Source organism: Pan paniscus, chromosome 20 (assembly GCF_029289425.2).
Source record: "Pan paniscus chromosome 20, NHGRI_mPanPan1-v2.0_pri, whole genome shotgun sequence".
Lineage (NCBI taxonomy): Eukaryota > Metazoa > Chordata > Mammalia > Primates > Hominidae > Pan > Pan paniscus.
The window spans coordinates 61033685-61254813 of record NC_073269.2 but is presented as its reverse complement, the minus strand read 5'-3'; the positions used below and the strand labels follow the sequence as shown (position 1 = coordinate 61254813).

At 51.4% G+C, this 221129-nt stretch overlaps 7 protein-coding genes across 25 annotated transcripts; 4 read left to right on the top strand and 3 right to left on the bottom strand.

Annotated features, from left to right (window-relative positions):
- The first annotated feature begins 1609 nt into the window (after positions 1-1609).
- Positions 1610-31258, top strand: PPP1R12C (protein phosphatase 1 regulatory subunit 12C). Of its 2 annotated transcripts, none has more exons than XM_034944331.3 (22): positions 1610-1990; positions 6460-6590; positions 6670-6788; positions 16126-16285; positions 20553-20697; positions 20790-20864; positions 26379-26452; positions 26536-26663; positions 26774-26847; positions 27111-27269; positions 27356-27423; positions 27916-28053; positions 28279-28369; positions 28939-29019; positions 29096-29156; positions 29307-29389; positions 29510-29550; positions 29628-29730; positions 29846-29950; positions 30263-30313; positions 30472-30522; positions 30614-31258. In XM_034944331.3, exons 1-22 carry the CDS (start codon positions 1670-1672, stop codon positions 30698-30700), a joined length of 2346 nt encoding a protein of 781 aa, XP_034800222.1. In that variant the 5' UTR covers positions 1610-1669; the 3' UTR covers positions 30701-31258. The 2 variants fall into 2 exon arrangements, with proteins under 2 accessions (XP_034800222.1, XP_034800221.1); XM_034944330.3 differs by having other exon boundaries at positions 29304-29389.
- Positions 31259-34313: 3055 nt separating this feature from the next.
- EPS8L1 (EPS8 signaling adaptor L1) lies at positions 34314-46275 on the bottom strand. Of its 6 annotated transcripts, XM_034946655.2 has the most exons (20): positions 46134-46275; positions 45152-45205; positions 43506-43546; positions 43169-43227; positions 42375-42536; positions 41948-42097; positions 41372-41454; positions 40734-40995; positions 40323-40449; positions 40042-40130; positions 39873-39947; positions 39620-39768; positions 38710-38851; positions 38585-38613; positions 36264-36396; positions 36043-36174; positions 35716-35842; positions 35346-35520; positions 34800-34932; positions 34314-34707 (listed from the first exon to the last, which is right to left on the bottom strand). In XM_034946655.2, the coding sequence occupies exons 2-20, from the start codon at positions 45166-45168 to the stop codon at positions 34621-34623; spliced, it is 2172 nt and encodes a 723-aa protein (XP_034802546.2). In that variant the 5' UTR covers positions 45169-45205; positions 46134-46275; the 3' UTR covers positions 34314-34620. The 6 variants fall into 6 exon arrangements, with proteins under 6 accessions (XP_034802546.2, XP_034802545.2, XP_003809945.3 ...); XM_034946654.2 differs by having other exon boundaries at positions 38585-38851; XM_003809897.5 differs by lacking the exons at positions 41948-42097; positions 42375-42536; positions 43169-43227; ... (1 more) ...; positions 45152-45205; positions 46134-46275 and adding an exon at positions 41685-41858.
- A 6222-nt stretch (positions 46276-52497) lies between these two features.
- Positions 52498-90626, top strand: RDH13 (retinol dehydrogenase 13). Of its 4 annotated transcripts, XR_008622204.2 has the most exons (9): positions 59411-59783; positions 63476-63594; positions 65967-66122; positions 74165-74269; positions 74387-74599; positions 75543-75644; positions 77739-78143; positions 90395-90427; positions 90537-90626. XR_008622204.2 is itself a non-coding variant. In XM_008962250.5 (8 exons), exons 4-8 carry the CDS (start codon positions 65996-65998, stop codon positions 77972-77974), a joined length of 783 nt encoding a protein of 260 aa, XP_008960498.1. In that variant the 5' UTR covers positions 52498-52785; positions 58418-58534; positions 63476-63594; positions 65967-65995; the 3' UTR covers positions 77975-78835. The 4 variants fall into 4 exon arrangements, 2 of the variants coding, with proteins under 2 accessions (XP_008960498.1, XP_008960497.3); XM_008962250.5 differs by lacking the exons at positions 59411-59783; positions 90395-90427; positions 90537-90626 and adding exons at positions 52498-52785; positions 58418-58534 and having other exon boundaries at positions 77739-78835; XR_008622203.2 differs by lacking the exons at positions 90395-90427; positions 90537-90626 and adding an exon at positions 81004-90386.
- On the top strand, positions 90515-108638 carry GP6 (glycoprotein VI platelet). Its single transcript, XM_063599685.1, has 6 exons — positions 90515-90794; positions 95013-95297; positions 97354-97455; positions 104060-104119; positions 107036-107086; positions 107604-108638. The coding sequence occupies exons 1-6, from the start codon at positions 90701-90703 to the stop codon at positions 107846-107848; spliced, it is 837 nt and encodes a 278-aa protein (XP_063455755.1). The 5' UTR covers positions 90515-90700; the 3' UTR covers positions 107849-108638.
- A 10053-nt stretch (positions 108639-118691) lies between these two features.
- NLRP2 (NLR family pyrin domain containing 2) lies at positions 118692-156663 on the bottom strand. 3 transcript variants are annotated; one of them, XM_055102904.2, is made up of 13 exons: positions 155470-156663; positions 151052-151348; positions 147734-147778; positions 144411-144482; positions 140583-140648; positions 138537-140103; positions 137055-137225; positions 135961-136125; positions 132094-132264; positions 131614-131784; positions 127815-127985; positions 124780-124950; positions 118692-122083 (listed from the first exon to the last, which is right to left on the bottom strand). In XM_055102904.2, the coding sequence occupies exons 1-13, from the start codon at positions 155735-155737 to the stop codon at positions 121945-121947; spliced, it is 3474 nt and encodes a 1157-aa protein (XP_054958879.1). In that variant the 5' UTR covers positions 155738-156663; the 3' UTR covers positions 118692-121944. The 3 variants fall into 3 exon arrangements, with proteins under 3 accessions (XP_054958879.1, XP_034800897.1, XP_054958880.1); XM_034945006.3 differs by lacking the exon at positions 155470-156663 and having other exon boundaries at positions 151052-155151; XM_055102905.2 differs by lacking the exons at positions 140583-140648; positions 155470-156663 and having other exon boundaries at positions 118693-122083; positions 151052-155151.
- On the top strand, positions 155153-197011 carry NLRP7 (NLR family pyrin domain containing 7). 8 transcript variants are annotated; one of them, XM_055102907.2, is made up of 13 exons: positions 155153-155649; positions 171293-171408; positions 171546-171582; positions 177369-177684; positions 178108-178182; positions 178648-180226; positions 180874-181071; positions 182689-182859; positions 184461-184631; positions 185404-185574; positions 188496-188663; positions 191386-191556; positions 193958-197011. In XM_055102907.2, the coding sequence occupies exons 2-13, from the start codon at positions 171401-171403 to the stop codon at positions 194088-194090; spliced, it is 3198 nt and encodes a 1065-aa protein (XP_054958882.2). In that variant the 5' UTR covers positions 155153-155649; positions 171293-171400; the 3' UTR covers positions 194091-197011. The 8 variants fall into 8 exon arrangements, with proteins under 8 accessions (XP_054958882.2, XP_054958881.2, XP_054958885.2 ...); XM_055102906.2 differs by having other exon boundaries at positions 171202-171408; XM_055102910.2 differs by lacking the exon at positions 191386-191556.
- A 1094-nt stretch (positions 197012-198105) lies between these two features.
- NCR1 (natural cytotoxicity triggering receptor 1) lies at positions 198106-210324 on the bottom strand. Its single transcript, XM_055102873.2, has 5 exons — positions 210229-210324; positions 209643-210096; positions 208086-208364; positions 207545-207592; positions 198106-204930 (listed from the first exon to the last, which is right to left on the bottom strand). Exons 1-5 carry the CDS (start codon positions 210322-210324, stop codon positions 204749-204751), a joined length of 1059 nt encoding a protein of 352 aa, XP_054958848.1. The 3' UTR covers positions 198106-204748.
- Between the last annotated feature and the right edge of the window lie 10805 nt (positions 210325-221129).

Here is a 221129-nt window from a genome sequence, read left to right as displayed (position 1 = left end):
AGAGGGAAAGAAACAGGCCTCGTGGGATGCGCAGTTTACGTCTCCGCGCAAACCCAAGGACTTCAGAGTGGGTGGGAAACTCCCACAGCGCTTGGGACACAGTCTGTAGTCTCTGTCCCGATTTTGGCCCTTTTCTGTATGATTTTTATGGGACTCTTCCTGTCTCAAAGTGCCAGCCACCTTCCCAATCTGGAGTTGGGCGCGGGATCCGTAAGGTGAAGATCAAGGTGTGCTCGTCGCTTGGGCCCGCTGAAAGGTGATTCGCCCCCCACCTGCTGGAACTCCTTGCCCGGGACCACCAATCCCAGCATGCCTTGAGAGCGCGCGAGGGCCTGGGCGGTTCCCAGGAGGTCCGGGTGGGCGCAGGAGAAGCGCGGGCCAGTGAAAGCTCTGAGAGCCCTGTCCCTGTGGACACTGTGTCTTGGGTTCCTTTACTCGGTGTGGCTCAGGGATTACCATTAGGGAGTGGAGTGTGGATTTCTCTTGCCCCGAGCCCTAAATGCCTTGGGGCCCTGCCTTGCACCCCACTGTGCTTTTAGGGGTGTGGCCCTGTGGGCTACATTTCCCAGCGTGCCCTAGGATCGTGGTCCTGACCTTTTCACCGCAAATTTCATTTCCCAGCATGCCCTGCGAGGTCACCCAGGGAAGCTTGGAAGTGGACTGTCTTTCATGGCTTCTAGGTTGCGGACTCAGTTTCCCATGGTGCCCTGGTGAACCCATTCATTCATTCATTCCAAAAATATTTGCGATCACGTTCTCTCAGGTTCTGTTCTAAGAACCGAGGACAAGTAGTGCACAGAAGACAAAAGATCCCGCTCTCGTGGAGCTTATTTCTAGTTAAGGGGTCAGGAAAAAACCCAAAATAAATAAAACCCAGCTGGGCATGGTGGCTCACGCTCGTCATCCCAGCAGGATTACAGGCCGAGGCGGGCGGATCATGAGGTCAAGAGATCAAGACCATCCTGGCCAACATGGTGAAATCCCGTCTCTACTAAAAATATAAAAATTAGCAGGGCGGGGTGGCGCGCGCCTGTTATCCCAGCTACTCTGGGGACTGAGGCAGAATTGCTTGAACCTGGGAAGCGGAGGTTGCAGAGAGCCGATATCGCGCCACTGAACTCCAACGTGGCGACAGAGCGAGACTCCGTCTCAAAACAAAGAAAACAAAATAAAACAACAATAACAAAACAACTCTGCCTCTCCCCGCACTCCCTCCCACGCGGCTGTCCAGTCGAATTCCTACCTGCCCCGGGGCAGCCTGCTATTCATCCCCTTTACCCGGTGCTATATACTTCCTAGTATGCCGTGGGGCACCCCTCCTGCCTGTAGACTCCATTTCCCAGCATTCCCCGGAGGAGGCCCTCATCTGGCGATTTCCACTGGGCGCCTCGGAGCTGCGGACTTCCCAGTGTGCATCGGGGCACAGCGACTCCTGGAAGTGGCCAAGGGCAACTTCCGCTAATGGACTCCATTTCCCAGCGCTCCCCGCGACCTGCCCAGCACACCCTGGGGCAGCGCCGTGACGTCAGCACGCCGGGCGGGGACCGGGAGATCCCTGGGGCGGTGGGGGGCCAGCGGCAGTTCCCGGCGGCCCCCGGGGTGGGCGGGCGGGTGGTGGCGGCGGTTGGGGCTCGGCGCTCGCTCGCTCGCTGGGCGGGCGGGCGGTGCGATGTCCGGAGAGGATGGCCCGGCGGCTGGCCCGGGGGCGGCGGCGGCGGCTGCCCGGGAGCGGCGACGGGAGCAGCTGCGGCAGTGGGGGGCGCGGGCGGGCGCCGAGTCTGGCCCCGGAGAGCGCCGCGCCCGCACCGTCCGCTTCGAGCGCGCCGCCGAGTTCCTGGCGGCCTGTGCGGGCGGCGACCTGGACGAGGCGCGTCTGATGCTGCGCGCCGCCGACCCTGGCCCCGGCGCCGAGCTCGACCCCGCCGCGCCGCCGCCCGCCCGCGCCGTGCTGGACTCCACCAACGCCGACGGCATCAGCGCCCTGCACCAGGTCAGCGCCCCCCGCCCGGCGTCTCCCGGGGCCAGGTCCACCCTCTGCTGCGCCACCTGGGGCATCCTCCTTCCCCGTTGCCAGTCTCGATCCGCCCCGTCGTTCCTGGCCCTGGGCTTTGCCACCCTATGCTGACACCCCGTCCCAGTCCCCCTTACCATTCCCCTTCGACCACCCCACTTCCGAATTGGAGCCGCTTCAACTGGCCCTGGGCTTAGCCACTCTGTGCTGACCACTCTGCCCCAGGCCTCCTTACCATTCCCCTTCGACCTACTCTTTTCCGCATTGGAGTCGCTTTAACTGGCCCTGGCTTTGGCAGCCTGTGCTGACCCCTGCAGTCCCCCTTACCATCCCTCCCTCGACTTCCCCTCTTCCGATGTTGAGCCTCTCCAGCCGGTCCTGGACTTTGTCTCCTTCCCTGCCCTGCCCTCTCCTGAACCTGAGCCAGCTCCCATAGCTCAGTCTGGTCTATCTGCCTGGCCCTGGCCATTGTCACTTTGCGCTGCCCTCCTCTCGCCCCCGAGTGCCCTTGCTGTGTCGCCTGAACTCTGCCCTCTAACGCTGCCGTCTCTCTCCTGAGTCCTGACCACTTTGAGCTCTACTGGCTTCTGCGCCGCCTCTGGCCCACTGTTTCCCCTTCCCAGGCAGGTCCTGCTTTCTCTGACCTGCATTCTCTCCCCTGGGCCTGTGCCGCTTTCTGTCTGCAGCTTGTGGCCTGGGTCACCTCTACGGCTGGCCCAGATCCTTCCCTGCCGCCTCCTTCAGGTTCCATCTTCCTCCACTCCCTCTTCCCCTTGCTCTCTGCTGTGTTGCTGCCCAAGGATGCTCTTTCCGGAGCACTTCCTTCTCGGCGCTGCACCACGTGATGTCCTCTGAGCGGATCCTCCCCGTGTCTGGGTCCTCTCCGGGCATCTCTCCTCCCTAACCCAACCCCATGCCGTCTTCACTCGCTGGGTTCCCTTTTCCTTCTCCTTCTGGGGCCTGTGCCATCTCTCGTTTCTTAGGATGGCCTTTTCAGACGGATGTCTCCCTTGCGTCCCGCCTCCCCTTCTTGTAGGCCTGCATCATCACCGTTTTTCTGGACAACCCCAAAGTACCCCGTCTCCCTGGCTTTAGCCACCTCTCCATCCTCTTGCTTTCTTTGCCTGGACACCCCGTTCTCCTGTGGATTTGGGTCACCTCTCACTCCTTTTATTTGGGCAGCTCCCCTACCCCCCTTACCTCTCTAGTCTGTGCTAGCTCTTCCAGCCCCCTGTCATGGCATCTTCCAGGGGTCCGAGAGCTCAGCTAGTCTTCTTCCTCCAACCCGGGCCCCTATGTCCACTTCAGGACAGCATGTTTGCTGCCTCCAGGGATCCTGTGTCCCCGAGCTAGGACCACCTTATATTCCCAGGGCCGGTTAATGTGGCTCTGGTTCTGGGTACTTTTATCTGTCCCCTCCACCCCACAGTGGGGCCACTAGGGACAGGATTGGTGACAGAAAAGCCCCATCCTTAGGCCTCCTCCTTCCTAGTCTCCTGATATTGGGTCTAACCCCCACCTCCTGTTGAGCAGATTCCTTATCTGGTGACACACCCCCATTTCCTGGAGCCATCTCTCTCCTTGCCAGAACCTCTAAGGTTTGCTTACGATGGAGCCAGAGAGGATCCTGGGAGGGAGAGCTTGGCAGGGGGTGGGAGGGAAGCGGGGGGATGCGTGACCTGCCCGGTTCTCAGTGGCCACCCTGCGCTACCCTCTCCCAGAACCTGGGCTGCTCTGACGCGGCCATCTGGTGCGTTTCACTGATCCTGGTGCTGCAGCTTCCTTACACTTCCCAAGAGGAGAAGCAGTTTGGAAAAACAAAATCAGAATAAGTTGGTCCTGAGTTCTAACTTTGGCTCTTCACCTTTCTAGTCCCCAATTTATATTGTTCCTCCGTGCGTCAGTTTTACCTGTGAGATAAGGCCAGTAGCCAGCCCCGTCCTGGCAGGGCTGTGGTGAGGAGGGGTGTGTCCGTGTGGAAAACTCCCTTTGTGAGAATGGTGCGTCCTAGGTGTTCACCAGGTCGTGGCCGCCTCTACCCCCTTTCTCTTTCTCCATCCTTCTTTCCTTAAAGAGTCCCCAGTGCTATCTGGGACATATTCCTCCACCCAGAGCAGGGTCCCGCTTCCCTAAGGCCCTGCTCTGGGCTTCTGGGTTTGAGTCCTTGGCAAGCCCAGGAGAGGCGCTCAGGCTTCCCTGTCCCCCTTCCTCGTCCACCATCTCATGCCCCTGGCTCTCCTGCCCCTTCCCTACAGGGGTTCCTGGCTCTGCTCTTCAGACTGAGCCCCGTTCCCCTGCATCCCCCAGAGGCCCCAGGCCACCTACTTGGCCTGGACCCCACGAGCGGCCACCCCAGCCCTGTCTACCAGGCTGCCTTTTGGGCGGGTTCTCCTCCCACTGTGGGGTGACTGCTTGGCAAACTCACTCTTCGGGGTATCCCAGGAGGCCTGGAGCATTGGGGTGGGCTGGGGTTCAGAGAGGAGGGATTCCCTTCTCAGGTTACGTGGCCAACAAGCAGGGGAGCGGGGTTTGGGTCAGGTCTGGGTGTGGGGTGACCAGCTTATGCTGTTTGCCCAGGACAGCCTAGTTTTAGCGCTGAAACCCTCAGTCCTAGGAAAACAGGGACGGTTGGTCACTGTCTCTGGGTGACTCTTGATTCCCGGCCAGTTTCTCCACCTGGGGCTGTGTTTCTCATCCTGCATCCTTCTCCAGGCAGGTCCCCAAGCATCGCCCCCCTGCTGTGGCTGTTCCCAAGTTCTTAGGGTACCCCACGTGGGTTTATCAACCACTTGGTGAGGCTGGTATCCTGCCCCCATTCCTGCCCCCCAATTGCCTTAGTGGCTAGGGGGTTGGGGGCTAGAGTAGGAGGGGCTGGAGCCAGGATTCTTAGGGCTGAACAGAGAAGAGCTGGGGGCCTGGGCTCCTGGGTTTGAGGGAGGAGGGGCTGAGGGCCTGGGCTCCTGGGTCTGAGGGAGGAGGGGCTGGGGCCTGGGCTCCTGGGTCTGAGGGAGGAGGGGCTGAGGGCCTGGACTCCTGGGTCCGAGGGAGGAGGGGCTGGGGCCTGGACTCCTGGGTCTGAGGGTGGAGGGACTGGGGGCCTGGACTCCTGGGTCCGAGGGAGGAGGGGCTGGGGCCTGGACTCGTGGGTCTGAGGGAGGAGGGGCTGGGGGCCTGGACTTCTGGGTCTTAGGGAGGAGGGGCTGGGCCTGGACCCCTGGGTCTGAATGGGGAGAGGCTGGGGGCCTGGACTCCTTCATCTGAGGGCGGAAGGGCTGGGGCCTGGCCTCCTGGGTTGAATGGGGAGGGGTTGGGCCTGGACTCTGGAGTCCCTGGTGCCCAGGCTTCAGGCATCTTTCACAGGGATGTCTGTACTGGGCAGGTCCTTGAAAGGGAAAGGCCCATTGCTCTCCTTGCCCCCCTCCCCTATCGCCATGACAACTGGGTGGAAATAAACGAGCCGAGTTCATCCCATTCCCAGGGCACGTGCGGCCCCTTCACAGCCCGAGTTTCCATGACCTCATGCTCTTGGCCCTCGTAGCTCCCTCCCGCCTCCTCCAGATGGGCAGCTTTGGAGAGGTGAGGGACTTGGGGGGTAATTTATCCTGTGGATCTAGGAGTTTAGCTTCACTCCTCCCTCAGCTCCAGTTCAGGTCCCGGAGCCCACCCAGTGTCCACAAGGCCTGGGGCAAGTCCCTCCTCCGACCCCCTGGACTTTGGCTTTTGTCCCCCCAAGTTTTGGACCCCTAAGGGAAGAATGAGAAACAGTGGCCCGTGTCAGCCCCTGGCTGCAGGGCCCCGTGCAGAGGGGGCCTCAGTGAACTGGAGTGTGACAGCCTGGGGCCCAGGCACACAGGTGTGCAGCTGTCTCACCCCTCTGGGAGTCCCGCCCAGGCCCCTGAGTCTGTCCCAGCACAGGGTGGCCTTCCTCCACCCTGCATAGCCCTGGGCCCACGGCTTCGTTCCTGCAGAGTATCTGCTGGGGTGTTTCCGGGCTTGACCCTTGGAAGGACCTGGCTGGGTTTAAGGCAGGAGGGGCTGGGGGCCAGGACTCCTGGCTCTGAAGGAGGAGGGGCTGGAACCTCTTCCCTAGTCTGAGCACTGGAAGCGCCACCTGTGGGTGGTGACGGGAGTTTTGCTGTGTCTAACAAGTACCATGTGGGGTTCCCGCACCCAGATGAGAAGCCCCATCCCTTCCCTGTTCACTTCCTGTTTGCAGGTAGCCAGAAGTCCTTTTGTGGTTTCCACTGAGCACTGAAGGCCTGGCCGACCTGACCATTGGGCAACCAGGCGTATCTTAAACAGCCAGTGGCCAGAGGCTGTTGGATCATTTTCCCCACTGTCCTAGCACCGTGTCCCTGGATCTGTTTTCGTGGCTCCCTCTGGAGTCCCGACTTGCTGGGACACCGTGGCTGGGGTAGGTGCGGCTGACGGCTGTTTCCCACCCCCAGGCCTGCATTGATGAGAACCTGGAGGTGGTGCGCTTCTTGGTGGAGCAGGGCGCCACTGTCAACCAGGCAGACAACGAGGGCTGGACGCCACTGCACGTGGCCGCCTCCTGTGGCTACCTAGATATCGCCAGGTGAGGCAAGGGAGGGCCGGGCAGGACCTGGTCGGGGTGGGGGCCTGGACCCTCAGCCCTGACCAGCCCCCACCCCCAGGTACCTCCTGAGCCACGGGGCCAACATCGCCGCTGTCAACAGTGACGGGGACCTGCCCCTGGACCTGGCCGAGTCGGACGCCATGGAGGGGCTGCTGAAGGCGGAGATCGCCCGCCGAGGTGGGCTCTGGTGTGCTGTGTGTGGGGTGGGGGACACCTCCTCACCCGTGGTCTCCAGGCTGGGAGCTTTAGAGGCGGCCTGGGCACCGAGGCTGACCCTGCTTCCTAGGATTGTCTTTCTTTGTGCCTCAGTTTCCTCACCTGTGAAATGGGGGTGTAGGGGCCTGCCTCCAGGATTGCTTGGAGCCCAGCACACGCACAGGATGAGAACTCAAACCCCTACCAACTGGGATTGTCAATCCCCCTGAGTAACTGAGGGGATTGGAATGCCGGGGCGGGGTGGGTGGGTGGAGGGACTCACCCAGGAGTGCGTTAGGTAGGATTGCTGGAACCCTGCCGCAGGTCTTTCTGGGAGGGGATGCGTTTACTTGGGGGGGAGTAGGGGCATGCAGGGGTTGCCAGGGACTGGTCTCCCTGTTCTCTGAGACTCATGGTACCCCAGGAGCCTTCATATGGGGTCCAGGAGCCCCTGAAACTGTGTCTGGCCAGGTTCATTTTTCTAGGGAAGGGGTGTTGCTTCTAGCAGGTGTGTGATGGCCACACAGGATCCCTGGGTCCCCAGCATGTCTTCTAAAGTCCTGGGCTTGCCTCCCAGCTCTGCCTGTGACTGGTGACTCCAGGCACGTCCCTGAAGCTCGCTTCCCTGATTTCCTAAAACAGGACCACCGGTGCCGCTTCATGGGGTGGTTGTCAGGGTCTGGCTGGGTTGGAGTGGAAGGGTGTGAGCATGGTTCCCGGCAGACTCCAGGGGACCGTGTGGAAGGAAAGGGAGACTGACGAGGAAATGAGATACCGGCAGCCTCCGAGACTTCTGACGCGGCTGTCCTGACGGGGCCGCTGGCCAGGCTGAAAAAGGATAGGATTCCGCGTGGGTTCAGGGGGCCACGAGAGCCATGCGGGAGGACTAGCTAGCGGGACACGTGGCGGCGGAGATCTGAGGTTCGGGAGCCCGTCTTTGGTTGAAATGGGGAGTGGGTCAAATCAGCCCTGGACCTGGATTCTGTCTCCTTCCTCCTCCAACTTTTTATTTTGGGAAAGCTTCAGATTTACAGAAAAGTTGAAGCAATAGCATGTGACTACCCATATGACTTTCACTAAGATTCGCCAGTGCTTTTTCTTTTTTGTTTTTGTTTTTTAGACAGCTTTTTGAGATGTAATTCACCTACCCTACAATTCACCCAAAGTGCACACTTCAGTGCTTTTTAGTATATTCACGGGGTCGGGCATTCATGACCACATTGATTGTAGAACATTTTCATCATCCCCCAACGAAACCCTGCAACCGCTTAGCCATCACCCCCAACCATGCACCCCCGCCCCCCCACGAAGCCCTCTCTGCCTTCTGTCTCTGTGGATTTGCTGTTTTGTACACTTCACATTAAGGGAATCATACAGTATAGAATCATCAGCTTTTAACTTTTTGATAGATTTGTGTTCCTTCTCTCTGTCCCTCCCTTGCGATCTCTTCCCAGGTATAGACATAAACACATTTTTTCCTATCCTTTCTCCTCCTGTTTTTTCCCTCCATCTCTCCCTTCCTTTCTTACCACCCCACCCCTGCCTTTCCATTCCTGAGCCTTTTTTTTTTTTGAAACAGAGTTTCACTTTTTGCCCAGGCTGGAGCGCAATGGCATGATTTCGGCTCACTGCAACCTCCACCTCCTGGGTTCAAGCGATTCTCCTGCCTCAGCTTCTGGGTAGCTGAGATTACAGGCGTGCGCCAGCATGCCCAGCTAATTTTGCATTTTTAATAGAGATGGGGTTTCACCATGTTGACCAGGCTGGTCTCCAACTCCTGACCTCAGGCGATCTGCTGGCCTCGGCCTCGCAAAGTGCTGGGATTACAGGCGTGAGCCCGGCCATTTTGAGACTGTGTTGCAGGCATTGTACATCTTCGCCTGATGCACAGCAGGTATCTCCTGCCACAAGGAAAACCTCCTGCAGAACCACAGTAGGGATGCAACACACTACCCCCTGTGTTGACCTTGATGCTACACTCTGACCCACCGCACCAACCTCGATGCTACATTCTTACCCACTGCACCAACCTTGATGCTACATTATCACCCACCGCACTCACCTCGATGCTACACTCTCACCCACCGCACGAACCTCGACGCTACACTCTCACCCACCGCACCAACCTCGATGCTACACTATCACCCACCGCACTTACCTCGACGCTACACTCTCACCCACCGCACCAACCTCGACGCTACACTCTCACCCACCGCACCAACCTCGACGCTACACTCTCACCCACCGCACCAACCTCGACGCTACACTCTCACCCACCGCACCCACCTCGACGCTACACTCTCACCCACCGCACCCACCTCGACGCTACACTCTCACCCACCGCACCCACCTCGACGCTACACTCTCACCCACCGCACCCACCTCGACGCTACACTCTCACCCACCGCACCCACCTCGACGCTACACTCTCACCCACCGCACCCACCTCGACGCTACACTCTCACCCACCGCACCCACCTCGACGCTACACTCTCACCCACCGCACCCACCTCGACGCTACACTCTCACCCACCGCACCCACCTCGACGCTACACTCTCACCCACCGCACCCACCTCGACGCTACACTCTCACCCACCGCACCCACCTCGACGCTACACTCTCACCCACCGCACCCACCTCGACGCTACACTGTCACCCACCGCACCCACCTCGACGCTACACTCTCACCCACCGCACCAACCTCGACGCTACACTCTCACCCACCGCACCAACCTCGACGCTACACTCTCACCCACCGCACCAACCTCGACGCTACACTCTCACCCACCGCACCAACCTCGACGCTACACTCTCACCCACCGCACCAACCTCGACGCTACACTCTCACCCACCGCACCAACCTCGACGCTACACTCTCACCCACCGCACCAACCTCGACGCTACACTCTCACCCACCGCACCAACCTCGACGCTACACTCTCACCCACCGCACCAACCTCGACGCTACACTCTCACCCACCGCACCAACCTCGATGCTACACTATCACCCTCTGCACCAACCTTGATGCTACACTGTTGCCTGCGTTTCTCCTTGACATTCTTTGTAGCCTCTCCCGCTCTGGTTCAGGGCCCAGCTAGGGATCCAGATCTGGTTGATTTAGGCTCCCTCTGTCTGGATCAGTCCTCCTTTTCCCTTGGACCCCAGGGAGGCCGGGAATGGCCTCCAGGGGGTCTGTGAACTTTCTGACATTGTATTTTCCTGCAGAAATTGCTCATAACTTGCATCAGCTTCTCAGAGGGGGCCATGCTTCTTCCCTCCCGTGGGGTGAGGAGAAGGCTGGGAGGGATACATTGGTGGGGGATATTGGCTTGTAGGATCAGCCAGGAACGAAGACCACTGGGGCCACTGGAAAGACCCTCAGCCGCGCTGCTCGGGGTGGGACTCTGCGGCCCGAAATCAGAAGGCGTCTGCCTGTGACACCCCGTGACACCCGGCTCCACACAGGAGCCTCAGAGGGGCTGCAGTGCGCAGGACCTGGGTCACAGGCTGCACCCCAGCTCTAAGGAGGGCGGGGGCTTTTGCGCCCCCTGCAGGACACGCCCACATAATGCAGAATTCCCCGAGGTGCTGGCATCCAGACTGGCTCTGGCCATAGTGTGGCCCTGGCAGCCACTCACAGGCAGGGCTGGGAGAGAAGACAGACCGGCCTCAGGCACGACCATCCCCTTCGCTTTCCCTGGCTTACTTGCTGTTTTCCTCTCTCTGGGTCTGGGGTTCAGTGAGAGCACGTGATCTGCTCAGCCAGTCACCTCGTGGCCTGGAGCCACCGCTCCCTCCAACACCGCGAAGTCCTCTGGCCCAGTCGACTCGGGCTGAATCGGGCATGACTCTTTGCAAGAACCAAAACCCGTTCCTCCTGGCTCAGGCCGGAAAAGGCCATTTGAGGCCTGGCACAGTGGCTCAGACCTGTAAGCCCAGCACTTTGGGAGGCCAAGATGGGAGGATCTCTTGAGCCCAGGAGTTTGAGACCAGCCTGGGAAACCTAGTGAGAACCCATCTCTATAAAACAAAACACATTAGCCAGGCGTGGGAATGCACGTGCGCTCCCAGCTACTCAGTAGGCTGAGGTGAGAAGATTGCTTGAGCCTGGGAGGTGGAAGATGCAGTGAACCACGGTCACTCCAGCCTGGGGGACAGGCAAGACCCTGTCTCAACCAAATAAACCAAAACAAAAAAGGCAATTTATATACCCATGTTCATAGCATTGTTCACAATAACCCAGAGGTAGGAGCAACCTAGTGCCCGTCATCGAATGAATGGAAAATCAACATGTGGCCCATCCATGCAGTGGAACATGATTCAGTCTTCATCCCAGCACTTAGGGAGGCCGAGGCGGGCGGATCACCTGAGGTCGGGAGTTTGAGGCCAGCCTGACCAACATGGAGAAACCCTGTCTCTACTAAAAATACAAAATTAGCCGGGGGTGGTGGCACATCCCTGTAACCTCAGCTGCTCAGGAGGCTGAGGCGGGAGAATCGCTTGAACCTGGGAGGTGGAGGTTGTGGTGAGCCAAGATCGTGCCACTGCACTCTAGCCTGAGCAACAAGAGGAAACTGTGTCTCAAAACAAAAAACAAAACAAGACAAAACAAAAAACACACAATGTAGATGTATCTTGAGGACATTATGCTAAGTGAAAAGTGAAAATAAGCCAGTCACAGAAGGACAATTACTGTCTGATTCCATGTCTGTGAGGTACCCAGAATAGTCAAAATAATGGAGACAGACAGTAGAATGGCTGTAGTCAGGGACTGGGAGGAGTGGGGAGAATAGGAAGTAGTTTAGTGGGTACACATTTTTTTAAATGATTTTTATATTTTTTGTGGAGACGGGGTTTCACCACGTTGCCCAGGCTAGTCTGGAACTCTTGAGCTCAAGTGATCCACCCACCTTGGCCTCCCAAAGTGCTGGGATTGCAGGTGTGAGCCATTGTCCCTGACCTAGGGTACATGATTTTAATTTTGCAAGATGAAAAAATTCTGGAGATTGGTTGCACAACAACCAATTGTGACTACTTAATGCCACTGAATTGGGGTTAAAATGGTAAATTTTAGGCTGGGCGCGGTGGCTCAGGCCTGTAATCCAGCACTTTGGGAGGCCGAGGTGGGCAGATCACCTGAGGTCAGGAGTTTGAGACCAGCCTGCCAACATGGTGAAACCCCGTCTCTGCTGAAAATATAAAAGTTAGCCAGGCGTAGCGATGTACACCTATAGTCCCAGCTACTCGGGAGGCTGAGGCAGGAGAACTGCTTGAACCCAGGAGATGGAGGTTGCAGTGAGCTGAGATCTCACCACTGCACTCCAGCCTGGGCAACAGAGCAAGACTCAGCATCTCAAAAAAAAAAAAAAAAGATGGTAAATTTTATACTGTGTGTATTTTACCACATTTTTTTCACTCTGAGATGGAGTTTCTTTTTTTTATTTTTATTTTTTATTTTTTAAATTTATACTTTAAGTTCTATGGTACATGTGTACAATGTGCAGGTTTGTTACATATGTATACATGTGCCATGTTGGTGTGCTGCACCCATTAACTCGTCATTTACATTAGGTATATCTCCTAATGCTGTCCCTCCCCCCACCCCACGACAGGCCCCAGTGTGTGATGTTCCCCTTCCTGTGTCCAAGTGTTCTCATTGTTCAGTTCCCACCTATGAGTGAAAACATGCAGTGTTTGGTTTTCTGTCCTTGCGATAGTTTGCTGAGTGATGGTTTCCAGCTTCATCCATGTCCCTACAAAGGACATGAACTCATCCTTTTTTATGGCTGCATAGTATTCCATGGTGTATATGTGCCACATTTTCTTAATCCAGTCTATCATTGATGGACATTTGGGTTGGTTCCAAGTCTTTGCTATTGTGAAAAACGGCAGCAATGGAGTTTCACTCTTGTTGCCCAGGCTGGAGTGCAGTGGCATGGTCTTGACTCACTGCAACCTCTGCCTCCCGGGTTCAAGCGAGTCTCCTGCCTCAGCCTTCCAAGTAAGTGGGATTACAAGCACCCGCCACCATGCCCAGGTAATTTTTGTATTTTTAGTAGAGATGGGGTTTCACCATGTTGGCCAGGTTGGTTTTGAACTCCTGACCTCAGCTGATCCACCCGTCTCGGCCCCCCAAAGTGCTGGGATTACAGGCGTGAGTCACCATGCCTGGTCACATTTTTTTTTTTTAAAGGCAGTCTATGGCCTTATGTAGCTGAAGTCCATATGGGCTCTAGGCATAGCTTGATCCAGGGGCACAAGTGAAGTCCAGAGCATCTCTCTATCACTCTGCTGAACTCTGTTGGCTTCACTCTTAGGCAGGTTCTCTCTGTGAGGCACTCAGCATGGGTCCTACTGCAGGCCCATATCACAGCCAAAACGCAGCACCTCTTGCCCTGTGCGTGATGCTCACTGGGCCACCTTGGTCAGATGGCAGCTCCTGAGCCCATCACTGTTGCAAAGGTGACAGGAAGGCCTGGTGATGTGCGCACCCTGGAGCCAGGCTATGGGCCCGGTCACATTGAAACCATATGGGGCAAAGTGTGGGTGAGGAAAGTCAAGATGAGGTCACAGGGGAAGGGAGAATGGATTTTCGTAGGCCCAAGCAGCTGTGCTGCAGGGACACACAGCAGCACCATGTCCTACGCAGAAGGGACCCTCCCTGGCCACTTTGCACAGGGGCATGGAACTGGCAGGAAGAAGACATGATGTGTTTTTGAAACATTTGAAGCCAGCTCGCTTGGAATTCCAGCATCCAAGTCAGCTGGAAGAGGGGGAGTTACCCTTGGAGGCAGGCGGAATCGAGTGTTGGACAGCTCCAAGTGCTGACAAGGGCGGACACGGGAGCTGATTTCTGCCTGGTGGGAAAGGTGATGATTCCAGCTACTTTGGGAAGTGGTTGGTCGGCATGGATTATAGCCGAAGGCCCCAGCTTTGCCTTGTTCTAGCAGTTCCACTCCTGGGCAGCCCGAGAGAGGCCTTCCCAACCATGGGCAGACGTTCATCATAGTATTGTTTGCAGTAGTAAGAGGTCGGAGCCCACACCAAAGAGGATGGATCAATCACTAAACTCTAAATGAGTGATCTAAGCAGGGGTCAGCAAACTTTCTCTGTAAAGGGCTAGACAACGAATGTTTCAGGTGTTGCGGGACACACCGTGCCTGGCACCACTATTCCGCCAGTGCTGTGGAGCGGGAGACTGCCAGGGATGGTGTGTGAATGAATGGGAATGACTGTGTTCCATCCCACGTTTATTGACAAAAATCGCCTTTGAGAATAGGCAAATCCGCAGGGACAGAAAGATTGCTGGGTGCAAGGGGCTGGCGGGGAGGGAGGTCTGAGAAGTGACTTTTTTTTTTTTTTTAAGACAGGATCTCACTCTGCCTCCCAGGCTGGAGTGCGGTGGAGTGATAATGGCTCACTGCAGCCTTGACCTCCTGGGCCCAAGTGATCCTCCCATCTCAGCCTCCCAAGTAGCTGAGACCATAGGTGTGCACCACCATGCCCAGCTAATTTTATTTTTCTAGAGACAGGGTCTCCCTGTGTTGCTCAGGCTGTTCTCAAACTAGTGGGCTCAAGTGATCTCCCATCTTGGCCTCCCAAAGTACTGGGATTACAGGCATGAGCCATGGTGCCTGGCTGGGAGTGACTTCTTCTTGGATACAGTATCCATTTGGGATCATGAAGAAGCTCAGGAAGTAGATAGTGGTGATGGTTGCATAATATTGGAGGTATCCTAAATGCCACTGAATTGTGCACTTTAAAACAGGGACGTTGGTAAATTTTATGTTGTTTATTTTACCACCACCACCACCACAACGAAAGATAAAGAAAACACAACAGGTGGTCAACACCCACAAGCTATAGCTTTCTGATCCCTGGGCAAGGGCTCTGTCTACAGATACAGACAGATCTCAGCAACATGTTGAACACAAGAAGCAAATTGCAGAAGGATGTGCAGCAGACATGCAGAGGGCGCTGACTGTGGTTGAATAAAAAGCCAGTCACCCTCCCTTCCCCTCCCTGAATTGAGACCCATTCGGCTATAATAGGATTGAACAGTTGGTGACTCCTTTAAAGAAATGACACAGCCACGTGTGGTGGCTCATGCCGGTAATCCCAGCGCTTTGGGAGGCCAAGGCAGGAGGATCCCTTGAGCCTGGGAATTTGAGGCTTCAGTGAGCCATAATTGCACCACTGTACTCCAGCCTGGGTGACAGTGTGAGGTCCTGTCTCAAAAAAAAAAAAGGGTCAGATGCGGTGGCTCCTGCCTGTAATTCCAGCACTTTGGGAGGCTGCGGCGGGTGGATCATGAGGTCAGGAGTTCAAGACCAGCCTGACCAACATGATGAAACCCCATCTCTATTAAAAATACAAAAGTTAGCTGGGTGTGGTGGCGTGTGCCTGTAATCCCAGCTACTCAAGAAGCTGATGCAGGAGAACCGCTTGAACCTGGGAGGCAGAAGTTGCAGTGAGCCAAGATCGTGCCACTGCACTCCAGCCTGGGTGTCTGTCTATATATGTTACCACTTCTGTCTATATATGTTACATATATAGGAGATATATATATATAGGTTTTATATATACAGGAGATGTGTATATATAGGTGTTATATATATAGGAGATGCATATATATAGGTTTTATATATAATATATAAATATTTTTTATATTTATATTTTTGTGTGTGTATATATATATATATATATATTTTTTTTTTTTTTTTTTTGACAGAGTCTCACTGTGTTGCCCAGGCTGGAGTGCAGTGGTGTGATCTCAGCTCACTGCAACCTCCAACTCCCGGGTTCGAGCGATTCTCCTGCCTCAGCCTCCCAAGTAGCTGGGACTACAGCCACCTGCCACCACACCTGGCTAAATTTTTTTTTTTTTTTTGTAATTTTAGTAGAGATGGGGTTTCACGGTGTTGGCTAGGCTGGTCTTGAAGTCCTGAGCTCGTGATCCACCTGCCTTGGCCTCTCAAAGTTGCTGGGATTACAGGCATGAGCCACTGCACCCGGCCATGGTTTTATATTAAAAATAATAAAAATACGGTGAATTTCTGGTTGAAATGGGGAAAGGCCTGTGATCTCCATTTTCCCAGTGCTTAGCGCTGACTCAGAGACCCTGAGTGGGACACACGACTGCATGGAGTACAGTTGGGAAACAACTGGGCTAGTCTGGGCCTCCTGAGTCTCAGAGGGGAGCAGGGGGAAGAGCTCTGGGCAAGTCACTGGGCTGAACCCTGGCCAGCCCAGTGTATGACCCTGGGTACTCCAGGTCACGGGGTGTGAGTCCTACTTCGTGCCTCTTATCCTCCTAGGTGTGGACGTGGAGGCAGCCAAGCGGGCAGAAGAGGAATTGCTCCTTCATGACACGAGGTGCTGGCTGAATGGGGGCGCCATGCCAGAGGCCCGGCACCCCCGCACAGGCGCCTCTGCCCTGCATGTGGCTGCTGCCAAGGGCTACATTGAGGTGATGAGGTGAGTTGGGCCAGTCTGTTCCATCTTGCTGTCTTATACCTTCCTGTGGATCTTGTCCTTTCCCTTTCTTTTTAAATGTATGTACCGAAGGCTATGTATTTCCCTCTAAATACAGCCTTAGCTGTACCCACAAGTTTTAATGTGCAGTCTTTTTTTATTGTCATTCAGTGTAAAATATTTCCCAATTTGTAATCTTTTATTATTTATTTATTTTAGACAGGGTCTTGCTATATCACCCAGGCTGGAGTGCAGTGGCACAGTCGTGGCTCACTGCAGCCTCAAACTCCCCAGGCTCAGGTGATCCTCCTACCTCAGCCTCCTGAATAGTGGGGACTACAGACGCACACCACCATGCCCCGCTAATTTTTGTAGAGTTGGGGTTTCACCATGTGGCCCAGGCTTGTCTCGAACTCCTGGGCTCAAGTGATCCGCCTACCTCAGCCTACCAAAGTGCTGGGATTACAGGTGTAAGCCACTGTGCTTGGCCTAATTTCAAAATATATAGGACTTCTAGTCATCATTTTGTTACTATTTTCCTGGCTTAATTGCATTGTGGTCAGAGAATGGGTTCCATATGATTCTAGCTTTTGAAATGTATCGTTTTACCTTATATACCCCAGTACATGTAAGTCGGAAAAGAATGGTGTCATCAGGTACAGTGTTCTCTGTAGGTTATTAGGTCAACCTTGTAATCATGCTGTTTTATTTGTAGTGCTTTATCTTTAGTGATATTTCACCCACTGCTTATTCTGTCAGTTACTATGAGAGGTGCATTTAAATTCTTGCTGTGATTATGGACTTTGTTTCTTCTTATAGTTCTGTCAGTTACAATTTGTATATATTTTAAGACTAGTTTATTTGGTGCATATATAGTTTATTTTTGTTTGTTTTTGAGACGGAGTCTCGCTCTATCACCTAGGCTGGAGTGCAGTGGTGTGATCATAGCTCACTGCAACCTCCACCTCCTAGGTTCAAGGAATTCTCCTGCCTCGGCCTCCCCAGTAGCTGTGACTATGAGAGTGCGCCACCACACTTGGCTAACTCGTATTTTTAGCAGAGATGGGGTTTCTCCATGTTGGCCAGGTTGCTCTTGAACTCCTGACCTCAGGTAATCTGCCTGCCTCAGTCTTCCAAAATGCTGGGGTTACAGGTGTGAGCCACTGCACCCAACCAAGGTGCATATATAGTTTAAATTGTTATAGTACACATTCCCTTTCTGTCATCCTCACCTCAGTCTTAGGTCTTATTTTGTTCCTATTTGGCCGCCTTTCCCCTTTCTATTAAAGTTGTTGGTTCCAGTTCTCATCCTCAGGCTCCTCATTCTTTTTTCAGTTCCCTCTTCTCTCTTTTGTGATCATATACTTTATTATTTAGTATAAAAATGAAGTTAACATGAATTCCTCCCTGTCTCTGCTCATCTCTATGTTGACAGTTTTTAGTCAGGTTTTCTCGGTGAGGTACATAAGATGCCTCTAACCGCTCCAGGCCGCTGTTCCTTTGGCTTAGCACCTGTAACAGCTCCAGGCCGCTGTCCCTTCGGCTTAGCACCTGCTGAAGCAGAGCCCCTGGACCTCAGTGTCTGGCCAAGTCCCAGCTCTGTTGCTGACTGGGCCCATCCCTGAGCTGATCCTTACGACAAGGGCGACTGGAAACTCTAAATGGTTGGGCCTAGTGATGTGCCCAGGCCTGGAGGCCGTGTCCTTTTCCTCCCACGGCTTCCACCCCTGAGTCCTGGGGGCGGCTTCATCTCCTGCCACTGCACCTGCATCCCAGCCAGCAGGAAGAGAGAGGGGGCAAAGGAGCAAACATCCATTCCTTTCACGAGAGCAGTCCGCAAGCGGCACCACTTAACGCCAGCATCCCATTTGCCAGACACTAGTCACATGACCGCTCCTCGCTGCCAGGAACAGTTGGAGATTTGTCTTCAGCTGGGTGGCCTGTGTCCGGCCGGGGGGCCTGTGTGGGTACTGTTAGTAAAGGGAGAAATGGAATCCATATTCGTGGAAGTGAAGCACTTTGGACTTAGAAATATTCATGACTATAGTGTTATTGCTGCTCCTTTGTAAGGGGACATGTTTACACTCAGACCTACTGACTGCATTTTTTGTTTTATTTTTACTTTTGAGATGGAGTCTCGCTCTGTTGCCAGGCTGGAGTGCAGTGGCGCGGTCTCAGCTCACTGCAACCTCTGTCCCCTGGGTTCAAGCAATTCTCCTGCCTCAACCTCCTGAGTAGCTGTGATTACAGGTGTGCTCCACCATGCCCGGCTAATTTTTGTGTTTGTAGTAGAGACAGGTTTTGCCACGTTGGCCAGGCTGGTCTCGAACTCTTGACCTCAAGTGATCTGCCCGCCTCAGCCTCCCAGAGTGCTGGATTATAGGCATGAGCCACTGTGCCTAGCCTGACTGCATTTTTAAAATAATGTAACCAGCATTCTCCTCATCAAAGATCTGTTGCAGGCTGGGCGTGGTGGATCAAGCCTGTAATCCCAGCACTTTGGGAGGTCGAGGCAGGCGGATCATGAGGTCAGGAGTTCAAGACCAGCCTGGCTAACACAGTGAAACCCCGTCGCTATTAAAAATACAAAAAATTAGCTGGGCATGGTGGCAGGCACCTGTAATCCCAGCTACCTGGAAGGCTGAGGCAGGAGAATTGCTTGAACCCAGGAGGCAGAGGTTGCAGTCAGTGGAGATCGTGCCACTGCACTCCAGCCTGGGTGACTGTGAGACTCCATCTCAAAACCAAACCAAACCAAAACAAAAAAACACTTGTTGCAGAGTAGAGGTATACGTTTATTTGATGTTACTCATTCGATGCTTATTTTTGAGCCCTGCTGTGTGCCAGGCAGTCTGTTAGGTGCCAGGGAAATGGGTAAACAAGACAGATCTGGGCCTGTGTGCGGCTCATAGCCTCGTGGGGAGACAGACATTTTGGGCGGATCGCTCTTGCTGCGGGGCTGTCCCGTGCATCACAGGATGTGGGGCAGCCTCCCTGGCCTCCACCTATGGGATGTTGGGAGCATCCCTGGTTGTGAGAACCAAAAATGTCTCTGGACGTGGCCAAATGTCCCCTGGGGGGGCAGCATTGCCCCAGTTGAGAACTGCTGGCTTAAGATATAAATAGGGTTATGGGAGAAGACAAGTGTGATGAGGAGGGGCTTTGGGGTCAGGAGACAGGGGGGTGAGGGGGTGGTGACTGCCAAAAAGGGGCTCAGCGTGAGATGCTGCAGGGCACAGAACACTGACCGGCTGAGAGCAGCAAGTGCAGAGGCCAGCGGCGAGCGGACGCTTGGGGAAATAGCGAGGGCCCAGCACAGCTGGGGCAGGGTGAGCTCCGGGCAAAGCGTGGGAAAGGTGAAGGGCAAGGTGGGCGGGACCAGAGAGAGGGACTTGTGCTTATAAGGCCTCTTTGTAGAATATCCCAGGCTGTCCATCTGTTCCCACTTTGTGAAGCTCTTTCTCGTTGACACAGAAACTCATTCCAGTTCTCCAAAAATAGACACGTCCTACCGTTAAGCTGAGCTTGGAGAGTGGCCTTGGACTTGTAACCCTGCCTTTGCCCTCAGATTGAATGGTTTAAGGTGGTTATTGTTTTCTCGCAGAACACTGTCTCGGGTGAGGGTTTCTCAGCCTGGGCGCTGGCAGCATGTTGGGTCAGGTCCCTCTCCTTGTGGGGCTGCTGCTGAGCGCTCTGAGCGCTGCCGGGTATGGAGCAGCCTCCCTGGCCTCCACCCAGCCGATGCCACTAACCCTTGCCCTAAGTTATGACAACAAAGATGTCTGCAGACCTGCCGGGTCTCCCCTGGGGGACAGCATTGCCCTGGTTGGGAGTCACTGCTTTAAGCCAGCCTGGGTCCTAGAACACTACTGCCCTGAGACAGCCCTTTGGGGGTCCCATCCTTCTGACAGGCATGGGGGCTGGCAAGGGTCCTGCACTTGCGTCCTCCGGGGCTGCCTCCTTACACCCCACTGCTGCCACCTTGGAATCCCACAGCCAGGGTGACCCCCTGCCAGCACCAGGAGCAGGTTCCAGAGGCCACCTGCAGGGTCAGGGTTTAACATGTAACTGCTGGTCCAGGGGGAGGGACAAGGCCTGGTGCAGAGGGGCCTCTTGTGGCAGCTGATGCTGGGCAGTGGCTCTTTACCAGCCTGTCCAGGGACGTTTCAGTCTCGTGGCCTGGGACCTCGTTACCAAACCGCTGGCCGAAATCAGCCCTTGGCCAAGGGCCCCGCCTTGGCCTCTGACCTTGAGCCTCCCTGGCCCCCAGGTTGCTCCTTCAGGCTGGCTACGACCCGGAGCTCCGGGACGGGGACGGCTGGACTCCCCTGCACGCGGCGGCACACTGGGGCGTGGAGGATGCCTGCCGCCTGCTGGCCGAGCATGGCGGGGGCATGGACTCACTGACCCACGCGGTGAGGGCCAGTGCCCAGGCTGGTGAGGGGCAGGGCGTGGGGAGGGCCCCCCACCTCCTTCATTGTCTGATCCTGCTCCTCCCCTGACCCAGGGGCAGCGTCCCTGTGACCTGGCCGATGAGGAAGTACTGAGCCTGTTGGAGGAACTGGCCCGGAAACAGGAGGACGTGAGTGTCAGGGCTGAGGGGCTTACCCCAGACTCCCCATGTCCCCTCAGCTCCTCAGAGGAGGGTGCAGAGGGGGAACCCCCCCGACTTCTGACACCCACCACCCCAGCGACCTGCTATTTCCCTCTTGGTGACCCAGCCCCAGCCCCAGCCTCAGGAGAGAACCCCAGCTGGGGCAGGACAGAGATGGGGCTGCAGAGCTTCCTGCCTGCCTGGTGGTGGGGGCGGCAGAAGGATTTGGACAGGGTTGTCTGACACCCTGATGAGGTTGCTTAGCACACCTCATCACCTCAGGGTGGCCCTTGGCAGCAGCCATGTGCAGGATTGTCCTAGACTCAGGCTGGGCTGGTCACCCACAAGGTGTCCCCCAGCCATCCCCGGGGCAGCCTTGCTGGGAAAACTTAGAGTGAAGGAGTGAAGGGCGTGAGCCTTGGCCAGACTGCCTGGGTTGGAATCCCGGCTCTGCCATGGATCTGCCGTGAGTCTCAGCCAGCCACTTTCCTTTCCGGGCCTCAGTTTCCTTATCTGTCAAATGGGAATGGTATGGTGCGCACCTGTATGAGGGGTCATGCGTGACACGTGGATTGTGCTGTCAGGAGCTTGGGGGAGTACGTGCCCCTGGAAAGCACTAGAGCCATGCCAGCGTTCAGTGAGCTCTGTGAGGTGACAGGAAGCTCCCGAGGCCAGGCCTAGGGCTTCTGGTGCGTGGGCAGGGGAGCGGAGACAGCTTCCTCTTTTGAAAGGTTGGCAGGAGCGAAGTGGAGGCTGACGGATGTAGGAGAAGATCTCATACAGGCTGGGGGGCAAGTGTGGGTGCCCTGAGGTGCCCAGGGAGGGAAGCGTAAGGCAGGGCAGACCCGGGAGGGCCACGAGTGCCAGGCAAGGAGCATGGTGGCTTCCGGCCTGAGGGTGATACGGCCATGAGGGGTTTAATGGGTGGGGCAGGGTCAGCTCAGGGGGCCCAGATATGGGGGGAGCCCAGCCTGGGAGCATCTGGGGACACTTTCTGGAAGACGTGAGTACTACAGCACTAAGAGTTTGCTAGAAGGGCAGGAATGAAGGGCCCTCCCAGTACAAAGGTGTGAAGACGGTGGTGAACTGTGCAGGGAAGGTGTGAAGACGGTGGTGAACTGTGCGGGGAAGGTGTGAAGACGGTGAACTGTGTGGGGAAGGTGTGAAGACGGTGAACTGTGTGGGGAAGGTGTGAAGACGGTGGTGAACTGTGTGGGGAAGGTGTGAAGACGGTGGTGAACTGCGCGGGGAAGGGGTGAAGACGGTGGTGAACTGCGCGGGGAAGGTGTGAAGACGGTGAGCTGTGTGGGGAAGGTGTGAAGACGGTGGTGAGCTGTGGGGAAGGTGTGAAGACGGTGAGCTGTGGGGAAGGTGTGAAGATGGTGAACTGTGTGGGGAAGGTGTGAAGACAGTGGTGAACTGTGTGGGGAAGGGGTGAAGACGGTGGTGAACTGCAGGGAAGGGGTGAAGACGGTGGTGAACTGTGTGGGGAAGGGGTGAAGACGGTGGTGAACTGCATGGGGAAGGGGTGAAGATGGTGGTGAACTGCAGGGAAGGGGTGAAGACGGTGGTGAACTGCGGGGAAGGGGTGAAGACGGTGGTGAACTGCGGGGAAGGGGTGAAGACGGTGGTGAACTGCGGGGAAGGGGTGAAGACGGTGGTGAACTGCGCGGGGAAGGGGTGAAGACGGTGGTGAACTGCGCGGGGAAGGGGTGAAGACGGTGGTGAACTGTGCGGGGAAGGGGTGAAGACGGTGGTGAACTGCGTGAGGAAGGTGTGAAGACGGTGGTGAACTGCGTGGGGAAGGTGTGAAGACGGTGGTGAACTGTGTGGGGAAGGGGTGAAGACGGTGGTGAACTGCGGGGAAGGGGTGAAGACGGTGGTGAACTGCGCGGGGAAGGGGTGAAGACGGTGGTGAACTGCGCGGGGAAGGGGTGAAGACGGTGGTGAACTGCGCGGGGAAGGGGTGAAGACGGTGGTGAACTGCGCGGGGAAGGGGTGAAGACGGTGAACTGCGCGGGGAAGGTGTGAAGACGGTGGTGAACTGCACGAGGAAGGGGTGAAGACGGTGGTGAACTGCGCGGGGAAGGGGTGAAGACGGTGGTGAACTGCGCGGGGAAGGTGTGAAGACGGTGAGCTGTGTGGGGAAGGTGTGAAGACGGTGGTGAGCTGTGGGGAAGGTGTGAAGACGGTGAGCTGTGGGGAAGGTGTGAAGATGGTGAACTGTGTGGGGAAGGTGTGAAGACAGTGGTGAACTGTGTGGGGAAGGGGTGAAGACGGTGGTGAACTGCAGGGAAGGGGTGAAGACGGTGGTGAACTGTGTGGGGAAGGGGTGAAGACGGTGGTGAACTGCGTGGGGAAGGGGTGAAGACGGTGGTGAACTGCAGGGAAGGGGTGAAGACGGTGGTGAACTGCGGGGAAGGGGTGAAGACGGTGGTGAACTGCGGGGAAGGGGTGAAGACGGTGGTGAACTGCGGGGAAGGGGTGAAGACGGTGGTGAACTGCGCGGGGAAGGGGTGAAGACGGTGGTGAACTGCATGGGGAAGGGGTGAAGACGGTGGTGAACTGCGCGGGGAAGGGGTGAAGACGGTGGTGAACTGCGTGAGGAAGGTGTGAAGACGGTGGTGAACTGCGTGGGGAAGGTGTGAAGACGGTGGTGAACTGTGTGGGGAAGGGGTGAAGACGGTGGTGAACTGCGGGGAAGGGGTGAAGACGGTGGTGAACTGCGCGGGGAAGGGGTGAAGACGGTGGTGAACTGCGCGGGGAAGGGGTGAAGACGGTGGTGAACTGCGCGGGGAAGGGGTGAAGACGGTGGTGAACTGCGCGGGGAAGGGGTGAAGACGGTGAACTGCGCGGGGAAGGTGTGAAGACGGTGGTGAACTGCGCGAGGAAGGTGTGAAGACGGTGGTGAACTGCGCGGGGAAGGTGTGAAGACGGTGGTGAGCTGCGCGGGGAAGGTGTGAAGACGGTGGTGAACTGCGCGGGGAAGGTGTGAAGACGGTGGTGAACTGCGCGGGGAAGGTGTGAAGACGGTGGTGAACTGCGCGGGGAAGGTGTGAAGACGGTGGTGAACTGTGTGGGGAAGGTGTGAAGACGGTGGTGAGCTGTGTGGGGAAGGGGTGAAGACGGTGGTGAACTGCGGGGAAGGGGTGAAGACGGTGGTGAACTGCGTGGGGAAGGTGTGAAGACGGTGGTGAACTGCGTGGGGAAGGTGTGAAGACGGTGGTGAACTGCGTGGGGAAGGTGTGAAGACGGTGGTGAGCTGTGTGGGGAAGGTGTGAAGACGGTGGTGAGCTGCGTGGGGAAGGTGTGAAGACGGTGGTGAGCTGCGTGGGGAAGGTGTGAAGACGGTGGTGAACTGCGTGGGGAAGGGGTGAAGACGGTGAACTGCGTGGGGAACGGGTGAAGACGGTGGTGAACTGCGTGGGGAAGGTGTGAAGACGGTGGTGAACTGCGTGGGGAAGGTGTGAAGACGGTGGTGAACTGCGTGGGGAAGGGGTGAAGACGGTGGTGAACTGCGTGGGGAAGGGGTGAAGACGGTGGTGAACTGCGTGGGGAAGGGGTGAAGACGGTGGTGAACTGCGTGGGGAAGGGGTGAAGACGGTGGTGAACTGTGCGGGGAAGGTGTGAAGACGGTGGTGAACTGTGCGGGGAAGGGGTGAAGACGGTGAGCTGTGTGGGGAAGGTGTGAAGACAGTGGTGAACTGTGCGGGGAAGGTGTGAAGATGGTGAACTGTGCAGGGAAGGGGTGAAGACGGTGGTGAACTGTGCGGGGAAGGTGTGAAGACGGTGGTGAGCTGTGTGGGGAAGGTGTGAAGACGGTGGTGAACTGCATGAGGAAGGTGTGAAGACGGTGAACTGCGTGGGGAAGGTGTGAAGACAGTGGTGAACTGCGTGGGGAAGGTGTGAAGACGGTGAACTGTGCGGGGAAGGTGTGAAGACGGTGGTGAACTGTGTGGGGAAGGTGTGAAGACGGTGGTGAACTGTGCGGGGAAGGTGTGAAGACGGTGGTGAGCTGTGTGGGGAAGGTGTGAAGACGGTGGTGAACTGCGGGGAAGGGGTGAAGACGGTGGTGAACTGCGGGGAAGGGATGAAGACGGTGGTGAACTGCGCGGGGAAGGGGTGAAGACGGTGGTGAACTGCAGGGAAGGGGTGAAGACGGTGGTGAACTGCGCGGGGAAGGGGTGAAGACGGTGGTGAACTGCGTGGGGAAGGTGTGAAGACGGTGAACTGTGTGGGGAAGGTGTGAAGACGGTGGTGAGCTGTGTGGGGAAGGTGTGAAGACGGTGGTGAACTGCGTGAGGAAGGTGTGAAGACGGTGAACTGTGCGGGGAAGGTGTGAAGACGGTGGTGAGCTGTGTGGGGAAGGTGTGAAGATGGTGGTGAACTGTGGGGAATGTGTGAAGACGGTGGTGAACTGCGTGGGGAAGGTGTGAAGACGGTGGTGAACTGCGTGGGGAAGGTGTGAAGACGGTGGTGAGCTGTGTGGGGAAGGTGTGAAGATGGTGAACTGCGTGGGGAAGGTGTGAAGACGGTGGTGAGCTGTGCGGGGAAGGGGTGAAGACGGTGGTGAACTGTGTGGGGAAGGGGTGAAGACGGTGGTGAACTGTGTGGGGAAGGTGTGAAGACGGTGGTGAGCTGTGTGGGGAAGGTGTGAAGATGGTGGTGAACTGCGTGGGGAAGGTGTGAAGACGGTGGTGAGCTGTGTGGGGAAGGTGTGAAGACGGTGGTGAGCTGTGTGGGGAAGGTGTGAAGACGGTGGTGAGCTGTGCGGGGAAGGGGTGAAGACGGTGGTGAGCTGTGTGGGGAAGGTGTGAAGACGGTGGTGAGCTGTGTGGGGAAGGTGTGAAGATGGTGGTGAACTGTGGGGAAGGTGTGAAGACGGTGGTGAGCTGTGTGGGGAAGGTGTGAAGATGGTGGTGAACTGTGTGGGGAAGGGGCGAAGACGGTGGTGAACTGTGGGGAAGGTGTGAAGACTGGTGAACTGTGTGGGGAAGGTGTGAAGATGGTGAACTGTGCGGGGAAGGTGTGAAGACAGTGGTGAGCTGTGTGGGGAAGGTGTGAAGACGGTGGTGAACTGTGTGGGGAAGGTGTGAAGACGGTGGTGAACTGTGTGGGAAGGAGGAGGAGAGTGCTGGCTGCAGGAGCCGGGGCAGCTGAGGGCCCACCAGTGCCCTGGGTATGCTGAGGGGTCGGGGTGAGGTCTAAGCAGGTCTCCCCTGGGAGCTAGAAGGACCCCTCTGGGGATGAGACTGGAGGCTTCTCATGGGTGGGGGCCGTGAGGACAAGACGGCAGTGCCTGCACGTGGTAGCTGCGGGCGCCTGCTGGACGCAGGGCACCTCCTGTCCCTGAGGTGTGTGGCCATCTGTAGGAAAACCAGTAAGCCCACGAGCCCTCGGTGCCCGCCTGGGCAGTGAGCTCCTGCACAGCTGTTTGTGGTGGTGTCGCTGTGGGGCACGTGTGCTCCACCCCTCCCCTGCAGCCCCCTTCCCTCCTTGCAGCTTCGGAACCAAAAAGAAGCTTCCCAGAGCCGGGGCCAGGAGCCCCAAGCGCCCTCTAGCAGCAAACACAGAAGGTATAGGGAGGGAGGAGTCCAGGGCTGGCGGGGTGGCTGGAGGCCCCGGGCTTGTACCCCAGCACCCTCTCCTTCCCCAACAGGAGCTCTGTGTGTCGTCTGAGCAGTCGCGAGAAGATTTCCCTCCAGGACTTGTCCAAGGAGCGCCGGCCTGGTGGGGCTGGGGGTCCCCCCATCCAGGACGAGGATGAGGGGGAAGAAGGTCCCACCGGTGAGGGGCCTGAATCTGGACTCCTGGGTCTGAGGGAGGAGGGGTCGGGTTCTCTGAATCTAGAGGCAACTGGCATCTTCTGTGACCTGCCCGGTGTTCCCACATCACAGAACCACCCCCTGCAGAACCCAGAACCCTCAATGGCGTCTCCTCCCCGCCGCACCCCAGCCCTAAGAGTCCCGTGGTGAGTGGATGCCCTGAGAGGTCCTGTGAGGCTGGGAGGGCCCGGAGGTGGGATTCCATACAGCTTGTGAACGTCTGGCAGGGGCGGATAGGGCGAAGACTATAGTTCCCAGAGACCTCCTGGACAACCGGCTTCCTTTTTAGGCTGTGCCTGCCCCGGGGGCTGATGGGAATTGTAGTTTGTTGCAGTCCTTTGGGGGCTAACCCTTAAGGTCTGAGAATAGGGATCCTTTCTCTCTAACTGAGACCTCCTCCTTCTCCCAGCCGCCTGAAGAGGCCCCCTTCTCCAGGCGCTTTGGCCTCCTGAAGACAGGGAGTTCTGGTGCCCTGGGTCCCCCGGAAAGGCGGACAGCGGGGGGAGCCCCAGGGGCTGGGCTGCAGCGCTCGGCTTCCTCCTCCTGGCTGGAAGGGACCTCCACTCAGGTGAGTGAGGGTTGGGCCGGGTCCAGGCCCAGGCCCCTGCCCAGTCGAGGGAACTGCCCCTTCCTCCCCTTCTCCTCTCCACACAGGCCAAGGAGCTCCACCTTGCCAGAATTACCCCGACCCCCTCCCGGAAGCTGCCGGAGCCCTCTGTCCTGTGAGTCCCCAGGGCCTGGGCCCCTCAGGGGTGGGTGGCAGATGTGGGTTCCAAGCCTGTCCGTGTGAACCTGAGTGAGACCATGTACCCCCTGGAGTCTGGTTCGTGCTGCCACTCCAGAGCCTGTGCTGTGTTCCTCCTGGGGGCTTTCTCCCTCCCTCAGGTCTGTGTTGAAACGTCACCTTCTCCCCTATCTTCCCCCCACCCCGAGGTGCGCACTGACCACCCTGCTGCCACCACGGCGCCGTCTGCACATGCACACCCTCCCGCTGTCAGTTCTCGCACTGCTGCTTCTGTCCAGAGTCCTTTACCCTTCTGACCGGTTGGGTAGTGTGCTGGTCTTTTCATGGCTATTGTGGGTTTTGTGTATTTCTGCTCAGCTCTGACTCTGTTGTGGCCCAGATAATTTGTTTCTTTTGCTTACGGCTGCATCTCCAGTGCCGGCACACAATGCACCTGGGTAATGTTTGTGGAATGAATGAATTGATGCAGGTCTGAGGTCACCAAGCCTCCTCCTTGCTTGGAGAACTCCTCGCCTCCCTCCAGGATTCCGGAGCCTGAATCCCCAGCGAAGCCAAACGTCCCCACAGCCTCCACGGTGCCCCCAGCGGACTCCCGGGACCGACGGAGGTGAAGAGGCCAGGGCAGGAAGCTGCGGCCCCCACCCCCAGCAGGGAGAGACGATGTCAAGCAGGAGTCCCAGGGCTTTGGGTGGGCTCCTGAGGGAGAGCTGGCCCCAGGTCTGCTGGGAGTTGGAGTCCCCTCCCACAGAACTTGCTTCCCGCGGAGGGTGTCAGCCACGGAATGGGACAGGGTCCCCAGGTTCCCTGTCTGAGGTTGGGACCCTTCCCTCAGGTCCTACCAGATGCCTGTGCGGGATGAGGAGTCGGAATCCCAGAGAAAAGCTCGCTCCCGTCTCATGCGCCAGTCTCGGAGGTCCACACAGGTGTGGGGTGGGCTGGGGTCTGGACTCCTGGGTCTGAGGGAGGAGGGGCTGGGGGTCTGGACTCCTGCGTCTGAGGGAGGAGGGGCTGGGGTCTGGACTCCTGGGTCTGAGGGAGGAGGGGCTGGGGTCTGGACTCCTGGGTCTGAGGGAGGAGGGGCTGGGGGCTGGACTCCTGGGTCTGAGGGAGGAGGGGCTGGGGGTCTGGACTCCTGGGTCTGAGGGAGGAGGGGCTGGGGGTCTGGACTCCTGGGTCTGAGGGAGGAGGGGCTGGGGGTCTGGACTCCTGCGTCTGAGGGAGGAGGGGCTGGGGTCTGGACTCCTGGGTCTGAGGGAGGAGGGGCTGGGGGCTGGACTCCTGGGTCTGAGGGAGGAGGGGCTGGGGGCTGGACTCCTGGGTCTGAGGGAGGAGGGGCTGGGTTCTGGACTCCTGGGTCTGAGGGAGGAGGGGCTGGGGGGTCTGGACTCCTGGGTCTGAGGGAGGAGGGGCTGGGGTCTGGACTCCTGGGTCTGAGGGAGGAGGGGCTGGGCCCTGACCCCAGCGTCCCCTGACTGTCCCCTTTCCCTGCCAGGGTGTGACTCTGACAGACCTGAAGGAGGCAGAAAAGGCTGCAGGGAAGGCCCCAGAGTCAGAGAAGCCGGCGCAGAGCCTGGTGAGAGGGGTCAGCGAGGGCGCGTGGGGTGCTGCGGGATGTCCTGGTTCCCTGACTCGCCTCCCCCTCCCGACAGGACCCTTCCCGAAGGCCCCGCGTCCCTGGAGTGGAGAACTCTGACAGCCCTGCCCAGAGAGGTGAGGTCTGCTCTCGGGGAGGTCATTCCCAGGGAATCATCCAGTTTCTCCCATAGTCTTCTTGCTTTCCTGGGGGCTTGACCCGGGGACCCAGGCACCCAGAGGGGGCTCTGGAGGTGCCTGGGCTGATTCCTGCCCCTCCCCCAGCAGAGGCTCCCGACGGGCAGGGTCCAGGACCGCAGGCGGCCAGGGAGCATCGCAAGGTCGGAAAGGAGTGGAGGGGGCCTGCGGAGGTGAGGGGCTCAGGTGGGGCCGAGCTGGTGCAGAGGGTGGGCCGGGGGGCGGGCAAAGCCCTTCCCATACCCGCTAAAGTCCCTCCCATACCCATTGAACCCTCGTCTACCTGCCCACAGGGGGAGGAGGCGGAGCCGGCTGACCGCAGCCAGGAGTCCAGGTAGGGGCGGGGTGGGAGAGGTGGGGTCTGCGTGCGGGCCGGGCCGGCCCCTGACGCGCGCTCCGCCCCTGCCCCAGCACCCTGGAGGGCGGCCCCTCAGCCCGCAGGCAGCGGTCGCAGCGGGACCTCAACCCAGAACCTGAGCCAGAATCGGAGGAGCCAGACGGAGGCTTTAGGACGGTGCGATCCCACCCCTCCGTCGGGGCTTTGCCTGCTGGGTGCCCAGCTTCCTGGCTTCCCCGCCCCCCAGCATCGCCCCCATCCTCCACCTGACCCTCTTCTACCTGACCCCCAGCTGTATGCAGAGCTGCGCAGGGAGAACGAGCGGCTTCGCGAGGCCCTGACCGAGACCACGCTGCGGCTGGCGCAGCTCAAGGTGGAGCTGGAGCGGGCCACGCAGGTAAGGGCGCCGAGGCCGGGGTCACCGGAACTGGCAGGGCCGCCTGGGTGGGGCTCAGACTGCTGGGAGGTAGAGCCTGGCCTGGGGGTGCCGGCGGGGCTGGGCTTCACTTGAGGGGCGGGGCCGAGATCTCGGAGGCGGAGTCTGAGCGAGGGGATGGGGCTGTGGGCCTGCCGGTGGCGGGGCCTGGCCCCTGGGGGAGGGGCTTGTGGGCTGCCTAGTGGGCGGGCGGGTCCCCAGCAGGAGCCTAGGACCCTTCAGAGCAGTGCTGGCTTCTCCTGCTGACCCCTGTGCTTTCTGTGTCCTCACCAGAGGCAAGAACGCTTCGCTGAGAGGCCAGCCCTCCTGGAACTGGAGAGATTCGTGAGTAGGGGCAGTGGGGATGGGGGCCAGAGGCGTCCCCAGCCTCACATCCCTAAGTTTGGACCAAGAGAGCCACATTGCCCTTCCCAGCTGGCCCCTGGCCTTCCCCTGCCCTCCTCAGCCTCACTCGGTTTCTGCACTTTCGCTGTTCATTCCAGGAGCGCAGGGCCCTGGAACGCAAGGCCGCAGAGCTGGAGGAGGAGCTGAAGGTGGGGGCTGTGGGGGCTGTGGGCAGAGGGCGGAGGGTGGGTGGGGGCGCAACCCGCCAGGGCTGCCCAGCTGACCCTTGCCGTCCCCCAGGCCCTGTCTGACCTCCGCGCTGACAACCAGCGCCTCAAGGATGAGAATGCAGCGTTGATCCGCGTCATCAGCAAACTCTCCAAGTGACCCGGAGGGACTTCCCCGCACCCGTATTTATACAGCTGCTTCTGCCACACGCACCCTTCCCCCGTGTGAACACGAGTGACAGGGCTCCGGGGGAAGTCTCAGAGAAGCCATAGCCCCCCTGGGACCTCCGGACTGGGAGGGGAGCAGAGTCCCCAGGAGCCGAGGGGGCCACTCGAGGCCAGGATGGAGGTGGGAGACCGAGCCAAGCAGGGGGACGTTGCCAGAGGGGACCAGGGCCAGAGACGGGACCAGGAAGTAACTGAGGACCAAGAAGTGCAAGGATCAGTAGCCAGGACCAGAGTGGCCGCCTGGAGGTCCCCATCTCACGTGTGATGCCACCCCGTCACCCCTCCCCTCCTGAGCAGGGATCCAAGAATGTGCCAAGAGTCCCGCCAGCCTCAGCCAGGTGGGCCTGTATATAGGGTCCATGTGCAATAGGGAGGGACGTCTTCTATTTTTTGCTGCCCCCTCCCCGCCCACTGTCTGGGGCAGGGGGAGAAGGTATTTTCGAGATAAAGCACAGGCACCACAAATAAAAGTCGTGAAGTTGCCACTCAAGGTCTGTGTTCCCAGCCAGAGGGAGGGCACTGTTTCCTGCTCCTGCTGGGGGGCCGTGCGTGTCCATGACCAAACCACTGGGCCACTTGGGTGGGTGCCGGGGGATGGGCTGGGGCTCACTCACCTGTGTGGTGAAGGAGCTTCGGGATGAGCCCCCAGCGGGAACGAAGGCTCCAAGACGGAGCCCGCGTGATCGCAGGCGGGGGGCTGAGGGGAAGCTGATGGGGCAGGAGGGATCAGCGGGCAAGACCTCTGGGGCCAAGGATATGGAGCTGGGGAGCTTGGGTTTTGCCATCAGTGTCTTTGAAACAAATTTAGTCAATTGCCAACATTTAACATTTGGAGAAATTTGTGTGTAAAAATCTGGGATTTTGGCCGGGTGTGGTGGCTCACGCCTGTAATCCCAGCACTTTGGGAGGCCGAGGTGGGTGGATCATTTGAGGTCAGGAGTTCGAGACCAGCCTGGCCAACATGGTGAAACCCCATCTCTACTAAAAATGCAAAAATTAGCCAGGCCTGGTGATAGGTGCCTGTAATCGCATCTACTCTACTTGGGAGGCTGAGGCAGGAGAATCGCTTGAACCTGAGAGGCAGAGGTTGCAGTGAGCCAAGATCGAGTCACTGCACTCCAGCCTGGGCAGCAGAGCGAGACTCCATCTCAAAAACAAACAAACAAACAAAAAACAAAAAGAATTTTGGCTTCTTTTGAAAGAACAGGAATCTGCGACAATATGAACTTTTCAGTCCTGCATAGCCACCGTTGACTAGAGCTGAGTAGGAGCCATCTTCTGAGGTGAGGCATTCATTCAATAATTAGTATAACACCAACAGGAAGAACAGGACTGAGTGAGTACTGTGTGACTGATAATTACTGAACAAAACAAAGATCCAGTACTTTTAGGAGGGGAGCATCCGATGTTAAATGTATTTCAAGGTGGCGGCGCTCTGGAGAGAAGAAAGGGGTTGGGAAGGTGGGTGCACATGTGTGCACATGTGTTTTGAATAGAGTGGTCTAGGCAGGCCTCACGGAAAAGCTGGTGCAGGCAGATGCTTGAAGGTGGTGGAGAGGGAGCTGTGTAGGTATTTGAGGGAAGGGTGCTCTGGATGATGGGAGCTCTGTGTGTGGAGGCCCTGGGGAGGGAGCTGTGTAGTTATTTGAGGGAAGGGTGCTCTGGATGATGGGAGCTCTGTGTGTGGAGACCCTGGGGAGGGAGCTGTGTAGGTATTTGAGGGATGATGGGAGCTGTGTGTGTGGAGGCCCTGGGGTAGGAACGCACCTGGTGTGCTGCAGGAAGCTGAGGAGGTGGAGAAAGCAGGGAATGAGGCTAGAGAGGTCACGGTGGCTGTGTGGAGACTTGGCCCTGGGAAGGGCTTGAGCTGTGAGATTGGAGCTCTGGGTGTCTTTTGGAGCATGGCCATGGCCTGACTTAGGTTTTAACAGGTCCCTCTGGCATGGAGAACAGGCTAGGGGTTGGTGGTGAGGATTGGGGAGACCAGCTAAGGGTCTACTGGTGAAATCCAAGCAAGAGAGAGGGTGGCTCTGGCTGGGGTGATGGGAGTGAAGATGGTGAGAGATAGTCAGGTTCTGAGAATATTGGAAGATACAGCTGCCAGGATGTTCAAACAAGCTGGCCTGTGACGGGGGTAGGGCTGAGGCCCGGCTGGCTCACTTGGGTCTCTTGCTGGGTTCCTGCAGGCATTTCAGTTTGCAGCCTAGGTGGCGAGAGCCACGGGGGCTTATTGGGGGAGGAGGGGAATGGAGCAAAGAGGTTTGGGGGAATTGCCTACCTTTCCTATTCCCCTACTAAGAATGAGGGGTGGGGCCCCGGGCAAGTGGTAGAGGGGCTGAGAGTATTCTGGGCAGAAGCAACCACATGAACCAAGCTTGGCAGCAGGAGGAGGGAAGCTGAGCCCCGTGGTCGGAGAAGCTGGTGAGCCGAGTGGGCAACCTGTGACTGCCAAGCTGGGGCCTGGTTTTATCCGGTGAGCCATAGGGAGCCAAGGGAAGTATGTGAGTAGGATCTAGGGATGGGGCAGATAGGAGAAGGACTCTTGGAGATCCAAAGAGGAAGGAAGGAACCAGAAGGAACCAGGCAGGAGGTGGCAAAGTGGGGACTGAGAACTCCTGCCTGCCCCAAGGGTGGGGGGCGGTGGTGGGGTGGGGGGGGGGGGCGTCTCTCTGATCCTTTCCCATCTTGGAGGGCGCCATCTGGTGGCCCAGGTTGGAACAACTCCGGGAGAGGCTTGAGGCCCAGAGGCCCGCAGTAATCTGGGGATGGCAGAGCCAGGGGAGAAAGAGAAAGGGCCATTCTTCCCAAAGGCAGAGAATGTCCAGTCTGGAAAACAGTGGGATCCAGAGAAAAGCAGACCTTACCAGCCACCTGGATAATGGGGAAAAGAAAGTTACAGGGCTTGCCAGAGGGAAAAGGAGCTAGTTCTTGAGGGATTAGGAAGTTTTCAGTTGGCTGCCATCTCCCAGAACAAAGAGTGGCCAGAAAGCTGTGGCATGCTTGGGAGGCAGCCAGTTCTACCTGGTAGGGCCGTGGCAGGAGGTGGGGGACAAAATGGAGAAGTGGATGCTGGGAAACTAGCTTCGGGGATGAGGGCAGGCTTCCCCACAGTGAGTGTTTGAGCTGGGCCAGGGAGGCTGAACCGGAGTTCGCCAGGCAGGGAATGACTGTTTCAGCCAGCAGAGACAGCAGGTGCAAACCTCAGAGGTTGAAGAGGTTGAACGCTTGGGAGCGTTTGGAGAAGGGCAGGGCCAGGACGCAGGAAGGAATGAAGTGAGAACGTTGGTGAGGCGGGAAGGGAGACACAAAGCCTCATGCCCAGCAGCCGCGAACCAGGGAAACGTGAAGGTGGGGCAAGTTGGACTAGGCTGGCTAGGAGGTCAGGAGGGAGCCTGGTTTGGGACCCTGGGGATGGAAAGGAGGGTTCAGAGAGAAACCAAAGAGGGTGGAACATCTTCCAGGTTCCTTGAAGCTGTGACTGGGGCGAGGGGCAGGTTTCTGGGCCCCCTGGTAGCCGGGTAGAGGACAGCAGTTGACACACCATCTGCTCAGCAAGGAGGCTGTTTATAGGCTGGGCGGCATATTACAATGCTCAGGGCTCCACTGCACTCTCTCGGGGGTCTGCTAGCGCTTTCCGTAGACTGTATCCACGCCCTCCCCACTCCCAGCCAGTCCAGATCCTCTCCGGAGGGACTGCAGCAAGGATCGTTAAGTCTGTCCACCGGGATGGGGGAAGACCAGGGCCGGAGCAGATTGGCCATCCTTCAGAAGATCGACTTCCGCTATTGGGGAGAGTCTGAAGAGTCCGTTCTCCCACGGGGCCTCGTCACTCTGCGAAGGGCGCCTGGCAGGTCAAATGACCTCCATTTCCACTTCGCCTTCCACCTTCTTCTTTTGCTTCTCCATCACTGCCTCCAGCTCTGACACTTTCTCTTTGTCCTGGAGGGCGGGGTGGAAATCGCTTTGTCCTGGCGTCCGAGCCCTCGGCATCCCAACCCTACCCAGACCTAGGGACCAGCGGTCCGGCTCACCTCCAGCAGCGCGCGCTGCACGGTGACCTGGCTGTACACACGTGCCCCCTCCTCGGGGCTCACCGCCCGCAGCTCCTCCTTCTGCAGCGAGAAAAGCTGCGCCCCGGTCAGCACACCCAGCGCGTCCACGGTCCTGAGCGAGGGCATCCCGGGCGCGGTCAGGCCGGTCGGCGGAGGCCCCAGCCCGGACAATCATGTCACGCCCACCCGGCGATGGTCCAATCAGAACAGCGTTCCAGCTCTAGCGGGGGCAGGCCCGACACCTCCTGAACCCCACCCACCAATCACAATGTTGCCACCCGGGGGGCGTGGCCGCATCCTGCTTTCGAAGGATGCGGGATTTCCCTAAGGATCCAGTCGGAGTCTGAAAAAACATGGCAATCACAGCCTGCCATTGGGTGTTGCTACCAGACAGACCCTCACTTCGGGCTATTCCCGGCTCCCTGTGGTCTCCACGACTGCCGCCCCCCGACTCCCGGCCGATCGGAACGCTCCGCTCCCAGCGTCCGTATCAACCCGCGCCGAGAGGGCCCCGGCCCCACTCACCCGGAGCTAAAGCCCTTGGCCTGCAGCCAGGCGCGGACCTCGGAGGCGTCCGAGCCCGGGCTGAGCTGCGGTTCCGGGGCGCGGAGCCCTGGGACTGTGCGGCTCGGACCCGAGCGGCCCTGGGCCAGGCGCGCCTGCAGTTCCTCGTTGACGATGAGCATCTGGGAGAATTTCTCTGCAGGCGGGAAACCGGGAGGGAGGGAGTGCGGGCTCAGGGCGAGGGGTCCTGGGGCCAGAGGGCGGGGTGGGGGAGCGCTCCAGCGTCCCCAGAATGGGACGGGAGTCCATTTGCTCTTTCTGAGCCCCCGTTTCCCTGCCTGGAAAGCAAGGATAAGGACCGCTCCCCGCAGCCGGCGTCCCCACCACTCACCCTTCTCGCTGGGGTCCAAGCCGTTGAGGCTATCGCAGCTGTCCCAGCGGGGCCTGTCCCAGCGGGGCCGAGCCGGAGCTGGAGGTGGGGCCGGGGCTGGGGCTGGTGGCGGAGGAGGAGTGCTGTTCTGAAAGGAAGGAGAGGAGAGTACCTGGGTTAGGGAGAGGACTCAAGAGTCCCAGCCTCTCCCCTTTCTGGAGATGCATTTCTGAACCCCCAGTCACCACCTGCTCCGGCACTCTTGACAGCTGATCCCCACGCCCCTTGTTCTCAGGATCTGGTCCCAGCCTCTCCTCCCTCAAGATCCCAGCGTCTGCGCTGGCTCACCAGGCTGCGGGCAGGGCTTTGGCTGTGGTGCAGCCGGGGTCCGGGGTGGGGTGTCAGGATGTTGTAGGGCACATATCCCTCCTGCCCCGCTGGGTCCCGAACCTTCCACCACTTACGACTGTCATCCAGGACCTGGGTGTGGTAAAGAACAGAGGGTTCAGAGCCTGCGTCTGCAGCTAGGGCTGGCTAATTCCTGCCCCTCAGCCTCCCGCTCCTCTAACCTCCAGTACGTCCCGCTGCTTGACCGACAGCTCACTGCTGTTGCGGGCCTGGAAGTCATAATTACACAGGACCCATTTTCCTGCTGTCTCTGACTCCAGCTGAGGCTCAGATTCTGGCTCCAAGTCTTGGTGACTGAGGAGAAGCGGGAGGGTTGGAGATAAGGAGGCAGCCAGCCCCATTGCTCTGGGCTGCAGGGTGCTGGTGTGAGCGGGGGTTAGAGCCAAGCTGGGGGCACAGCAGGGGCCGGGTTAATACTGTTAATAGAAATTTGAAACGAGAATAACAGCCTGAATATGTTTTGCTCCCTCCGTTGCTTGGCATTGTGCTGTAGGCATATGTAGTGGGTACTATCCCACCATCGATTCCATTTTACAGAGGAGAATGAGGCTCAGAGTGAGAAAATCACTTGCCCACATCACACAGCTAGAAACAGCTGTCATTTATTGAGCATCTAATAGGCACTGGGCTTATATATCATAACTCATAAGCATAATAAAAACACTAGCTAGGCCGGGCGCGGTGGCTCACACCTGTAATCCCAGCGCTTTGGGAGGCTGAGGCGGGCAGATCACGAGGTCAAGAGATCGAGACCATCCTGGCCAACATGGTGAAACCCTGTCTCTACTAAAAAATACCCAAATTAGCTGGGCATGGTGGCACGCGCCTGTAGTCCCAGCTATTCTGGAGGCTGAGGCAGGAGAATCGCTTGAACCCGGCAGGCAGAAGTTGCAGTGAGCTGAGATCTCACCACTGCACTCCAGCCTGATGACAGAGTGAGACTGTCTCAAAAAACAATAGCTACCACTTCTGTAGCACTTACTGTGAGCTAGGCACTGTTCTGTTATGTATATTAGTTGATTTGATCTTTATGACAACCGTTGGTAGAACCATGAATTTGGACTCCCCTCTCTCCCCCAGTTTCTTCCTCCCCCAGAGACCCTATTATCTTCTCCATTTTCACAGAGGAGGAAGCTGAGGCACAGAGATGTAAAGGTCACAGAGTAAGAGAGTGGCATCGCCAGCCTGGGACCAGGGCAGCCCAGGTCTGAATAATGCTGCCTTAGTTTGCAGGCAGCTGGACTTGAACTTGAACCTGGTCACAGCCTTGAGCCCTTAACTGCTAGTTCCTACAACACCACAGACTTCTCACTGTTCCGGGAACGGATTATCATTATTCCCAGTTTCCCTGCAAAAAAGAACTTGAGGCTCGGAGAAAGTGACTTGAAGCTGTGAACAGGGAGGGGGGTTGCGATATCAGGCAGCTGGGGGCAGGGGTGGGATTTCAGCTCTGACCCCCAATAAGAGGGACCTCAGCCTGGATCAGGCCTACCTGTGCAGGGGAGAGGGGGGGTCTTCAGGGCCGCGGCACCCCCTGTGTGGGGCCGGCAGCTCCCAGCACGCTGTCCCTGCTGAGACCCTCTGCTCGGGCCCTCACCCAGACCCCCCTTTGTCTCCTCCAGCTTCGCTGCTTTGTTTTCGTCTCCTCCCACGTTGCTTCCCTCCAGTCTGCCCTCTATTTGTTCAAGGACCCTAGAGTTCTAGTCCATCTACCTCCTTCCCTCCCCCAGGACCCAGAGTCTGAGCCCCCACTGCTTGGTAGAACCATGACTTGGAATGTTCTTTCCTCCCCCAGGGAGTCCAGGCCTCAAGCTTCAATCTTATCCTTTTAACCCTTAAACCTTTTAACCCAGTCCGACACCCAGCAGCGACTTAGACAATTGCATTAGAGCCTCTGGAAAACCAAGAGTTTAATCGTCCAGCCTTTACCCCTCTCGGGGGCCCAGAGATACTACACTTCCTAACTTTCCCAGAAACTTGCCCCCAAGCCCTTGAAGTCCCAAGCCTGCTCCTCTGGATCTCCAGGATCCCAAGCACCAGACTTGGGCTCTTCTTCAAAACCCAAAGGTCCAATTCCCCAGCCTCTCCCCTCCAATATCCAGGGCTCTGTCCTCCTAGGGAGCCCAGGCATGGTGCTTCCCAGGCCCTGGGAAAACAAACTGCCTTCTTCCAGCCTTTTGGGGATCCAGGGATCCAACCTCTCAGACTTTACCCACTCCCAGCCCCTTTCCTCCCTTAGGCCCGGGAATCCGGGTCTCCATTCCCTCCTCCCTTGGCCCCAGAAGTCTGGGTCCCACCCCCTCCCTCCCTGCTCCTCCCTCTCTCCCAGCCCCGGCCCGCCCCATCACCATCTCACCCACCTGAGAAGAGCCAGGAAGACAGAAGGAAAAACACAGAAAAAAAGGGGGCGGAGTCAGCATCGGGAGCCCCCGGGACGCACCCCTCCTGGACCCCCTTGCCCTGCCCTGGGGCGGACACTCACCCATTGACAGCGACCTGGGGGGCGCTTTGCTGTAGGAAGTAAGAGAGTCGGGTCAGGCGGGGCCAGGCGGACCGGCCGCGCCCCCGGACTTCCCAGCCTCGGCCCTGCTGTGTCGCTTGGGTCACCTGCCGGCGCCTCCGCTCGTGCTGTAGCTGTTTCTCAACTGGGTCCTCCCAGGCGCGGCTCTGCGGGTCAGTGACCGGCGGCTCCCAGCCGCTGAAGAACTCGGGTCTGTATGGGGGTCCCTCTTCCGGGGGCAGCTCCAGCCTGCGGCCAGGGACAGGGCCAAGAGCTCAGGGATCCTGGTACAGCCCCCAACTTCGTTCTGTCATTAATTTCACTAAGTTTTCCCCTAAAGCTCGCTGTATCCCAACGATTCTAGCCCCGCCACTTTTCACCAAGTCCTGCCGGTAGCTCTAAGCCCAACTCAACAGCAATTTATATTTCTAGACCGGGCACCGTGGCTCACGCCTGTAATCCCAGCATTTTGGGAGGCCAAGATGGGAGGATCGCTTGAGGCCAGGAGTTCCAGACCAGCCTGGGCAAAATATTGAGACCCAATCCATCTCTCTCTCTGGAAAAAAATTGCCTTATCCAGCCTCTAAATCTCACCTGATTCCAAATCAGGTTTTCCATAAGGTCGGTTTCAGGTTCTGACCCTTTCCCTGCGGAACTCCCAGCCCGCAGTGCACAGACTCTGTCCCATCACCAAAGTTATAGACCAACCCTTCCAGAAGCCCCGCCCCTTCGCGTAGCCCCGCCCGTGCCCCGTAGCCCCTCTATTCCTTTAAGCCCCCCTTTTCTTTCAATCCGATTGGTCTAGTGGTCTTAAATCTTTCCTTCACGTTAATTCCTGGCCTTTCCTCCAATTGAATCTTGGCATCTGTCCTAAGCCCCGCCCCAACACAACTAAGCCACGCCTCTAACCCGTCCCTCCCCTCCTAGTCCTATTTTCCAATCATCATGCCACCCACCTCCCAGCGCCTTATGCTCCTCCAATCACCATGCCCCCTGCCTCCCAGCCCCGCCCCTCACCCGGGGCGGGTCCACGAGTCCCCCAACGAGGTCCAGAGCTCGTTTTCACGTGGAGTGACGTTGTCCCGCAGCAGCGCCACGGCATCCGACGTCAGGTGCGGCCGCCTAACACTGCTCGCGAACTCCGGCCCCCCCGACGTGTTCACAATCTGTCAGGGGAGCAGGAGGGGCAGGCTGTGCCGCCACACCTTCTACAAGTCGAACCCGATTCCTCCCGCTGCAAGGGGGCCCGAGGGTCTGGGGCGGGTCTCACCATCTGCAGAGGCCCGAAAAGGAAGTGCAACAGCTCCGGAGAGGAGGGGTCGGCGATGTTGCCGCGCAGCCGGGCCTGGGGCGTGGGGAGGGAGGTGGTTGGCGTGGGTGCGGGGACGGGACAGGTTCGCCGTGCCCGCGCCCCGGCCCAGGGGCGGACGCGTCCTCACCAGCAGGCTGAAGGCGTACTTGATCTTCTGCAGCACGTCGGTGTACTCGGCCTCCGAGGGCGGCTTGGCCCGCAGCGTCAGCAGGCCCTCTGAGGGGAGCAGACGGGCGCGGCGATGGGGACGCGGGGCCAGCACCAGACAGGCAGAGAGAGGTGGACACCCGGTTAAGATGGTGGTGAGGTCAGCCCTGGCAAGTGGCGGGAGGGGAGAGCCTGGGGAGAGCGGGGACATTTGGAAGAGATCGGGAGGGGGTTCAGATGCCACGCGAGGATGCCCCTTACCCCCAGCCGCCCGGCGCCGGGTCCTGCGGCCGCGTTCCCTGTGCTCCAGCACCCTGGCCGCCTCCGCCGACTTCTGCAGCCTCGATACAAAGCTCTCTACGTCGTCGAACACGTGGTTCAGGATGTCCTAGGGGACAGAGGAGGGGGAAGCTCAGGGCTCCCGAGTTCCAAAACCATCCCCGTCGAAGCCCTGAACCTGAGCACCTATACACTTCCCCAGATCAGGCCACGCCCCAAACACCTGGCCACGCCCCACAACCAAGCCCCGCCCCCGACCCAGCCCCTCTTCTATAACGCACAAGTCTGACCAGACAGAGAACGCCCGTCCCGCAGCCGGCCCCGCCCTTCCACGCCCTAGCCCCGCCTCCAGTCGCCTGGCCCCGCCCCCAGACCCCTTCCTTCGCGGCTCACCACTTCTCGCTCCGCCTGCAGAACCGCCAGGTCAGGACCCCGGGGACCCAGGTCCGGGGAGGCCGAGTCAGCGTTGCTCGAGGTCCCCACCGGCTCAGGCCTCTGCGCCTCCTCTGCCTCGGGAATGGGCTTCGCCTGGGGTCGTCCGCGGCCCGCGCCCCGCTCTACGGTGCTGATCACTGCGCGGACTGACGGGCGGCGCTGCAGGGGCGGGGTCTCAGCGGCGGGCGAGCGGTCGCGCTGCAACTCCTCCTGCGTGGCCCTGCGGAGGGCGACGGGGACACCAAGGCTGGGTCCACTGAGGGGTCCAGGGAGGGGGAAATCCAGGGCGCAGAACGAGACACACAGGCTCAAAAGGCTCAAAGGGAATGAACAAGTTCAACGAGGTAGGGAGAAATCCGATATAGGGAGGGATAGCACCTCTCTAGAGTGAAACTGAGGGCCTGGACAGGGAACAGAGAAAAGAAGCAGAGTTCTGGAGAAGGGGTCAGCTCGTCTGGGAGGTACAGACAAGACTCGACTAGGGTGTGCTTGACTCCATGCAAAACTCTTGTTCTGTTCCAGGCTGGTGTTGTAGACTGAGGCACGAGGAGGGGAAACCGGCTTCCCAGAGACCCTGCCAACTTCTTGCCTCTCACCTGAGCGCCGCCGCCCTGCGTTCCCCGCGGCCCGAGCGGTAATTGTGCAGAGCCCCCTGGATGTCCTCTCGGATCAGCTCCGCCTGCCAATCACACCGTCAGGCCACGCCTCCCCACGCCGCACCCACTTCCTACCCGGGCCTCGCCCCTGGCCGATTTTTCAGCTCAGTCCCAGCCCACGTGCGGCTACCGTTCACGCCTGTGAACCCACGCACGTCCATGCCCCGAACTCACCCCTCGCCCTACACCTGTCCCTGCCCTAAGCCACGACCCCGCCCATGGAGACCCAGTCCGGGTGGTTCCTCGCCCCCACCTCGTCCTGGCTGCTCCCCCAGACCCTTCTTGGCCATGTTCTGTTCATGTCCTCATCCCACCTTCATGTTCTATCTTGACCCTGGGTCCAATCTCAAACCCCACTGCCTTCCAGAACTTCCTTCCCAGGTCCCCTGCCCTTCCTTGCTCTGATCCCGCCTTAGCCCCAGGCCCCGCCCCACCTAGAGGCCCCACCCATTTCCGCCCCGGCTCCAGGCTCCGCCCAGTTCCAGCTCCACCCCCAGAGCCAGCCCATCCGCTCACCCCGAGGCGCAGGCCCTGGAAGAAGTGCACGTCGGGCTGCGCGCGCTCGGGTTCCTGGCACACGAGCAGCAGCAACGAGCGGCTCCTGCCGGGTGGCATCACCGCGTCACAGCGCACAATGGCGCCCAGTGGGTACGACTCCAGCTCCTCCTGCCGGGTGGGATGGCGGGGTAAACTGAGGCCCCGAAATGATGGTACTACTAAATGGCGACGGGAGTGTGGGCCAGCAGGTCAGGGCAACCTCAGGCGGTTAGGGGGTTAGGGATAACAGCCCTGTTTAATAGATGAGGCTATTAAGGCTCAAGAAGGGGGCTGGGGTCCCTCGCCAGAGTTCCCAGAGGAAGGACGTGCAGGAGCCAAGATTCACACCCAGACCCCCAGAAGTCCCTGCCCCAGACACTCCTCCCACCCACGTGCCCCCTGGCACCTTGGAGGCCGGGTCGAGCAGCGTGACATGGTCGGGAGACACTCGCAGCAGCATCTCCTGTGCCCAGACTCGGCCCTGGCTATCCATGACGGCCAACTTCCTGGAGGCATCCTCCACGGTATGCACGCCATCGTCCTCACCCAGGCAGAACGTCACCAGGTGCTGGTACGGACCATGGAGAAAGCAGTGAGGCCCAAGATGATGCCAGGTGGGCTCAGAATCCCCCAGAATAATCAGACTTTCAGCCTGAGACTAACCACCCCTCCTCCAGGAAGCCTTCCTTGATCACCTGTTCCACAAATCAGCTCCTCCTCCCAGTGCCCTTTGTTTCCCTTTCATCAGAGTGACTAGCACCGGAGTCTGGCTTCTCACAGACTGGAGGCTCCTTGCGGGCAGGGAAGGAGTCTGGATTATAGCTCTCTCCTTCTAAATGCCTCCTCGGGTCTCCCGCTGTGCCCCCTGCCACCTCCATTAGAGCACCAGGCGCCTCTGTGGATTCCTCTGGACCTTGTCTACCCCTTCCTCATGCAGGGCTGTGTCTTGATTTGTCTCCGTGGTCCCACTGTCCAGCACAACAGCTGGCCCGGAGGAAAGGCTGGCAGATTTAGTGCACCCGAGGCCCCTGACTTCATATCCGTGACTGAGGTGAGGCAATGGAGGTCCATTTTATGGATGGGCAAACTGACTTTCCACATGCTTCCTGCTTGGGGGCCCAGCTGCTTTCAAAAGCCCTATCTCCTGAGGCCACCTTTGCCCCAGAAGATGTCCTGGGGGAACACAGACCCCAGACTCACATTGACTGGGTACTGGGATACATCAGCCATAACAACTGTGGAGTAACGCTTCCTCTGCTCTGCCAGGGGAGAAAGAGAATGAGCCTGGGAGTCCAGGCCCAGCCCCTCCTCCATCAGACCCAGGAGTCCAGGCCCCCAGCCCCTCCTCCCTCAGACCTAGGAGTCCAGCCCCCCAGCCCCTCTTCCCTCTGACCCAGAAGTCCAGCCCCCCAGCACCTCTTCCCTCTGACTCAGGAGTCCAGACCCCCAGCCCCTCCTCCTCCAAGACCCTGGATGCCAGGTCCTGTTTCTTTAGACGCAGTTCTATGGGCCTGGGGCTCCCTTGCCCCCCGCTCACCATAGATAGACTTGGCGCTTGGCTTCGGGGCAGCTTCTGGGCTGGTGAAGAAAAGAGGAATGAGAGAGACTGTGGGATTGGGGGCAGATCCTGTGGAAATGCCAAGCAGGGCAGCAAGGGCTTCATTACGAAGGTAATGGGGAGCGATGGAAGGGTTATTATTATTATTATTATTATTATTGAGCAGGAGAGCTCAGAGCCAGAGCTGGACTTTAAGAAGACAGGTAGGCTGGGCGCGGTGGCTCACGCCTGTAATCCCAGCACTTTGGGAGGCAGAGGTGGGCGGATCACAAAGTCAAGAGATTCAGACCATCTTGGCCAACATGGTGAAACCCTGTCTCTACTAAAAATACAAAAATTAGCTGGGTGTGGTGGCGGGCGCCTGTAGTCCCAGCTACGTGGGAGGCTAAGGCAGGAGAATCACTTGAACCTGGGAGGCGGAGGTTGCAGTGAGTCGAGATCGCACCACTGCACTCCAGCCTGGCAGCAGAGTGAGACCCCATCTCAAAAAAAAAAAAAAAAAGACAGGTCAGGTCAGGCGGTGGTGCTGGGTGGTAGGGGACTGTGATCTCTACCATGGCATAGTCCGGGATTCAAACCCTCTGTCTACTGCCTCCTTGCCATAAGACCTTCAGAAGGGGATTTAATCTCTCCTGCCTCAGTTTTTCTTTCTGTAACATAGTAACCATCTGGTAGGGCTGTTGGGCAAATTCAGTCAGATGATGCAGGTGAAGTATTCTGAAGGCTCAATAACTGTTATTATCATTCTTAAGATGCTGCCAGGGCTTAGCACACAGAAGTTGCTCAATAAATGGGAATGGTTACAATAGCATTAGTGGTATCTGAAGTAGACAGGGAATTATCTGCTTCCCCTCCCACTCCCATGGGCCAGGCGCTTCCCAACCACATCCTTCTCTGTCTCCTCCCGTCTTCAATTTCTTCCTAAGGTTACCTTTCCTAAGAATTCTTGAATCCCCACTTGCACGCACATAACAGAAGCTCAGCGATCAGGTGGCATCAGGGGAACTGAAAAACCCTTTTTCCCAAACTCCTGTTCCTCATCCCGCTCCTGCCAGTCTGATGTCACCACAATTTGATTACCTCTGGGCCAGAGAGCTCACTACCTACCATGCAGGTATTTTGACTCATCTCTCATTGTTTTTCTCCCTGCTTACTCTGGGGGACTTGAGTCTTCATTATAAACAGCCCTGATTTTCTAGCAAAGGGTTAATATTTACTAACAACATAACGATCGCAATAGCGGCTCCTATGAGTTGAGCACCTGCTGTCAGTGAGGTGGTCGGCTACGTCCTGTAATGCACTATCCCTCCAATTTTTCAACGTTGTCCCTGTGTCACAGAGGAGGGGCTGAGGCTCCAGGAGGTGATGTCCTCTGACCAGGGTTACATCAGCACTGAGTGTGAGGGCCAAACTGGAGCTCAGGCCTGTCTGCTCTGCAGTGGGGGCCCCTAACCCCAGGCTGGGCAGGGAGGAGAGAGGCTCTGGCTTCCTCCTGAGTGTCCGGGCTTGGGCCAGAGTCTGGGCCGCCGCAAACAGTCTGGGCTGCCGCAAGCGGGTGTGGGTGAGGAGGCGAGGGGAGGCGGGAGGTGTGCTGGGGCTGGGACCTGGGGTCCGGGGGCGCTTACCCTGTGGCGGTGCTCATGGTGCTGAGTGGTAGCTCCTGCCCACCTGGAGGTGCCCTGGGAGCCAGCAAACATGTGAAGGCCTGGCCAGTAGGAGCCTCTAATTCCTACCCCAGCCTCCTCCCTCAATGCAGGCATCCAGGCCCCAGCCCCTCCTCCCTCAGACCGAGGAGTCCAGGCCCCCAGCCCCTCCTCCCTCAGACCCAGGAGTCCAGGCCCCCAGCCCCTCCTCCCTCAGACCCAGGAGTCCAGGCCCCCAGCCCCTCCTCCCTCAGACCCAGGAGTCCAGGCCCCCAGCCCCTCCTCCCTCAGACCCAGGAGTCCAGGCCCCCAGCCCCTCCTCCCTCAGACCCAGGAGTCCAGGCCCCCAGCCCCTCCTCCCTCAGACCCAGGAGTCCAGGCCCCCAGCCCCTCCTCCCTCAGGCCCAGGAGTCCAGGCCCCCAGCCCCTCCTCCCTCAGACCCAGGAGTCCAGGCCCCCAGCCCCTCCTTCCTCAGACCCAGGAGTTCAGGCCCCAGCCCCTCCTCCTTCAGACACAGGAGTTCAGGCACCAGTCCCTCCTCCCTCAGACCCAGAAGTCCAGGCCCCAGTCCCTCTTCCCTAGACCCAGGAGTCCAGACCCCAGTCCCCTCCTCCCTCAGACCCAGGAGTCCAGGCCCCAGCCCCTCCTCCCTCAGACCCAGAAGTCCAGGCCCCCAATCCTTCCTCCCTTAGTCTCAGGAGACCAGGCCCCCAGCCCCTCCTCCCTTGGACCCTGGGGGTCCAGGCCCCCAGCCCCTCCCTCAGACCCAGGAATCCAGGCCCTCAGCCCCTCCTCCCTCAGACCTAGGAGTCCAGGACCCCAGGCCCTCCTCCCTCAGACCCAGGAGTCCAGACCCCCAGCCCCTCCTCCCTGAGACCCTGGAGTCCAGACCCCAGTCCCCCCGTCCCTCAGACCCATTGGTCAAGCCCTGGCCCCCTTCTCTCCGGACCCGGATCTCCTTACCTGCCTGCTCAGGCTCTGCCCTGCTCTCCGCTGTCCTTTCCCTTCCAGGCTGCCGGCCCCTCCTCCTGCTCCCTCCCAGGGCCGTCCTGCCTCCGCCTCCGCATACCTGAGCATTCACCTGGCACAGCCTGGCTGGAGTGACCCCGGGGCGGGGCTGGCAGACAGATCTAGGAGGGGCTGGGGGGACTGCAGGGGAGCCGGGAAACTAACCGTCTGCCTTGTAGCAACAGAATAATAGCAACGAACAGTACATTTGATGTCATACTTGTTCACAGGTCAGAGTTGAAAGCTCTGTCTTTAAAACTCCCTTGAAATTCTAACAGCGGGAGGAAGTTCGAGGTTTGATTCCTGCTTGACAGATGAGGAAGCTGAAGGCCAGAGAGGTTGAGCAACTGGTCCATTTCAGCACTTGGTTAAGGAGGGATTTGAACCCGGGGCTGACCTTCTGTCTCCAGGGCCAGTGGCAGCCCGTCTTCTGTGGACACCTCCTGTCCACGATCACTGCCTCTGCTCATGCCCTTACCCCCCCACCCATCCCGTTCCGCCTTCCTTTGGAAATTTCCCTCAATGACCCCCCCATTCTGACAAAAGCTAAGATTTAGCTCGATAATGCCCGGCCCAGCTCCAAGGACATCACAAAAATGAACAGGCTTCCCAGGCATAAACACCTTTCTGAAATCACTTTTCCAGAACTCCCTCCATGCTGTAGAGGTTACTAGCAAAGCTTTCCACATCATTTCTCCCCAGAGCCCCGTGAGGGGAGTGTGTCTGGGTGGGAGGCTGCCTTCGTCTCACAGATGAGAAAATGAGGAAGAGAAGGGTTAAGAAACTTGCGTGGGTACAATGGCTCACATCTGTAATCCCAGCACTTTGGGAGGCCGAGGCAGGCGGATCACCTGAGGACAGGAGTTCGAGACCAGCCCAGCCAACATGGTGAAACCCCATCTCTACTAAAAACACAAAAATTATCCAGGTGTGGTGGCGGGTGCCTGTAATCCCAGCTACTCAGGAGGCTGAGGCAGGAAAATCACTTGAACCCGGGAGGCAGAGGTTGCGGCGAGCCAATAATTGCACCACTGCACTCCAGCCTAGGCAAGAGAGCGAGGCTCCATCTCAAAAAACAGAAAACAGGCCGGGCGCAGTGGCTCACACCTGTAATCCCAGCACTTTGGGAGGCCGAGGCGGGTGGATCACGAGGTCAGGAGATCGAGACCATCCTGGCTAACACGGTGAAACCCCGTCTCCACTAAAAATACAAAAAATTAGCCGGGCGTGGTGGTGGGCGCCTGTAGTCCCAGCTACTCGGGAGGCTGAGGCAGGAGAATGGCGTGAACCTGGAAGGCAGAGCTTGCAGTGAGCCGAGATTGCGCCATTGCACTCCAGCCTGGGCGACAGAGCGAGACTCTGTCTCAAAAAAGAAGAAGAAAAAAAAAAAGCTGACATCTTGCAAGGCCTTAAGGGACGTGATTCTGATCTCATCTCTTCCTTCTGTGTGTCAGCACACTGGCCTCCTTGCTGCTCTTGGAACATCCAGACCCAGTCCTGCCTCAGGGCCTTTGCACTTGCTATTTCCTCTGCCTGGAATGCTCTTCTACCAGATACCCTCATGCCTCACTTCCTTGCCTCCTTTTGTCTTTGCCTGAATGTCACCTTCTCAGAGGACTGGGTGACCACCCTGTTTCAAATGGCGGCATCCCTTACTCGACTTCTTTTGTTTTTTTTTGAGACAGAGTTTCGCTCTTGTTGCCCAGGCTGGAGTGCAGTGGCACAATCTTGGCTCACCGCAACCTCCACCCCCCAGGTTCAAGTGATTCTCCTGCCTCAGCCTCCTGAGTAGCTGGGACTACAGGCGTGCGCCACCATGCCCGGCTAATTTTGTACTTTTAGTAGAGACAGCATTTCACCATGTTGGCCAGGATGGTCTCGATCTCTTGACCTCGTGATCTGCCTGCCTCGGCCTCCCAAAGTGCTGGGATTACGGGTGTGAGCCACCGCCCCCGGCAACCCAACTTCTTTGTAGTCTCTTTCCTCTCTCCCTACTTCATTTTTGTGTGGAGAACTTTTCACCTTCTTACCCACTATGTTCCTGGTTCATTTTGTCTGTGTCTCCTCCATTAGAATGCAAGCTTCACAGGCTGGGCACGGTGGCACATGCCTGTAATCCCAGCACTTTGGGAGGCTGAGGCGGGTGGATCACTTGAGGTTGGGAGTTCGAGACCAGCCTGGCCAACATGGTGAAAACACATCTCTACTGAAAATATGAAAATTAGCCGGGGGTGGTGGTGTACACCTGTAATCCCAGTTTCTTGGGAGGCTGAGACAAGAAAATTGCTTGAACCCCGGAGGTGGAGGTTGCAGTCAGCCAAGATCACACCATGTCACCAACATGATAAAACCCCATTTCTACTAAAAAAAAAATTAGCCAGAGTTGGTGGTGCACACCTGTAATCCCAGCTTCTTGGGAGACCAAGGCAAGAGAGTGACTTGAACCTGGGAGGTGGAGGTTGCAGTGAGACGAGATGATCATGCCACTGCACTCCAGCCTGGCTGACAGAGCGAGACTCCATCTTAAAAAAAAATGCGGCCGGGTGTGGTGGCTCACGCCTGTAATCCCAGCACTTTGGGAGGCCAAGGCGTGTGGATCACGAGGTCAGGAGATTGAGACCACCCTGGCTAACATGGTGAAACCCCGTCTCTACTAAAAATACAAAACAATTAACCAGACTTGGTGGTGGGTGCCTGTAGTCCCACCTACTCTGGAGGCTGAGGCAGGAGAATGGCGTGAACCCAGGAGGTGGAGATTGCAGTGAGCCAAGATCGCTCCACTGCACTCCAGCCTGGGTGACAGAGCGAGACTCCATCTCAAAAAAAAAAAAAAAAAAAAAATGCAAGCTTCACAAGGGCAAAGATTTTTGTGTGATCAGTCCCCCACTTAATCTGCAGCACATGGAATTGGGTCTAGCACATAGAAAGTGTTGGAGAGATACTTGTTGAGTGAACGAGCTTTTGGCATTTGGTGCATTCATGTGCATTATTGCTTTGTTGCTTCATTCAAGATATGTTGCCTCCATGGTCTATGCTGAGTGAGGCTGGAAATCAGAGAAGGCACATTTTTGCCTTGGATTGATGGGGATGAAGGAACAGAGAGAAAGAGATATAGTGTGGTCTGATGGCAGAGAGCCTCGGGCAGGTGTGGGTCTGAATCCTGGCTTTGCCACTTGATAATTTTGGAGATACTTATTGTGTGCTTATATCTTCTCAGTACATCATAAATGTGTGTGTGTGTGTGTGTGTGTGTGTGTGTGTGTATGCATAATCCTCACCACATCCTATGGAATGGGTCCTATTATCCCCATTTTTTTTTTCTTAATTGAGACAAGGTCTAGTTCTGTGGCCCAGGCTGGAATGCAGTGTCATAATCACAGCTCACTGCAGCCTCGACCTACTAGGGTGATCCTCCCATCTCAGACTATAGATAGATAGATAGATAGATAGATAGATAGATAGATAGATAGATAGATAGTAGAGTCTCCTTATGTTGCCCAGGCTGGTCTCCAACTCCTGGGCTCATGTGATACTCCTGCCTCGTCCTCCCGAAGTGCTGGGATGACAGGCATGAGCCACCCACCACACCCAGCTTATTGGGAGAATAAAGTCAGGTTGTAGAGAGTTGTCAATACAGTACCTGGCAAAGAGGAAACGCAAGGCCGGTGTTAGCAATGGCGAGGACGATGGCCTTTCTTCCCATGCATGCTGCAAGGGAGGACATAAGGGGCTCTGCCAAGGCCAGGAGAGGCTGCTGAGGGTCAGGACAGGCTGCCTGGAGGAGGAGGACAGGCTGCCTGGAGGAGGAGGGAAGGCCAGGAATCACCTTGAAGGATGAGTTTGACAGCCAGTGTCAATCCTAGAAGATAGGGGTGTTCTGGGCCATGCAACTGCCTGAGTGAAGGATGGGGGCTGCAGGGGTGGCCAGCGGGGCTAGGCTGTGAGCTCCTGGCTACCCAGCAGGTGGTCCTGGTGTGTGTAGCAGCGGGTGGGGGAGGTAGGGGTGGAAGGAGGGCCCTTACACTTCTCTTTCTTTGGCTTCTGCAATTCTGTGTTCTCATCACATTCATGCCACAAGTATTTTCTGTGCTTGACCGTACCTGAGTTGGGGTTTGAGGGAAGGAGCAGACCCCTTGCCCCATTGACAGGAGAAAACAGAGGCTCAGAGAGGGAAGTCAGTAGCCTAAGGTTACAGTGGCCCTGGGCTGTGACACAGATGCAGATCTGACTGGGCCTGGGCTCATTTCTTCATGAACAAGGGGAGAAAACTATCTCATAGAAGCATTTGGTGTGGGTCCGAGGCCTTTGGGTCTGAGGGAGGAGGGGCTGGGGTCTGGACTCTTGGGTCTGAGGGAGGAGGGGCTTGGGGCCTGGACTCCTGGGTCTGAGGGAGGAGGGGCTGGGGGCCTGGACTCCTGGGTCTGAGGGAGGAGGGGCTATCTCATTGCTTTGGGGGTGGCGCAGGCGGCCCTCCAGGCCATGGTCTGGAGCAGCAGGTGAGACCGAAACCCGAGCCTCCACCCAAGTCCCAGGGCCCAGGGCCTCTTTCCTCCTTCTGTGGCCGCAAAGGAGGCCCCTCCCTCTCTGTAACCCACAGCAAATGCCTCCCAAATACCAGTCAAAGTGTCCACCCCTGCACAGTCTGAGTCAGCCAGTCCAGGGCGGAGGCAGTAAAGCCCTGTCTTGGCAAGTCACCAGGGAAATCCATCACCGAAGCACCTCTCTCCCCCCTCGGCCTGGCTATTCTGTCATTGGCACCTGTTCTTGGGTGAGTGACAGGGCTCTGTGGTCAGGGTTTGCCTCTGTCCCAGTCTGGGATAGCTGTCTTGGGGGGCTGGCCTTTCTTCCCTCTCACCTGGGATGTCCCAGGAATGGAACAGAATTCTCCTCTGGGGCTTGAAGAGCTCGCCCCCCATCTCCTCCGTTATCCCCACCCCCACACCATCCAACACACATCCTCTAGTCTGTAGGATTTGCTGACAAATTCCTATGACAGCCGGGTGTGGTGCCTCACACCTGTTACCCAGCATTTTGGGAGGCCATCACTTGAGATCAGGAGTTCGAGACCAGCTTAGCCAACATGGTGAAACCCCATCTCTACAAAAGTAGCTGGGTGTGGTGGCGTGCGCTTGTAGTCCCAGCTACTAGGGAGACTGAGGCAGGAGAATCACTTGAACCCGGGAGGCAGAGGTTGCAGCGAGCCATTGCGCCATGCACTCCAGGCTGGGTGACTGACTGAGATTCTGACTCAAAAAAAAAAAAAATCCTATGACAAGGAGAAAGGTCAGATTCCCTGGCAATGGGAGCTGAGGCATGTTCTTGAGAAGGAGGGAGGTTATAAATTAGATGGGGGCTGGGTCTCAGAGAGATATAGCTACTTACATATTAAACAATGAGGCTGAGTGTGGTGTCTCACACCTATAGTCCCAGTACTTTGGGAAGCGGAGGCAGGAGGATCCCTTGAGCCTAGGAGTTTGAAACCAGCCTGGGCAACATAGGGAGATTCCATCCCTACCAAAAAAAAATTTAAAATTAGCCAGGCATAGTGGCCTGCATCTGTGGTCCTAGCTGCTTGGGAGGCTGAGGTGGGAGGATTGCTTGAACCTGGGAGGTCAAGGTACAGTGAGCCACGATTGCACCACTGCACTCCAGCCTGGGTGACAGAGCAAGACCTTGTCTCAAAAAAAGTAATAATTTATTTATTCAATACGTAGCTCCTGAGACAAAATGTGTGCCGTACTCTAGACCCTGCTGGTGTGCACAATTCATGGGGGATATGTGCGCTAATGGAAGTGTGGCACAGGGCAAGGGTGTCCCCAGAGAAAGCCCTAATCCAGCTTTATGGGTGGTTGTATGAGGCACAGAAGCCTTTCCTGGTTAAGGGATAAATGGATGGGGTTTCAAAGGATGAATAGGAGTTTGCCAAGGACAATGAAGCAAAGATTGACATTCTAAGCATTGGGAGTGTCCTATGCAAAATCCCAAAGTGATGTAGTAGCAAATACTTAAGCACCTACAGTGTGCCAAGCATGTTTTATGTGCTGGAGATACAGAGGAGGAGGAGACAGATGAAACCCCAGCCCTTGTGATATTGTCATCCTAGTAGGTGTGGTGGGGAGATAAACAAGTAGACACCTGCATGAATAAGACTTTCAGATTGTGGTAAACCCTGTGGAGGAAACGAAACAGGTGAAGGAACAGAGTCACTAGGAGCAGGCAGGTGCGGCTGCTTCAGGGAGGGTGGTCAGGGAAGGAGGCAGCATCTGAGATTTGACCTCAATTTCGAGAATGAGCCAGGAATGCGGAGAGGATTTCAGGCAGAGGAAACCTTAGGGAGGCTGGCGGGTTAAATCTGCAGGGGTGTGGCTGGCCGGAGGAAGTGAGGTGTGAGACAGTCACGTTGATGGTGACAGCAGCAGTGACCGTAGCAGCCGAGAGGTGGCCGAATGCTTACTCTAATGGGCTGGCCCATCCCTGAGTGTCTAGAGTTCCCAGCCCGCTTAAGGAAGGAAGGAAAACACAGGCAGCTCTAAGTGTACGACGAGAGAGGTCTCATCGGCAGTGAGGAAGCCCAGGCGGGTCCCCTTCCCACCTGAAAGGGGTTCGGGTAGGTTTTTCCTGGGCGTTCCTCTGAGAACACCCAGCCCTGGTGAGGGTGCGGGGAGAGGCGCTTATGGCACAGGGAGGGTGGGTCTGGGAACCGGCCTGGCAGGAGGAGGAGGGAGACTGCCGGCGGCCGGGAGCTGTTTGTTCTCTGGGAGGGATCGTGGCGGGGCGGTTTGTGCAGCCCTTTCCTGAAACCGGAGGAGCCTGGCTCCTTCCCAGGTCTCTGGGGGATGGGTCGGGGCGGGGGGTGGTGACGGGGATAGGACCCCAGACAGACTTAAGTTTGGATCCTGGGTTGGAGCCGGTGACTTCACTCTCAGCTCCCTGAACATCAGGGCCTGCCTTTCTTCCCTCCCTTCCCCTCCTCTCCCCTCCCCTTCTCTCCCCTCCCCTCCCCTCCCCCCCTGCCCTCCCCTCCCCTCCCCCTGCCCTCCCCTGCCCTCCCCTCCCCCTGCCCTCCCCTGCCCTCCCCTCCCCCTGCCCTCCCCTGCCCTCCCCTCCCCCTGCCCTCCCCTGCCCTCCCCTCCCCCTGCCCTCCCCTCCCCCTCCCCTCCCCCTCCCCCTGCCTTCCCCTCCCCTCCCCCTCCCCTCCCTTCCCTCCCTTCCCTTCCCTTCTCCTTCCTTCCTTCCTTTTCTTCCCTTCCCTTCCCCTCCCCTCCCCTCCCCTTCCTTCCTTCCTTCCCTTCCTTTCCCTTCCCTCCCTCCCTCCCTCCCTTTATTCTTTTCTTTTTTTCTTTTCTTTTCTTTCTTGACGGAGTCTTGCTCTGTCGCCCAGGCTGGAGTGCAGTGGCGCGATCTCGGCTCACTGCAAGCTCCGCCTCCCGGGTTCCCACCATTTTCCTGCCTCAGCCTCCCGAGTAGCTGGGACTACAGGCACCCGCCACCGTGCCTGGCTAATTTTTTGTATTTTTAATAGAGACGGGGTTTCACTGTGTTAGCCAGGATGGTCTCGATCTCCTGACCTCGTGATCCACACGCCTCGGCCTCCCAAAGTGCTGGGATTACAGGCCTGAGCCACAGTGCCCGGCCTCCTCTTTCTTTTTTTGAGACAGAATCTCACTCTGTCACCCAGGCTGGAGTGCAGAGGTGTGGTCTCGGCTCACTGCAGCTTCCGCCTCCCAGGCTCAAGCGATTCTCCTGCCTCAGCCTTCCGAGTAGCTGGGACTACAGGCGCGTGCCACCATGCCCAGCTAATTTTTTGGTACTTGTAGTAGAGACAGGGTTTCACCATGTTGGCCAGGCTGGTTTCAAACCCCTAATCTCCAGTGATCTGCCTGCCTTGGCCTCTCAAAGTGCTGGGATTAAAGGTGTGAGCTACCGTGCCAGGCCGTGGAGTAGCTAAACTTATCTTACACTGCTGAGGTCTCTCAAGATGTGTGTAGGGAGAGAGAGTTGGGGGAAGAGAGAGAGACAAAGGAAAAGAGGAAGAGAGAGACGGAGAAAGAGAGGAAGAAAGAGGAAGAGAGAGAAACAGGAAGAGTGAGAGGAGAAAGAGAGGAAGGGGGAGAGAAAGAGAGATGGGGGAGAAAGAGAGAGAGAGAAGGAGACACAGGAGGGGGAGAGAAAGAGGGAGAGAGCGATGAGAGAGATATGAGAGAGAGAAGAGAGAGAGGAGACGCAGAGGAGGGGGACAGAAAGAGGGAGACAGAGAGATGAGAGAGAGAGAGAAAAGACACAGGAGGGGGAGAGAGAGGGAGAGAGAGATGAGAGAGAGAGAGAAAAGACACAGGAGGGGGAGAGAAAGAGGGAGAGAGAGATGAGAGAGAGAGAGAAAAGACACAGGAAGGGGAGAGAGAGGGAGAGAGAGATGAGAGAGAGAGAGAAAAGACACAGGAGGGGGAGAGAGAGGGAGAGAGCGATGAGAGAGAGGTTGATAGCACCCAGCTAATCAATCCGTGGCTTTAGTGCCATGAGCTGGAAGGGAGGAATGGATACTGGGGAACAGTTGGTTGACTTTCCCTGGTGGGACAGTCCCTCTTTCTAGAACTACCTTTCCTATGTCCCCTGTGCTTCTCTCCAGTCCATACTCTACATCTCAGCCAGAAAAGAAGAAATTCTAAAACATGTATCTGCCTGTGACATGACCCTCCGTGGCTCAACACTCTTCAGCGGTACCCAGCGCCCTCTGAGTCAACGCCAAGCTTCCTACCATGGCATTGGAGCCGTGCTCTGGGTCCTTTTACTGATGGCTCCCGCCTCAGCCCTTCCACCCCCTCCCATACCCTGCATGCCAGCCCAGGCAGCCCTCCCTCCTCCCACAATATCTCTCATATGCATTCCTGTCCCATGCCTTCTGCTTAAGCTGTTCCCACAGCCCGGAGTCTCCTCCCTGGCTGAGAGAAATCTTGCCGGCTCACATGGCCGTGATCCCCATCATTTCCTGCAGAAAGCTTTCCCAGCTCTCCGACACGGGGACCTTCTGCCCCTCCTGAGCCCTGAGTCCCCTCCATCTTAACTGGGAGGTCACCTGTTTGCGTGGTGTCTGCTCAGCTTGCAGGCAAGGCCACCAACACCCTCCTTTTCTGTCTTCTTTCCTTCCTACCATCCTCTCCTGTCCACCCTCTGCCTCTCCCTCCCTTCTTCTCTTCTTTCCTTCTAGTTACTGAGCCATGCATGTGTTGCATGCAGCAAGGATGAATAAAATAAAATAAACCTAGAGCAATTATTCCAGTTACTATGGCCATATAACAAATTATTCTAAAACTCAGTGGCTTCAGACAAGGATCATATCTATTTTACTCAAAAACCTACCATCTGCACAGGCCTTGGTGGAGGCAGCTTATCTGTGTGCCCTTTGGTGATGGCTGGGGCTGTCAAGAAGCTGGGGCAGTGCTTGGGCTGCAAAGACTCAAATGGCTAGAGTCTGGGACCACTGGAGCTCCTTGCCCCCCTTTGTTTATCTCTACACAGCCACAGGGTCGCTAAACTTACCTTACACTGCTGAGGCCTCTTAAGATGTGTGTAGGGAGAGAGAGTTGGGGGGAGAGGGAGAGAGAGAACAGAGAGAGAGAGAGAGACACAAGAAGAGAGACAGGAAGAAAGAAGGAGAGAGAGGAAGAGGAAGGGAGAGGAAGAGAGAGAGAAAGAGAAAGAGGGAGAGAGAGAGGACAGAAAGAGACAAAAAGAGAGGAAGAAAAAAGAGAGGAAGAGAGAGGGAGAGAGGAAGACAGAAGGAGGGAGAGGGAGAGAGAGGAAGAGAGAGGAAAGAGGAAGGGAAAGAGAGATGTGAGAGAGAGGGAGAGAGAGAGAAAAGAGGACAGAGGAAGAGAGAGAGAGGAAGAGAGAGGGAGAGAGAGGGAGAGAAGACAGAGAGGGAGAGAGGAAGAGAAAAGGAGAGAGAGAGAGGAGAGATAGAGAAGAACGAGAAAGGAGAGACAGAATGTGAATGAGAATTGGGTGCCATAAACCCTCTGATGGGGAAAGCAAAGGGCATTGTGGGAGAATCCTCTCAGCACCTGGGACAGCACCCAATGCTGATCAGGAACATGTTAACAACCAGGAAAATGGTAAAGGCGTGGACAGCCCACCTGGAGTCCAAACAGATGTTCTAACTCCCTTGGGTGTGTCTGGGAATCAGGTAGGAGATCCTCAGAGGAGGAATATGCATGCATTGTTCTCTTTATAATAACCATATTAACAGCCAGCAATGTTCTGGCACTTACTATGGATTAAGTCCTTGTTATGAATGACTTCATGCCATCCTTCCAAATTCAATGACAGGTAGCTGGGCGCAGTGGCTCACGCTTTGTAATCCCAGCACTTTGGGAGGCTGAGGCAGGTGGATCACCTGAAGCCTGGAGTTCAAAACCAGCCTGGCCAACATGGTGAAACCCCGTCTCTACTAAAAATAAAAAAATCAGCCAGGTGTGGCGGCGAGCGCCTGTAATCCCAGCTACTCATGAGGCTGAGGCAGGAGAATCGCTTGAACCCAGGAGGCAGAGGTTGCAGTGAGCTGAGATTGCACCACTGCGCTCCAGCCTGGGCATCGGAGAGAGACTCTCAAACAGGAGCTGGCGAACTGTGGGGCACTGCTTATTTTTGTAAATAAAGTTTTATGGGAACACAGCTGTGCTCACTTGTTTTCACATCATCTGTGGCTGCTTCCCAGCTCCTCTGGCAGAGGAGGTGCAACAGCCACTGTGTGGGTCACAAAGCTGAAATTATTTACTCTCTGGCTGTTTGTAGAAAAAGTTTGCTGATCTCTGTCCTGGAAGTCAATGATATTAGGATTTCAGTTTACAGAAAAGGAGAAAAAGACAGAGAAAAACAGTGTTGTTTTTTTTTTCAAGGTTGAGAAAATGAACATCTGAACCAATTGCCCATGTTATTAAATTTAAACATTTATTATTTTTTTTTTGAGATGGGGTCTTGCTCTGTCACCCAGCCTGGGGTGCAGTGGCGCAATCACGGCTCATCATAGCCTTGACCTCCTGGGCTCAAGCAAACCTCCCACCTCAGCCTCCCAAGTAGCTGAGGGTGCAGATGCGTGCCACCAAACCTGCTAATTTTTGTATTTTTTTGTAGAGATAAGGTTTTGCCGTGTTGTCCAGGCCGCTCTCAAACTCCTGGGCTCATACTGTTCTCCACTTTGGCCTCCCAAAGTGCTGGGATTACAGGCATGAGCCACCATGCCCAGTCTAAAATTTTTCTTTATTTTTAGTTTGGTAAAATATGCATAAAGTAAAATGTACCATCTTAACCATTTTAAGTGTACAATTCAGTGATGTTAAGTATATTCACATTGTTGTGCAACCATCACCACCGTCCACCTTCAGGTCTTTTTTTATTTTGCAAAACAAACTCTGTATCTATTAAAAAACAGCTTCCTGGCCGGGTGCGGTGGCTCATGCCTGTAATCCCAGCACTTTGGGTGGCCGAGGCAGGTGGATCACCTGAGGACAGGAGCTGGAGACCAGCCTGGCCAACATGGTGAAACCTCGTCTCTACTAAAAATACAAACATTACCTGGGCTTGGTGGCGGGCACCTGTAATCCCAGCAACTCGGGAGGCTGAGGCAGGAGAAAGGCTTGAATTCGGGAGGCAGAGGTTGAGGTGAGCCAAGATCACGCCACTGCGCTCCAGCCTGGGCGACAGAGTAAGACTGCGTCTCAAAAACAACAACAACAACGGCTTCTGGTGTGGCGCGGTGGCTCACACCTGTAATCCCAGAACTTTGGGAGGTTGGGGCAGGTAGATCACCTGAGGTCAGGAGTTTGAGACCAACCTGGCCAACATGGTGAAACCCCATCTCTACTAAAAATACAAAAATTAGCTGGGTGTGGTGACACGTGCCTGTAGCCCCAGCTACTCGGGAGGCCGAGGCAGGAGAATTGCTTGAACCTAGGAGGCAGAGGTTGCAGTGAGCTGAGATCGCCCACTGCTCTCCAGCCTGGGTGACACAGTGAGACTGTCTCTCAAAAAACAAAACAAAACAAACAAACAAAAACAAATCCTGTGACTTTCCAATCTCATCTCCTCCAGCCCCTTGCAGCCACCACTCTGTTTTCTGTCTCTATGAATTTGACTCCTCCAAGTGCCTCTTATACAGCATTTGGCATTGTGTAACTGGTTTAATACGTTTGAGATGGTGAGAGCTTAAGGTCTACAGGCCTAAGGTTTTTTTTTTTTGACAGAATTTCACTCTGTCGCCAGGCTGGAATGCAGTAGGGCAATCTCGGCTCACTGCAACCTCCACCTCCCGAGTTCAAGTGATGCTCCTGCTTCAGCCTCCTGAGTAGCTGGGACTACAGGTGAGTGCCACCACATCCAGCTAATTTTTGTATTTTTAGTAGAGACAGGGTTTCACCATGTTGGCCAGGCTGGTATCGATCTCCTGACCTCATGATCCATCTGTCTCGGCCTCCCAAAGTGCTGGGATTACAGGCGTGAGCCACCGTGCCCGGCCATGGACTAAGGTCTTAAAATAGCTGCTCCTGCCTGTATAATCTCCATTATGGCAGGGCTCATATAAGAACATGACAGTTCATCTGATGGGGAAGAAAACTTACTCCTAGTTAGATTGGGTTGAATTCTTCCCTGTTTCCAGCGGTGTCTGCTCCTGGCACCTCAGGCACTGTCAGGGGTAGGAGGTGGTGATCAGATACGCTCACTGTGAGCAGTGCAAGGGGAAGCAGGTGCCCAGAGGTGCATCCCAGTTTGGTGGGGGTGACAAACATGGACAGGTAAGTGCAGGAGTGTGTGCAATACTCAATCTAAGAAAGGTAGTTCAGGCAGAGTTCAGGGAAGATATCTCTGTGCAGGCCCAGACATGGGGATGAGATTCTGATAATTTGGGAATGAATCAGGCCCCCAGCCCCTCCTCCCTCAGACTCAGGAGTCCAGGCCCCCAGCCCCTCCTCCCTCAGACCCAGGAGTCCAGGCCCCCAGCCGCCTTCTCCTGCAGGACCCCAGGAGCTTGGGTACCCACAGGCTACTAGATCCTTGTTTCTGTGCATGGAAATTCTCAAATTATCCCCAAAAGTCTATGAAGAAGGTAAACACACATTTCCAGATGAGGGAATAGGCTGATATAGTTGAAAGACACACACAGGGTCACAGTCTGGAATTGACAGTGGTGGGATTCGAACCTATTTCACTCCAGAACTGCGTAGCGCCTTATACGGTGCGGCAAGTGTGACGTCATTCGAACAAACCATAGGCCCCGCCCCCGGACGCAGCCACGCCCACAGGCTCCTGAAACCACCACTCCCAGCTGTGACAGCGCTCAGGACCGATGCTCATAGGTCCCGTCCCTAGGATCCCCGCCCCCTCCGCCCGCGCCCCGCCCCTCGCAGCCCAGTTCCGGACGCGGGCCCAGCCGCGCCTGCGCCTCCGCTCGCGTGTGGCTGCGTCGCGCGCTCTTCCTCCGAGGTACCCAGGCGGCTGGTGTGCAGCAAGCTCCGCGCCGACCCCTGACGCCTGTCCCCGGCCCGGCATGAGCCGCTACCTGCTGCCGCTGTCGGCGCTGGGCACGGTAGCAGGCGCCGCCGTGCTGCTCAAGTGAGTACATTCTAGCCCCGCGTGCGCGGTCAAGGCGGGCCCCCAGCGCAGGGGCCGGGAAGGCGGCGGAGACCCCCGCCCCTCGCACCCGGGTCCAGGCCCCGTAGCTCCCGACCCGCAGTGCCCGCCCGGAGTGGGGCAAACCTGCGCTCTGGCCGGCCAGGTCACCGGCCCAAGGTCACTCGGAGGGAAGGGCGAGCCTGGGCCCTTGTAAATGTTGCTTTCCTTCCAGACTTTTAAACTCTTTATTTTGTTGTTTTGTATTATTTATTTGTTCGTTTATTTTTAAAGGCAGAATCTGGCTCTGTCGCTCAGGCTGGAGTGCAGTGGCGCGATCTTGGCTCACTGCAGCCTTGACCTCCTGGGCTCAGGTGATCCTCCCACCTTGGCGTCCCCAGGAGCTGAGATCACAGGTGCGCCACCACGCCCGGCTAATTTCTGTATTTTTCGTAGAGACGGGGTTTTGCCATGTTGGCCAGGCTGGTCTCAAACACCTGCCCTCAGGTGATCCGCCTGCCTCGGCCTCCAAAGTGCTGGGATTACAGACGTGAGCCACCTCGCCCAGCCTACTTAATTTAAACTTTCTTAAAAATTAGCCTCAGTGGCTGGTGGCCACTGTATTGCATGGTGCCCTTCTCTCCTGTGGGTGCGGTGCTGTTTACCTGCTCAGCCTCCTGTTGCTGGACACTATCTTGTTTCCAGCGTTAGCCTCTGTGGGACATGGGTGTGGTGGGCAGAGTCGTGACTCCGTAGAGGGGTCCACGTCCTAATCCTCGGAAGGTGTGACTACATTACCTCACGTGTCAGAGGTTCTCGCTGATGTGTTAAGTGAAGCATCTTTTTTTTTTTTTGAGACAGAGTTTCGCTGTTGTTGCCCAGGCTGGAGTGCAATGGCACGACCTCGGCTCACCACAACCTCCACCTCCCGGGTTCAAGCGATTGTCCGGCCTCAGCCTCCTGAGTAGCTGGGATTACAGGCATGTGCCACCACGCCTGTCTAATTTTGTATTTTTGTATTTTTAGTAGAGACGAGGTTTCTCCGTGTTGGTCAGGCTGGTCTTGAGCTCCCGACCAAAGGGGATCTGGCCACCTTGGCCTCCCAAAGTGCTGGGGTTGCAGGCGTGAGCCACTGTGCCCGGCCAAGTGAAGGATCTTATGATTATCATGTAGTCTTTTTTTTTGGAGACAGGGTCTCTCTGTCACCCAGGCTGGAGTGCAGTCATGCTGTCACAGCTCACTGCAGCCTCACCCTCCCTGGGCTCAGGTGGTCCTCCCACTTCAGCCTCCCGAGTAGCTGACGCTACAGGCGTGCACCACCAAGCCCTGCTGATTTTTGTATTTTTAGTAGAGATGGGGTGTCAGCATGTTGGCCATGGCTGGTCTCAAACTCCTGACCTCAAGTGATCCTCCCGCCTTGGCCTCCCAAAGTGCTGGGATTACAGGTGTGAAGCACTGTGCCAGTCCAGACTTGTAGTCTTATAGGGTCCTTATAAGAGGGAGCAGGAGGCTCAGTCAGAGGGGAGATGGAAGATAGAAGGAGAGGTTGTCGGGTGTGGTGGCTCACGCCTCTAATCGCAGCACTTTGGGAGGCCAAGGCAGGCGGATCACAAGGTCAGGAGTTCGAGACCAGCCTGACCAACGTGGTAAAACTCCGTCTCTATTAAAAATACAAAAGAAATTAGCCAGGTGTGGTGGCATGTGCCTGTAATCCCAGCCACTCAGGAGGCTAAAGCAGGAGAATTGCTTGAACCTGTGAGGCGAAGGTTACAGTGAGCTGAGATTGCGCCACTGCACTCCAGCCTGGGCGACAGAGCGAGACTCTGTCTCAAAAATCAATCAATCAATCAATCAATAAAGGAGAGGTTCCAGTGAGGATGCAGGTTGAAGATGGAGGCGGGGCCAAGAGTGGAGGAATGTGGCGGTCTGTAGGAGCTGGAAGTGGATTCTTCCCTAGAGCCTCCAGAAGGAACCTGACTCTACCAATACCTTGATTTATTCCAGTGAGACGTGTTTTGGACTCTTGACCTGCCGAACTGGAGGAGGATGCACTTATGTGGTTTTAAGCCACTAAGTCTGTGGTAATGCGTACAGCAGCCATGGGAATCTCGTGCAGCGGGCATTTTAAATTTAAATTTAAATTTTTTTGAGACAGAGTCTCGCTCTGTTGCCCAGGCTGGCACCATTTCGACTCACTGCAACCTCCGCCTTCCAGGTTCAAGCAATTCTCGTGCCTCAGCCCCCTGAGTAGCTGAGATTACAGGTGTGCACCACCACGCCTGTGAAGGGGTGGCCTGCCCCTCCACACCTGTGGGTATTTCTAGTCGGGTGGGACGAGAGACTGAGAAAAGAAATAAGACACAAAGTATAGAGAAACAACAGTGGGCCCAGGGGACCGGCGCTCAGCACACCAAGGACCTGCACCGGCACTGGCCTCTGAGTTCCCTCAGTTTTTATTGATTATTATCTTCATTATTTCAGCAAAAAGGAATGTAGTAGGAGAGCAGGGTGATAATGAGGTCAGCAGAAAACATGTGAGCAAAAGAATGTATGACGTCATTAAGTTCAAGGGAAGGGACTATGCCTGACGTGCACGTAGGCCGGATTGATGTTTCTCTCCACCCAGACATCTCAGCGGAGTAAAGAATAACAAGGCAGCATTGCTGCCAACATGTCTCGCCTCCCACCATAGGGCGGTTTTTCTCCTATCTCAGAATTGAACAAATGTACAGTCGGGTTTTATACCGAGACATTCAGTTCCCAGGGGCAGGCAGGAGACAGTGGCCTTCCTCCATCTCAACTGCAAGAGGCTTTCCTCTTTGACTAATCCACCTCAGCACAGACCCTTTATGGGTGTCAGGCTGGGGGACGGTCAGGTCTTTCTCATCCCACGAGGCCATATTTCAGACTGTCCCATGGGGAGAAACCTTGGACAATACCCCGCATTCAATGGCAGAGGTCCCTGCGGCTTTCCGCAGTGCATTGTGCCCCTGGTTTATTGAGACTAGAGACTGGCGATGACTTTTACCAAGTATATTGCTTGGAAACATTGTGTTAACAAGGCACGTCCTGCACAGCCCTAGATCCCTTAAACCTTGATTTCATACAACACAGGTTTTTGTGAGCTCCAGATTGGGTCAAAGTGGCTGGGTCAAAGCTACAAATTAACAACATCTCAGCAAAGCAATTGTTCAAAGAACAGGTCTTTTTCAAAATGGAGTCTCTTATGTCTTTCCTTTCTATATAGACACAGTAACAGTCTAATCTCTCTTTTCCCTACACGCCTGGCTAATTTTTGTATTTTTAGTAGAGACAGGGTCTCACCATGTTTGCCAGGCTGGACTCGAACTCCTCACCTCAAGTGATCCACCCCCGCCGCCCCCCCCCCCGCAAACTTTGGCCTCCCAAAGTGCTGGGATTACAGGCGCGAGCCACCTCACCTGGCCGGGAATCTCATGCAGTGAGCATTTATAAAATAACGACTGTCACTTGCTGAAGGCGTTCCACACACCAGACACGGGGTGGAGCCATTTATGGAGAACATGACAGAGATCCCGTGGTGTGATGTGATGATGTCTGTGTTTCAGTTGGGGTATGTGAGTGAGCTTAGACAGGGTTGCCTGAGATCATTCAGTCAGGGGCACGTGGGGTGAGAGTGGGCCCACAGGACTGACCATGCCGCTTCTCACCCTCAGGGACTATGTCACCGGTGGGGCTTGCCCCAGCAAGGCCACCATCCCTGGGAAGACGGTCATCGTGACGGGCGCCAACACAGGCATCGGGAAGCAGACCGCCTTGGAACTGGCCAGGAGAGGTAAGATCTCCCCTGCTTTGGCTCTCAGAGAGATATCTGTACATCCATGCTCACTGCAGCATTATTCACAGTCCAGAGGTGGAAGGAACCCAGGCACCCATCCACAGATGAACAGGGAAACAGAATGTGGCTTCTATAGACGGGCATATGATTCAGCCTTAAAAAGGAAGGGCATTCTGGCCGGGTGCGGTGGCACACGCCTGTAATCTCAGCACTTTGGGAGGCCGAAGCTGGCGGATCACGAGGTCAGGAGTTCAAGACCAGCCTAACCAACATGGTGAAACCCCCTCTCTACTAAAAATACAAAAATTAGCCAGGAGTTGTGGTGGGCACCTGTAGTCCCAGCTACTTGGGAGGCTGAAGCAGGAGAATCGCTTGAACCTGAGAGGCAGGGGTTGCAGTGAGCAGAGATGGTGCCACTGCACTCCAGCCTGGGTGACAGAGCGAGACTCAAAAACAAAACAAAACAAAGCAAAACAAAAAAAAGGGCATTGAAACAGATGAACCTTGAGGACATTCCATGAAGTGAAATAAGCCAGTTGACAGAAGAGCAAATACGGTATGATTCCACTTACAGGAGCTACCTACAGTTAAATTCATAGAGAAGTTTGAATGGTGCTTGCCAGGGGTCAGGAGGGGAGGGGAGAATGGGGAGTTACTGTTTAATGGAAACGAAGTTTAGTTTGGCAAGATGAAACAATTTGAGAGATGGATGGTTGTAATGGTTGCACAACATTAGGAATTATTATTATTGTTTTTTTTTTTTGAGATGGAGTTTTGCTCTTGTCGCCCAGGCTGGAGTGCAGTGGCATGATCTTGGCTCACTGCAACCTTCGCCTCCCGGGTTCAAGCGATTCTCCTGCCTCAGCCACCCGAGTAGCTGGGATTACAGGCGTGCAACACCACACCCAGCTAAGTTTGTAATGTGTTGGCCAGGCTGGTCTTGAACTCCTGACCTCAGGTGATCCACCTGCCTTGGTCTCCCGAAGTGCTGGGATTACAGGTGTGAGCCACCGTGCCCGGCCCAGCCATAAATGTTTTTAATACCAATGAACTGGACACTTAAAAATGGCTAAGAGGGCGGGTCTCGGTGGCTCACATCTATAATTCCAGCACTTTTGGAGGCTGAGGCAGGAGGATCACTTGAGGCCAGGGGTTCCAGACCAGCCTGGACACCACAGCAACACCCCCATCTCTACCAGAGTTAGCCAGGCATGCTGGCACAGGTGGTACCTATAGTCCCAGGTCACTTGAGCCTAGGACTTCAAGGCTGAATGAGCTATGATGGCGCCAGCACTCCAGCCGCGGCAGCAGAGTGAGACTGACTCAAAAAAAAAATAATAATAATAATAAACAAAAAGAAAAGGGGGTTAAGATGATAAATTTTAAGTGATTTGTATTTTACCACAACAAAAAAAATTGGAGGCTGGGCATTGTGGCTTATTTGTAACCCCAGTACTTTGGGAGGCCGTGGGGTGGATCACCTGAGGTCAGAAGTTCAAGACTAGCTTGGCTAACATGGTGAAACCCCTGTCTCTACTAAAAAAAAAAAAAAAAAAAAAAAAAAAAAAAAAAAAAATTAGCTAGTTGTGGTGGCAGGCGCCTGTAATCCCAGCTACTCGGGAGGTTGAGGCAGGAGAATTGCTTGAACCCAGGAGGTGGAGGTTGCAGTGAGCTGAGATTGCGCCACTGCACTCCAGCCTGGGTGACAGAGTGAGACTCCATCTAAAAAAAAAAAAAAAAAAGGAGAGGATGGGGAATCCTCTTGCCTTGGCCTCCCAAAGTGCTGGAATTACAGGTGTGAGCCACCGTGCCCGACCAATTCAGTGATGTTTAGTATAGTCACAGAGTGATGCAACCATCTTTAAAATCAATCTTAGAACATCTGTTACCCTAGAAAGAAACCTGCTCACTTTAACTATCAAGCTGTAATTCCCTCTCCCCACCCCCTGCCCTAGAAAACCAAGAATCTATTTTCTTTCTCTATGGATTTGCCTATTCTGGGCATTTCATAGGTGTGAAATCATATACATAGAATTCATGTAAATGGGATTCTACGCTGTGTGGTCTTTCGTGTCTGGTTTCTTTCCCGGAGCACAGTGTTTCTGACGGTCATCCTTGCTGTAGCATGAGCCAGTGCTTCACTCCTTTTCACAGCCGTCTAATATTCCATCTCTATGGATGGACCACATTTTGTTGTCCCTTCATCCACAGATGGACATTTGGTTGTTTCTACCTTTTGGCTTTTGTGAAGAATGCCGCAGTGAACATTGGTGGATGTGTTTTTGTGTAGACGTATGTTTTCATGTCTCTGGGGTCAGTACCCAGGAGTGGATTATTAATTTAAATCTTTTTCCATCCTGGGTTTTCAGGAGGCAACATCATCCTGGCCTGCCGAGACATGGAGAAGTGTGAGGCGGCAGCAAAGGACATCCGCGGGGAGACCCTCAATCACCATGTCAACGCCCGGCACCTGGACTTGGCTTCCCTCAAGTCTATCCGAGAGTTTGCAGCAAAGATCATTGAAGGTAGGAGAACGCTGGCCATGTGGGATGAGGACTGGGATAGGCGGCTCCCAGGGCCAGGCTCTGAGAAGTGAATGAAGCAAGCAAACTTTAGAGCAGAGTTTTGGCAAACTATGAGTTAGGGGCCAAGTCCAGTTGCTGCCTTTTTTTGTACAGCCTGCAAGCAACGACTTTATTTATTTATTACTACTATTATTTTGAGAGGGAGTCTCACTCTGTCGGCCATGCTGAGTGCAATGGCGCAATCTCGGCTCACTGTAACCTCTGCCTCCTGAGTAGCTGGGATTAAGATGCCTGCTACCATACCCTGCTAATTTTTGTATTTTTAGTAGAGACAGGGTTTCACCACGTTGGCCAGGCTGGTCTGGAACTCCTGACCTCAGGTGATTCACCTGCCGCAACCTCCCAAAGTGCTGGGATTACAGGCATGGGCCACTGCGCCCGGCTGACTTTGTTTTGTTTGTTTGTTTTGAGACAGATGGGGTCTCGCTCTGTTGCCCAGGCTGGAGTGCAGTGGTGTGATCTTGCCTCACTGCAACCTCCGTCTCCCGATTTCAAATGATTCTCCTGCTTCAGCCTCCTGAGTAGCTGGGATTACAGGCACCCGCCACCGTGCCTGGCTAATTTTTTGTGTTTTAGGTAGAGACAGGGTTTCACCATGTTGGTCAGGCTGGTCTCGAACTCCTGACCTCAAGTGATCTGCTTCCCTCGGCCTCCCAAAGTGCTGGGATTACAGGTGTGAGCCACCACGCCCTGCCTGAATAATTTGTTTGAGACAGGATCCATCTCTGTCACCCAGGCTAGAGTGCAGTGGTGCAAACACAGCTCCTGGCAGCCTTGACCTCCTGGGCTCAAGTGATCCTCCTGCCTCAGACTCCTGAGTAGCTGGGGAAGCATGCCACCGCACCTGGCTAATTTTCTTTTTTTTTTTTTTGAGACAGGGTCTTGCTCTGTCACCCAGCCTGGAGTGCAGTGGTGCAGTCATGGCTCACTGCAGTCTCAACCTGCTGGGCTCAAGGGATCCTCCCACTTCAGCCTCCCAAGTAGCTGGGAGTACAGGCATACGCCACCACACACAGCTAATTATTGTTTTATTGTTTTGTTTTGTTTTTAGAGCTGGGGTTTCACCATGTTGCTCAGGCTGGTCTCCAACTCCTGGGCTCAAGTGATCCACCCAGGTCGGCTTCCCACAGTGCTGGGATTACAGGCGTGAGCCACTGCACCTGACCTTATTAAGCATTTATTGATCAAGTGCCTTCCCCACCATGGTTAAAGAAATATGTGTTTGTTATGGGACATTTATAAAATACTGCAGTGTAAAGAAGACAGAACTGGCTGGGCACGGTGGCTCACACCTGTAATCCCAGCACTTTGGGAGGCTGAGGCAGGTGGATCCCTTGAGGTCAGGAGTTCGAGACCAGCCTGGCCAACATGGTGAAACCCTGTCTCTACTAAAAATACAAAAAATAGCCAGGCGTGGTGATGCACACCTGTAATCTCAGCTACTCAGGGTGCTGAGGCAGGAGAATTGCTTGAACCCAGGAGGCGGAGGTTGCAGTGAGCTGAGATTGTGCCAGTGCACTCCAGCCTGGGTGACAGAGTGAGACTCTGTCTCAATAAAAAAGAAGACAGAACTAAACACCTTTGATCTGCACCAGCCCCAGGAGAATCAGTTTTATGGATCTTCCTAGTCTTGTTTCTAATAGGTTTGTGTGTGTATTTATATATTTTTATGTAAAACTGGGACCATCCTCTAGCTTTTCTATTCTTGTTCATCTTTAAATAGACTCAAGAATACACTAAAATTATTTATTGTTTAGTTGACATGTATACTTGTATATATTATGTACAGCATGATGTACATTGTATACATTGTAGAATGGCTAAATCAAGCTAATTAACATATGCATTACCTCAAATACTTACCTGTTTTTGTGGTGACCACATTTAAAATCTCTTCTCTTAGGATTGCTTGAGCTTAGGAGTTAGAGACCAGCCTAGGAAGCATAGTGAGACCTTGTGTGTACCAAAGATTAAAAAAAAAATTAGCCAGGCATCCTGGCATGTGCCTACAGTCCCAGCTACTCAGGAGGCTGAGGCAAGAGGATCACTTGAGCCCGGGAGTTCAAGGCTGCAGTGAGCCGTGTTTGTGCCACTGCACTCTAACCTGGATGACAGAGCAAGACCTTTTTTTTGAGATGGAGTCTTGCTCTGTCACCCAGGCTGGAGTGCAATGATGCGATCTTGGCTCACTGCAGCCTCTGCCTCCTGGGTTCAAGCGATTCTCCTGCCTCAGCCTCCCAAGACTATAGGCGTGTGCCACCATGCCCGGCTAATTTTTGTATTTTTAGTAGAGACGGGGTTTCACTATGTTGGCCAGGCTGGTCTCGAATTCCTGACCTTGTGATCCGCCTGCCTCAGCCTCCCAAAGTGCTGGGATTACAGGCATGAGCCACCATGCCCAGCTGCTTTGTTTCTTTTCTAGTCTGGCACTGAAAGGGCCAAAGCTTTCTTGTTCAGAGTCAATGTGCCCCGCTCAGTAAACAGGTACTCAGGAAATGAACAAGGAACGGGGGAGTTGTGGGACCTCATTTATTTAGCAGACGTGATCTCAGACCTGACCAGGTGCTGGAGGTGTGAGGTGAACCAGAGCTGTCCTTGTGCCACTCACAGCCCTAGGGAGGCAGGTGCAGGTGCACGTTTGTTGGTTCATTCATTCATTCATTCATACTGAGCCCCTGCTGTGCCCTTGGGGATCAAGATTGTCGGGTAGGTGAGAGGCACTATGGTGAGATCACAAAGAACAGTGAGAGGGCAATGCCTCAGAGTCTCAGAGGTGGATGAACATTTATTAAGCACCTGCTGTGTACCAGGTACAGCACTGTCACCTTCATGCACACTGTCCCAGGCAATCCCACCCAGGGCGCCTCTGATCCTGTCTCTGGCTTGTGGACACAGGTGTCCGGAGCACTGAGGTCCCTGAGACAGTGAGGACCCCGGCTGGACACACCTGGGCAGGTGATGCCTCTTCTCTTAGCCACACGTTCCTCTTCCGGGAAATGGAATAATTATTCCTTCTATTTTCTGGGATTCTCTAGAGGGGGTTTTTTTTTTTTTCTGAGACGGTATCTTGCTTTGTCGCCCAGGCTGGAGGACAGTGGCACATCTCGGCTCACTCCAAGCTCCGCCTCCCGGGTTCATGCCATTCTCCTGCTTCAGCCTCCCGAGTGGCGGGGGACTACAGGCGCCCGCCACCACGCCTGGCTAATTTTTTATATTTTTTACTAGAGACGGGATTTCACCGTGTTAGCCAGGATGGTCTCGATCTCCTGACCTCATGATCCGGCCACCTCGGCCTCCCAAAGTGCTGGGATTACAGGCATGAGCCACCACGCCCGGCCTCTCTAGAGGATTAAGTAAAGCTGTGTCTGTGACTTTTTTAGCAAATCAAGTACCAGCTTCTTGGTGTTTTCCTAAGATCAACAGCCAGGAATAAAGACATCAGTGGATTTAAAAATAGTGAAGATGGTCCATTTTATGTGGTGTGTATTCTATCACACTGGGGCAGGCCAGGTGCAGCGGTTCACGCCTGTCATCCCGGCACTTTGGGAGACAGAAGTTTTGGGAAGATCACAGTTTGTGAGATGACACTCTGACAAAGCTGGAAGCTGTGGCTCTTCCCAGCTCCAGACTAGAAAGAACACAAAGCAGAGAGCCCCAGGAAGCAGGTACCCACAGCCTTGTTTATCAGGGAGTTTGAGATCAGCCTGGGCAACATAGCAAGACCTCATCTCTACAAAAAATACAAAACGATCAGGCAGGCGTGCGGGCGCGGTGGCTCACGCCTGTAATCCCAGCACTTTGGGAGGCTGAGGTGGGCGGATCACAAGGTCAGGAGATCGAGACCATCCTGGCCAACACGGTGAAACCCCGTGTCTACTAAGAAACACAAAAAAATTAGCCGGGCGTGGTGGCGGGCACCTGTAACCCAGCTACTTGGGAGGCTGAGGCAGGAGAATGGCGTGAACCCGGGAGGTGGAGCTTGCAGTGAGCCGAGATGGCGCCACTGCACTCCAGCCTGGGTGACAGAGTGAGACTCCATCTCAAAAAAAAATACAAAACAATTAGGCAGGCATGATGGTGTGCACTTGTAGTCCCAACTACTTGGGAGGTGGAGGTGGGAGGATTGCTTGAGCCTGGGAGGTTGAGGCTGCAGTGAGGGATTTTTTTTTTTTTTTTTTTAAGACGGAGTTTTGCTCTTGTTGCCCAGGCTGGTGCAATGGCGGGATCTTGGCTCACTGCATCCTCCATCTCCTGGGTTCAGCATCCTCCATCTCCTGGGTTCAAGTGATTCTCCTGCCTCAGCCTCCCGAGTAGCTGGGATTACAGGCATGCGCCACCACGCCCGGCTAATTTTGTATTTTTAGTAGAGACGGGGTTTCTTCATGTTGGTCAGGCTGTAACCTCCATCTCCTGGTTTCAAATAATTCTCCTGCCTCAGCCTCCTGAGTAGCTGGGATTACAGGCACCTGCCACCATGCCCGGCTACTTTTTTGTTTTAGGTAGAGACAGGGTTTCACCATGTTGGTCAGGCTGGTTGACCTCAGGTGATCTGCCCGCCTCGGCCTCCCAAAGTGCTGGGATTACAGATGTGAGCCACCGCACCCGGACTGCAGTGAGCTTTGATTGTACCACTGCACTCGGGGTGAGACCCTGTGTCCAAAAAAAAAAAAAAAAAAAAGTTGAGGCAGTTCCCAGATAAACAAAACAAAAGACCAGGCACTGTGGCCCATGCCTGTAATCCCAGCACTTTGGGAGGCCGAGGTGGGCGAATTGCTTGAGCTCAGAAATTCGAGACCAGTCTAAGCAACATAGCCAAACCCCATTTCTACAAAAAATTTTAAAAGTAGCTGCTTGTGGTGTCGGGCGCCTGTGGTTCAGCTATGTGGAAGGCTGAGGTGGGAGGATCGTTTGAGCCCTGGCGGCGGAGGTTGCTGTGAGCTGAGATCGCGCCACTGCACTCCAGCCTAGGCCACTGAGTGAGCTTCCCTCTCATAAAAAGAAAAAAAAAAAAAAAACAGGCTGGGCGCGGTGGCTCACACCTGTAATCCCTGCACTTTGGGAGGCAGAGGCGGGTGGATCACGAGGTGAAGAATTCAAGACCAGCCTGACCAAGATGGTGAAACCCCATCTCTACTAAAAATGCAAAAATTAGCAGGGTGCGGTGGCAGGCACCTGTAATCCCAGTACTCAGGAGGCTGAGGCAGCAGAATCGCTTGAACCCAGGCGGTAGAGGTTGCAGTGGGCCACGGGCCAAGATCACACCACCGCACTCCAGCCTGGGTGGCAGAGTGAGACTTCATCTCAAAAAAAAAAAAAAAAAAAAAAAAGAAAAGAAAAAAAACCAAAACAAAACACCAGAAGCCGGCGGCACTCCTGGGCGCCCAGCTGTGAGTGGAGTCTCCCTGTCGCGCCTTTGGGCCTTACCCGTGCTGCGCCTGCTGCCTGCATTCCCCTTCCCTGGGTCTCCGCACATGGGCCCTGCGTCATTTTCCCGGTCCCAGTTTCTGCGTCACCTCCCGAGAGGGGCCTCCTGTCAGCTTCCACGCAGCTGTGTCACGGGTAGATTCTCTCACGAGTGGAAGTGGCTCTCAGCTGCACTGGAATGTCCGGTCCACACGGACGGGGCCTCGGCTGTGCTGTCCACCCTGTATTTCCAGTGCCCAGTAATAGGTGCTTAGAAAATACTTACCGAATGAGTAAGTATACAGTTGTACCAGGCAGGTGATGTTATTTTTTTTTTTTTTTTTTTTTTTACAAGGAGTAAACTGAGTCACAGAGAAGCGATGTGACTTGGCCAGGGTCGTGCAGCTGGTCGGGGTGGAGCCAGGGTTTGGACCCGTCTGTCCTGCTCCAGAGCTCGTATTCATGACGGGTGTGCTGCAACCCTCCTTCTCACACAGAGAACCAGACGGTGTCTCTGTGTGTTACGCGCTGGACACCTAATTCACGATCCCCGCCGAAAACCACTTCGGGAGTATTATGAATTTCATTGTGTCCTCCACCCCCAAGGATAGGTTGGGATCCTGAACCCCCGTCCCTCAGCATGTGACCTCACTTAGAGGTGGGTGTTTACAGAGGTCCTGAAGTGAAAATGAGGTCATTAGGGTGGGCCCTAATCCAGTGACTGGTGTCCTTATGAAAAGGGGAAATTTGCGCACAGAAACAGACGTGCTAGCTGGGCATGGTGGCGCATGCCTGTGGCCCCAGCTACTTGGGAGGCTGAGCAAGAAGACTGCTTGAGCCTGGGAGGTTGAGGCTGCAGTGAGCAGTGACTGCGCCACTGTACTCCAGCCCAGGTGTCAGAGGGAGACCCTGTCTCAAAGAAATATAAAAAATAGGCCAAGTAGACTGAGTGTGGTGGCTCACGCCTGCAGTCCCAGCACTTTGGGAGGCTGAGGCAGGTGGATCACGAGGTCAGGAGTGTGAGACTAGCCTGGCCAACATGGTGAAGCCCCGTCTCTACTAAAGATACAAAAAATTAACCAGGTGTGATGGTGGATGCCTGTAGTCCAGCTACTTGGGAGGCTGAGGCAGGAGAATTGTTTGAACCTGGGAGGCGGAGGTTGCAGTGAGCCAAGATCGCACCATTGCACTCCAGCCTGGGTGACAAGAGTGAAACTCCATCTCCCAAAAAAAAAAAATAGGCTGGGGGCAGTGAAATTGCAGCACTCTGGGAGGCCAAAGCAGGAGGATTGCTTGAGGTCAAGAGTTTGAGACCAGCCTGGGCAACATAGTGAGACCATGTCTGAAAAATATAAAATTAAAAAAGGAAAAATAAAAGGAAAAAAAAAAAAGAGACAGCTCCGAAGGGAAGAGGGAGAGAGGAGATGGTCACCTGTGAGCCAAGGAGAGAGACCAGAGCAGATCCTCCCTGAGGGCCCTGAGAGGGAACCAGCCCTGCCCACACCTTGATCTGGGACTTCCAGCCTCTGGGACTGTGATTTTTTTTTTTTTTTTGAGATGGAGTTTCGCTCTTATTGCCCAGGATGGAGTGTAATGACGCGATCTCGGCTCACTGCACCCTCTGCCTCCTGGTTTCAAGCGATTTTCCCGCCTCAGCCTCCTGAGTAGCTGGGATTACAGGTGCATGCCACCACGCCTGGCTAATTTTGTATTTTTAGTAAAGACGCGGTTTCTCCATGTTGGCCAGGCTGGTCTCAAACTCCTGACCTCAGGTGATCTGCCCACCTCGGCCTCCCAAAGTGCTGGGATTACAGGCGTGAGCCACTGTGCCCGGCCAGGTCTGTGAGGTTTTAAACCACCTGTCTGTGGCACTTTGTTACGGAACCCGAGCTGAGTGGTACAGGGAGGAAGGCCCTGTGGTTCAGCGCATTTTACAGCTGAGGAAACTGAGGCTGCAGTCTCCATCTGTGTGTCCTTTGGTTGCTTGTGTGAGTGAGGTGGCAGGTTTGGGAATGAAACCACGCCTGCGGTGCCGGGGCTCCCACCGGTAACCCCCTGTTTTTGGCCTCGGGGCTCCGGCAGGAAGGAGTCCCAAGGCTTAGATGGAGGTGCGGAGGGCGTGTGAGTGTCCTGGGGCCGCTGTAACAATGTACTGCAAACCCAGTGGCTTACACCCTCAGACGTGCATTCCCTCACGGTTCCGGAAGCCGGCAGTCTGAATCACGGTGTCCCTGTGGCTGTGACCTGTGAGACGGGCCATAATCCTCCCAGCCTCTTCCACTTCCAGCGGGGGCGCCCACCCTCACCTTGGAGCTGTGCCTCTCCGGTCTTTGCCTCCATCCACACATGGCCTTCTCCCCATGTGTCTCTGTCTCTGTTTTCCCTTCCTATAAGGACACCAGTCATTGGATTAGGGCTCACCCTAATGACCGCATCCTGACATGGCCACTTCGGCACAGACCCTGTTTCCGGCACAGGCCACATTCACGGGTTGTGGGAGCACAGGAGTGTTTCTGCTGGTGCCTCAGGCTGGGGTCTGTCCTCACCGGGATGTCTCCTCCTCCACCCCTCTCTTCCAGAGGAGGAGCGAGTGGACATTCTAATCAACAACGCGGGTGTGATGCGGTGCCCCCACTGGACCACCGAGGACGGCTTCGAGATGCAGTTTGGCGTTAACCACCTGGGTGAGGCCTGGGCAGGGACTGCACCGTGGGTTCAAGCAATCCTCCCCCGTCATCCTCCCAAAGTGCTGGGATTTTAGGTGTGAGTCAAAAGTGACCTTTTCATCATCCTTAATCCAGGTCACTTTCTCTTGACAAACTTGCTGCTAGACAAGCTGAAAGCCTCAGCCCCTTCGCGGATCATCAACCTCTCGTCCTTGGCCCATGTTGCTGGGCACATAGACTTTGATGACTTGAACTGGCAGACGAGGAAGTATAACACCAAAGCCGCCTACTGCCAGAGCAAGCTGGCCATCGTCCTCTTCACCAAGGAGCTGAGCCGGCGACTGCAAGGTACGGGGACACTAGGCTCGGCCTCCCTCTTGCTTTACTCTGAGCCTAGAGCGGCCTTTCCATGATCCTAGGCTGATGGGAGGCCAAACGGTGGATCCAGAACAGAGTCAGCAAAAGTAGAGCATGTGGACCACGCTGCCCGCTTCTGGTGCCTGAAGCAGACATCACTAATCGATACTAACTGATACTAATCGATCGTTCTTCTGAGGATTGTCTGTTCATCCCAGGTGGTCTAGTCTGCCTGGATCAGATGTCCTTCCCTGCTGCTGTTGGGCAGGCAGCTCAGCCTTTTGGCTCCAGCCAGTGAGTCTCAACCAGGGGCAGTTTTGACCCGCAGTTGTCAATGCCTGGAAACACAGTGATCACAGCTGGGTTGGGGAGAGATTGCTCTGGGCATCTGGAGGGTAAAGGCCCAGATGCTGCTCAATGTCCTACAGCACACGGGATGGCCCCTCACTCCTCCCAACCCACAGCATCCATAGTGCTGAGATTGAGAAATCTGTGCTAGGCCTTTGCTTCTGAAAGACGGTCTGTGGACCAGCGGTGCCAGCCCCACTGGGAGCTGGTCAGAGTTACAGTATCTTAGGTCCCACCGCCACCCACCGATGCAGGCTCCCGGGTGGGTGCCTTCCTCCCTGTACCACTCAGCTCGGGTTCCGTAACAAAGTGCCACAGACAGGTGGTTTAAAACCTGTCTGTGGTTTATCAGAACTCAGCGTTCTGGGTTTATCAAGCCCTCCAGGAAAGCTCGGCTCCCAGCAGCCATGTGGCAGAGCTGCTCCGCAAGATAAGACCACTTCACTAAGATTTCAGAGCAAGAGGGACGATGGGGTTTGAGTGCAGGAAGCAGCCTGGTGCCCGGAAGCCCCACAGCTGGGTGTGGGCTGCCACAGCCTCCCAGGTGAGGCTGGACCCCTCCCTCAGTCTTCTCTTTCTTCCCCAGGCTCTGGTGTGACTGTCAACGCCCTGCACCCCGGCGTGGCCAGGACAGAGCTGGGCAGACACACGGGCATCCATGGCTCCACCTTCTCCAGCACCACACTCGGTGAGTCCCCTCCCAGCCTGGGGTCTCCACGCGGAGCCCTCCACCCCTGCTTTCTCAGCCCAGGGCCCAGGACCCTCCCTCAGAGACGGTCCCTGAGACCTCATGCCTGCTCCTTGCCTACGTCTTCCAAGGCACAGAGCACAGGTCCCTTTCCTCCGTCGACCTGGCCTGCCAGCCTCTAACAGCCCCGGGAAGCAGGCAGAGCCCCGCTGGCGGATGAGAAAACCGTGTCTCAGAGGAAGAGGCCGTGGAGCTGACACCTGGAGTCAGGCTGTGCTCAGGGTAACTCCAGCTTCACCCCAAACCAGCTGTACCTCCTGGGGAAGAGCTGTTACCCCTCTGAGCCTGTTTCTTCATCTGCAGAGTGGAGGCCTTAATAGGACTCACCTCACAGTCACTGGGGAGGTTATACGAGACCTTCCTTGAAAGGGCCAGCACAGGACCCTGCCCAGAGAATAGGTGGAACAAACAGTTGGAGCTTTACTTACTTATTTTTGAGATGAAGTCTTGCTCTGTTGCCCAGGCTGGAGTACAATGGCATGATCTCCACTCACTGCAACTTCCACCTCCCAGGTTCAAGCGATTCTCCTGTCTCCAAGTAGCTGGGATTACAGGTGCACACCACCACGCCCAGCTAGAGGTGGGGTTTCACCATATTGGTCAGGCTAGTCTCAAACTCCTGACCTCAGGTGATCCAACTGCCTCTGCCTCCCAAAGTGCTGGGATTACAGGCGTGAGCCACCACCCCTAGGCAGTTCATGCTTTATAACTAGTGTTTATAATCCTGAAAAACATGGAGTGGGTGATTGGTTGGCATCAAGAATCTTAACTTGGCGAGACTAATAGCCACGCCTGTAATCCCAGCACTTTGGGAGGCTGTGGTGGGCGGATTACCTCAGGTCAGGAGTTCGAGACCAGCCTGGCCACCGTGGTGAAACCCCGTCTCTACTAAAAATACAAAAATTAGCCAGGTGTGGTGGTGTGCACCTGAAGTCCCAGCTACTCAGGAGGCTGAGACAGGAGAATCGCTTGAACCCGGGAGGTAGAGGTTGCAGTGAGCCGAGATCGCACCACTGCACTCCAGCCTGGTGACAGAGCAAGACACCAGGTTTCAATAAATTAAATGTCTTTTTTTTTTTTTTGAGACGGAGTTTTGCTCTTGTCACCCAGGCTGGAGTGCAGTGGCACAATCTTGGCTCACTCCAACCTCTGCCTCCTCGGTTCAAGTGATTCTCCTGTCTCAGCCTCCCAAAGTAGCTGAGATTGCAGGCGCCCACCACCACACCCAGCTAAGTTTTTATTTTTAGTTGAGACAGGGTTTCACACGTTGGCCAGGCTGGTCTTGAACTCCTGACCTCAGGTGATCCACCTGCCTAGGTGATCCACCTGCCTCAGCCTCCCAAAGTGCTGGGATTACAGGCGTGAGTCACCACACCCAGCCCCCTTTTTTTTTTTGAGACGAAGTCTTGCTATTGTCACCCAGGCTGGAGTGCAATGGTGTGATCTTAGCTCACTGCAACCTCCGCCTCCCAGGTTCAAGGGATTCTCCTGCCCCCAGCCTCCCGAGCAGCTGGGATTACAGGCACCCGCCACCACACCCAGTTAATTTTTGTATTTTTAGTAGAAATGGGGTTTCACCATGTTGGCCAGGTTGGTCTGGAACTCCCGACCCTAGGTGATCCGCCCACCTCGGCCTCCCGAAGTGCTGGGATTACAGGCCTGAGCCACCTCGCCTGGCCAAAAAAAAAATCCTTAACCTGAGGCTGGTGCCAGGTGCATTTAATAAGATGTTATTTAAGGAGAAATGGGGTAGGGTGAGGACTGGGACTGACCAGGAGGAAGAGAGCTTCCATTTTCCTGGACAAAGCCAGGAAGGCTCCTTGGGGGAGGCAGCTTTTGGTCTGATCCCTGGTCTGGTGGGATTTGCCTGGGCAGTGCCAGGGAAGGGAACTGCAGATGGAGGCAGCCAAGGGGAAAGGGCTAGAGGAGGGCTCTGTGGGACTCCAGGGACCCGGAGCTCCCTGACCGGGGAGTGGGGCTTCCTTCCTTCTCTCTGAGCGAGTGTGGACTAAATGCCCTGTGGGCTGATTGCAGGACCCATCTTCTGGCTGCTGGTCAAGAGCCCCGAGCTGGCTGCCCAGCCCAGCACATACCTGGCCGTGGCGGAGGAACTGGCGGATGTTTCCGGAAAGTACTTCGATGGACTCAAACAGAAGGCCCCGGCCCCCGAGGCTGAGGATGAGGAGGTGGCCCAGAGGCTTTGGGCTGAAAGTGCCCGCCTGGTGGGCTTAGAGGCTCCCTCTGTGAGGGAGCAGCCCCTCCCCAGATAACCTCTGGAGCAGATTTGAAAGCCAGGATGGCGCCTCCAGACCGAGGACAGCTGTCCGCCATGCCCGCAGCTTCCTGGCACTACCTGAGCCGGGAGAACCAGGACTGGCGGCCGCCATGCCCGCAGTAGGTTCTAGGGGGCGGTGCTGGCCGCAGTGGACTGGCCTGCAGGTGAGCACTGCCCCGGGCTCTGGCTGGTTCAGCCTGCTCTGCTGCCAGCAGGGGAGAGGGGCCATCTGATGCTTCCCCTGGGAATCTAAACTGGGAATGGCCAAGGAGGAAGGAGCTCCGTGCACTTGCAGGCCACGTCAGGAGAGCCAGCGGTGCCTGTCGGGGAGGGTTCCAAGGTGCTCCGTGAAGAGCATGGGCAAGTTGTCTGACACTTGGTGGATTCTTGGGTCCCTGTGGGACCTTGTACGTCAGGAGAGCCAGCGGTGCCTGTCGGGGAGGGTTCCAAGGTGCTCCGTGAAGAGCATGGGCAAGTTGTCTGACACTTGGTGGATTCTTGGGTCCCTGTGGGACCTTGTGCATGCATGGTCCTCTCTGAGCCTTGGTTTCTTCAGCAGTGAGATGCTCAGAATAACTGCTGTCTCCCGCGATGGTGTGGTGCGGCGAGCTGTTGTCTGGCTATGGCATGGCTGTGCCAGGGGTGTTGGCTTCCTGTGCCAGAGCCCAGCCAGAGAGCAGGTGCAGGTGTCATCCCGAGTTCAGGCTCTGCACGGCATGGAGTGGGAACCCCACCAGCTGCTGCTACAGGACCTGGGATTGCCTGGGACTCCCACCTTCCTATCAATTCTCATGGTAGTCCAAACTGCAGACTCTCAAACTTGCTCATTTAAAAGAAAAAAAAAGAAGAAAATGTACCCGAGTCGTAGATTTTATTTTTCCTCTGTGCATGGGTGAATGCCCATGAGCTGAACAAAGGCAACTCATGGCTTTATTCCTTTTAGGAAACAAGGCATCAGTTTATCACCAGGGCAACAGGCCATGCAAAAGTTCAGACTTGGCCGGGCGCGGTGGATCACGAGGTCAGGAGATCGAGACCATCCTGGCTAACACAATGAAACCCCGTTTCTACTAAAAAAATACAAAAAATTAGCTAGGCATGGTGGCGGGCGCCTGTAGTCCCAGCTACTCGGGAGGCTGAGGCAGGAGAATGGTGTGAACCCGGGAGGCGGAGCTTGCAGTGAGCCGAGATCACGCCACTGCACTCCAGCCTGGGTGACAGAGCGAGATTCCGTCTCAAACAAAAAAAAGAGTTCCGACTTTTTAGAGATGAAAGCCCCTTTCACCTGTTTCACAGGCAGTAACCGTTTAAGTCCGGGCATCTTACAAGACTGCTGTTAGAAACTGGATAGACATCAGGGTGAGATGAAGGGGCTCTTAGCTTAGGTGCAGAACCGAAGGAGGCACCGAAAAGCTCAGTAATCGAGATAGAAAACATGTTTTCATATTTGAGATACTGGGGAGGCCAGGGATGCTACTCAATATCCCACAGTACACAGAACAGCCACCTAGTCTCGCTCTGTTGCCCAGGCTGGAGTGCAATGGCATGATCTCAGCTCACTGCAACCTGTGTCTCCCATGTTCAAGCGATTCTCATGCCTCAGCCTCCCGAGTAGCTGGGATTACAGGCGCCCACCACCACACCTGGCTAATTAAAGACAGGGTATCACCATGTTGGCCAGGCTGATCTTGAACTCCTGACCTCAGGTGATCCACCCGTCTTGGCCTCCCAAAGTGCTGGGATTATAGGTGTGAGCCAGTGCACCCAGCCCTTTTTGCTTTTTAGAGACAAGGTCTTACTGTGTTGCCAGGGCTGTAGTGCAGTGCCGTCACAGCTCACTACAACCTCGACCTGTGATGCTCCTGCCTCAGCCTCCTGAGTATCTGGGACTACAGGTGCACGCCACCACACTTAGCTAATTATTTGTAGAGGTGGGGTCTTGCTATGTTGCCCAGGCTGGTCTCAAACTTCTGGGCTCAAGTGACCCTTCCGCCATGGCCTCCCAAATTGTTGGGATTACAGGCATGAGCCACCGTACCTGGCCTTAGTTTTCTTTCCGATGCCACACCAAATGGCTAGAGGGTGTGTTTGGGATGACCTGAGTCTGGTAGGCAACTTCCAGTGGACCCCACAGTGCGACCACCTCCCTTTGAGTGTGGGGGAGATGTAGCGACTGGCTTCTAGCAGTAGGATAGGGCAGAGGTGACGGTAGGTTAGTCTTGTGGTTAGGTTACAAAACTGACCTCTGTGATGGTAGCGTCCCTCTTGTCAGCCCTCTCGTCTTGCCCTCTCGCTGGCTGGCGGTGATGGAGCCGGCTGCCATGGTGAGCCGCCCTGTGGAGAAGCCAGGGAGGAATGGAGACAATCTGGAGAAACAGAATCACACCAACAACCACGTGCGTGAGCTTGCTGTGTGCTCTTGCTTGGGAGCAAGTTACAGGTTCAGCCCAAGAGGAGTGGACCACTCCAGGGTGTGAATACCAGGAGGGGGAATTGGAAGACTACCCTAAGCATGCCGACTGGAGACTGTGTGTGTAGTAGGTATTTCTTACTGGGAGATCACGGAAAAGCAAGTTTGAGAAACACTCCCATCAGATGGGTGGGCCGAGGATAACCTCAAAGCCTTTGGTTCTCTGAATAGGTGGTAGGACTCACCCAGGCACTCTTTCCTTTTTTAAATTGTGGTAAAAAGTACATAACAGTGGCCAGGCGTGATGGTGCACGCCTGTAATCCCAGCTACTAGGGAGGCTGAGGCAGAAGAACTGCTTGAACCAAGGGGGCACCGCTCCTGGCTGTAACATGTTTTCAACATCCCCCCTCTTCGGTGGCACAGGGGCTGGCCCCATATACATGTGTGATGGCAACTGACAGGGTCCCTGATAACACCGGAGTGCTCCAGAAACACCCCATTGCCTGGGACGGAGGATGTTATGTGGCCCTCCTAGGGTTTGAGTTTGATAAATGAGCAAAGGAAGTGGTTTTTAGTAGAAAGCCAGCTTTCCTTTTTTTTTTTTTTTTCCCAGCCAGCAAACCCCAAACAGGAACCTATGGTTGGTGATGGATGTGCGTTCAGAAAGCAGGGACGGAGGGGGAGTCAGAGGTGAGGGGGGTCATCAGCCATAGCTGTCCGCTGCATCACCCCCTCGCTATCTCCAGAAAGTGTTCTGGGCTTTTCCTGTTGTGCAGTGTGGAAATGCCCCATCTTCATTCATATCGAGGAAAGTCAAAGGACAAACTAAAGCCGGCAGCGTCTTTCTGGCTTCCTAGTCAGGCTGTTCGGTAACGGAGTGTCACCCTGATTTCCAGCCCCGCAGCACACACAGTGAGACCCTGCCTGGCGTGATTCAGAGGCAACATATTTCCCAAGGTGGCTGTGAAGGAACCAGGGGGATAAACACAGCCCATGAACCGCAAGCCAGAGGACAGGTCCAGCTGGCTGCTGCGGAGTCATCACGGCGTGTCGCGTCTGAGCACTTCTCCAAAGCACCCAAGTGGCACCCGGGGCGACATTTACATCATCTTGAGTACAGTTCTCTCAAGGAAAAAGCAAGCCCAGCATCTTCTGCCATGGCAACCCTGGCTTGGAGCCTCATAAGAGAGAAGGCCCTAAGAATACCATTTTCTTGCTCTAAGTTGCTCTTACGGGAAAGAAGTGATAATATTCTTCCTAAACGCCATCATTCGTGCATCCTTCCCACCTACATGTGTCACCGGATCATTCTCCGCCTGGGCGGGGCCGTCCTGTGCACTGCACAATGCTGAGCAGTGTCCTTGGCTTCGACCGACCAGATGCCAGGAGCACCCCGATTTCTGCCATCGGGTGATTGACTTCACTGTTGCATTTGATTTTTTATGTATCTTTTAAAAAGGACCCAATAGGGCCAGGCACAGTGGCTCATACTTGTAATCCCAGCACTTTGGGAGGCTGAGGTCGGTGGATTGCTTGAGCCCAGGAGGAGTTCAAGACCAGCCTGGGCAACATAGTGAAACCCCCCAACTCTACAAAAAACAAATGTTTTATTTCTATTTTTATTTATTTTAGATGGAGTTTCACTCTTGTTGCCCAGGCTGGAGTGCAGTGGCGCAATCTCGGCTCCCGGGTTCAAGCGATTCTCCTGCCTCAGCCTCCTGAGTATCTGGGATTACAGGCATGTGCCACCACACCCAGCTAATTTTGTATTTTTAGTAGAGATGGCGTTTCTCCATGTTGGTCAGGCTGGTCTCAAACTCCCGACCTCAGGTGATCTGCCTGCCTCGGCCTCCCAGAGTGTTGGGATTACAGACGTGAGCCACCACGCCCAGCCGGGTTTATAGTTTTATAACCCTTATGACAAATCTCATAGTATTCTGCAGGGATAAGCATGAAACCACTTGTTCAATAAGTGCAAACAAAAACGCCAACAATTCTTAAGACATTTCTAATCTTATTTTACCAATAATTTTAAAGCCAGCTTATGTATTAAAGATTTATAACCACTGTTATTAACGTTTAAAATTCTATGCAGCTTAAAGCATTTATAATGGATAAAACTGCCAATACTGAGTGCCTGACATAATATCTGAAAGGTGGCAGGCATTCAACCATGGCCACTGAATGAGAGATGTAGGGAAGATGATGGCAGGGAGGTTTTTAGATATCAACACCCTGATAGTCCTCATTTTAACCACCTGTAAGTGCACATACAAGTCAACGGCACTGGCCGGGCGCGGTGGCTCATGCCTGTATTCCCAGCACTTTGGGAGGCCAAATCACAAGGTCAGCAGATCGAGACCATCCTGGCTAACACGGTGAAACCCTGTCTGTACTAAAAATACAAAAAATCAACTAGGCATGGTGGCGCGCACCTGTAGTCCCAGCTACTCAGGAGGCTGAGGCAGGAGAATCGCTGGAACCTGGGAGGCGGAGGTTGCGGTGAGCCGAGATCGCGCCACTGCACTCCAGCCTCGGCGACAGAGCGAGACTCCGTCTCAAAAAACAAAAAAACAAAAAACAGTCAATGGCATTAAATATAAATACATTTACAGTGTTGTGTAACCATCACCCACTATGGATACCCCAGACTTTCTCATCATCTTCAACCTAAGCTCTCCCTATTAAATAGTAACTCCCCACTTTTCCCAGGCCTTGGCAACCACCATTCTAATCCCTGTCTCTATGAATTTGACTCCTCTCGATACCTCAGATAAGCGGCACAATGCAGTATTTATCTGTCAAGTCCGGAATATTTCCTTTAGCATAATGTCTTCAAGGTCCATCACGTTGTAGCATGTATCTGAATTTATTCTTTTATAATATTTTTTATTTTTTGGAGACAGAATCTCGCTCTTGTCACCCAGGCTGGAGTGCAATGGCGCGATCTCGGCTCACCGCAACTTCCGCGTCCCAGGTTCAAGCCATTCTCCTGTCTCAGCCTCCGGAGTAGCTGGGACTACAGGTGCCTGCCGCCATGCCCGGCTATTTTTTTTTTTTTTGTATTTTTTTGGGGTTTTACTGTGTTGCCCAGGCTGGTCTTGAACTCCTGAGCTCAGGCAATCTGCCTGCCTCAGCCTCCCAAAGTACTAGGATTACAGGCATGGGCCACCACGCCCGGCCTTATTTTTATTTTTGAGACAGTCTCACTCTGCCGCCCAGGCTGGAGTGCAGTGGTGCGATCTCGGCTTACCGCAATCTCCGCCTCCCAGGTTCAAGCGATTCTCATGCCTCCGTCTCCCAAGTAGCTGGGATTACAGGTGTGCGCCACCATGCCCAGCTAATTTAACGCCCAGCTAATTTTTGTATTTTTAGTAGAGATGGGGTTTCACCATGTTAACCAGGCTGGTCTCGGACTCCTGACCTCAGGTGATCCACCCGCCTCGGCCTCCCAAAGTGCTGGGATTACAGGCGTGAGCCACTGTGCCTGGCTGATTTTTATTCTTTTAGTTAAGGCTGGTTGATATTACCTTGTGTGTATATACCACATGTTGTTTATCCATTGTTGTTGATGGACATGTGGGTGGTTTCACCTTTTGGCTATTGTGAATAAAGCTGCTATGAACACTGTGTACAAATATGTTAGAGACCCTGTTTTCAGTTCTTTTAGGTGTGTACCCCGAAGTGGAATTGCTGGATTTTATGGCAATCCCACGTTTAACTTCTGGAGGAGCTGCTGGAACTGTTTTCCACAGCAGGAACGCCATGTTACGTCCCTGCCAGCAATGCACGCGCAGTCCAATTTCTCTGCATACTCACCAATATCTGCTATTTTACATTAAAAAAAATTATAGCTGGTCGGGTGCAGTGGCTCATGCCTGTAATCCCAGCACTTTGGGAGACCGAGGCAGGTGGATCAACTGAGGTCAGGAGTTCAAGACCAGCCTAGCCAACACAGTGAAACCCCATCTCTACTAAAAATACAAAAATTAGCCTGGTGTGGTACATACCTATAATCCCAGCCACTTGGGAGGCTGAGGCAGGAGAATCGCTTGAATCTGGGAGGTGGAGGTTGTAGTGGGCCGAGATGGCGCCACTGCACTCCAGCCTGGGCAAAAAGAGTGAGACTTTGTCTCAAAAGAAAAAAAAAAAAAAAAAATACAGCCATTCCAGAAGGTGTGAAGTCATATCTCACTGTGGTTTTGATGCGTATTTTCCTAGTGACATCAGGGAGTTTATGGGAGCACGGGAACACAGACCAGGCCCCAGCAGGCGGACAAACGGTGCAACGCCAGGCTGGCCAGAGGAGATAAGCGTGGCTCCTTGGAGCTTGTGTGCAAGTCACTGTACTGAGGAGCCGGCTACGGCTCGATGAGTCTCAATTAGGAAAGGCCAGGGCTGGTGGAGGAAGGGAGGAGAGCATTCTTCATCCTCATCACATCCTGAGCCTGTGCCCCAGGCTCCCACCACTTCCCTCCCTGGCCACAGAGCTCAGGACAGGGCTGAGGAACCATGTCTCCATCCCCGACCGCCCTCTTCTGTCTTGGTGAGTCCTGAGGGTCGATCTGGGAAATGCTGAAGGACAGGCATGGACTGCCAGACAAAGGATTTTTAAGAAATTTGCATTGGTGATGAATTTCAGGACAAAAAGGAACCTGTAAGAGCCCCTTCATTTGTTGGGTGGGGAAACGGGGGGCCAGCGAGCTGGCATTTTGCATGAGTTATTCCAGTGTATTCATGGCTGGGTCAGGAAATGAACAGAGTATCCTAGCATTGGTCACAACTTTGTTCTACTACACTGCAGTTGCCCCTTTTTAAAAAAATGTGGGCCAGGCACGGTGGCTCACGCCTGTAATCTCAACCTTGGGAGGCTGAGGTGGGTGGATCACCTGAGGTCAGGAGTTCAAGACCAGCCTGGTCAACATGGTGAAACCCCATCTCTACAAAAATTAGCAGGGCGTGATGGCGGGTGCTTGTAATCCCAGCTACGCGGGAGGCTGAGGTGGGAGAATTGCTTGAAACTGGGAGGCAGAAGTTGCAGTGAGCTGAGGTCAGGCATTGCACTCCAGCCTGGGCAACAGAGAGAGCCTCCATCTCAAAAAAAAAAAAAAAAAAAAAAAAAAAGGCTGAGTGCCATGGCTTACACACTTTGGGAGGCCGAGGCGGGTGGGCCATCTGAGGTTGGGAGTTTGAGACCAGCCTGACCAACATGGAGAAACCCCATCTCTACTAAAAATACAAAATTAGCCGGGCGTGGTGGCACATGCCTGTAATCCCAGCTACTCTGGAGGCTAAGGCAGGAGAATCGCTTGAACCTGGGAGGCGGAGGTTGCAGTGAGCCAAGATCACACCATTGCACTCTGGCCTGGGCAACAAGAGCAAAACTCCGTCTCAAAAAAAAAAAAAAATTGTGGAATTGATGATATCTGGACTAGGTATGGATTTAATTTGTCAGTATCCCCTACAGTAGTGGAGTAAATAGTCTCCTGATGGATGGGTGGCAGGTCGAATGCATTTCTGCTGCCTGATCTTCACTTGTGCTGGGCATGTCGAATGCATTATTTCCTGATTTCTTCAGAATTTGACCACTAAAGGGACAGCATCTCCAAAAGGCTAAGCAGGAAGGAGATGGTTGCACTACTGGAGATGAGAGGGTTAACTGTGAATATAAACAACCTCTCATTCATTATCCATCCATGGATGTATTCTTTTTTTCTTTTTTTTCTTTTTGTTTGTTTTTTGAGATGGAATCTCGCTCAGTCGGTCGCTCAGGCTGGAGTGCAATGGCATGATCTCAGCTCACTGCAAACTCTGCCTCCCGGGTCCAAGTGATTCTCCTGCCTCAGCCTCCCGAGTAGTTGGGATTACAGCCATCTGCCACCAGGTCTAATTATTGTATTTTTAGTAGGGGCGGGGTTTCACCATGTTGGCCAGGCTGGTCTCGAGCTCCTTACTTCAGGTTCCACCTGCCTCGGCCTCCCAAAGTGCTGGGATTACAGGTGTGAGCCACCGCACCCAGCCTGTTTTAACTTTTATTTATTTAATTTGAGATAGGGCCTCACTTCTGTCACCCAGGCTGGAGGGCAGTGGCATGATCATGGCTCACTGCAGCCTCAACCTCCCAGGCTCAACCAATGCCTCCCCATCAGCCTCCTGAGTAGCTGGAACTACAGTTGCACACCATCATGCCTGGCTCATTTTTGTAATTTTTTTAGTTATGGGGGTCTCGCTATGTTGCCCAGGCTGGTCTCAAACTCCTGGGCTCAAGCGATCCACCCACCTCGGCCTCCCAAAGTGTTGGGGTTACAGGTGTGGCCTGTACAGGTTACTGCATCTGGCTTAATTGTTGCTTCAGTAGCTTTTGGGATACAAGTGGTTCTTGGTTACATGGATGAATTATATTCTGGTGAATTCTGAGATTTTAGTGCACCTGTCACCTGACTAGTGTACCTTGTACCTAATGTGTAGTTTTTCATCCCTACCCCACTTCTGCCCTTCCCTTCTGAGTCTCTGAAGTCCATTACATCACTCTGCATGCCTTTGCATACCCACAGCTTAGCTCTCACTTATAAGTGAGAATATACAGATTTTTGTTTTCCACTCCTGTATTACTTTACTTAGAATAATGCCTTCCAGTTCCATCCAAGTTGCTGCAAAAGACTTTTTTTTTTTTTTTTAAAGACGGAATCTCGCTCTCTCACCAAGGCTGGAGTGCAGTGGTGTGATCTCGGCTTACTGCAAACTCCACCTCCCGGGTTTAAGTGATTCTCCTGCCTCAGCCTCCCGAGTAGCTGGGACTACAGGCACCCGCCACCACGCCCGGCTAATTTTTGTATTTTTAGTAGAGATGGGGTTTCACCATGTTGGGCAGGACGGTCTTGATCTCTTGACCTCGTGATCCACCCACCTCGGCCTCCCAGAGTATTGGCATTACAGATGTGAGCCACTGTGCCTGGCCAAAAGACATTATTTCACTCCTTTTAATGGCTGAGTAGCATTCCACGCTCATTTACTTTTATTTATTTTTATTTTTTGACATGGAGTCTCACTCTGTTGCCCAGACTGGAGTGCAGTGGCATGACATTGGCTCACTGCAACCTCCACCTCCCAGGTTCAAGCAATTCTCCTGCCTCAGCCTCCCGAGTAGCTGGGATTACAGGCTCCTGCCACTACGCCCCGCTAATTTTTGTATTTTTAGCAGAGACAGGGTTTCACCATGTTGGTCAGGCTGGTCTCGAACTCCTGACTTCAGGTGATCCGCCCACCTTGGCCTCCCAAAATGGGATTACAGGTGTGAGCCACCGCGCCCAGCCGGTGAGAACATTTAAAATCTACTATCAGTGATATGCAAGTGTACAATATGTTGTTATTAACTACAGTCACCATGATGTGCAGTAGATCTCCAAGACATACTCCTCTTGTCCAACTGAAACTGTCCTCCTTTGACCGACATCTCCCCAAACCTTACCCCACCACCCCTGGTAACCACCACTGTGCTCTCTCTCCTGTAAGTTCCCAAGTCCACACTCTTTACCACTAATTGGCGCTGCTAGGGTTTGAATCTACTCCTGCCAGCTGCAGGACTGTGGATAAAATACTGTCTCACTAGCCTGATGTATAAGAGGGGACTGATGATGGTGGCTAACCCGTACGATTATGGCGACTTGGAGTCCATGCACAGCAGGCGCTCAGCACGGCGCCTGGAAGACTCCCAGCCATGGTACAGCGTCGCATGGAAACCTACAAAGAGGCTGAGGTGGGCTGTGATGCGGCAGGAGGGTGGGGACAGAGAAGCGGCCGGAGCTTGGGTTGGGGTGCAGAGGGAGCCTGGGGTGGACAAAGGGTGGCGGCTACGGGGGCGCTGGTGACAAGTTGTCACTCTCTGAGCTCAGAGTCAAGAGATGATCTGGGTTCACCCACTTCTTGCTATGTGAGCTACACAAGGTTGCTCGGCCTCTGCCCAGTTGCCTTATGTTTACAGTGGGAATGACAACTATCCCACCTTTGTGTGTGTGTGTGTGTGTGTGTGTGTGTGTGTGTGTGTGTAAGAATGAGGGTTACCAGATAAAACACTGGATGCCTGGTTAAACTGGAATTTCAGATAATTAGTACTTTTTTTTCTCTTCTTCTTTTTCTGAGACAGGGTCTTGCTCTGTTGTCAGTGTGGAGTGCAATGGGGCAATATCATTTTTTTTTCCCTCGAGATGGAGTCTTGCTCTGTTGCCCAGGCTGGAGTGTAGTGGCGTGATCTTGGCTCACTGCAACCTCCACCTCCCGGGTTCAAGCGATTCTCCTGACTCAGCCTCCCCAGTAGCTAGGATTACAGGCACGTGCCACCATGCCCAGCTAATTTCTTGTATTTTTAGTAGAGATGGTGTTTCACCATGTTGACCAGGCTGGTCTCGAACTCCTGACCTTGTGATCCGCCCACCCTAGCCTCCCAAAGTGCTGGGATTATAGGCATGAGCCACTGCACCCGGCCAGTGGTGCAATCTTACCTCACAGCAGACTTGACCTCCTGGGCTCAAGCAATTCCAGGAGGGGATCGCTTATGTACATGTATTTGTATACATATGTATATACACAGACACATGCATACATACATACGTATACATACATATACACGTGTATGTACACACATGTATATGCACATACACATGTATGTATAGATGTAGGTTTACATATATGCACCATATGTGTATATACATATAGTAATCAGATCAGGGTAAGTAGCACACCCATCTTCTCAAACATGCATCCTTTCTGTGTTGGGAACTTTCCCCATCCTCCTTCAGGCTATTTGAAATGATTATTATATATATTACATCCTATCATGTAATCATGGAATACTGATTCAACCAAATGTTGTAAATACCGGGAAACCCATGGCCAGCACATGCTGAGACGTCCTGACTTACACGCTGAGGCTCCATCCTGCTCCATCCTTGGAGCCCAATGCATCCCATTAGTGTGGGGTTTTATCGCATATATTACATAGACAATAAAATACAATAACATACAATATGCAATAGTATTTACAATGCTTGTCTATACAATTGCATACTATTGTAATGTACTTGGATATTATTTAATATTGGGAGACTGAAGGGAGGAAACGAAGGAACAGCAATGTCTCAGGTCCCATTCCTCACATCCACTGAGGAAGTCAATGGGCAATGTCTAACACGAACGAGCCCACCGCGTCTAACACGAACGAGCCCTCCGCATCCAACGCGCACGAGCCCTCCGCGTCCAACGCGCACGAGCCCACCGCGTCCAACGCGCACGAGCCCACCGCGTCCAACGCGCACGAGTCCACCGCGTCCAACGCGCACGAGTCCACCGTGTCTAACGCAACACGAACGAATCCACCGTGTCTAACACGAACGAGTCCACCGTGTCTAACACGAACGAGCCCACCGCGTCTAACACAACACGAACGAGTCCACCGCGTCTAACACGAACGAACCCTCCGCGTCTAACACGAACGAGCCCACCGTGTCTAACACGAACGAGCCCACCGCGTCTAACACAACACGAACGAGTCCACCGCGTCTAACACAACACGAACGAGCCCACCGCGTCTAATACAACACGAACGAGTCCACCGTGTCTAACACGAACGAGCCCACCGCGTCTAACACGAACGAACCCTCCGCGTCCAACGCGAACGAGCCCACCGTGTCTAACACGAACGAGTCCACAGATAGCAGTATGCCGCCACGCCTCGCCCTCCTCTCCCACCACCCCCAGCCATGGATCTGCTTTCTTCTCCATCTCCTATAGATTTACCTATTCTGGATATTTCATGTAAATGACCTCATAAACTATGTGGCTTTTTCTGACCGGTTTCTCTCACTTAAATTACATTCCTGTGTGTCTTTTGAAGAAATAATTAGGACAGAGTAAAGCATATGCATGCAAATGTCTTATCACTGCGCCCAGCAGGCAGGAATGTCCATAAAAGCGAGTCCTGGCATCTGGTCCCTTTCTTCTTTCCTCAGGGCTGTGTCTGGGGCGTGTGCCAGCGCAGAGTGGTGAGTCCTTCCCCAGACCCCTTCCCTCCTGCGGGATCCGCCAGCGCGGGGGCAGCGGGGCCCTGGCGGGGTCTGCGGGGAGGCTGACCCAGCCCTGCTCCTCTTCCAGGACCGCTCCCCAAGCCCTCCCTCCAGGCTCTGCCCAGCTCCCTGGTGCCGCTGGAGAAGCCAGTGACCCTCCGGTGCCAGGGACCTCCGGGCGTGGACCTGTACCGCCTGGAGAAGCTGAGTTCCAGCAGGTACCAGGATCAGGCAGTCCTCTTCATCCCGGCCATGAAGAGAAGTCTGGCTGGACGCTACCGCTGCTCCTACCAGAACGGAAGCCTCTGGTCCCTGCCCAGCGACCAGCTGGAGCTCATTGCCACCGGTAAAGGAAGGGGGATCGGAGCCTGGGACTGCGCGGTCCTCCATTCAGGACACAAATATGGGGGACATTGAGGGCAGGGGTTAGGGTGAGGCAAACGAGGCACTGGCCTAGCGGGTGGTGGTGCCACGACATTTATGGATCAATGTGAATAATATTTTATTTTTTGGACACAGGGTCTTGCTGCGTCACCCAGGGTGGAGTGCAGTGGCGCGATCTTGGCTCACTGCAGCCTCCACCTCCAGGGCTCAAGCGATTCTCCTGCCTCGGCCCTCCAAGTAGCTGGGATTACAGGTGTGCACCACCACGCCCAGCTCATTTTTTATGTTTTTATAGAGATGGGGTCTCTTGACAGTTTTCACAAAAGGCATTAAAATACAAAAGAGAGAGAGATAGGGTCTCGCTATGTTGCTCAGGCTGGTCTCGAACTCCTGTGGGCTCAAGCAATCCTTCCACCTTGGCTTCCCAAAGTGTTGGGATTACAGGCATGAGCCACTGCATCTGGCTGTGAATAACATTTTCATGCAATTTTAAAAAAAATCAAAATAAAGTGCAAAAACATCCACGATGAAAAAAAACCAGAATTTCAAATAAAGGCAGAATCAGCCAGTGTCTGTGCCAAGTCATACCAGAGTCTGTGCCAAAACGAAAAACAGGCGCCCCTTTATCTGTTTTAATGCACTTAAAAAAATTAGCGATGGGATCTTGCTACGCTGCCCAGGCTGCAGTGCAGTGGCTGTTCACTGGAGCAGTCATAGCTCACTGCAGCCTGGAGCTCCTTGCCTTAAGCAATCCTCCTGCCTCAGCCTCATGAGTAGCAGGGACTACAGTCACAGGCCACCATGCTTGGCTCGGGATTCTTTTTAAAACTTTGTTTTGGAATAATTTTTAGACTGACAGAAAAGTTCCAAAGATAATATTAATGGAAATATTTCACCCAGGATCCCCTCATGTTAACATCTTACATTTGTTACAACCAAAAAATAAACGTAGCACTGGTCCCAGTGGTTTACACCTGTAATCCCAGCACTTTGGGAGGCTGAGGCGGGAGGATTGCTTGAGCTCAGGAGTTCAAGACCAGCCTGGGCAACATAGTGAGACCTCATCTTTAAACAAAATTAAAAATTAGTGGGGCATGGTGGCATACGCCTATAGTCCCAGCTACTCAGGAGGCTGAGGCAGGAGGATCACTTGAGCCAGGGAGGCCGAGGCTGCAGGGAGCTGTGATCATGCCACTGCACTCCAGCCTGGGTGACAGAGTGAGACCCTGTATCAAAAAACAAACAAAAAACTAACCATAGACACAACTATGTTATATCAAGTAAACTCCAGGCTATTTGAATTTCACCAGTCTTTCCACTAATATCCTATTTCTGTTCCCAGACCCCGTCCAGGGCCCCACAGTGCATTTAGTATTTATGTCTCCTTAGACTCTTGATTGGTGCAAATATTCTAATTTCTTTTCTTATTTATTTTTTTTTTTTAAGAGAAGAGGTTGGGCCGGGCACGGCGGCTCATGCCTGTAATCCCAGTAATTTGGGAGGCTGAGGTGGGTGGATCACTTAAGGTCAGGAGTTTGAGACCAGCCTGGCCAACATGGTGAAACCCCGTCTCTACTAAAAAAAAAATAATAATAATAATAATTAGCTGGGCGCGGTGGCGCACTCCTGTAATCCCAGCTACTCCGGAGGCTGAGGCAGGAGAATCGCTTAAACCTGGGAGGCAGTGAGCCGAGATTGCACCACTGCAGTCCAGCCTGGGCGACAGAGCAAGACTCCGTCTTGGAAAAAAAAAAAAAAGAGAAGAGAAGAGGTCTTACTATGTTGCCCAGGCTTTAGTACACTCGCTATATTCACAGGCATGATCATAGCTCACTTTAGCCTCAAACCCCTGGGCTCAAGTGGTCCTCCCTAGTAGCTGGGACTATAGGTGCACCCAGTTAGTGCACTTTTAAATGGTTATTTTCTAGAAGTAGGTTTTGGAAATATCACTGATGCGCTTGCATCCACAAAAGCCTAGAATGTAAAATTCTAATAAATCTTCCAGGGGAATAAAGTATTCAAACAGAATAATGTGAGTTTTAACGACCTACTCGTCAAATTTTCAATAATTTTTTCAAATATGTTAATTGTTTGGGAATAATTAAGTTTTACATCCCAGGAGAGTGCCTCACTCACGCCACCCTAATTCCTGGCCAGCTGCACTGTGGTCTATTCCGCGTTGTAAATACTGCCTCCCTCCCCTCTTCCCTGCCTCACTCCCCTCCACAGCATCACCGGCCTCCTCTCTGCTACTAGAATGGACCAGCCTGGCTGCCTCATTACTTCTTTCGGGGTCAGACTCAAATGCTCTCTTCTCACTAAGTATATCCCCCACCACCCTAGTCAAAGTGGCTCTCCTCACTATCTGGTATGTGAAGTATACCTTTTTTTATCTTGGTGGTGGTTGTCTATTTTTAATTCCTTGGTGGTGGCCGGGCACGGTGGCTCACGCCTGTAATGCCAGCACTTTGGGAGGCCGAGGTGGGTGGATCACCTGAGGTCGGGAGTTCGAGATCAGCCTGGCTAACATGGTGAAACCCTGTCTCTACTAAACATACAAAATTAACTGGGCATGGTGGTGCATGCCTGTAGTCCCAGCTACTCGGGAGGCTGAGGCAGGAGAATCGCTTGAACCCAGGAGGTGGAGGTTGCAGTGAGCTGGGATCACGCCACTGCACTCCAGCCTGGGCAACAGAGTGAGACTCTGTTTCCCAAAAAAAAAAAAAAAATATATATATATATATATTGCACTCCAGCCTGGGCGACAGAGCGAGACTCCGTCTCAAAACAAAACAAATGAAACAACAAAAAAAGAATACAGACAGACACATAATAGTTGCTTAAGTGAAAATTAAGAGAAAATATTGCTGAGTGAATGTTACAGTTATCAGGCAGCTTATATATTTCTTTCCTTCCTTCCTTCCTTCCTTCCTCCCTCCCTCCCTTCCTTCCTCTTTCTTTTTCTTCTTGTTGAGTGAATGTCATAATTATCAGGCAGCTTATATTTTTATTTTCCTTACTTCCTTTCTTTTGCTTTCTCTCTCTGTCTTTTTTTGAGACAAGGTCTCACTCTGTCACCCAGGCTAGTGTACAGTGATCATGGCTCACTACAGCCTCGCCTTCCTGGGCTCAAGTGATCCTCCCACCTTGGCCTCCCAAAGTGCTGGGATGACTGGTGTGAGCCGCCGCACCCAGCCTCAACCTTTGTTTTTCTGACTCCTGTGTGCAGGCATGCATCACCACACCAGTCTATGACAACACCCTCACATCAGAGTAGTGTAGGTTCGTGTTTAGGAGTGGAGACCCTGGAATCAAACTCCGTGAGTGCAGATTTCAACTCTGCCACTTATGATCTTGGACAAGTTTTTTATTTATTTTTAAATTAAAATATGTCCAGCTTTGTTGAGGTATAATTGAAAAAAATGGAATATATCCAAGGTGTAGAAGTTGATGTTTTGATATACGAATCCACTGTGAGACAGTTACCACTAGCAAGCTAATTAACATACATCACCTGACACAGTTAACTTTTTTGTGTGTGAGAACACTTATAATCTACCCTCTTAGCAAATTTCAGCTGCACACTGCAGTATTGTTACCTAGAGTTGGACAAATTATTTAATGCCATGTGCCTTAGTTTCATTTATAAAATAGGGACATTAACAGTGAGGACTCCATAGGTCTCTGAGGATTCACCGAACTGATATACATCATGAGTTTGGAAGGCACCCGGAAGCTGGCACTGTCAGCCACATTTACAATGTAACAATTGTATGTGGCAATACAAGCTTACAGCACAGTATAAGCTTAAGCTATTTACTTCAGCGCCTGCTAGGCAACGGGCACTCTGCAAATTACTGTGTACTGTCTCATTTCAGTCATCCCCATTTTAACAGAACAAGGCAGCGAGGCTCAGATACGGAGGGAGATTTGTCTCCAGGGCCACCAGGCCCCTACAGGCAGAACTAGGATTTGCACCCAAGCACTAGGACGTGAGCACAGCCTCCTTCCTCAACCACTGGGTGACTCGACCTCTCTGTGAGCTTGGGTGGGGGAGTGCGCTCTCTGGGAGGGATACAGCCAAAAAGCTCCCCAGCTCTTAGGCAGGTGTGGGGACCTCCCCAGTCTCAGCTGAGATGCTGGCTGCTGCCTTTAACATCAGACTTTATTTTTCTCCCAGGAGTTTTTGCCAAACCCTCGCTCTCAGCCCAGCCCAGCCCGGCGGTGTCCTCAGGAGGGGACGTAACCCTACAGTGTCAGACTCGGTATGGCTTTGACCAATTTGCTCTGTACAAGGAAGGGGACCCTGCGCCCTACAAGAATCCCGAGAGATGGTACCGGGCTAGTTTCCCCATCATCACGGTGACCGCCGCCCACAGCGGAACCTACCGATGCTACAGCTTCTCCAGCAGGGACCCATACCTGTGGTCGGCCCCCAGCGACCCCCTGGAGCTTGTGGTCACAGGTAGGGGTAGTGCAGACCAAACCTTTCTTCCTCAGCCTTTATAGGTCCTGATGGCCATTCCAAGGGAGGGGCCGTAAGTGGGAAGGAAGTGGGAGAGCAGGAAGCCCTGGGCTGCAGGGGAGGGGCCGTAAGTGGGAAGGAAGTGGGAGGGCAGGAAGCCCTGGGCTGCAGGGGAGGGGCCGTAAGTGGGAAGGAAGTGGGAGGGCAGGAAGCCCTGGGCTGCAGGGGAGGGGCCGTAAGTGGGAAGGAAGTGGGAGGGCAGGAAGCCCTGGGCTGCAGGGGAGGGGCCGTAAGTGGGAAGGAAGTGGGAGGGCAGGAAGCCCTGGGCTGCAGGGGAGGGGCCGTAAGTGGGAAGGAAGTGGGAGGGCAGGAAGCCCTGGGCTGCAGGGGAGGGGCCGTAAGTGGGAAGGAAGTGGGAGAGCAGGAAGCCCTGGGCTGCAGGCAGCTGGGAGAATGGAGGTTTCTTTTTTTTTTTTTTTTGACTAAGTCTCACTCTGTCACCCAGGCTGGAGTGCAGTGGCACGATCTCAGCTCACTGCAACCTCCGCCTTCCGGGTTCAAGCGATCCTCCTGCCTCAGCCTCTCGAGTAGCTGGAATTACAGGTGCCTGCCACCATGCCCGGCCAATTTTTGTATTTTTAGTAGAGACAGGGTTTCACTATGTTGGTCAGGCTGGTCTTGAACTCCTGACCTCATGATCTGCCCGCCTCAGCCTCCCAAAGTGCTGGGATTACAGGCGTGAGCCACCGCGTCGGCCTTGGCTACCATTCTTAAAGGGGGTTTCTTTCAAAAGAGAGCAGCATACCTCATAATGTGGTTATATACATGCAATGGAATATTATGCAGCCTTAAAAAAGAAGGAAATTCTGACACAGACTACAACATGGATATACCTTGAGGACATTATGCTAAGTCAGTCAGTCACAAAAGGACAACTACTGTATGATTCTACTCAAAGAAGGTATCTAATGTCAACACTGTAGAAACACAAAGTACAATGGTGGTTGTTAAGGGCCAGAAAGAGGAGAGAGAAGGAATTAGTGTTTAATGGGCACAGAATTTCAGTTTTGCAAGAAAAATAAGTTCTAGAGGTCAACATATTGTACCACAGTGTGAACATACCCAACGCCACTGATCAGTACATTTAACAATGTCATATTAAATCAAACAAAATACATAATTTAGTTTTTGGTAGAAAAATCTGTTTTGCCCCCAGGGTCACAGTGAGGGGTAGGACACAGGAATCCAGAAGAAATAGAACTGAGGTTGAAAAAGGCGGACGGGAGCTGCATGCATTTCCTTGTTAATAGCCCAGAATGTGCCAGGTGTGCTTTACAAATGCTGCTGCTGCTTTTTTTTTTTTTTTTTTTTTTTTTTGAGAGTCTCACTTTGTCACCCAGGCTGGAGTGCAGTGGAGTGATCTCAGTTCACTGCAACCTCCACCTCCTGGGTTTAAGCGATTCTCCTGCCTCAGCCTCCCGAGTAGATGGGATTACAGGCACCTGCCATCATGCCCAGCTAATTTTTGTATTTTTCGTAGAGACAGGGTTTCACCATGTTGGCCAGACTGGTCTTGAACTCTTGACCTCAGGTGATCTGCCTGCCTCGGCCTCTCAAAGTGCTGGGATTACAGGTGTGAGCCACCACGCCTGGCTAAGCCTTTTTTTTTTCAGATGGAGTCTTACTGCGTCACCCAGGCTGGAGTGCAGTGGTGTGATCTCAGATCACTGCAACCTCTGCCTCCTAGGTTCAAGTGATTCTCCTGCCTCAGCCTCCCGAGCAGCTGGGATTACAGGTGCGCACCACCACACCTGGCTAATTTTTGTATTTTTAGTGGAGACGGGGTTTCACCATACTGGCCAGGCTGGGCTTGAACTCCTGACCTCAAGTGATCTGCCCTCCTCAGCCTCCCAAAGTGCTGGGATTACAGGCATGAGGCACTGCACCCAGCTCAAATGCTTATTAACATCCACAACAGTCCAGTGATGTAAGCTACTTTAGGCTCATTTTTCAGGTCAGGAAACTCAGTCACGGAGATGTTTCTTTATTTGTTCAGGACCCACAGCGACAGAGCACAGATTTATCTCATTTTCTGATTTCCCAGGATCCTCTGTGACCCCTAGTCGGTTACCAACAGAACCACCTTCCTCGGTAGCAGGTAGGTTCTGCAGGGTCCATTCTGGTGCACAGCGTATGAGGTACACGGACCCCTTCTCTCTCTCCTCTCTGCCTAGACTTCTCGATTTAATTCAGTTGGTTCTTTCACAGATTTGCTTTGTTTTAAAAATCCTTTACTTCTGCCTGTAAACAGGGTGGGTGTCCTAAGTAGTTAGATGTTAAGATGCCGCCCCCAATCCTACTCTAGGTGGATGGTTTATCACATATAACATGCAGAAGAATAATCGGAGTGGCTTGCTATACTGTGGAGTCCAGCTGGTTGAATATGGGCGACAAAAACAAACTAACTAACTAACCAACCAACCAACCAACTAACCAACAAACCTGTAGAGTCCGGGACTCTGTTTCTGAGTCACTGATTGCATTGATCAGCGGTTCTCAAACTTCCATGAGCATAAGAATCACCTGGAGGCTTAAAGAACAGATTTCTGAGCCCCCAGGGCTTCTGCTTCAGTAGGTCTGGGGTGAATCCAGTCATTTTCATTCCTAGTAAGTTCCCAGGTGATGCTGATGCTATGGCTCCAGGATGCTGCTTTGAGAACCACTGCGGTAAGTTTTGTGTGAGGCGTGTTATCCCCTCCACTTTCACAAACATCTCAGCTGAATACGGTGTACCAGACTACGGCCTGCACTTTAAGAATATCATATGCTAGGCTGGAGGCTGGGCGTGTCTAACATTCCCTGTGTCTCAGAGTGAAGCACCAAGGCAGGAGAAACATGCTGGAAAGAGCCGAGGTTGATAAGGATGAGATTTGCGGGGTTGAGGGCAGAGTGGGGGCTATTATGCCTAGTGGGCAGGGACATGGAAGATGGTCACATACTGTGTGTGTGCATGTGCGTGTGTGCGTGCATATGTGTGCGTGTGTGGCATGCATGTGTGTGTGCATGCGTGCATATGTGTGCATGCGTGCATGTGCGCGCGTGCGTATGTGTGCGTGTGTGCGGCATGCATATGTGTGCGTGTGTGCGTGCATATGTGTGCATGTGTGTGGCATGCATGTGTGTGTGCATGCGTGCATATGTGTGCGTGTGCTTCTGACTGAATTTTTGAACTTTCTCTTTTGAAATGGTTCTAGAGTCACAGGAAGTCTACAATGATAGAACAGAAGAATCCCATGTGCTCTTTTTCCAGTTTCCCCTAATAGTTACATCTTACATAATTAGAGTACAACATAAAAACCAGGAATTTGACATTGGCATAAAGTAGGTGTCTAGTTCTATGCCAATTTGTCACAGTTGTAGATTCGTGTCACCATCACCGCATTCACTGTACAGAACTCTTCCGTCTCACAAGGGCCTCCCTTGGGCTACCCTTTTATATTCACACCCACACCCTTCTCCTTCCCTTGCCATCCCTAACTCCTGGTATCCATTAATTTGTTCTCCATCTCTATAATCTTCCATTTCTAGAATCTGATGTAAATGGGATCATCCAGTATGCAACCGTTTGAGATATCCTTTTGTCACTCAGTGCAATGCCCCTGAGGCCCATCCAAGCTGCTGTATGTATCAATGATGTGTTCCTTTTGATTGCTGAGCAATATTTCATGCTATATTAGGCCGATTTTGTGCTGCTATAAATACCTGAGACTGGATCATTGATAAGAAAAGAGGCTTAATTGGTTCATGGTTCTGAAGGCCGTATAGGAAGCAGAAGGCTGGCTTCTGCTTTTGGGGAGGCCTCAAGAAGCTTACAGTCATGGCAGAAGGCAAAGAGGGGGTAGCTGTCTCATGTGGTGGGAGCAGGAGCAAGAGAGAGAGAGAGTTGGGACTGGGGGACATGCCACACTTTGCAATAGCCAGATCTTGTGAGAATTCACTTACTATTGCAAGGAAAGCACCAAGCAATGAGGGATCCACCCCTATGATCCAAACACCTCCCACCAGGCCCCCACCTCCAACATTGGGGATCATAATCCAGTATGAGATTTGGTGGGAACACATATTCAAACTGTATCACATGGCATGCACATACCACACGCTGTGTTGAAATCAAAATCAAAACAAGGTGTATTAAATAGGGAATCCTTTCCCCATTGTTTGTTTTTGTCAGGTTTGTTGAAGATCAGATGGTTGTAGATGTGTGGTCTTATTTCTGAGATCTCTATTCTGTTCCATTGGTCTATGTGTCTGTTTTTGTACCAGTACCATGCTGTTTTGGTTACTGTCACCTTGTAGTATAGTCTGAAGTCTGAGCCTGAGGCCTCCAGCTTTCTTCTTTTTGCTTAGTATTGTCTTGGCTATATGGGCCCTTTTTTGGTTCCATATGAATTTTAAAGTAGTTTTTTCTAATTGTGTGAGGAACGTCAATGATAGTTCAATGGGAATAGCAATGAATCTATAAATTACTTTGGGCAGTATGGCCATTTTCACGATATTGATTCATCCTATCCATGAGCATGGAATGTTTTTCCATTTGTTTGTGTCCGCTCTGATTTTCTTGAGCAGTGAATTGTAGTTCTCCTTGAAGATGTCCTTCACTTTCCTTGTTAGCTGTATTCCTAGGTATTTTATTCTCTTTGTAGCAATTGTGAATGGGAGTTCCTTCATGATTTGGCTCTCTGCTTGTCTATTGTTGGTGTATAGGAATGCTTGTGATTTTTGCACATTGATTTTGTATCCTGAGACTTTGCTGAAGTTGCTTATCAGCTTAAGAAACTTTTGGGCTGAGATGATGGGGTTTTCTAGATATAGGATCATGTCATCTGCAAACAGAGATAGTTTGATTTCCTCTCTTCCTATTTGAGTATCCTTTATTTCTTTCTCTTGCCTGATTATCCTGGCCAGAACTTCTAATACTCTGTTGAATAGGAGTGGTGAAAGAGGGCATCCTTGCCTTGTGCTGGTTTTCAAGGGAAATGCCCATTTAGTATGAAATTGGCTGTGGGTTAATAAATGGTGCTGGGAGAATTGGCTAGCCATATGCAGAAAATAGAAACGGGACCCTTTCCTTACACCTTGTACAAAAATTAACTCAAGATGGATGAAAGACTTAGATGCAAAACCCGAAACTATAAAAACTCTAGAAGAAAATCTAGGTAATACCATTCAGGACACAGGCACGGGCAAAGAGTTCATGACAAAAATGTCAAAAGCAATTGTAACAAAAGCAAACACTGACAAATGGGATCTAACTAAACCAAAGAGCTTCTGCTCAGCAAAAGAAACTATCATCAGAGTGAACAGACAACCTACAGAATGGGAGAACATTTTTGCAATCTATCAATTCACAAAAGTCTAATATCCAGAATCTACAAGGAAGTTAAACAAATTTACAAGAAAAAAAAACCATAAAATAGTGGGTAAAGGACATGAACAGTCACTTCTCAAAAGAAGACGTTCATGCGGCCAGTAAACATACCGAAAAAAGCTCAACATCACCAATCATTAGAGAAACGCAAATCAAAACCACATTGAGACACCATCTCACACCAGTTCAAAATGGCGATTATTAAAAAGTCAAGAAACGCCGGGCGTGGTGGCTGACGCCGGTAATCCCAGCACTTTGGGAGGCCGAGGCGGGCGGATCACAAGGTCAGGAGATCGAGACCATCCTGGCTAACATGGTGAAACCCCGTCTCTACTAAAAATACAAAAAATTAGCCGGACGTGGTGGCGGGCACTTGTAGTACCAGCTACTTGGGATGCTGAGGCAGGAGAATGGCGTGAACCCAGGAGGCGGAGGTTGCGGTGAGCCAAGATTGCGCCACTGCACTCCAGCCTGGGCGACAGAGTGAGACTCCATCTCAAAAAAAAAAAAAAAAAAAAAGTCAAGAAACAACAGGTGCTGGCGAGGCTGTGGAGAAATAGGAATGCTTTTACACTGTTGGGAATGTAAATTAGTTCATTGTGGAAGACAGTGTGGTGATTCCTCAAAGACCCAGAACCAGAAATCCTTTTTCCTTTTTTTTTTTTTTTTTTTGAGATGTAGTCTTGCTCAATAGCCCATGCTGGAGTGCAGTGGTGCGATCTCGGCTCACTGCAACCTCCACCTCCCGGGTTCAAGCAATTATCCTGTCTCAGCCTCCTAAGTAACTGGGACTACAGGCGCCTGCCACCAAGCCTGGCTTTTTTTTTTTTTTTCTTTTAGTAGAGATGGGGTTTTACCTTGTTGGTCATGCTGGTCTCAAACTTCTGACCTCAGGTGATCCACCCGCCTCGGCCTCCCAAAGTGCTAGGATTACAGGCGTGAGCCACCGCACCCGGGCCACCTTTTTTTTTTTTTTTTTTTAAAAACAGAGTCTCACTCTGTCACCCAGGCTGGATTGCAGGGGCATGATCTCGGCTCACTGCAGCCTCTGCCTCCAGGGTTCAAGCGATTCTCCTGCCTCAGCCTCCCGAGTAGCTGGGACTGCAGGTGCATGCCACAACGCCTGGCTAATTTTTGTATTTTTGATAGAGATGGGAGTTTCACCATGTTGGCCAGGGTGGTCTTGAGCTCCTGACCTCAGGTGATCTGCCCACCTTGGCCTCCCAAAGTGCTGGGATTACAGGTGTGAGCCACTGTGCCTGGCCAGAAATACCATTTGACCCAGCAATCCCATTACTGGTTATATACCCAAAGGAATATAAATCATTGTATTATAAAGATACATGCACACATATGTTCATTGCAGCACTATTCACAATAGCAAAGACAAGGAATCAACCCAAATGCCCATCAATGATAGAAAGGATAAAGAAAATACGGTACATATACACCATGGAATACTATGCAGCCATAAAAAGGAATGAGATCATGTCCTTTGCAGGGACATGGATGGAGCTGGAAAACATTATCCTCAGCAAACTAACACAGGAACTGAAAAGCAAACACTGCATGTTCTCACTTGTAAGTGGCAGCTGAACAATGAGATCACATGGACACAGGGAGGGGAACACCACACACTGGGGCCTGTAGGGGGAACTGGGGGAGGGAGAGGATCAGGATAAATAGCTGATGCGTGTGGGGTTTAATACCTAGGTGATGGGTTGATGGGTGCAGCAAACCACCATGGCACACGTTTACCTATGTAACAAACCTGCACGTCCTGCACATGGATTCTGGAACTGAAATTTTAATTGGAAAAAAAAAAAAAAAAACAAGGTTTATTAATGCATCTCACACGAAGAGAAATAACAAAGACCAAATAATACCCACACTCTCATTATCCCACCGAGAGCTGAGCATAAACTAGTTTTTGCCAAGCTGGTTCCACCATAAAAAGACTCCCAGGATAGTACCCACTGCAACAAGAGCTTCGTATTTATCAGCTGAGGCAGTTCAGGAATATTTTGGTGGCCTCAGGAGGCCCCTGGTTAAGAAAATGGCCTGGCCGGGCGCGGTGGCTCACCCCTGTAATCCCAGCACTTTGGGAGGCTGAGGCGGGTGGATCACAAGGTCAGGAGATCAAGACCATCCTGGCTAACACGGTGAAACCCCATCTCTACTGAAAATACAAAAAAATTAGTCAGGCGTGGTGGCGGGTGCCTGTAGTCCCAGCTACTCGGGAGGCTGAGGCAGGACAATGGTGTGAACCCGGGAGGCGGAGCTTGCAGTGAGCCGAGATTGCGCCACTGCACTCCAGCCTGGACGACAGAGTAAGACTCTGTCTCAAAAAAAAAAAAAAAGAAAAAGAGAAAAAGAAAATGGCCTAAGTTGGAAGGTGGAGATCCCGTGTTCTGAGGCTAACACGAGCTCATTCTTCCTCTAAGCTCACGAAGACATGGATCCACATCTTATTATTCAAACTGAGATATAATTCACATACCATAAAATTCACCATGCCAACTAGGATGACTATGATTTTTAAAACAAAACAAACGGACAAGAAGTATTGGTGAGGATTTGGAAGAACCTTCTTGTATTGCTGGTGGGAATATAAAATGGTGCAGCTGCTTTGAAAAACAGTCTGTGGCCAGGCGCAGCCTGTAATCCCAGCACTTTGAGAGGCCGAGGAGGGTGGATCACAAGGTCAGGAGATCGAGACCATCCTGGCCAACATGGTGAAATCCCACCTCTACTAAAGTACAAAAAAAAAAGTTGGCCAGGCGTGATGGCAGGCGCCTGTAATCCCAGCTACTCGGGAGGCTGAGGGAGGAGAATCGCTTGAACCCAGGAGGTGGAGGTTGCAGTGAGCTGAGATCGCGCCACTGCACTCCAGCCTGGGCAACAGAACGAGACTCCGTCTCAAAAAAAAAAAAAAAAAAGAAAGAAGTCTGGTGGTTCTTCAAAAAGTAAAACACAGAGTTACTGTATGACCCAGTGATTCCACCACCCCTGGGTGTGTACCCAAGAGAACAGAAAATTTATGTTCACACAAAAACCTGTACGTCAACGTTCACAGCAGCAATATTCATAACAGCAAAACGTGGAAAAAACCCAAGGGTCTATCAATTGCTGAACGGATCTGCTTCTTACTAAGCCGGTCATGGAAGATAAGTCTTACACCTTTCGAATTTGTCTGTCTTCAGTGTCTGTGCAGTGTGTCAGAGAAAGGGGTTTCAGGGAGCCTAGATATCTCAAAAGGGGAATGGAGATATCTAGAGGATATAGGGAACCACGGGGAAGACCTAACATTGTTTTGCTTTCTTATAATTCTTAGAATTCTCAGAAGCCACCGCTGAACTGACCATCTCATTCACAAACAAAGTCTTCACAACTGGTGAGTAACCAGGCATTTCATGCTCAGCAGAAAGGAGTGTGAGGACGGAGCTCTCTCTTCCATTATCTAAGCCTGTAGGCTTTTAATCACTTCACCGAACTGTCCGTCTCTTACCAAGAAAGTCCTTGGTGTGAGGCTAGAGCATGGGTGCAGAGTGGAGCTCTGAGGTTCAGAAGGAGGAGCATTTTGGGTGATGGGCCATTTCAAAGATGGCGGAGCCAACGCTGTGGCGGGACGACCGCCACCCATCCCTACGCACTGCTCCCAGGATGAAGTCCTAGGCTTTGGACTTGGCTGTGATCCAGGTATTTAATCTCGCTCCCCACTGTGTCCAGGTAGAGCCCGTGCTCGGACGCACACAGACTGTAGGCGCCTGGACATAGCACATCTTCTAACCGCTCCAGGCCTCTGCAGATACACTTTCCTCAGTCTCTTTCCCCTTGCCTGTCCTGGAAAATCTCCATTTCCTTCCAGACTAAACACCTTCACAGATTCCCTGATAATAGGTTAGATACCTCCACTGGGCCCACATGACTCTGACTTTCATGAGGCACCTGATCCCACATAGTTCTATTTTTATTTTTTATTTTTTTGAGGTGGAGTCTTGCTCTGTCGCCCAGGCTGGAGTGCAGTGGTGCGATCTCGGCTCACTGTAACCTCTGCTGCCCGGGTTCAAGCGATTCTCCTGCCTCAGCCTCCCGAGTAGCTGGGATTATAGGTGCGTGCCACCACACCTGGCTAATTTTTGTATTTTTAGTAGAGACGGGGTTTCAGCATCTTGGGCAGGCTGGTCTTGAACTCCTGACCTCGGCCTCCCAAAGTGCTGGGATTGCAGGCATGAGCCACCGCGCCCGGCATATCCCAGGGAGTTCTGTGATGGAAGCCTTCCCTATCTTCAGTTCGGAACCTCCCAATCACCCTCAGGATGCAGTTCCAATTCCTCAGCTTGCTATTCTGTGAGCTTAGATATCCAGCCCCTGTTGATCCCTCCAATTTTGTCTGCATACCTTCCACGCATTCCCATGCTGTTCTCAGCCACACACAGTCACCTGAAGCTCTTCTGGAGGCTTCCTAACCTCTCCTGACTCTGCACCCAACCCACTCGCTCTGCCTTTTCTTCCATTTCCCCATGGCATCAATTCCTCAAGAAAGCCTTGACCGTCCAGGCTGGATCAATGGTTTCCTCTGCTCTCGCTCAGTGTCTTGTGGGCTGCCTATTACAGCAATTTTCACAGTGTATTAAAATTATCACTTTGTCTGTAATCCCAGCACTTTAGGAGGCCAAGGTGAGTGTATCACCTGAGGTCAGGAGACCAGCCTGGCCAACATGCTGAAACCCCGTCTCTACTGAAAATACAAAAATTAGCCGGGCGTGGTGGTGGGCACCTGTAATTCCAGCTACTTGGGAGGCTGAGGCAGGAGAATTGCTTGAACCCAGGAGTTGGAGGTTGCAGTGACTTGAGATCACACCACAGCACTCCAGCCTGGGCAACAGAGTGAGACTCCGTATTTTAAAAAAAAAAATCACTTTACTTTTTGGTCTCCTGCAATAGTCTGGGAACCGCAGATGGACAATGTCTTATGGTTTTTTTGTCTTTTGTTGTTGTTTTTGAGACGGAGTCTCACTCTGCTTACTCTGTGATCTGTGATTTCGGCTCACTCTGCGATCTCAGCTCACTGCAATCTCCGGCTCCTGAGTAGCTGGGACTACAGGTGTGTGCCACCATGCCCAGCTAATTTTTGTATTTTTAGTAAAGACGGGGTTTCACCATGTTGGCCAGGATGGTCTCGATCTCTTGACCTCAGGTGATCCGCCCACCTCGACCTCCCAAAGTGCTGGGATTACAGGCATTCAGCCAGTGTCATGCCTGGCCTGACAATGTCTTATTAATATTTGGGTTCCCATGGCTCAGCACATGGCTGAGTACCTGGCGAGTCTCAGGAGATACTTGAGGAATAAGAGAGCTGGAGGCTGGGCGCAGTGGCTCACGCCTGTAATCCCAGCACTTTGGGAGGCCTAGGTGGGCAGATCACAAGGTCAGGAGTTCGAGACCAACCTGGCCAATATGGTGAAATCCCATCTCTACTAAAAATACAAAACTTAGCTGGGCGTGGTGGCGGACGCCTGTAGTCCCAGCTACTCGGGAGGCTGAGGCAGGAGAATCGCTTGAGCCCAGGAGGCGGAGGTTGAAGTGAGCCGACATCGGGCCACTGCACTCCAGCCTGGGAGACAGAGCCAGACTCTGTCTCAAAAAAAAAAAAAAAAAAAAAAAGCTGGCACGTATGAGGTGCTCATATGTCAAGCACTGTGCTTTATATTTCTACCATTATTATTATCTTGACTTTCACATCAACCTATAAGGGATCTTGTTAATTTTATTGGACACATGGGGAACTGGCTCACAGATGCAGAGTCACTTGCCAGAAAACTGACATCTAATAGGTGATAGAGTTGGAGTTCAAATCTGGAGGACAGCCTGACTCTATAGTTCTTGCTTTTTTTTTTTTTTTGGACAGGGTCTCGCTCTGTTTCCCAGGCTAGAGTGCAGTGGTACAATCCTGGCTCACTGCAGCCTCAACCTCCCAGGGCTCAGGTGATCTTCCTGCCTCAGCCCCCACTGAGTAGCTGGGATTACTGGCACGTGCCACCACGCCTGGCTAATTTTTGTATTTTTTTTTGTAGAGATAGGGTTTTTCTTTGTTGCTCAGGTTGGTCTTGAACTCCTGGACTCAAGCCAGCCTCCTGCCTCAGCCTCCCAAAGTGCTGGGATTATAGGCATGAGGCACCGTGCCCGGCCCATGCTCTTCTTAAATGCTGTGGAATTGTGCCTCCCCGTGTGTGTGTTCGGAGTAGGCACAGTGACAGGGGGCGGGAATATGGTTTCATTTCACACTTAGCCTTTGTTTGGTTCCCAGAGACTTCTAGGAGTATCACCGCCAGTCCAAAGGAGTCAGACTCTCCAGCTGGTGAGTAAGTCATCCTCTCCAGACCCCCTTCCTTCTCACCCGTCTCTTCACCAAAGCCAACTCCTTTGTCTACACAGGGGCTGCAGCTCTCAGATCTTGGGTTCCAGCGTGTAGAGTAAAGGCAGAATATCAGCATATGGGGTTCAGAATTGGGCATTAAGATCAGGTGGGAAGGTTGAGATTTTAAAAAGGGTCAGAGAAAGAGAAATTCCATCTCTTCCCCACCCCTTATAACTGTCCTCTCTTTTGCAATGCATCAGATAACGAGGCAGCATCTGTGTCTGGGGAGGAGTTGTCTCAGAGCCCTGTGAGAGCACAGGAGGGAGAGGTGCTACTTAGAGAATTGGGGTCATCTGGCCCCGACCCCTACTCGGGAAGGGAGGGACCCTCCAGGAAAGCGAGCGGCATCCCCTAGCTAGTAGAGAATAATAGGATCTCTGAGAAGCCCAGATGTGGCTTGGAGGGGGTCCTGGAGGTGGGCTCTTTCACCTGCTCCTGCCTCTCCTCATTCCTCCAGGTCCTGCCCGCCAGTACTACACCAAGGGCAACCTGGTCCGGATATGCCTCGGGGCTGTGATCCTAATACTCCTGGCGGGGTTTCTGGCAGAGGACTGGCACAGCCGGAGGAAGCGCCTGCGGCACAGGGGCAGGGCTGTGCAGAGGCCGCTTCCGCCCCTCCCGCCCCTCCCGCAGACCCGGAAATCACACGGGGGTCAGGATGGAGGCCGACCGGATGTTCACAGCCGCGGGTTATGTTCATGACCACTGCACCCCAGGCACGGTCGTATCCAAGGGACGGATCATGGCATGGGAGGCGACTCAAAGACTGTGGCGTGTGTGGAACATGGAAGCAGGAGGGCAGAGGCTACAGCTGTGGAAACGAGGCCAGGCTGCCTCCTCCTGGTGTTCCATCAGGGAGCCATTCAGCCAGTGTCTGTCTGTCTGTCTGCCTCTCTGTCTGAGGGCACCCTCCATTTGGGATGGAAGGAATCTGTGGAGACCCCATCCTCCTCCCTGCACACTGTGGATGACATGGTACCCTGGCTGGACCACATACTGGCCTCTTTCTTCAACCTCTCTAATATGGGCTCCAGACGGATCTCTAAGGTTCCCAGCTCTCAGGGTTGACTCTGTTCCATCCTCTGTGCAAAATCCTCCCGTGCTTCCCTTTGGCCCTCTGTGCTCTTGTCTGGTTTTCCCCAGAAACTCTCACCCTCACTCCATCTTCCACTGCGGTCTAACAAATCTCCTTTCGTCTCTCAGAACGGGCCTTGCAGGCAGTTTGGGTGTGTCATTCATTTTCCTTAGTGTAAAACTAGCACGTTGCCCGCTTCCCTTCACATTAGAAAACAAGATCAGCCTGTGCAACATGGTGAAACCCCATCTCTACCAACAAAACAAAAAAAACAAAAATTAGCCAGGTGTGGTGGTGCATCCCTATACTCCCAGCAACTCAGGGGGCTGAGGTGGGAGAATGGCTTGAGCCTGGGAGGCAGAGGTTGCAGTGAGCTGAGATCACACCACTGCACTCTAGCTCGGGTGACAAAGCCTGACCTTGTCTCAAAAAATAAAGGGATGAATATGTTAATTACCCTGATTTGATCATAACACATTGCATACATGTATTGAAATATTGCTGTCTACCCCATAAATATGTACAATTATGTATAAATTTTTAAAATAATAAAAATAAGATAATGCACCATCTCCACCCCTCTCATATTTACTTTCTGAAGGAAATGTTAGGTCTTCTCAAGGTAAAGTTCTATATTTATTATAGCATTTAGGCATTTCTTGACCATCTAATGAGTGTAAAACTGTACCACTGGGCCAAGTGCAGTGGATCATGTCTGTAATCCTAACACTTTGGGAGGCCAAGGCAGGAGGATCACTTGAGCCCAGGAGTTCGAGACCAGCCTGGGCAACACAGTGAGACCCCATCTCTACTTAAAATAAAGAAGATAAAAATTGTTTTAAAAAAGGAAAAGAATGGCTGGCCACAGTGGCTCACGCCTGTAATCCCAGCACTTTGGGAGGTTGAGGTAGGTGGGTCACTTGGGAAAAGACAGAAGGATGGCACAAAGAAGTTCCAGGACGACGGCTGTGAATCAGGGCTAGTGAGCACACAGCTTGGGTGAAGGGGGAACGGGAAAGTTGCTTAGAGAAGCCTCCAAATGTAAGAATGGGTCAATTCCTTGTCTTAACATAGTGGAAAATCATACTGAGATGCTATCAGAAGACAGGAAAAATAATTTTAGAGGTCAAGTAAACTAAGTAGATTTTAAAAAGACCAGTATAGCCTAGGCACAGTGGCTCACACCTGTAATCCCAGCACTTTGGGAGGCTGAGGCGGGATCGCTTGAGCCTAAGAGTTCGAGACCAGCCTGGGCAACATGGTGAAACCTTGTCTCATATACAAAAAATATAAAAAATTAGCTGGGTGTGGTACCACATGCCTACTCTCAGGTACTCAGGAGGCTGAGGTTGGGGATCACCTGAGCCCGGGGAGGTTGAGGCTGCAGTGAGCCATGATTGCACCACTGCTCTCAAACCTGGGTGACAGAGTGAGACCCTGCCTCAAAAGAAAATAAAAATAAAAAACATATAAACTTTAGGGGAACAATAACAACAACAAAAATAAAAGAAGCAAGTTATATTACCCGAAAATTCTCAGCTGCGAATATCTGTGGGTATAAAAATGTGATACTGGCCGGGCGTGGTGGCTCATGCCTGTAATCTCAGCACTTCGGGAGGCTGAGGTGGGCAGATCACGAGGTCAGGAGATCGAGACCAGCTCGGCCAACATGGTGAAACCCTGTCTCTACTAAAAATACAGAAATTAGCCAGTCGTGGTGGCACACGCCTGTAGTCCCAGCTACTCAGGAGACTGAGGCAGGAGAATCACTTGAACCCAGGAGGCAGAGGCTGCAGTGAGCTGAGATTGCGCCACTGCACTCCAGCCTGGGTGACAGAGCGAGACTCTGTCTCAAAAAAAAAATGTGATACTGAATGTTGATATGCAGACATAGAGATAAACATTGGAAGAGAAAAAACAGTAAGAACAACACTGTAGAATAACTAAGTCCCCGCCTATTATGATAGGAATCCAGTAAGTCTAAGCTCATTCACATGGTTACATGTTTTTAGCAACCTAATATTAACAAGTTCCTAAAGAAAACAGCTAAAAGTGGGTGTCTCTTAGGCGGAGCAATGGAGGAGATGATTAGTCAGCCACTGCATTTTGTACACACCCTTTTAGTGCTATTGGAATTTTTTAGGTAGGTGCTGTCAGGCCTCTGAGCCCAAGCTAAGCCATCATATACCCTGTGACCTGCACATACACATCCATATGGCCGGTTCCTGCCTTAACTGATGACATTCCACCACAAAAGAAGGGAAAATGGCCTGTTACTGCCTTAACTGATGACATTGTCTTGTGAAATTCCTTCTCCTGGCTCAAAAGCTCCCCTACTGAGCACCTTGTGACCCCCACTCTGCCCGCCAGAGAACAACCCCCCTTTGACTGTAATTTTCCTTTACCTACCCCAATCCTATAAAACGGCCCCACCCCTATCCCCCTTCGCTGACTCTCTTGTCGGACTCAGCCCACCTGCACCCAGGTGATTAAAAGCTTTATTGCTCACACAAAGCCTGTCTGGTGGTCTCTTCACATGGACGCACATGAAATTTGGTGCCGTGACTTGGATCGGGGGACCTCCCTTGGGAGATCAATCCCCTGTCTTGCTCTTTGCTCTGTGAAAAAGATCCACATACGACCTCAGGTCCTCAGACCCACCAGCCCAAGGAACATCTCACCAATTTTAAATCAGGTAAGCAGCCTCTTCTTACTCTCTTCTCCAACCTCTCTCACTGTCCCTCAACCACTTTCTCCTTTCCACTCTTCAATCTCTCCCTTCTCTTAATTTCAATTTCTTTCATTTTCTGGTAGAGACAAAGGAGACACATTTTATCTGTGGACCCAAAACTCCGGCGCCAGTCACGGACTAGGGAAGGCAGCCTTCCCTTCGTGTTTAATCATTGCAGGGACGCCTCTCTGATTATATACCCACGTTTCAGAGGTGTCAGATCACGCAGGGATGCCTGCCTTGGTCCTTCACCCTTAGTGGCAAGTCCCACTTTTCTGGGGAAGGGGCAAGTTCCCCAACCCCTCCTCTCCGTGTCTCTACCCCTTCTCCACCTTTCTGGGGGGCAAGAAACCCCCAACCCCTTCTCCTTCACTCTTAGTGGCAAGTCCCGCTTTTCTAGAGGAGGGGCAAGTACCCCAACCTCGTATCTCTGTGCCCCAATCCCTTATTTCTATGCCCCAACCTCTTATCTCTGCACCCTGATCCCTTATTTCCATGCCCCAACCTCTTATCTCTGTGCCCCAATCTCTTATATCCATGCCCCAACCCCTTTCCCGCTTTTCTGGAAGGTAAGAACCCCCGAACCCCTTCCCTCCGTGTCTCTACTCTCTCTTTTCTCTAGGCTTGCTTGCTTCCTTCACTATCGGCAACCTTCCACCCTCCATTCCTCCTTCTTCTCCCTTGGCCTGTGTTCTCAAAAACTTAAAACCTCTTCAACTCACACCTGACCTAAAACCTAAATGCCATATTTTCTTCTGCAATGCTGCTTGACCCCAATACAAACTCGACAGTAGTTCCAAATAGCCAGAAAACAGCACTTTCAATTTTTCCATCCTGCAAGATCTAAATAATTCTTGTCGTAAAATGGGCAAACGGTCTGAGGTGCCTGACGTCCAGGCATTCTTTTACACATCAGTCCCTTCCTAGTCTCTGTGCCCAGTGCAACTCGTCCCAAATCTTCCTTCTTTCCCTCCCACCTGTCCCCTCAGTCTCAACCCCAAGCGTCACTGAGTCTTTCTAATCTTCCTTTTCTACAGACCCATCTGACCTCTCCCCTCCTCGCCAGGCCGAGCTAGGTCCCAATTGTTCCTCAGCCTCCACTCCTCCACCGTATAATCTTTTTATCACCTCCCCTCCTCACACCTGGTCCGGCTTACAGTTTCATTCCGTGACTAGCCCTCCCCCACCTGCCCAGCAATTTACTCTTAAAAAGGTGGCTGGAGCTAAAGGCATAGTCAAGGTTAATGCTCCTTTTTCTTTACCCCAAATCAGATAGTGTTTAGGCTCTTTTTCATCAAATATAAAAATCCAGCCCAGTTCATGACTTGTTTGGCAGCAACCCTGAGACACTTTACAGCCCTAGACCCTAAAAGGTCAAAAGGGCGTCTTATTCTCAAAATACATTTTATTACCCAATCTGCTCCCGACATTAAATAAAACTCCAAAAATTAAATTCCGGCCCTCAAACCCCACAACAGGATTTAATTAACCTCGCCTTCAAGGTGTACAATAATAGAAAAAAGTTGCAATTCCTTGCCTCCACTGTGAGACAAACCCCAGCCACATCTCCAGCACACAAGAACTTCCAAACGCCTGAACCGCAGCGGCCAGGCGTTCCTCCAGAACCTCCTCCCCCAGGAGCTTGCTACAAGTGCCAGAAATCTGACCACCAGGCCAAGGAATGCCTGCAGCCCCGGATTCCTCCTAAGCCATGTCCCATCTGTGTAGGACGCCACTGGAAATCGGACTGTTCAACTCACCTGGCAGCCACTCCCAGCGCCCCTGGAACTCTGGCCCAAGGCTCTCTGACTGACTCCTTCTCGGCTTAGCGGCTGAAGACTGACGCTGCCCAGTCGCCTCGGAAGCTCCGTAGACCATCACGGACGCCGAGCTTCGGGTAACTCTCACGGTGGAAGGTAAGTCCGTCCCCTTAGTCAATACGGAGGCTACCCACTCCACATTACCTTCTTTTCAAGGGCCTGTTTCCCTTGCCTCCATAACTGTTGTGGGTATTGACGGCCAGGCTTCTAAACCCCTGAAAACTCCCCCACTCTGGTGCCAACTTGGACAACACTCTTTTATGCACTCTTTTTTAGTTATCCCCACCTGCCCAGTTCCCTTATTAGGCCGAGATATTTTAACCAAATTATCTGCTTCCCTGACTATTCCTGGACTACAGCCGCATCTCATTGCCGCCCTTCTCCCCAACCCAGAGCCTCCTTTGCGTCTTCCTCTCATATCCCCCCACCTTAACCCACAAGTATGGGACATCTCTACTCCTTCCCTGGCAACCGATCACATGCCCGTTACCATCCCATTAAAACCTAATCACCCTTACCCTGCTCAACACCAGTATCCCATCCCACAGCACGCTTTAAAAGGATTAAAGCCTGTTATCATTCGCCTGCTATAGCTTGGGCTTCTAAAACCTATAAACTCTCCTTACAATTCCCCCATTTTACCTGTCCAAAAACCGGACAAGTCTTACAGATTAGTTCAGGATCTGCGCCTTATCAACCAAATTGTTTTGCCTATCCACCCTGTGGTGCCCAACCCGTACACTCTTTTGTCCTCAATACCTTCCTCCACAACTCACTATTCCGTTCTCGATCTTAAAGATGCTTTTTTCACTATTCCCCTGCACCCCTCGTCCCAGCCTCTCTTCGCTTTCACTTGGACTGACCCTGACACCCATTAGGCTCAGCAAATTACCTGGGCTGTACTGCTGCAAGGCTTCACAGACAGCCCCCATTACTTCAGTCAAGCCCAAAGTTCATCCTCATCTGTTACCTATCTCGGCATAATTCTCATAAAAACACACGTGCTCTCCCTGCTGATCGTGTCTGACTGATCTCTCAAACCCCAGCACCTTCTACAAAACAACAACTCCTTTCCTTCCTAGGCATGGTTAGCGCGGTCGGAATTCTTACACAAGAGCCAGGACCACACCCTATAGCCTTTCTGTCCAAACAACTTGACCTTACTGTTTTAGGCTAGCCCTCATGTCTCTGAGCAGCGGCTGCCGCTGCTTTAATACTTTTAGAGGCTCTCAAAATCACAAACTATGCTCAACTCACTCTCTACAGCTCTCATAATTTCCAAAATCTATTTTCTTACTCACACCTGACGCATATACTTTCTGCTCCCCGGCTCCTTCAGCTGTACTCACTCTTTGTTAAGTCCCACAATTACCACTGTTCCTGCCCCGGACCTCAGTCTGGCCTCCCACATTATTGCAGATACCACACCTGACCCCCATGACTATATCTCTCTGATCCACCTGACATTCACCCCATTTCCCCACATTTCCTTCTTCCCTGTTTCTCACCCTGATCACGCTTGATTTATTGATGGTGGTTCCACCAGGCCTAATCGCCACACACCAGCAAAGGCAGGCTATGCTATAGTACAAGCCACTAGCCCGCCTCTTAGAACCTCTCATTTCCTTTCCATCGTGGAAATCTATCGTCAAAGAAATCACTTCTCAGTGTTCCATCTGCTATTCTACTACTCCTCATGGATTATTCAGGCCCCCTCCCTTCCCTACACATCAAGCTCAAGGATTTGCCCCCACCCAGGACTGGCAAATTAGCTTTACTCAACATGCCTCGAGTAAGATAACTAAAATACCTCTTAGTCTAGGTAGACACTTTCACTGGATAAGTACAGTCCTTTCCTACAGGGTCTGAGAAGGCCACCGCAGTCATTTCTTCCCTTCTGTCAGACATAATTCTTCAGTTTAGCCTTGTCATTCCCTTCTGTCAGACATAATTCCTCAGTTCAGCCTTCCCACCTCTATACAGTCTGATAACAGACCAGCCTTTATTAGTCAAATCAGCCAAGCATTTTTTCAGGCTCTTAGTATTCAGTGACAGACTAATGGTCTATTAAAAACACACCTCACCAAGCTCAGCCACCAACTTAAAAAGGACTGGACAATACTTTTACCATTTTTGCTTCCAGAATTCAGGCCTGTCCTCGGAATGCTACAAGATACAGCCCATTTAAGCTCCTGTATAGACACTCCTTTTTATTAGGCCCCAGTCTCATTCCAGACACCAAACCAACTTAGACTGTGCCCCAAAAAACTTGTCATCCCTACTATCTTCTGTCTAGTCATACTCCTATTCACTGTTATCAACTACTCACACATGCCCTGCTCTTGTTTACACTGTTTCTCCAGGCCAGCACAGCTGATATCTCCTGGTACTATCCCCAAACCGCCACTCTTAACTCTTAAAATAAATAAATACATCTTTGCTGGCAGGACTATGCTGAACCTCCTTAGGCACTCTCTAATTAGATGTCCTAGGTCCTCCCAATTCTTAGACTTTTAATGCCTGTTTTTCACCTTCTCTTATTCCATTTAGTTTTTCAATTCGTACAAAACTGCATCCAGGCCATCACCAATAATTCTAAATGACAAATGTTTCTTCTAACAGCCCCACAATATCACCCCTTACCACAAAATCTTCCTTCAGCTTAATCGCTCCCACTTTAGGTTCCCACGCCGCCCCTAATCCTGCTCGAAGCAGCCCTGAGAAACATCGCCCATTATCTCTCCATACCATCCCCCAAAAATTTTCGCTGTCCCAACACTTTACCCCTATTTCATTTTATTTTTCTTATTAATATAAGAAGACAGGAATGTCAGGCCTCTGAGCCCAAGCTAAGCCATCATATCCCCTGTGGCCTGCACGTACACAACCAGATGGCCGGTTCCTGCCTTAACTGACGACATTCCACCACAAAAGAAGCGAAAATGGCCTGTTCCTGCCTTAACTGATGACATTGTCTTGTGAAATTCCTTCTCCTGGCTCATCCTGGCTCAAAAGCTCCCCTACTGAGCACCTTATGACCCCCACTCTGCCCGCCAGAGAACAACCCCCCTTTGACTGTAATTTTCCTTTACCTACCCAAATCCTATAAAATGGCCCCACCCGTCCCCCTTCGCTGACTCTCTTTTCGGACTCAGCCCACCTGCACCCAGGTGATTAAAAGCTTTATTGCTCACACAAAGTCTGTTTGGTGGTCTCTTCACACGGACGTGCATGAAAGGTGCGTGTATATTTTTGTAACACAATAAATAATAACAGTATACACTTTTTCTTTTAGAAGTATGCTGTTAAACAGAATTAAGAACAGGAAGTCTCAAAATTGTTTCTTTCAGGAGAGAAGACGTATTGATGGGGGAGAGTTCTGAAACACTTGCTTTGCATACTGCCACTTAGTTAAAAAATCGCATTTTAACTTAAAAATATCCCAAAATAACACAGTTTTATAATAAATTATTACAAATATTACAAAATAATAAAAATACAAGTAATGCAGAGTGGAAATGCAAAGCTATGTGTGTTAGACGGCTAACAAGTCATAACAAACAACACCAAAATTAAAGAACAAGATAGTTGTGACTTACCTTGGTCAATCACTTTCCATAGTAATTCAAGTCATTCAATTCAGGATCTCATCTCTGAAAATGAAGGAAAAAAGCAACAGAAAATAGTGTAGAGGTCTCTGGTGTTCCAAGAATAGGCACTGCACAGAGATGTGAGTGCCTGGGCTGTGCCCAGTCACTGAAATGGCACACCTGATGCTACCTGTTCACTTCGGGCTGAGCAGGAGAGAGAAAAGACGTTCCCCTCAGCCACTTCCTGTCTTCTGATTTCACTTCTTGCCTGCCTCCGACTGCAAGTCCTGGTTTGATGTCACTTCCTGTCTTCTGATTTTACTTCCTGTATGACCTCACTTCCTGTCTTCTACAACCACTTCCTGTCTTCTTACTTCACTTCCTGTCATCTGACTTTGCTTCCTGTATGACTTCACTTCTTCTACCACCACTTCCTGTCTTCCGAATTTACCTATCTTGACTTCACTTCTTGTTTTTTTTTTTTTTTTTTTTTTTTGACAGGGTCTCGCTCTGTCGCCTAGGGTGGAGTGCAGTTGTGCCAGCTTGAAACCACCTTTCCAAAATTATGACTGAGACAGTGAAAGAGATTTAACTGACTCCATTTTGCTTCTAATCTCCAAGCTGTCTTTTTCATTCCTGGGCATAGGCTGAACTTTGGGAGAAACTTAGTTTATAGTTTAAAGAAAGACGATAGCCCTTTTCCAAAGCAGACCTCTTTGTTGCCTGGGGACTAGATTGGCCCTGTAGGACGAACATTAGGAGTCATGCAGCTGGAGGCTACAAGATTGTGACCCTCCCTAAACTGCTTCTAAGATCAGCGCTTAATTTGCAGACCCTGTACTTGATGGATCAGCTGGCACCACCCATATCAATAAACTGGCCCATCTTATCTTTTGGCCTCCACTCAGGAACTGAGTGCAAGAAGATAGCTTTGGCTCCCATGATTTCATCCCTGACCAAACAGCACTCCTGGCTCACTGGCTTCCCACCCACCCACCAAATTATCCTTAAAAACTCTTCCTGAATGCTGGGAGACACTGATTTGAATAATAATAAAACTCTGGTCTCTCGTAGAGACAGCTCTGCATGAATTATTCTCTATTGCGATTCCCTGTCTTGATGAATCAGCTCTGTCTAGGCAGTGGGCAAGGTGAACACATTGGACGATTACAATCTTGGCTCACTGCAACCTCCACCTCCTGGGTTCAAGCGATTCTCCTGCCTCAGACTCCCAAGTAGCTGAGATCACAGACGTGCACTACCATGCTCAGCTACATTTTTTTTTCTGTCCCCAGGCTGGAGTGCAATGGTGCGATCTCGGCTCATTGCAACCTCCGCCTTCTGGGTTTAAGCAATTCTCCTGCCTCAGCCTCCAGAGTAGCTGGGATTACAGGCATGCACCACCACGCCTGGCTACTTTTTGTATTTTTAGTAGAGACAGGGTTTCACCATGTTGGCCAGGCTGGTCTCGAACTCCTGACCTCATGTGATCCACCTGCCTCTGCCTCCCAAAGTGCTGGGATTACAGGTGCGATCCACCATGCCCAGCCCATTCCCTGTCTTCTGACTTGACTTCCTGCCTGACTTCACTTCCTGAAGGATGTGGTTACCATGGAAGTTGTTTTGGGGGCACAGGATGTGGTCTGGGATTGGGGATTGTGAAAAGAAAGACCCTCACCGGGGTCTTTCTTCCAGAGCTGCAGCTGAGCCACAGGATTTTGAACAGGAGAGAGTTCTTCCTATTCTTGTGGAAGAGCTGAGGATTGAGAGAAGCACGGCTTAGCTCATGGGAGTGACCTTAGCTTTGAGAAGCCTGAAAATGTGGCTTGGAGGTAGAGAGTGGTGTGTGTGTGTGTGTGTGTGTGTGTGTGCGCGCGCGCGTTGGGGGAGGGGGTCAGGCTCTCATGACCTCTGGCTCTTATTTTTTTTGCTCCAGAACATTTCCCAAGCCCACCATCTGGGCTAACCCAGCCCTCGTGGTTCCTGGGTGCAAACATGGCCGTGGAATTGTGGAATGGTTTTTTTTGGATCCTTAGCAGAGAACCCAGTGAATACGTTGTTCTTGATCATCAATGTGATGAGATCCAGAGCAAGCAAGTGCTAATGCTGCTGTGAGCCTGAGGCCACATTTTTAGAATTCAGTGATGGGCGGAGGCGAGCGGTCACAGGTATAGGGAGAGCAGTACTTGTTCATCTCTGAATGTATAGATTCAGACACACATGAACCCATGTGCCACAGGTTTCCCTGTTTAGGACTTGTAGGTAATGGGGGTGGGCATCTGAGAGTGTGGCTACATGAAATACACACGTTGAAGAAAGATGGTTAATTGTGAGTGCGAGTTTACATTTCATGGGCCCCTGGGGTGTCCATAGTTCCTCAATGGATGTAGATCCGTTACTCAATTTCTTCTCTAAAGATGGGGCTAGATTACAATGGTTCTCAACCTAAGAAAACTTTGCATTTCAGGAAATATTTTCCACTGCCCAGAGACATTTTTGATCACTGTTAACTGTGAGGATGTGAGCTGGTATCTAGGGGGTAGAGGCTAGGGATGGTGCCGAACACCCTGGAAATGTACAGGACGTTTCCCAACGAGTAGTGATCCGATCCCAAATGTCAATAGTGTGGAGAAGGAGAAACCTTTAGTTTCTTCACGCAATGTCCTTTTTAAACTTTGTGCCTCTCTTTTACCAACCTTCTCCCTTCTTCCCGCTGAAACTGAGAATAAAGATGCTCTGGAGGCCGGGCACGGTAGCTTATGTCTGTAATCCCAGCACTTTGGGAGACCGAGGCAGGCAGATCGCTTGAGGTTAGGGGTTCGAGACCAGCCTGGCCAGCACGGTGAAACCCTGTCTCTACTAAAAATGCAAAAATTATCCGGGAGCCTGAGGCAGAATTGCTTGAACTTGGGAGGCAGAGGCTGCAATAAGCCGAGGTCACACCACTGCACTCCAAACCGCGCAATGGAGCGAGACTGTCAAAAAAAAAAACAAAAACAAAATGCTCAGGGAATAACCCATGCCACATTGAACAAGGACACCTTGAACCAGGAAACCTCAGAAGCCCACACTGTATGCAGTGGAACTGGAAAGTGATGGAGTGGTTTAAAGGTAGTATCAGAGAACTTGGATCTAGTCGGTGGGAATAAACCAATAGCCCCTGATGAAGAAATGAAAGTAGGAAGAGAGATTAACTTTTTTAGTTTTAAATTTAAATATTAAAACTACTTTTTACCAGGTGTGGTGGCTCATGCCTATAATCCCAGCATTTGGGGAGGCCAAGGTGGGCAGATCACCTGAGCTCAGGAGTTCAAGACCAGTCTGGACAACGTGGCAAAACCCTATCTCTACCAAAAATACAAAAATTACCTGGGTGCAGTGGTGCACACCTGTGGTCCCAGCTACATGGGAGGCTGAGATGGGAGAACTGCTTAAACTGGGGAGGTGGAGGCTGCAGTGAGCCGAGATCGTGCCATTGCATTCCAGCCTGGGTGAAAGAGCAAGATTCTGCCACCAGAAAAAAAAAAAAAAAGAAAAGGAAAAAAATGTTGCCAGGTGCGGTGACTCATAGCTGTAATCCCAGCACTTTGGGAGACCAAGGCCGGTGGATCACCTGAGGTCGGGAGTTCGAGACCAGCCTGACCAACATGGAAAAACCCCGTCTCTGCTAATACAAAATTAGCCAGGCTTGGTGGCACATGCCTGTAATCCCAGCTACTCAGTAGGTCGAGGCAAGAGAATCGCTTGAACCCGGGGAGGCGGAGGTTGCAGTGAGCCAAAATCGTGTCATTGCACTCCAGCCTGGGCAACAAGAGGAAACTGTCTCAAAACAAACAAACAAAAAAAACATGATTAGTGTTTAATAAAAATTTGTACTGTTCTTTTTCCCCCTTACCGTCCATTTGTTTGCTCATCCAGTAAACACAGACAGCAACAAAGTCTCCCCATGAGAAGCAACTTTGCCAACTAGTGTTGTCTTTATAGTACAGTTCGTTTTGTTTGTGGTTTTACAGCGTAGAGCTTGCACTGCTGCTTTGTTGAATTTGGAATTCTGTATCACAAGGAAATACTGGAGACTCTATAGTGAAAAACTATGCATACCATGAGATTTTTTTTTTTTTTTTTTTGGAGAAGGAGTCACTCTGTTGCCCAAGCTGGAATGCAGTAGTGCAGTCTTCAGCACAGTGCAACATCCACCTCCTGGGTTTAAGCAATTCTCCTGCCTCAGCCTCCCAAGTAGCTGGGATTACAGGCATGTACCACCATGCCTGGCTAATTTTTTATATTTTTAGTAGAGACGGGGTTTCACCACGTTGGCCAGATTGGTCTCCAACTCCTGACTTCGTGATCCACCCACCTCAGCCTCCCGAAGTTCTGGGATTACAGGTGTGAGCCACTGTGCCTGGCCGAGATTCTATTTTAAGTTAGAATTTTTAAAAAGCAAAATCAGAGCAATGACATGGTCATATATAAGCTACACCGAAGCACCTAAAATATTGTAGATTGGTAGGAGAAATCCTCTGGCAAGTAATACTCAGCAGGCAGTGATCCACGCAGGTCAAGAAGTAACAAGACAGGCTAGGCACAGTGGTTCACACCTGTAATCCTAGCACTTTGGGAGGCTGAGGCAGGAATATTACTTGCGCCTGGGAGTTTGAGATCAGCCTGGGCAACATAGTGAGACCCTGTCTTCAAAAAAATCCCACAAAAATTGGCCTGGTTTGGTGGTGTGCACCTGTAGTCCCAGCTACTGAGGAGGCTGAGGCTGGAGGATCGCTTGAACCTGGGAGCTTGAGGCTGCAGTGAGCTATCATCATGCTGCTGTATTCCAGCCTGGGCAACAGAGCAACACTCGTGCTTGAGGAAAAAGAAAAAAAAAAAAACAAAAAAAAGCCGGGTACAGTGGCTCATGCCTGTAATCCCAGCACTCTGGGAGGCTGAGGTGGGTGGATCACTTGAGGTCAGGAGTTTGAGACCAGACTGGCCAACATGGTGAAACCTCATCTCTATTAAAAATACAAAAAAATTTAGCCGGGTGTGGTGGGGGATGCTTGTAATCCCAGCTACTCAGGAGGCTAAGACAGCAGAATCGCTTGAACCTGGGAGGTTGTAGTAAGCTGAAATCGTGCCAGTGTACTCCAGCGTGGGCAACAGAGTGAAACTCAGTCTAAAAAAAAAAGAAAGAAAGAAAAAAGAAAGGAAATACCAAGGCAAGGCAAAGATTGACAAGGCAATAGAAATCAATGCAATTAAACACTGTCACTTCCCCCACCCCCCAGGTTCTACCCAGTAAGATGTCTTTTCTCTAACTTGTCAAAGCCCATTATTAAGTAACAGCTTCATTTGTGAATGCTCTCACCTTTATTTCTCTCAATATACCCGTGATACAGATATTTCATATGTAACAAAGATAAGGACGTGTGCAGGTGTAAAACAGAGGCAGAATCATGGCTAAAACATCTAGCCCAGCAATGAACTCATTATCCCTGAGGGGTAGGGGCAGGGGAGGAGAGGAGTCACAGGCAGTTCACCAACACCTGGAAAATCGATGACTTCATGGAGAATGAATGACTCGGGGGGATTCAGATCATGAAGTCATGAGAAGAAGGCCTTTCTTCCCAGGGATGATGTTTCTCAGTATCAATAATCAGTTGTGGGTTTTTTTCTTCTATTTCTTCCAGCAGCTTATTGAGTTCATCATTAAAGTCATCTATTTTCAACCTGGGGTACAATGGGGGAAGAAAAGGTTACTTTGTGCATCAAGGAGATTTGTTTCAAATTCCCAAGTACCTGAAAGTCTGTTAAGGAGGCACAGGGCATGGGTCACCTTTCCTGATTATTCTAGGTGGCAAAGGAGTGTTCCACATTGATTTTCTTTCTTTCTTTTTTTTTTTTTTAAAGACAGTCTCAGGTGAGGCGTGATGGCTCATGCCTGTAATCCCAGCACTTTAGGAGGCTGAGGCGGGCGGATCACGAGGTCAGGAGATCGAGACCATCCTGGCTAACACGGTGAAACCCTGTCTCTACTAAAAAAATACAAAAAATTAGCCGGGCGTGGTGGCGGACGCCTGTAGTCCCAGCTACTCAGGAGGCTGAGGCAGGAGAATGGTGTGAACCCGGGAGGCGGAGCTTGCAGTGAGCCGAGATCGTGCCACTGTACTCCAGCCTGGGCGATCTCAAAAAAAAAAAAAAAAAAAAAAAAAAAAAAAAAAAAAAAAAAAAAGACAGTCTCTCTGTTGCCCAGGCTGGAGTGCAGTGGTACCATCTCAGCTCACTGCAACCTGTGCCTCTTGGGTTCAAGCCATCCTATCCTCTGCCTCCCGAGTAGCTGGGACTACAGGCACCTGCCACCATGCTCAGCTAATTTTTGTATTTTTAGTAGAGTTGGGGTTTTACCATGTTGCCTAAACTGTACCTGGCTTGATTTGCTTATTTTTTATTTTTAAATATAAAATGAGGCCAGATGTGGTGGGTCATGCCTGTAATGCCAGCACTTTGGGAGAGTGAGGTGGGCAGATCACTTGAGGTCAGGAGTTTGAGACCAGCCTAGGCAAGATGGTGAAAGTCCATCTCTACTAAAAATATAAAAGTTAGCTGGGTGTGATGGTGCGTCCCTATAATCCCAGCTACTCAGGAAGCTGACACAGGAGAATCACTTGAACCTGGGAGGCGGAGGTTACAGTGAGCTGAGATCGGGCCCCTGCACTCCAGCCTGAGCAATAGAGTGAGATTTTTGTCTAAAAAATAAATGAAGTAAATAATAAAATGTAAAATTAAAGACTTTCATTTCTCTTTTTAATCCTTTTTTTCATTCCTCTTATTCTCAACCATGTTGATCTGATGATAGAGAAAAACATAACATCAGGTTAACCTTGTAATGGTATATAGCCATTGTGTAGTTTGAGATGCTTGTTGATTATCATACACAGAAAATGGAATTGCTGAGTACAGCTGGGCTATAGCTCTAATACCTGCCTACCCGCTCTATCACCCACTTTGGCAACTTCTACTCGGTGGACCCCGGAGTACCAGTTAAACAGAGGAGATGCAGGCCAGGCATGGCGGCTCATGCCTGTAATCTTAGCACTTTGGGAGGCTGAGGCAGGCGGGTCACCTGAAGTCAGGAGTTCGAGACCAGCCTGACCAATATGGAGAAACCCTGTCTCTACTAAAAATACAAGATTAGCCAGGTGTGGTGGCACATGACTGTAGTCCCAGCTACCTGGGAGGCTGAGGGAGGAGAACCTCTTGAACCCGGGAGGCGGAGGTTGCAGTGAGCCGAGATAGCGCCATTGCGCTCCAGGCTGGGCAACAAGAGTAAAACTCTGTCTCCAAAATAAATAAATAAATAAATAAACAAACAAACAAACTTAAAGCTTAAAAAAACCCTTAGTGTCCATATGTCTTTTGACTTACAAAGTATCTTAGGCTGAGTTTCATGTTAAATAAACAAGTAATCTATGTTTCTTCTACATAAAGATTATTTTAAGCCAGCAGTAGAGTATATTGCTTGTGAGAATTTCTGAAGTTCCCACACTCCTAGGAAGGGGCTTCTTGGTTCTTTGATGCCATGGTATCAAAATACAACTCAGGCCGGGTGCGGTGGCTCATGCCTGTAATCCCAGCACTTTGGGATGCTGAGGTGGGCAAATCACCGAGGTCAGGAGTTTGAGACCACCCTGGCCAACATGGCAAAACCCTGTCTCTACTAAAAATACAAAAATTACCTAGGTGTGGTGGTGCATGCCTGTAATCCCAGCTACTTGGGAGGCTGAGGCATGAGAATAGCTGGAACCTGGGAGGTGGAGGTTGCAGTTAGCAACCACTGCACCCCAGCCTGGGCAACAGAGTGAGACTCCATCTCAGAAAAAAAAAAAAAAGAAAAAACAAAACAAAACCCCAAAACCCTGACAAAATGCAACAAACAAAACACAGCCCAGTGACAATTGGCTGTCATGAGCAGGTAGACAGCAGCCATGGCTGGGTGCAATGGTTCATGCTTATAAACCTACCTACTCAGGAACTGAGGCAGGAGGATTGCTTGAGCCCAGGAGCTGGAGCGAGCCTGCAGTGAGCCATCATTGTGCTGCTGGACTCCAGCCTGGGGAACATAGTGAGTTCTTGCCTCAAAGGAAAAAAAAAAAAAAGGTGGCCGGGTGCGGTTGCTCACGCCTGTAATCCCAGCACTTTGGGAGGCCGAGGCGGGCGGATCACCTGAGGTCAGGAGTTTGAGACCAGCCTGGCCAACATGGTGAAACCCCGTTTCTCCAAGTGAAATACAGAAATTGGCTGGGTGTGATGGCGGGAACCTGTAATCCAGCTACCAGATCAGTCTCCTACAGCAGGTCCATGTCATTATGCTTCCCCTAAACCTACCACCCTGGAGAAAGCCTGATGGGGAAGTAAATGGATCATACCTGAGTGTCCGGAGGGTGCCATTGGAACATGTCAAGGTTTCAAACAGCATCTTCACTCCACTAGACCCCAAGGGATTCTGACCCAGGTCCAGAGTGACGAGGCTCTGGTTGCAGCTGAGGGCAGAGCAGAGGTCTTCACAACTGAACGGAGGGATGGAACATCCCCACAACCTGGGGAAACACAGAAATCAACACGTTAATGCAGCCAGTGCTGATCGATGCCCTCCGGTAAGCCAAGCCCACCCTCGTGTGTTGGGGATCTGCATGACCAACAGAAGTCTCAGGCAGGGCACGCTGGTTCACGCCTGTAATCCCAGCACTTTGGGAGGCCGAGGTGGATGGATCACCTGAGGTCAAGGAGTTCAAGACCAACCTAACATGGTAAAACCGTGTCTCTACTAAATATACAAAAGTTAGCTGGGCATGGTGACAGGCACCTGTAGTCCCAGCTACTCAGGAGGCTGGGGCAGGAGAATCGCTTGAACCCAGGAGGCGGAGGTTGCAGTGAGCCGAGATCGCGCCATTGCATTCCAGCCTGGGTGACAGAGTGAGACTCCGGTCTCAAAAAACAAACAAAACGTCTCCGCCCTCAGGGCTCGTCTGCTAACAGGAAAATATGGAGGCGATGAGGGGTTATGAAGGGCAAGGGGTACAGGGAATAACTGGGGGTTCTGGCTACAATGGTTGGAGGTGAGGGGGTGAAGAGACCAAGTCATAGAGCTCGGGGGGGGGAGTTCTCCAGGCAGAGAAATAGCTTGTGCAGAGGCCCTGAAGATACATGTGACTGACACGTAAAATAGAACATCCAGGCAGCGGGCATGAGTGAGACAGGGAGGATTGTCAAGATGAGGTCATAGGTAAGCGGTGGCCAGCTCACAGAAGACCCTGAAGCCATTGTCAATATAGGATTTTACCTGGATTGACATAGGGAAGCACTGAGGCTTTTGAGCAGAGAGGTTAAATAACTTCCATCTTTGAAGTTATTCTTTGAGACAGTCTTGCTCTCTCGCCAAGGCTGGAGTGCTGTGGCATGATCTCGGCTCACTGTAACCTCTGCCTCCCGGATTCAAGCAGTTCTCGTGCCTCCGAGTAGATGAGATTATAGCTATGTGCCACCATGCCCGCCTGATTTTTGTGGTTTTAGAGAGACAGGGTTTCACCTGTCTCTTTAGTAGAGACAGGCTGGTCTACGAACTCCTGACCTTAGGTGATCCACCTGCCTCGGCCTCCCAAAGTGCTGGAATTACAGGCATGAGCCACTGCACCCGGCCACTTTATTTTTTGAAACACGGTCCCACTAGGTTGCCCAGGCTGGAGTGTGGTAACGCCATCTTGGCTCACTGCAGCCTTGACTTCCTGGGCCAACCAGCAACTCAAACTTTTTGCTCCTCTACACGTGTCAGTGAGTGATTAAAAAGGCGCCTTTGTTTTGTTTTTTGAGACAGGATCTCACTGTCACCCAGGCTGGAGTGAGGTGACGTGATCTCAGCTCACTGTAACTTCTTCCTCCCAGGCTCAAGTGATCCTCCCACCTCAGCCTCCCGAGTAACTGGGAGCAGAGGTACACAGCCACGCTCAGCGGATTTTTGCACTTTCAGTAGAGACAGGGCTTCATTGTGTTGGCCAGGCTGTTTTTAAATTCTTGGCCTCAAGCAATCTACCTGCCTTGGACTCCCAAAATGCCGGGATTACAGGCATGAGCCACCTTGCCCATCCCGAGTCAAATTCTTTTAAGATTGCCTCCCAGGTAGGATTCCAGGTTCAAGTGCATCTGATTGTAGCTAACTCACAAGGGATTTGTAAGATAGCCAAGTTGAGACCACTCACCTGCTGATAGAGCCAGCATTTTCTGTCTAATTCCTACCTCTTTTTTATTTTTTCCTGAGATGGAGTCTTGCTCTTGTCGCCCAGGATGGAGTGTAGTGACAGGATCTCAGCTCACTGCAACCTCTGCCTCCAGGGTTCAAGTGATTCTCCTGCCTCAGCCTCCCAAGTAGCTGGGATTAAAGGCACCTACTGGCTGGGCACGGTGGCTCTCACCCGAGGTCGGGAGGTCGAGACCAGCCTGACCAACATGGAGAAACCCCGTCTATACTAAAAATACAAAATTAGCCAGGCATGGTGGCACATGCCTGTTTATTTGCAGCTACGTGGGAGGCTAAGGCAGGAGAATCACTTGAACCCAGGAGGTGGAGGTTGCAGTGAACTGAGATCGCGCCATTCCACTACAGCCTGGGCAACAAGAGTGAAACTATCTCAAAAAAAAAAAAAAAAAAAAAAAAAAGAGGCACCCACTACTACGCTCGGCTAATTTTTATATTTTTAGTAGAGATGGAGTTTCATCAAGTTGGCCAGGCTGGTCTTGAGCTCCTGACCTTAAGTGATCCGCCCGCTTCGGCCTCCCGAAGTGCTGGGATTACAGGTGTGAGCCACTGTGCCTGGCCCAATTCCCACCTCTCTGAATGTGGGGTGCTGGGCAGTGGCTTTTGGCTGAATGGCTTGAGGCACTGTATCCTTAAAATTTCACAGGTGTTCTTTGCATAACACAGACTAGAACTTAGACATAGGGCCGGGCGCAGTGGCTCACGCCTGTAATCCCAGCACTTTGGGAGGCCGAGATGGGCGGATCACCTGAGGTCAGGAGTTTGAGATGAACCTTCAACATGGCGAAACCCTGTCTCTACTAAAAATACAAGAATTAGCTGGGCATGGTGGCGGGCGCCTGTAATCCCAGCTACTCGGGAAGCTGAAGCAAGAGAGTTGCTTGAACCTGGGAGGCGGAGGTTGCAGTGAGCCAAGATCACGCCACTGCACTCCAGCCTATGTGACAAGAGCAAAACTTCAAGAAAAAAAAAAAAAAAACTTAGACATAGACTAGAACTCATTCCTTTAACCATCCTAGTAAATGCTCGATTGACTCTATAAAGGTCCTCTCAATTATATAACTTAGGAAGTCGGCTTCACTGATTATTTTACACTAGCCACAGATTCAGTAAGGTGTAAGTATAGGAAGTTGAACTTATAAGTTAACTCACCACAGACATCTCAAGTTGCACAGTGGTTTCCTCAAAGCCTCACACAGGAACTTCATTCCCTTAACTCCTATGTGATTCAGCCCCAGATCCAAACACGACAGGCTTGATTTTTCTTGGAGAAGCTTTGCGAGATAGCAGCAGCCATCGCTAGTTATGTCGCAGTTCCAAAGCCTAGAAATCAACCACAGGAAGAAAGCAAACCCAAACCTGTGAGTTCTCACTGCTGTGATGCACCTTTGACTCTTGAGCCGTGGGGTTAGACACACTTAGAGACAGTGGTGACATGGAAATGGAATCATGGGGTGGTGTGGTGGACAGAAGAATGGCCTCCCCTAAAGATGTCCGAGTCCCAACTCCTGGCACCTGCGAGCAAAAGGGACCTCGTAGAGGTGACTGAGCATCTTAAGATGGTTTATATCCTGGTTTATTTGGGTAGGTCCAGCAATCACAGGGATCCTCATAAGAGGGAGCTGAGAGTCAAAGCCAGCAGGAGGTGACGGGATAAGGGAGCCAGGGCAACGTTTGAAGATGCTCTGCTGAAGTTGGAGGAAGGGCCACAAGCCAAGAAATGCAGGTGGCCAACAGAAGTTGGAGAAGTAAAAAGGATTCTCAGCGGGCACGGTGGCTCACTTCAACCTCCGCCTCCTGGGTTCACGCGATTCTTGTGCCCCAGCCTTCCGAGTAGCTGGGATTACAGGGGTGTGTGGGTGTGTGTGTGTGTGTGTGTGTGTGTGTGTGTGTGTGTACAAGCATGCGCGTGCCACCACACCCAGCTAAGTTTTGTATTTTTAGTAGAGACAGGGTTTCCCCATGTTGGCGAGGCTGGTCTTGAACTCCCGACCTCAGACGATCTGCCCACCCTGGCCTCCCTAACGTGCTGGGATTACGATTGTATTTGCTAAATTCAGTTGCTAGAGAGGTAGTGTCTTACAGGCAGAAGACCCCAGCTCACACTCCAACATATCTGGTACTAGGATCCTAGATATTAACCAACACAGATTATCAGAGATATTTCACCTTAGCTCTGTTTTCTTTCTTCTGTCTCAATAGAGTTCTAAACTTAATTATAATTTGAACTATAATGCCCATGTATCTCTGGGTCCCAAGTGAAGCATACCACTAGCTGAGGGACACAGGACCTGGAAGGGCCTTGGAAATAGATGGCAGATTGGAGTCCATGACGATGGAGGAGTGAAAACACACCCCCAAATCTTGAAACTTTATGAATGTATAGAAACTTTTTTTTTTTTTTTGAGACAGTCTCGCTCTGACACCCAGGCTGGAGTACAGTGGCACAATCTCAGCTCACTGCAACCTCCGCCTCCCAGGTTCAAGCAATTCTCTGCCTCACCCTCCCAAGTAAGCTGGGATTACAGGCTCCGACACCACGCCTGGCTAATTTTTGTATTTTTAGTAAAGACAGGGTTTCACCATGTTGGCCAGGCTGGTCTTGAACTCCTGACCTCATGATCCACCTGCCTCGGCCTCTCAAAGACCCTACCCGGCCTTCTAGAAACTTCCATGACTGTAATGGAGGAAAACCCACATAAGACTAAAGGGAAGTTGACAACTTAGCAAAATAGGGGCATGGATCAAAAAGTTGAATTGAGGGGGCCGGCACAGTGGCTCACACCTGTAATCCCAGCACTTTGGGAGGCTGAGGTGGGTGGATCACCTGAGGTCAGGAATTCGAGACCAGCTTGACCAACATGGTGAAAACTCGTCTCTACTAAAAATACAGAAGTTAGCTGGGCGTGGTGGCATGCACCTTAATTCCTGGGAGGCTGAGGCAGGAGAATCGCCTGAACTCAGGAGGTGGAGGTTGCAGTGAGCTGAGATGGAGCCACTGCATTCCAGCCTGGGTGACAGAGCAAGACTATCAAAAAAAAAAAAAAAAAAAAACCAAAAAAAAAAAAAAGAAACCCCCCCCACCAAAAAAATACCACACACACCACACACAACCAAAAAAACTAGACATTCATTTGAAGATACAGTTAGTGAGTGGGTGACATCTCACTGCTTGTGGGACTTCTTTTTTAGTGTTTCAGGGCCTAGATATAGTGGGTGTGGGAAGAATCCTTTCCTTCTACTCATCGTCTCTAGCCATGAACTGAATATGTCATTAAATTTAAGTGGGTAGTTTTCAGATGCCAGGTACATATCCTAGATTAGTTACTTCATAGGAAGAGGACAGTTCCTAACTGTTGGAGGTGATGTTAGAGACAAAGAATACCAGAGATATGTATGGCTGGGCGCAGTGGCTCATGCCTGTAATCCCAGCACTTTGAAAGGCTGAGGCGGGCGGATCATGAGGTCAGGAGTTCGAGACCAGCCTGGCCAACATGGTGAAATCCAGTTTCTACTAAAAACACAAAAATTAGCCCGGCGTGGTGGTGAGTGCCTGTAATCCCAGCTACCCAGCTTCTCGGGAGGCTGAGGCAGGAGAATCAACCTCCTTGAAGCCGGAGGTTGCAGTGAGCCTAGATCATGCCATTGCCAGCGTGGGCAAGAGTAAAACTCCATCTTAAAAAAAAAAAATATATACCAGAGATGTTAACAAAAAATCGAATCTCTGAACAGAAACCATCAGTGCAGATACAATTTTTTTTTTTTTTTTTTGAGACAATCTTGTTCTGTCACCCAGGCTGGCACGATCTCGGCTCACTGCAACCTCCCGACTTCAAGCGATTCTCCTGCCTCAGCCTCCCAAGTAGCTGGGATTACAGGACCATACCACCACGCCTAGCTAATTTTTGTATTTTTAGTAGAGACAGGGTTTCACTGCATCAGCCAGGCTGGTCTCAAACTCCTGACCTCAGGTGTTCTGCCCGCCTCCTAAAGTGCTGAGGTTACAGGCATGAGCCACCATGCCAGGCCCCAATTCCTTTCTAAAGATTTGTCCTGTAATTTTTTTTTTTTTTTTTTTTTGAGAGAGTCTTGCTCTATTGGCCAGACTGGACTGCAGTGGTGCCATCTCAGCTCACTGCAACCTCCACCTCCCGGGTTCAAGTGATTCTCCTGCCTTAGCCTCCTGAGTAACTGGGATTACAGGCATGTCCCACCATGCCTGACTAATTTTTGTATTTTTAGTAGAGAAACAATGTTTCACCATGTTGGGCAGGCTGGTCTCGAATTCCTGCCCTCAAGGGATCTGCCTGCTTCGGCCTCCCAGGGTGCTGGGATTATAGGCGTGAGCCACTGTGCCAGGCCACGTGTCCTGTGATTTTAGTATTAACAGGAGGATCACATTGAGCATGTGGCTTCCAATAGCTTCCATTGGGAGTCTGAGCGTACACTGGCCCAGAAGACTACCTGATTTGCAAATCATTCATTAAAAAATAAGTAAATGAATTCCATTTACAACCAACTGCATGCAATTTATGTTACAGTTATAGTTCTAAGAACACAGATTAAGAGAAAACACAGCATGGGGTGACATGGCTCATGCCTGTAATTCTAGCACTTTGGGAGGCCAAGGCAGGCAGATCTCTTGAGCTCAGGAGTTTGAGACCAGCCTAGGCAACATGGTGAGACCCCATCTCTAAAATACATACATACATAAAGAGGAAAAAAAACCCTGAAAACTAGCTACATTGTCCAAATCCCTATAGAATATTACTACTACTACTACTTATACTTTTTTCCTACCATCATCTCCCCAGGTCTTACCAGTTGTCATTAGCATCATGCTTGGAACTTTTAGAGGAATTAAGTGTTCTCATAACAACCCTACTCAAACCCGGAGGTGGGGGGTGTGTGCATATACACCCACGCAAACAGGCAGCCAGCACGGACTTACACCAAGGTCTGCAGTTTACACTCGGGGTACCTCAAGCCCTCACACAGAAACTTCACCCCTGTATTCCCAATGGGGTTCTTGGCCAAGCACAGGTGTGTCAGCTCCCGGCTGACAACCAAGACAGCAGCAAGGTCCTTGCAATTGGCTTCTGTAAGGTGACAGTTTTCCAACCTACAAAAGAATCACAAATGGCAACACGGTTGACATTTCCAACTTCAACCTTCCCGGCTAGCTCCACAAGTGCCAGCATCCAAAAGCCCCTTCTTGTGAACTCCCCACCTTCTATCATGCACTGGTGATCCTATGAAGGAATAGGAATGAGAGAAGAATAAAATTCACAGGCCACCGGCCTGGATCTAAACATGTGAACAGGTGTTCACATCAGTGAGAGGTTCCATACAGCCAAGTCAGGCATGACCATTGCTCGTCTGTGGCCCCAGATCGAAAGCACAGCTGCTCTGGAAGAGAGGAGAGACTTACGACAGCCTCTGCAGAAAGCACTTGGGGTGTCTCAAAGTTGTGTACAGCAACTTAGCACCCTCATCCAGAAGCTCATTGTCGGACAGGTTTACGCACGTCAGGGACTGGTTGACTTCAAGGGCCAAGGAGAGATCAGCCCACTGCTGAGTGGTAGCGGAACAAGACACCAACCTGTGGGAGAAATAGGACCACGTCATTTTTTTTTTGGAGACTGAGTCTCACTCTTGTTGCCCAGGTGGCGCAATCTCGGCTCACTGCAACCTCTGCCTCCTGGGTTCAAGTGATTCTCCTGCCTCAGCCTCCCGAGTAGCTGGGACTGCAGGCATGCACCGCCATGCCCAGCTAATTCTGTATTTTCAGTAGAGGTGGGGGTCTCTCCATGTTGGTCAGGCTGGTCTCCAACTCCCAACCTCAGGTGATCTGCCCACCTCGGCCTCCCAAAGTGCTGGGATGACAGGCGTGAGCCACCGCGCCCGGCAGAACAAGTCATTCTTGAGAATCTAACCGCGGAATCGTCTTTGGTTTACATCTCACTGGTTGTGTTATACCCCGACTTGAATTATCTGGAGCAGCAGTTGTCAAAGGGTGGTCAGACCAGTGGCACCAACATCGCCCAGGAATCAGCTGGAAATACAGAACTTAGTCAATCTGACTCTAATGTTGGATGCAGACTCCGCTAACCTATGTTTCATTGTTTGGTTTTTTGAAAGGGAGTTATTTATGCTCTGTCACCCTGGCTGGAGTGTAGTGGCGCGATCTCAGCTCATAGCAACCTCTGCCTCCTGGATTCAAGAGATTCTCCCGCCTCAGCCTCCTGAGTAGCTGGGATTACAGGCAAATGCCATCTTGCCTGGCTAATTTTTGTATTTTTTAGTAGAGATGGGGTTTTACCATGTTGGCCAGGCTGGTCTCAAACTCCTAACTTTGGCCGGGGCAATGGCTCATGCCTGTAATCCCAGCACTTTCGGAGGCCGAGGTGGGCAGATCAGGAGGTCAGGAGTTTGAGACCATCCTGGCCAACATGGTGAAACCCCGGCTCTACTAAACATACAAAAGTTAGATGGGCGTGGTGACACGTGCCTGTAGTCCCAGCTACTCAGGAGGCTGAGGCAAGAGAATCACTTGAACCCAGGAGGCGGAGGTTGCAGTAAGCCGAGATCACTCCACTGCAGTCTAGCCTGGGCGACAGAGCAAGACTCCGTCTCAAAACAAAAAACTCCTGACTTCAAGCGATACACCAGCCTAGGCCTCCCAAAGTACTGGGATTACAGGCAGGAGCCACCATACCCAGCCCACTAACCTATGTTTCAAGGTGCTCTGTTCATCCGGAAAATGTGTTAGAATAAATTCATGAGAAATGAGTGGCTGGGCACAGTGGCTCATGCCTGTAATCCCAGGACTTTGGCAGGCCAAGGCAGGTGGATCATGAGGCCAGGAGTTTAAGACTAGCCGGGACAACATGATGAAACCCCATTTCTCCTAAAAATACAAGAATTAGCTGGGCGTGGTGGCACATGGCTGTAATCCCAGCATTTTGGAAGATGGATGTCACTTGAGGTCAGGAGTTTGAGACCAGCCCAGCCAACATGGTGAAACCCCGGCTCTACTAAATATACCAAAAATTAGCTGGGTGTGGTGGATTGCCCGAGGTCAGGAGTTTGAGACCACCCTGGCCACCAGCATGGCGTAACCCTGTCTCTACCAGAGATACAAAATACTAGAAATACAAAAATACAGGTGGGTGCCTGTAATCCCAGCTACTCGGGAGGTTGACGGAGAAGAATCACTTGAACCCGGGAGGCAGAGGTTGCAGTGAACCAAGATTGTGGCACTGCACTCCAGCCTAGGAGACAGAGCAAGACTATATCTTGAGAAAAAAAGAAAGAAATTCGTGACCCAAATCTTTAATTCACCCAATATTCCCCCTCACCCTGCATCCCATTATCCTCAGGCAAAAAGAAAAGAGGGTAATTGCAACGGTTAGTAATGACAGCAGCCACTATTGAATGCATGTGCTTGGTTTCATTCAACCTTCCAATACCTGTGAGATGTACAGCATCCTATTCAACTGAGAAGATCCCATTAAGCAGCCTAAGGTTGTATCAGTAGAGCCAGAGCAATAAATTTTTTTTCTGTCCTCGAGATGGAGTTTTGCTCTGTTGCCCAGGCTGGAGTGCAATGGCGTGATCTTGGCTCACTGCTACCTCTGCCTCCTAGGTTCAAGCAATTCTCTTGCATCAGCCTCCACGAGTAGCTGGGATTACAGGCACGCGCCACCATGCCCGGCTAATGTTTTTGTATTTTTAGTAGACATGGGGTTTCACCATGTTGGCCAGGCTGGTCTTGAACTCCTGACCTTGTGATCCACCTGCCTTGGCCTCCCAAAGTGCTGGGATTACAGGCATGAGCTACCGCACCCAGCCAAGATTTTTTTTTTTTTTTTTTTTTTTGAGACAGTCTCACACTGTTGCCCAGACTGGAGTGCGGTGGTGTGATCTCAGCTCACTGCAACCTCCGCCTCTCAGGTTCAAATGATGCTCCTGCCTCAGCCTCCTGAGTAGCTGGGACTACAGGCGTGCGCCAACATGCCCAGCTAATTTTGTATTATTATTAGAGACAGAGTTTCACCATGTTGACCAGGCCGGTCTTGAACTCCTGACCTCAAATGATCCACCCACCTCGGCCTCCCAGGCGTGAGCCACTGCGCCTGGCCCAGGGCAATAATTTGAGGCCAATGACCACCTACTACACCAGTGTGGCCAAGTGAGGCTTCATGGAACCCCATGACGCATGTAGGTTCTCATCACCTGGGCAGCCACGTGGACAGCTTCCCAAGGGGAGAGCTCTCAAACCAGAGGACTAACAGAAAAGGGGCAACTTGATGTTCCTGAAGGGTTCTTGCTTGAAAAATGTCAATAGCTGGTATTCTGAATCATCATACAGGAGAAGCATGAACCATGAGTGAATGATCTCTGATAGAAGATAAAGATTCTGGGCTGGGCATGGTGGCTCACGCCTCACTTTGGGAGGCCGACGGCAGGGTGGGGTGGGGGTGGGGGGGGGTGGATCACCTGAGGTCATGAGTTCGAGACCAGCCTGGCCAATGTGGTAAAACTCCATCTCTACTAATAATACAAAAATTAACCAGGTGTGGTGGTGTGCACCTGTAATCCCAGCTACTCAGGAGGCTGAGGCAGGAGAATCACTTGAACCTGGGAGGTGGAGGCTGCAGTGACCTGAGATCATACCATTGTACTCCAGCCTGGGTGACAGAGCGAGACTCCATCTCAAAAAGAAAAAGAAAAAACCAAAACCAAAACATAAGGACTCTGGCTGGGCATGGTGGCTCACGCCTATAATCCCAGCACTTTGGGAGCCTGAGGGGGGGCAGGTCACCTGAGGTCATGAGTTCGAGACCAGCCTGGCAATGTGGCGAAACCAGCTCCACTAAATGCACAAAAATTAGCCAGGTGTGGTGGCGGGTGCCTGTAATCCCAGCAACTTGGGAGGCTGAGGCAGCAGAATTACTTGAACCCAGGAGACAGAGGTTGCAGTGAGCCAAGATCGTGCCATTGCACTTTGGCCTGGTCAACAGAGCAAGACTCCATTAAAAAAAAAAAAAAAAAAAAGATAAAGATTCTGGGAGTTTCTTTGGATTCAGGGTCCTCACGTATGGTTGTCCAGGTTGTTTACTGTTCAAGGCAAGTAGAAACTCAAGTTCAGCCCATGCTGCATCCTGGGTCATCTGCCCTTAGTACTGTTTCTAGTCAGAATAACGAACTTTTTCTTATTTACACAAAATTGCCACATAAGCTTGTGGTAGCTTATGTTTGTATGATGAAGGATTTTAATGATTAAGAGATATACCCGAGATATCGCAGGTTACATTCTGGATGTCTCAAGACCTCACACAATGCGGGAAACATATCATCCTGGTCGTTGCCTTGAAGGGTCAGATACGTTACAGTCTTGTGACCTCGAAGAGCTAGGCAGAGGTTCCGATGAGCATCAGCTGGGGAAATGTTTTTGAACCTAGGGAAAAGAGAACGAAAGTGAAATCTTTAGTGTGTACACCTGTATCGTACTTAAATGGAAACCAGGGGCTCGATATATTTAAACTTTAGGAACTATTTTTTCCATGTTTAAATTTTTGTCCATCTTTACAGATTTTTTTTTTCTTTGAGATGGAGTCTCACTCTGTTGCCCAGGCTGCTGGAGTGCAGTGGCGCGATCTCGGCTCACTGCAAAGCAAACTCTGCCTCCCGGATTCAAGCGACTCCTACCCTCAGCATCCGGAGTAGCTGGCATTATAGGCACCTGCCACGACATCTGGCAAATTTTTGTATTTTTTGTAGAGACAGGGTCTTGCACCATCTTGGCCAGGCTGGTCTTGAACTCCTGGCCTCAAGTGATCCCCCCGCCTTGGGCCCCCAAAGTGCTGGGACTACAGGCGTGAGCCATTGTGCCCGGCCCTTTTTTTCTTTCTCTTTTTTTTTTTATTGAGACGGAGTCTCGCTCTGTCACTCAGACTGGAGTCCAGTGGCAGGATCTCGGTTCACTGCAACCTCCGCCTCCTGGGTTCAAGTAATTCTCCTGCCTCAGCCTCCCAAGTAGCTGATATTACAGGTGCCTGCCACCACGCCTGGATAATTTTTGTATTTTTAGTAGAGGCAGGGTTTTGTCATGTTGGCCAGGCTGGTCTCGAACTCCTGACCTCAAGAGATCTGTCTGCCTCGGCCTCCCGAAGTGTTGGAATTACAAGTGTGAACCACCATGCCCAGCCCCTAGAAATTACTTTATACGATTACCCCACAAAATAAATTTAAGGACAGGACTCTCTCAATTCCCTGTGTCTTGAGCACTTAAGAGTCTAGTACAGGAATCTGAATATTGCTCCAATGTTAACATTGTACCATTTTCACACCCTAAGGATTTTAGTTCACGAATTAGTTTCTACTTACACCACTCTCTGGAGATGACAGGTGTCAGAGGCTATTTGTTCACACAGGATCCTTACTAGGGAGGCACTGAGAAAGCTATCATTGATTGCTAGACCCATCAGATCCTTATTTGATCCAAATATGGAACAAAGGTCCGTCCAGAAAGGAAGCATGTGCTGATCATCCTGGGATCTATAGGGAAGAGAAGAAGGGGGTTACACCAAATGTGTGTCCATCACGGCTGAAGTATTTAGGGTTTCTCTGGGCATATACCCCTGACAAATGAGTATAATTGAAAGCTGGACCATGTAATCACTTATTAGCACCACCATCAGACAACTCAACACCCAAGAAGCATCACAGGAGAAAGAACCTATTCTTCTTAGACAAAAATCCAATAGAGGGTAAAAATAAGTTAAAATGCTAAGCACATCATTGATAAAAGATAGAGAATATAGACTGGGCACGGTGACTCACGCCTATAATCCTAGCACTTTGAGAGGCTGAGGCAGGTGGATCACCTGAGGTCGGGAGTTCGAGACCTGCCTGGCCAACATGGTGAAACCCCGTCTCTACTAAAAGTACAAAAATTAGCTGGGCATGGTCGTGGGTGGCTGTAATCCCAGCTACTCATGAGGCTGAGGCAGGAGAATCATTGAACCTGGTGGGGCAGAGGTTGCAGTGAGCCGAGATCGAGCCACTTCACTCCAACCTGGGAAAAAGAGTGAAACTCCGTCTCAAAAAAAAAAAAAAAAAAAAAAGATTGGGAATATACATATCTATACGTATCAATAAGAAATATTCAGGCAGGGCGTGTGGTAACTCATGCCTGTAATCTCAGTGCTTTGGGAGTTCAAGACCAGCCTGGACAACATAGTGAGATTTTTGTCTTTCCAAAAAAAAAAAAAAAAACACCCCACTTAAGTTAGCTGGGCATGATGGTACACATTTAATAACTGTCATCCCAGGTACTCAGGAACATCACTTGAACCCAGAAGTCTGAGGCTGCAGTGAGCTGATTTCACCACTGTACTCCAGCCTGAGCAACACAGCAAGACCCTGTCTTCAAAAAATATATTTGGGCCGGGCATGGTGAATCATGCCTGTAATCCCACTTTGGGAGGCTGAGGCAGGTGGATCACCTGAGGTCAGGAGGAGTTCAAGACCAGACTGGCCAACATGCTGAGATCCCGTCTCTAATGAAAATATAAAAATTAGCCAGGCAAGGTGGCAGGCGCCTGTAGTCCCAGCTACTCAGGAGGCTGAGGCAGGAAAATCACTTGAACCCGGGAGGCAGAGGTTGCAGTGAGCCAAGATCGCGCCACTGCGCTCCAGCCTGGGCGACAGAGCAAGACTCCATCTCAAAACAAAAACAAACAAAGAGTCCAACAAGAGGGAATTCCTGACCCTAAGCCACAGTGCATAGGAGGCTCTGGCCTCTTCCTAAGGGGGCATGGGATGAGGCTAAAGATGGAACGACTGGTAGAGTGAAACGGTTCTCACCTCTCAACCTCGGCGTCTGATTCAGACGCAGTGACATTCTCCGGGAGATTCTCCTTTATTACCTGCAGTGACATTTTCTGCAGGTTTCGACAGTGCTTGACGCAGAATGAAGATGGCACAACGTCTACTGCATTTAAGTGCAGGGATATTTCCTTGAACTGAGCCATCACCTCCTTCACCAGCTCCTCCTCCTGAGACTCGTACAGACAGCCGAGGAGCTCCTGCAGGTCTGTCACCGTTGAATGTCCACCCTTACAGCTTATGTCGCATCGCAGCAATTCCTGTTTGATGTCCGGTGACATCCGGCAGCCAAAAGTGGCCTCCAACTCCTTGGCTCTCTTCTCGTTAGCGAGGCCGAAGAAGTAGTAGCCTGCTTGGATCAGGTCGGGGTTCCTGAGTCTTTCTACTCCGGAAAGCAGCTTCTGTACGTCCCCAATGTCCGAGGTGTGGCCGTCCCTGTCCTCCTCCTCCTCCTTCTCCAGGGCGTAGAACAGGGCAGTGAGAAACTGCTGGAAGCTGAGGTGGATGAAGGAGTAGCAGCCTTTGGAGACTCTGTCGTGGCGGAGGATGTCTCCGTCCAGGAACAGACGGAGGTCGGACTCCTGCACCCCAAGCCTTTCCAGGTCCTCTCGGTGGAGCACGGACGTCTGCGCCCACAGGCCCTGCGCGGCCAGGAGGCTCAGCGTCCGCAGCGCGCCCCACAGCTGTGCGCCCTGCGGGAACCGGCTGCAGAGGAAGCGCAGGAACAGCCCCGTGCGGGTGAGGCAGGTGGGGACCGGGTCCTCCCCCTTCTCCATCTGCAGCTTCAGAGTCGTGCACACGATCCAGCACACCGCGGGGGCCGAGCCCCGCTGGAACAGGTCCGCGTTGCTCCTCATTAGCTCAAAGGCACGCATGGCTTGGTCCTCGTCTCCAAAGTGTCTCAGGAAATAGGCCCTCCTGTCCTCCTCCAGGAAGCCCTCCACCCTTACGTAGATCGGCTCCTCCGCCAGGATCCGGAGGTCCCTCAGGGCCCTGGGCCGCGTGGTGACCAGCAGGGCGGCCTTGGGTAACATCACCCTGTTCAGCAAACTCCCCAGGAGGACGGGCACCGGCTTCTTCTTCTCCCAGTCCCCGCAAATGTCCTCGATCAGCGCCCCAGGTGCGGCTCCCAGCTCATCAAAGCCGTCAATCACGAACAAGATTTTCCGTGCTTGGGCTAGGATGTGTGGAATGTCATCCTGCAATTCAGGCCAGTCCCTGAAGACCAGCTCTGCAAAACTGCACGGGCCCAGGCGGCTGAGCTCCCTGCAGCTGAGGTAGAACGCATATTTGAATTTGTGGATGAGGTTGTCCTCTGCCCAGTCTAGCATTAGTTTCTGGGCCAGTGTGGTTTTCCCAAGGCCTGCAGGACCATACAGCACCACCGTGTATGAGAAGGGCCCGGGAAGCACCCTGGGGTTGCTGAATGGGATCAGCATCTTGTATCTCTCAGCCATAACTTGGACCTCTTTGCTGTCTCCAGGCCAGCTCTTCCACATCTCCCGGAACTTCGTCTTCAATATATACCTGCACCTATTGTCTTTGTCTTTATCATTGGTGAGGAGGGAAGGGAGAGAGGATGCAATCAGTTACCCATAGGGAAAACCAAAATAACAAAATGCCTTGTGTTGGCCGGGCACAGTGGCTCATGCCTGTAATCCCAGCCCTTTGGGAGGTCGAGGCAGGCAGATCACCTGACATTGGGAGTTCAACACCAGCCTGACCAACATAAAGAAACCTTGTCTCTACTAAAAACAAAAAATTAGCCAGTCATGGTGGCGCATGCCTGTAATCCCAGCTACTCCGGAGGCTGAGGCAGGAGAATTGCTTGAACCTGGGAGGCGGAGGTTGCAGTGAGTCGCGATCACGCCATGGCACTCCAGCCTGGGCAACAAGAGCAAAACTCCGTCTCGATACATACATACATAAATAAATGCTTTGTGTTACATAGGAAAGTTAAGAGGACTTCAAGTTTATAAAGAGAAACCTGATCCCAAGCTCCCTGCAGGAAGATATGGTACAGACCTGGCTTTTTTCCTTTAAAGATGTCTTTACCCAGGCAGATGACATTTCCTTTCGTTTCTGGAAACGCTACAAAATACAAACTCATGTGAGCTTGACACAAAATCAGGTGTATTTCCTGTGGAGTCCCAATTAGAGAAAAGGAGGCAGGCTGATGGGGGTGGGGGGGGGCAGGGGGCGCGGGATCAGATAAAGCAAATAAGCTACAAATGTGTTTTCCGGCCAGGTGTGGTGGTTCATGCCTATAATCCCAGAACTTTGGGAGGCTGAGGTGGGTGGATCACTTGAGCTCAGGAGTTCGAGACCAGCCTGGCCAACACAGAAACCCCATCTCTACTAAAAATGCAAAAATTAGCCAGGCGTGGTGGCGCATGCCTGTAATCTCAGCTACTTGGGAGGCCAAGAGGCTCGAGAATTGCTTGAACCTGGGAGGTGGAGGTTGTAGTAAGAGATCGCACTACTGCACTCCACCCTGGGCAACAAAGCAAGACTCCATCTCAATAAAATAAATAAATAAGCTTTCCTCCATGGTTCAGGGCATACAAACAAGAGGAAACAGGTCAGCTATAGGTCTGTTTGAGACAGTCTCACTCTGTTGCCCAGGCTGGAGTGCAGTGGCGCAATCTCAGCTCACTGCAACCTCCGCCTCCCGGGTTCAAGCGATTCTCCTGCCTCAGCTTCCCGAGTAACTGGAATTACAGGCATGTGCCACTGCATCTAGTTTCGCCATGTTGGCCAGGCCAGTCTAGAACTGCTGACCTCAGGTGATCCACCCACCTCAGCCTCCCAAAGTGCTGGGATTACAGGCGTGAACCACTGCACTGGGCCAGGTCTGCTTTTATGGTCCAGGAGATATGGCTCAAGATGTTTGGCCTTCCTGGCCAGATCACACACAGAGCTCACAAACTCCCTGTTTGCCATGAAACGCCTCAGTTTATCAAACACTTCTGCTGAAAGAAGACTGCAAGTTAAATCCCCTGTTGACATTATCAATCAGCCCAAGCCCTATTCTATAAAATCTGCAGGAAGCTTTGGTCTCCTGGCAGTGAGCTACTCTCATGACAACCTGCCCGCTGGAGTCTCTCTGCTAATGTCTTTTCCTACTTTCTCCAATAAATCTGCCTTCCTTTACCTACGATTGTCTTCATAAATTTCTTTACCCGCGGCTGGGCGCGGTGGCTCACGCCTGTAATCCCAGCACTTTGGGAGGCCAAGGCGGGTGGATCATAAGGTCAGGAGATCGAGACCATCCTGGCTAACACGGTGAAACCCTGTCTCTACTACAAATACAAAAAATTAGCCGGGCGTGTGGCAGGCGCCTGTAGTCCCAGCTACTGGGGAGGCTGAGGCAGAATGGCGTGAACCCGGGAGACGGAGCTTGCAGTGAGCCGAGATCGCGCCACTGCACTCCAGCTTGGGTGACAGAGCAAGACTGTCTCAAAAAAAAAAAAACAAAAACATTTCTTTACCTGCCATGCCACCAGGCACTATTCACCCACATTTCCTGCTGAAGCATGATGATATAGCAGGCACCACAGTACCCCAAGTCGCACCGAAATTCTTTGTCAAGATTGTGCTAGGCCAGGCACAGTGGCTCACGCCTGTCATCCCAGCACTTTGGGAGGCCAAGGCGGGCGGATCACGAGGTTAGGAGATCCAGATCATCCTGGCTAACACGGTGAAACCCTGTCTCTACTAAAATACAAAAAATTAGCTGGGCGTGGTGGCACACACCTGTACTCCCAGCTATTTGGGAGGCTGAGGCAGGAGAATCGCTTGAACCTGGGTAGCAGAGGTTGCAGTGGGCCAAGATCGCACCACTGCACTCCAGTCTGGGCAACAGAGCAAGACTCCATCTCAAGAAAAAAAAAGATTGTGTGCCGGGAATGACATTGGCCGGGTCTAGAGAGATGAACAGGGCAAACAATTCCTTCAACCAAGTTACTCACCTCTATTATACAGAGCCATAGCAAGAAATACTTGCTGTATCAAAAGTCAATGTGGGCTAGGTACGGTGGCTCATGCCTGTAATCCCAGCACTTTGGGAGGCTGAAGTGGGTGGATCACCTGAGGTCAGGAGTTCAAGACCAGCCTGCCCAACATGGTGAAACCCTGTCTACTAAAAATAAAACAAATGCAAAAATTAGCCAGATGTGGTGGTGGGCGCCTATGATCCCAGCTACTCGGGAGGCTGAGGCAGAATCACTTGAACCTGGGAGGTGGAGGTTGTGGCGAGCCGAGATCACACCATTGCACTCTAGCCTGGGCGACAAGGGCAAAACTCTTTCTCAAGAAAAAACAAAAATGCTACCAGGAAGATAAGAGGGAACGTGGAGTAAGCAAGGCTGATCTGAAACTGATCACAGGCTAGGTGCGGTGGTTCACAGCTGTAATCCCAGCACTTTAGGAGACCGAGGTAGGTGGATCACTTGAAGTCAGGAGTTCCAGACCAACCTGGCTACCCTGGTGAAACCCCATCTGTACTAAAAACACAACAGTTAGCCAGGCATAGTGGTGGGCACCTATAGTCCCAGCACCTGGGGAGGCTGTGGCAGGAAGATCCCTTGAACCCGGGAGGCAGAGATTGCAGTGAGCCAAGATCGGGCCACTGCACTCCAGCCTGCACGACAGAGTGAGACTCTATTTCAAAAACAAAAAAACAGAAAAAACCTATCACAAAGTCAGCTCAGGCAAGTCACCTACCCAAAAGACTCAATTTTCTCTGTAAGTTGTTTATATTAAAGTTGTCTGAGCAATGTACCATAAATACATTTATGCCTGTCAATGTTTTTTTTTTTTTTTTTTTTTTTAAGATGGAGTCTCGCACTGTTGCCAGGCTGGAGTGCAGTGGCACAATCTTGGCTCACTGCAACCTCCACCTCCCGGGTTCAAGCGATTCTCCTGCCTCAGCCTCCTGAGTAGCTGGGACTACAGGCGGGTGCCACCACACCCGGCTAATTTTTGTGTTTTTAGTAGAGTTGGGGTTTCGCCATGTTGGCCAGGACGGTCTCGATCTCTTGATCTCGTGATCCACCCGCCTCAGCCTCCCAAAGTGCTGGGAGATTACAGGTGTGAGCCACCACACCTGGCCACCAGTCAACTTTTAAATAATTTAAAGAAGGCCGGGTACGGTGGCTCACGCCTGTAATCCCAGCACTTTGGGAGACTGGGGGGGGGGCAGATCTCTTGAGGTCAGGAGTTCGAGACCAGCCTGACTGAGATGGTGAAACCTGTCTCTACTAAAAGTACAAAAAAAATTAGCTGGGCGTGGTGGCATGCACCTGTAGTCCCAGCTACTCAGGAGGCTGAGACAGGACAATCACTTGAATCTGGGAGGCGGAGGTTGCAGTGAAAAGGGATGGTGCCACTATACTCCAGCCTGGGTGACAAGAACAAGACTTCGTCTCAAAAAAAAAAAAAAAAAAATTAGCTGGGTGTGGTGGCAGGTGCCTATAATCCCCGCTACTCAGGAGGCTGAGTCAGGAGAATCAGGAGAATCGCTTGAACCTGGGAGGTGGAGGTTACAGTGAGCCGAGATCGCGCCATTGCATTCCAGCCTGGCCAACAGAGAAACTGTCTCAAAACAAAAACAAAAACTCTCTGCATCGTGCTCCTAACTTTCTACAAACTGAGTTCTAATTCTCTGCAACGTTCGTTCTTCCCTCTATTCTTATGGAAGGGAGGTTGGCATTCTCCAGAAGACAGTGGGCACATTAAGAATAGTGGAGAAAAAGACTGGAGAGAGATGGGGTTCTTCAAAGGAACAGGAGAAAGCAGCAAGAATGGGCGGCTTCCTCAGCTGACTCCAACACTGGAGGTCCTGACACCCACCTAGTGCTTCTGTTTTGAGGCGCTCTAGCATTTCGTCCACGTCTAGAGGTGGTCGTTCTTTCCTTGTTATCCCTGAAGAAAAAGGGGGGCGTTACAGGCCTGTTGCTGTGCTGGCAGTGGGACTCCAAGATGGCTCAAGTTCGACCACTGAGTCTCGGTAGTGAAGCCTAGATTAGGTACTAAAAAGGACGTTGACAAGGTACTGGATGTAAAAGTGAAAGTACATTAGGCCATGATCCCAGGTTTACGTGCCTTTCCGGTGAGAATTCCTAAGTAGTTCAGAACACATGGTGTGAAAGACACACACACACACACACACACCCCCCTCACGCATGAGGCCACTGGAAAGGCTTTGAAGATTAACTGCCTAGTTTTTCTCTTTTTTTTTGAGATGTAGTTTTGCTCTTGTTGCCCAGGCTGGAATGCAATGGTGCGATCTCGGCTCACTGCAACCTCAGCCTCCTGGGTTCAAGTGATTCTCCTGCCTCGGCCTCCCGAGTAGCTGGGATTACAGGAATGCGCCACCATACCTGGCTAATTTTGTATTTTTAGTACAGACAGGGTTTCTCCACGTTGGTCAGGCTGGTCTCGAACTCCCAACCTCAGGTGATCTGCCTGCCGGGCCTAACCCCCTAGTTTCTGATGAGGTAGATAAATTTAAAATGAACTGGGAAAGAATGTAAGAACAAGGTGGAATCAGCCGGGCATGGTGGCTCACGCCTGTAATCCCAACACTTTGGGAGGCCGAGGCAGGCGGATCATGAGGTCAGGAGATCGAGACCATCCTGGCCAACATGGTGAAGCCCCGTCTCCACTAGAACAAAAAATTAGCCGGGCATGGTGGTGTGTTACCTTTAAGTCCCAGCTACTTGCGAGGCTGAGGCAGGGGAATTGCTTGAACCCAGGAGGCGGAGATTGCAGTGAGCCAAGATCGCTCCACTGCACTTCAGCCTGGCAAAAGAGCAAGCGAGACTCCGTCTCAAAAAAAAAAAAAAGAGAACAAGGTGGAATCCTAATAACAATATCTGCAGCTTAACCCTGGATAATGAAGAGGCGAGACCATGGAACTCCTGAAAAGATGCTGGGGAGGGAACTGGACACGGGCATGTGAACTTCAGGACAAAGGCTGATCTGAGAAGAGCCTTTAGAGTCTTCACCACCAGGTGAGGTGGCTCATGCCTGTAATCCCAGTACTTTGTGAGGCTGAGGCAGACAGTTCATTTGAGGTCAGCAGTTTGAGACCAGCCTGGCCAACATGGTGAAACGCTGTCTCTACTAATACAAAAATTAGCCAGACGTGGTGGTAGGCGCCTGTAATCCCAGCTACTCGGGAGGCTAAGGCAGGAGAATCACTTGAACCTGGGAGGCGGAGGCTGCAGTGAGATTGTACCACTGCACTCCAGCCTGGGTGACAGAGCAAGACTCTGTCTCAAAAAAGGTCTTCATGAGACCAGGCGCAGTGACTCACACCCGTAATCCCAACACTTTGGGAGGCTGAGGCACGCGGATCACGAGGTCAGGAGTTCAAGACCAGCCTGGCCAACATGGTGAAACCCCATCTCTACTAAAATTACAAAAATTAGCTGGGCTTGGTGGCAGACACCTGTAATCCCAGCTACTCGGGAGGCTGAGGCAAGAGAATCGCTTGAACTGGGAGGCGGAGGTCAGAGGTTGCAGTGAGCTGAGATCATGCCACTGCATTCCATCCTGGGCAACAGAGTGAGACTTTGTCCAAAAAAAAAAAAGTCTTCATGGCCAGGTGTGGTGAATCATGTCTGTAATCCCAGCACTTTGGGAGGCCAAGGTGGGAGGATCACTTGAGACCAGGAGTTTGACACCAACATAGTGAAACTGTCCCTACCAAAAATACAAATATTAGTCAGGTGTGGCAGTGCACACCTGTAGTCCCAGCTACTCAGGAGGCTGAGGTAAGAGGATCTCTGGAGCCTGGAAGTTTGAGGCTGCAATGAGCTATGACTGCACCACTGCAATCAAGCCGGAGCAACACAGCAAGACCCCATCTCAAAACACAATCTTCAGGGGCTGGGCGCGGTGGCTCACGCCTGTAATCCCAGCACTCTGGGAGGCCGAGGCGGGCGGATCACAAGGTCAGGAGATCGAGACCATCCTGGCTAACACGGTGAAACCCCATCTCTACTAAAAACACAAAAAAATTAGCCGGGCGGATCACAAGGTCAGGAGATCGAGACCATCCTGGCTAACACGGTGAAACCCCGTCTCTACTAAAAACACACAAAAAATTAGCCGGGCGTGGTGGTGGGCGCCTGTAGTCCCAGCTACTCGGGAGGCTGAGGCAGGAGAATGACGTGAACCCGGGAGGCGGAGCTTGCAGTGAGCCGGGATCGCGCCACTGCACTCCAGCCTGGGTGACAGATTGAGACTCTATCTCAAAAAAAAAAAAAAAAAAAAAAATCTTCAGGATATAAGTAGCTGGTAAGGGCCAGGTGTCATGGCTCACACCTGTACCCCAGCAGTTTGGGAGGGTGAGGCGGGAGGACTGATTGAGTTTAGTAATTCGAGACCAGCCTGGGCAACATAGCAAGACCCTGTCTCTACAAAAAGTGAAAAAAATTAGCCAGGCATGGTGGCAAGTGCCTGTGGTCCCAGCTACTCAGGAGGCTGAGGCAGGAGGATAACCAGAGCTTGGGAGGTCAAGGCTGCAGTGAACCATGATTGTACCACTGCACTCCAGCCTAAGTGACAGAGTGAAGCCCTGTTTCAAAAAAAAAAAAAAAAAAAAAAAAAAAAGCCGGGTGTGGTGGTTGCTCATGCCTATAATCCCAGCATTTTGGGACGCTGAGGTGGGCAGATCACTTGAGGTCAGAGTTCAAGACCAGCCTGGCCATCATGGTGAAACCCCATCTCTACAAAAACCACAAAAAATTAGCCGGGCCTGGTGGCAGGCACCTGTAATCCCAGCTATTCCCAAGGCTGAGGCAGGAGAACTGCTTGAACCCAGGAGGTGGAAGTTGCAGTCAGCCGAGGTCATACCACTGCACTTCAGCCTAGGTGACAGAGCAAGCCTCCATCTCAAAAAAGAAAAGTCTCTAGCTTATCCAGATTCAAAGGCCAAGCTTACCCTTCCCCGCTTTGTATGTATTTATAGATTTCCAACAAACGCGATCGTGTTTCAGCTTCCCAGGTCTTACTGCTACGCACCTGTGTGACCAGCTCCGCCCTGGGAGCAGGGATGCTAAGTCCGGCATTTCTTTGCATTCTTAGTGCTCAGCACATTCTCCTTAAAACAAAGGCCCGAGTCCCCAGATCTCACATGAATAAAAGTTATAAATGAGGTAACTTACCTAATGATAGAGGCTTCCTTTTATTAAACGATTTCAAAGCTGCTTCTGAAAAAGGAGAAGGGGGGAAAAATTTTGCATTTTACCATAAGCTCAAGATTTTATTGCCTTCATAAAAAAAAAGATGACACTTAGAACTGGATCACTTGTTCCTTTCTCTTATCTCCTTCCAGTTCAAAATGCTTGCATCTTTTTTTTTTTTTTTTGAGACAGAGTGTCAATCTATTGCCCAGGCTGGAGTGGCACAATCTTGGCTCACCGCAACCTCTGCCTCCCACGTTCAAGCGATTCTCCTGCCTCAGCTTCCTGAGTAGCTGGGACTACAGGCATACACCACCATGCCCAGCTAAGTTTTGTATTTTTAGTAGAGATGGGGTTTCACCATTTTGGCCAGGCTGGTCTCAGACTCCTAACCTTGTGATCCGCCCACCTCAGCCTCCCAAAGTGTTGGGATTACAGGCGTGAGCCACTGCGCTCAGCTGCTTGTATCTTTTAATAGCCAGCATTCTTAGATCTGCAGTTGGGCTCAAGGCACTCAAGCTTTAGCACAATCTTCTTTGTAGTTTTAGCCTTTTTCCGGAAAATCGGCTTAGTCTGCCCACCATAGCCACTCTGCTTCCTGTCATGACACTGCTTCCCCTGGGCATACCAAGAATCCTTGCCTTGTTTCACTTTGTGGGGGTGGTGCTTGCCACACTTCTTACAGAAAGTCCGGCGGGTTTCAGGAACATTCACCATGTCCGTGTGAGCGCTATTGGCATGGAAAGACAATTTGCATCTTTTTCAGAGCCCAGACCTTCGTAAGTTTACAACTCTCTGGGTTTCCTCCTGCCGTTTTCAAACTTGTAACCTCCGGAGGTCAGCTAAAGTTAAAAACCCTTGGCCGGGCATGGTTGCTCACACCTGTAATCCCAACACTCTGGGAGGCTGAGGTGGGCAGATCACCTGAGGTCGGGAGTTGGAGACCAGTCTGGTCAACATGGTAAAACCCTGTCTCTACTAAAATACAAAAATTAGCAGGCATGGTGGTAGGCGCCTGTAATCCCAGCTACTCTGGAGGCTGAGGCGGGAGAATCACTTAAACCTGAGAGGAGGAGGTCACAGTGAGCCGAGATCGCGCCATTGCACTCTAGCCGGGGAGACAAGAGTGAAACTTCGACTCAAAAGCAAAACCAAAATCCAAACCAAACCAAAAAAAAAAAAAAACCCTCATCCATCGTTAAAGACAGGAAACATTATGCTAAAAAGTGATCTCTAACTGAAATAAAACTGGCAATTTTTAAATAAAAAGATAGGATTTCCTTAAGGTTGAGGAGTATTCCATTGTGTAATTAATACCATGTTTTTTTTTTTTTTTTTTTTTTGAGATGGAGTCTTGCTGTCACCCAGGCTGGAGTGCAGTGGCACGATCTTGGCTCACTGCAACCTGACTCTCTGGTTCAAGCAATCCTCCTGCCTCAGCCTCCCAAGTAGCTGGCACTACAGGAGTGTGCCACCACGCCCGGCTGATTTTTTTATATTTTTAGTAGAGACACGGTTTCACCACATTGGCCTGACTGGTCTCAAACTCCTGGCCTCAAGTGATCCACCCGCCTTGGCCTCCCAAAGTGCTGGGATTACAGGCGTGAGCCACTGCGCCCGGCCTACCATGTTTCCTTTTTAAGGCTTGGGGTCCCAACAATCTCATAACCCAGGCAGTAGGCAGGGTACCCAACGGGCACATTTTCTATTCATCCACTGATGGTCACTTAGACTGACTCTATATCTTGGTTACTGTAAATAAAGCTGCACTGGCCAGGCACTGTGGCTCATGTTTCTGATCCCAGGACTGTGGGAAGCCAAGGCAGGAGGATCGGTTGAGCCCACAGAAGTTCGAGACCAGCCTGGGCAACATGGTGAAACCCTATCTCTACAAAAAAAAAATATATATATATACAAGAATGAGCGAGGTGTGGTGGGAGGCCATAGTGGCAGGATTGCTCAAGTCTGGGAGGTCAAGGCTGCAGTGAGCTGTGATTGCCCCATTGTACTCCAGCCTGAGCAAGAAAACGAGACCCCGTTTCAAAAAAAAGTGTAGCTGGGCATGGTGGCTCACACCTGTAATTCCAGCACATTGGGAGGCTGAGGCGGGTTGATCACATAGTCAGGAGTTCAAGACCAGCCTGGCCAACATAGTGAAACCCCATCTCTATTAAAATACAAAATTTAGCCAGGCGCAGTGGCAGGTGCCTGTATAATCCTAGCTATTCAAGAGGCTGATGCAGGAGAATCGCTTGAACCCAGGGAGCGGGAGTTGCAATAAGCTGAGATTGTGCTGCTGCACTCCATCCTGGGTGACAGAGTGAGACTTGTCTCAAACAAACAAACAAAAAAGTTATGGGGTAGAAAGTAGAGTAGTTCTAAATGCACTTGCTGGCTGGGTGCGGTGGCTCACGCCTGTAATCCCAACACTTTGGGAGGCCGAGGCGGGCAGATAATGAGGTCACGACATCGAGACTATCCTGGCTAACATGGTGAAACCCCATCTCTATTTAAAATACAAAAAAAAAAAAAAAAAATCAGCCAGGCGTGGTGGGACATGCTTGTAATCCCGGCTACTCGGGAGGCCGAGGCAGGAGAATCGCTTGAACCCGGGAGGCGGAGGTTGCAGTGAGCCGAGATCGTGCCGCTAAATTCCAGCCTGGGTGACAGAGTGAGATCCTCTCTCAAGAAGAGTTAAATAACCATAGTTCATGTGCATTTTATTGTATTGTTATTTTTAATTGTCTTTGCCTCCATTATTTTTGATCTAGGATTGGTTAAATCCACAGATATGTTAGGCCAACTGTACGATACCTGAAAGCGATAGAAATAGGTAGAAAATAAGGACCAGGACAGACACCAGGGTTTATGAAGATCCAGCACCTGCGTTCAGAACAAGCAGTCCCTCTCCAAGCCTCAATGCCATTTCTTTTTTTTTTTTTGAGACAGAATTTTGCTCTTGTTGCCCAGGCTGGGGTGCAATGGCGTGATCTCGGCTCATAGCAACCCCCGCCTCCTGGATTTAAGTGATTCTCCTGCCTCAGCCTCCCGGAGTAGCTGGGATTACAGGTGTCTGCCACCACGTCCAGCGAATTTTTGTATTTTTAGTAGAGATGCTGTTTCACCATGTTGGTCAGGCTGGTCTCAAACTCCTGACCCTCAGGTGGTCCAACCGCCTCAGCCTCCCAAAGTGCTGGGACGACAGGCATGAGCCAGCGCCCCTGGCCTTCTGAATTTCTAAAGTCCTGGAGAGGACGCCTGCTTCCTCCTAGGACACAGTGTGGACCGATTTCCGCTCACCTCTGACTTCATCCTTTGCTCTCTCAGACAGATCCATTCGGTGCATCTTTTCAAAGACCTGGAGGCTCGCCATCTCCACCCAGTAGCTGTCACAATGGCTGGTGAGGATTTCTACCAGTTGCTTCCCATCAGCCTTGTCTACCTCCTTGTGGGGGATCTTCTGGAGCTCGTGTGCCAGGGAGAAGGTCGTGATCAGATACTTGAACTTGCTCAACTCATCCTGGCTGAGCTGCTCCAGGAGAGCCTGCAGGTTGAAGCCCATCTGCGCCGAAGACACCATCTTGTCCCACGTGGGAGCTGTGATGAGAATCAAGGGAGGAATGGAGAGGGATGGTGATTAGCACTCCTGTCTCCTGCTGTGCCATGAACAAGGACACTCACCATCTACCCTGCTTCTTCAAGAACAAACTCCCAGCCTGGGCAACATAGTGAGACCCCCATCTCCACGAAAAATAAGTTAGCAGTGGGTGGTGGTACATGCCTGTAGTCCCAGCTACTCAGGAGGCTGCAGTGGGAGGATTGCTTGAGCCTGGGAGACTGAAACTGCAGTGAGCCTTGATTGTGCCACTGCACTCCCATCTGGGCAACAGAGCAAGACCTCAACTCATTTTATTTTTATTTACTTATTTTTGAGATAGTTTCACTCTGCAGCCCAGGCTGGAGTACAGTAGTACGATCTCAGCTCACTGCAACCTCTGCCTCCCAGGTTCAAACAATTCTCCTGCCTCAGCCTCCCGACTAGCTGGGATTATGGGCACCCACCACCACGCTCAGCTCCTTTTTTTTTTTTTTTTTTTTTTGAGACAGAGTCTCACTTTGTCACCCTGGCTGGAGTGCAGTGCTGCAATCTCGGCTCACTACAACCTCTGCCTCCTGGATTCAAGCAATTCTCCTGCCTCAGCCTCCCAAGTAGCTGGGATTACAGGCATTCACCACTGTGCCCAGCTAATTTTTTGTATTTTTAGTAGAGATTGGGGAGGGGGGGGGGTTCACCAAGTTGGCCAGGCTGGTCTCGAACTCCTGACCTTGTGATTCACCTGCCTCAGTGCCCAGCTAGTTTTTCTAATTGCAAAATAACCAGCTACTGTCAGGGTTTTCCCTGAGGGGCTGCTCAGGTTCTAAAAGTTAACCTATAAAGCGAAAACACTCTCTCATTATAGCAAAGTAGTAACACAACAATGAAAGGACAAGCATAGATCAGATAAGGAAGTGGGGAGCTATGTGGATCACCCAGGAGACAAGAAACTTCGTGAAAACTGGGGTGAATATGAAAATGCAAACACACAGCCAGGCGCGGTGGCTCACGCCTGCAATCCCAGCACTTTGGGAGGCCGAGGTGGGCGGATCGTGAGGTCAGGAGATCGAGACCATCCTGGCTAACACAGTGAAACCCCGTCTCTACTAAAAATACAAAAAATTAGCCGGGTGTGGTGGCAGGTGCCTGTAGTTCCAGCTACTTGGGAGGCTGAGGCAGGAGAATCGCTTGAACCTGGGAGTGGGAGGCAGAGGTTGTGGTGAGCTGACATGGCGCCACTGCACTCCAGCCTGGGGTGACAAGAGTGAAACTGTCTCAAAAAAAAAAAAAAAAAAAAGGCTTAAAGATAACTTAGCGGTGGAGCCTGGTCTCAGGACACAGGTGTGTGGCTTTTACTTTACTGAAGCTGGCCGGGGGGCCATGGCTCACACCTGGAACCCCAACACTTTGGGAAGCCAAGGTGGGAGGATTGCTTGGAGTTTGAGACCAGCCTGGGCAACATGGCAAAACCCTGTCTCTACAAAAAAATACAAAAAAAATTGTGCTGGGCATAGCGGCATGCACCTGTAGTCCCAGCTACTGAGGAGGCTGAGGTGGGAGGATCACCTGAGCCAGGGAAGTTAAGGCTGCAGTGAGCTGTGATCGCACCACTGCACTCCAGCCTGGTAAAACAAACAAAAACACAACACTGGGGGTGGTGGCTGACGCTTGTAATCCCCGCACTTTGGGAAGCTCAGGTGGGTGATCACTCCAGTCCAGAAGTTCCAGACCAGCCTGGCAACATAAGACCCTGTCTCTATTTTAAAAACAACAACAGGGCCGGGTGCGGTGGCTCACGCCTGTAATCACAGCACTTTGGGAGTCCAAGGTGGGAGGATCACCTGAGGTCTGGAGCTTGAGACCAGCCTGGCCAACATAGTGAAACCCTATATCGACTAAAAATACGAAAATTAGCCAGGTTGGTGACAGGCGGCTGTAGTCCCAGCTACTTGGAAGGCTGAGGCACGAGAATTGCTTGAACCTGGGAGGTGGAAGTTGCAGTGAGCTGAGATAGCGCCACTGTACTCCAGCCTGGGAAACAGAGCTAGACTTTGTCTCAAAAAAAAAAAAAAAAAAAAAAAAAAAGGTGGCCGGGCGCGGTGGCTCACGCTTGTAATCCCAGCACTTTGGGAGGCCGAGGCGGGCGGATCACGAGGTCAGGAGATCGAGACCATCCTGGCTAACACGGTGAAACCCCGTCTCTACTAAAAATACAAAAAAATTAGCCGGGCGTGATGGCGGGCGCCTGTAGTCCCAGCTACTCGGGAGGCTGAGGCAGGAGAATGGCGTGAACCCGGGAGGCGGAGCTTGCAGTGAGCCGAGATTGCGCCACTGCACTCCCGCCTGGGCCACAGAGCGAGCTAGACTCCGTCTCAAAAAAAAAAAAAAAAAAAAAAAAAGGCAGTAGCAACAAAAACTTTACAGAAAGGGTATAACACCTCTCTATATGATAGCTGTGAATAGCGTGAGAATGGCAACTGGCATAGGTATTTGCATAAGACTCAGGTCCGGAAGCTGGACTAGAATGATGGTAAGAGTCTCCCTCACCTCAGTGAATAAAAAACAATACCTTCTTTTAAGAGGACTCATTAGACAGAAAACCTTAGCACTGCCCAGGACTCCTCACACAGCAACCACAGCATCTGACCTGTTCCAACATTTTTTTTTTTTTTGGAGCTCTCTATAGCTCTATCCTAAATCCAAGAGAACAGAAATAAAAGCACACAAAACTATCCTCTTATGAGCCAACCTTAACTAGAGTCTCTCTAGATCTAAGCATCTGCTACTCTTTCCCCAATCAGAACCACTGAATTTTATTTTATTTTATTTTTTGAGACAGTTTCTCTCTTGCTGCGCAGGCTGGAGAGCAATGGTATGATCTAGGCTCCCCGCAACCTCCGCCTCCCGGGTTCAAGTGATTCTCCTGCCTCAGCCTCCCGAGTAGCTGGGATTACAAGCATGCGCTCCCACGCCCACCTAATTGTATATTTTTAGTAGAGATGGGGTTTCTACATGTTGGTCAGGCTGGTCTCGAACTCCCGACCTCAGGTGATCCGCCCGCCTCGGCCTCCCAAAGCGCTGCGATTACAGGCGTGAGAGCCACTGAGACAGGCAGAACCACTGAATTTCTAACAGAAGATTTAGGCCGGGCGCGGTGGCACCTGCCTGTAATCCCAGAACTTTGGGAGTCTGAGGCAGGAAGATCGCTTGAGCCCAGGAGTTAGAGACCAGCTTCGGCAACATACTAAGACCCTACATCTAGTGAGTCTCTACAAACAGTGGTAATAATAATATTATTAGCCAGAACAGATGTGGTGGCACCCTCCCACGGTCCCAGCTACTTCAGAGGCTGAGGTGTGAGGATTGCTTGAGCCTGAGAGGTCAAGGGTTCAGTGAGCCGAGATCCTGCCACAGCGCTCCAGCCTGGGAAACAGAGTAAGACCCTCAAAAAAGAGGGGAAAAAAAAAAAAAAAGGCTGGGCGCGGTGGCTCACGCCTGTAATCCCGGCACCTTGGGAGGCCGAGGCGGGCGGATCACGAGGTCAGGAGACTGAGACCAGCCTGGCCAACATGGTGAAACCCCGTCTCTAATAAAAATACAAAAAATTAGCCGGGCGTGGTGGCGGGCACCTGTAGTCCCAGCTACTCGGGAGGCTGAGGCGGGAGAATGGCGGGAACCCGGGAGGCGGAGCTTGCAGTGAGCCGAGATCGGGCCACCGCACTCCAGCCTGGGCGACAGAGCGAGACTTCGTCTCAAAAAAAAAATATATGAAATAAAAGGAGAAATTTTACCAACTGTGGAATGGAGAAATTTTACCAACTGTGGAATGGAGAAATAAAGAAATGAAGTTGCAGAGTTGCCGGAGAGCTACTCACCGCTCAACACCTGGCCCTACTCTCCGGCGGCGATGAGGGCTGCAGGTTGAGAAAGCTCTAATAAGGCTTCTCTTTCGGCCGCAGCCCTGTGATTGGCCCTCGGGGCGTAATCGTTGCTGAGCACTTCCTGTATCCACCGGAATTACTGAGAGGTCTTTTGGGGGCGGGGGGTGTTGGGGGGCGGTTCTTCACCTGAGCTTCCCGATCTCCACCTGTGGTCCTCCATCTTGACTGCCTGTTAAACTTACCTATGTGGAGCCTCATTTCAAAGCACGAACGCCCAGAGATTCTGCTTGATTGGTTACACTGGGGCTGCCCAGACCCTGGAGTTCTTTCCAGAGTCCCAGATAATTGTGATTGCGGCCGAGGCTGAGAATCACCGCTTAGAAGCCTCAGCTGTGATTGGCTACCTTCTCCCATCACCCCAGGTATATTATTAATAAAAATCCAACCGTATTTCAAGTGAAATATCAATGACACGTCAACTATGAGACGCATGAAAAGCACCAAGTTCATCAGTTTCACATTCACAGTATTAATTTTTTTTTTTTAATGGAGTCTTGCTCTGTTCCCCAGGCTGGAGTGCAACGGCACGATCTTGGCTCCCCGCAGCCTCCGCCTGCCGGCTTCAAGCGATTCCCCTGCCTCAGCCTCCCGAGTAGCTGAGATTACAAGCATGCGCCACAACGCCTGGCTAATTTTTGTATTTTTTTCAGTAGAGACGGGGTTTTGCCATGCTGGCCAGGCTGGTCTCAAACTCCTGACCTCAGGTGATCTGCCAGCCTCACCCTCCTAAAGTGCTGGGATTACAGGCGTGAGCCACCGTGCCTGGCTGGCAGTATTAATTTTGTAAACATATAGCCGGGCGCAGTGGCTCACGCCTGTAATCCCAGCACTTTGGGAGGCCGAGGCAGGCGGATCACGAGGTCAGGAGATCGAGACCATCCTGGCTAACACGGTGAAACCCCGTCTCTACTAAAAATACAAAAAATTTGCCTGGCATGGTGGTGGGCGCCTGTAGTCCTAGCTACTCAGGAGGCTGAGGCAGGAGAATGGCGTGAACCCGGGAGGCGGAGCTTGCAGTGAGCTGAGATCGCGCCACTGCACTCCAGCCTGGGTGACAGAGCAAGACTCTGTCTCAAAAACAAACAAACAAAAAAGAAAGAAAGAATAAAAAGAAAGTGAGGGGCCGGGCGTGGTGGTTCATGCCTGTAATCCCAGCACTTTGGGAGGCCGAGGCGGGTGGATCACCTGAGGTCAGGAGTTCGAGATCAGCCTGACCAACATGGTGAAACCCCATCTCTACTAAAAATACACAAAAAATTAGCCAGGCGTAGTGGCAGATACCTGTAATTCCAGCTATTCTGGAGGCTGAGGCAGGAAAATCGCTGGAACCTGGGAGGCAGAGGTTGCAGTGAGCTGAGATCGTGCCATTGCACTCCAGCCTGGGCAACAAGAGCGAAACTCTGTCTAAAAAAAAAAAAAAAAAAAAAAAAAAAAAAAAAAAAAAAAAAAAATGAGGGATGGAGGGAATAGGAAGGATGAATGAAAATGTGCAGGAGCAGTTTTCAGACTGCACATTTCAATAAATTCTTTTTCATTTTTTCATTTTTTTTTTTTTTTTTGAGATGGAGTTTTGCTCTTGTCGCCCAGGCTGGAGTGCAATGGTGCGATCTCAGCTCACTGCAACCTCTGCCTGCCGGTTTCCTGTGATTCTCCTGCCTCAGACTCCTGTGTAGCTGGGATTACAGGCAGGTACCACCACGCCTGGCTAATTTTGTAGTTCTAGTAGAGACGGGGTTTCACCATACCCTGTTGGCCAGGCTGTTCTTGAACTCCTGACCTCAGGTGATCCACCCGCCTCAGCCTCCCAAAGTGCTGGGATTACAGGCATGAGCCACTTCCCCCCACCGTTTTCTACCTTCTTAATATGGACACCCTACCATAATTTGGAGGTACTTTTTTTTTTGTTTCCTTTTTGAGACAGACTCTCGCTCTGTTGTCCAGGCTGGAGTGCAGTGGTGTGGTCTCGGCTCACTGCAACCTCTGCCTCCGGGGCTCAAGCAATTCTCTTGCCTCAGCCTCCTACAGGCACCTGCCACCATGCCAGGCTAATTTTTAGTACAGATAGGTTTTCACCATGTTGGCCAGGCTCTTCTTGAACTCCCGATCTGAGATCCACCTGCCTCGGCTTCCCAAAGTGCTGGGATTACAGGTGTGAACCACCACGCCCAGCCACAGTACCTTTTTAAAAAAATTTGTATTTTCCTTTATTTATTTATTTAGAGATGAAGTCTCTCTGTTGTTGCCCAGGCTGGAGTGCAGTGGCACGATCTTGGCTCACTGCAACCTCTGCCTCCCGGGTTCAAGTGATTCTCCTGCCCTAGCTGGGATTACAGGCTCCCGCCACCATACCAAGCTAATTTTGTATTTTTAGTACACACGGGGTTTCACCACCTTGGCCGGGCTGGTCTTGGACTCCTGACCTCGGGTGATCCACCTGCTTTGGCCTCCCAAAGTGCTGGAATTACAGGCGTGAGACACTGTGTCCGGCCCTCTCCCCCTCTTTTTTAACTAGAGACTGGGTCTCACTTTGTACACTGGGCCGGTCTTGAACTCCTGGGCTCCATGGCCCTCCCGCCTTGGCCTCCCAGAGTACTGAGATTACAGGTGTGAGCCACTATGCCTGGCCCATTATTTTATATTTTAATATAAATATTTACATTTATAAATTTCCGTCAGTGCAACAAACACATTTCAACAGCAATTTCACCACCACTCAGTTCTAGCATTTTAAAAAATGCCCTTTGTTATTTCTTCTTTGACCTTAGAATTATATAGAATTTTTTTTAAGACTCAAATGCATGGGATTAAGAAATTATCTTTTGTGCTGGGCATGGTGGCTCACGCCTGTAATCCCAGCACTTTGGGAGGCCGAGGCAGGCAGATCACGAGGTCAGGAGATCGAGACCATCCTGGCTAACACAGCGAAACCCCGTCTCTACTAAAAATTAAAAAAATTAGCTGGGCACGGTGGCGGGTGCCTGTAGTCCCAGCTACTTGGGAGGCTGAGGCAGGAGAATGGCGTGAATCCGGGAGGCGGAGCTTGCAGTGAGCCAAGATCACACCACTGCACTCCAGCCTGGGTGACATAGCAAGACTCCATCTCAAAAAATAAAAATAAAAAAATAAACTATCTTTTGTTATTCTTGCTAACTTTTGTTCTATTGAGGAAATTGAGACTGTAATGTTAAGTAGCAACCCCAAGGTCACATAAATCTTGGGTGGCTGGGGAGAAGAATGGATTTAAACAGACTTCTGGTTGAGCGCAGTGGTTTAAGGCTGTAATCCCAGCACTTTGGGAGGCTGAGATGGGTGGATCACTTGAGGTCAGGAGCTCGAGACCAGCCTGGCCAACATGGTGAAATCCGGTCTCTACTAAAAATACAAAAGTTAGCTGGGTGTGGCGGCAGCCGCCTGTAATCCCAGCTACTCAGGAGGCTGAGGGAGGAGAATTGCTTGAACCCGGGAAGCAGAGGTTGCAGTGAGCCGAGATCTTGCCACTGCACTGCAGCCTGGGCGATAGAGGGAGACAACATCTCAAAAAACAAAACAAAAGAAACAAACAAAAAAAACAAGAAACACCAGACTTCTGTTGGAATAAGTGAGTTTGGTTCGGGTAGATGGAAACTGCAAAGGGGTTTGGAGATCCAAAAGAGGAACTACGTGGTCAGAACAGAGTATCGGATGAACTGATAAGAAACCACAATTCAAAAACAATTCAACAAAATGCCCAGGTCTGTGAAAGCCTGTCTAAACCAGGCCTTGGGTCTCTGTGTACATTGCCTGCTTCTGACAAGGCTCTGCAGCCGGGAGTCGGCTCCCAGGGTTGCATGGCTGGGAACAACAGAAGCTCAGGAGCGGACCTAAAACGGAGCAGTTGGGTAAAATGAAGCTGTCTCCATTTACTTTCTACAGACAGACATCCATGAGAGGATGAGGAGGTGTGCTTGCCTCCTGGTCAAGCACTAATTTTTTTTTCCAAGCACTAATTTTAATTTTTTTATTTTTTGTAGAAACAGGGTCTCAGAGTACTTGCTTTGGCAGCACATACACTAAAATTGGAAATGGGGGTCTTGCTATGTTGCCCAGGCTGGACTTGAGCTCCTGGGCTCAAGGGATCCTCCCACCTCAACCTCCCAAAGTGCTATCCACTCTGACCTCGTGATCCACCTGCCTCAGCCTCCCAAAGTGCTGGTGAGGGAAGAGAGAAATCGTCTCATATTGTTTTATATTGTTTTATACTCAGTACTTGTTTTAAGAAAAAAACAAGGAGGCCGGGCGCGGTGGCTCACGCCTGTAATCCCAGCACTTTGGGAGGCCAAGGCGGGTGGATCACAAGGTCAGGAGTTTGAGACCAGCCTGGCCAACATGGTGAAACCCCGTCTCTATTAAAAATACAAAAATTAGCCGGGCATAGTGGCGTGCGCCTGTAATCCCAGCTACTCGGGAGGATGAGGCAGCAGAATTGCTTGAATCCAGGAGGCGGAGCTTGCAGTGAGCCGAGATTGCGCCACTGTACTCCAGCCTAAGCGACAGAGCAAGACTCTGTCTCAAAAAGAAAAAAAAAAAGAAAAAGAAAAAGAAAAAAACAAGGAATTGAAACCAAAGGCAGGTAGCCGGGCGCCAGGCACCAGACCCAAAACCAGACCCGAAACCAGGCCTGGGCCTGCCTGGCGTAAACCTAGTAGATAAAAATCAACTCATGACTTAGAACCCGATGTTATCCATAGATTCCAGGCATTGTATAGAAGAACATTGTGAAACTCCCTGCCCTGTTCTGTTTCTCTCTGACCAGCAGTGCACGAAACCCCTGTTACGTATCCCCTAGATTGTTCAATCACGACCCTTTCGTGCGCAGTCTTTAGTGTTGTGAGCCCTTAAAAGTCTGTCCAACTGTGCACTCGAGGAGCTTGGATTTTAAGACAGTAGCTTGCCGATGCTCCCAGCTGAATAAAGCCCTTCCTTCTACAACTCGGTGTCTGAGAGGTTTTGTCTGTGGCTCGTCTTGCTACACTGGGATTACAGGCGTGAGCCACTGTGCCTGGCCACTAGTTATTATTATTATTATTATTATTATTATTATTATTTGAGACAGAGTCTCACTCTGTCCCTTGGGCTGGAGTGCAGTGGCCTGATCTTGACTCACTGCAACCTTTGCCTCTCGGGTTCAAGCGATTCTCCTGCCTCAGCCTCCAGAGTAGCTGGGATTACAGGTATGCACCACTATGCCCAGCTAGCTAACTTTTTGTATTTTTAGTAGAGACAGGGTTTCACCATGTTGGCCAGGCTGGTCTTGAACTCCTGACCTTGTGATTCGCCCACCTCGGCATCCCAAAGTGCTAGGATTAGAGGCGTGAGCCACCGCACCCGGCAATACTAGTTATTGTTAATGCTATTATTGTTACTGACATGTTCATTTTTACCTAGCCACTTTATTTTCCCACCTCTTTCTCCCTACTTCTCCTAAGTGTCAATGTTAGATAAGTCTGAAATTCTCTTTCCCCGTCCCTCTCTCTGTCTCTCTCTCCTTCTTTGTCTTTCTTTCACCTGAGACCCATAATCCTGGAGATAGCAAGTGTCTCAGGGAGAAAATCCCAAACCAAGCGATTCTCCTGCCCTAGCCTTCCAAGTAGCTGGGATTACAGGCTCCTGCCACCATACCAAGCTAATTTTGTATTTTTAGTAAAGACACGGCCTCACCACCTTGGCCAGGCTAGTCTCGGACTCCTGACCTCAGGTGATCCACCCACCTGGGCCTCCCAAAGTGCTGGAATTACAGGTGTGAGACACCGTGCCCGGCCCCCTCCCCATCTTTTTTAAATAGAGACTGGGTCTCACTTTGTACACCGGGCCAGTCTTGAACTCTTGGGCTCCATGGCCCTCCAGTGTGGAGGAGAGAAAATGGATTCCCTCCACCCTCCTAGGTTCTTTGGATGGGCTATGAATTACATTGACACAAAACAGTTTGACAGAAGAAAAACCAGATTCAATTATGTATGCACAGCAGTCCCACAAAAATGTGAGACTGGAGGAAGGGCCAGATGATTGAAGCTCATCTAGCTGCCTGAGCTACAGAAAGGAGTATAAGAGTGTAGGGTGAGGTGGCTCACGCCTGTGATCCCAGCACTTTGGGAGGCCAAGGTGGGTGGATCACCTGAGGTCAGGAGTTTGAGACCAGCCTGGCCAACATGATGAAACCCCATCTCTGCTAAAAATACAAAAATTAGCCGGTGTGGTGGTGTGTTCCTGTAATCCCAGCTACTCTGGAGGCTGAGGCAGGAGGATCACTGGAACCCAGGAGGCGGAGGTTGCAGTCAGCTGAGATCGCACCATTGTACTCCAGCCTGGGCTACAAAGGGAGACTCCATCTCAAAAAAAAAAAAAAAAAAAAAGAAGAAGAAGAAAGGAGTAGGGATGTCCGTCCCGGTGGCTCACGTCTGTAATCTCAACACTTTGGGAACCGAAATGGGTGGATCACCTGACGTCAGGAGTTTGAGACTAGCCTGGACAACAGGGTGAAACCCAGTCTCCACTAAAAATACAAAAATTAGCCGGGTGTGGTGGTGTGCCCTGTAATCCCAGCTACTTGGGAGGCTGAGACAAGAGGATTACTTGAACCCGGGAGGCGGAGGTTGCAGTGGGCCAAGATCACGCCACTGCACTGCAGCCTGGGAGATAGAGGGAGACCCTGTCTCAAAATAAAATACATACATACATACATAAATGAAAAGGCGTAGAGACTTGGAGCTTCTGGGGGTGGTGGAGGCAAATTAAGGTATGATAAAAGGGGGAAAAGTTGCTGGGTTCACGCCTGTAATTCCAGCACTTTGGGAGGCCAAGGCAGGTGGATCACCAGAGGACAGGAGTTGGAGACAAGCCTGGCCAACATGGTGAAACCCCGTTTCTACTAAAAATGCAAAAAATTAGAAGGCGTGGTGTTGGGTGTCAGTGATCCACCTGCCTCGGCCTCCCAAAGTGCTGATATTATAGGCGTGAGCCACTGCGCCCGGCCTTTTTTTTTTTGAGGGAGAGTCTTGCTCTGTCTCCCAGGCTGGAATGCAAAGGCACAATCTCAGCTCACTGCAACCTCCGCCTCCCGGGTTCAAGTGATTCCCCTGCCTCAGCCTCCCGAGTAGCTGGTATTATAGGCACCTGCCACCGCGCCCAGCTAATTTTTGTATTTTTTTAGTAGAGATGGGATTTTGCCATGTTCACCAGGGTGGTCTCAAAGTCCTGACCTCAAGTGATCCGCCTGCCTTGGCCTCCCAAAATCCTGGAATGACAGGCATGAGCCACCATGCCCAGTCCTGTTTTTCCTACTTTCACACTCAACACAGAATACTTCACCAAAAATGTATGTTTCTCCCCACCAACAACCAGTTCTCCAGCAGAGACCAGCTGGGTGTCCTCTCCTTTGATTTAGTTCTGACACTCCCTACCTGGGGACAGCATCAGATCCCAAAGGTTCAGGGCTGAGTCCCACAAGACTGACTGACTGACTTCCTTCCTTCCTTCCTTGTCCCACAAGACTGACTTCCTTTCCCTCCCTCCCTTCCCTCCTTCTCTCCTTCCCTCCTTCCCTCCTTCCTTCCTTCCTTCCTTTCTCTCCCTCTGTTGCCCAGGCTGGAGTGCAGTTGCGAGATCACGGCTCACTGTAGCCGTGACCTCCCAGTCTCAAGTGATCCTCCTGCCTTGGCCTCCCGAGTAGCTGGGACCACAGGCATGCACCATCACAGTTGGCTATTTATTTATTTATTTATTTTTGAGACACAGTCTTGCTCTGTCATCCAGGCTGGAGTGCAGTCCTGTCATCTAGGCTGGAGTGCATTTTTGCGATACAAAAATTAGCCAGGCATGGGAGCGAACATCTATAATCCCAGCTACTTGGGAGGCTGAGGCTCGACAATCCCTTGAACCCAGGAGGTTGAGGATCACAGCTCACTGCAACCCCAGTCTTGCCGTGTCGCCCAGGCTGAAGTGCAGTGGCACCATCTTGGCTCACTGCAACCTACGACTCCGGGGTTCACGTCATTCTCCTGCCTCAGCCTCCCGAGTAGCTGGGACCACAGGCGCCCACGACCTCCTGGCTAACTTTTGTATTTTTTGTAGAGATGGGGTTTCGCCATGTTAGTCAGGCTGGTCTGACCTCAAATTATTCACCCACCTCAGCTTCCCAACATGCTGGGCTTACAGCCACTGTGCTCAGTCGAAATTTTGTATATTTGATCAAGAAGAGGTTTCGTCATGTTGTCCAGGCTGGTCTGGAACTCTTGAACTCAAGCAATCCACCTGCCTGGGCTTCCCAAAGTTCGGGGATTCCAGGCATGTGCCACCATGCCTGGCCCAAGACTGCTCTTCCTAAAGAAGAAAATGATTCCAATGATTTTATTTATTTATTTTTGAGACAGAGTTTCACTCTTGTTGCCCAGGCTGGAGTGCAATGGCGTGATCTCGGCTCACTGCAACCTCTGCCACCCGGGTTCAAGTGATTCTCCTGCCTCAGCCTCCTGAGTAGCTGGGATTACAGGCACGCACCACCACACCCAGCTAATTTTTTGGTATTTTAGTAGAGACGGGGTTTCTCCATGTTGGTCAGGCTGGTCTCAAACTTCGGACCTCAGGTGATCCGCCAGCCTTGGCCTCCCAAAGTGCTGGGATTGCAGGCGTGAGCCACCGCGCCCGGCCACCAATGATATTTTTTAAAAGCAAGTAAGGACGAGCTGGGCATGGTGGGTTCTTGAATCTCATACCAGAAAGAATTCAGGGCGAGACTATGGAGTAAAGTGAAAGCAAGCTTATTAGGAAAGTGAAGGAGTAAAAGAATAGCTACTCCATAGACAGCAGCCCATAGGGCTGCTGGTTGCCCTTATTTTTTTTGAGATGGAGTTTTGCTCTTGTCGCCCAGGCTGGAGTGCAGTGGCGTGATCTTGGCTCACTGAAACCTCTGCCTTGAATCACTTGAGTTCAAGTGATTCTCCTGCCTCAGCCTCCTGAGTAGCTGGGATTACAGGTGCCTGCCATCACGTCTGGCTAATTTTTGTATTTTTAGTAAGAGATGGGGTTTCACCATGTTGGCCAGGCTGATCTCGACCTCCTGAGCTCAGGTGATATGCCCGCCTCGGCCTCCCAAAGTGTTGGGATTACAGGCGTAAGCCACCACGTCCGGCCTTGGTTGCCCTTTTTTTTTTTTTTTTTTTTTGAGACGGAGTCTCGCTCTTTCACCAGGCCAGAGTGCAGTGGCACTATCTCGGCTCACTGCAAGCTCCGCCTCCTGGGTTCAGGCCATTCTCCTGCCTCAGCCTCCCGAGTAGCTGGGACTACAGGCGCCCGCCACCACGCCCAGCTAATTTGTTGTATTTTTTTTAGTAGAGATGGGGTTTCACCGTGTTAGCCAGGATGGTCTCAATCTCCTGACCTCATGATCCACCCGCCTCGGCCTCCCAAAGTGCTGGGATTACAGGCGTGAGCCACCGCGCCCGGCTGGTTGCCCATTTTTATGGTTATTTCTATGGATATGCTAAACAAGGGGTGGATTATTCATGCCTCCCCTTTTTAGACCGCATAGGGTAACTTCCTGACATTGCCATGGCATTTGTAAACTGTCATGGGGCTGCTGGGAGTGGAACGGTGAGGACAACCAGAGGTTACTCTCGTCACTATCTTGGTTTTGATGGAGTTTGACTGGATGCTTTATTTATTTATTTTTTATTTTTTTGAGACGGAGTCTTGCTCTGTCACCCAGGCTGGAGTGCGGTGGCGCGATCTCGGCTCACTGCAAGCTCCATCACCCGGGTTCACGCCATTCTCCTGCCTCAGCCTCCCGAGTAGCTGGGACTACAGGCGCCCGCCACCACGCCCGGCTAATTTTTTGTATTTTTAGTAGAGACGGGGTTTCACCGTGTTAGCCAGGATGGTCTCAATCTCCTGACCTTGTGATCCGCCCGCCTCGGCCCCCCAAAGTGCTGGGATTACAGGCGTGAGCCACCACGCCCGGCCTGGCTGGATTCTTTATTGCTAAGGGAGGAGACCACCCCTCATATTGTCTTATGCCCAATTTCCACCTCCAAAGAAAGAAAAAGTAAAAACTAAAAGGCAGAAATGAAATCCACAAGCAGACAGCCCCGCGCCCCAGGAATGAAATCCACAAGCAGACAGCCCGGCGCCCCAGGAATGAAATCCACAAGCAGACAGCCCCGCGCCCCAGGAATGAAATCCACAAGCAGACAGCCCCGCGCCACACCCTGGGCCTGGTAGTTAAAGATTGACCCCTGACCTAATCGGTCATCTATAGATTACAGACATTGTATAGAAAAGCACTGTGAAAATCCCTATCCTGTTTTGTTTGGATCTGATTACCGGTGCATGCAGCCCCCAGTCACGTACCCCCTGCTTGCTCAATCGATCACGACCCTCTCACGCGCACCCCCTTAGAGTTGTGAGCCCTTAAAAGGGACAGGAATTGCTCACTTGGGGATCTCGGCTCTTGAGACGGGAGTCTTGCCGATGCCCCTGGCCGAATAAACCCCTTTCTTCTTTAACTCGGTGTCTGAGGAGTTTTGTCTGTGGCTGGTCCTGCTACATTGCGACCTGTGTTATCAGCAAGGTCCTTATGACCTGTATCTTGTGCTGACTTATCTCATCCTGTGACTTAGAATGCTTTTTTTTTTCTTTTTACTGCAACCTCCGCCTCCCCGGCTCAAGCGATTCTCCTGCCTCAGCCTCGCAAGTACCTGGGATTACAGGCACGAGCCACCACGCCTGACTAATTTTTGTATTTTCAGTAGAGACGGGGTTTCACCATGTTGGCCAGGCTGGTCTCAAACTCTACTTCGGGTAATCCACCTGCCTCGGCTTCCCAAAGTGCTGGGCCACCGTGCCTGGCATTTTTGTTTTTTTGTTTTTTTTGGAGAATGCCTTAACTGTCTGGGAATGCAGCCCGGTAGGTCTTAGCCTTATTTTAGTCAGCTCCTATTCAAGATGGAGTTGCCCTGGTTACACGCCTCTGACAGTAGGTCCGTTGCCCAATGCACGCTGTGAGTCAATTTGCCGGGTCACTGTGTTGCAGAAGAGAAGGAAGTTTAATCACAGGGCTGAGGAATGAGGAGATGGGAGGAAACCTCCAATCCATCTGCCCCAGAAGTTTGGGTCTAGGGTTTTTTTTTGTTTTTTGAGATGGAGTTTTGCTTTGTCACCCAGGCTGGAGTGCAGTGGCAGGATCTTTGCTCACTGCAACCTCCGCCTCCCAGGTTCAAGTAATTCTCTTGCCTCAGCCTCCTGAGTAGCTGGGGTTACAGGCACCCGCTACCACGCCCGACTAATTTTTTGTGTTTTTAGTAGAAACGGGGTTTCACTATGTTGGCCAGGCTGGTCTTGAACTCTTGATCTCAGGTGATTCACCTGCCTTGGCCTCCCAAAGTGCTGGAGTTACAGGTGTGAGCCTCTGCACCCGGCCAGGGCTAGGGTTTTTAAGTGTTTTGGTGTGGGCCAGAGTGTGGCCATGCTGACTGCTGGCGGAGACAGGGACATGAAGACGCGGTGTTCTCATGCTGATCCCATTCCTCGCTGGGGTCTTCAAACTGGTTAGTGTCAGCTATTTGGCTGGAATTCAAGGTCTGAAACCATCCTTAAACAAAAGCCTTATAATTCTAATGTCCCAGAGTTTATCTGTAGGAACCGTGCAGATACAAATTCGTCTAATGGGGCCGGGCGCGGTGGCTCACGCCTGTAATCCCAGCACTTTGGGAGGCCGAGGCGGGCGGATCACGAGGTCAGGAGATCGAGACCATCCTGGCTAACACGGTGAAACCCCGTCTCTACTAAAAATACAAAAAAAATTAGCCAGGCATTGTTGCAGGCACCTGTAGTCCCAGCTATTCGGGAGGCTGAGGCAGGAGAATTGTGTGAACCCAGGAGGCAGAGCTTGCAGTGAGCAGAGATTGCGCCATTGCACTCCAGCCTGGGCGACAGAGCGAGACTCCGTCTCAAAAAAAAAAAAAAAAAATTCATCTAATGACCCTGCTGTCAGAAATCCTATCTACAGCAATGATGAGGAGGCAAAAGTGCAGTGTCTAGAGCCACGTGATACACAGCAGCCAGGACGTGGGCCAGAGTGCAGCCTGATTCACATTTTTTCATTTTTATTTTTTTTACTAAAAGCGGGTTTTCATTTTTTGTTTTGTTTTTGTTTTTAGTTTTTTGAGATAGAGTCTCACTCTGTCGCACCCAGGCTGGAGTGCAGTCGTGCGATCTCGGCTCACTGCAACCTCTGCCTCTGCCTCCCGGGTTCAAACAATTCTGCCTCAGCCTCTCGAGTAGCTGGGATTACAGGCATTGAGCTACCATGCCCGGCTAATTTTTGTATTTTTGTAGAGACGCAGTTTCACCATGTTGGCTGGCTGGTCTCAAACTCCTGACCTTAAGTGATCCATCTGCCTCAGCCTCCCAAAGTGCTGGGATTACAGGCCTGAGCCACTGTGCCTGGTCTACAAAGGATATTTTTGTGGGGAAAAGAAAGAGAGATCAGATTGTAACTGTGTCTGTGTAGAAAGAAGTAGACACAGGAGACTCCATTTTGTTCTGTACTAAGACAAATTCTTCCGCCTTGAGATGCTGTTAATCTATGACCTTACCCCCAACCCCGTGCTCTCTGAAACATGTGCTGTGTCCACTCAGGGTTAAATGGATTAAGGGTGGTGCAGGGTGTGCTTTGTTAAACAGATGCTTGAAGGCAGCATGCTCCTTAAGAGTCATCACCACTCCCTAATCTGAAGTACCCAGGGACACAAAAACTGCGGAAGGCCGCAGAGACCTCTGCTTAGGAAAGCCAGGTATTGTCCAGGGTTTCTCCCCATGTGATAGCCTGAAATATGGCCTCGTGGGAAGGGAAAGACCTGACCGTCCCCCAGCCCGACACCCGTAAAGGGTCTGTGCTGAGGAGGATTAGTAAAAGAGGAAGGAACACCTCTTTGCAGTTGAGACAAGAGGAAGGCATCTGTCTCCTGCTCGTCCCTGGGCAATGGAATGTATGGGTGTAAACCCCGATTGTATATTCCATCTACTGAGATAGGGAAAAACCGCCTTAGGGCTGGAGGTGGGACATGCAGGCAGCAATACTGCTCTGTAAGGCATTGAGATGTTTATGTGTATGCATATCTAAAGCACAGCACTTAGTTCTTTACCTTGTCTATGATGCAGAGACCTTTGTTTATGTGTTTACCTGCTCACCTTCTCTCCACTATTATCCTATCACCCTGCCACATCCCCCTCTCTGAGAAACACCCCAAAATGATCAATAAATACTAAGGGAACTCAGAAGCTGGCGGGATCCTCCGTGTGCTGAACGCTGGTCCCCTGGGCCCCCTTTTTTCTTTCTCTATACTTTGTCTGTGTCTCTTTCTTTTCCAAGTCTCTCCTTCCACCTAACGAGAAATGCCCACAGGTGTGGAGGGGCAACCTGCCCTTTCATATTTTAAAGGATGCAAATGAACAGCCAAGGAAGAGATGCGCAGGGGGAGGTTTAGAGGAGCCCGAAGTGCAGAAGCTTCTGTCCCTGTGGACCTGGGGTGCACCACAGTCCTGGCACACGGATGCACCCGGGTTCACCAACCAGGAAGCTCTTCTGAACTCTTTCCTGGTTTTTTTTTTTTTTTTTTTTTTTTGAGACAGTCTAACTCCGTCACCCAGGCTGGAGTGCAGTGGCGCTATCTCAGCTCACTGCAGCCTCTGCCTCCTGCGTTCAAGTGATTCTCATGCCTCAGCCTCCTGAGTAGCTGGGTCTACAGGTGCACTCCACCACGCCTGGCTAATTTTTTATTTTTTGTAGAGCCAGGGTCTTGCTATTTTGTCCAGACTGGCCTAGAATTCTTGGGCTCAAGCAATCCTCCCATCTAGGCCACCCAAAGTGTTGGGATTACAGGCATGAGCCAAATGACGCCCGGCCCAAACCCTTTTCTTTTGGGGTTTATGGAGGATTCCTTAGGTGGGCAATGCTGATCACATAGCTGGCAGTTCATAATCAATTCAACCTTCAGCCCCTCTCCCCTCCCTGGAGGCCACTTGGAGCCTGGGGCTGAAAGTTCCCAATGTCTAATCACTGATGGTTTCTTTGGCAGCCAGTCCCCCGCACTTGTGGGGTTATCTAGGGGCTTTCCAAAAGTCACCTCATTTACATAAACTCAGGTGTGGTTGCAGGGCCTGGGTATGCATAACAAGAGATACCTCTTTCATGTTTATCTCTCCATAGCTGCTCTAGGACTAAAGGCCAAATGTTTTAACAAAATATACTCTCTCTCTCTCTTTTTTTGTCAGCTAGAATATAATTTATTTTTATTGTTTTTATTTTCTTTTTTTTCAGAGAGGGAGTCTCGCCATATTGCCCAGGCTGGTCTTGAACTCCTGGACTCAGGCAGTCCTCCTGCCTCAGCCTCCCAAAGTGCTGGGATTACATTCATGAACCACTGCGCCTGGCCATCTTTTTTTTTTTTTTTTTTTAAAGATGGTGTCTCTGTCTCCCAGGCTGGAGCGCAGTGGTGCAATCTCGGCTCACTGCAACCTCCAACTCCCAGGTTCAATCAATTCTCATGCCTCAGCCTCCTGAGTAGCTGGGATTACAGGTGCACACCACCATGCCTGGCTAATTCTTTATTTTTAGTAGCCAGGGGTTTTTTGCCATGTTGCCCAGGTTGGTCTCGAACTGCTGACCTCAGATGATCCACCTGCCTCAGCCTTCCAAAGTGCAGGGATTACAGGCATGAGCCACCATGCCAGGCCTCCATAGTGCCTGTTTCTGTAGATGGCACGCTGCAACTGATATATACATCTTCATTTGTGGGACCATTTGCTTCCATTAAATTAACAGTTTAAACTACCAAAATTCTGTGCTGAATGCTTTCCACAACATACACTGTTTTATTTAAAAACAATTTTAGGCCAGGTGTGGTGGCTCATGCCTGTAATCACCTGACATCAGGAGTTTGAGACCAGCCTGACCAATATAGTGAAACCCTGCCTCTACTAAAAATACAAAAAATTAGTTGGGCATGGTGGCATGTGCCTGCAGTCCCAGCTACTTGGGAGGCTGAGGCATCAGAATTGCTTGAACCTGGAAGGCAGAGGTTGCAAGAACCGAGATTGCACCACTGCACTCCAGCCTGGGCCACAGAGCAAGATTCCATCCAAAAAAAAAAAAATTAAATATCAGTTATCTATTTATTTTTTTGAGACTGGGTCTCACTCTGTGGCCTAGGCTGGAGTGAGGTGGCCAGTCACAGCTCACTGCAGCCTCAAACTCCTGGGCTCAGGTGATCCTCCCACCTCAGCCTCCTGAATAGCTGGGATTACAGGTGCAGCCCATCATGTATGGCTAATTTTTTTGTTTTTGTTTTCGAGACAGTCTTGCTCTTGTCACCCAGGCTGGAGTGCAATGGCGTGATCGTGCCTCACTCACCCTCTACCTCCCTAGTTCAAGTGATTGTCCTGTCTCAGCCTCCCGAGTAGCTGGGATTACAGGCACCTGCCACCACACCTGGCTAATTTTTTGTATGTTTAGTAGAGACAGAGTTTCACCACGTTGGCCAGTCTGGTCTCCAACTCCTGACCTCAGGTGATCCACCCGCCTCGGCCTCCCAAATTGCTGGGACTACAGGCATGAGCTACCACGCCCAGCCTATGCATGGCTAATTATTAAATATTTTTGAAGAGATGGCATCTTGCTATGTTGCCTAGGCTGGTATCAAACTCCTGGCCCCTAGGGATCCACTGGCTTAGGCCTCTCAGCCTGCTGGGATTTATAGGCAGGAGGCACCACAGTTGGCCACAAAGTAGACTTATTGTATTTGTAACTTAGGAAGTCATGGGAGTTTTTGTCCTCTTTTTAAAAATTTTTTATTTATTTTTGTTTAATTTTTTTTCTCTACAAGAGTTTTAAAAGCTGGGAGCCAGGTGCCCTGCAAAACCCAAAATGTGTATTTCCTGTTCTGTTGCCTATCACACCTGGCCCGGGTGCTCTAGGAAGGGAATTGCACATTAATCTCACCTGGGGAGATTCAGCAAGCCGTAATTCTCCAAAGCCCACTGAAGCCCAATTACAGCCGAATCCCTGAGGACGGGGCCCAGGTGATGTCAAGGTGAGCCTGAGGTCAGTGGTTGGGAGCCACCCAATGTTAATCTCAGTGGGGCGGCTCCACCCTGGGCGGGAAAGCTGTCTCTCCACCCCACGTACCAAGGGCCAGAGACCTCCCCTTTTTATCCGTTTCCTTTGCAGGAAACACAGGCTGGAAGCAAGACCTGACCTGAGGGAGGTGAGTGCTGGTTCTTGCATCGATTTCTTTGTCTTCTCGTTTAAGGGAGAAGAAGTTATTGGTTGAGTTTCCACCATAGCCCTTCCCAAGCCTTAATGGTTGGTGCGAGGATGCTGGAAGGATCTTTGATTTTTTTTTTTCTTGAGATGGAGTCTCCCTCTGTCGCCCAGGCTGGAGTGCAGTGGCGTGATCTTGGTTCACTGCAAACTCCGCCTCCTGGGTTCACCCGCCATTCTCCTGCCTCAGCCTCCTGAGTAGCTGGGACTACAGGCACGTGCCACCACGCCCAGCTAATTTTTGTATTTTTAGTAGAGACGGGGTTTCACCATGTTGGCCAGGCTGGTCTTGAACTCCTGACTTTAGGTAATCCGTCTGCCTCGGCCTCCCAAAGTGCTGGGATTCCAGGTGTGAGCCACCACGCCTGGCCTAATGTTGTCTTAAGGACTTCTATTCAAATATAGTTTAGAGGAGTTCAGGAGATTGAGACTAGCCTGGGCAACACGGTAAAACTCTGTCACTACAAAAAAATACAAGGCCAGGCACAGTGGTTCATGCCTGTTATCCCAACACTTTGGGAGGCCGAGGCGGGTGGATCACTTGAGGCCAGGAGTTCGAGACTGGCCTGCCCAAAATGGTGAAACCCTGTCTCTACTAAAAACACAAAAATTAGCCAGGTGTGGTGGTGCATGCCTGTAATCCCAGTTACTTGGAAGGTTGAGGCAGGAGAATAGCTTAAACCTAGGAGGGGGAGGTTGCAATGAGCTGAGATCGTGCCACTGCACTCCAGCCTGGGAGACAGTGCGACTCCATCTCAAAAAACAAAGAAGGCCAGACCTTGTGCTGTGTCCAAGCTACTTGTGGGGTGAGGTGGGAGGATCACCTGAGCCAGGAGGTGGGGGCTGCAATGAGGTGTGATTGAGCCACTGCACTCCAGCCTGGATGAGATGAAGACCCTGTTTAAAAAAAAAAAAAAAAAAAAGTAGGCTGGGCGCGGTGGCTCACGCCTGTAATCCCAGCACTTTCAGATCACCTGAGGTCGGGAGTTTGAGACCAGCCTGACCAACATGGAGAAACCCCATCTCTGCTAAAAATACAAAATTAGCTGGGCGTGGTGGCACATGCCTGTAATCCCAGCTACTCGGGAGGCTGAGGCAGGAGAATCACTTGAACCCGGGAGGCAGAGGTTGCGGTGAGCTGAGATTGCGCCACTGCACTCCAGCCTGGGCAACCAGAGTGAAATGCCGCATCAAAAAAAAAAAAAAAAATGTAAATGGCCAGATGCGGTTGCTCACGCCTGTGATCCCAGCACTTTGGGAGGCCGAGGCGGGTGGATCAGCTGAGGTCAGGAGTTCGAGGCCAGCCTGGCCAACATAGAGAAACCCTGTCTTGGCCGGGTGCAGTGGCTCACGCCTGTAATCCCAGCACTATGGGAGGCCGAGGCGGGCAGATCACGAGGTCAGAAGATCGAGACCATCCTGGCTAACACGGTGAAACCCCATCTCTACTAAAAATACAAAAAAAATTAGCTGGGCATAGTGGCGGGCGCCTGTAGTCCCAGCTACTTGGGAGGCTGAGGCAGGAGAATGGCGTGAACCTGGGAGGCGGAGCTTGCAGTGAGCCCAGATCGCGCCACTGCACTCCAGCCTGGGTGACAGAGCAAGACTCCGTCTCAAAAAAAAACAAGAAACCCTGTCTCTACTAAAAATACAAAAACTAGCCAGGCGTGATGCGGTGCGCCTGTAATCCCAGCTTCTTGAGAGGCTGAGGCACTAGAATCACTTGAACCTGGGAGGTGGAGGTTGCAGTGAGTCGAGATTGTGCCACTGCACTCCAGCCTGGGCAACAGAGGGAGACTCCATCTCAAAAAAAAAAAAGAAAAAAAAATGTACTTGGGAAAAAAAATACTTGGCCAGGCCTGGTGGCTCATACCTGTAATCCCAGCACTTTGGGAGGCTGAGGCGGGCAGATCACCTGAGGTCAGGAGTTCAAGACCAGCCTGGCCAACATGGTGAAACCCCGTTTGTACTAAAAATACAAAAAAAATTAGGTGTGGTGGCGCATACCTGTAATCCCAGCTACTTGGGAGGCTGAGGCAGGAGAATCGCTTGAACCCGGGAAGAGGAGGTTGTGGTAAGCCTCGCACCATTGCACTCCAGCCTGGGCGACAGAGCAAGACTTTCTGAAAAAGAAAAAAAAAACCCTGAATTTTTCTTTTTCTTTTTTTTTTTTTTTTGAGAGGGAGTCTCACTCGCCCAGGCTGGAGTGCAGTGGCGCGATCTCAGCTCACTGCAAGCTCCGCCTCCCAGGTTCACACCATTATCCTGCCTCAGCCTCCCAAGTAGCTGGGGCTACAGGCGCCCGCCACCATGCCTGGCTAATTTTTTTTTTGTATTTTTAGTAGAGACGGGGTTTCACCGTGTTAGCCAGGATGGTCTTGAGCTCCTCACCTTGTGATCTGCCCGCCTCGGCCTCCCAAAGTGCTGGGATTACAGGCGTGAACCACCGTGCCTGGCCAAAAAACCCTGAATTTTTCTAAGTACATCAAGCGTTGTCACTGCAAAAACGAAAGGCAACTATATGAAGCAGTGGATATGTTAATTAGCTGGATTGTGGTAATCATTTCACTGTATATATAACATCGCTCCATGCTGTACACTTTGACAAGTAAACGTTGTATATATTACTTTAAAAATACTTAAAAAATAGAGACAAGGTCTCCTTGTGTCGCCCAGGCTGGTCTGGAACTCCTGGGCTCTCATGCTCTTCCTGCTCAATCCTAAAATAGGATATATGTAATTATACCTCACTGAAGGGGTGGCCTGCCCCTCCACACCTGTGGGTGTTTCTTATCGGGTGGGACGAGAGACTGAGAAAAGAAAGAGACACAGAGACAAAGTACAGAGAAAGAAAAGTGGGCTCAGGAGACCAGCGCTCAGCATACGGAGGACCCGCGCCTGTGGGTCTCTGAGTTCCTTCAGTATTTATTGATCATTATCTCTACCATCTTGGAGACGGGGATGTGGCAGGACAATAGGGTAATAGTGGGGAGAGGGTCAGCAGGAAAACGTGAACAAATGTCTCTGTGTCATAAACAAGGTTAGGAAATGTGCTGTGCCTTGATGTGCACATACATAAACATATCTGGTGCATTAAAGAGCAGTATTGCTGCCAGCATGTGTCACCTCCAGCCCTAAGGCGGTTTTCTTCTGTCTCGGTGGATGGAACATACCATCGGGTTTTACACCGAGACATTCCATTGCCCAGGGACGAGCAGGAGACAGATGCCTTCCTCTTGACTGCAAAGAGTCCTTCCTCTTATACTAATCTTCTTCAGCACAGACCCTTTACGGGTGTCGGGCTGAGGGACGGTCTGGTCTTTCCCTTCCCACGAGGCCTTATCTCAGGCTATCACATGGGGAGAAACTTTGGACAATACCTGGTTTTCCTAGGCAGAGGTCCCTGCAGCCTTCCGCAGTGTATTGTGTCCCTGGGTGCTTGAGATTAGAGAGTGGTGATGACTTTTAACAAGCATGCTGCCTTCAAGCATCTGTTTAACAAAGCACACCCTGCATAGCCCTAAACCCACATGTGACACAGCACATGTTTCTGGGAGCACAGGGTTGGGGCTAGGGTTACAGGTTAACAGCATCTCAAGGCAGAGAATTTTTCTTAGTACAGAACAAAATGGAGTCTCTTATGTCTACTTCTTTCTACATAGACACAGTAACAGTCTGATCTCTCCTCCTTTTCCCCACACCTCACAGCTGGGGAAAAAGATTTGCTGTTCCCTCCAAGGGTAAAGTTGTCCACCTCTATCACCACCCGGGCTTGGCAAGTCACTTTTTCTGTTATTTATTTTCCAGGCTGCCTCTTTTTTTTTTTTTTTTTTCCGAGACAGAGTCTCGCTCTGTCGCCCAGGCTGGAGTGCGGTGGCGCGATCTCCGCTCACTGCAAGCTCCGCCTCCCGGGTTCACGCCATTCTCCCGCCTCAGCCGCCTGAGTAGCTGGGACTACAGGCGCCCGCCACCACGCCCGGCTAATTGTTTGTATTTTTAGTAGAGACGGGGTTTCACTGTGTTAGCCAGGATGGTCTCGATCTCCTGACCTCGTGATCCGCCTGCCTCGGCCTCCCAAAGTGCTGGGATTACAGGTGTGAGCCACTGCGCCCAGCCATTAGTTACTTACTTTTGAGACAGGGCCTCACTCTGTCACCCAGGCTGGAGTGCAGTGACTGGCTCACTGCAACCTCCAAATCGTAGGCTCAAACAATCCTCCTGTGTCAGCCTCCCAAGTATCTGGGACTACGGGTATGTTCCACCAGGCCTGGCTAAGTTTTTTTTCTTTTTTTTTTTGAGATGGAGTTTCACTCTTGTTGCCCAGGCTGGAGTACAATGGTGCTATCTCAGCTCACTGCAACCTCCGCCTCCTGGGTTCAAGCGATTCTCCTGCCTCAGCCTCCCACGTACCTGGGATTACAGGTTCCTGCCACTACGCCTGGCTAGCTTTTGTATTTTTAGTAGAGATGGGGTTTCACCATGTGGGCCAGGCGGGTCTCAAACTCCTGACATCAGGCGATCCACCTGCCTCAGCCTCCCAAAGTGCTGGGATTCCAGGCCTGAGCCACCATACCCGGCCAGTACAGTTATATTTATATCTGTCCTCTTGCTATTTGTTTTCAATGTGTCATTCAGTGGTGGGCTGAAATGTTAAGTGGCTCTGAGGGTTGGCGGCGAGGAAGTCTTGGTTTGTAGTGTTTGCTGATTTGTTTTTTTGTTTGTTTGAGACAGAGTCTTGTTCTTGTTGCCGAGGCTCGAGTGCAATGGCGTGATCTCAGATCATGCAACCTCCACCTCCCAGGTTCAAGTGTGATTCTCCTGTCTCGGCCTCCTGAGTAGCTGGGATTACAGGCACCCGCCACCACGCCTGGCTAATTTCTGTATTTTTAGTAGAGATGGGGTTTCGCTGTGTTGGTCAGGCTGGTCTTGAGCTCCCGACCTCAGGTTATCTACCCACCTTGGCCTCCCAAAGTGCTGGGATTACAGGCGTGAGCCACCGCGCCCTGCCGTGTTTGCTGATTTCTGTGGCATAAACACTCCCCTTGTGATTTTGTACTATCAGTGTGAAATCACAGCCCATGGATGTTGGTATAGGTACATGTAGGAAGACCCCATTAGGCAGCACGGGCTGGCCCTAGCATACCACTGACCCTTCATTCTTTGTATTCTTTTTTTTTTTTTTTGAGACGGAGTCTCGCTCTGTCGCCCAGGCTGGAGTGCAGTGGTGAGATCTCTGCTCACTGCAAGCTCCACTTCCCGGGTTCACACCATTCTCCTGCCTCAGCCTCCCGAGTAGCTGGGACTACAGGTGCCCGCCACCACGCCTGGCTAATTTTTTGTATTTTTTTAGTAGAGGCAGGGGTTTCACTGTGTTAGCCAGGATGGTCTCGATCTCCTGATATAGTGATTCACCCGCCTCGGCCTCCCAAAGTGCTGGGATTACAGGCGTGAGCCACCGTGCCCGGCCTTTTGTTCGTTCTTTTTACCAAGTTAGCCAGGCTGGTCTCGAACTCCTGGCCTCAGGCGATCTGCCCATCGCGGCCTCCCAAAGTGCTGAGATTGCAGGCGTGAGCCACCGTGCTGGGCCAGATTTTCAGTCTCTTAATTCAGTCTATGGAATATTTTACCACTCGCTGTACAGCAGGAACAGTCTTGTTCTTGGCACACAGGAAACTGTGGTTTCATTTAATGATGGTAACTCGTGAACTGTTTTTTCTTTTCTCCCTCCAGTTCTTCAGCCTTAACCTAAGGTCTCATACTCGGAGCACTATGACATCGCCCCAGCTAGAGTGGACTCTGCAGACACTTCTGGAGCAGCTGAACGAGGATGAATTAAAGAGTTTCAAATCCCTTTTATGGGCTTTTCCCCTCGAAGACGTGCTACAGAAGACCCCATGGTCTGAGGTGGAAGAGGCTGATGGCAAGAAACTGGCAGAAATTCTGGTCAACACCTCCTCAGAAAATTGGATAAGGAATGCGACTGTGAACATCTTGGAAGAGATGAATCTCACGGAATTGTGTAAGATGGCAAAGGCTGAGATGATGGGTAAGTAGAACCTGGGGTGTCCTGGTCATTTTTTTTTTTTTTTTTTTTTGAGATGGAGTCTCGCTCTGTCGCCCAGGCTGGAGTGTAAGGCTGGAGTGCAGTGGTGAGATCTGGGCTCACTGCAACCTACGCCTCTGGGTTCAAGTTACTCTCCTATCTCAGCCTCCGGAGTAGCTGGGATTACAGGCGTGTTCCACCACACCTGGCTAATTTTTTTTTTTGTATTTTTAGTAGAGATGGGGTTTTGCCATGTTGGCCAGGCTGGTCTTGATCTCCTGACCTTGTGATCTGCCCACCTCAGCCTTCCAAAGTGCTGTGATTACAGGCATGAGCCACCATGCCTGGCTGACACTTTATGTACAATAATGTCTGATTTACGAAGTGTAAATTACTGTGTCAGGCTTACATCTAAGTATTTTACAGAGGACGGACAGGTGCAAGAAATAGATAATCCTGAGCTGGGAGATGCAGAAGAAGACTCGGAGTTAGCAAAGCCAGGTGGGTAAATACGGTCCTGTGGTCATGAGTTTGGTGTTTGAGAGCGTGCAAGGTGCATCACTTCTTCCTGGTTTTATTCATTTCTGGCTTTTTTTTTTTTTTTGAGACGGAATCTTGCTCTGTAGCCCAGGCTGGAGTGCAGTGGCTCCGTCTCTGCTCATTGCAACCTCCGCCTCCCGGGTTCAAGCAATTCTCTGCCTCAGCCTCCTGAGTAGCTGGGATTACAGGCGGCCGCCACTACCCCCAGCTAATGTTTTGTATTTTTAGTAGAGATGGGGTTTCACTATCTTGGCCAGGCTGGTCTTGAACTCCTGACCTCAAGTGATCCACCCACCTTGGCCTCCCAAAGTGCCGGGATTACAAGCATGAGACACCGTGCCTGGCCCTCATTTCTGGTACTTGACTTAGTAATTTTCAGAAGAGCATCATCATCAACCTCAACTGTCCTATGGGCTGTCACTGTAGGTGAAAAGGAAGGATGGAGAAATTCAATGGAGAAACAATCTTCGGTCTGGAAGAACACCTTTTGGCAAGGAGACATTGACAATTTCCATGACGCCGTCACTCTGAGAAACCAACGGTTCATTCCATTCTTGAATCCCAGAACACCCGGGAAGCTAACACCTTACACGGTGGTGCTGCACGGCCCCGCGGGCGTGGGGAAAACCACGCTGGCCAAAAAGTGTATGCTGGACTGGACAGACTGCAACCTCAGCCCGACGGTCAGATACGCGTTCTACCTCAGCTGCAAGGAGCTCAGCCGCATGGGCCCCTGCAGTTTTGCAGAGCTGATCTCCAAAGACTGGCCTGAATTGCAGGATGACATTCCAAGCATCCTAGCCCAAGCACAGAGAATCCTGTTCGTGGTCGATGGCCTTGATGAGCTGAAAGTCCCACCTGGGGCGCTGATCCAGGACATCTGCGGGGACTGGGAGAAGAAGAAGCCGGTGCCCGTCCTCCTGGGGAGTTTGCTGAAGAGGAAGATGTTACCCAAGGCAGCCCTGCTGGTCACCACGCGGCCCAGGGCCCTGAGGGACCTCCAGCTCCTGGCGCAGCAGCCGATCTACGTAAGGGTGGAGGGCTTCCTGGAGGAGGACAGGAGGGCCTATTTCCTGAGACACTTTGGAGACGAGGACCAAGCCATGCGTGCCTTTGAGCTAATGAGGAGCAACGCGGCCCTGTTCCAGCTGGGCTCGGCCCCCGCGGTGTGCTGGATCGTGTGCACGACTCTGAAGCTGCAGATGGAGAAGGGGGAGGACCCGGTGCCCACCTGCCTCACCCGCACGGGGCTGTTCCTGCGCTTCCTCTGCAGCCGGTTCCCGCAGGGCGCACAGCTGCGGGGCGCGCTGCGGACGCTGAGCCTCCTGGCCGCGCAGGGCCTGTGGGCGCAGATGTCCGTGTTCCACCGAGAGGACCTGGAAAGGCTCGGGGTGCAGGAGTCCGACCTCCGTCTGTTCCTGGACGGAGACATCCTCCGCCACGACAGAGTCTCCAAAGGCTGCTACTCCTTCATCCACCTCAGCTTCCAGCAGTTTTTCGCTGCGCTGTTCTACGCCCTGGAGAAGGAGGAGGAGGAGGATAGGGACGGCCACGCCTGGGACATTGGGGACGTACAGAAGCTGCTTTCTGGAGAAGAAAGACTCAAGAACCCCGACCTGATTCAAGTAGGACACTTCTTATTCGGCCTCGCTAATGAGAAGAGAGCCAAGGAGTTGGAGGCCACTTTTGGCTGCCGGATGTCACCGGACATCAAACAGGAATTGCTGCGGTGCAAAGCACATCTTCATGCAAATAAGTCCTTATCCGTGACCGACCTGAGGGAGGTCTTGGGCTGCCTGTATGAGTCTCAGGAGGAGGAGCTGGCGAAGGTGGTGGTGGCCCCGTTGAAGGAAATTTCTATTCACCTGACAAATACTTCTGAAGTGAGGCATTGTTCCTTCAGCCTGAAGCATTGTCAAGACTTGCAGAAACTCTCACTGCAGGTAGCAAAGGGGGTGTTCCTGGAGAATTACATGGATTTTGAACTGGACATTGAATTTGAAAGGTAAGAACTGTTTTCCCATCCCACGCTCCACTAGGAAGAGGCCAGCGTCTCCTTTGCCCTGTCACTTACTGTCAGAATTTCCCTCTGGCTGGACTTCTTTCCAGCTTCACGTTCAACGTGGAGACACGACTTGGCAATTAGGAATTGGGGCTTTTTTTTTTTTTGAGACGGAGTCTCGCTCTGTCCCCCAGGCTGGAGTGCAGTGGCGTGATCTTGGCTCACTGCAAGCTCCGCCTCCCGGGTTCAAGTGATTCTCCTGCCTCAGCCTCCCCAGTAGCTGGGACTACGGGCGTGCACCACCTTGCCCAGTTAATTATTTTATTTTTTTGGAGAGATGGGGGTCTCAGTTTCTAGCCCAGGCTGGTCTTAAACTCCTGGGCTCAAGAGATCTTCCCACTTTGGCCTAGCAAAGTGTTGGGATTACAGGCGTGAGCCACCTCACTCAGGCTTATCTATTATTTTATTTTTTTGTAAAACTTAAGATCTATACTGGTAGCAAAGTATGTGATGCAATATTGTTTACTATAGACACTGTTTTAGGTTGGTGCAAAAGTAATTGTGGTTTTTGCCATTGAAATGTGGTTTGCAGACGCCCATCTCACCATGCAGGTACTAGTCCTAAGAGAGGAACGTGTGTTCTCCTGCAGGTGCACTTACCTAACCATTCCGAACTGGGCTCGGCAGGATCTTCGCTCTCTTCGCCTCTGGACGGATTTCTGCTCTCTCTTCAGCTCAAACAGCAACCTGAAGTTTCTGGAAGTGAAACAAAGCTTCCTGAGCGACTCTTCTGTGCGGATTCTTTGTGACCATGTAACCCGTAGCACCTGTCATCTGCAGAAAGTGGAGTAAGCAGAAGCTCATCTTGCAAGGAAGACCCTGAACCATGACTAAGCTTCTTGTACTTTTGTTTTTTAAATTTGGAAATGTGCTGTTTCATCTCCATGTATTTGGGGATTTTCCAGCTGTCTTTTTTTTTTTTTTTTTTTTTTTTGGTGAGACGGAGATTTACTCTTGTTGCCCAGGCTGGAGTGCAATGGCGCGATCTCAGCTCGCTGCATCCTCCACCTCCCAGGTTCAAGCAATTCTCCTGCCTCAGCCTCCCGAGTAGCTGGGATTACAGGCATGTGCCACCTTGCCCGGCTAATTTTGTACTTTTAGCAGAGACAGGTTTTCACCATGTTGCCCAGGCTGATCTCGAGCTCCTGACCTCAGGTGATTTGCCTGCCTCGGCCTTCCAAAGTGCTGGGATTATAGGCGTGAGCCGCTGCACCTGGCCCCTTTTTTATTTTTTATTTTTTTTGAGACAGAGTTTCACTCTGTCACCTAGGTGCTGGAGTGCAATGACTTAATCTTGTGTTTTTAGTAGAGGTGGAATTTTCTCCATCTTGGCTAGGCTTGTCTCGAACTCCTGACCTAAGGTGATGCGCCTGCCTCGGTCTTCGAAAGTGCTGGGATTACAGGCATGAGCCACCATGCCTGGCCCCAGCTATCTTTTTTTTGGTTTGTTTTGTTACCAAAACAAACCAAAAAGTAGGTACAAGTACAGGTTAGTTACACAGGTAACCGTGTGTCATAGGAGTTTGTTGTACAGATTATTTTGTCACCCAAGTATTAAGCCTAGTACCCCTTAGTTGTTTTTCCTGATCCTCTGCTTCTTGACTTTTTTTTTTTTTTTTTTGAGACAGTCTCGCTATGTTCCCCAGGCTGGAGTGCAGTGCTGCAATCTCGGCTCACTGCAAGCCCTGCCTCCCGGGTTCACACCATTCTCCTGCCTCAGCCTCCCTAGTAGCTGGGACTACAGGCGCCTGCCACCACGCCCGGCTAGTTTTTTGTAATTTTAGTAGAGACGGGGTTTCACTGTGTTAGCCAGGATGGTCTTGATCTCCTGACCTCGTGATCCACCCGCCTCGGCCTCGGCCTCCCAAAGTGCTGGGATTACAGGCATGAGCCACCACACCCAGCAAATTTTTTTTTCTTTTGAGACGGAGTCTTGCTCTGTTGCCCAGGCTGGAGTGCAGTGGCGCGGTCTCGGCTCACTGCAACCTCTGCCTCCTGGATTCAAGTGATTCTCCTACCTCAGCCTCCCAAATACCTGGGACTACAAGCATGCACCTCCATGTGCAGCTAATTTTTGTATTTTTAGTAGAGACGGGGCTTCGCCATGTTGGCCAGGCTGGTCTCGAACTCCTGACCTCAGGCGATCTGCCTGCCTCGGCCCCAGCTAATTTATTTTTTGTAGAGATGGAGTTTCACCATGTTGCCCAGATTGGTCTCAGACTCCTGACCTCAGGTTATCCTCCTGCCTCAGCCTCCCAAAGTGCTGGGGTTACAGACACGAGCCACTGCACCCGGCCAAGAACTTCTAATAATTTCTAAATGTGAAACAGCTTTTTGTTTATACATGCCTCCACACAATGTGAGGATTAATCACTCCAAGTGGAATCTCTTCTGCTTTTCCCTAGGATTAAAAACGTCACCCCTGACACCGCGTACCGGGACTTCTGTCTTGCTTTCATTGGGAAGAAGACCCTCACGCACCTGACCCTGGCGGGGCACATCGAGTGGGAACGCACGATGATGCTGATGCTGTGTGACCTGCTCAGAAATCATAAATGCAACCTGCAGTACCTGAGGTGGGTCTCACGGTCACGGCTCTCCCCAGCACCCGGAGTCCACTGCACCGCGTTGCCGGGGGATCTAGGAAAAAGGGTAACCACTCCAGATGCCGTCCCAGACAGGGAATGTATTCCTCAAACAGGCCTGTGTGGGGAGTCGGCCTCTCCTCTTTCCCCCGCCAGCTTGTCTTCTGTGTTGCATAACCAGCTATCGATGGAAAGAAACACCCCGAATTCTGTGCTGGGTTCCAGCTTTAGGGACATGTTGTTCCTGACTGCACCTTGCCTAATTGTTGGGATTGAGAGCAGTGGCCCCCAGCCTTTTCTGCACCGCGGGCCGGTTTTGCGCAAGACAGTTTTTCCACAGACGGGTTTGGGGGTAGTTTTGGGATGAAACTGTTCAATCTCAGATCAGGCACAGGAGCTAATCATTGGTGCCTGATCCTATGGAGTGCATGATCCCCGCACTTTGGGAGCCTGAGGAGAATGGATCATCAATCTCAGATGATCAGGAGTTAGGTATTCATAAGGAGCCTGCAACCTCCTCTGCATTCAATGAGAATCTTTTTTTTTTTTTTTCTTTGAGACAGTTTTATTCTTGTCACCCAGGCTGGAGTGCAGTGGTGCGATCTCGTTCACTGCAACCTCTGCCTCCTGGGTTCAAGCAGTTCTCCTGCCTCAGCTTCCCGAGTAGCTGGGGTTACAGGCATACACCACCACGCCTGGCAAATGTTTGTATTTTTAATAGAGACGGGGTTTCACCATGTTGGCCAGGCTGGTCTCGAACTCCTGACCTCAAGTGATCCACCTGCCTCGGCCTCCCAAAGTGCTAGGATTACAGGCATGAACCACTGCACCTGGCCAGGATAAAATTTTTATTTTGAGTATTAAGCATCAATTTGCTTGCCCCTTCTAGTCCCAGCTACAGTGGATGCTGAGGTGGGAGGATCATTTGAGCCCAGGAGACAGGTTGTGGTGGCCTGTGATCATGCCACTGCACTCCAGCCTGGGCAACAGAGCGAGATCCTGTCTAAAAAAAAAAATTTTTTTTTCCGCCTACAAAATCATCCACACAGGCCGTTTTGGTGAAACATTGCACAGAATTGTATTACAATCTCTTGGAGATGTGGCTGGATGTTACTCTAATGGCCATGGGGATACTTGAAGAAGCAGAGGCAACATTAGATCTCTCCAATAATTCAGGCCAGGGTTGGAGGCATGAGTAGAATGAGATAAACCGAAGACATAATGTCTTGGGAAGTGAAGCAGAAGCAGCTGATCTGGGCCAGGCGCGGTGGCTCACGCCTGTAATCCCAGCACTTCGGGAGGCCAAGGTGGGTGGATCACCTGAGGTCAGGAGTTCAAGACCAGTGTGGCCAACATGGTGAAATCCTGTCTCTACTAAAAATACAAAAATTGGCGAATGGCTGTAATCCCAGCTACTTCGGAGGCTGAGGCAGGAGAATAGCTTGAACCCGGGAGGCGGAGGCTGCAGTGAGGTGAGATCACGCCTTTGCATTCCAGACTGGGCAACAGAGTGAAACTCTGTCTCAAAAAAAAAAGCTGATAGGGTATACTCTGTCCTCCCAGAAGAATGACTTTTCCCACTCTTTTCTCAGGTTGGGAGGTCACTGTGCCACCCCGGAGCAGTGGGCTGAATTCTTCTATGTCCTCAAAGCCAACCAGTCCCTGAAGCACCTGCGTCTCTCAGCCAATGTGCTCCTGGATGAGGGTGCCATGTTGCTGTACAAGACCATGACACGCCCAAAACACTTCCTGCAGATGTTGTCGTAAGTCTCCTCTTCCCATGGGCAGCTCTGGTTTAGTTCTGGGGCTATAGAAGAGAAAGGGTAACACCTGACTTACTGCACCACCCACGTGGTGCCTCTTGCTGAAATAAACACCTGCTTCAGGCCCGGCACGGTGGCTCCTGCCTATAATCTCAGCAGAGAGGTGGGCGGATCATCTGAGTTCAGGAGTTCGAGACCAACCTGGCCAACATGGTGAAACCCTGTTTCTATTAAAAATACCAAAAACAGGCCGGGTGCGGTGGCTCATGCCTGTAATCCCAGCACGTTGGGAGGCCAAGGCGGGGAGATCACGAGGTCAAGAGATCGAGACCATCCTGGCTAACATGGTGAAACTCCGTCTCTACTAAAAAATACAAAAAATTATCCAGGTGTGGTGGATAATTTTTTATACCCAGTAGGTGGGCCTGTAGTCCCAGCTACTCAGGAGGCTGAGTCAGGAGAATGGTGTAAACCTGGGAGGCGGAGATTGGCAGTGAACCGAGATCGCGCCACTGCACTCCAGCCTGGGCGACAGAGCGAGACTCCGTCTCAAAAACAACACCTGTGTCCTGTGATGGCTCCAGGTGGACCGCTGCATCTTGGCCTTCTCGCCTTCCTGCTCTTTTGTGGCCATGATGACTCCCACAGGACAGAGGGCAGGGGATGAACAGGAAGGGCTGAAGCTGAGTACCCTAGCATGTGGACATCACCGAGCAGGTTGGAGTTGTGGAAATGTTCTCATCCTTCTACCATTTGTTTCATATTTTTGCAGGTTGGAAAACTGTCGTCTTACAGAAGCCAGTTGCAAGGACCTTGCTGCTGTCTTGGTTGTCAGCAAGAAGCTGACACACCTGTGCTTGGCCAAGAACCCCATTGGGGATACAGGGGTGAAGTTTCTGTGTGAAGGCTTGAGTTACCCTGATTGTAAACTGCAGACCTTGGTGTAAGTCCCTGCTGGGTGTGTGTGTGTGTGCACATGAATTCAAGCAGGAGAGACATGAAAGTACTTGTTAATTCATTTCAAATGTAACTTTTAAAAACCTGGTAAGAATTAAAGAATAGGCAGAGGCCAGGCGTGGTGGCTCATGCCTGTAATCCCAGCACTTTGGGAGGCCGAGGCGGGTGGATCATGAGGTCAGGAGATGGAGACCATCCTGGTTAACATGGTGAAACCCTGTCTGTACTAAAAATACCAAAAATTAGCCAGGTGTGGTGGCGGATGCCTGTAGTCCCAGCTACTTGGGAGGATGAGACAGGAGAATGGCATGAACCTGGAAGGCGGAGGTTGCAGTGAGCTGAGTGCACCACTGCACTCCAGCCTGGGCGACAGAACAAGACTCCTCAAAAAAACAAAGAAACAAACAAAAAAAAAAACCAGGCAGATGCAGGTAGAAACATGTTAATATTTGCATGTCAGCAGAGCCTCTTCCTGCTATGAAGGAAGATTTGAGGTGAGTAGTCGGTTCTCGGATCTGATGCTTTGTGTGTGTTCTTTCAAATTCCTATGACATAGTACTGCCTGCTATTGGAGGTAGATTGAGTTATGTGGTAGGGCCAGTGGCACCTTTTTTTAAACTTTTATTTCCATAGGTTATTGGGGAACAGGTGGTGAATGGTGGGCAGATCACCTAAGGTTCAAGACCAGCCTGGCCAACATGGTGAAAACCCGTCGCTACTAAAAAATACAAAAATTAACCAGGCTTGGTGGTGCGTGCCTATAGTACCAGCTACTCAGAAGGCTGAGGTAGGAGAATCGCTTGAATCCGGGAGGCAGAGGCTGCAGTGAGCTGAGATGGCGCCACTGCACTCCAGCCTGGGCGACAGAGTGAGACTCCGTCTCAAGAAAAAAACAAAAAAAAAACTCAACAAAAATCCTTATTTATAAAAGACATAGGTGGCAGGTTGGAATTGACCCACGAACTATAGTTGGCTGAATCTTGTTATATGGAAAGAAGCCCAGCGTGAGCTACCTGTTCACATTAAAATTATGGTTAGAAAAATATTCAAGAGATTGCATAGGGTTGAAGACCTACTCCTGTTCAGAAATTCTAGCTAGTGGTCATTTCTGAGATTCATTTTTCTTTTTTTTTGGATGAAGTCTCACTCTGTCGCCCAGACTGGAATGCAGTGGTGTAATCTTGGCTGACTGCAACTTCTGCCTCCCAGGTTCAAGCGATTCTCCTGCCTCAGCCTCCCAAGTAGCTGGGATTACAGGTGCCCTCCACCATGCCCCGGCTAATTTTTGCACTTTTAGTAGAGATGAGGTTTCACCATGTTGGCCAGGCTGGTCTTGAACTCCTGGCCTTAGGTGATCTGCCTGCCTCGGCCTCCCAAAGTGCTGGCGTTCAGGCATGAGCCACTGTGCCTGGCTTAGAATAACTATTGTTAAACAAACAGTCACCTACCCGATCGTTATACGAAGTGTACCTGCACCAAAACATCACACTATACCCCTATATACGTAGAATGTGTCAGTTAAAGACAAAACTTAAACATGAAATAAAATGACAGGGAAAGTGAAATTTCCATAATCTAACCACGCAGAAAATAAGTGGCCCAGGGCTCAGATCCTGTCCTGGGTCGGTCTGAACCCAGAGCCTAAGCTGTTGTCCCAGGCAGAGCTGGAAATGGATGGAATCAGAAGGCCATTTTGATGATTTTTTTTTTTTTTTTTTTTTTTTTAACTGAGTCTCTCTCTGTCACCAGGCTGGAGTGCAGTGGTGCGATCTTGGCTCACTGCAACCTCCGCTTCCTGGGTTCAAGTAATTCTCCTACGTCAGCCTCCTGAGTAGCTAGGATTACAGGCATGGGCCGCCACACCTGGCTAATTTTTTTTTTTTTTGAGATGGAGTTTCGCTCTTCTTGCCCAGGCTGGAGTGCAATGGTGCAATCTCTGCTCACCACAACCTCCGTCTCCCCAGTTCAAGAGATTCTCCTGCCTCAGCCTCCTGAGTAGCTGGGATTACAGGCATGTGCCACCACACCCGGCTAATTTTGTATTTTTAGTAGAGATGGGTTTCTCCATATTGCTTAGGCTGGTCTTGAACTCCCGACCTCAGGTGATCCGTCTGCCTCAGCCTCCCAAAGTGCTGAGATTAGAGGTGTGAGCCATCGTGCCCAGCTAATTTTTGTATTTAGTAAAGATGGGGTTTCACCACTTTGGCCAGGCTGGTCTTGAACTCCTGATCTCGTGATTCACCCACCTTGGTCTCCCAAAGTGCTGAGATTACAGGTTTGAGCCACCGCGCCTGGCCCAATTTTTGTATTTTTTAGTAGAGATGGGGTTTCACCATGTTGGCCAGACTGGTCTTGAACTCCTGACCTCAAATGATCTGCCCGTCTTGGCCTCCCACTGCTGTGATTATAGGCATGAGCCACTGTGCCCGGTCCATTTGCATGCTTTTATGTACAAGCCCACCTGGAAGTATATAGCTCCAGTTCATGGGTCAATTCCTACCTGCCACCTATGTTTTATATAAATACTTTTTTTTGTTGTTGTTTTTTTCTTGAGACGGAGTCTCGCTCTGTCGCCCGGGCTGGAGTGCCGTGGCACGATCTCAGCTCACTGCAGCCTCTGCCTCCCGGATTCAAGCGATTCTCCTGCCTCAGTCTTCTGAGTAGCTGGCACTACAGGCGCGCACCACCAAGTCTGGTTATATAGGTGGCGGGCACCTATAATCCCAGCTACTTGGGAGGCTGAGGCAGAAGAATCGCTTGAACCTGGGAGGCAGAGGTTGCAGTGAGCCAAGAGTGCAGCACTGCATTCCAGTATATAAGTGGAAGGTATATAGTGTTGGAAATAACTGCTTCACAGGGTGTTAGCCAGAGGGATAACAGGCTTCTCTTCCTTTGATTATCCTGTAGGTTACAGCAATGCAGCATAACCAAGCTTGGCTGTAGATATCTCTCAGAGGCGCTCCAAGAAGCCTGCAGCCTCACAAACCTGGACTTGAGTGTCAACCAGATAGCTCGTGGATTGTGGATTCTCTGTCAGGCGTTAGAGAATCCAAACTGTAACCTAAAACACCTACGGTAGGCGATTTTCTTTTTCTTCTTTCTTTCTTTTTTTGAGACAGGGTCTTGCTCTGTCCCCCAGGCTGGAGTGCAGTGGGGTGATTACGGCTCACTGCGGCTTCGGTCTTCCAGGCTTGATCGGGCCTCCCAACTCAGCCTCCAGAGTAGCTGGCTCTACAGGCATGTATTACCATGGCCAGGTAACTGTTTTCTGTAGAGATGAGGTCTTGTCATCTTTCCCGGGCTGGTTTTGAATTCTGGTGCTCAAGGAATCCTCCCACCTCGGCCTCCCAGTGTGCTAGGATTACAGGCATGAGCCATCATGCCTGGCCTCATTTTTACAGTGTTTGGAAATCTGGAAATCCTTAATTTCTATGTTTTCTTTTTTTTTGTTTTGAGACGGAGCCTCGTTCTAGTTGCCCAGGCTGGAGTGCAGTGGCGTGATCTCGGCTCACTGCAACCTCTTCCTCCCGGGTTCTCGCTATTCTCCTGCCTCAGCCTCCTGAGTAGCTGGGACTGCAGACGCCCGCCACCGTGCCCGGCTAATTTTTTTTGTATTTTTAGTAGAGATGGGGTTTCACAGTGTTAGCCAGGATGGTCTCAATCTCCTGACCTCATGATCTGCCCGCCTTGGCCTTCCAAAGTGCTGGGATTACAGGCGTGAGCCACCATGCCCGACCAATTTCTATGTTTTCAATATCTCAGACTGTATCACTTCGGATCCAGTTTTAAGAGCAAACCCCTCCAGAAACTGAATATATGTGGGTGGGCACTTCTAAAGTCAGGTAGAGGGCCTGGAGAAGTGAAATATAGATAACAATGGCCCCCAGTGACCTGGACTTCAGCAGCATGCTGCTTCTGCTGGGATCCAGTAATCAGGAAGCAGTGAGCCTGCCCCACCTCATAAACCCAGGGAACCATAGGTGGGATACCACCCCCAGAAAATGCAAAGTCTCCACAAATGGAATGGCGAGCTCTTCATCACTTCTCTCCCCCAAGTTTGTCAGTTGCATCTCTTGGATGCAACCTATTTTCCAACTAGAATCTGCAATCCTAATGCAAAGAGAATCTGCACGTCATTACTACTTAGCTTTGCTGTAGAGTAAAGAAAAAAAACACTAGAACACAGGGTACTTTTTTTCTTTTTTCAGACAGAGTCTCGCTCTGTCACCCAGGCTGGAGTGCAGTGGTGCGATCTTGGCTCACTGCAACCTCAGCCTCCAAGGTTCAAGCGATTCTCCTGATTGAGCTGAGTAGTTGGGATTACAGGCGTGCACCACCATACCCAGCTAATTTTTGTATTTTTAGTAGAGACCAGGTTTCACCATGTTAGCCAGACTGGTCTCAAACTCCTGACCTCAAGTGATCCACCTGCCTCAACCTCCCAAAGTGCTGGGATTACAGGCATGAGCCACCATTCCTGGCCTCCTGAAGTTTCTTAACCCATCCCCCTGAGGAACATTTCAAGCCTCAAGCCAGACCGTGACACCTTTATTTCCAAAGACTCAAAAGCTCAATGCAAATGGGTGGATTACCTGGTGTCTTGTTCCTGTAATCTCAGCTATGACTGTAATCCTAGATTCTCGGGAGGCTGGGGCAGGAGAATCGCTTGAACCCAGGAGGCGGAGGTTGCAGTGAGCCGAGATCACGCCATTGCACTCCAGCCTTGGCAACAAGAGTGAAACTCTGCCTTAAAAAAAAAAACAAAATCAAAGGCTTTTACAGTGGCCTACAGGGCCTTATGGGGGATCCTCGTGTAAGTTATGAGCCATAAATCATTCTACTTTCTCACTAGCTCAGTATCTTATTTACAAGATTCCCTCCCCCAGTTAGCATGCTGGTTCATGATCTACCATCCTTCAGTTTCTTTCCTCATATCACTTTCCAAAAGAGGACTTAAATGACCAGCATAAGTCTAGCTAATCAATGCCTCTCTGTTTGACTTACCTCTACCCTGTTTATTTTAATACCATCATCCATTGTCTTCAATAGAACATATCGAGATGTCTGCTGTCACTAAAAACTCTGAGGACAAGGATTTCTTCTGCTCACTCCCCTCTGCATTTCCTCACTACTGGAGCCCCAGCAAATATGCTGCTTGTTTTTTTGTTTTGTTTTGTTTGAGACCAAGTCTCACTCTTTCACCCAAGCTGGAATGCAGTGGTGATATGTTGGCTCACTACAACCTCTGCCTCCTGGTTCAGGCGATTCTCCTGCCTCTTGAGTACCTGGAATTATAGGTGGCTCCACCATACCTGGCTAATTTTTGTATTTTCATTTTATGTTATATATTTGTGAGATGGAGTCTCATTCTGTTGCCCAGGCTGGAGTGCAGTGGCGCGATCTTGGCTCACTGTAACCTCCGCCTCCCAGGCTGAAGCGATTCTTGTGCCTCAGCCTCCCAAGTAGCTGGCATTAAAGGCACACACCACCATGCATGGCTAATTTTTTGTAGAGATGGGGTTTTGCCATGTTGGCCTGGCTGGTCTCGAACTCCTGACCTCAGGTGATCCACCCTCCTCGGCCTCCCAAGGTGCTGGGGCTACAGGTGTCTGTCCCCACGCCCTGCCTAATCTTTGTATTTTTAGTAGAGATGGGGTTTGACTGTGTTGGCAAGGCTGGTCTCGAACACCTGGCCTCAAGTGATCCACCCGCCTTGGCCTCCCGAAGTGTTGGGATTACACGCGTGAGCCACTACCTGCTCAGTGAATGCGTGGGTTTCCATGTTCTTCCTCAACAGCCTCTGGAGCTGCTCCCTCATGCCTTTCTATTGTCAGCATCTTGGATCTGCTCTCCTCAGCAATCAGAAGCTTGAAACTCTGGACCTGGGCCAGAATCATTTGTGGAAGAGTGGCATAATTAAGCTCTTTGGGGTTCTAAGACAAAGAACTGGATCCTTGAAGACACTCAGGTATGGGTTTTTTTGTTTTGTTTTGTTTTTTTGTTTTGTTTTGTTTTGTTTTGTTTTTTTGAGATGGAGTCTTGCTCTGTCATTCAGGCTGGAGTGCAGTGGCGCAATCTTGGCTCACCGCAACCTCTGCCTCCCAGGTTCAAGCAATTCTCCTGCCTCAGCCTCCTGAGTAGCTGGGACTACAGGCATGCCAACATGTCCAGCTAATTTTTTTCTTTTTTTCTTTTTCTTTTTTTTTTTTTTGAGACGGAGTTTTGTTCTTGTAGCTCAGGCTGGAGTGCAGTGGCGCAATCTCGGCTCACTGCGAGCTCCGCCTCCCGGGTTCACGCCATTCTCCTGCCTCAGCCTCCCGAGCAGCTGGGACTACAGGCGCCCGCCACCACACCCGGCTAATTTTTTTGTATTTTTAGTAGAGACGGGGTTTCGCTGTGTTAGCCAGGATGGTCTCGATCTCCTGACCTCGTGATCCACCCACCTCGGCCTCCCAATGTGCTGAGATTACAGGCGTGAGCCACCGCGCCCGGCCTCAGTGACTTATTTTAACGTAATCTACCTTTAGTTTATTCTTGCCTTTCTCTTTTCTTTTCTTTTCTGAGACAACGTTTTGCTCTGTGGCACTGTGTGGCCGTGTTGCCGAGGTTCTCAAACTCCTGGCTTCAAACGATCCTCCTGTCTTGGCCTCACAAAGTACCGGGATTGCAGGCGTGAGCCACTGTGCACAGCCCACTTGTCTTATTCAAGAGTTATTTTAGTTGTAGAGATGATACGCATGTAAACTGCTTCATGATGCCCAGTGTTCCATTATTGGAACGCTAAGCATGTGGGAGTTATTTATATCCTGCTCAAGGTACAATTTTTCACACGTCTGCAGTTCAAATAATTGTAACCTCTGGCATAAATGGGTTAAGGTTTTAGGGGTATATCATGAAACTTGAGCTAAATAGTGTCATGCTTCTCTTGTTGGTGGGACCGAGGTCTGTAATGCCACCAAGGACTATTGGTGACAAATCTCTAGCCCCCTGTGGTCTCTTATGTCATGTTTTGGGCGTATTTCTTTTCTCATTCCTCAGTTCCTTCTTTGGGAGGCCAAGGTGGGAGGATTGTTTGAGGCCAGGAGTTTGAGACCAGCCTGGGCAACATAGCAAGCCAGTGTCTCCACAATCACCACCCCTCATGTTCACATACACAGGCTTGCATGCTGCAGCCACGTTAGAGCCAAGTTTGCTATCACTAACCCTGGGGTTCACTCTGGCATTCTCTTAGTTCTACTGAAGGTTTGATTTGACACTATTTTTTTTTTATTTATTTGGAGGCAGAGTCTCGCTCTGTCACCCGGGCTGCAGTACAGTGGTGCGATATTGGCTTACTGCAACATCTGCCTCCCAGGTTCAAAGCGATTCTCCTGTCTCAGCCTCCTGAGTAGCTGGTATTACAGTTGTCTGCCACCATGCCCAGCTAATTTTTGTATTTTTAGTAGAGACGGGGTTTCACTATGCTGGCCAGGCTGGTCTCGAATTCCTGACCTCAGGTGATCCACCCGCCTCGGCCTCCCAAAGTGCTGGAATTATAGGCGTGAGTCACTGTGCACCAGCCTGATTATCTATTTTTTAAATTTATTTTTTAAAGGCATGTTTTACTCTGTTACCAGGCTGGAGTGCAGTAGGGCAATCTCTAGCTCGTTGCAACCTCCGCCTCGTGGGCTCAAGTGATCCTCCTGCCTCCGCCTCCCGAGTAGCTGGGACTATAGGTGTGCACCACCATTCCTGGCTAACTTTTTCTATTTTTGGTAGAGACAGGGTTTCACCGTGTTGCCCAGGCTGGCCTTGAACTGCAGAGCTCAAGCAATCTGCCTGCCTTGGCCTCCCAAAGTGCTGGGACTACAGGTGCGAGACACCGTGCCTGGCCATAATCTTTTTTTTTCTTAGACTTACAAGGATCCCCATTGTGTGGGTCTAAATTTCTTTTTAGAAAACCTTTCTGGCTGGGTGCTGTGGCTCACATCTGTAATCCCATGGCTTTGGGAGGCCGAGGTGGATGGATCACTTGAGGCCAGAAGTTCGAGACCAGCCTGGCTAACATGTCGAAACCCTATCTCTACTGTAAATACAAAACTTAGCCAAGCGTGGTGGTGCACACCTGTAATCACAGTTATTCAGGAGCCTGAGGCATGAGAATTGCTTGAACTTGGGAGCTGGAGGTTGCAGAGAGCCAAGATGGCACCACTGTACCCCAGCCTGGGCAACAGAGCAAGACCCTGTCCCCCCAGAAAATCCCAAAAACGTTTCCTGCTTTGAGTGTTTGAAAACAGATATTCAGGCATCCTGGGTAGTTGAGAATGAATTTCTCGGGACAATGAAACTATAGGCGCTCTGGGAACATTTGTGTTCTCTGATCCCTCCAGGTTGAAGACCTATGAAACTAATTTGGAAGTCAAGAAGCTGTTGGAGGAAGTGAAAGAAAAGAATCCCAAGCTGACTATTGATTGCAATGCTTCCGGCGCAACGGCACCTCCGTGCTGTGACTTTTTTTGCTGAGCAGCCTGGGATCGCTCTACGAATTACACAGGAAGCGGGATTCGGGTCTCTAAGATGTCTTATGAATGCAGGTCAGAGGGTCACATGTTAACACTAGAGTCTATGTCGAGAGGTAGGATTTGACACTGGTTTTCTCACTGTTTTTGGGAGATTCTGCACGAGTCACGCACCCCCTTCACATCACGCTATGTACTTCCTCACAGGGATAATAAAGTTAGAGCACTCTCGCTGCAGCTGCGTTTATTGACATGCTCAGGAGCAAACCTGCAATAAACATGGTACTCTGTGCTTCGTCTAGGAGGAAGTATTGCTAAGAAGTTCAGGGATGATTCGGTTGATTCTTCTATTTCTTTTCTTCCCTAACTCAGGCACCACGTGGTCTACTAGCTGCCAGGTGCATCTATGTGATCAGTGTGTCTTTGTGACTTATGTGATCATAACTTATGTGATCAACCCACCCATTGACAAACGGGCCAGATAGTTCATATGCTTGGTACTGTGGGCCCCGCGTCTCTCATCAGCTCTCAGCTGTGCCTTTGGACATGGAAGCAGCGCAGGGCCTGGCTGGCACCTGCGGAGGCTTCCCAGAAACAGCTCGTGGGCCATGGGCAGCCAGCCCTGTTCTAATCTATCCTGTTACTCACAAAGCACAAGCTTACAGTCACGTTGCCTTTAATTCAGAAGATGGCCCTGCCTCACGCGGGTTCTGCTTGGCTCCCACGGGCCGCCTCCTACTCTCTGTGTGTGTGTGTGTATGTGTCTCTCTCTGTCTCTGTCTCTGTGTGTCTCTCTTTGTTTCTCTGTGTCTGTCTTTTTGTCTCTCTTTCTCTGTCTCTGTGTCTGTTTCTGTGTGTGTGTCTCTGTGTCTGTCTGTGTTTCTCTGTGTGTCTCTCTGTCGCTGGGCGTTTCTATCTCTGTCTTTGTATGTGTCTCTCTGTTCTTTCTTTTTCTTTTTTTTTTTTTTGAGACGGAGTTTCACTCTTGTCGCCCATGCTGGAGTGCAATGGCGTGATCTCAGCTCACTGCAACCTGCGCCTCCCAGGTTCAAGTGATTCTCCTGCCTCAGCCTTCCGAGTAGCTGGAATTACAGCCCTGTGCCACCATGCCTGGCTAATTTTTTGTATTCTTACTAGAGACGGGGTTTCACAATGTTGGCCAGGCTGTTGTCGGACTCCTGACCTCAGGTGATCCACCTGCCTCAGCCTCCCAGAGTGGTGGGATTACAGGCGTGAGCCACTGCGCCCAGCCTGTCTGTCTGTTTCTGTGTGAGTCTGTGTGGCTGTCTCTGGGAGTCTCTGTGTATGTCTCTGTCTCTCTCGCTTCCCCGGTTCTCTCGGCTTCCCATTGCCATGGCAAACACAGCTTTTCCACACCCTGTATTTGGTCATTCATAGAAAATGCATAGAAGTCACTCTGCAATTTTCCTTAAGAATGAAAAGTTGTCACCATGATGTTAGCACTGGCTTCCAGGTGCTGCCAAAAGGGACTGACCCCTCTCCTCACTTGGCTCTCCACACTTGCGGTAGGTGATGAGACTATTTTAATAAGAGCAGCCAGGCGCTGTGGCTCACACCTGTAATCCCAGCACTTTGGGAGGCCGAGGCGGGCGGATCACCTGAGGTCAGGAGTTCGAGACCAGCCTCAACATGGAGAAACCCCGTCTCTACTAAAAATACAAAATTAGCCGGGTGTGGTGGTGTATGCCTGTAATCCCAGCTACTTGGGAGGCTGAGGCAGGAGAATCGCTTGAACCCGGGAGGCGGAGTTTGCGGTGAGCTGAGATTGTGCCACTGCACTCCAGCCTGGGCAATAAGAGCAAAACTCTTGTCTCGAAAAAAAAAAAAAAAATAAGAGCATTGATATGGGGAAAGTTGTCATGGTCCCAGGCACAAAAACACGGGCATATGGCTAATGCTTTAGGTTGAAAGCTTGTATGACAAAGTTTTTTCTTTTTTTTTTTTTTTTGAGATGGAGTCTTGCCTCTGTCGCCCAGGCTGGAGTGCAGTGGTGCGATCTCGGCTCACTACAACCTCTGCCTCCTGGGTTCAAGTGAGTCTTCTGTCCCAGCCTCTGGAGTAGCTGAGACTAGAGGTGTGCGTCACCATGCCTGGCTAATTTTTGTATTTTTAGTAAAGACGAGGTTTCACCATGTTAGCCAGGCTGGTTTTGAACTCCTGACCTCAGGTGATCTGCCCGCCTTGGCCTCCCAAAGTGCTGGGATGACAGGCGTGAGCCACTGTGCCTGGCCTGACAAAGTTCTTTTTACTAACCCAAACCTGGAGGTTGAGTGGCTTCAGCACTGAATGATCCCATGAAGGCCCTCATTTATCTTGCTGTTGAGCATTGCTGTCTTTCGTGAGCCCTTGTCAAGATAAGTCTTCTCAAATGCTCGAGATCACTGTGGTGTTTAGGGCTACAGTCAGCTGGTAGTAATGCAGGCTGTGGGTAACAGTGTTTAGCGGGATACAGCTCACACCGATGGGAAGGGTGGTGGAGACAGCGTGAATAAAGGAAGTGGTCAGGTGATGAGAGGTAGGGCTGAGTCAACATTTAGGGTTCTACATGCACATGAAGTTCCCGTGTAGAATTTGCTAAAAATAAAGACACAAAGATAGTAGGTAGAGGCTGGGAGTGAAAACATCTGGGTCAGACTCTGCTGCATATTTAATTGAAGTTTTTTTCCCCTAAATATTTTATCTACTTAAAAATTTTGATTTTGTTTAAGATAGTTTTTTTTTTTGGTGGGGTGGTGGGGCGGACAGAGTCTCACTTGGTTGCCTAGGCTGGAGTGCAGTGGCGTGATTTCACCATGTTGGCCAGGCTAGTCTCAAACTCCTGACCTCAGGTGAGCCACCCGCCTCGGCCTCCCAAAGTGCTGGCATGACAGGCGTGAGCCACCGTGCCCAGCCAAGATGGTGGTGGTGCTGTGTTCTTCACAGCCGGGTCGGAGTGCAATGGTGCGATCTTAGCTCACTGCAGCCTTAAACTCAAGGAATCCTCCCACCTGAGCCTCCTGAGCTGGGATTACAGATGCATGCCAAACATGCTTGGCTAATTTTAAAATATTTTATAGAGATGGAGTCTTGCTGTATTGACCAGGCTTGTCTTGAACTGCTGGCCTCCAGTTATCCCCTTGCCTTCGCCTCCCAAAGTGCTGGGATTACACGCGTGAGCTGCCACACTGGGCTCTTACCCACTTACGAGTAATAAACACAGAACTCCTAAAGTGCTGTGATTACGGCGCCTGACCAGCCTTAATTACCTCTGAAAAGCCCTGTGTCCACATAGAGTCACATCTGGGGTAGGGCTTGTACATGACGTTTGGTGGGACCAATTCAGTCCGTAGCAAGGACTGTCCTGTGTATCACGTGATGTATAGCAGCACCCCTGGACTTGGATGAGCCTGAGCCTGCCCCCACTGCAACTCGTGACAACCAAAAAACCTCTCGGGATGTGGCCAGATACCCCCATGGGGACAAAATCACCCCCAGTTAAGAATGGCTGGCTCAGCCATTCACAATTGCAAAGATGTGGAACCAACCGAAGTGCCCATTGAATAATGAGTGGATTGTGGGCGGCAAGCCACCCAGGCACCGAGGCAAGAGACAGAGGACACGAGCTGTTCCAGTATAATAAAATATAAACCAAGAATTGTTATACCAGATATAGATCTTAGATATGATTATATATGAGTATCATTAATCATTAGTTGGTAGCAATTACTTTTTATTCCAATATTATAATCATCCTCACTCTATAATCATAGCCTAGGAAAAACCAGGCCATACAGAGATAGGAGCTGAGGGGACATAGTGAGGTGTGACCAGAAGACAAGAGTGCGAGCCTTCTGTTATGCCCGGACAGGGCCACCAGAGGGCTCCTTGGTCTAGCGGTGACGCCAGCGTCTGGGAAGACACCCGTCACCAAGCGGATCATGGTCCAGCGGTAGCAAAAGGTGTCAATTAACAACACCCGCTACTTAGCAGACCGGGAAAGGGGCGGCGGGTGGGGGGGGGGTGTTTCCCTTTCCCCGGGGGAGGTTAGAGAAGACTCTGCTCCTCCACCTCTTGTGGAGGGCCTGACATCAGTCAGGCTCGCCCACAGTTATCCGGAGGCCTAACCGTCTCCCTGTGATGCTGTGCTTCGGTGGTCACGCTCCTACTCCGCCTTCATGTTCCATCCTGTACACCTGGCTCTGCCTTCTAGATAGCAGTAGTAAATTAGTGAAAATACTAATAGTCCCTGATATGCAGAAATAATGGCGTAAGCTGTCTTTCTCTCTGTCTCCTCTCTCTCTCTGCCTCGGCTGCCAGGCAGGGAAGGGCCCCCTGTCCAGTGGACACGTGACCCACGTGACCTTACCTATCATTGGAGATGACTCACACTCTTTACCCTGCCCCTTCTGCCTTGTATCCAATAAATAACAGCGCAGCCCGACATTCGGGGCCACTACTGGTCTCCGCGCATTGGTGGTAGTGGTCCCCCGGGCCCAGCTGCCTTTTCTCTTGTCTCTTTGTCTTGTGTCTTTATTTCTACACTCTCTCGTCGCCGCACACAGGGAGAGACCTACCAACCCTGTGGGGCTGGTCCCTACAGTGGATAAAGAAAACGTGGTGTCTATGTACCATGGAATACTATTCAGCCATTAGAAGGAATGAAATAATGTCATTTCCAGCAATTTGGATGGAGCTGGAGGCCATTATTCTAACAGGAGTAGAATCCATATGTTCTCACTTTTTTTTTTTTTTTTAAGACAGTTTTGCTCTTGTTGCCCAGGCTAGAGTGCAATGGTGTGATCTTGGCTCACCGCAACCTCCGCCTCCTGGGTTCAAGCGATTCTCCAACCTCAGCCTCCCTAGTAGCTGGGATTATAGGCACCTGCCACCACACCCAGCTATGTATTTTTCTATTTTTAGTAGAGATGGGGTTTCAGCATGTTGGCCAGACTGGTCTTGAACTCCTGGCCTCAGGCGATACACCTGCCTCAGCACCCCCAAAGTGCTGGGATTACAGGAGTGAGCCACCGCCACCGTGCCTGGCTCTGTATGTTCTCAGTGGGAGCTAAGCTGTTGGTACACAAAGGCAGAGTGATGTAATGGGCTTCAGAGTCTCAGAAGGGGGAGGGCAGAAGGGAGGCCACAGATAAAAAACTACACATTAGGCCAGTGTGGTCGCTCACGCCTGTAATCTCATCACTTTGGGAGACCCAGGCGGGCCGATCACTTGAGGCCGGGAGTTCGAGACCATCCTGACCAAGATGGTGAAACCCTGTCTTTACTTACTAAAAGTACAAAAAATTAGCCAGGCATGGTAGTGGGTGTCTGTAATCCCAGCACTTTGAGAGGCCAAGGCGGGAGGATCACGAGGTCAGATCGAGACCATCCTGGCTAACATGGAGAAACCCCGTCTCTATTAAAAATACAAAAAATTAGCCGGGCTAGGTGGCGGGCGCCTGTAGTCCCAGGAGAATGGCGTGGTCCCGGGAGGCGGAGCTTGCAGTGAGCCGAGATCGCGCCACTGCAGTCCAGCCTGGGCGACAGAGCAAGACTGTCTCGAGAAAAATAAATGAATAAAAACAATAAGAAAGAAAAATAGCCACGTCTTACGTAGGCTGAGACTGGAGAGTTTCCGTGGACTCAAAACCCTGCCTTTGTCCCTGCACTGAAGGGGGTAAGGTGGTTGCTTTCTGCATGAGCCAGTGTTTCTCAGCCTTGGTGCTGCTGCCATCTGGGGCTGCCCTAGGCATTGTAGGAAGCTGAGCAGCACCCCTGGACCCTACCTACCAGATGCCAGTAGAGCCCCTCCCCAAGTCATGACAATTAAAAATTACCATGGGCATTGCCAAATGCCCCCTGGAGTGGAGAGCAAAATCACCCAGCAGAGAACTGCTAGGCTAGAGAGGTGCAGGATCCTAGGCTGGGTGCGGGGGCCTGTAATCCTAGCACTTTGGGAGGCCAAGGTGGGCGGATCACATGAGGTCAGGAGTTCAAGACCAACCTGGCTAACATGGTAAAACCCCCGTCTCCACTAAAAATACAAAAATTAGCCAGGCGTGGCGGCACATGCCTGTAGTCCCAGCTCCTTGGAGGGCTGAGGCAGGAGAATCGCTAGACCCCAGCAGGCAGAGGTTGCAGTGAGCCAAGATGGCACCACTGCATTCCATCCTGGGCGACAGAGCAAGACTGTAGTTTTTTTGTTTTTGTTTTTTTGTATTTGAGGAGTCACAGTCTGTCACTCAGGCTGGAATGCAGTGGCGCAATCTCGACTCACTGCAACCTCTGCCTCCCGGGTTTGAACGATTCTCCCGCCTCAGCCTCCCGAGTAGCTGGGATTGGCTCTGGTGGTGGAGGCGCCTGTAAAACCTGTTGGTACTGTAACCGTCAGAAAACGAGTAGCAAGAAGTGTCCGAGAAAGCCAGAGAAGTGAGTCCTTCGAGGAGGAAGTGGTCAACGTGTCAAATACAACTGTGGGGGAGCAATAATGAGAAGGGCTGAGCAGGGTCACTGCGTGTTCCAGGAAGGAAGCTCATTAGTGTTGGTCACACAGACAGCTTCAGAGGAAGTGTGGGGAGAGAAGCCAGTTTCTAGCAGGTGGGGAGCACAGGTGAGAAGTCAGAACAAAGGCCGCCAGTGTGGGTTATGTCTTAGGGAGCGTGGGTCTTCTGGCTGGGCGCGGTGGCTCAGTAATCCCAGCTACTCTGGAGGCTGAGGCAGGAGAATCGCTTGAACCCGGGAAGCGGAGGTTGCAGTGATCCGAGATTGCAGCACTGCACTCCAGCCTGGGTGTGCAGAGCGAGACTCAAAAAAAAAAAAAAAAAATAGAACAGTTGATCTCCTAGAAGTGAAAGTAGGTGGAGGTTACCAGGGGGCTGGGGGTGGTAGGAGAGGAAGATGTTGGTCAAAAGGCACACGTAGCTGGGTGTGGTGGCTCACGTCTGTAATCCCAGCACTTTGGGAGGCCAAGGCGGGTGGATCACCTGAGATCAGGAGTTTGAGACCAACATGGAGAAACCCCGTCTCTACTAAAAATACAAAAATTAGCCGGGCGTGGTGGCACGCACTTGTAGTCCCAGCTACTCAGGAGGCTGAGGCAGGAGAATCGCTTGAACCTGGGAGGCGGAGGTTGCAGTGAGTCAAGATCGCGCCACTGCACTCCAGCCTGGGTGATAGAGCAGGACTTCGTCTCAAAAAAAAAAAAAAAACAAAAACAAAGAAAAGCACAAGTATTCAGTTATAAGATGAGTTAGTTCTGGGGGTCTGATATACGGAATGGCGATTATGGCTAACACAAGCAGCTTTTAAATGTCTTTACCCCTGCTCCCCCTGTTACCAGCCAAAGCTGTGAAGTTCCAGGCCCTTGGTGTTTCGAACAAAGAATTGGGTGTGATACACACATATAGCAAAGCGGCATAAGTTTATTAAGCATAGGATTACACTCTTGGAGAGGGGAGAGCAGGCGGACCTCTGTGAAATGAGATCGGCATCAGCTCGCTGTACTTTGGGTCTTTTTTTTTTTTTTCTTATTAGGAATATACAACCATTTATTCACTGTTCACCAGTATTTACAATAAAGTGAACAAAATACAGTTCAATAACATTCAGATTACCACAAAGTTGTGTTTCCTGGCTTTTACTGAACCAGTAAAGCAGATACTGAAAAGACTGAGCCTATGTGGTTTTTTTTTTTTTTTTGAGATGGAGTCTCGCTCTGTCGCCCAGGCTGGAGTGCAGTGGCACGATCTTGGCTCACCGCAACCTCCGCCTCCCAGGTTCAAGCGATTCTCCTGCCTCAGCCTTCTGAGTAGCTGGGATTACAGATGCCTACATGTAAGGAATGAGTTGGGGTAAAGAAAAAATACGCAAGTCAGCAGTTTATTTATTTTGAGAGGGAGTCTCGCTCTGTTACCAGGCTGGAGTGCAGTGGTGCAATCTCGGCTTACCACAACCTCTGCCTCCCGGGTTCAAGCGATTCTCCTGCCTCAGCCTCCCGAGTAGCTGAGATTACGGGTGCAAGCCACTGCGCCTGGCTAATATTTTGTATTTTTTAGTAGAGATGGGGTTTTACCGTGTTGGCCAGGCTGCTATTTAATGGAAAAATCAGATTTAGAGAATAAATTTGACTGGCATGAGGCACCAGAATAACGGGAGGGCGTGAGGACCCATGCAATGAGTATATAAATGGGTTGATAAGTAGAAGTTCTCAGGGAGGAAAGCGATGGTGGTGTCCAGACAGCATTTCAAGACCCCTAGTGAGAAGTCTCAAGTTGCAGGCTGTGCCACAGCCCCGTATATACATTCACTCATTTGATATATATTTCCCGAGAACCCCGTTATAGTTGCGGGAGCTGTGAATGCAGCCACTAAATCTGACATAGATCAATTCACACGAGTTCACGGTAGAGGCAGGAAAATGGACATGCATGCCGAATCAGGGTTCAAGTGCTGTTACAGGGAATTAACAGGTGCTTTGGGATGAGGAAAGTGTTGTCTTGGCTGGGCGCAGTGGCTCACGCCTGTAATCCTAGCACTCTGAGAGGCCAAGGCGGGGGGATCACCTGAACTCAGGAGTTTGAGACCACCCAGGGCAACACGACGAAACCCTGTCTCTACTAAAGATGCAAAAAAAGTTAACCGGGTGTGGTGGCACGTGCCTCTAGTCCCAGCTACTTGGGAGGCTGAGGAAGGAGAATCGCTTGAGCCCCAGAGGCGAAGGTTGCAGTGAGCTGAGATTGTGCCACTGCACGCCAGCTTGGGCTACAGAGTGAGACTGTCTCAAAAAAAAAAAAAAGTGCTACCTTTGTGAAGTCGGAGTTGTGGAAACTCTTGGAGGAAATGATATCTCTGCAGAGCCCTGAAGAACAAGGCAAGGTGTGGATAAAGAAGCAAAGATGGCGGCCGGGTACGGTGACTCACACCTGTAATTCCAGCACTTTGGGAGGCCGAGGCGGGTGGATCACCTGAGGTCAGGAGTTCAAGACCAGTCTGGCCAACATTGTGAAACCCCATTTCTACTAAAAATACAAAAATTAGCCGGGCGTGGTGGTGCATGCCTATAATCCCAGCTATTCAGGAGGCTGAGGCAGGAGAATCACTTGAACCCTGGAGGTGGAGGTGGCAGTGAGCCAAGATTGCACCACTGCATTCCAGCCTGGGTGACAAAAGTGAAACTCGTGGGGAGGGATAGCATTAGGAGATATACCTAATGTTAAATGACGAGTTAGTGGGTGCAGCACACCAACATGGCACATGTATACATATGTAACTAACCTGCACGTTGTGCACATGTACCCTAAAACTTACATTGAAAAAAAAAAAAAGTGAAATTCTGTACCAACAAAATAAACAAAAAAAAAAAAAAAGAAAAAAAAAAAAGGAAGAGAAGATGGAATAATTCTGTGGTTAGAAGGAATTGGGGTATGGTTGGGATGCAGCCAGGACTCATTTATTTTTTTTTCTTTTCTTTTTTGAGACAGAATCTTGCTCTGTCACATAGGCTGGAGTGCAGTGGTGCGATCTTGGCTCCCTGCAGCCTCCGCCTCCCGGGTTCAAGCTATTCTCCTGCCTCAGCCTCCTGAGTAGCTGGGATTACAAGCACACGCCACCATACCTGGCTAATTTTTGTATTTTTAGTAGAGATGTGGTTTCACCATGTTGACCAGGCTGCTCTCGAACTCCTGACCTCAGGTGATCCTCCCACCTTGGCCTCCCAAAGTGCTGGGATTACAGGCATGAGCCACCGTGCCTGGCCGAATTTTTGTATTTTTAGTAGAGATGGGGTTTCATCATGTTGGCCAGGCTGGTCTCGAACTCCTGACCTCAGGTGATCCGCCCGCCTCAGCCTCCCAAAGTGTTGGGATTACAGGTGTGAGCCACCGTGCCTGGCAGGATTCACTTATAAAGCTGCTTCTCTACAACTGGTTGTTGCCACAATGCCTCCTGAACCATTTGATACAGACCTATTCTATATTGGTTATTAACTATTTTGAATGGCTTCCTGCAGAGAAAGGAAAGAAAAAAAGACCAAAGTAGGAAAAAAATATTTCCATGGCCCTCCTGTTAAAGAAGGAGAGATCTTTTCAGAAAAGACCAGAGTGGTTAAAAGTATGGTTTGCAGTAAGTGGCACAAAAATAGTTAGAGCCTAGAAGAGACCATAGGATTTGTCTACAGAAGAAATTCAGTGGCTGGGCGCAGCGGCTTATGCCTGTAATCCCAGCCCTTTGGGAGGCCAAGGCGGGGAGATCACTTGAGGTCAGGAGTTCGAGACCAGCCAGCAGGGAGAAACCCCGTCTCCACTAAAAATACAAAATTAGCTGGGGTGGTGGCGCATGCCTGTAATTCCAGCTACTCAGGAGGCTGAGGCAGGAGAATCACTTGAACCCGAGGGATGGAGAGGTAGAGGTTGCAGTGAGCCAAGATCGCGCCATTGCACTCCAGCCTGGGCAACAAGAGAAAACTCTGTCTCAAAAAAAAAAAAGAAATTTAGCATGTAGTTCTCCCACCCTCTGCATCGTCCGGGATGCTCTGACAAATGGAATGCCAGTGTCCCTCGTTCCCTGCAGTGACTCCCTCCTCCGTGGGTCCAACACAGAGCTCACGCGGCCCAGGCTCAACACCAGCTTTCAGATCCACCCACGGCCACTGTGTCTCACGGTCATTCTTCAAAGAGTCTTTGTGTTCAGCCTTCTCCTGCCTTCCCAAGTGGAAGCTCTGCTGGCTCGCTCTCTAGTCCTCTTCCTGCTGAGCCAGTCTTCAACCAGGAACCACACTAGAGCCACCAGGACTAGAAAGGCCAGGCCCATCCGAAGGAGATTCTGGGCAGTGTGATCCCAGAGGGCATGGTCTGTAGGCAGGAGAACAGGGTGATCGCTGACAGGGATGTAAGGACACCCTCTTTTTTTTTTTTTTTTTTGAGACAGAGCCTCAGTCTTGTCGCCCAGGCTGGAGTGCAATGGTACGATCTCGGCTCACTGCAACCTCCACTTCCTGGGTTCAGGCTATTCTCCTGTCTCAGCCTCCCAAGTAGCTGGGACTACAGGCACACGCCACCATGCCTGGCTAATTTTTTTGTATTTTTAGTAGAGATGGGATTTCGCCATGTTGGCCAGACTGGTCTCGAACTCCCGACCTCAGATGATCTGCCCGCCTTGGCCTCCCAAAGGGCTGAGATTACAGGTGTGAGCTACTGCGCCTGGCCAAGGACACCCTCTTGTTCCCATTTAGATTTCCTTCCTAGGTCTACTCTATGCCCAGCCCCTTCCTTCAGAGCCTATGGCCCCAGCTGTCTACTTACCTTTCTGGAGTCCCGTCTCTGTGGTTAAAAGGTAGGTGTCCCAAGGGTCTGCTGATAATAAGGGAAGTGAAGAAAAGAGGATGGTTTTGACCTCCTCTGCCCCAGCACTCCTTCCCTTGGGTCTACCCCATGACGTTCTGCAGCTTTGCAAGGTCCCACCCCACCCTGCAGGTCCCAGGAGCTTCATCCAGCGGGTAAAGTGGAAGGGTCCACAGATGGACAAAGCTGGCGAGGAATTCCAGTCTAGCACTCGTGAGCATGTGTCTTTGCACCAGTCATGTCTTCTATTTTTGTTTTTTTTTTTTTGAGATAGAGTCTCACTGTGTTCCAGCCTCTGGAGTAGCTGGGACTACAGGCACACACCACATACCCAGGTAATTTTTTTCATATTTTTAGTAGAAACGGGGTTTTGCCATGTTGGCCAGGCTGGTCTTGAACTCCCAACCTCAGATGACCTGCCTGCTTCGGCCTCCCAAAGGGCTGGGATTACAGGCCTCCGAGGCTGGAGTACAGTGGTGTGATCTCAGCTCACTGCAACCTCCGCCTCCCGAGTTCAAGCAATCCTCTTGCTTCAGCCCCCAGTAGCTGTAATTACTGGCATGCGCCACCACACCCAACTAATGTTTGTATTTTTAGTAGAGATGGGGTTTCACTGTGTTGGCCAGGCTGGTCTTGAACTCCTGACCTCAAGTGATCCAGCCGCCCCTGCCTTCCAAAGTGCTGGGATTACATGCGGGAGCCACCCGGCCCAGCCGGTCTTCTATTTAAGCCTCATTTTCCTCATTAAGTCATCATTACCTCTTTCTCCTCACACATAGTGAAATCCAAAGTCTCACTATTTTTTTTTCTTTTTCTTTTTCTTTTTTTTTTTTTTTTGAGACGGAGTCTCACTCTGTCGCCCAGGCTGGAGTGCAGTGGCGCGATCTCAGCTCACTGCAAGCTCCGTCTCCCGGGTTCACGCCATTCTCCTGCCTCAGCCTCCTGAGTAGCTGGGACTACAGGCGCCCACCACCACGCCCGGATAATTTTTGTATTTTTTTTTTAGTAGAGACAGGGTTTCACTGTGTTAGCCAGGATGGTCTTGATCTCCTGACCTCATGATCCACCCGCCTCGGCTTCCCAAAGTGCTGGGATTACAGGCGTGAGCCACCATGCCCTGCCTCACTGTTTTTTTTCAGCATCCTAACCGTGCGCCCCAGCCCCATCCCACCGTCATCTTCCAAACATCATTTTCAACCCTCCTGGCCTCATAGTTATTATTGTATTACCCCAGTTATCTTCCTGCCCCAGGGCACAGGCAGATGCCATTTCATTCTGTCCAGAGCCTCCTTTCTCCTGACAGCCACATGATTAACTCAAGTCTGAACGCATTTGCTCAGATGCCTTCTTCTCTGTGAGGTCCATCTGGACAAACCTATTTAATATTGCTAGCTGCCATTTCAATCACTGTAAGTCTGTTCTACTTTGTCTTTTCCTTCCATAGCATCATTCCCTCCTATGTGCTATCCTGACGTTGACCGATGGTGTGTCTCCTCCTGCTAGAATCTAAGTGCTGCACCGTCAAGATATTTGCCTGGCTGACTGTTACAGTGTAGTTCACTGTGTATACTATGCACTTGATGAATATATATATAATAGTTTTGTTTATGTTTTTCTGTGAGATGGAGTCTCGCTGTGTCGTGCAGTGGAGTGGAATGCAGTGGCGCGATCTCAGCTCACTGCAACCTCCGCATCCCAGGTTCAACAATTCTCCTGCCTCAGCCTCCTGAGTAGCTGGGATTACAGGCGAGCACCACCAGGCCCGGCTAATTTTTGTATTTTTAGTAGAGATGGGGTTTCACCATGTTGGTCAGGCTGGTCTCGAATTCCTGACCTTGTGATCCAACCACCTTGGCCTCCTGAAGTGTTGGGATTACAGGTGTGAGTCATGATGCCCAGCCTAAGTTTTGTATTTTTAGTAGAGACAGGGTTTCGCCATGTTGGCCAGGCTGGTCTCAAACTCCTGACCTCAAGTGATGCACCATCTCGGCCTCCCAAAGTGCTGGGATTACAGGCGTGAGCCACCACACCTGGCTTCGATGAATATTTTGAATGAATGCCACGTTTTTAGTGTCACTGGGAGGCTCTGATCGCTCGTCTGAGCTTAGAAGGACCAGTTACTCACCAGGAAAGGTGGGGTCTTCAGGTGCAAGGCTGGTGTTCTCAATGTCGCCTGGAAAAGGAGATAAAGAAAAAAAAGTAAGGGTTTTGGGTTTCCTCCGGTCTTGCCATTCTTTTTTTTTTTTTTTTTTTTTGAGATGGAGTCTTGCTCTGTCGCCCAGGTTGCAGTGCGGTGGTATGATCTCGGTTCACTACAACCCCCGCCTCCCGGGTTCAAGCGATTCTCCTGCCTCAGCCTCCTGAGTAGCTGGGACTACAGGTGTCCGCCACTGCGTCTGGCTAATTTTTGTATTTTTAGTAGAGACGGGGTTTCACCGTCTTGGCCAGGCTGGTCTCGAACTCCTGACCTTGTGATCCACCCGCCTTACCATTCCTTTCTCTGCTCCCTCCTCCTTCCTGCTTCTGGTGTTCTTCCTCACATGACCAACCAGGCACCCAGGAAGTGGATGACCCTTGGACACCCTCCCCATCACTCTCTGGGGATCCCTCAGGGCTCCAGGTAGGACATGGCGGCGAAGGGTGTGGGGAATTGAGCATTTCCTCACCTGTGACCAGGAGCTTCACTGGCTCACTGGGGAAAGACCAGGCATGGTTGTTATAGGAGCCAAAACATCGGTATGTCCCTCTGTGGGCTGTGGTCACAGGGCCCAGGGGGAACTCCGCCTGGACCTTCCCATATCCGCGCTGTACGTGGCTGGATCTTCCCTCCTTGAGCAGTAAGAACATGCTTGTTGCAGTGTCTAGACGGCAGTAGAAGGTCACCTTCTCTCCTGAGATCACTTCGGGTCCAGGATGAACCGAGAGGGTGGGTGTGTCATACATTTCTATGAGAGAAGGTGGGGCCACCACACCAGAAACTCAGTGATGAGCAGCCAGCTATTTTTTTTTTTTCTTTCTTTTCTTTTTTTAGAGATGGAGTCTCTCTCTGTCGCCCAGGCTGGAGTGCAGTGACACGATCTTGGCTCACTGCAACCTCCGCCTCCCGGGTTCAAGCGTTTCTCCTGCCTCACCCTCCCAAGTAGCTGGGACTACAGGGGCCTGCCACCATGCCTGGCAGCCAGCTTTTTTTTTTTTTTTTAAATTATTATTTTGGTCAAATACACACAATAGAAGATTTACCGTCTAAAACCATTTTTAAAAATGATACAGGGTCTTGCTCTGTTCCCCAGGCTGGAGCGCCGTGGCACTATCTTGGCTTACTGAAGCCTCGACCTCCTGGGTCAGGAGTTTGAGACCAGACTGGTCAACATGGTGAAACCCCGTCTCTACTAAAAATGCAAAAATTAGCCGGGTGTGGTGGCCCATGCCTGTAATCCCAACTACTTGGGAGGCTGAGGCAGGAGAATTGCTTGAACCTGGGAGGCAGTGAGGTTGCAGTGAGCTGAGATTGCACCACTGCACTGCAGCGAGACTGTCCCACAAAAAAAAAAGCTAAATTTTTTTTTTTAGAAAAACACCACCTGGCTAGGCGCGATGGCTCACACCTGTAATCCCAGCACTTTGGGAGGGTGAGGCAGGCGGATCATCTGAGGTCAGGAGTTCGAGACCACCCTGGCCAACATGGTGAAACCCCATCTCTACTAAAAATACAAAATCTGGCGTAGTGGTGGGTGCCTGTAATCCCAGCTACTTGGGAAGCTGAGGCTGGAGAATCACTTGAACCCAGGAGGTGGAGGTTGCAGTGACTGGAGATTGCACCGCTGCACTCCAGCCTGGGTGACAAGAGCGAAACTCCGTCTCAAAACAGATAAAAAAAAAAAAACCCACCACCTGTGATGGGTGAGGGAAGCAAAGTGTAAGCCACTGCGCCTGGCCCACAGGCATTGTTTTTGAGGACATTCCTCAGTCATACCCCTGCACACAAATATCTATCTCAGAATCTGTGTCTTGGAGAAACTGACCGAGGACACATCTGCTCCTAGGATGTAGAGACACGGTCTGCAGACAACCCCTTGTAGGCAAGGATTGTGATGGGGATCACCCCTCCTTCCAGCCTCCTACCGAGACAAACAGTGTCTGAGTGGGGCTTGGAAGAGTTCAGATGCTGCTGCATCCCGGATGCAGACTGAGATTACTCTCCAGTTAGAGAACCGGACAGTTACCTGTTACCACCAGATCCAGCAAGTTGCTGGGCTCTGACCAGAGCTCCCCAACCCGATAGATGCAGCTGTATTGCCCTGCCATGCGGGAGTTCATGTCCGGGATGTAGAATTTGACTTTGTTAATCCGCTCAGGGGCTTTTGGTCTGTCCACGGCAAAAAGGCTTCCTTCAAAGTGCAGCTGGTATTCAACAGCCCCATAATTTCCCTGGCAACAGATGGTCGCTTGCTTTTCCTTTGGAACCATGAAATGGGGCTCGGCCCAGATGAACGGTTTTGGGAGAGTCTCTGGAAGGGAATCAGAGGCTGGAGTTCCAGCGGAGCCCCCTCCCCCCAACCTTAGGCTCCCCCCAGCTGCTGGCCCCAAGCTCTCCTGGGAAGCCAGCACCCTGTCCCCTCTCCCCAGCCGTGCTTGGGTGGAAGGAGCTTGGCCTGAACCAGGAAGGGTGACCCTGGGCTTTGAAGGAAGGACTCACGCTGCTGGGCGCTGATCCTCTGGCTCAGACACAGCCCTGGAAGACGGGAGTAATGAGACCTGTTGCCTCCCAGGCACACCCTGATCCCATTCCCCTTCCACGCCAGAACTCACCGACGCAGAGCAGGGCAGGGAGTGTGGAAGACATCGCTCAGATTCTGCCGGCCTAGTGCTGAGCAGTGGGGACTGAGCCCAGCGGGCCAGGGACATACACAGGAAGTGGTGGGTGAGCACCAGCGCCCATCACCAGAGCGCTTTCACGTTGACTGCTTTCATCAGAACGTTCACAACTCCCCTCCGCCTCTGACCATGAGCTTACAGAAAGGCCACGGTCCCTCTGACACATCTGTGGTCTAGCCAACAACTCTGACAATTGTCTGCTCAGCCCAAAATGCATTTCTGGGTCAACTTCTCAATTCTGCAATGTGGAGGTCATACCCAGAGCTGACTGTGGGAAGTTGTGCCCGATCATGGCCAGAGGAAACCCCCTGAGAATCGTATAAAAACATAGGGAGTTTCACAGTGAGATACTGGAACAGGAATTAAAAGAAATTAAAGAATGTGTAAACAAAAACTCAGTTGTATGTAAGAAAACCCAGTTCCCCCTGAGGAAGAGAAAGAGGTGGAGTCCTTTAAACATGCACTGCTTGTTTTTCTGTCTGTGGCTAGTGAGCCTTATCTCTCCCTTTCCCAGGCATTGTGAAGACCCTGTTTCTCTTGCCGTGCAGCTGCAAGGTCACCAGACAGGATAACCTCAAGTCGTAAAACATATTTTTCTTGAAAAGTAAGGAATAATGTGATGCATGTCTCAACTGAATAACTGTCTTTATTTCTCGCTTCTGTAATATGCTTCCCCCTGCACAGATCTCCCCCCACCCCACAAAATGCTTAAAAGGTAACCGGACTCTCTGTTTGAGCCTCAGTCTTTTTGGATGTTAATCTGACTGGGGCCAGTGCACCTAAATAACAATAATAATAATAAATCCTCCTCAACCCCTCGGTCTCTCTGATTCCTAAATTATCCCGCAACAATACCATCTCACACCAGTCAGAAGGCTATTACTGAAAAGCCAGAAATTAACAGATGCTGGTGAGATTGTGGAGCAAAGGGGACACTTATACACTGTTGGTGGGAGTGTAAATTAGTTCAGCCACTGTGGAAAGCAGTTTGGTTTGGAGATATTTCAGAGAACTACAAACAGAGTTACCATTCAGCCAAGCAATCCCATCACTGGGTATATATCCAAAGGAAAATAAATCATTCTACCAAAAAGACACATGTACTTGTATGTTCATTGCAGCAGGATTCACAACAGCGAAGACATGGAATCCACCCAGGTCCCATCAGAGGTGGACTGGATAAAGACAATGTGGTATGTATACACCACAGAACGCTATACAGCCTTGAAAAATCACAAGATTATGTCCTTTGCAGCAACATGGATGCAGCTAGAGGCCATTATCCTAAGCGAGTTAACACAGAAACAGAAAACCAAATACTGGCCAGACGCAGTGGCTCACGTCTGTCATCCCAGCACTTTGGGAGGCTGAGGCAGGTGGATCACCTGAGGTCGGGAGTTCGAGACCAGCCTGACCAACATGCAGAAACCCTGTCTCTACGAAAAATACAAAATTAGCCGGGCGTGGTGGCGCATGCCTGTAGTCCCAACTACTCGGGAGGCTGAGGCAGGAGAATTGCTTGAACCTGGGAGGTGAAGGTTGCAGTGAGCCGAGATGGTACCATTGTACTCCAGCCTGGGCAACAACAGTGAAACTCCATCTCAAAAAAAAAAAAAAAAAAGAAAAGAAAACCAAATACCACATGTTCTCACTTATAAGTGAGAGCTCTAAACATTGGGTAAGGAGGGGAGCAAGGCTTGAAAATCTACCTATTTGGTGACTAGATCATTAATGCAAGCCTCAGCATCATGCAATATACTCATAAAAAACCTGCACATGTATCTGCTGAATCTAAAAAGATAAAAATAGGGGTTTTGATGTTGGCTTCTCTGTGTACAGCATGCATGTGCTTGGATAAGTTAATTGGTTTCATCAGAATGGAATGATAACACTATCTTCTTCAAAGATAGTGTTATAATGTTTCAATAAAATAAAAGTGAAAAGAAAAGCTTTTCATTTATAGAACTTAATAAGAAAAGAAACATTTCTTTTCTTTTTCTTTCTTTATTTTTTTTTTGAGACAGAGTCTTGCTCTGTTGCCCAGGCTGTGGTGCAGTGGTGTGATCTCAGCTCACTGCAACCTCTGCCTTGTGGGTTCAAGCAATTCTCCTGCCTCAGCCACCTGAGTAGCTGGGACTACAGACACCCAACACCACGCCCAGCTCATTTTTGTACTTTTAGTAGAGACTGGCTTTTACCACGTTGGCCAGGATGGTCTCCAACTCCTCACCTCAAGTGAATCTTCCTGCCTCGGCCTCCCAAAGTGCTGGGATTACAGGTGTGAGCCACCACACCCGGCCAAGAAACATTTCTTTTAAGTAAGTTACTAACTCTCCACTTAATAAAAAAAAATTCTATGCAGAAGTTGTTAAGATCTACAGTAAGAAAAAAGAAATTCATGCATTTTATATATACACACATATATACATATATACCTTTTATATATATACACATATATACATATATACATTTATACATATATACATATATGTATACATATATACATATGTGTATATATACCGCATATATATACTGCATAGTACCGTACATGTATATATACACATATATGTATATATACACATACATGCATGCGTGTGTATATACATACATGTATATATACACACATGTATATATACACATACATGCATGCGTGCATATATACATGTATATACACACATACATGCGTGCGTGCACATATACATACATGTATATACACACACATATGCGTGCACACATACATGTATATATACACACATATATGCGTGTATACATGCATGTATATATACATACACGTATGCGTGTATAAATACATATATGTATATACATACATGTATGCGTGTATAAATACATATACGTACATATACATACATGTATGCACGCACACACATGTATATACACATACATGTATGCGTGCATACATACATATATGTATATATACATGCATGTATGCGCATATACACATATATGTATATATACATGCATGTATGCGTACACACATATATGTATATATACATGCATGTATGCGTATACACATATGCATATATACATACATGTATGCGTGTATACATACATGTATGCGTGTATACATACATGTATGCGTGTATACACACATATACATATATGTATATGCACATACATGTATGCATGTATGTATACATATATACACATATACGTATATACACATATACGTATATGTATATATATGTATATACATATATATACATGTAAGGTACTATGCAGTTTTCAGCATCCACTGGGGCCTTGAAATATATCCTGGTGGATACATGTGACTACTGTACAAGACTAGTTGTATCTTCTTGAGGCAAACAAATGTGCTAATTCTTTTTTTTCTCTCTTTAAGACGGAATCTCACTCTGTCCCTCAAGCTGGGGTGCAGTGGTGCAATCTCAGCTCACTGCAACCACCACCTCCTGGGTTCAAGCAGTTCTCCTGTTCTAGCCTTCCGAGTAGCTGGGATTACAGGCGTGTGCCACCACACTCGACTAATTTTTGTATTTTTAGTAGAGACAGGGTTTCCCCACGTTGGCCAGGCTAGTCTCGAACTCTTGACCTCAAGTGATCAGCCCACCTTAGCCTCCCAAAGTGCTGGGATTACAGGCTTGAGCCACCACACCCAGCCCACCTGCTTCTTATTTACTGAAGATTCAGCAGTGGGTGCTGGTGTTTCCCCTTACACAACTGTCATAACTCTGGGTGTTTTCTTTATCCTTCCCCCTATGGAACGCTTGGATGCCCTCTATGGAGGAGACTTATGTAGGCTGGATCCTCAGACCTCAGCCACCCTCTCAGCCATAACATAGTTACCTTCACCAAATAGATATAAGAATATTTTTTATTATTTTGAGCTTTTAATTTTGACATAATTCCAGACTTACAAAAAAACTGGCAAAAATAGTTTAAATAATTTCTGGCCAGGTGCAGTGGCTCACACCTGTAATCCTAGCACTTTGGGAGGCCGAGGTGGGTGGATTGCTTGAGACGAGCCTGGGGGAAAAAAAATGCAAAAATTAGCCAGGTGTGGTGCTGTGTGCCTATGGTCCCAGCTACTTGGGAGGCTGAGGTGAGAGGGTCATCTGAGCCCAGGGAGGTAGAAGCTGCAGTGAGCCATGATCGTGTCACTGCACTCTAGCCTGGGTGACAGAGTGTTACCCTGTCTATAAAAAAAAAAAAAAAATCTGTAATTTCTTCATCCAGATTTCCCCAAAGTTAGCATTTTACCACATTTGCTTCATCATTCAGCCTCTCTCCCTCTCCCTCTCTCCCCCAAGAAAGTGTGTCTAATTTGCATATGATGCCCTAAACCTCTAATCACTTCAAGTTATATTTCCCAAAACCAAGGACATTCTGTTATTAATGTTCAAGGTCAAGAAATAGCACTGATATGACACTATTGTCTGATCTATCCACTGTATTCAAATTTCACCACTTGTTTTACCAGTGACATATATTTGGTTTAGGATTTAATCCAAGATTACACAATTTATTTAATTGTCATGTCTCTCTTATTTGGAGATGGAGTCTTGCTCTGTCGCCCAGGCTGGAGTGCAATGGTGTGATCTCAGCTCACTGCAACCTCTGCCTCCTGGGTTCAAGCGATTCTCCTGCCTCAGCTTCCTGAGTAGCTGGGATTAGAGGCACCCACAACCACGCCCAGCTAATTTTTGTATTTCTAGTAGAGATGGGGTTTCGTCAAGTTGGCCAGGCTGGTTTTGAACTCCTGAACTCAACTGATCTACCCGCCTCAGCCTCCCAAAGTGCTGGGATTAGAGGCATGAGCCACCATGCCCAGCCTCTTTTAAAAAATAAAACTATAGACTTTATTCTCATTTCACCAGTTTTTCCACTGGCATCCTTTCTTCGCTCCAGGAGCTCCACTGATCCGCCCGCCTCAGCCTTCCACCTGCCTCGGCCTCCCAAGGTATTGGGATTACAGGTGTGAGCCATCTGGATCTATTTAATTCAGCCTTAAGCCCACACCAGCATTCCTGGGACTGTCCCCTCTACAGACTCTAAGCCATGTTTGAGATGATGAATTTCAAGTCGTGATTCAATCACGTAAGTGGTAAGTGACACAGAGGATATTACTAATCTTTTTTTTTTTTTTTTGAGACAGAGTCTCACTCTGTCACCCATGCTGGAGTGCAGTGGCGCAATCTCGGCTCACTGCAAGCTCTGCCTCCCGGGTTTATGCCATTCTCCTGCCTCAGCCTCCTGAGTAGCTAGGACTACAGGTGCCCACCACCACGTCCGGGTAATCTTTTTTTTTTTTTTTTTTTCCAAAGTAGAGACAGGGTTTCACCATGTCAGCCAGGATGGTCTCCATCTCCTGACCTCATGATCCGCCCGTCTCGGCCTCCCAAAGTGCTGGGATTACAGGCGTGAGCCACCGCAACCGGCCTTTTTTCGGTATTTAAAAATATAACTTTATTAAGATATAATTTACATGCCATACAATTACCCATTAAAAGTGCATAATTCAATGGTTTAAATTTTGTGGTATTCACAGAGTTGGTGCAACAGTCAACACAGTCTAATTTTGGAATGTTGTCATCACTGCCCTTCAGAACCCCATGCCGACCAGCTGCCCATCACCACCATCCCCTCACTCTCCCGGCCCTAGGCAACCACTCATCTTCTGTCTCTAAACACCAGAAGGTACTTTTCAAAAATTGTGGCTAAATACACATAACATACATTTTAATATTTAAAAAGTTTTCTAAGGCCAGGTGCAGTGGGTCATGCCTGTAATCCCAGCACTTTGGGAGGCCGAGGTGCGTGGATCACCAGGTCAGGTGATCCAGACTGTCAGGCCTCTGAGCCCAAGCTAAGCCATCATATCCCCCTGTGGCCTGCACGTACACATCCAGATGGCTGGTTCCTGCCTTAACTGATGACATTCCACCACGAAAGAAATGAAAATGGCCTGTTCTTGCCTTAAATGATGACATTATCTTGTGAAATTCCTTCTCCTGGCTCATCCTGGCTCAAAAGCTCCCCTACTGAGCACCTTGTGACCCCCACTCCTGCCCGCCAGAGAACAACCCCCCTTTTGACTGTAATTTTCCTTTACCTACCCCAATCCTATAAAATGGCCCCACCCCTATCTCCCTTTGCTGACTCTCTTTTTGGACTCAGCCCGCCTGCACCCAGGTGAAATAAACAGCCTTGTTGCTCACACAAAGCCTGTTTGGTGGTCTCTTCACACGGACGTGAGTGAAATTTGGTGCCATGACTCGAATCAGGAGATCAATCCCCTGTCCTCCTGCTCTTTGCTCCATGAGAAAGATCCACCTACGACCTCTGGTCCTCAGACCAACCAGCCCAAGGAACATCTCACCAATTTTAAATCCAGTAAGCAGCCTCTTTTTACTCTCTTCTCCAACCTCTCTCACTGTCCCTCAACCACTTTCTCCTTTCCACCCTTCAGTCTCTCCCTTCTCTTAATTTCAGTTCCTTTCCTTTTCTGGTAGAGACAGGAGACGCGTTTTATTCGTAGACCCAAAACTCCAGCGCCAGTCATGGACTTGGGAAGGCAGTCTTCCCTTGGTGTTTAATCATGCGGGGACACCTCTCTGATTATTCACCCACGTTTCAGAGGTGTCTGACCACACGGGGATGCCTGCCTTGGTCCTTCACCCTTAGTGGCAAGTACTGCTTTTCTGGGGGGGCAAGAACCCCCAACTCCTTCTCTGTGTCTCTACCCCTTCTCTGCTTTTCTGGGGGGGCAAGAACCCCCCAACCCCTTCTCCTTCACCCTTAGTGGCAAGTACCGCTTTTCTAGGGGGCAAGAACCCCCCGATCCCTTATTTCTGTGCCCCGACGTCTTATCTCTGCACCCTGATCCCTTATTTCCACACCCCGACCTCTTATCTCCGCACCCCAATCCCTTACTTCTGTGCCCTGACCCCTTTCCCGCTTTTCTGGAGGGTAGGAACCCCTAAACCCCTTCCCTCCGTGTCTCTACTCTCTCTTTTCTCTGTGCTTGCCTCCTTCACTATGGGCAACCTTCCACCCTCCATTCCTCCTTCTTCTCCCTTAGCCTGTGTTCTTAAAAACCTAAAACTTCTTCAACTCACACCTGACCTAAAACCTAAATGCCTTATTTTCTTCTGCAATGCTGCTTGACCCCAATACAAACTCGACAGTGGTTCCAAATAGCCAGAAAACGGCACTTTCAATTTTTCCATCCTACAAGATATAAATATTTCTTGTTGTAAAATGGGCAAACGGTCTGAGGTGCCTGACATCCAGGCATTCTTTTACACATCGGTGCCTCCCTAGTCTCTGTGCCCAGTGCAACTCGTCCCAAATCTTCCTTCTTTCCCTCCCACCTGTCCCGTCAGTCCCAACCCCAAGCATCGCTGAGTCTTTCTAATCTTCCTTTTCTACAGACCCATCTGACCTCTCCCCTCCTCGCCAGGCCGAGCTGGGTCCCAATTCTTCCTCAGCCTCCACTCCTCCAATCCTTTTATCACCTCCCCTCCTCACACCCGGTCCAGCTTACAGTTTCGTTCCATGACTAGCCCTCCCCCACCTGCCCAGCAATTTCCTCTCAAAAAGGTGGCTGGAGCTAAAGGCATAGTCAAGGTTAATGCTCCTTTTTCTTTATCTGACCTCTCCCAAATCAGATAGTGTTTAGGCTCTTTTTCATCAAATATAAAAACACAGCCCAGTTCATGGCTTGTTTGGCAGCAACCCTGAGACACTTTACAGCCCTAGACCCTAAGTCAAAAGGCCATCTTATTCTCAACATACATTTTATTACCAAATCTGCTCCCGACATTAAATAAAGCTCCAAAAATTAAATTCTGTCCCTCAAACCCCACAACAGGACTCAATTAACCTCGACTTCAAGGTGTACAATAATAGAGTAGAGGCAGCCAAGTAGCAACATATTTCTGAGTTGCAATTCCTTGCCTCCACTCCAGTCTCCAGATGAGACAAACCCCAGCCACATCTCCAGCATACGAGAACTCCAAACGCCTGAACCGCAGCTGCCAGGGGTTCCTCCAGAACCTCTTCCCCCAGGAGCTTGCTACAAGTACTGGAAATCTGGCCACTGGGCCAAGGAATGTCCACAGCCTGGGATTCCTTCTAAGCCGCGTCCCATCTGTGCGGGACCCCACTGAAAATCGGACTGTTCAACTCACCTGGCAGCCACTCCCAGAGCAGCTAGAACTCTGGCCCAAGGCTCTCTGACTCCTTCCCAGATCTTCTCGGCTTAGCAGCTGAAGACTGACACTGCCCGATCACCTCGGAAGCCTACAGGACCATCACAGACAGTCTAGGTAACTCTCACAGTGGAAGGTAAGCCTGTCCCCTTCTTAATCAATATGGAGGCTACCCACTCCACATTACCTTCTTTTCAAGGGCCCGTTTCCCTTGCCTCCATAACTGTTGTAGGTATTGACAGCTAGGCTTCTAAACCTCTTAAAACTCCCCAACTCTGGTGCCAACTTAGACAATACTCTTTCAAGCACTCCTTTTTAGTTATCCCCACCTGCCCAGTTCCCTTATTAGGCTGAGACACTTTAACTAAATTATCTGCTTCCCTGACTATTCCTGGACCACAGCTATATCTCATTGCCGCCCTTCTTCCCAATCCAAAGCCTCCTTTGTGTCCTCCTCTTGTATCCCCCCGACCTTAACCCACAAGTATAAGATACCTCTACTCCCTCCTTGGTGACCGATCATGCACCCCTTACCATCTCATTAAAACCTAATCACCCTTACCCCGCTCAATGCCAATATCCCATCCCACAGCACGCTTTAAAAGGATTAAAGCCCGCTACAGCATGGCCTTTTAAAGCCTATAAACTCTCCTTGCAATTCCCCCATTTTACCTGTCCTAAAACCAGACAAGGCTTACACATTAGTTCAGGATCTGCACCTTATCAACCAAATTGTTTTGCCTATCCACCCCGTGGTGCCAAACCCATATACTCTCCTATCCTCAATACCTCCGTCAACCACCCATTATTCTGTTCTGGATCTCAAACATGCTTTCTTTACTATTGCTTTGTACCCTTAATCCCAGCCTCTCTTCGCTTTCACTTGGACTGACCCTGACACCCATCAAGCTCAGCAAATTACCTAGGCTGTACTGCCGCAAAGCTTCACAGACAGCCCCCATTACTTCAGTCAAGCCCAAATTTCTTCCTCCTCTGTTACCTATCTCGGCATAATTCTCATAAAAAAACATGTGCTCTCCACGCCGATCGTGTCTGACTGATCTCTCAAACCCCAGCACCTTCTACAAAATAACTCCTTTCCTTCCTAGGCATGGTTAGCGCGGTCGGAACTCTTACACAAGAGCCAGGACCGCACCCTGTAGCCTTTCTGTCCGAACAACTTGACCTTACTGTTTTAGCCTAGCCCTCATGTCTGTGAGCAGCGGCTGCCGCTGCTTTAATACTTTTAGAGGCCCTCAAAATCACAAACTATGCTCAACTCAGTCTCTACAGTTCTCATAACTTCCAAAAATCTATTTTCTTCCTCACACCTGACACATATACTTTCTGTTTCCCGGCTCCTTCAGCTATACTCACTCTTCGTTGAGTCTCCCACAATTACCATTGTTACTGGCCCAGACTTCAATCCGGCCTCCCACATTATTCCAGATACCACACCTGACCCCCATGACTGTATCTCTCTGATCCACCTGACATTCACCCCATTTCCCCACATTTCCTTCTTTCCTGTTCCTCACCCTAATCACATTTAGTTTATTGATGGCAGTTCCACCAGGCCTAATCGCCACTCACCAGCAAAGGCAGGCTATGCTATAGTATCTTCCACATCTATCATTGAGGCTACCGCTCTGCCCCCTCCACTACCTCTCAGCAAGACGAATTAGTTGCCTTAACCCAAGTCCTCACTGTTGCAAAAGGACTACGCATCAACATTTATACTGACTCTAAATATGCCTTTCATATCCTGCACCACCATGCTGTTATATGGGCTGAAAGAGGTTTCCTCACTACGCAGGTGTCCTCCATCATTAATGCCTCCTTAATAAAAACTCTGCTCAAGGCCGCTTTACTTCCAAAGGAAGCTGGGGTCATTCACGGCAAGGGCCATCAAAAGGCGTCAGATCCCATTGCTCTAGACAATGCCTATGCTGATAAGGTGGCTAGACAAGCAGCTAGCATTCCAACTTCTGTCCCTCACAGCCAGTTTTTCTCCTTCTCATCAGTCACTCCCACCTACTCCCCCGCTGAAACGTCCACCCATCAATCTCTTCCCACACAAGGCAAATAGTTCTCAGACCAAGGAAAATATCTCCTTCCAGCCTCACAGGCCCATTCTATTCTGTCGTCATTTCATAGCCTCTTCCATGTAGGTTACAAGCTGCTAGCCCATCTCTTAGAACCTCTCATTTCCTTTCCTTCGTGGACATCTATCCTCAAGGAAACCACTTCTCAGTGTTCCATCTGCTATTCTACTACCTCTCAGGGATTGCTCAGGCCCCCTCCCCTCCCTACACATCAGGCTTGGGGATTTGCCCCCGCCCAGGACTGGCAAATTCACTTTACTCACATGCCCCGAGTCAGGAAACCAAAATACCTCTTGGTCTGGGTAGACACTTTCACTGGATGGGTACAGGCCTTTCCCACAGGGTCTGAGAAGGCCACCGAGGTCATTTCTTCCCTTCTGTCAGACATAATTCCTCGGTTTGGCCTTCCCACCTCTATACAGTCTGATAACGGACCAGCCTTTATTAGTCAAATCAGCCAAGCATTTTTTCAGGCTCTTGGTATTCAGTGAAACCTTTATATCCTTTACAGTCCTCAGTCTTCAGGAAAGGTAGAACA

Coding starts and splice junctions, on each gene's coding strand:
- PPP1R12C (XM_034944330.3), top strand. CDS start 1,670: ATGTCCGGAGAGGATGGCCCGGCGGCTGGCCCGGGGGCGGCGGCGGCG. Junction 1,991..6,459: donor GCATCAGCGCCCTGCACCAG/GTCAGCGCCCCC, acceptor TCCCACCCCCAG/GCCTGCATTGATGAGAACCT. Junction 16,286..20,552: donor GGCTACATTGAGGTGATGAG/GTGAGTTGGGCC, acceptor CCTGGCCCCCAG/GTTGCTCCTTCAGGCTGGCT.
- EPS8L1 (XM_034946654.2), bottom strand. Junction 36,397..38,584: donor CCCCAGGTCGCTGTCAATGG/GTGAGTGTCCGC, acceptor GCTTCTCCTCAG/TCACCAAGACTTGGAGCCAG. Junction 35,843..36,042: donor AAAGCCCTGCCCGCAGCCTG/GTGAGCCAGCGC, acceptor CCTTCCTTTCAG/AACAGCACTCCTCCTCCGCC.
- RDH13 (XM_008962249.4), top strand. CDS start 59,518: ATGCTCATAGGTCCCGTCCCTAGGATCCCCGCCCCCTCCGCCCGCGCC. Junction 59,784..63,475: donor GGCGCCGCCGTGCTGCTCAA/GTGAGTACATTC, acceptor TCTCACCCTCAG/GGACTATGTCACCGGTGGGG. Junction 74,600..75,542: donor GCTGAGCCGGCGACTGCAAG/GTACGGGGACAC, acceptor TTTCTTCCCCAG/GCTCTGGTGTGACTGTCAAC.
- GP6 (XM_063599685.1), top strand. CDS start 90,701: ATGAAGAGAAGTCTGGCTGGACGCTACCGCTGCTCCTACCAGAACGGA. Junction 95,298..97,353: donor CCTGGAGCTTGTGGTCACAG/GTAGGGGTAGTG, acceptor TTATTTGTTCAG/GACCCACAGCGACAGAGCAC. Junction 104,120..107,035: donor AAACAAAGTCTTCACAACTG/GTGAGTAACCAG, acceptor TTTGGTTCCCAG/AGACTTCTAGGAGTATCACC.
- NLRP2 (XM_055102904.2), bottom strand. CDS start 155,737: ATGAACTTGGTGCTTTTCATGCGTCTCATAGTTGACGTGTCATTGATA. Junction 151,349..155,469: donor TGAAATGAGGCTCCACATAG/GTAAGTTTAACA, acceptor TTCTCATCACAG/CTCCCACGTGGGACAAGATG. Junction 122,084..124,779: donor GGCACCCTCCGGACACTCAG/GTATGATCCATT, acceptor ATTGTACCCCAG/GTTGAAAATAGATGACTTTA.
- NLRP7 (XM_008962245.4), top strand. CDS start 171,442: ATGTTAATCTCAGTGGGGCGGCTCCACCCTGGGCGGGAAAGCTGTCTC. Junction 177,685..178,107: donor GGCAAAGGCTGAGATGATGG/GTAAGTAGAACC, acceptor AGTATTTTACAG/AGGACGGACAGGTGCAAGAA. Junction 188,664..191,385: donor TGTAACCTAAAACACCTACG/GTAGGCGATTTT, acceptor CTTCCTCAACAG/CCTCTGGAGCTGCTCCCTCA.
- NCR1 (XM_055102873.2), bottom strand. CDS start 210,324: ATGTCCCTGGCCCGCTGGGCTCAGTCCCCACTGCTCAGCACTAGGCCG. Junction 207,593..208,085: donor AGTGAAGCTCCTGGTCACAG/GTGAGGAAATGC, acceptor CTCCTTTTCCAG/GCGACATTGAGAACACCAGC. Junction 204,931..207,544: donor TGAAGACCCCACCTTTCCTG/GTGAGTAACTGG, acceptor TCCTGCCTACAG/ACCATGCCCTCTGGGATCAC.